This window comes from Momordica charantia (assembly GCF_013281855.1).
Source record: "Momordica charantia cultivar OHB3-1 chromosome 4 unlocalized genomic scaffold, Mcharantia_2.0 BLBB01000004.1, whole genome shotgun sequence".
In the NCBI taxonomy this organism is placed as follows: domain Eukaryota; kingdom Viridiplantae; phylum Streptophyta; class Magnoliopsida; order Cucurbitales; family Cucurbitaceae; genus Momordica; species Momordica charantia.
The window spans coordinates 21,987,516-22,228,323 of NW_028275162.1; the positions used below are offsets into that span (position 1 = coordinate 21,987,516).

General features: G+C 34.0%; 22 protein-coding genes across 38 annotated transcripts; 12 read left to right on the forward strand and 10 right to left on the reverse strand.

Moving 5' to 3' along the window:
- The first annotated feature begins 3,007 nt into the window (after nucleotides 1-3,007).
- On the forward strand, nucleotides 3,008-5,074 carry LOC111012023 (coiled-coil protein). Of its 3 annotated transcripts, none has more exons than XM_022286047.2 (2): nucleotides 3,008-3,663; nucleotides 4,786-5,074. In XM_022286047.2, the coding sequence occupies exon 1, from the start codon at nucleotides 3,085-3,087 to the stop codon at nucleotides 3,661-3,663; it is 579 nt and encodes a 192-aa protein (XP_022141739.1). In that variant the 5' UTR covers nucleotides 3,008-3,084; the 3' UTR covers nucleotides 4,786-5,074. The 3 variants fall into 3 exon arrangements, with proteins under 3 accessions (XP_022141739.1, XP_022141740.1, XP_022141741.1); XM_022286048.2 differs by having other exon boundaries at nucleotides 4,790-5,074; XM_022286049.2 differs by having other exon boundaries at nucleotides 4,878-5,074.
- A 1,066-nt stretch (nucleotides 5,075-6,140) lies between these two features.
- LOC111011824 (putative alpha-mannosidase At5g13980) lies at nucleotides 6,141-23,031 on the reverse strand. Its single transcript, XM_022285722.2, has 29 exons — nucleotides 22,569-23,031; nucleotides 22,399-22,482; nucleotides 21,770-21,858; nucleotides 21,460-21,634; nucleotides 21,193-21,312; nucleotides 20,993-21,076; nucleotides 20,802-20,873; nucleotides 19,233-19,346; nucleotides 17,548-17,648; nucleotides 17,369-17,462; nucleotides 17,111-17,278; nucleotides 16,938-17,027; nucleotides 16,291-16,356; nucleotides 16,111-16,167; nucleotides 15,253-15,472; nucleotides 15,021-15,157; nucleotides 14,305-14,376; nucleotides 14,128-14,187; nucleotides 13,965-14,036; nucleotides 12,124-12,171; nucleotides 10,404-10,523; nucleotides 10,114-10,179; nucleotides 8,845-8,957; nucleotides 8,553-8,637; nucleotides 7,656-7,766; nucleotides 7,486-7,581; nucleotides 7,256-7,303; nucleotides 6,654-6,722; nucleotides 6,141-6,568 (listed from the first exon to the last, which is right to left on the reverse strand). The coding sequence occupies exons 1-29, from the start codon at nucleotides 22,770-22,772 to the stop codon at nucleotides 6,332-6,334; spliced, it is 3,072 nt and encodes a 1,023-aa protein (XP_022141414.1). The 5' UTR covers nucleotides 22,773-23,031; the 3' UTR covers nucleotides 6,141-6,331.
- Nucleotides 23,032-36,253: 13,222 nt separating this feature from the next.
- On the forward strand, nucleotides 36,254-40,673 carry LOC111011937 (cytochrome b-c1 complex subunit Rieske-4, mitochondrial). The gene is made up of 2 exons (XM_022285938.2): nucleotides 36,254-36,608; nucleotides 39,818-40,673. The coding sequence occupies exons 1-2, from the start codon at nucleotides 36,419-36,421 to the stop codon at nucleotides 40,459-40,461; spliced, it is 834 nt and encodes a 277-aa protein (XP_022141630.1). The 5' UTR covers nucleotides 36,254-36,418; the 3' UTR covers nucleotides 40,462-40,673.
- A 1,179-nt stretch (nucleotides 40,674-41,852) lies between these two features.
- Nucleotides 41,853-46,090, forward strand: LOC111011857 (cytochrome b-c1 complex subunit Rieske-4, mitochondrial-like). The gene is made up of 2 exons (XM_022285782.2): nucleotides 41,853-42,190; nucleotides 45,245-46,090. Exons 1-2 carry the CDS (start codon nucleotides 42,001-42,003, stop codon nucleotides 45,886-45,888), a joined length of 834 nt encoding a protein of 277 aa, XP_022141474.1. The 5' UTR covers nucleotides 41,853-42,000; the 3' UTR covers nucleotides 45,889-46,090.
- Nucleotides 46,091-46,129: 39 nt separating this feature from the next.
- Nucleotides 46,130-48,372, reverse strand: CCB1 (cofactor assembly of complex C). Its single transcript, XM_022285783.2, has 4 exons — nucleotides 47,969-48,372; nucleotides 47,725-47,849; nucleotides 47,456-47,608; nucleotides 46,130-46,495 (listed from the first exon to the last, which is right to left on the reverse strand). Exons 1-4 carry the CDS (start codon nucleotides 48,281-48,283, stop codon nucleotides 46,309-46,311), a joined length of 780 nt encoding a protein of 259 aa, XP_022141475.1. The 5' UTR covers nucleotides 48,284-48,372; the 3' UTR covers nucleotides 46,130-46,308.
- A 2,963-nt stretch (nucleotides 48,373-51,335) lies between these two features.
- LOC111011835 (nuclear factor kappa-B-binding protein) lies at nucleotides 51,336-59,321 on the forward strand. Its single transcript, XM_088123084.1, has 10 exons — nucleotides 51,336-51,592; nucleotides 52,616-53,000; nucleotides 53,098-53,238; nucleotides 53,642-53,751; nucleotides 53,938-54,021; nucleotides 54,693-54,863; nucleotides 55,199-55,349; nucleotides 56,900-57,042; nucleotides 57,131-57,254; nucleotides 57,430-59,321. Exons 2-10 carry the CDS (start codon nucleotides 52,683-52,685, stop codon nucleotides 58,921-58,923), a joined length of 2,736 nt encoding a protein of 911 aa, XP_087979210.1. The 5' UTR covers nucleotides 51,336-51,592; nucleotides 52,616-52,682; the 3' UTR covers nucleotides 58,924-59,321.
- Nucleotides 59,322-60,849: 1,528 nt separating this feature from the next.
- Nucleotides 60,850-64,705, reverse strand: LOC111011953 (LRR receptor-like serine/threonine-protein kinase RPK2). The gene has a single exon (XM_022285957.2). It carries the CDS (start codon nucleotides 64,376-64,378, stop codon nucleotides 61,265-61,267), a length of 3,114 nt encoding a protein of 1,037 aa, XP_022141649.1. The 5' UTR covers nucleotides 64,379-64,705; the 3' UTR covers nucleotides 60,850-61,264.
- A 12,471-nt stretch (nucleotides 64,706-77,176) lies between these two features.
- Nucleotides 77,177-82,245, reverse strand: MEE21 (PIN domain-like family protein). 2 transcript variants are annotated; one of them, XM_088123505.1, is made up of 7 exons: nucleotides 82,039-82,245; nucleotides 81,368-81,558; nucleotides 81,201-81,281; nucleotides 80,905-81,025; nucleotides 80,192-80,476; nucleotides 79,296-79,361; nucleotides 77,177-77,520 (listed from the first exon to the last, which is right to left on the reverse strand). In XM_088123505.1, exons 2-7 carry the CDS (start codon nucleotides 81,556-81,558, stop codon nucleotides 77,422-77,424), a joined length of 843 nt encoding a protein of 280 aa, XP_087979631.1. In that variant the 5' UTR covers nucleotides 82,039-82,245; the 3' UTR covers nucleotides 77,177-77,421. The 2 variants fall into 2 exon arrangements, with proteins under 2 accessions (XP_087979631.1, XP_022141733.1); XM_022286041.2 differs by having other exon boundaries at nucleotides 80,192-80,473; nucleotides 82,039-82,244.
- Nucleotides 82,246-84,511: 2,266 nt separating this feature from the next.
- LOC111011841 (Protein kinase superfamily protein) lies at nucleotides 84,512-89,383 on the reverse strand. Of its 3 annotated transcripts, XM_022285755.2 has the most exons (9): nucleotides 88,255-89,383; nucleotides 88,049-88,137; nucleotides 87,313-87,538; nucleotides 86,987-87,195; nucleotides 86,268-86,394; nucleotides 86,088-86,159; nucleotides 85,753-85,939; nucleotides 85,533-85,665; nucleotides 84,512-85,080 (listed from the first exon to the last, which is right to left on the reverse strand). In XM_022285755.2, exons 3-9 carry the CDS (start codon nucleotides 87,458-87,460, stop codon nucleotides 84,817-84,819), a joined length of 1,140 nt encoding a protein of 379 aa, XP_022141447.1. In that variant the 5' UTR covers nucleotides 87,461-87,538; nucleotides 88,049-88,137; nucleotides 88,255-89,383; the 3' UTR covers nucleotides 84,512-84,816. The 3 variants fall into 3 exon arrangements, with proteins under 3 accessions (XP_022141447.1, XP_022141448.1, XP_022141446.1); XM_022285756.2 differs by lacking the exon at nucleotides 88,049-88,137 and having other exon boundaries at nucleotides 88,885-89,383; XM_022285754.2 differs by lacking the exon at nucleotides 88,049-88,137 and having other exon boundaries at nucleotides 88,255-89,381.
- Nucleotides 89,384-94,089: 4,706 nt separating this feature from the next.
- On the reverse strand, nucleotides 94,090-99,216 carry AT-IE (histidine biosynthesis bifunctional protein (HISIE)). Of its 2 annotated transcripts, none has more exons than XM_022285836.2 (6): nucleotides 99,087-99,216; nucleotides 97,124-97,331; nucleotides 95,077-95,322; nucleotides 94,889-94,984; nucleotides 94,654-94,805; nucleotides 94,090-94,505 (listed from the first exon to the last, which is right to left on the reverse strand). In XM_022285836.2, exons 2-6 carry the CDS (start codon nucleotides 97,274-97,276, stop codon nucleotides 94,301-94,303), a joined length of 852 nt encoding a protein of 283 aa, XP_022141528.1. In that variant the 5' UTR covers nucleotides 97,277-97,331; nucleotides 99,087-99,216; the 3' UTR covers nucleotides 94,090-94,300. The 2 variants fall into 2 exon arrangements, with proteins under 2 accessions (XP_022141528.1, XP_022141529.1); XM_022285837.2 differs by lacking the exon at nucleotides 99,087-99,216 and adding an exon at nucleotides 96,736-96,851 and having other exon boundaries at nucleotides 97,124-97,263.
- An 8,832-nt stretch (nucleotides 99,217-108,048) lies between these two features.
- On the forward strand, nucleotides 108,049-109,964 carry LOC111011775 (small ribosomal subunit protein eS27y). The gene is made up of 4 exons (XM_022285665.2): nucleotides 108,049-108,197; nucleotides 109,180-109,281; nucleotides 109,481-109,509; nucleotides 109,618-109,964. Exons 1-4 carry the CDS (start codon nucleotides 108,195-108,197, stop codon nucleotides 109,742-109,744), a joined length of 261 nt encoding a protein of 86 aa, XP_022141357.1. The 5' UTR covers nucleotides 108,049-108,194; the 3' UTR covers nucleotides 109,745-109,964.
- A 5,617-nt stretch (nucleotides 109,965-115,581) lies between these two features.
- On the forward strand, nucleotides 115,582-116,527 carry LOC111011985 (ethylene-responsive transcription factor LEP). The gene has a single exon (XM_022285990.2). It carries the CDS (start codon nucleotides 115,679-115,681, stop codon nucleotides 116,351-116,353), a length of 675 nt encoding a protein of 224 aa, XP_022141682.1. The 5' UTR covers nucleotides 115,582-115,678; the 3' UTR covers nucleotides 116,354-116,527.
- A 1,464-nt stretch (nucleotides 116,528-117,991) lies between these two features.
- Nucleotides 117,992-132,846, forward strand: LOC111011831 (DEAD/DEAH box helicase). Of its 4 annotated transcripts, XM_022285730.2 has the most exons (14): nucleotides 117,996-118,797; nucleotides 119,756-119,981; nucleotides 120,750-120,995; nucleotides 121,913-122,047; nucleotides 122,142-122,266; nucleotides 122,767-122,906; nucleotides 123,380-123,450; nucleotides 125,188-125,349; nucleotides 129,811-129,897; nucleotides 130,054-130,227; nucleotides 130,600-130,644; nucleotides 130,980-131,336; nucleotides 132,022-132,398; nucleotides 132,478-132,846. In XM_022285730.2, the coding sequence occupies exons 1-13, from the start codon at nucleotides 118,193-118,195 to the stop codon at nucleotides 132,121-132,123; spliced, it is 2,475 nt and encodes an 824-aa protein (XP_022141422.1). In that variant the 5' UTR covers nucleotides 117,996-118,192; the 3' UTR covers nucleotides 132,124-132,398; nucleotides 132,478-132,846. The 4 variants fall into 4 exon arrangements, with proteins under 4 accessions (XP_022141424.1, XP_087978839.1, XP_022141425.1 ...); XM_022285732.2 differs by lacking the exons at nucleotides 129,811-129,897; nucleotides 130,054-130,227; nucleotides 130,600-130,644; ... (1 more) ...; nucleotides 132,022-132,398; nucleotides 132,478-132,846 and adding exons at nucleotides 126,295-126,369; nucleotides 126,606-127,820; nucleotides 127,941-129,593 and having other exon boundaries at nucleotides 117,992-118,797; XM_088122713.1 differs by lacking the exons at nucleotides 129,811-129,897; nucleotides 130,054-130,227; nucleotides 130,600-130,644; ... (1 more) ...; nucleotides 132,022-132,398; nucleotides 132,478-132,846 and adding exons at nucleotides 126,295-126,369; nucleotides 126,606-129,593 and having other exon boundaries at nucleotides 117,992-118,797.
- Nucleotides 132,847-138,254: 5,408 nt separating this feature from the next.
- Nucleotides 138,255-142,097, reverse strand: MIA40 (Cox19-like CHCH family protein). The gene is made up of 4 exons (XM_022285704.2): nucleotides 141,893-142,097; nucleotides 139,640-139,671; nucleotides 139,428-139,553; nucleotides 138,255-138,560 (listed from the first exon to the last, which is right to left on the reverse strand). The coding sequence occupies exons 1-4, from the start codon at nucleotides 142,017-142,019 to the stop codon at nucleotides 138,363-138,365; spliced, it is 483 nt and encodes a 160-aa protein (XP_022141396.1). The 5' UTR covers nucleotides 142,020-142,097; the 3' UTR covers nucleotides 138,255-138,362.
- A 4,759-nt stretch (nucleotides 142,098-146,856) lies between these two features.
- Nucleotides 146,857-167,744, forward strand: LOC111011981 (polygalacturonase inhibitor (DUF639)). 2 transcript variants are annotated; one of them, XM_022285984.2, is made up of 10 exons: nucleotides 146,857-147,242; nucleotides 148,017-148,251; nucleotides 148,467-148,553; nucleotides 148,705-148,874; nucleotides 153,815-153,954; nucleotides 154,251-154,428; nucleotides 154,564-155,158; nucleotides 155,496-155,608; nucleotides 166,342-166,585; nucleotides 167,394-167,744. In XM_022285984.2, the coding sequence occupies exons 1-10, from the start codon at nucleotides 147,061-147,063 to the stop codon at nucleotides 167,622-167,624; spliced, it is 2,175 nt and encodes a 724-aa protein (XP_022141676.1). In that variant the 5' UTR covers nucleotides 146,857-147,060; the 3' UTR covers nucleotides 167,625-167,744. The 2 variants fall into 2 exon arrangements, with proteins under 2 accessions (XP_022141676.1, XP_022141677.1); XM_022285985.2 differs by lacking the exon at nucleotides 148,467-148,553.
- Nucleotides 167,745-171,279: 3,535 nt separating this feature from the next.
- LOC111011992 (E3 ubiquitin-protein ligase) lies at nucleotides 171,280-173,118 on the forward strand. 3 transcript variants are annotated; one of them, XM_022286000.2, is made up of 2 exons: nucleotides 171,280-172,700; nucleotides 172,774-173,118. In XM_022286000.2, exon 1 carries the CDS (start codon nucleotides 171,422-171,424, stop codon nucleotides 172,691-172,693), a length of 1,272 nt encoding a protein of 423 aa, XP_022141692.1. In that variant the 5' UTR covers nucleotides 171,280-171,421; the 3' UTR covers nucleotides 172,694-172,700; nucleotides 172,774-173,118. The 3 variants fall into 3 exon arrangements, with proteins under 3 accessions (XP_022141692.1, XP_022141691.1, XP_022141693.1); XM_022285999.2 differs by having other exon boundaries at nucleotides 172,789-173,118; XM_022286001.2 differs by having other exon boundaries at nucleotides 172,792-173,118.
- Nucleotides 173,119-175,722: 2,604 nt separating this feature from the next.
- On the reverse strand, nucleotides 175,723-177,558 carry HMGB6 (high-mobility group box 6). The gene is made up of 8 exons (XM_022285696.2): nucleotides 177,359-177,558; nucleotides 176,936-177,018; nucleotides 176,800-176,848; nucleotides 176,578-176,694; nucleotides 176,409-176,466; nucleotides 176,253-176,297; nucleotides 176,086-176,172; nucleotides 175,723-175,923 (listed from the first exon to the last, which is right to left on the reverse strand). Exons 1-8 carry the CDS (start codon nucleotides 177,529-177,531, stop codon nucleotides 175,861-175,863), a joined length of 675 nt encoding a protein of 224 aa, XP_022141388.1. The 5' UTR covers nucleotides 177,532-177,558; the 3' UTR covers nucleotides 175,723-175,860.
- Nucleotides 177,559-183,466: 5,908 nt separating this feature from the next.
- Nucleotides 183,467-198,790, forward strand: LOC111011817 (SNF2 domain-containing protein / helicase domain-containing protein / zinc finger protein-like protein). The gene is made up of 13 exons (XM_022285715.2): nucleotides 183,467-183,656; nucleotides 184,097-184,283; nucleotides 184,743-184,847; nucleotides 184,988-185,216; nucleotides 185,314-185,768; nucleotides 189,864-189,935; nucleotides 190,016-190,093; nucleotides 190,185-191,085; nucleotides 191,628-191,758; nucleotides 192,670-192,891; nucleotides 193,548-194,132; nucleotides 194,340-194,549; nucleotides 198,310-198,790. The coding sequence occupies exons 4-13, from the start codon at nucleotides 185,063-185,065 to the stop codon at nucleotides 198,412-198,414; spliced, it is 2,913 nt and encodes a 970-aa protein (XP_022141407.1). The 5' UTR covers nucleotides 183,467-183,656; nucleotides 184,097-184,283; nucleotides 184,743-184,847; nucleotides 184,988-185,062; the 3' UTR covers nucleotides 198,415-198,790.
- Nucleotides 198,791-202,621: 3,831 nt separating this feature from the next.
- On the reverse strand, nucleotides 202,622-204,502 carry LOC111011806 (Eukaryotic aspartyl protease family protein). Its single transcript, XM_022285702.2, has 2 exons — nucleotides 204,068-204,502; nucleotides 202,622-203,910 (listed from the first exon to the last, which is right to left on the reverse strand). Exons 1-2 carry the CDS (start codon nucleotides 204,410-204,412, stop codon nucleotides 202,834-202,836), a joined length of 1,422 nt encoding a protein of 473 aa, XP_022141394.1. The 5' UTR covers nucleotides 204,413-204,502; the 3' UTR covers nucleotides 202,622-202,833.
- A 4,015-nt stretch (nucleotides 204,503-208,517) lies between these two features.
- On the reverse strand, nucleotides 208,518-222,164 carry PRMT6 (protein arginine methyltransferase 6). Of its 4 annotated transcripts, XM_088122864.1 has the most exons (14): nucleotides 221,807-221,945; nucleotides 221,175-221,262; nucleotides 220,586-220,651; nucleotides 220,159-220,227; nucleotides 217,637-217,672; nucleotides 215,646-215,711; nucleotides 214,783-214,851; nucleotides 214,580-214,657; nucleotides 213,940-214,018; nucleotides 212,681-212,775; nucleotides 211,076-211,160; nucleotides 210,508-210,701; nucleotides 209,094-209,212; nucleotides 208,518-208,995 (listed from the first exon to the last, which is right to left on the reverse strand). In XM_088122864.1, the coding sequence occupies exons 3-14, from the start codon at nucleotides 220,613-220,615 to the stop codon at nucleotides 208,953-208,955; spliced, it is 963 nt and encodes a 320-aa protein (XP_087978990.1). In that variant the 5' UTR covers nucleotides 220,616-220,651; nucleotides 221,175-221,262; nucleotides 221,807-221,945; the 3' UTR covers nucleotides 208,518-208,952. The 4 variants fall into 4 exon arrangements, 3 of the variants coding, with proteins under 3 accessions (XP_087978990.1, XP_022141585.1, XP_087978989.1); XR_015790294.1 differs by lacking the exon at nucleotides 221,175-221,262 and having other exon boundaries at nucleotides 209,094-209,184; nucleotides 221,807-222,164; XM_022285893.2 differs by lacking the exon at nucleotides 221,175-221,262 and having other exon boundaries at nucleotides 221,807-222,159.
- A 1,086-nt stretch (nucleotides 222,165-223,250) lies between these two features.
- Nucleotides 223,251-224,289, forward strand: LOC111011897 (uncharacterized). Its single transcript, XM_022285873.2, has one exon. The coding sequence runs from the start codon at nucleotides 223,321-223,323 to the stop codon at nucleotides 223,936-223,938; it is 618 nt and encodes a 205-aa protein (XP_022141565.1). The 5' UTR covers nucleotides 223,251-223,320; the 3' UTR covers nucleotides 223,939-224,289.
- A 1,475-nt stretch (nucleotides 224,290-225,764) lies between these two features.
- On the forward strand, nucleotides 225,765-239,156 carry LOC111011909 (uncharacterized). Of its 2 annotated transcripts, XM_022285887.2 has the most exons (7): nucleotides 225,765-226,592; nucleotides 226,939-227,041; nucleotides 227,149-227,214; nucleotides 237,340-237,510; nucleotides 237,609-237,705; nucleotides 238,538-238,673; nucleotides 238,758-239,156. In XM_022285887.2, exons 1-6 carry the CDS (start codon nucleotides 226,028-226,030, stop codon nucleotides 238,661-238,663), a joined length of 1,128 nt encoding a protein of 375 aa, XP_022141579.1. In that variant the 5' UTR covers nucleotides 225,765-226,027; the 3' UTR covers nucleotides 238,664-238,673; nucleotides 238,758-239,156. The 2 variants fall into 2 exon arrangements, with proteins under 2 accessions (XP_022141579.1, XP_022141578.1); XM_022285886.2 differs by having other exon boundaries at nucleotides 238,538-239,156.
- The last annotated feature ends 1,652 nt before the right edge of the window (nucleotides 239,157-240,808 follow it).

Below are 240,808 nucleotides of genomic sequence, written 5' to 3' on the forward strand. Positions count from 1 at the left end.
TTCTTCCATTTTTGAAACGCAATAAAATTTATACTTTACGTACTAACTTGATCAAAATATCTTAAATTAAAAAAAAAAAGATCTAAAATCACAGGTAAGGTTGAAAAAAAATCATGTAATAGTATGCAAATTCAATATTAAAAGAAAAACATAAAAAAAAAAATCAAATCAAATATAGAATTGAAAAATGAACAAAAAAGAAAAAAAGGAGATATTCGACAGATACAAGGAACCCAACATCTTTGACGGCACTTTGTTGCAAAAGGGAAAAATGCACGTAAGAAAAAAAGTTGGTAAAAATTATTGGAAAATGTTGGCCATAGATAAAATAACGTGTAAATAAAATCTAAAATTACATAAAGGTCCAGAAAAGTTATAAAAAAAATCTTAAATTAAAAAATTCTAAATCAAATGTAAAATTGAAAAATATAAACGAAAAAATCTAGAATATGTAAAAATTCAAAAAAATAAAAATACAAGAAGAAGTAATTTTAAGAAATATTCAATCCTAATAATAATTTTGAAGTAATTGAGAGAGAGAGAGAGAGAGAGAGAGAGAGAGAGAGAGAGGGGGGGGGAAAAGAAGAAGAATTACCACAAAACTATCCTCAAAATAATTATGTTGGACATTACTGTAATTTTAGGATAGTTTTGAATTAATATGACAGTGTACCCCGAAAAAATGGGGAAAAAACCCGAATTCTTCTATTTTTGAAGCGAGCCTAATGCTTTCAGCTCATTGTATATATTGGGTTTAACGTCTTCAACAAAATTTGAGATATATTTTGCTCCAGAAAAATATATTAGAAAGATAAATAAAAGTTATAAAAGGTAAAATTTGAAAAGTAAAAAAGTTTGGGACAATATTAAAAAGAAAAATGATAATGATATTTTAGATAGAGATAGAAATTTTTTGATGGAAAGATAAATAATAGTACATAAGAGATGAAAATTTTAGAGAGGGAAAGATAAATTTTTTAAAGGGAGGAATTTAGAAAAAAAAAATTAGAATGAAAAATAAATTTGTCAGAGAGAAATATGTCCAATATTAAAAAAAAAGTTCAGCATGGGAAGGAAAACCAGCTTGGAAAAAGAGAAATACATGTTTAAACCCTATTTTATTTTAAAATTCACTTAGAATTAGTAAAAAAAAAAAACATTGTTATAAATATATGAAATAGAAAATTAAATTGGTTATCAAAAAAAACTTGGTTTTTCAAAAATCCAAAACAAAAAACCAAAAACAAAACGATTATAAAAGGGCCCTAGTTGGACACAAACCATCCTAATTTATGATAATGTTGATTATTAGTCACATGCAATCTTACTCGAGAGAAAACACACTTGCGTGTAAAATTTACACTGCTACGATGGTTGTCCCACACATATAAGCTTTCAATCATAAAAATATGGCGGGGTAGAAGAAGATCGTGGTGATATGATTTTTTAATTGTTTTCTTTTTCTATTTAATGTCACATATACATACATACACAAGTTTGTTCATATCCATATAGATATAGATATTCGATTGACTTTTAACTCAAACAACAAGAGAGAGGTAATAAAATGAATCCTAAATACGAGAGATTGTCTCACATATAAACTGACAGTTATAATAATATCGACTTATTTAGTATGCTTTCTCTTTCATATCGATATAAATGTAGGTATTGACATTCAACTGGTTTTTAGATCATGGGGAGGAGAGGGATAAAAGACCAAGTGACAAGACACCGTGCTGAGGTTACCTTGTAACACAAAATAACATTAATATATAATAAGGAGAAGAAAAATCAAATAGAGGGGATTGATTTTTTAAATGCAGGCTGGGGTTAACTTGAATGTATCAAGGGTGAGTCTCGAGATCACTCCTTGAAAGAGTAAAAATATGCATTTAACCAATTAAAAATAAAAAGAGAGCTTTAATTTAGTTTAAATTTCAAAAATTTATACTTTTTCTAAAATATAGGATTTTCTTCCAACTTTATTTTACCAGCAAAATTGAGTTATATAATTCTATCAATTTGTAAACACTTTTTTAAAATTTGTTACTTTCGATATATTTTTCTAATAAATAGTGATATTTTTATTACTTAATAAAAAAAATATTACGGACATTTGCACGTGGTGATACACTAGTATTTAAAAGTATTTAGACACTATTTTCATTTCGGTTTCAACTTTTTATGGTACCTATATTTTTTAAAATTTTATTTTGATTTAGACGGAAATGATTTATTCGATATTATGGATGACTGGTTACAGAGGGACCGTTTCGTTTTTGTAGGTTGGTCCGGTCTATTGCTCTTTCCTTGTGCCTATTTTGCCGTAGGAGGTTGATTTACAGGTACAACCTTTGTAACTTCATGGTATACCCATGGATGGGCAACGTACACTCAACTTTTGTTCATTTTAATTATTATATTTTTAAAAGGTTTTTTCAGAGAATTTTCCAAAATACAAGAACCAAAATTACGATAAACACAATTACTTTAAAAATATATAAAGAGATTAAAGAAACCTTTCTAACGTGGAAAAAAATAAAAGTCCAAAATAGACCTTTTGAAGATATACCATCTTCCATACATTGAATTATATGCTACAAAAACTATTGTTTATAGTTTTCAAAAAAAAAAAAAGTTTATCTTATATTGTTTTGAGCCTTAAACATGCTTTCTACATCTCCCAAAATCTTTTCTTCGACCATGCTTTCTAAAAATAATTTTCTCGAAAACATGAGCACTAGTTAACGAATAGTCTCATTGTACTATCGATAATCCGATTTAGAGTGACTTGTTTGTAGGTAAAAAAACTATCGCACAATCGTTCCATCACATAAATCTTGTCGGTGGACTTGAACAAAAATTGGAAGTACAAATATTTAAATCAATTTAAGAATCAATAAATATTTTCCTAATTAATAATATTATCATCACAACATCTGTGATAAAAGGCCGTATTCTTCCATTTTTGAAGCGAGCCCAATGATTTCAGCCCATTATGTATAGCGCCTTCAAGGAAACTCTTATGACTCTCAAGCCCTAATTTTCGCCACCAGAAACCCTAATTCTCAAATCTCTCCAATGGCGTGCACCATCGACTTCCGGTGCCTGGACGAGGGATTCGGGGGAAAAACCTACAAGCGAAAACGGGAACGGGAAGAAGCTCAGAACAGCCTCAACATCAACGACTCTGAAAATGCCGACGCCTCCATGGAGATCGACGAATCCTTTCCGCCGCCGGCCAAGCGATCCGCGATTCCTTCGTCGGAAAATCCCGACAAACCGACATTCGGAAATCCTACCTACGACGGCGTTATCGCCGGAAAGGTCTCGGGACGGAAGTGGAAGCAGCCGAGGAAGCACAGGGCGTCTGCCATGCAGGTGAGCCGGAAAGGCACTACGTTCGAGGAGAGGGAGAAGCAGAAGATGATTAAGGCGGCGTTTAGGGAGCGCAAGGAGGAATTGAAGGAGCAGATTAGGTTAAACAAGGTGGAGAAGAGAAAGAAGAGAGAGGAGAGGGAGAAGAAGAAGAAGGAGAACATCTTGAGATCTGGAACTAAGCTACAGAAGATAACTAATCCCAAGACACTCAAGAAGATTGCCAAGTCTAAGCAGAAGAAACTCCTTAAGGTTGTTCCTGACGATTTCATCAAGAAATAGGTTCGTCGCTTCTGTGCTAAGTCCATTTTGAGCTTTTTATCCTCCATGTTTTCAGTATCATAGATAGATTTCTCTGCTTTTCTTAAATTTTGGAATTTTGGCTGAATTTTGCTGTATCATTTGTTCGAAACGAAATACATAACAGTTTAGAAAATCAAATATAATATCTTCCTTTCTTGTTGTTGATTCTTTTTTTTTTCTTCCATTGAGAACATCTACACACTTCAATGGGTATTTTAATAGATATTTTGCTCATGTTTGTTGCGGTTTTCTTTCGCATATCAGATAGATAATGTTTGAGGAGATCCTAGGTTAAGAAATTTGACAATGTCAATGGAAATTCATAGGAATTTTAAGGATTAAGTAACGAAGTTCATAAATTGGATAAAACAAGGTTACTAAGCTGTATTTTGAATACTTTTGACATTTGAAAATGTTAGTTCCTATAATGTCAAACGTTTCAGATTAGAAAAATAAAATGGAACTGCTGTGAATTGTCTTTGGTTAGTAGGGGGAAGCTATAATGATTATCCAAGGAATTTATTTACTATCCTGCTGCTTTTTGTTTTCTTTGATTTCATTATTGTAAGGCTGAGTGGTCCTTTTGTGGGGAACAAACTTTTTTTCTTTGCATCTAAGTTTGATGTAATTTTAAAAGTTTAAATTTTATTATCTAGAATAAGTGGTTAAATTAATAGAATGTGAGTTAAGTTGCTACTTTTGTTGAGATTTGTGGCTAGGTTTGGAATCTCTTAGGCTAGACTGTTAGTTTTTGGGATTATGTTGAGCAATTTCGTGGGTGGTTGGTGTTTATATGGTTAGGTGTGGGCATTGAGTTGAAATTAAAAAAATTTATTTTTAGCACTTTTGGTCTATGAAATTTGGAGTAGGGGTCAATGATTATTGAGCTTTTTTTTTAATCAATAGTTGACTAAACTTAAGGTGTTGCTATTATTTCATATTAATTTGATTAGCTTTCTCATATTAATTTGATTAGCTCGTTTTCATGAGTTAATTTGAATCCCCCACTCCTGGTCTAATAATTGTATTTGATCTCTTCTCTTCTCATCTTCTCTTCCTCTCTCCTCATTTTCTCCCCTCCGTCGATGTTGATGTATGTAGTCAGTTGCTTGTCTCCTCACTATTTGCCCGCCCTTGCCCTCGCAAGGGAACCGTTATCCATATTTGGAATGAGGAAGCGCTCCTTGTTCTAGGTCTGACAAAGAACAAGCCATATTTGGCCAAGGCAAAGATACAGTGGCAATGACCTAGCAACGAGCAATGTTTTACCAGGCTAAAGGCTGTATGGAGCTTTTCTTCTTGAAGAGGGAGGCTAAGCTTCAATTTTAATTAAAAAAATGTCTAAATATCATTTTGGTTGACTTTGATCCATTTTGGTGTCTGGATTTTATTTTTGTTCCTATATTTTTAAAAATGTCTGTTTTGGTGCAAATAAAATATAGTTATTAATTTTGTATTAAAGAGTTTCATTGGGTATACAATTGCCTTACAATTTTATAAATAAAAATTAAGTGGTCACTTTTTAATATTACATATACCAAAACATACATTTTAGAAGTATGTGGATCAAATGTAAAATTAGAAGCTAAAAGTGAAAGATTTAAACCTTAAAACAATAATGTACATATTCTAAATTTGCATGGCAATCACGTTAATTACCACTTAAATAAAGGTTTTAAAAGGAGACATCATTACTATTTTTCAAATTTGTCTTCAATATTTTTTAGATTAAATAGTAAAAGTAGCAATAGGTTAATTGTTACAACTCTCGTACATTGGTGGCTAGGGTTGGCTAGTACAAACCGTCACGTAATTAACACTGATCCACTCATTGTAATCTGTCATTTTCCATAACAGCCAACATCATTAACACTGATCGACTCATTGTATTTTGTTATTTTCCATTTTTTCTAATGGAGAGGAGATGGTATTATTTTTAAAATTGGATCTTCTCCCAAGTAGTTTTCAGTCATTACACAGTTTGATTTACGAAACAAATAGAAAATTGCCTAATAAGCATTCAGTTTTTGGCATCGATTTGCACTATAAATGACACCAATCGATTTGTGTGCATCCTTGTAATACAGTGCCTTACTACTGCTAGTGGCCATTCACGTTTTTCGTAATTATTGGAAAAAAATGAAAATTACAGTATAATAAATAAGAAATTAAATAATAAAAAGATCCATGTGAAAGATTTTAATGTGTTCATACAAAATATAAAAATTTAATTTTAAAAAAGCGCTTATTGGAAAACAGAAATTAGAATGACATTAAAAATAACAGAATAAAAAAAAAAAAAAATTTCTCGTCTACACCACTAATTTTATTCATTTAACTAATCAACATTTCACCGTTCTTATTATTAATAATATTATATCTATATTAATGATATTTTCTTACATCTTGTCGATTCACTTCTTGCATTTGACATTGAATTCATGGACACGTAGAAATATTGATAAAACCCCGAACATATTTATCAAATAAACTCTAAAATAGAAGACTGGAATGCACAGGAACTTCCTAAACTTGCAATTCCACATTCCCTGGTGATAAAATTGAGGTCTCGCATACAAAGAAGGTTATCAGAAAATGAAAAACAAGAACTCAAAAGGAGACCAGAGAGAGAAGTTACTTGAAAATGTTAGGCATCAAAAAGCAGTTTGCGGTTGAGCTTCTCATCCTCCAACTCAATGATAAAGGTTCGGATTTCCATGGGAGAGAGTTCCACCACTAACTTTCTAGGATCTACAGCTCCTCCTCTCTTAACTTTAGATTCTTCATTCGAGCCACCATTTTCTACCTTCCAAACCTTTCTTTTCTTCTCCATATCTGTCCTTTTTTGATTTGCAGACAAGTTCATTTCTGTTATCTTATTCATCTGAAATGAGCCAAATAAAATGATTAATCCAAGAGAAAGAGGCAGCAGCAACTAGTTTCTACACTGTCTATTCATAATTCAATACCTCCTTTCCTGGAAATAGCTTCTTTAGTTCTACTCTTGCCATCACAGAATATTCCTTTTCCTCTCCAGTCTTTGCCATTTTCATAAGCCAACAGAAACAAACAGAGTTATATTAGTACTTTTAACGACGACCGAAACATACAGAAGGTGTTCTTAAACTCTGCAGACCAAATAACAAATAAAAAAGCTAGGAATTGCGAGTACCGACATTCTTTCTCATAAGAGTGGCATAGGATACTGTCGAAAGTATAAATAAAATTCCAAGTTGGAGTGTAATTTTTGTAAACCCAATATCATAATCTAGATGCAAAGGTTTTACCACTGGCTAAGTTGGGAAGGATGGGAGAGAAGAACTATAACTGAAAAACTATTTTCCCAGTTTCTGCCCCAACCATTTTATTTCTAAAATTTCATCCAGAAAATCAAGAGGAACTAGAGCCATTGAGAATTATTAATATACAAAATATTATTTGCATGTCCTTTGGAAGGGAACAGGAAAAATATAGCCAATCAAGTTTATAATAAAGTCGCTCAAGCAAAACTTATAGCCAGTATTTAACCACTAAAAAGCGAAACTACTTGCTGTGCATGATAGATTAGCACCTCATACAAATGAGCCAATCGAAGCAGAATGTTTCCCTTATGAAGTTCCTGTACAAAATTAGAGCAATAATCAAATCAATTTTAGATGGAAAAAGAATGAAAGCAACAAGTTGAATTCCAGGAAACTGAAGAAACGTTTCTGAAGATGGGTGTTGAAGTTCAGCAGTCCTACAAGTTAACGATGCAGCAAGAGAAGCAAGAGACTAAACCAAGCAAAAAGTCGTAATTACCTGTAAAGTTATAACAGCAACATTTTTCGGTAAACTGTACGTGGAATCAATTCCGGAAAAAGTAAGTTTATGAGATTTTGCCCATTCATCTCCATCCTGCAGGTTAATTGCCATGTAAGGATAATCTAATAATGTTATAACTTCTCCTTTTCCCTTCCTCCAATATTCACCTGTTCAGCAAAGGCCAGGAGAAGTGGAGAAAAAATCTCCTGACCAAAAGAACGACGCCATTTTGCACCCTCTCCTAACGGGTCAATTCTATAATATAATCTTCCTTGAATCTGCATAGCATAATGTAAAATGTAAATGCTAAAAGTGGAGCACGACAACAAAGCAGAGTGGACAAAACAAAGACAAAATGAATAAAAGAAGAAGATATGACATGGAGAGATACCGAGTAATGTGAGAAAAAGAACAAGTATATTAGTTTGTTATGAGTTACCTAATTAATTTAATCAAGTTGTTAGTTTCGAGTTAATTATTTTTTTAACTTGTCAATCAACATTTTAGAATTGATTAATTAGGTCCACTTTTTTATAGCCTTCAGTCTTGGGAGGTTTGTCCCTTGCTGGCCATGAACTTGGCTTAATCCAAAATCCTCTGCATCAGTTGAAGGGACGGGATAGGAAATAAAAAGAAGTACACGGTAATCTATCACCATTACAAGGAAAAATCATAAAAATTTAATGACGTCATCAAAATCTGAGTAAAAAGGTCCATCAAAGAAACCAAACGTTTTACAGACAAGATTAAAGCAAAAATATGAATTTGGTGAGAATATGAATATCTTATGCAATTTATTCCCTTAAAAAAAAAAAAAACTGTAAGAAGCAATTAAATAGTTCGATTATCGCAAAAATTTAATCAGCCTGATCAACCACATTAATTCCAATGACTCAAATAAGCTAAGCTACCATTTTCAATTAGACGATATATGGGGCAAGCAAATTTAAAGTTGAGCCATACATCAACTACAGACCTCAACCTCAGATTCAATTCAATGATATAGGATAAAGAAAAAATGGTCTAGGTGCCAAAATTTTAAAGAGTTAGGTGCAAGTTCTTACGGTCAGTCCTCTGCAATCGTCATTGACACAAACTGTTTCATTTAAAGCCTCTTCAACACCTCTGGAATCATCTAGTAGTAGCCTCCTGAATGTTTAAAAGAATCTAAATTAGGTCCAACAAATAATTTTTGCATAAAGAAAGAATTTCCCACTATCAATTAGCTATGTTGTAAGTTGAAACTATATCAACCAAGTAAAATATAAATTACATAGGAAAACCTCCGGCAGCTCTTAGCACGTGTAAATAGGAGCAAAAGGGAACAACTATTTCTTTGGAAATATAACTATGCACCTGTGAAGCATCAACTCCAATTGCCCATCAACTAGGCTGGACCCCCCAACAGCACGATCCACCAAAAGTGAAAATTCTTTCTTATCATCTTGTGTATAGATCCCAAGATTAATCTGAAAGTATAATCCACTTAATTAAACAACTATAGGCTGCAATGTTAATGTGTCACTGAGGAGAAACAGGAATAAGATTAGAAATCACAATCATCTACAAGCGTGAAATCCACTGTATTCTCTGCAGGTAGTTAACCTTATCTGGCTCATGTACATACTCATGGGCACATCAAAAGGAAACTGAATTTTGTGGAGGATGAAGGAAGGAGGTTGCATCAGTCAGTAGTACATCAAACAGAAAACTTAAATTGAGATATAGACAAGTACTGGTCAATCCTTTTAACTTCAGGATCAGAGTAACATTAATACAGAATTTGGGCACCAGAACTTCCAAAAAAATAAAGGCTAAATATATAAAATGATTCTTCATGTTTGAGGTAATTTACATTTCTGAACCAAGTTCTTAGTCTTTTAAAATTAGCAATTTTGTGCGTAATGTATTGATTTCTCTTAGAAAAATTGTCAAAATTTATTACCAGAAAAATGAGTGAATCAGTCACATGGTCATTCATAATGCTCTGTGTGTAAATGCGAACCATTATAATCCATTCATAGTAATTTCAACCATTTGACTTATGATCTGTGATCTTTTATATTATTGGAATTACTTCGAACATCATTACAGGTGTTATCGACAAAGTATATGAGTGAAAAGGAAAAAGAGGACAAGCGTACTAGTAACGGAATTCAAAACCGGTGGCTCATCGGCAATGCATGAAGCTCATGTCTGACAGATTCCAACAGTTTGTAATGATGAGCTTGCTTTTTGGATGGCAATGCTCCTCCCAGGGTGGGTAGTGTTAACAACTAGCCACCCACCCCAAAGGCGATGACCGAAACTTTGAAACCCTTATTCTACTTGGAAGGTAAAATCCTAATTGTGTCAAGAAATCCTAATCATCTCAAGAAATCCTAAACGATCTCACGCTCTTACAAAATGTGGTCTAACAAAAACTGGGAGGTTTGAGAGAAAACACTCGTAGTTATTGATATTCTGTTCATTTGGGTCGTATCTATAAAATATATATGGGATCCTAAAGGATAAATAACTATTGAGCTCATATAATAAGGCTATTTACCCATGCTATAAAAATGGATAGAATTGTTACAGTGAATAATGCTCCAAAAAGGCCACAGGGTACATAAAAGCACTTACTGGATAATAATTTCCTGCAACAGGCTGGTTCACTTCCAGGTTCCAGTCTGCTCTATAGTCACGAATCTGCAAGAATGAATAAAAAGATGAAATCACAGTCAGTGAGGAATCGGATGATCATATCACAACTCAATCAAGGATATCATCACAATGATACACCAATTCAGAAATCTGTAATAAGTAGGCACTATTAATCCAAGTAATACCATGTGGATGATCATTCTTATATTAAGAAGATAACATCTATTCTCAAGTGCAATAAGTGAAAAAGGAATAAGCTGACATCATACCCTTTTGATAAAATCTCTGCCGTTGGAATCTGTATAAAATGTTTTATTGGTTTTCATATTAGTTGCAATTTGAGTTGCTACTTCTTTGCCAACTCCATCATCAATAGGTATAGGCCCAACCTGAAAAGCAAATTTAGTCAGCAGCTGTAATAAATACATAAATTTACTAGGGTTGGGGTGCTTCTTTTGGGAGTTGGAGGGTTTCAGAAATTAGATTAGATAAATAGTGAAAACAAATAGGCGTGTTCAAATGAAACCAAAAAATCAGAACAGAAAATGAGTGATTTTTTTGGGTTCAGTTAAGAGATGAATAATTAAAAATTACATTGATATTATTTTTGTTAGTTAATAGTAGTAATTAACAAAATATTATTTTTCTAAATTATCATTAACGATAATATTTATTTCATACCTTATGAAATAATTTTATAAAGTTCATACAAAATGCACATGACAAAACGAGCCAACAAAAAAAACTAAAAGAAAAGACTCCAACTATTAAGAATAAGAAGCAAAGGATAACTCTTTAGTCACCGTTGAGCATCTATAAAGAGTCAAAGTCTCATATTTACTCTTAGTGAACATCTATAAAGAGGCCAAAGACTTCGGTCTTTAATGTAGGTAGGGGGAGTCGAGTAATGGTAGGTAGGGGGAGTTGAGTATGAGTTGAGTTCTAGCCCTCCAAAACATGCTTCTAAGTTCTAGTATAGTGGCTATTTTTCCACCCTCCTAAACTAAGACAGGTTTTTTGAGTTAACCCACCCTAGGATCATGATCGTTTGTCTTGGACATTGTTGCACTTGTGTCACCCAGGACATGAGGGGGATGACTTGACGTTATCCTCACCAACCAGCTTAGCAAGACTTAGTGAGGCTACCACATCCAAAACCATTAGCATGGGGAACTACCAGACGTGGTTACTCTTAGCTGTAGCCTAATATGATATGGCTAAAATGCAAGAGCCAAAACTAGGTATACCACAAAGTTATAACTTATCTAAATAGAGTAAAATTGAAACTTCAAAGTTAAATTTAACTCACTAGTCCTAGAAACATATGAATTTTTACCAAAAAATAAACAGAATTCAAGTAAAAGGTAGGTATACAATCTTTTGACAAAGGACCATTTACATTGATAAGAGAAATAGGAAAATAAAAAAAACAAGAAGATATAATCCCAAACTCCTAGAATGAGGGGAATTATGGGAAAATCCTCTTCCATTTAGTATGGGATGAGGGCTCTCAGAAGTCACTACACAAAAAGTAAAATGAAACCATCATCTACAAGCATGAAAGTGGTACAAACTCTTTACCCGCACTTCATTTCCTAAGGTATTATTAAAATTATATGACTTGCTTTCTCTAACCAAGAAAACCATACACATATTTAATTCAGATCTCGTTTTCAATTTCCCCAGCCCCAAATTTCCCCCTCTTCCTTCTTCCACCACCATGTCCGACCCACAGAACCAAGAAAACCATAAACATAAAGTAGTAATATAGAAAATTTAATTACCCAAAAGAATTTGTTATGATTGGAAAAATTTCAAATTTCAGTAATACATATATAAACAAACATACCACAAGCCAAACATAAAAATATAAGGTCAAAATAAATTAGCAGTGGCATCAGCCCGACCAACTTACATTTTCCCCAGGGGATAGTTAGAAAGCTGAGAAGGAGAAAAAAAAAGAGGCACGAAAGAGATAGGTAAGCTTACAGTAAATTCTACTTCAACATGCTCTTTTTCCTTTTGAAGTCTGGTTACCTGCATATATGAAAATGGAAATAATTGAAAACATTAATCAAAATACAAGATGACTTATGCACAAAACTATTAGTGATATGACTTCTGCTCCAAAGCAAAACTTTCCTTTCTATTTTTTCATTTTCTTTTTGGTTGGAAACAAAACTTTTATTGAGAAATATGAAAGAACAAAGTACGTACAAAAAAGATAGCCCAACAAGAGGAGCCAAGCCAAAACTAGGCATACAACCAAGGGCTTCAAGAATATGGCATAACGGATAATTACAAAATTCCTTGGAAACCAGTGCCTAAGGAGAAGCATTAAACCTAATAAGCGACCAAACATCTTCCCAACCCTCTAAAAGTTCTACTATTCCTTCCCAGCCAAATGCCCCATAAAACTCCAAACAAAACTTGCTCTCCAAAGGATCTGCCCCTTATCACAAAGGGAAAAAACAGAAGAACCTCATTGTTTCAAGCCAAACAAATCCCGGATCAAGTGAAGTGCTCATGAAAAGAATGCACCATTGCAACCCCAACAAAAGGGAAAAAAAAAAAAGTCTCTGCATGCGGATCGAAATGTTAACCCCAAGCAAAATCTGCAAAGCAAAGAATTCGACCTTGGGATTTTAACCTTTTAAGGCAAGACTGAGGGGAAACACAAAAAATATGGAAGAAAAGGATTTACAAGAAAATCCCCCGTAAGTGTTTGAGCCATTCCAGCAGAACAATCTAACAAATTGACAGTCGAATGGAAGATTAGATGAGATGGCTTTACAGAGCTTCAATTCTACAACAATGAAATAGTGATTTCATATATAGAATTTTTCACAAGTTGTCTTAAAACACTTGACCGAAAAAATTATTCCGGAAAAACTTTTGAAGTAAGAACATCTACACTTTCTTGTATGTTACTTTCACATCTTAAAGTCTCAAGTAGGACCAAATAGTTCTCACTTAATTTCCCATCCTCTCCTTCTCTCCCAATTCGTTGGATCTCTCTTTCTTCCCCATCACCTGCTCTTCAGACAGTCTTTGTTAGGTTAAAAATGGAGTTTTTGAAATACAAGACTCAGAAGTGCAAAATTGAAAGGAAAAAGGAGGAGGACATTCTAGTAGAAGTTAGATGCTGCTTCCAGAGGGAGTGTAGTTAGATTTATTTAAACCAGAAAAATAATACCTTTTCTTTCTTCATTCAAAACATTTCCCTTGCTTAATTGTTGACTGCTTAGAGCTGTTTGTTTTTTTTCTTTTTTCTTTTTAATAACTGGGAATCGGAGCTTTGCTCCCTATACCCAGGGGCTCCCGCGCCTGCCTAGAGGTGTTTTTTTAACTACAAAGGGAACACATTTTTCAACAAGTCTAGGACTATATTTTTTGGGTCGAACAATCTCTAGTAATAGGTGAAGCAGAAATCTTTAGGTATGAGAATCATGGAAGGAAAATATGACATCATGGTTCCAAAAGCGTAGAAGCAAGAAATTTAGAAGAGTTCTTGGGAGAGGAGAGAAGACCAACGAGGTCTCCCAAGACAACTTAATTGTTATCATAAACATGAAAAAATAATATTTACAACTAATATAAAGAACAATTGAAAAAAAATTTATGTTCTCATTAAAAAATATATATCTATCAAAATGTGAATCTCTTTTAATGAGGAAAGAAGGCCACACGGAGTTAGTTTTTATTTTCATATACAAAAATAGCTTTATATCATTTACAAAAATAAGAGATTAACTTTTGAATGTTCCACAATTGAAGGAGCTTCCTTTAGTGGGATGGTGGGAGGGTGTGGCTTGTCAAGGCCATATTACCTGATATAACCAGGGATTTATCTGTTGATGTACTTCATTGATCAAAGGACCTTGCAAAACTGTCAAGGGGGCCTGAAATTTTGAAGAAAAGTTTTTTCTTCCATGAGAATTATGATTGATGCCTATCCAAGTAAAAACCCAAATTCTTGGTAGGAAAACAGACCTGTTTACTGGGCCTTATGGGGAATGTCCCATTTGGACGGAAAATATATGCCCCAGCATTCTGAAAATGAAATCAAATTAATATAACAAGATTTTTATGGGCAAAAAATAACTATTTTCAAGTAAAATTCAAATAACCCAAAAAAAAAAAAAAACATTTTCAAGTAACATGGTCTACCTGAGGAGCTTTGTCCTTTCTTCCATCGTATCCTGAATAGTAACTGTATGATTGTTCAACCAATTCATTAACCTTCAATGACAAAAAATGGGTAAGTCTAGCCACATAAACTGGTAGCTTCCCTTTCTCTGTTTTCTTTTTGTCAAGAAGAGGGCTGGAAATTAAGAACGATGTCTTTGCATAATATTATACACAAAATGAACTGCTATAGTTGATAAAAAATACTTGGGCTTTTCTTTAACGAAGATGATAAGTAAAGATTGATGCTTTCCTTAGATTAACTTGAGTTTTCTGGTGCAAGCTCTTTTGGCCCAGCAGTTCAAGGAGAAAGTTATATCTCTTTGGTGCAAAATTGTAATTGTGTTTCTATGGAGAATTTGGCTAAAGAGGAAAGGCCATATTTTTTAGAATATGTATAGAATTTTTAGACAATGTATTAGAAGTCATTGTTCTTTTTGCATCTGGATGTACATTGTCTAAACGCTTTTATAAGAAGTAAATTGGAATAGTTTTCTTGTGATTCATCAATCATCAGCCTTTGAAAGAATATCTTGTTATTTTTATTGATACTCTACGTTACTTTCTTATAATAGTTTTTGTTTCCTACCAAAAGAAAAAAAATGCTAGTTGTTACACATTTCATGGTTAAAAGTAGAAAAATTCACCAGGATTCAAGAACTTCAGCGAAAGAATTTAGTGATGGTTGGATTACATACCAAACTCTTGTTATTACCATAAATAACTTTTCCTTGATCGGCAGAAAATTTAAGCTGAAGATTTCCGCTACCAACTTGAAAAGTTGATATTTCAGAGCTCTGAAATGTATGAATGGAAGATTTTATTGAATTACCACCTGCACAGAAAGAGTGACAATTACGTGAGTTCCAATGCATTCCAACTCCTACATACAATTTAGTTCAAAAGTGAAACAACATCATATGGGCGGACCTGCCCTCCTGGAGTTTGAGATAATGTATGTGCTGAAGCCAAATGGTGGAACTGAAACTGGAAATGCAAGCCAATATTTTGGATTTGCGGTAGGGGTGTTGCCTAAGTAGGCCTTTACATGGTAATTTCTCAAGCGCATGCTTGCATCAGCAATAGGAAGGAGCTGTGACTCAATTACTTTCCCTTCAGAATCTTTAACCACAACATCTTCACTGATAACCTATAGCCATTTATAATTTGCAACTATAAGAATTTGAGAATGTGCCAATAAATTGTTGATATAATACATTTTATACGGAAAAGAAATTGGCGGTGCAAATGCAGGACAAGGTGCAGTTGCAGGTCTTGTATAATAAAGGACTATGTTTTCAAAAAGCAAATATTCACATTCAAGGCAATATGAGAAACAAATAAATGCCAGAAAAATCAAAGTAAGATATGAATAAAACATTTCAAGATAAGATAATATTAAGCACATATTAGAAGATCTTCATAATCATTATTATATAATGACCCTACATGAACCTGGAACTTGTGAGAACATATAATAACACAAAGAATTTACTTATAAAAAGAGATGTGCCATCGTGCAAGATCATGTTCCCATGAAAAACACCCACGCGTAATTGTGAGGTGACAGATGATGACATTTGGGTAAAACATCCAATAATTCTATAATCCATCCGTTGCTTCACTATTAGAGAATGGACCATAAATACATCCAACAAACTACCATGGAAACGTATCACATGCATATAATACCACAAGTTAGCCATTATTTCTCTGCTGTGTATGCATGTCCATAAATATATGCAAAACACAAAACCATAAAGTCAATGAGAAATTGGTAGCACTCACAGGTACTCGTACGATATCACTTCTATTCCATCCAAGAGAATTGTAGATAACAAGAACCTAAAGATGATTAATGAAAATAAAACATAACAATAGATTAGATTGTGCAATAAAAATAAGAGAACAGAGTTTTTTTCTATTTAAGAGAAAACTTAGGATATGGAATTTGAACAAGTCCCGTACCAAATCTTTTCCTTGAGATAGATCAAGTTCTGATGCAGGACAGTAGCTTATATTCATGAGGGGGCACTAGAAATCGAGAGAAAGAAACAGACTTAGTTTACAGCTCAAAATGATTCTATCATGACTAATGAATACAGGGATGAACTTGAGAATAATGATAAAACTCATTTGGTCTACTAATTTGTGGTAGGTTGAGATTTATCAATAACACCAATTTAATTCAACACGACGACTTAAGTGAAAAGTTATTCAATTATACTACAAATTGAATGTCCACAAACAATTATATTCAGGTGAAAACTATTGAAAGAAAACAAATTATCAATTTCAATTTTGAGAACACATATGGTGCCTTCAAAATTGGGAAAATGACCATTTTGGATACAATTTTGGGTTTATTACTTTTCTTTTTATTTGGTGTAGTGCAATTTTTGACCTTTGTAAATATGTCTAAGCAGAATTTTAATCCTCCCTCTATATTCACTTTCTCATTTGATTTTTCTCTGGATGCTATATTTCCTTTCTCAGTGTCCTCTTTCTCTCCTATTCTTGATTTATCACAACTTTTTAAGATGGCATAACTAAACAAAAAGCTGGAGGTTGTTCAAACAACAAAATGAAGTTCCTGTGGTGTTTGAGATCATTGCCTGTTGGAACTTTATGGTCGGGTTACCACATTCAGAATATGATGAGGACTCCACCAAGCAAGAAAGTGCAGATGCCACTAACTTCTCAGCCTACAGAAATACAGTTGAGTAGATTGGTCGATAAAAATAAGCTAGAAGGTCTAAAGTATTTCTGGAACAAAATCAACATGCACCTCCTTATAGCCTATCCACAGTCGTTTAGCATAATCATTTGCCACATGCTGCTTTTCCGTACCAGTAACTGCATCATGATGTTGAGCAATTGCTAAGGCATCAGCCAAAGAATCTGTATTTAAGCCTGTGCTACTCCTTCCAACAAAAAACTCAAGTTGCCTTGCTGCCTGATTGCACAACCGAACATAATAATTACAACTTATGTTAAACCTTCAAAGTTTCGTAGCAAATGTTAACTGCACAGATACATCGCATACCAGATAATAACCACTCATCATTCTGACAAAGTGTTTGATGGATGGCCTGCTTGTGAAATATCCTGTCCAGTAAGCATTTACACGATCTGCATAGCTGTTATAGAAGAAAACCTTCAACTTTAAGAATAATTGAATTTGAGAAAATAGAGTGCTGATGTTTTAACTTCAATCAAACTTACGGAAAATAGTCATCAATCTTGACTGGCCAGGAACTATTCGTAGCAAATTTTGCAGAAGTGTAAACAGATGGAGTAGAGTACAAAGCATTTACACGTCCATCCTGGAGTTGTACAATATGAAATCAGTAACAGAAAAGCTAAAAAGAGTCAAAATGGATATGGATTTCCATAATAATTCCCAAAGTTTTTACACGCTCATCCTGGAACTGTACAAATATTAAATCAGTAGGATTAATACCCTCCACAGTGTTGGCCCCATCAACTATGACAGAACTTGCGTGAAGCTTTTAGGGAGGGCTCATCTCGTCATCAATGAAATTCTCATATTGGGAGAAGAGATCCTTCATCAAAGTCTTCATTCAAAAGGAGAACCTAAATTTTGTAATCATTCGAGAAAAAAAACTAAGTAGCATAGACAACTTTTTATTAAATCTATTTGGAGCTCCTCTTGCATCGATTGGTCCTCCCTAGATGTCATTGGTTTGGTGGGTGGTATTCTTGATCTGTGACACGATCCATCGTATTTGGTCAGAAATGTAAGAAAATGTGCTTTCTCTCTGCCCATTAATATCTCATTAGATTATGATTTTCCGTTCTGGCTTTTTGTTTTGAAAACATGCAGCTCCAACGCAAATCGTTTTCTCCTTTGGTGGAATGGTGGTTAAAAAATCCTATGATGGGTTGGCTTGATCGCAGTTTCATGACAAAACTAAGGGCGTCAAAAGAAGCTCAAAGAAGGGAGTGTTTCCTCTTTTGGAAGCTTAAGCAACCAACTAAATACCCTCTAAGCACACCTCAGAGTCATTAAAAATCAACCGGAGAAACAGGTTCCCTATCCTTTGAGGAGCATGGAAATCCAGGGTGCAAAATTACAATTACAACTATTCATGGAGCTTTGGGAACACCATTCTCTGATGATTCAATTGCTTTAGTAAAGGCAGATGGGTTATTAACAAGTTCATCAAAAAAAAAAAAAAAGAAAAAAAGAAAAGGTTATTCGAGAAAGAAGTTTAGAGAAAGGGAGAAGGTCCATTCCAAGAATCACTTCTTAACATTTTTGAGAAAAAGGGAGAAGGTCAACAACCAATTTTAATGTTAGGAAATTTAGTCAGAGTAATAAAGTCTACATGATCTTAGAAAAAGAAAAAGGCTTTGATGCTAATTTTTTGGATTCTTCAGATAATTCCTATGCAAGTGTTTGTAGTATTATTATATTATCTATGTTTTATAAAATAATTCAGCAACTAAAGAGGATGACATTTCAAGTGCAAGGACTGAGGGTGTTTGTTTCCCTTCATAACTAGTGACTTCTAAAACTAAAACTAAGGAAGAAATGGCTGATTCAATAAAACTCTGGTTTAGATGTAGAAGTGACACTGTGAAAGATGTAGCTTGGGATTGGAGGCTTAGAGTTTTTGAAAATATGGGATTATCTGGTTCTAACCTCAACTGATAGGAAAAATAAAGAGAATTTTCAAAAGCAATCATAACAAGGTGAAACTTCCAAAAGCAATATACCAATAATTACCAAGTATAGAAGACATACCACAAGATCATAAGACAACTATATCAGTACAAGGTTTCAATTTAATTGTAAACGACGCCCTAGAATCACATATAAAATTCCAACTTTCAATAGCATGAAATCTAACTAAAAGAATTTTTTTCTATAAAACTTATAATACCTTGTTGACGTAGTGAATGAGCTTGTCCAACTGCTTGAACCAGGTGTGTGCGTATTGATATTTGAAATCTGTTCCCATTGTCCACATTATATGATTTGTTCGAGTTATATTTGCCTGAGAATCCATAATGGTCACCATCAATTAATATGGCCTCGCCTCATTAAACAAAAAGAAACGCAATTCTTGCTTACATGCCACCTCAAACAAAAAGAATCACTGAAGATGCACTTGAGTGAGAGAGAGAGAAAATATGTGTACAGCTTGCCTTATTATCATCAAAGCTTCTACAATTCATGCTAAGAAGTAGCACAACTACACAAGATGAGATCATCAACAATCTATGGATCTCACCCGTGGACCAACATGCAAGAAAGAGAGCCCTTCAGCTACATAATCCAACTTTTGAAACACATTAAAGTTTCAACGTGGGATACAACTCTTTCCCATCAATTTTTAACCACGTTATACTTTGAGGATCAACTTCTCATTCAAACACCACTTTTGAGCAAGTATCTTGGGTATAACAAATATCCACCAAAATTGATTACAAATGTGAAGTAGAATTCACTCATAGTTGAACCTCAAGATGTCATTATAGCATATCTTTATCCAACATGTGTGTGTTTCTTTTAGTTAAGTATTTATTCTTAAATCTTATTTCTGTTATTATTTGCCTGTCTCTAATTCTTTCATGGAATCTATTTTACAATTTTAACAGAGATAAAATTTCACTTAAAGAACATAACGTGCCATATATGCATGGTTCATCAATTATTTGCATACGAAAAAACATAATTCAAAGCTCTCGTGATGATGCATTGTAAGTTGCAATAAATTATAAGTCATTTAAAATGTGGGAAGTACAAAAAAACTTTTAAAAGAAAGCACCTCAACTCAATAGAATGTTAGTAAATGCTAACATGGACAAGTTATCTATTTTTATAGCTTGAATGAATTTCCAAGAAAAAAGAAAAGGAGCAAACTGTAAAAGTAGTAAAATGTGTTCACATGCTTTTCTAAATTTATCAAAAATCAATGACAACTAAAGTTGCATGTATTAAACTACATTTCTGATTATATTGTTTAACTTCAATATTTAAATTAATTGTATTGAGAAAAATTTTAATATATTGGTAGTATAACTAATAGTTACACAATTAAAAACTTAAATTTCTATTATAGGTCAATAAAATATTATATCTATGTATATTTACGTATTTGTAAATATGAACACGTTATCACATGAATGGGTGCATGCTTATTAATTGAGATTTAACCATCAACACATGACGAAAGAAAACATTATATTATTAATCAACAATGTGTATTGAAGGGGAACAAGATTTTATAAAAAATGATAGATATTCATTCAACCATGATTATTATTTCTAATCAGATCCCCACAATAATTGTAAAAGTTATGTGTAGGACACATGATAATAGATAGTTTTCCAAAATAAGCAAGAAGGTACGGAGAAGATGATTTTTCATACTGAAAAGATAGGCAAGATTACATAATATGCATAAAGAGGTTAATCCAAATAAACAAAGTTCACTTTTATCGGTTACCTGAGATACTGCAGCAGCAACAAAGTCATTCACTCGATCTTGAACATTGTAATCAAACAAGTTCATATCATCCTTCATATCAGAGATGGAATTTGTGTCATAATTATGAACTGTTATACAATAAGTATGTAATGTTTTACCAAAGATGAAAATTAGGTTTAGGAGGAACAAAAGCAGAGATTAGAGATTACTTGAACAATTGGGGAATCATCATTAACTTCAAAGTAGAAACCAGATGGAGGTTCATAGTTCTCAGGGAAAGCACCAGCAAAAATCTGCAACATTCAAAAAGGTAATAACAAAGATGAAGCATTTGCTTATTTGTACAGTTAGAGACTAGAGTCAAAGAAGCATTTGCTTATTTATATGTTGACTGCTGGCAGAAGTTCACCTGAGCAGATGAACCAAGGCTTTTAGAACCCTGCCAGACAACTTCAAGACTCTTTTCGATTTTACGCTTAGCTCTATCTTGGTAATCTATCCGACCGAAGAAAAGTGAGTCAAATCCAACCTACAGTGACAGCAACTTGTCATTAGTTTGTAGAGAATAACTTCCACACTAAAGCTCCCCTTCAAAACGTGGCTCTATATGTACTGCGATTTAAACTTTCTTTGTCGCCTCAAAAAGGATTTCTTAATATAATAAAATGCAGCTTACTTCTGCTCCCAATAGGTAAGCCTGCACGGCAGAATGGCCAAAGGGATCAATTTGCCAACCAACTGTAGGAGTAACACCAAACTCTTCCTTTATAAATCTATGCCCAAGAGTTGTTTGATCAATCATATCGATGTAGTGTGTTGCTGCCTCATCATGCATACACATGCCCCCATTTCTGCATTGAAAAATTAAGATTAAGAATTCAAACTGGATGATAATATTGAAAATTTTCATTGAAAGGTAGTATAAAATATCAACGATTAGCTCCATGAGCTTCAAACATGGACAGGAAAAGCAATAATTATTATACATGAATTCTAATTGACCCGAGCTAACTAGTTTCCTGACTACATCTTGAACAATCTCACTCTGATCTGCCCACCATCTCTGGAAAAATGCCTGATTAACAAAACAAGTGAAAGTGTAATAATTAGCAAGCAGAAGATGGAAAAAAATATAATAATAAAAATACCAATAGTATATTTTTTAAAATGCCCTGGAGAAGAAATTTGATTTTATCAGCTCTTTTAAAAAATCACCAATTAACTGCCACTTTGCAAGTTTTGATACGAACAGCCATCTACTTGACTTGTGACATAAAGAAATGATTAAAGAGGTAACTTTTATCATGATTTTTGATAACTTTACAAGTTGTCGACTAGGGAAGAAATAAAAGATTAAGAAGATTCCTGTCCATAAACATTTAAATTCATTCCGTAGCTCTAATAGTCAAGGAAGAGAAAAGCGATAAGAAAAAAATCCAACCGAATAATGCGTTAGTTTTCATTTATCAACAGCTGAAGAGCTAGGAAAAAATGTCCAGAGATTATCCATTTTCTTCAGCTGCTCTTTCCCAATGGCATGGATTATTTTCTCAGAACCCACAAATTATTTCACCACCGATACTCATTTTCAGAACCAGAACAAGGAACAACATACCTGCTCGACATATATAAACTTCCGATTCTTGTCGGCCAGCAGTGCTGGAACCATAGAATCCAGCACATTCTGCACGCAAGCTCCCTGCATAGATTAAAAAAAAGGATCAGTGGGTCAGATTTCAAAAAACCCATTCCACGATCGCTGCAAACGCAGAGACAGAAACAAACCTGGATGGAGTTGTTAGAGCCAACATAGTACTGATCGACCGTCTTCAACCATCCAACGTCGTCGTGCGTATGCGCGACCAAGTGAACATTGAGCTTCCCAGGAACCACAGTCTGGGAAGTATTGTACACCATGAACTTCGATTCGGCGCCTAAAAGCAACGATAGAAAGATCGCGCCGAAAAGCAGCCGTAATTTCATCGCCATTAGAGATCAAAGTAAACAAGATGAAGAATTCAAGCCCAATTTAAACAAAATCACGATCGCTGATTTCAGTTAAACTGAAGAACTACCGGCATTTTCACAGGGCGATTCGTTAATCATTATCACAAGTCGTGAAAGTGAAGAAGAGAGAAATTAAATTGGAGTGGAGATTGCTTGGAGTAGAGGAACAGATTGTCTCTGTGACGGAGAGATTAAAGGATAGAGACTGAATTAAATTCTATAACTAAAAAATATGATCCATTTTGTTTTTGAATATTTTCGTTGACAGTTGCACTTTTGGGAAAGCGACTGAATCAGCTTTATTTATTTCTTTTGTTTTTATCTTTATCCATTTTAAAGGTGGGGCTTTAAGGAAATATTTATTTATTTATTTGTCCTTTTATATATATCCCTAAGTTTTTTAAAAAGTTTGAATTTGATCCTTCGCGTATCTTAGAATTCTTCAATGGTAAATTTATATGGTATAATATTAAGTGAATTGGTTGAAATTTAAATGAAAATAAATCATAAAAAAATAAAACTCGAAACTTCTATCCGTTTTCAGCAATAAGATGAACCAATTTTAACATTAACAATGATGAAGAACTAAACTGAAAAATATTTAAACACAAATAATAGAATTAAAAATTTTTAAATAAAATAGATAAAATTGAAAAAAAAATACTCAAACATTTCGGACTAGTATTATGCATTAATAATCCTAAAAAAAATCATTATTGGAATAAAAACATTATATATTATATAGAGTAATAACAAACAATAATAATATTAATAATAAGCATTTTATTTTTTATTTTTATTTTTTATTTTTATTTTTTTGACGGAGAAAAAGAGCAAGTTTCACTCATTAGCTTATTACACCAACAACTAATATTAATATATTAATATCTTTCAAAAGATTATGTTTTTTTTTCTTGAAGGAACATTTTAACTTTAATATTATAAAAAATGAACAAATCAATTTAGAATATGCAGTATTTTTAAAATTTTAAACAGTTTTCAAATCAAAACTTATTAAAAAGCTAAAAGAATGAGCAGAATTGAAAATTAGGAATTTAAATTTTTTAATTTAGTAAAGCAAATATTATAGATATCTTGCATAGATAAAGATTTTTATTAAACACTTTTTTCCCTCAAAAATTTAAAAAAATATACTGTTTTGGAAAGAGAGAGAGAGAGACTCTTTTAACCAAAAATCAATCTTGAACATGTCAATAAATAATTTCACGAACAAAAATTTAAAATCAGACTATTAACAATATCCTTTTATCACATGAAAAATAAACAAATATAACCATAAACCACCAAAATAAGTAAGTAAGAATATTAAAATCTCAACAGACAAACAAAAAAAAAAAGCACAAAAAACCAAAGTACATATTCGTACACGTTTTTAACCCAAAATTAGTTATAAATGTCCAACTTCCTGATTTGGTAATTTTAATGTATGATTCACAATACACATCATACTATGATACAAATATGAGGTATTTAGATAAATAGTATAAAATAAATATCTATTTAAAATATAATATAAAATTTATGATTTTACAAAAATAAAATAATTCAAATTAAACTCAGGCTCAAATGTCGTCAACTTTACATCAAAAAAAAATTTTGAATGGTCGTGACATTTTTCAAAATGTATATTAAATTAATGTTATGTGGTGTAATTTCTTGATCTTTATTTTATTGGTTAAAAGATAAATATCATAATCAACAATAAACTAATAAATGATCGACTAAGCACCCATATATGACTAAAAAGTCGTAAGTTCGAATAATCCTCACACATGTACTAAAAAAAATCGTTAACTTTAATAGATTTACAAGAAATATAAATGTTTAAAAAATAAAAGTATTTTTCAAATCCAAAATAAATTACCACAAACATGTGGTGGCGCAGTAGGCTTATGATCAAATGGGGATACTTCACTCCTCGGTTTAAGCCCCATAGAGCATGTGGTCGGGGCTTCCACCCCACCACCTCCCTCATTCGATGACAAGTCCCGTAATGTCGGTTACCATCTTTCTAAAAGGTCAAATCAAATGTTCAAAAAAATTTAATCTCTAAACTTTTGAAAGTAGAGATGTCTAAAATACATTTGGTTCGTGTATTTTCAACATTTTAGTCCATAATCTTTTAAAAGTAGTGATTTAGTCCATAAACTTTAAAATTGATAACGATTTAGTCAATCGTGCTCAAAATCGAACCAGCCATTTCAAAAAGATTCTGACACTAGATTATCTACTCCTAAGTTACGAAATTACACGAAAAAAATATATTAAGCAAAATGACATCAATCAAAAGTATAATCAAAGAAATTGGATTTTTTTTAAATAATATTTTTTAAAACTTATTTTTAAAATAATGCTCATTTAAAATGTATTAAAAGAAAAATGCAAAATTTGAAACTATTTCTAAATATAACACTTTGGAATTTAGGACACCACAAGAGACAACCTCCTAGAAGAACTCTCGATAAAAGGCACTCGAGCAAGCTGATATGATATTTCCATTGGTTTTTCCAACGCCGGAAGAATCTTATTCTTTTAGAAGTAGTCGATGACTAAAAGGCAAGTCCGACGGCAGGCCCGACCTGCCCGGAATGCGGCTCGAGCATAGTAGGTCCGGACGCCTAGCATGAGGCAGCCTTCTCTGGTGGCGGCACTTTCCTGAGCCACGAGTGAGGCTGGAAAACGAGTTGAGGCGGAGACTCTGTAGCGCCTACACAAATAAGGTGGGTTGAGATTTATGAGGATTGGCAATAGAGAAAGATGCTACCACTCCTTGAAATCACTTTCGCTCTGCTCACGCTAAGGTGGACAAGACCTTACAACTAGAAAATTGGGCAAAATCACAAGTTATCTTTAGAAAATTGGGATCTCCTTGATGATCCTCCTTTCATCACAGAGGGGCAAAAGATGAGTTGAGAGTTTCATCGAGATTACTATCACTCGTCCTAACCTCTCATATGTTGTGGGGATTGGTTGTCAATGTTGGGGATTGGTTGTCAATGTTATGCTATCTCCACAGAAGTTAAATTTGGATGAACTAAAAAAGATCCTCAGGTATATAAAGAAAGACCCACCCTAAAAAAAAAGGCATTCTTTTATCGGTAAGCAAAAGGATCCTTACTACGGACAACTTAGGACCTATTCAGATGTAGCCCCTACCTCTTAAAGCTAAAGGAATGGTGCACTTAATTCCAAAGTATTATTTTTTGAAATAGTTTCAAATTTTGAGGTAAAGAGACGACTATATGACGTGGCGTCAATAAAATGATGGTCGACGACCATCTAGTCATGTACTTACCATCGTGTTTTCAAGAGATGAACTACATTGATTTTTTTTTAATATTAAATGTATTGTATTATATATTAACAAAAAACATCTATTTTCAATGTTCGCTTAGTGGATGGAGCACCCTCTTTACAATCCAGTCTTCTTGGGTTCAAATAAAAAGTTGATTAACGTTAAAAAAAATGCAGGACTAATTTTGGGTTCTGATTATAAAATACTACATAGATATTATATAATAAATAATAAATATTATTTTATAAAAAAATATTTTCTATATGTTAATCAAATTTTTATTTTTACTTTTTCAAACTATAAGACTTTAAACCCGAGAAGGTCAGGTTGTAAGGAATGTGCTCCATCCACTGAGCCAAAGCCTAATTTTGAAAAGAAATGCTATTTATTAATATTAATATAACGAATATTTTATTTAAAAAAAAAATCAATCATGGCTCATCCCTTAAAAAGGATCCGTTATTGCATGCCTAGATGGTCGTCGACCGTCATTTTATTTGAAAAAAACAAAAAATATCTATATTGAAACCACGTTGTATGGTCGTCGACCATACAACCAAGTGGTGTCTGAATTCCAAAGCATCATTTTTTTGAAATAGTTTCAAATTTTGGATTTTTCCTTTAAAATGTTTTAAATGAGCATTATCTTAAAAAGAAGTTAAACTAGAAAAAGAAAACTCAAGTAGTAAATTAATGTCATTAATATCAAACTAATGACATGTAAATTAATGTCAAACTAGAAAAAGAAACGTCCAATCGAATTTTAAGCAAGGATGACAAATTCAAAACAAGAAGCACCCAACTATCACTAGATGACTAATTCATCGTAGTCGATAGGAAAAATCAACAAGTTTATATCAAACACAACCAAAGATGAAATAAAAGAATCAGAAGACAATATTGCTATTCAACCATCTAAAAGTAATCTCCATCCACAAAACTATCCTCTCCAATAATCAGAGATGTAATGTAACATAATTAAATAAATTAAAAGTTAAATTTTAGAGATTCGAGGCCAAAAACAATAGTCTCAAAAATAGGTTAAAAAAAATTTCTAATATACTCATAATATATGATGAAAAAAACCATGGAGAGTAGAAATATAATTACAATGGGTAACAAAAGTTGATTTCAATAAAAAAAAAAAAAAAGTAACTGGCACCGTACCAAAAAAAAAACTACAAAAAATCCAACCAATATTCTCAAATGTATAGAGTTTTACGATTCAGGTAAGATCAACCCATGGAAGAGCCAATTTGGAATCATAAATAGATAAAAAAAAATTCAACCTTGCTTAGGATCTGACCAACAATGACAAGAACATTCATCTAAACTGACACAAAAATAGCCTAACGAACAAGTGGGCGACTGGTAAAAAAAGATAATTAAGAAACAATAATAGTAAAATCCAATCAATGAATTCAGATTGCCTGAGCAAATTACCAATACATTGAAAAATCAAATCTTAATCTTGATAAGAACATTCAATTGAAAAGTTAAGCAAAAATCAACGAGGTTAACTCAACACAAGCAAACACCTATCCTAATAATAATAGAATTAAAAGATACTCCTAAAAGACTTTTATTCACCTTCAACAATCCAAAATCAACAAGCCATGAGTTAAAACTACTGGGAAGTTAAAAATAACAGAAAGATTTAAGTCATAACTCAAGAGTGATCGCTGTATACCAATGAAAGGAATAATTTTCAATCTACTTGATTAAAAACAATCCTCTATAAATATAAACCTCGTATTATATAATACTTGATCAGAGAATCAAACTTGGTTACAGTAAGAGGATAAAAATTAATTTTAACTATACTCAAAATCCGACAATCCAAAAGAATTCATCTAACCTTGCACAGAATAGTAAACATAGTCAGATAATGGCCAAGTAGAACAGCACATCCAATAGAACTTAAAAGGATATTGGATAAATTCCACCAAGAAAAGAAGGGGAAAAAATCCATAATTTACCAAAAGAATTTAGCAAACTTAAAGATTTAATTTTTGAAACAAACCCAGAAACATGTGAACAACAACAACCAAACCGAAAACCAAGCATATATATGTCAATAATTTTCAATCCATCCAATTAACAAAAAATCCTCTAACAAATGCATAAAAACAAGTCAAAAGCATCCATCAGACGATTTTATATCCTCGCAATATATGTCAAACTAAACTAGAAGGATAAAATCTAATTTTAACTATACCAAAATCTAACCAGTCATGGCAAAAGAAATCACCGGAACTTACACAAGATAGTGAACTCCTTAGTTTGAAATTACAAAAAGAAAAGTTTTAAGGAGAATAATATCAATCAAAAGCATAGCACATAGTTAGGTAACATTTGACCAACAAACAAATCAATTACTCCACATCCTTAGCAATATAAAACCAATCATTGAAGAGTATACTTATCGTAGTAGAAGGATAAGGAAATTATTACTCCGTGTAAATAATGTCCCACTAGGATAAAAAATACCCATTTGAATTTTAAGCAAAGATATAGGATTAATTCAAAAAAAAGAAGCACCCAACTTATTGTTTCAATGACCAATTCATCAAAGAGCCAATTGGAAAATTAAGGATAGGGAAATTTATCACTCCGTGTAAATAATGTCCCACTAGGATAAAAAAATACCCATTTGAATTTTAAGCAAAGATATAGGATTAATTCAAAACAAGAAGCACCGAGCTTATTGTTTCAATGACCAATTCATCAAAGAGCCAATTGGGAAATTAAGCAAGAAGCAACGAGTTTATATCACCACAAATAATTTATCAACTAATGAAATTATAAAAAAATGACAAAATTGAAAACATTTAACCATCTAAAAGTAAAAACATTCAAGTCCCCACAAAAATATCATCTCCAATGATCAGAGAAGTAATTTTCAAGTCCATCTGATTTAAAAATTTCTATTTTCTATCAAATCCAATAACATGGGAAAAGCCATCGAACAAACAATTTCATATCCACAAGTAATAAAAAAATACCATGAAGAGTGAAAAACGTTGCGCATACACAAAAGCTAACTTTGAGTCTTTGACAACAAAAATTAACGATCTTTCAACCAATGAAAAAACATACAAATACCAGAGCATACTCATAGCAATGTTCTCACCTATTGGAGGAATACTTAATAAATTTATCATATTTCAAGAATGCTTTTCTAAAACAAGGAGCACAAATCAACCAACAAACAAATCGATTCTTTCAAATCCTTCAACATATAAGTCAACCATCAAAAAGCCAAATATTAGTTAAATAGAAGGATAAGAAAGTAATTGTTTACCGTGGATAGTATCCAAATAGAAGAAACCATCACAACTTTAAGTAAAGAAATAGGGCAAATTAGAAAATAATGAATTCACCCAGCTTTAAAATTTGTTCCTCTTCTTCCATAGCAGTAAAAAAAAAAAAAAAAAAAAAACCATTAAATCGACAATCACATATCCTCACATAGTACAAAAAATTCATCACAGAGACAAATTTGGGTCAAACTCAAGACTTTGTACGGTAAGAAATATGTTTTCCTCATAGTTAAGATAGTTGGCAGAACCATGTATTGACTAATTTTTCCAACGAAAGATATAATTCTTAATCCACCCCATCAAAAAATATCTAATAAATGCAACCACATAAAAAGTATCCAACCAACAATACAAGTTGTACTTGATATGATCAATTGGACTAACTTCAACAATGCTCCGATAACATTCCTCTAAACTTAACACAATATAGCCAACTTTCAAAACGGATGTATAGTTTCAAATCCTCAAATACATATATAACACAACCATTGAAACAGTAAACATAAATAAGGTTTATATAGTCCGAGGGTAAAAAATTATCACTTGCCGTAGATAATATCCTACTAGAAAAAAGCAACTATTGAAACTTTAGCTTTAAGCAAAGAAATAGGATAAAGTTAAAAGAGCTCAAGTTTTTTTTCCTACAACAAATGCATAATTTGTCTAAACCATCCGACCAATTATTCCAAATCGATCCTCTTAATTATATTTCATGATTGCTTTAATAAACCAAAGGAGCATCAAGCTACCGGGTCAATAGTTTGAGGTCAATAGTTTCAAATCCTCAAATAGACAAAACCACACCATCGAAGAGTCAAATTAAATCAGAGTTACAATAGGATGGTAAGAAAATTATCACTTGCTGTAGATAACATCCCACGAGGAAAAAAAACAGTCCTTGAAACTTTAAGCAAAGAAATAGGATAAATTGATAAGAGTTCAATGCTTTTTTTTTTCCTTCAAAACATGCATAATTTGCCTTAACCATCCAACCAATGATTCCAAATAAATTCGATTAATCCTATTTCATGAATGCTTTAATGAAACAAAGGAGCATAATCACCAAGCTTACGGGTCAATAGTTTCGAATCCTCGACTACATATAACCCAACCGTCGAAGAGTCAAATTAAGTAAGAGTTATAGTAGGAGGATAAAAAAATTATCGCTTGTAGTAAATAATATCCACTAGAAAAAAGAAGCCCTTGAAACTTTAAGCAAAAGATAGGATACAATGAACAAAGTTTAAAGCCTTTTTTCCTCCGACAAATGGATAATTTGTCTTAACCATCCCACCAATGATTCCAAATTGATGTTCTTAATCCTATTTCATGATTGCTATAATGAAACAAAGGAGCATAATCGTCAATAATATCAAATCCTCAACACTATATAACCCAACCATCAAAGTAAATAAGAGTTATAGTATGAGGATAAGAAAACTATCACTTGTTGTAGATAATATCCCACTAGAAAAAGGAAGTTCACCCAACCATCAAAGTAAATAAGAGTTATAGTAGGAGGATGAAAAAATTATCACTTCATGTGGATAATATCCCACTCGAAAAAAGCAACCTTCGAGATAAGTTGAAAAGAGTTTAATACTTTTTTTCCCTTTGACAAATGCATAATTTGTCTTAACATCCCACTAATGATTCCAAATTGATCTTTTTAATCCTATTTCATGATTGTTGTAATTAAACAAAGGAGCAAAATCAACAAGCCAATGGGTCAACAGTTTAAAATCTTCAACTACATATAACCCAACCATCAAGTAAATAAGAGTTATAGTAGGAGGATAAGAAAATTATCGCTTGTTGTAGATAATATCCCACTTGAAAAAAGCAACCCTTGAAACCTAAAGCAACAAAATAGGATAAATTTAAAAGAGTTTAATGCTTTTTTTTCCTCCGACAAATGCATAACTTGTCTTAACCATCCCAACAATGATTCCAAATTGATCCTCTTAATCCTATTTAATACATGATTTAACGAAACAGAGTAGCATAATCAACAAGCCAATGGGTCAATAGTTTCAAATCCTCAACTACATACCATCAAGGAAATAAGAGTTATAGTAGGAGGATAAAAAAATCATCGCTTGTTGTAGATAACATCCCACCCAAAAAAAAGCAACTCTTGAAACCTAAAAGCAACGAAATACGATAAATTTCAAGAGTTTAATGCCTTTTTTTCCTCTGATAAATGCATAATTTCTCTAACCTTCCCACCAATAATTCCAAATTGATCCTCTTAATCTTATTTCATGATTGCTTAAACAAAGAAGCATAATCAACAAGCAAATGGGTCAATAGTTTCAAATCCTCAACTACATATAACCCAACCATCAAGTAAATAAGAGTTATAGTAGGAGGATAAGAAAATTATTGCTTGTTGAGATAATATCCCACTCGAAAAAAGCAACTCTTGAAACCTAAAGCAACGAAATAGGATAAATTTAAAAGAGTTTAATGCTTTTTTTCCTACGACAAATGCATAACTTGTCTTAACCATCCCACCAATGATTCCAAATTGATCCTCTTAATCCTATTTCATGATTGCTTTAATGAAACAAAGGAGCATAATCAACAAGCCAATGGGTCAATAGTTTCAAATCCTCAACTACATATAACCATACCATCAAGTAAATAAGAGTTATAGTAGGAGGATAAAAAAATCATCGCTTGTTGTAGATAATATCTCACTCGAAAAAGCAACCCTTGAAACATAAAGCAACAAAATAGGATAAATTGGAAAGAGTTTAATGCTTCTTTGTTCTCCCACAAATGCATAATTTGTCTTAACCATCCCACCAATGATTCCAAATCAATCCTCTTAATCCTATTTCATGATTGCTTTAATGAGACAAATGAGCATAATCAACAAACCAATTGGTCAATAGTTTCAAATCCTCAACTACATATAACCCAACCATCAAGTAAATAAGAGTTATAGTACGAGGATGAGAAAATTATCACTTGTGTTAGATAATATCCCACATTCCCACTTGAAAAAAGCAACCATTGAAACTTAGAGCAAACAAATAGGATAAATTGAAAAGAGTTTGTCTTAACCATCTGATCCTCTTAATCCTATTTCATTATTGTTTTAATGAGACAAATGAGCATAATCAACAAGCTAACTGGTCAATAGTTTCAAATCCTTAACTTTATATAACCCAACCATCAAAGTAAATAAGAGTTGTAGATAATATCCCACTAGAAAAAAAAGCTACCCTTGAAACTTAGAGCAAAGAAATATGATAAATTGAAAAGATCTTAATGTTATTTTTCCTCCCACAAATGCATAGTTTGTCTTAACCATCCCACCAATGATTCCAAATCGATCCTCTTAAACCTCTTTCATGATTGCTTTAATGGAACAAAGGAGCATTAATCAACAAACCAATGGGTCAATAGTTTCAAATCTTCAACTACATATAACCCAACCATCAAGTAAATAAGAGTTATAGTAGGAGGATAAAAAAATTATCGCTTGTTGTAGATAGTATCTCACTCGAAAAAAGCAACCCTTGAAACTTTAAGCAAAGAAATATGATACTTTGAAAAGAGTTTAATGCTGGAAGTTTTATCGAGAACATTAGTCCAACTATGATTCCATCCAATATTCTCAAAACATTAAGTAACAGTTAGCATTTCCACTGAACTATCATGTCATCAATCAAAAAAATAAATAATTTGGGTTTCGTTCTAACAAATCTAGCAGGATGCAAGGGACCACCAAAACGAAAATCCCATATTATCACAATGGGCATGTATAAAGCAATCCAATGTTGCACAGAATCCGACCATGCATGACAAAACAATCATCTAAATTCGAAACAAGATAGTCAACTCCTAGATTTGAAATTGCCAAAAAACTTTAGTGATAAGACACATCAACAGAGAGGATTACGTGCTATAGGATCTTAAAGATACCAAAAATCATTTAAAATTTTCAATAATATAATAGACTGAAACAGTACTATGCGAGCTCTTCCTATTTCAAGAACAACTTTCGAACATACGTTGTGCTTCACGGATTGTTGCTCTACCCCGAATTTAACAGATCATGAGATCGTTTGAAAGAAAGGCGACTCGAAACAAAAGGACGAAAAATCAATCCAGAGAAACTACCGAATAAACCCCACCAACAAGTTTCGCATGTATACACCCTACCGAATTAAACATAAATCCATGAACAAAATCACCATGCATTCAAAGACTATCTATATTCCCATTCGAACTTATAATGAATCGACGAAATTCACGCCAATACGTATCAACAAACGCAACAGTAATAATAGTGAACGGGGAAAAATACCTCCAAAACAGAAGATCGATGATGAGTAAGAGAGGTAAGGCACGGGACACGATATCCCATTTTAGACTACGGAGATTTCAATAATCTTCTCGACTTTTACCCGTTCATAAGAAGAGGAAGAAAGAAAAGGGATGAGACTGGGAGAGAAAGGACCAGAGGAAACCCTAAATCTCATCGCCATGTTTTTTGGTTTTCTTGCATCGCAAGCTCCAACGGTTTTTTCTTTTTTTTCTGGACATTATAACGCTCTCTTTCTTGATTTTCCCTTTTTGCCCCTGCCACTTTTCGCTCACTAACAGAGTTGAAATTTGAAAGTACCCTCACACGCTCCACCTCCACGTCAAAGCCGTTTATTATTCTTTTTTTTTTATTTGTATTTTTTAGAAAAAAAAAAGTCCTTTAATTTTTACTTTTTATTTTTTGTGTTCTTACTTACTGTCGGGGTTCAGCCGTTTAAATCGAAAACATTTTCGAGTTTTCGGGTATATACTTTTTAAATATTACATTACGACATCGTTTATTATGAGTTTTTTTTTTTTTTTAGTACAGGAGATTATTTTCTTTAGTATCCAAAATAAATTTAATTGCTACTTCTTGCAATGAGGGTACATGAGAAAGGGAAGCTTCTTCAAAACTAATTTTCACAGTAAATTTTTACTCTCGTTCGACTTTAGACTTTGTGTAAATATTGCAGTATTTATTTTTTGTTCGGTACATTTATTTACCTTTTTTTTGGTGCATTTATTTGCCAATTTCAACCGAACGAAAACAACATAAAATCTACCCAAATGTACTAATATATATAATTAAACATGACTTAAAATTAGACATTACTTAGAATTAAACTTTGTCACTTTACCATTAAATTGATCTCTCAAACTTACCAATTTGAACAAAAGTTATCCATTAATTTTGTATTGGTCTCTATTTTGTAATTTAAATTTATTTGGTCAAATGTTTAAGGCTGTAATTAATAAAATTTATTTTGATGAAACTGTAAAATTAGGTCAATATTGACACAACCTTTGTTATTTGAAATTGAAATCGTTTCAAAATACTTAATTTGTCTTATTAATTAAATTAACAAATCTCTTCCAATTAAACTATACATATCGAGCATTGTCATATAGTCTCTCGTGAATGTTGTTTGTGTCTATATCCAAAATAATGTAGTATTGTAGATTGATTTTGTTTGTATTGATTTCATGATTGGTTCATCTGTGATGTCTACTAGTTGCCTATTTCTATGAGTAGAAAATAGCGAATACGTAATGACGTTGGTGAGAGGAAATATCATTAGTCACATTAGTTACATTTTGCATTTGCTATCGCTTTTTGGAGTTGAAAACTCGATACGAATACTTTATTTGTCATATATAATTTCATATTCTACTATTTAGATTAACAATTATGATAATTATACGACACAAATATTATGAGATGTATGAAATATATGACTTTCTATCTATCGATCATGTCACATAGATTCGAATCGGACATCCATGATGACCCTTCACTAAGTTATGCAACTTGTTTGTTATCTTAAGAAATATGAATTACTCATTTAAGTTTGTTATATATATTTTATCTTAATTATTTATCAATACATCAATATTAAAAGTCAACAGTAACAAATTATTTTATTTTTCTTGTCAGTAAAATCTCAACAAAAGCAACAAAATATAATTATATTAATTACAATAAATAAATATATTAATTATTTAAATCAAGAGAAACAATTAAAGTAATTTGTTTGAAATTTCACGTCATAAGATTTAAAATTAATATTAATGATTTTGAACTCAAGTTCTTGGTGCCAAAATTTCGTCGAATTGAGTTGGTTAGATCTAGTGAGTTTACAACGTCGATCACTTTGCAGGGTATCTATAGTCAATCAAACTCAACACTGGTGCGATGATTGTCATAACATCATTTGATGTCTAAGTCCATCCATTAGAGTGAATATGGTAGGAGGGCAAGAGATTTAGTCGTTAGAAGTTAGTGTACTTCTCGGAAAAGCTTTTTTCCTCATTTTACGGTGGAAAGATACTTGATGACGTGTATCTCTTGAATCACCGTACAATCGTCTTGTGTGGTAATCGATGGACATTGCAGATTGCTAAACAGTGCAAGGTCCTTCGCCACTATTTGGCATTTGGCTAAAGACCATCGACGTTCTAATACAAACAATTATACTCCTGACTTGACTACATAGGTATTAATCCCTCGTGATTCCTTATGATTAGGTGGATCACAAAGCCTACATGGCCTCACGAGGGTGACCACGTGGCAGGAAAGAGCTTACTCATACGCCAAACTCAGGTAAATCATTTCACAGGAGAAAATTATATATATACAAGAGCCAAGCTAAGATGATTTCTTAACTTGCAATGCAACTAGTTGCGGGAAATAAAAAGAAAAACCTTTGCACAAAAAATAAAATAAAATAAGGGAAAAAAAAGAAGAAACAATAATAATAAAAATAAGAACAATAACCACGTATCAAAATGCTCACCGACTACGCGAAATCAAGTTGAGGTCAAATTTCTCCAGCGAATTGGGAAAAAAAAGCCGGTTCTGTCGCCTCCTTCCCAATACTCCATATCCCTCGAAGCCCTGCTTCCCAATTCATCTTTCCCGGCGGAAGGGTTCGATTTTCTTGGCGAAGATGTTGAGGATTGCGGTTCGAAGGATTTCTTCACTCTCTTCTTCCCATTTTAGACCCACTATTGTCTCTTCCTTGCCCGGTTCTCAGAAGATCATCGATGCCGGCGATTCCGCCACTTCCAATGATTTCACATCCGGCGGCTTCATCAACACCTTCCATTTCGGGCATCACTTTGATCGCAGCTGTAGAGGTTAGAGTTTGCGTCTTATTCCCTGAATTTTTTTGTTTTTCCTGCCCGTAGTCCCTTTTAGGGTTTGTTTTTAATTGGGATGCGATACCTTTCGTTTAATTACGCTGTTCGAAAGGTCAATCCTTATTCAGTATCTGACTTGCAGTTCCGTCACTTGCTTGTGTTGCTTAATCGTGTATACCCATAGATGGGTATCGGTATTCAGCTTTATTGATCTGCTGTTCGGTTGAATTGATCAGGTTGAATCATGTTTCTGATATTAATTTGTCATTGTGAAAACAATGTGAAGGCGGGAAAGTTGTTTGCGGGTTGTAGTTTTGGGGCATATTACTTGGCCGAAGCAACATCGTTTCTTTTCGAAGTCTTTAACTTGTTATTTCCATCATGTTTGCATACTGGGTTATCATTCATTCATGTGAAAATGTGAAAAGTTATTTACAGGCTGTATTTTTGCAGTAAGCAATACAACGATATCTCTTCGCCGACGCAATCCCTTCTTCGTTTATTTCTGAATCTCCCACCGTTCCTTTCCAAAAAATTTAACTTTATTTCTGGTGGTTTTACATTATTATCACCCAAAACTATATGCCGTTATTCATATCATATATAGCTGAGACTTGTACCTCTCTCCGCCTCTTTTGAAATTATTTATTTTTTCGATTGGTTGTATTGCTTTGGTGGAGATACATCTTGAACTGAGACATTGATGTTACGAATGGTACAAGGTTTTGGTATAATTTGATTTGGTTGCTCTGTCTTGATTTACTTGTTCTCCTCATTTATTTATTTATGATTCTTCCCTTTTCTTTGCATTGAGATGTATGATCTACAGATCAGTGGCCCATTCTAGAAGTTTAAGTGCGAGAGTTATATTTCTTTCTTTTCTAATGGAGGTTAAAATTATTCAGTTTAAGGTTTTCCGATTACTGTACTGATATAATTCAGTGACCTAATTCATTTTAAATAGTCACCAAATCTTGATCAACGGATGTTATACAGCAGCAGTGATTGGGGTATACTTCATTTTTGTTTAGTAGAGTTGTTATTTTCCGTACTAATAGAGTTCAGTGCACTAATTCACTTTAAACTCTTGCAAAATCTTGATCAACGGATGTTATGCAGCAGCAGTGATTTGGGGGCAGTTCATTGTTGTTGATAGAGTATAGTTGTTATCTACAAAGATTAAGCAATTGTCTTTTCCATTTGGGTTGTTTCTTTTTTGTTTCTGTCCCAAAGAAAAAAACAATACAAATAAGCCTTGAATATTTGAGAATTTAGACACCTAAAAAGAGGCATTGGCCATAAACACCTAAAATGAGGCATTTCAATAGTCCAGGCCCTTATTTGCCATATAGTAGAATAGAACGATGGGAAGAAAATAGATGAAAGTTTGCTCTCCGAGAACAAGTGATTCAAGGTATGTTGTTGCTGTTCTAGATAGACAGAGACTCGAGACTCAGTAGGGAGAAAATAGAAGAGTTGACAGCTATTAAAAAGAAGAAATGAAATCAGCTCTAACAATAGGAGTTTCTCTAGGTCTGATTGGGGAGAGCTTAAACGTAATCCTAGCTTTTAGTCACCCTAATTATCCCAATTCTAAAGGCTTCTCTTATTTCTTGAGCCAAATGTTCCATAAGTTGCAAAGGGTGGCTCACCAGTGGGTCCCCCTTGTCCTAAAATAGTGGATTGTTTAACACCTCCTTCATCATTGAGCTCCTTGTCCTGAAATAGCGGGTTGTATGGTACCTCTTTCACCATCCGACAATATGATCTGTAATGATAACGAGACAAAGTCCTCTCCCAGAAACTTAGTTATTACTAAAGTAGTTGAAACATGTTTGTCCATTCTGTAAAGATGGATTTGTTGAGGCAGCAGATGGGTGTGTGGCTGAGAAGGATTTGGGGAGCCGTTGCTTTGGGGGGATCGAGCTTAGGGCCAAGTCTCTTTGCTCTTTAATGTCTGTCTTATCAGAGCAGCATCGCCTCCGCCATCTTGAGAAACTTAGTTATTACCATCGAAGTTAAAAATCATCTCCTTATCTTCCCAACATGGAAGAGCCTCTAACCTTTCCCTATCCTTATCTAGAATGGGATGCCAATCTAAACCCTTCACAAACCTAGAGAAAACAGAAAGGGGATTGAAGAAAGTGGAGGAAGACAAGTTTTCCCCCTTAATTGCTCTGTCCGCACTCCCTTAAAAGAGACTCAGTGGCGTTATTATTTCTTTCAAAGCTTGCAACTTCATGGGAGGACGAATTATTACAATCTCCCTCTCTCACATGACCCACGACCCATTTGACCTTAGAAAAACAGATATTCTCCCTTCCAACTAACTCAAACTCCCCTTACCCCTGTACCTTTTACTTGAATCATTGAATGGAATAATGAAGAAATGATCATACTCCTAGAAAAATTGCACCCTGTAATCTGTTATCCATAAAGAAAAGATAATTGTTTATGAAGCTTCGAACTTACTGCACAGAAAGATGTCAAGACTTTAATGCTATTCATAGGTCATGATGACTGAACTCATTCAAACTTAACATAGTAAATCATTAAATTTCGTACCAATAATATGGCAACATAAATTCGTGTAAGAATAATTCATAATGATTCTTATTTTGCTACCTTGAGAGCCAATCTTTGTACATATTGAAATTACACGAATAAGAAACAACCAATTCATATCAAATTTTATTAAGATGCTCAAACTACTCAAATCACACCATTTTCAAATGTGGTAACTACTGTTGTCTCGTATTCACTATTGCAATTATGAATGGCCATTGTGACCGAATTTTTTGGTTCTGGACATTTATTCTTATCTCTTTTTTATGCACGTAGCTACTTGTGCTGTTGTACTTCTAAGTTCAAATTGTTGTTGACTTTTGATAATCAAATATTATAGTAAATCAGTATCTGCTCTTTATGCATGTAACTGATTACAAAGTTCTACTCCCTAACTTTGTATGGAAGTAACCAACAGAAATATTGGCCAGGAATTTGTTAGCACTCTGGAAACAGTTTAGATGCCTGCTTTTAACTTTTTCCCTGGAAAATGTGTACTGGCATGTTATAATTGGTTTTGTATTTGTTACTAGTTAAGCAGAAAAATGGCTTTGAAACTGAATGGTTTAAACTCCGACTTTAGCAATTGTTTAAATGGTTTAGATGATTTTATGATTTTTATAGAAATGACTCTTCGCCAGGTTTTGCTTCTGATGCATTGACTTCATCGAAGGAAAAAAACTTAGTTCCAGATGTTCCTGCAACTGTAGCAGCGGTTAAGAATCCTACTTCAAAGATAGTCTATGACGAGTACAATCATGAGCGATTTCCTCCCGGTGACCCCAGCAAGCGTGCATTTGCTTATTTTGTGTTGACAGGTGGTCGGTTTGTGTATGCTTCTTTGATTCGTCTCCTTGTCCTCAAGTTTGTTCTTAGCATGTCAGCCAGTAAGGATGTTCTTGCCCTGGCCTCACTCGAGGTTGACCTCTCAAGCATCGAGCCTGGTTCCACTGTGACGGTTAAGTGGCGTGGAAAGCCCGTCTTCATCAGGCGACGAACTGAGGACGATATTAATTTAGCAAATAGTGTGGACGTTGGATCTCTTCGTGACCCACAGCAGGACGGCGAGAGAGTTAAGGATCCAGAATGGCTCATCGTAATTGGCGTCTGCACACATCTCGGTTGCATTCCCTTGCCAAATGCTGGAGATTATGGTGGGTGGTTTTGCCCATGCCATGGTTCCCATTACGATATCTCTGGTAGGATCCGCAAAGGGCCAGCGCCCTACAACCTTGAGGTACCCACTTACACCTTTTTGGACGAGAACAAGCTGTTGATTGGTTAAGAAACCGAGCTCGTTTTTCTGGGTTTGTAGTTGGAACCATCAATGATAATGTCGAAGATTTGTTGCAGACATATGTTTTTTTTCACTCGATTCCTTTGAGTTAATCTTGATGTAATGAGAACTCTGTAACTGTGGTATCTTGGTGCATGAATGGATCTTGAATAAGTTAACTGAATGAGTGAATAATACTACGAAGGAAAATGAAAAATGAACATTTTGGTGTGGTGGACAAGACATGCACATTCATATTTGATTTCTACTGGGCGGCTTCTTCTTGCCCTGTATGTGGAAGAAGTATCAATGTAGTGAGATTTTGTAATATTTGGTAGTATATTGCTAGTTGAAGTGGAAAATGGTTTTTTTTTTTTCAAATATATATGTATATATATTCTTGAGTGTTTCAGCTAGCTGGTGGTTTGAATTCATTCCTTCTTATTTTCCTTGTTATTTATATTGGTACTTAATATTATTATTTTTTAGGGATCATTGGTACTTATTGACTACTAGGTCAATTCACAATGGTTGATTTAAATATGGTTTTCTGTGTAGAATTTATGGAATTGGAATTAATAATAGAATAGGACTTAGTAGTTCAACCTATGGTGGTCACCATTTCTTGACAATCAATTGTAGTATAGCTAGATGGTTGTTTTGTGAGAATAATCAATTTAAAAATTATAATGATAGATTAAAACACTTGTAAATGATAGAAATTATGTGGGTAGACACAAGATTAAAAGTAAATATAAAAAACTTATATTCAAGTTAGGGTTGAATTATACAAAATATCCATAACATATGTGGCTAGTTTCAAATTTTCACCCTCAAATTTTTTTTAATTTGTTTCTATTAACCCTTTAACAGCAATATCTGTTAAAACGTACAACACATGAACACAAGCAAGATTGAAAACTAACTACAGGTATTAGTGCTATTTTGTATTATTTATTTGGTATTGATTTGGACCATAATATACCTATTTGATTTTACCATTTGTCCCTTCGTTTTGAAAGTTTAAATATAATTAAAAATTGTAGTTAGGGTCTTTTACTTTTTGCAACAAATTAAAAGATGGAAGAATATATATAAAAGATATAATTATAAAAAATATTTAAATAAGTTTAAAATTATTATTATTATTATTAAAGATATTTTATTGATATATATTTTTTTAAATTGTCAATTGTTTGGATACTGTGGAAATATCGATTCACCATTTACAGTTCGTATCAATGCTGTGCAAATTTAATACCCTAATTTTTTTTGAAACAAAAATTTAATGCCCTAAATTTTTTTTTAGGATAATTTAATACCCTAAGTGAAACTAGATTAAGTGCATTTTGTATAATTTTGCAATAAAATGAAAAGAAAAAAAATGTTCCACGCCTTAAGCAAAAAGGGACCGGGGGTCAAAATTCTGTAAGCTTCATATACCTTCGAATTCTGTCGCCTCCTCCTCCCTCTGAATTCTCAACACACCTCGAAGCTCCGATTCCCAAAACATTTTTCACGACGGAAGCTTTCGATTTGTAGACGAAGATGTTGAGGATTGCGGCTCGAAGGCTCTCTTCACTCTCTTCTTCCCATTTTAGGCCCACTCTCGCTTCTTCCTTCTCCGGTTCTCAGAAGATCGCTGATTCCGCTGATTCCGTCCCTTCCAATGATTTCAGATCCGTCGCCTCCTTCAACACCTTCCCTTTCGGTCTTCACTTTGATCGTAATTGCAGAGGTTAGAGTCACTTTTTTTTTTGTCCTGAGCTTTTGTCGTTCTTGCCCCCAGTTGATTTATGGTGTCTTTTAGGGTTTGTTTTTGTCGATATGTGACGCGTTTTCGTGAAATCTATTGTTGAAGTAAATAAATAAATATGGATTTTTATTAAACAAAATGTTGAATCTAATCTTACCAGATTCAAATTCGAAGACTGGCTTGTTTATGGTGATTGATGTATAACTTCATTGAATCGTCTATTTTGGATCAGCTTTTGCATATTAGTTTCTCGTTTTGAAAATAATTTCAAAATGTGATAGTTATTACTGTTACGTCGGGGCGTTTTAACGATGTCACTTTACCGAAGCAATTGTTTCTTCTTCGTTCATTTCTTAATCTTCCACTGTTTTATTTTCAGACTTTAGCTTTATTTTTTGTCGTTTATGTTATAATCACTGAAAACTATACGATATTATTCATCTACTTTGTTGCTGATTCTTCTAGTACAGAAGTTTTGGCGTGAGTGAGGTTATATCTCATCCTTTCTAAAGGAGATTAAAATTATTCAGTTTAGCGTTTCCCATAGTTCCTGTGCTTAGAAAGTTATGTATTGTTTCTTTTAAAAACTCACCAATATCAATATGGAATCCCCATCAACAGATTATTTGTTGGGCGTTGAGGTATAGTTTATTGTTGTTGAAAGAGTATAGTTCTGGCAGATTATAGCTTTTTCCTCCTTTTCGGGATAGAGAATGTCTGTTGTGGGATGTTTTGCTTGAGAGGAATAGCAGATTCTAGAGGGGGTTGAGAGGCCTTGGGAGAAAGTTTGGGATATTATTACATTTAATTCCTTCAAGTGGTGTCGGCATCAAAGATTTTTTGTAATTATCAGTTAAGAGTTGTTCTTTTGGATTGAAGATCCTTTCTATAGGCAGGTCTTCTTTTGTCAAGCTTGTTTTTTTGTATGGCATTTGTTTTTTCTTTCATTTCATCATTTCATCTTAATAAAAGTGCGAGTATAATTGTTATCTACTATGTTTAAGCCCTTGTATTTTTCTTTCTTTTTATTATTATTATAAGAAATAAGAGATTTTGTATTCACAAAAAAGAACAGCCTAGGGGGCAGGAGGTGGGAGGAATCCCTTCCAAGGGAGCAAACAAGATTTAGCTTGCAGTATTTTATATTTTTATATCAGAATATTTTTAATGAATTAGTTTGAGATTAAGTATAAGAAGGTATGAGGATAATTGATCCTCTTACTTGAATGAAACAATGAAGTATTAGATTTAGAATAAGAAAAAATCAAACCGTGCCCCTAGAAAAACTGCATCATGCCATTTCTTATGCAAAAGGAAAAAATAATCCTTTATGAAATAACTTCAAAGTTTCTACTTTTTTTTTGAACAAGAAACAAACTTTTCATTGATTTAATGAAAAGGAACAGAAAATTGTTCAATGATACAAACCTCCGAAGTAGTGAGAAAATAAACAAAACGGAAAACAGAACAACAAACTAAGCAAAAAGAACAAAAGCTAAGGGGGAGTTATAAAAACCTCCCAATTAGAACAAATCATACTCAGAGAGTAATTAACAAAAACATTGGAAAGAGCACACCATTGGGAAGCCTTAAACTTTGCTAGGAGGATCTCGACGTTTCCTCTTGAAAAGCCTCTGATTTCTCTCGAACCAAATATCAGACAACACAGCTTTGACTCCATTACACCAAAGAAGACCCGCCTTTGACGCGAGACACAGGCCAATCAACAGAGAATGAACGTTCTTTGCGACTTCGAAATCAAAAACTCAAGAAACCTCAAAGATCTCGAAGAAAAGCCTCCAGCAAGTAGTCGAAAAAGAGCACCGAAAGAACATATGTTGCTGGAACTCACAAGACTTTCCAGACAGAGAGCAAATGGAAGGAAAAAACACCATAGAAGGGTTTTTCTTTTGAAGAATATCCACTGTATTAACTTTGACAAAGAGGAGAATCCAAGTAAAGACATTTCTACTTTAAAAGATTGGAAAACTTTAATCCTATTCCTTGGGCCCTGAAGATGAATTTACTTAAACTAACGTAGACAATCCTTAAATTTGCTCCAAAAATCAGGCAACATAAATTGAGAAAGATCAATTTCATGATGCTTTTATTATCTTGTGAGCTGACCTTTTAAGCCCCTGTAATATACATTGAAACCACTTGTTTAAGTAATACAACAACTAATTCAGATCAAAATTTTTTAAGATGCTTATGCCAATGTGGAACTGCTTATCAGTTGTTTTGTATACAATCTTGCAAAATTGACTGGCCATTATGGCTGACCTTTTTGGTTATGGATGGTTTTGCAGATCCTCCTTTATTCACAACTAGTTTTACAATCAAATGTTATAGTAAATTCTCCTCTATGTACTTGTACATTACTAATTATGGAGTTTTACTTCCTATCTCTGTATGAAAGTTGACAATGTTAGAAATAGTGGCAAGAAATCTATTAACACACTGGAAATGGTTTTGTATCTGATGCTTATTAAACAAAAAATTGCAATTATATCGTTCTTTATCAATTACCGATTGATAACCACTTGGTTTTAGCTTTTAGCTTTTGAAAATTAATCTTATAAATATTAATTCCACCTAGCACTTTCTTTGTTTTGTTTTATACTTTTCAAAAATGTTTTCAAAATTTAAGTGAAAACTAAAAAGAGTAGTTTTAAAAAGCTTTAATTTTGTTTTTGTACTTCCACCTCGACCCTCTGCCTCTAGGCTGTTTTTCTGCCTTTTTTGGGCTCCTCTTCTTTTTGAATGAAATATTATTGTTTCTTATATAAAAAAAAAAGTAATTTGGCTGAAGATTTCAAAGGTTTCTTTAAGGAAGGTAAAAAATATAGTACAGAAATTGTGAGAAAAAAGTACCATTTTTTAAATTAAAAAACTACAAAATCTTGTGCATTCTGTCCAGATGATTGATTAGGTGATTGCTTTTCAATTTTGATTTGTGATTAAACACCTTATGCATGATTATTTCTTTCCACCATGGCGTGGTTTCATGATTTTATGGAAATGACTCTCTGTTAGGTTTTGCTTCTGATGCATTCACCTCAACGAAGGAGGACAGCTTAATTATGGATATTCCTGCAACTGTAGCAGCTGTTAAGAACCCTTCTTCAAAGATAGTCTATGACGACTACAATCACGAGCGATTTCCTCCGGGTGATCCTAGCAAGCGTGCATTTGCTTATTTTGTCTTGTCAGGTGGTCGGTTTGTCTATGCTTCCTTGATTCGTCTCCTTGTTCTCAAGTTTGTTCTTAGCATGTCAGCCAGTAAGGATGTTCTTGCCCTGGCCTCGCTCGAGGTTGACCTCTCAAGCATCGAGCCTGGTTCCACCGTGACTGTCAAGTGGCGTGGAAAGCCAGTTTTCATCAGGCGACGAACTGAGGACGATATTAACTTAGCAAATAGCGTGGACATTGGATCTCTTCGTGACCCACAGCAGGATGAAGAAAGAGTTAAGAATCCAGAATGGCTTATCGTGATTGGCGTCTGCACACATCTCGGTTGCATCCCCTTGCCAAATGCTGGAGACTATGGTGGGTGGTTTTGCCCCTGCCATGGTTCTCATTACGATGTTTCTGGTAGGATCCGCAAAGGGCCAGCACCCTACAATTTGGAGGTACCCACCTACACCTTTTTGGAGGACAACAAGCTTTTGATCGGTTAAGAAACCAAGCTCTTCTTTTCGAGGTAATACAGAGGTCCGAGCGACCCCCAATTTTTATTTAAAAGCAGATAAATGGCAAAGAATCTGTTTGCAGACCTGTTTTGTTTCTTTTCTCCTCAAATTCCTTTGAAATCTTTATGCAATGAGAACACTGTAACTGTCATTGCTTGGTGCATGAATGAATCTGAATAATTTGACTGAATGAGTGAAAGGTATAGATTAGATGATGAGATACCCATACTGTTGAGAAACTGGGAACATTAACATTCAATTTTGATGTCGTATCTGTATGATTCATGTGTTTGGAAATTGTTGTACAAGTTCCAAAATTGTTTGCTTTCTTTCCAGAGGAATGTTGGAGTGATTACTAATTGAGTTTGAACTGCTAGAAAAAGGTAGAGAAGTGGTAACAAGGAATGATTATTGCTCAAAAATGCCTTTGACATAGACCATGCCTTTTTCACTCAACTGAAGCTCCTTTCTCATAAGCTCTACTTGTTGGTCATCTCCTTGAACAATAATCTCTGCAAGCTTTCCACCTTCTGCAACTATCATTTTGACCTTTATCTCCTCCCTTCTTGATGCTTTCACCCAGTAATATGCTCCTCTGCAGGTTTCACAACACCTTCACATTAGCTTCTCAGGTACTCTCAATTGTCATGTTTCTCAATCTCAATTTGGATCTGAGAACCAACTAATTCATTTTGTTTCTACTTCAAAAAGTTGATTAATACTTTTTGGTTCTAATGGATATTTTTAAAATCTCTGTGTTTTGTATTTTACTCTCTACTTCTGGAATCCTAGTTTTTTTTTTTTAATTATATAAAAAAACAGATAGAAACAGATAGATTTTGAATTTGATAGTTGTTGAAGTTTTGTTGTACTTCTAAATTGGTAACAGGGACCTTTAGGATATAATAATTTTTAATTATTGTAGTTTAAAGTTTGTAATGATTTGATCCAATTAAATCTTTTATATAATAAAAATTGACACTTAATTTTAAGTTATTATATACTAAAATTTAGAGATTAAATTGTTACCGTACATGATTAAATCGTGTAATAGTATAGGGACTAAAAAGTATTTCTCAACTTAAAAGTTGATTTTTTTTTTTAATTATTATTATTTTTTACGGAAGTTACTTGAACTTCTAAACATTACCGGGTCAGGATTCTGGTTTTTTTCCTAATCTTTACAAAATGATTATAAACAGTCGGTAGAAAATGTGGCAGTACAATTTAGATCTTGGTGACCTTGCAATTTGTTTTAAAGTTTAAAGATTAAAATGAAATTTTAAGAACTAAACAAAGTCTTACCCAAACTTAGTAGAATTTATTCCTATATTGTAAAATGTAATTCTATATACGGTATTTGTTTATCATATTTTAAATGTTTTTAATATTGAGTTTAGGATTAGATTATGAACTTGATCCTTGGAGGTCCATTAAACGATCCAAACCCACCAAAATAGGGCCTGGAAAAGCTTAAGTTTGAGGCCCATTATAATTTGGGCCAGAAGCCCAAAGTGATCCAAAACTGAGTCCATCGATGAGTTGCAGAACTTACGCTAGGGGACTGAGGCTGCTAATCCAGAACCAGTTGTTGCCGAAATCTGGAAAAGTTATGGTGAGGACGAGGGCGACGCTGGCCAGGCTAATGCAAGTACAGAATGTCAGCAATGCCGCTTGGCCTCGACTCGGCACCATCGCTCCTTCAAATCTTCACATCAATCAAAACCTTCGCTTCGTTAGTTGTTAGGTAATTTCTTCTTCGCCATTAAACTGAAGATGATGAACAACACTCACAAAATAATCTATGAGAATCGGGTTACGTACGTTATGGTTTCGCCTCTGTCCGTGACTTGGAAGTTGTTGCGAGTGAAGAATGACAAGATCTCTCCGGCGATCTGGCTCGGCGCCTTCTTCGATTCTCCTTCGGCGACGAATGTCTTCTTCACAACCTAAAACCGATGCGAATGCGATTCGTAATTCAATCCATTACCGATGGAAACAGAGCCAGAGCCAGAGCCAGAGCGAGGAATTGAAATTGAAATTGAAATTGTATGTGGATTAAGAGAACCTTGGATTTGACGGATCGCTTGATGAGTGACCACAAGCCAGGGACGGAGATGACGAAGAGGCCGAGAGAAGTGTAGTAGCTAGCCATGGAGTAGCCGACGGTGTCAGCGAGGAAGAAGGCGGAGTTGTGGTGGTCCAATTGGAGAGCGAGGAGCGGCTCCGCATTGACTCTCACCGTTACCGATCTCTGCGGCCTGACGAGAGTGCGAGGTCCGGGGAGGCATGACGGCGGAGGTAGGTCTCCGGTGGAGAAGGATTTAGGGGAAGGAAGAGGATGGAGGTGAGATGGTAGTAGCTTGGTTGCTGCCAAAGCCATAGGTGTCCGTCCGGCAGAGAAATGGAGAGTAAGTTTTTCTGAAGAAGAGGGACAGCCACATCCACAGCCACAGGCAGAAGACAGAAGAAAAGAAAAGGATAAAAAGGTTTGGTTTGTGAAGTGAGAGGTGGCTGACGCGGCTACCTCATCTTGTGGTTGCCGTTACCTTCCCACACAAAGGTAGGCTCGCTTCACTCGAGCCAACTCCAAACTCACTCACACGGTCTCTCTCTCTCCCTCCCTCCCTTTCTCTCTCTCTCTCTCTTTTTTTTTTTTGTTTTGGAAAAAAAATTTAGGGTTGGGTAAAGGGTTGGTATTAGGGTCAAAATTAGTATCGAGTAAAAAATAGTTAGGCGCGGCCATCATGGTTTGATCCTCTAAGTCATTTGCTATTTACATGAACCCTTATTGATCATTAAATCATATTATGATGGTTGAAAGTCAGAAACATTTATTTAGAAATCTATATCCAACCTTTTTCTATAATAATAGTTAAAGAAAATTAAGATAGAAAATTAAGATGAGGGATGAAGATGCAAGATGTAGGACAAATGAGAGTAGAACTTTTCTGAAAAAAAAAGAAAGAATAGGACTTTTAAATAACTATATGCGAGAGAATCACAATTTTTTTTACTCACGATTATTTGGTCGTACATAGTTGAACCTGAACGTGGATAGGAAAAATCATATTTACTGTAATTAATAGTAATAGCATGGAGGCATTTTGGAGTTTTGTTCCAATAATTTCAAGCATGCTTTTAGATCATGATTAATTACTTTTATCATCTATATGTCAAATGTACACCACTTATCTCATATCATTAGACAATTCTTAAAAATTATGTTTTTCCAACTGCTATAAAATTAAAGAAAAATTAACAAATATGTGGGTGTATATGTAAGCACATCATTTTTTTTATTAAAGCCACCAAGAGTGTTTGTTTTCGAGGACTTTTTTTCCTAAATTATAATTTACTAAAAAGTAAACAAATAAATTAGATTGGTTGGACCGTCAACGTGAGCATAATTAAAAAGAAGGCTACATTGACTCCAATTAATCTTACTAAACTAAACCACGAACAATCAAAAGGAATTGTCAACTTGAGTGAAATCCTCACTCTTACATGTTGTATTAAAAAAATCAAAAGAGAATTTCATAAATAATAATATATTTTTAACACGAACAAATTAAAGACTAAAAATATATTTTTTTATCATTCACTGTAAACTTAGATTCAATTGGGCTGTTAGAAAGAAAAAAAAAAAACTCAATTTGGTGTGAAGTCTTAGTAATACCAAATATCTATTATTCCTAGACTTTTTAAGAAAATAGATAAATAATATGAATACTACATTGATTTGCTTACATATTTAAACAATGATAATGAAAACTTTTAGTGATGTGAAAATTTTACCCTAGAAAGTACTTACATTCTAAGGATTTATAAAGTCAAATTTATTGTCTATCATTGTTATTAAAAGGTTTAGATCTCTTTTAATAAATACAATAGTCAGCCAAAATGTATCCAATCATTTTCTCAAAAGACTTCCAAATGGAGAATTTTTTAAAGTTTGACCTTTGAGGAACAAATAGAATACATCTCTATATTTATTAGATCAAATCTTCTCTCATTCACCATCTAATGTTTTAAATTGTATTAAAATACATCTTTGTATTAAATATAACATAAAAATTGAATAAGAAAAAGAATTCGATACTCCAATATTTTGATCGATAATATATGTATTGAATTATGTTCAAAATTTACTACAACATCATTTAAGAATAATGACACTAAAATAAACTAAAAATTAAACTATAAATTTAGTTTTGAACTTTGATACTTGCATCTATTTAGTTCTTAAACATTAAAAAGCTAAGTTATCATGGATCACGACTTTTAATTTTTAATTCTTATAAATCTATGTTGGGGACAATACATTTTAAAATTTTTTTTGGCTAGTTCATTAACATTTTATCTTATTAAACTAACCTATTTTCTTATGTACTACCATGCTCAATTGTCACTTTATCAGTTCCATTGAAATGCCACATAAACGTTCAAAGTAAGACTTGTTAGAACCAAAATTGAAGATGAAGAAAACCACAACTAAAGTTTAAAGATTAAATTTATAATTTAATCTAAAATAAATTTAAAATTTAAGGATAAAAAATAAATAAAATAGGTTAAATTACAAGTTCAGCCTCTAAAATTTAGAAAACAACTAGTATGTCTTAAATCAAATTTCACATATTAATAGGCTAAAAATCATTTTTGGTCCTGCACTCTCATTGAAAGATCGAGTTAGTCCCTAAATTTAGTTGGTAACAATTTAGTCACTCAGCTTTAGTATATAAAAGTTCAGTCCTTGTAGTTTAAAATTTGTAACAATTTAGTTATTGACATGAAAAATGTTGTTAGTGTTTGATGAGTTTTCTTATATATGTAACCGATAAAATGTGTTTATAAACTACAAAACCTAAATTATTACATAATAAAAATCAACACTTGATTTTGATGAGAATTTTCATATAAGGAACTAAATTGTTACAAAATTTGAACTATAGGTACATCCTAAATTGTTACATACTAAAGTTCACGAACTAAATTATTACAAATAATTTTGTGGCCATTAAAAAATAGATAATGATACCATAAATTTACTAAGTGTTTGAATAGTGTTTTGTTTGTCACTGTTTTTTTACATAAATTAATTTTTTACTTCATGCTATATATAACATGGAAATATACCCATAAAGTTTTTAGGAGTGAAAGAAAAGATAAAAATACCAAATAACCTTGTGTACGTTTCTTTTTTTTACTAAATGGTTACTAACAAAAATAAAAAAAATTAAATTGTAATCCATTTAGAAATATAAAGAGTTAAATGTAAGAGGAAATATAGGACTTTATAAGTATTAATATAAAAAAGCCAAATATTATATGTACCACAAAGATGGAGCCGAGCCGAGCCGAGCGGAGTCGATTGCAAAATCCTCACAAGTTAACGGTTCCGAACAACGTCTGATCTCTGTCTCTCTCTCTCTCTCTCTCTCTTCTTCTTCTTCTCTCTCTTCCAATGGGCATTGGGTCTCTGTTTCAGTGCCTCTCTTTGTCTCGAACTTCAGCCTCCACAGCACAAATATATCCCATAACTCCAAACCCTATCTCTCACTCCTTCCCCCTTCCCCTTCCCCTTCCCCTTCCTCTTTAGCTTCGCTTCATCACCGATTGCATTTTCTCCTCTTCTTCCCACAATTTCTCATCCATTTTTCACTCCCACTTTTTCCACTTGGGAACATCCGAGGTATGTTCTATTTCGCTTGCTAATCTCAATCTCTCTATTTCTTTCTCCTGCTCCGATTATTGGGTTTTTGTTTAAATTCTGGGTGGACTCCTTTTTCTTGTTGTTGTCGTTCTTCTTCTTCTTCAATTGCATTGCCATGCCTCTTATGGCGGCCCTCGTCCTTCTCTCTTGCTGCGGAATTGATTCTCTGTTGTGTGCTGAAAAAGAGGGAGGTGACTTTTGTTTTGTAATTTTCTAGGTTATTTTCATGGGGTTGTATTGTTTGGTGGTGTTTTTTTTTTAGTATTTTTGGTACTATGAATGATTATGCATGCTTTATGTATTGTTTCTAAGTGGAGGATGGAGGGCCCCCTGCTCCCTTGTGCAGCCTTTCGAGTTACATGCGTGGTCGATTTCTGTGTAGAATCGCTGTAACTGGGCACCATTTAATTAGCTAAAATTTGACTTCAATTGTTTATATACTCACCCTGGGGTTATAGACAATTGCATATCCAATGGTTGTTATTATTATTTTTTCTTTTTGGAACTGTTAAATCCATGGTTTTCTTGCAGAAAAGTGAATTTTAGAAATTTGAAGTTTCTCTCTATGTTTGTTCAAGTGAGTTTTTCTGTACTTAGTGTGTACTCAATACTTGTTTGGTGTATAACCATTTTGATTGACACGGCACATTAAAGTGATATATCATTTCTTTGCACTGAAAATTGGAAATTTCAGCGATCGTTAGATCAGGGGCTAGTGGCTGCCTGAAATTGGATGTTTCATTTTAGCAGTAAACTGAATTTTAAATAATGTTGTCAATTGAATTTATGTTTCTCTACTTAAGGTTGTCTATGGCTATAATATGTTATCTTTATGACATGCAATGTTACGCAAGCGTACTTAAATTATTAAAGAATGGTACGATTCCAGGAATGATTTTGAAGAAACTGTTCCCTATTCCTGAAATTAGTTTTTGGCGCTGGCTGCTGAGGCTTTATGATTTTACTATGTCGAAAAATTTATTAATTGATTCATTTCTTCAGGCCTCTCCAACAATCTCACTATGTGATAGTATGTTGATTTGCTGCAACTCATTTTGATACTTAACTAATGGCGGCCAATCAACGGAGGAAAAGATTGAGTTCTGCCAGTGTAGTTGGTCACAGTTCAAGAGAACTATATAGAGTGAAAAAAAAGAATGTTGCCTTGACACACAATGATGCAAAATTAAGTTCCCATATTACTCTGGAGTGGGATGGGAGTAAAAGAAGAGTTGTTCCTAAAAGGGAACAAGTTGGCATAAGTAGGAGAAATTTGAGACCATTTGTTGATTCGGTTTCTAACGAACACACTATCTTAGCTGACGTTTTTGATGTCCCTCATGAGATTTTTGAGTTGGAAAATTTATCAGAAGTCCTTTCACATGAGGTAGCTATATTTCTGTGGTTAGACCTTGTTATCTGTATTAAAGTTAAGTTACTACTTTCCCTTCTTTTTTGCTCATTTGGCCTTGAATTTATTACAGGTTTGGCAGACATATCTTTCAGAAAATGAAAGAAACAATCTGAGGAAGTTTCTTCCTGGAGGACAAGAAAATGAGACAGTTGTGGAAGCGTTGTTTTCTGGGGATAATTTTCATTTTGGAAATCCTCTTGTTAAATGGCAAGTATTTCCTTCCAAATTATTGATTTAATAATAGATTCCTAATTACAAAATTTTCCTTTCTTTGATATTTGCTTCTTATCGAAAAGAGAGAGAGGAGGGAAAAAAAGCACAGTGTGTCAGACCTTGGCAGGAACAAGGGTGATTCATGAATGGGCTGGTAAAGAAGAGCCTCAAATCATGGGTTCTTCTTTCAGTTTAATTTGTTTCAGATTCTGCTGATTAAAGTTTGGAATTTTGTTTCTCATCTTCTCTTCCATCATTTTGTGCTACGTATTACTTTATCTTTCCATCCAACTTAATTATATGGCAAGGGATAAATTTTGAGCGTGATAAAATTTCTTGTGAGGAATATTGATGGCTACGTAGTAACTGTCGTATTTATATGAATATGTACTTGCAGGGAGGCTTCACTTTGCTCTGGTGCCCTTCACCCTGATGCAGTTCTTCAGCATGAACAGTGCTTAAGGACAGATAAAAAAGCATACTCCCATGAGTTACAGAAGTACCATAACAAGTAAGAAGTGTACTTACTGTTCGATCTGTTAAATTTCCATTTATAACTTGATGATTTCAACAATGTTTTCTTAATTTTTTGAAATATCACTATTTTTTGAAATATCACTATTTTCTGTTTGCCTTTTAGTGGTGTTTACTTTAAATGAAGCATGCGGTTGCTAATATGAGTTCCTACTTTTTGCAGTATGATTGGATATCTGCAAAAACTGAAGGAAAGATGCACAAACTGCAAAGATCCGGAGAAGGAAATCATACATCAAACATGGAGGTTGATACCTTTTCGTTTTCCTTCTTTCACACTCATAATTTTAGACCTTTCTGCTCCTAATAGAGTTTGAAGATCAGCTTGGATACTATTCTTATTATTGCAATGAAGAAATTTATAGCTGACGTATAGAATTGCTTCAACTATTTCTCTTTTTAAAATAACTTTTTCCCGATTCATTACAAATTGAATGACCCTTTAGTGTTTAGTTTTTATAAAGGAATAATCTTTAAATACATATAGTTGATTTATCTTTGTAATTTTTCTTTATAGTCTTCCTCACATAACTTGAATTTTTGAGGATGGTCAAGGTTGGCATTTGATGATTAATTTTGAAATGGGAAAAAGTTAAAGTAGCAAACCTTTTAATTTAGACCCTGCCAGTTGTGTCAATTTAAACAGAATGCCAAAAATTTTCTTATCCGACTAAAAGGTGCAAGATATTTTGTCAATTTAAAATATATATAACCATGCATTTTTAGATCTTGTCAGTTTTATTCTGTCATCTCACGAATTAAAGTGCTTTCATAATATTTCTCGCTCTCTTTTGTTAAATTAGTGCTCCAATTGTCCTTTTCCTTTTTTTTTGGAGGGAGGGGTGGTTTGGGGAGATCTTTTATTTTATCGGGAAAGAAAATGTAATAAATACAGAATGCAAACTGTACTTTAAGCAGGTCAAGAAATGCAGAAAAGAGAGTCTCCACCCTAGTGAATGAGTCCAGATTTGACTATCACGAGGATGATGATACAGCTACATCAGAATCTGGTTCGTGGGGTTCAGAGGAGAAAGCATGTAGCAGTGATAACCAGACTTCTTTCATGAAGGGTAGAGTGTTTTCAGAAAGGTAACTTAGCATTCTGGAATATGCATGTGGAATGCTAACCCGTGTTTTATATAGGCCCCGTGTTTATGAATCATGCAGGAATGATGTCATAAAAATAGCTGCTTTGGATGAATCTAGTTATTGGTTCTTCATATAATTTTTATCCATATCTTTTATGAGTTAGTGGACACTTGTCTGGTCTATCCACCTTTCCTTTCAATTAGAGATAGGTTCTTTATGGTGTTACGATGGGTTTCTGCTCTAAGTTGTGAATAGGAAGTATAGGTGCACGTCATGTTCTCTTGAATAATCTGTATTTGGAAGTAATTTCTCAATATTCAATCGGGGTTGTTCAGGATGTGCAATAAAGGATACAAGCGAGACAGATGCAGAACTTCATCAACTGCTTTAGATGACATGCTCAACGTGGGAACGAGACCCGAGGACAAGTTACAAAAACGCAACTTACAGTGCAGTGATGGTTCCAAATATATGTCATATTGCAAGGTTAGGTGATGTTTTGTGACTTCATGTTGTATATAACCTTGGAGTAAATATACTACATACAACAGAATAGTATTTTTATGAAGCATGGACACATTAATTTGGGTTTCATGTTCTTGGTCAACACATTTGACACGTACACTTCGGCAGTTGTTGGACATGTGTCGGTAGCTTGTTAATCACAATAGATGTGTGTGAAAGACTTGTTAAATAAATTGGATACATGTCAGACTCTTGTTGTATATGTGTTGAACACTCTTTTAGCATAATAGACATGCATTAGAGGCTTGTAAACATAAGTTGAAGAATTTCTGAACACTTGAACTGAAGTGTTCAAACATTTACTTGTATTTTTTGCTCAAAATATCAACCTTGTTTCTTTTAGATGTATAGATATTTTCGTATTTTCTTGGAAATTGTACAGTTTACAGCCTCCTCTTGAAGTGATCTTTCTTCATAGGAATTTTTGTAATTTTTCTACAACTAATTTGGATTCGGGTCTTCTTATATAATTTTGGTCTGCCTTTTTGGGATCTCTTACTCTTCTGATGTAGGACCCTGTTTTATCATTTATCTATGTTATGACGTTATCTGTTTCCTATGAAAAGAAGAAAAGATTAGAGTGTTTAGAGTGTTTGTTTGTTTAGTTCCCTCGAGTTTCTTTAGCTTTCTTATCCACCCACCAACCACACACACGAAAAAGAGACTTTTGTTCTATTTTTAAATAAAAAATTCATCTTATGTAAACCAAGTTTGATTTCTGAATGTTGACTTTAAGCAATAATATAAATTTGCTGAATAATATATTGGAGAGGGTGTGGAACTCTGTTGTCAGTAGATATTGAAATTAGGAAATATCATTTTCATGTTGGTCAGAGGGATTTAAATGGTTGGGTGAGTGATTTTGAGGTAGAATAAAGGAATGCTGGGAAGTAGTGTTTTCTGAGTTGTGAGTGAGAAATATCACTTGAATAATTTAAATTGTATACCTTAAATTGGGAATTGACATCATATATATAAGCTTAAGTTGGGGTTCTCGTGACTAGAAAATGCAAGATGTAGGATGTCCAGAGGTCATGGGACGTGGGACATGAGTCCTTATCTTCCTTCCAAAGGTATGCTTGTCTGGGGATGCGGTTAAGAAGAGAATGTGGTTGATGACTTCTTAAACCAATCAGTTGTGAAGACATAGTTGTAGCCAACCTAGTTTTAGATGTGTTGAGATGGATGGGTTTCTGGGTCTCCGAGTGCCCGCTTGCTTCGCTTGGCTTGACACGTCTTTACTATGAGGAAGCAAGGATAGATTTCTCACATGTGGTTTCAAAGTTTGTCTGAGTTGAGAGGACTGAGACTTGGAAGTCTCATCCGTGCAAGACAACTATGTTAGGTGTCATGGATTTTGGCCCATACATATATTTGATTTTTTTCACTCGGCAATACTCTTCCTGCAGCTTCATTGTTCTTGTCATTAGGATTTATTACTCGAGTATCTTCAACCTTTGGTTTGAGAAAGTTAGCGAAGTTATAATGCATCTCTTGTTTACACATTTCAGATCAGTAAGAAGCAGCATGACCTCGTGAAGAACATGAAGCAATCAGGATCCCTCCACCAAGTTTTAGGTGACATCAAAGCTTTTAATGTACAGCCATACGAAGTATTTGTAGAGGAAGAACGGAAGAAGTTGCATGAGCACTGGTGAGAGCATATGTAAAGTAACACTTTTACATTTATACTAAATATCAAGCTTCATTCGTCTCGCTCATATCATAGTTTCTTGGCACAGGTTGCAATTATCAAAAGTTCATCTCCCAGTTGCATATGCAAATTGGAGAGAGACTCATTTACAGAGACGGCAAATAACCAAGGCCTTGGAGCAAGATCTGAAAGATAGACAAACATTACTGATGGTGCTTAACAATTCTGCTTCTGTTCTTTATTCTCTTTCATTTATTTTCTTTTCTTTCCTGAAGTCTTTGGCCATCGTCATATGAAATCTAGCTAGTTCTTAATTTATCAGTATTTTTTCCGGTTCCTTCTGCGGCATTGTCTTTTTAACATCTTGACCTGTAATTGAGGGTTTAGGATGTGGACACTGAAAGCCATGATAGCATGCGCCAAGAACAAATGGATACTGAAGAAGCGGATCAAATGGATATGAGCCGTACAACCAGTGAATCTGTTGAAAAATCTATTTCTGGCTCCCAAAGTAGTCCGTCTTCAGAGCAGGTTAATGGGGAGCCGGAGATTGACAGCAATTTGGATCCTGAAAGCCACAACACCCCAAATTCTGGTGATACTCATCTTGAAGAGTCTGAAATATCAAGAAACTTGAATGCTTTAGATTGCTCGGTCAGCCAGGGAGAGGCCCTGCATTCTATTGGTGATGTTCGCTCAGGACCAAGCATGCCAAAGAATTACTACAGCTCCACAACCGGCCATGATTATGCATCTATCAATAATTTGTCTCTTGCAAATTCTCATGCCGATGAAGAGCTAAAAACTCAAGTTTTCGATATTGAATCTGACTTGTCTGTCAGTGACATTAGTAAAAATTTGTTGCCTAGACGATCAGATGACGGCACTTTTGTGAAATCTGGCTTACATAGCAGAGATATTGGGAAAATTTTGTTGCCTAGACAATCAGATAATGGCACTTTTGTGGAACCAGATTTGCATGGCAGAGATATTGGCAAAAATTTGTTGCCTAGACAATCAGATAATGGTACTTTTGTGGAAACAGATTTGCATGGGAGAGATATTGGCAAAAATTTGTTGCCTAGACAATCTGATGATGGCACCTTTGGTTCTTATGAAACCCAAGGTAAAGATGGGTTACTTCACTCTGTGTTCAAGACACAAGGAGCGCTGCCCTTCCATCACAAGGAGAGGCACTCAGGTTTAGATTTCCAGCCATCAAACAATGACTTGATAGAAGAGAGTCAGTATTCTAGACATTTCCGGGAGCAGCCAGATTTATCCATGCCTTTGCCGCAACGAGGAAAGGAAGATGAGCAAGTTTACATGCAACATGGTGGTGTTCCTGAGAATATTTTTCCTGATGGCAACAGGTATTTGATCCCGGCACAGCAACAGTTGACCACAGTTGGAATGCAGGATTGGGCTGTCAATGCAGTTCGCATGTCTTCCCATATCCATTCTCATCCCATAAATGGTGCAAGTTTATTAGGCGAGAACTGGTTTTCGGGCGAACATCAAGTCCGTGGCGGGTTCACAGGGTCTGATAGCGTCATGGTCCCAAACCAGAGCATTGGTAGTGGAAGCATCAGCACAGATCAAACCTTATTCAGTGTTCTCTCTCAAGGCAATCAATTCCGCTCCCCTTTCTATGCAATGGGGTCAAATGGGCAATTCATTTCATCAAGGAACTACGGCATGCTGCGTGAAGGAAATCCCATGATCGGCAACATCCTACCTGAAGCATCCAATCCTCTCGACTACTTGGGGGGAGGGCATGAAATAGCATCCCAGGGTATGGGCTGGGTAGGAATGAGGCATCAGAATTCCAATTTGACTGATCCAATGGAGAAACCATATTTGAGATCATGGAATCAATGAGGAGAAATCTGTGGGAGAGACAGGGCCATGAGTTTGGCTTCAGTTGGAGCCTAAGATTTTCATTAGAAAGAGGAAGAAAAAGAAACAAATTGTGGAAGTTTGAAAGAGTGGTAGGCTGTTATACATAATACCAAATTCATCATACAAGAAGAGAAGCAAACCCAACACCATGTATATATCTAGATGTTAGATGGGCAGCTGAAACTGAAAGAGAAGAAGAAATTTTCAAGTTCCAGGCAAAAGTGCTTTTTCCTGGTAAGGTAAATTTTTGTAGCTTGTTCTTTTATCTTAACACTTCTCCTCTCTATTTTGTTTGTTACTTAGAAAGATATTTCAATAATTTTGGAGGCTACAAAGCCATCTGAGGCCAAAATGCTTTAAAGCCATGATTCTCCTCATTGTTTCCTTTTTATTTACCGTTAAGTTGATTGGTTTCCATGTGAGGTGATGTTAACAACTGCAGCCAGGTGAAATGAGTTCTATTTTGCTTGGTTTCAACTTTCAACCACTTGGTGAGAGGATCGATTCATGTATTGGTATTCATTTTTTTTTTTTGTTTTTGTTTTTCCGACAATAGTACATTAAATATGTGAGGGGAGGAAAGTCGAATTTACTATCGAGTGGGGATATTAATATCTAACTACTTTAAATTCGAGTGGGGATCAAGATTTGATAGATGTTTTAGAGTGCGTTATGTTGGTTATTTAAGAAATAGAAATATGAAAACAAGGTTATTTAATAAATAGAAATATGAAAACAAGATATTCAATGGGAAAATAATTGTATTTCATGTTTTTATTATTTTTGAATTTATGTTTGGTAGTATATCTAGAAATTGAATCCCAATTTAAAAACTTGTTTGAGGTGTATTTTGTAATATATTTGTAAATGGTAGTTATCAAATATTACGTTCAATCTAAAATATTAATTAATTTATTAAGATATATGTTATAAATTTTGTTTAATTATTATTTTATAATATTATATAATTTATAATATATTATATTTTATATGTTCTAATGTAACAAGAAATTGGATTCTTATCGAAGTATTTTGCATTTTAAATTTTCAAATTTAAAATCTGAAGCAAACCTGAACTACTTAGTGGTAATTGTTGTACCAATAAGCAAAAAAGGATTGTATAAATATGCCTTTATTTATACAAATTTACTGATTTTTTTTTTCAAATTTACTAAAAAAAATTTTGTTTTGAAATTCTATTATTGTTATTATTTTTGCTTATGTATGCCTTCTCACATAGACCTTTTTATACTATTATACGATAATCTTCAAGTTGTAGGTTTATTTTCTAATTATAAAAGTGAAATACGATTTTATTTTTAATTTTGTAATCTAATTTTCAACTCTCGTTTCTATATAATTGAAGCGGGAATGATATTTCATCCATGAAATGTTATTGAAGCTCCTGCAAGTTTGTTAAACGTATGATGATTGGATTATGATGAGTAACTAGCTAGAGGACCATTAGATGGATGTTCTTAAATGTTTATAAGTACATGACCACCAATAAAGCAAAACAATAATATTTAGATACTTTTCGATACCTACTTTAAGTACTTATCTCGCTATTTATTCTATTTTCTCTCTCTTCTTTATTTCTCCATTTATGCATTCATTTTTTTTTTGGTTAAGCGATCAGTAGAAAATACCTATCGATAAACACCTCAATATTATTTGGTGTGTTTCTGGAAGTCTCACTTGTCATCATTTACTGAAAAGAAAATGGCCAAATGTCATGCACTTTTTACTGCACCACTCTGTGAAAGGCAAATTCATTTATGCAGATTTGTGGTCCCTTTTCCTTGATTACTCTGCTCATTTGTTTGTTAGAATAATAATAATAATAACAAAAGCAATTAAATAAGAGAAAAGTGAAAAAAATAACCAAAAAAAAAAAAAACACAATGAACCAAATAGGCAGTTATAAATGCCCCTTTCAAACTTATAAAATCATTACAGTTACAATCGAGGATTGTTCCAATCAAACTCTAAACTTTAAAATGACTTTTAATCTATGAGGTTGTTGGAATCGTACTCTCAAACTTATAAAACTATTACAATTAAATTCAACCACGATTTTAGTTACAATAGTCGGGTCCGATTGCAACAATTTTTAGATAATCGAAAGTTTGAGAGTATAATTCTAACAAGTGTTGTGTGAGAGTAAATTTCATTTAAGCTAGAGATGTTAGAAAACGAACCTGGGAGAAAAAGAATTCATCTCAATATGTACGATGGTTGTAATGTAGGCAATGGCGCATGCTCATATGCTGTAGCCAAGGCAGCAACCAGTTTGATGTGTTAGTGATCCTAAAAGAATTTACAACTGTTTCAGTGTGTCGACGACCTGCTTCATCGACGGTCGAAGAGCGAGAATTTCAACCGTGCAACTCGATGCGAGCTTTAACATTCCGAGTAACTGTTCCTCTGGTCCCATTTCCCACAATTCAGGAGTGAAAAGCTCAGAAGAACGACCTTCCTTGATCAGCATCTTTGCCCATGTAACAATGTTAAACCCGTTCCCGAAGTCGGAGAAGGATCGATCGAGTGACCTTTTCCCGGAAAGCAATTCTAAGAGCACAACTCCGAAGCTATAAACATCGGCCTTGTCCGAGACCCTGCAAGTGGTAGCGTATTCTGGTGCAACATATCCAAATGTTCCAGCCACATCTGTTGTGGCATGAGTCTCTGAAACCTCAAGAAGCCTGGCCAACCCAAAATCTGATATGTATGTGTTGTGCTCTTCATCAAGAAGGATGTTGCTAGGCTTGATGTCTCTATGAACAATCCTCGGAACACACGAGTAATGCAGGTACGCAAGCGCCCTCGCTATGTCCAAAGCGATGTTGCGGATCACCGAGTGCTTTACGTGCTTGCAAGATTTTTCGTGGATGAATGTCTCGAGGTTCCCACCCGACAGGTAGTTGTAAACTAAGAACATTTCAGCCTCTCCGACGTAGTACCCGAGAAGTGTTACGAGGTTTTTGTGTCGTATTCTTCCCAAGGTTCGAATCTCTGCGTCGAATTGTTGAATGCCTCCTTGAAACCTACCAATGGACAGTCTCTTTACAGCAACCATGGAACCTGAGGGCAGTTCAGCCTTGTATGTTGACCCAAACCCACCGGTACCGATTAGATACCGAAGGCTGAAATTTTCGGTAGCTCGAACCACATTATCGTAACTCAGTTCGGCTGGAGCGTCCGAGAAAGTCACCATTAGTTTCTTCTTTAAACTATTTTGTCTACCAAGCCTTTTCTTTGCAAAGATGATAACAGCTATAATCAAGAGTATGCAAATTAGAGTTGAGGAAACAGCCACAGCGATTATCATGGACAAAAACTTTCTCCGTCTCTTCCACTTCTGAACGTCGAGAGGAACCGGAAGACCAGCCGGGGATTCGGAGTATGAATCCGGGCAAGGATGCAGAAACTCATTCCCTCTAAAGTAAATGCAGTCAATCATGTGCTGAATATGAGGAATGTGGCCAGAAAGGTTGTTAAAAGAGACATCCAATTTAGTGAGATGAGAAAGGGCAGAGAAAGAAGAGGGAATTTCCCCAGTTAACCTGTTATGATCGAGCAACAGAATCTCAAGTCTTGAAGCATATGCTAAGCTTTCAGGGATAACTCCTGTAAACGCGTTTCGGGACAGATCTAAACTCGTTAGAGAAGCCAACCGACCGAGTCGAGATGGAATCTCTCCAGTCAAGTTATTCCCTCCCAAAAGCATCCATTTTAAACTCTGCAACTTCCCCAACTGATCTGGTAAAACTCCAGACAATCTGTTCTCTCTCAAGTCGAGACGAAGAAGCATTCGCAAATCGCCAATTCTAGGTCCGATCGAGTTATCTAACTCATTACTTGCTGCCTCAAACTCCATCATCTGTTGACAATGGAGAAAGAATGCATCAGAAATCTCACCTGATACTAAGTTTGAACTCAAGTTAACCGAAACGCTCTTCAAATCATTACAGTTCGAGACCAGATCAATGGGGAGTGATCCATTGAACTGGTTGCTATTAAGCAACAGTATGTAAGAAAACTTTCGACCATTAGCCAGAAGCTCTTCTCCCACTTTGAATGAAGCTAATGAGCCACTGAAACTATTCCAGCTAAAATCATGGGCGATTGTGAGATTATCATTCAATCTCGAGAAATCCCAAACAGGAACATTGAAGTAAGCATTCCAATTGTCTTCCTCATCTAAGAAATTGGGAGCTGGTTCTTGTGGGATCATGCTCGTACAGAAACCGTCTTTCTCAAATCTCGGAAGAACACCAGAAATTTTGTTCTGGCTGACATTGAAATACGCCATACATGGAACTCGAAGCTGCGAAGGGAGATTACCTTGTAGCTTGTTTGAAGATAAATCCAGGTAAGTTAGATTCGAACACATCCCAATCGCTTCGGGTATGGTACCGGTGATGTAATTTTGCCCTAAATTGAGAATTCTGAGCGAGCATGAAGAACTCCAATTACTCGGCAATTCGCCATTAAAATTCGCTCTCGGTGCCCAAAAAACTCGCAGACTTGGAAGCAATAGCAACTCAGAAGGGATACCGCCATTGAAAGCGTTGAATTCCCCTCTTAAACTATCGTCGTCGGGAATGATATCGTTCAAGTTCGTCAACACGATCTGTGATAATTTCCGGCAATTGCCGAGCTCTTTAGGTATCGTATCGGTAAGGCTATTTCTAGAAACATCAAGAACTCTGAGTTCTGAAATTCTGCCGATCTCAGCCGGAATCCGACCCTCTAATATATTACCATCAAGCAACAAACTCCTCAGATTCCAACATTGCCCAATCTCCGCCGGAATGTTGTCAGTCAGAAAGTTATGCGAAAGCCTCAAATGATTCAAAACGCCACATCTATTATCGACAACTTGAATTCTACCAGACAGTTGATTATACGACAAATCAATCCGTTCTAATTTCATCGAACCGATCAATTTACTCGGTATCGAGCCCGAAAACGAGTTATCAGACAAATTAAGCAGGCGGAGAGATCGAAGATAACTTATCTGTCTCGGAATCTTTCCAGAGAAATTGTTCCCCTGAAGCTCAAGAACCTCCAACGACTGAAGCTTCCCAATGCTCCCCGGAATCTCCCCGCAGATCAGATTATCCGGAAGCGACAAAACTCGAAGTTCAGCAAGATCTCCAATCGCCGGATTCAGCGTCCCGGCGAGAACGGAATCACTTCCATTCATCTTCAGTTCAACAACTCTACCAGTAACACGGTCACAGGTAACTCCAAACCAATCGCAGTAAGAAACGGACAAATTCCAGCCACGAAGAACAGCGGAGGAGTCAAAACAAACAGAATCCTTAAACCTGAGGAGCGACATTGCATCGGCAGGAACGGAGGCGACGGCGCCGGAGAAAGCAAACGAGAGAGAAAAGAAAAAGAACCACGAGAGAGAAGAAGACATCGAGAAGAGACGTAGCTTCCGCAGGCGTACTTTCCGATGGCCGCCGGTTGAAAAATCCGGCGACAGAAAGAAAAACTCGTATGATGGAGAAACAGTAAAAGACGTCGCTCTCTGATTCGGTAAGGTGAATTGAATGATGAGAGAGTTCTTCGAAATTGGATTGGAAGAATGAATGAATATAAAAATGGAGAGAGAGGGAAAATTTTGGAGAGGGAACGAGTCGTCCGAGTTTGACTCAGTGAGTGACTCAGAAGAAGAACTGAAGAAGAAGAAGACAAAGGCGGGCGGCGTAAGGTAAGGGGATCGGGGACTGTACTCTACGTTGCGCTGTTCAATCACATGCATGTCTTTTTTATTATTATTTTTTAATGACAATTTTTATAAATGTTTGTTTTTTAATTTTTCGTAATGATAGAAAAAGAAAAATGTATTTAAAAAGTATCTAAAAATCATGTGATGGTAAAAGAAGAAAAAAATGGAAAATTATTATTATTATTATTATTATTATTTTAAAGGTTTAAATACTCTCTTGCTTTTTGGTTCATATATTTTTGTCAATTTGTAGAATTGTAATACAAGTTTATAGCTACATTTCGAGAAATTTAGTGAGTGAAGTGTCATGTTAAAATTCTGATCATAATAAATGAACCAAAAATGAAAATGAAGTGATCAAAATGATCGTTTATTTTAAAGTCTATGAACCAAAATGAATGTTTCGAAAGTATAAGGATTAAAATGAACAAAAGTTGAAAGTATAAAAAATAAAATAGACCTTTTGACAGTACGAGAACTAAAATAAACCAAAGTAAAAGTACATGAATCAAAAGAGTATTCAAATATTTTTTATAAAAATAAAATAAAATGATAATGATAATAATAGTGTCATGTAAATGTTTAAATTTTTGGTGTAGTTCAAATTATGTAGTTAAAATATTATAAAAGTATGAGCTAAACAATAAAATGTAAATATAGTCCAAATTAGCGCATCTAAATATAACTAAATTGATAAAACATCTATTACTTTTATTATAAAACAGTAACTCAACTCTCTGAAAAGAATGTTAAAATTAAAATATTTGTGATTTAGTGCATAGTATGATAAAAATTAATCTATGATGGTTACTATCGATCCATATTTAAGTTAATTATTGATTTCTATTTTGTTTTTTTATAGGAAAATTGTAGATTTATATAAACCAATGATGATTACCTAAAATAGAAGCATATTGATTATTACTATTAAAGTTAACAGATAATTTTTTTTAAGTGTTATATTTGAAATTATTTGTTAAAACTAATATATTTGTAATGAAGTACTTATTTGTAAATATTAAAAAAAGAAAAAAAAACGCTACCTGTCAAATTTCTTTAAAATTATTGTTCATTTAAAATCCTATTAAAAAATTCATAGTTTTTTCATGACACAAATAACATAAGTTGTTTTGAAAATAGTTTCTTGTACAAGTAAACTAAAAAAAAAAGGTAAGAAAATATCATTACAATTACATTAGACTAACTAAAAACTACTTTTTGTGACATTTTTACGAAAAAAAGTAACCATATTTTTATAAATACATATTTATTTAATGTCATTTAATATAATTTTTCTAAAAAAAATAATTATTGGTGCATTTTTTTTAATTGAATTTTTGTTTTGAAAATAGTATTTAGCTATGTGGGAATGGTTCTAGTTTAAAGTAAATTAATTTCCAAATGAAACATTGCCACCTTTTCGGAGCGTCACTTAAAAATTTGAAATTTAAATTTTTGTTGATTTTATTCTCTTTTTTTTTCCTCCTAATATCAATAGAAAAAACATTTCAATTAAAAGAGATATTTTTGGAACTAATCTTAAGTTGCCTGACAGCTACGGGGTTAAAATTCAATGAAGTTTCTATTGAAATGTTATTGTAGAAATAAAAAATAATATATATATATATATATATTCTTTTTTTTATGTGATTTTTTTTTTTAACTCTTATGACGCTAACTATGAAACTTTCTTTTGTTGACTACAAAAGAGAAGATACAAGTCTTTATTTAAAATTAAGTAAAGATAATTTACAAGTAGGATGTACAATTTACTTGATACAAGTAAATTTATAAATAAAATATATAATTTAATACATCCTGCTCCAACATACGTAGAAACTTATTATTATTATTATTATTATTACAAGGGAAAGAGTCAACCATGACGGTTGGGAGGAGCTTGAATGCATGCTCCACGAAGGTGGAATTTTATTAACATGTTTAAATTTAGTATATAGGTTAAAATACTATTTGATCCCTGTACTTTCAGTTTGAGTTCATTTTAGTCCTCTACTCTTAAAATATTTATTTTAGTCTCTATACTTTTTTAAATGATTCATTATAGTCCTGCTGTTAATTGTTAAATATTTAACAGGTCAATGACGTGTCATGATTTTTTTTCTTTAACGCATTCTACTTCTCTCCTAGACTCACGAAATATCGTCTGCAATTCTACTTCATCATTGTTTCTCTATCTTCATCTCTACAAGGATTTGATTTCTTTCGAATCTCCACTTTCATTAAAAGAAAAAACTCGGATGACCTCCCTATGTGTTTTTGAAATTTCCTCAGGGGCACAGGGTGGAGATCGCCTGTTTGGGTCTAAAACTCCGGGGTTATGTCCGGTGGTGCTGCTGCGTGATCTCCGGTGGAAACTTCCTTTTCTTTCCGGCCATTCAATTATTGGTCATGGATCGGTACTCGGAAGTCCAAATCGATGTGGTGGTTTCGGCCAGGGGAAAACAAAACTGAAGAAAAAAAATGTGAGATGGTCTAATGTTTACGATATGGGTGATTATTTTTCTGAACTAGAAGAGTAGTACGTTGATATGATTGTATTGCTCAAGTTGGTTCATCTCCTCTACAAAGACCTTGAAAATTGAAATTGAAGTCAGGTTTTAGGGATTGAGTGAGACCCTTGGTTTCTTTTTTTCTTTTTTAAATAAAGAAATCAGAGATTCAGAAGAAATCAAAATTGTTGCATAGACGAAGATAGGAAACGACGTTGAGGAGCGTGGAAATCGTCGAAAACTTGTTTGCTGAGGGGAGAAACAAAAATTGTGTTTGAAAAAAAAAACTTAGAAAAAATGACACGTCATCCATCTGTTAATTATTTAACCTAGTATAATATAAAGTTTTAATAAAAGATATAAATGTTCAGGTCCTGTTTATTTTCTGTTTTTAAAAAGTATACTTGATTTCTATTCTTTTCTATAGCACGTTTTTCACATACATTTAAAACACATTTGAATCATTATAGTCCAATTCGAAAAAAAAAAAAACAAGTTTTTTAAAACTACATTTTTTTTTTATTTTCAAATTTTGATTTAGATTTTGAAAATGAGGTAAAAAAAAGTAGATCATAAATCAAAGAAAACGCAACAGGAAAGTAATGAAATGAAAGTAAGGTTTCAAGGCTTAAAATTTAAACCAAAACGGTTATCAAACGAAACCTAAATAATTAGACTTATAATTTAGCCCAACCATTACAAAGACAGAAAGGAAGCAACCAACGAATAGTACATAAAACAATATTGAAATCAAGATTATTAATTAATTTTTGCTAATTGGAAAAAATACTTCTACATATTATAATATTATGAGCTAAAATACTATTGAAATAATATGCTAAAATTTTATATAGTTTTAGGAGCGGTAGCAATCTCATAGTTGAGGTATAACTTCAAAGTTTGGTGGGTTTTGGGAGGGTGAAAATGTTTGCAAAATTGATTCAAATTTGGTGGTCAGTAATATTCATGCGTTGGGTAGCCACGTCTATAAGTATATATGAAGACATCACATTGGAATAAGATGGATGATAGCTGTACGAAATTTTGAGAGACGAATCAAATTTACGTTGATTAAATAAAAGTAATCGAAAATATTTTACTGGATTTTTTATTCGTGTTAGTGTATTCTCACTTTTGGTGTCTCTACGGTTGTCACCGAAATTAGGTTTTGTGTAGGTAAGTATTTTGAATTTTAAATATTTTATAATAAAAGTTTATATATATATAATAAGGGAAATTAAAATGGTTAATTATTTACTTTCAATGATTGAATTTAGACTTTTGATGGGTCTGTTTTTCAAAAAATTAATTATTTTTAGTTGAACAACCAACTCCAAATTAAGATCGAGCATATATGTGTTAATCAATTAAAATATGTTTAAATTGTCGAGTGAAAATAGATTAAATAAGAATCTAGCACTTAAGAGAGAAAATGACTTATTTTTAAACCGAGGGATAAAAGGATACTTACCATATAAACAAAAAATAAATACCTCAAAAATTCTCCTTAATTAATTTGAGAGAAGTCCACGTGACCTTAACTTAGCTTTAATTGGCATGATAGGAAATCCGAGACAACGAAACATAATTCAAGCGCTCCTCCTATTTAAAATATAATATTAACTAAATTAGATGTTTAGTCCTTAAACTAAATATTGTAATTTATCTTTGAAATGGTATATAAATAGGGAGGGAAGAATGTCCCTATCTCTTCTAAAACTAAAATAATAAATAATAATAATAATAATAAAATCAAACTTCTATCCTTATCTAATCTTTAAAACAAGAACTCTTCACCAGTCCAACAATAAAACTTAGCAGTTGTAAATGTAAAAAATTAAATTAAATTAAAAAAATTGGGCCCACTGGTAGTGTAACTTTATCATTTATATAAGTTATATACCTAAAATGACGTAATTTTTAAAAATAAAAGAGGCAAAATCAGAATAATAATTAAACGAAAAATATGGTTTTAAAAATTTTACCATATTTAACAAAAAAAAAAAAATTAGTTAATTGTTATATATATTTTGTACACATTTAACAAGACCCTATTATTTACTGGTAGTGTTTATTAAATTGCTTAATGTAAATCAAAATAATAGAAATTAAATGTTTCTTTCTCGACCTATGGTTCCCATTGTGTTGCTTATTTTATCAAAAGTTTTAAGTATTTTTTAAAAAGAAAGAGGAAACTCTCTCTTTTTTTTTAATGAAAATAGAAAGAACAAACAGAAAAGAAAATGTTTTTTTCTTCCTTTTTTAAAAAAAAAAGAAGAATTAGAGCTGCCAAAAAGATATATATTCAATCTTAAAAATACAACCAAAATACATATCCACAACAAAAATACTCCCACCAATTCATAAGAATGTTTCTACAAATTTCTAAGAAATAGGTACTCGGTGTTAATAAAAAAAATATATATTTTACTATTGGCTCACATTTAAAGTTTAATTAGACAAAATTGAAATCAAACTTGTATAATTAAATATGAGGATAAAAACAAAAACTTTGAGACAACCATGACTGTCAAGTTTTTCCAAAGCTCAATGATGTATAATAAATGTAAAAAAAAAAAAAAGGAAAAAAAGAGAGAGAGAAGATGTATAATAAATTCATTATTAAAAAGAAAAAAAGAAAAATGTCGTTTCTTGTAATGCCCTTTGTATAACTAGGAAAACAGAAAAAGCACTGTCGGCCTTTTTTAAAAAATAATAATAATAATAAAAAGTATTATTTGGAGATAATTTTCTTTTTAAATTTTGAGTGAAAATATCATGAGAAGTGAGAAGTAAATTAAAAGCGAGCATAGTTGAACAATAATTAACATATATTTTCAATTAAGAGGGTGTGAATTCGAACCCATCTTGTATTCAAAAAATAAATAAATAAAAAGAAAAAACCTAAAATGTAAAATAAAATAAATCTTCAATTTATATACATAAATATAATTGTTTTGCGGTAATTTTAGTTAAATAATTACATACTCATTTGGTAACATTTTTTAGGAATTCAAACTCGACTTCTTTAGTCAGAGACATGTTCCTTAACTAGTTAAATTATTCAAGAACGATTATAGTGGTGTACAAAATTTTTATGTTTATAACCCTTAAATTTTAAATATTTTATCAATTTTGCATAAAAATTATTTTATATTTTATATTTGTTATGGAGAACAAAAACGACCCGAAACGGGACAAGGTGTTGAAGCCTGAGATCATCGATTGGGGGAGACCGGCCCGTGGCGTAACAGGCCGGCCCAAAGAACGGCCTAGCGCCGGGGCAGAGAACGAGGAAAGGGACCGGCGGAAAACCAACTGGGCCGAGAGGGCTCGGTCCCGACCCATGCTCGGTCCCGAACACTTCTCGGTCCCGACCACTTCTCGGTCCCGACCCCTGCTCGGCCCATGGTCTAGCCCATGAATCTCCCACCTACGATCCACGATCCCTCGGGCCCTGCAATACCAAATTAGGGTTTGGCTACAAAGGTTCTAGAATCACCTTCACGGCTATAAGTTGCAGATCAACCCTGAAGAGGCAAGTGACTGATCCTTAGCTAACTGTTTTCTCAATTCTCCTTCGCTAACTTAAGCATCGGAGCCCGTGTGATCACTAAGGTCACACCGGTTTAGATCGGTTTGATTTTGCAGGTATCAGTTCCCTTATCATCGAGTTTGGTGTGTGCGAGAAGAAGAGCCGGAGGGTCAAAATCGACGCATCAACAATATTTATTAATTATTTAACAAGAATATTAACCTATTTTGAAATCCAATAGACTTATGAATGTGAGTTCATGTAGGTGATTGGATATTGAAAATATGTCACCCAATGTTAATTTCTTTCGTTTGGTAATCTTTAATATTTAAAATGGTTGAATTTAATTCCTAATGTTTTAACCTGTTTTAATTTAGTCCATCGCTATTAATAAAATGTTCAATTGGTTGAAATTTAGACGGAAAAATGTCAGAAAAAAGTTTCGAATTCCTCTTCTAAATTTATATGTAATCGGTAGAAATTTGGAGTTTTTTTATTGGTAACTTTTTTCATCCTCTAGATGTCCGTCAATTCACTATGTATTATATTATTGTCGGTCAATTTTAACATTCCTCAATAACAACAGGCTAAATTAAAAATTATTAAAACATAAGGAACCAAATTTTTAAATCAGGACTAAATTGAAAAAACTCCTGGAACTATATAGACTAAACCTATATTGTATTAATGTTACCTTTTATTAATAGAAATGTATTTATGTATATTTTAATAAACATAATATAAATAATAATAAATTTTTTTATATAAATTAAATTGAACCTAACGTGAAAGCATGGAGATTAAGCTTCGAATTAAGAAATCCTTTTTTACATGGACAACTGACACATGAGGCATACTCATTATTTAAAATTGAATAAATCCCGATTAATCTCTCATTATTTAATTTTAATATTTTTAGGTTTAAATACTGTTTTTGTTTTGTTCCTGTTATTTTCGATTTTAGTTCTGCTTCTTATATTTTTAAAAAATGATAATTATGGTCCATTCATTTTAATTTTTAATTCTTTTTTTAATCACAAATTTAACATCACACTTCATTCATTGAGTTTTTTGAATCGTAGTTATAAATTTTTATTAAAAGATTTTCATTAGGTATAAAATTTGCGTTAGTATTTTATAAATAATAATTAAAAATTTGTCACTTTTTAAAATATACGATGAAAATATAAGTTTTGCATATTAAAATGAAAAAAATTGGGATTAAAAAGTATAGTATTTAAAACTAATTAAGAAAATCCAGCATATTGAAATTAGCCGTCCAAGAATCCCAAACCCCAAAACTTGAGAACGCACTTCCCAACCAACCCTACAAAAGAATCTATGTGCTTGGAATATTTATTTGATATTATTATTTAGGTTTAAATTTTAAATTCATTTAACTTATTATTTTATTTTTGTTTTTAAGCTTTTAAAATAACTATATAGATTTGTGAACCTAAAAAAAAAACTTAAAATATTTACAAGTACATTAAATAATGAGGATAGAGATTGGAACATTAAACTTGTATTAAATAGTTGAGTTATACTCAAGTTAATGAGTGGATGAATATTAAGTGATAAAATAATAATAAAAATCTTTTACGTTTGAAGGTTCCTCAACTAAAATAAATATTTAGAAAGTTTATTAAGGAGAATGGTATTCTTTTTTAAATTCAAGAACTAAAGTAGAACTTCCTCCATGTCGATAATCATTCAACTATTCCACTAACTACATCTACCGGTTTAGTGTCGAAATTTGTGGAGACGTGCTATGTGGTCAAACAACGGTTGTAATAGTCATACACATAAATATCAAAAGTAACTTCCATTCTCAGGTACACGTAGGTTTGTTAGCAAATTCCATATTGAAATAGTTTGGTTTGAGACTAGCTTTACCTTTGGAATGCTCACATTTATTTTGCAAGACTCGGGCATGGGTCCTGATCAATGTACTTGGTATTAAATGGTTTATGTTAAGTATGAAATTTGTGTTAGAATTTGGTCGAGACTAAATTGGTCTCTTTGTATAGAGACCAAAAATAAAAAATAATAAAAAAAATAAAAACTGAAATAAACAAAAAGTTGAAAATACATGTGCTTATTCAAAAAAAATATATGAACCAAAATATTATTTATATGTAAAAAAAGTGAGAATGTGAAAATACAAGGATACCCCTTGGTCGTTGGAGATATCACATCAAGAGAACCACGAGGCAGGAATCAAGCTGAATGTTTGTTTGTCAGTTGTCAGTGATCTCGAGTCGCGACCCTTTAGTTCAACTTATTATTGTTATTAATTATTTTTTTACTGACCCATCCATTCAAAATATATACATATATATTCAAAAAGCATCTTTTTTTTTTTTAATACAATTACAATTATTAATCCTATGCTTTTGTTACACCGTTTCTCTTATAACATGAGTATAACTTAACGATAAAAAACGTATACTATTTTTTTTAGAGAGGAGAATCCCTACCTTCCATTAAAAAAACAAATTTGCACCTCAAATGTGTTTAGAGTTCAATTCGATGAAGTGGAATACTTCAACTTTAAAATTGAAATGGACAAACTAAGAAGTATAATGGTTAAAGTAAAAAAACCAAAATTATATTTTTGTTGAAAAATGGTACGAGAAAGTGGCATGTTGTCACAAGGTTAAAAATCCTATAAAATTTATCGTCCCGTGCGGCCTAAGGACACTGCCTTAGTACAACCTACCACCTTTATATCCAGGATCCAGACATCACAGAAGAGTGTAACACACATAGTTGGAGTACCTCAACTTTATTAGCTTCAACGACAAGGACTACAATGTGTGTAAGATTGTTGCTCTTTGATTTATTCCGCACACTTCTATGATGTCTGGATCCTTGGTATAAAAGTGTTAGGTTGTACTAAGGTGGTGTCCTTAGGTTGCACGAGGTAAAAATTTTATGGGGATTTTAGCCCCGTGACACATGTCTATTGGGTTATTTTAGACAGATGGTGACAAAATGCAGAAAATTGGATAAATAAGGTGGCACATGCAACATATTCTCTTTTTGAAGTAGTATCGTAAATCTCTTTAATAGACCATGTCATTCTATTTTGTCAAACTATCTATTTTTATCTAACACGTCGTTTCAAATCAACCAACATCTATTACATAAACATGCTACATCATCATTTAGTTAAAGTTGTCAACAACCAGAACAACATAAAATCAAAATTCAAAGTTAATAAACTCAATTGAAACTTTCTAATACTTTTGTTCGACATACTAGTTGATACTATATTCCGAACCGACATTGTTCATGATGAAGAAGTTGAAAAGGTTCAGAATGAAATGAAATGACTACATCTAAGGAAGGTGAATTCCCAAGAGTCAAAAGATTTTTTTTAAAATGTAAAAAGGTTTCCTCTATGCTTTTTTGTCAAATGATTTTGAGTGAAACTTTGAAGATTATAAAGAGGAGAAAAATTAAGGCTAAAATCATGGCCATTTGGTGGTTGTACCATACTTCTTTAATGGGTGTCCTTTGTTAGAAAGAGAGCTGTCCCATCCCCTCCCCTCCCCTTTTCACTCTTTTTTTCTGAGTGATTTCATTTCACACATTTCCAAGACGGGTTTTAAGTTCGCACTTTAGTGATATTTATTTTCGATGAAGAGGTGTTGAGTTCGAACTGAAAAATGAGGAAGAAAGAAAGAGATCCCAAATTGTTGTATGTAAAAAATAATTAAAAGAAAGTTAAATTACAAAATTAGTTCCTGAACTTTTAGAGTTGTGTCTAATAGGTCCTTGAACCATCAATTTTTTATCTAATAAATTCCTAAACTTTAAATTTTTTATTTTATAGGCTACTGGCTTATTAGAAATTCACGTACCTATTAGATGTTAAATTGAAATGTTAGTGTCCTATTTAACACAAAATTATTTAATTATTATTATTTGGCGAATAGGTGCATAAATTTTTTTTAAATGTTGAATCGGTCATCGACGTATTAGACACAAAATTAAAAGTTATTTGTTACACATGGTTAAAATTTAGGGATTTATTAGACCTAGAATTGAAAGTTTAAGTACCTATTAGTTATTTTTAAAATTTTAAGGACATATTAGACACAATTTTAATAATCTATAATCTTGAGATGGTAAAAGAGAACTATTTGGTACCTCAAGAGTTGTTTCTCGTTGGAATAATACTAGAATACAATAAAATTAATTAATGCAAACCAAACAGAAAATTGTTTCTTTCAAACATTTTGTTTCCTTTGTAGAGCTTATGAATAATGAATAATCTTCATCCAATATAAAATAAATTATTGACCTAATTAAACATCATGTAAGTAATTATATATAGAAAAGACCAAAGTGAACTACTAATTAGCATATATTTCCAATCAACAAATTAAATTTTCTCTCTTATTTACTACGGCGGCGACGAAGAATCAAATTATCACTATATTTATTCCTTTTTCTACTTCTTCTTCCAAGTGCAGGATAACCCCAAGGGGTTGCGGGTTTTTTTCTACCAATTGGGGCCCTCCCGGGGGATGGTCTACAGGGTTCATAACTACTCCTCTTACTACAGGACGCTTACCTAGCCAACATTTAGATCCGGCTCTACCCAAACTTTTCTGGTTTACCCCAGTATTCCCCACTTGTCCGACTGTTGCTGAGCAATTTTTGGAACCTCCCCAGAAGGTAATTTTAATGTGGCCGATTTCCCCTCTTTTGCAATCAGTTTCGCTACAGCACCTGCTGCTTGTGAGCCACAGATTGCACTAATTTTTATAGAAGAGAAGAAAAAATTTTGAAGGAAGAAAATTTTATCGCAAACATTTGATTTTGTTTTTAAAAATCATATATTTTTCAATTTTAGTAGTAGCTTAAATAATCATATATGCAGTAAGATGTCTTCCTACTTTTTTATCTCTATATAGCCATACTTTCAAATGCGAAGCTTAAATTCTTATATTTTAACTTTGTTTTGTTTTAGTTTTTTACTTACAATTTTAGTTTTCTTTTTCCTTTATTAGAAATACAAGGAGGAGTTGAACCTCTGACTTCAAAATGTCGATTACTGCTCAACCTTTCTCATGTTGGCAACAATTTTAGTTTTTGTTGGCAAAATTTTAAACTATTTAATACTATAATACATCTTAATAAACTTTTTTTTGTTTTGTTATTAAATTTTTTTTTTTTGGAGCATTTCTCGATTTGTGCAGCCATCCTTGGGCACAGGTCTACTCTATATCGTTCCAATTGTACCAATGTCCCCAAAGGGACGTCATTAAATAATATATAAAACAAAGAACCTTGGAGAAAATTAATCTTTAATCTTTGTTGATGCATGAATACAAAATTAAGTAAACATAACTATATAGTAATCAAAATACTTGAGGGTAAGTATGAGAATGGGACAAGGAATACATTTACCATCCTTCCCCATAATTAAAATTAAAAAAGGGGAAAAAAAAGCAATATCATCAACTTGTCCATGATGCCACATGATGCCAACTCTAATTAAAACATATATCCTCAATCAAAAAAAAACTTGTACATGATTAAATCAAATCATCTCAATTATCTTCTCATAAAGTTGAAATAAATGTGTCTCACACCATATTAAACAAGTTTAGACATTATTTACAACAGACAATAATAGGTGAAAAAATTTATCTAATGTGAATCTTATTCATTGGAATTTTAGTTATAGAACTTTGAATTACAACCCAATTTAATCCTTGCTATTAAGTTTAAGTAAAATATTCAACATAAATTGGACATGTATTCTATTGTTCACTTAGATTAACAAATATCTAAATAGACCAATATTTGAAGTTGCAACAAGTTACACCAATGGAAAGTTAAAAAGAACTAAAATAAAACAATTAAAAGTTTAAGATAATAATCATTTTAGTCCCTCAACTTTTGCACAACAATTTTGGTCATCTCTAGTCACCTAATACCCCCAATTTGCCCAAACAAAAGACAATCCAATTGACAATGACTTGGAGTCTCTTCGTCATACCAACTAAGAGACCTAAAAAATTTGAACTTTCTGGTAAGCTTAATACCAAAAATCTTTTATGTCTCTAAGGTTTAGACTTTATGGCAGGCATCACACGTATAGGGGAGCTTACTTCCAGTTATCCATAAATAAATAAAAAAAAAAGCCCCGCCCTAGTCAACCTATGAGACTCCAATCAAGTACACATCCCAAAGTCATATTATAAATCTATTAGACAATTAAGAGCAAAATAATTTTTTAAGGTAAAAAACTAAAATAGATATTTCAGAAGTCCAAATACTAAAATAGAATAAAATTATGGACTAAAATATACATTTTTTGAAGTTAAAAAGTTAAAATAGAAACATTCTAAAAGCCGGGACTAAAATGAGGAATTATACCCAAAAAAATAATTTTTTAAAGAAAATCTAACACAAGCGAAAGGAAGAATCAATTTCCTTGGACTATATAATCAGAAGAACACAAAATAATATGGACTAGTGGAGTAATACAATTTCCTTATAAATGGAAGCTCCAATTTCTTAGTAGGGAAGAGCAAAAACTCCCATCTAAATTCCAACTTCTAATCCTCTCTAACCAGGGAATACCTTAAGTTAAAACAAAATCACTTTTAACATTTACCTCAAAGCAGCAAAACTTCCAAAGCCACAACAGAGGAGGACCCCAACTATGGTGTGCCCATAGTCGTTGCTGGCATTTTGGCTTTACGAGACCGCTTTCGTTTCCGTGTCCTGCTTTCAGCAGCACTATCATTATCCTTCTTATGCTGCATAAGGAGGATGGATATATATTCATACCAACATTAAAATGCAGTGCAAAGAAATATAAGGTAATTATCTTGTGTCTAGTGTGCAAGATGAAACTAAAAAAGATTGTGAACTTTTTTTACAAGAAAACCAAACAAACAAAATACTCCAGCTGGGATTGATTATGGAGAGAGAATAATTGCAATCTAGGAGGATTGAGCTTCTGATGTGATCTATTAGATGCAATAAATGAATAAGATCAACGAACTCTCATTGATCCAAATGTTCTAACGAAGAGCTTTCCTCACATTAAAAGATGAACTTTCTGGTTTTACCACCAAGAGAGAAGCTTAGAAAAGAAGTAAAAAATCTCATGAAGAAGCCTAAAGGTCTTGGATAGATGATTCCAACTAGCATAAAGCAGCCATGCATAAAAATGCAGTTGAGGACTTCACAATCAACAATCTTGGTTTTCGAGTTCAAAGAAAACCTTACCAACTCGACTCCAAGAGCTAACTACTAATACAAGTTTAGCAAGACAAAACTTCAAATAAAAATGTCGCTGTGGAGAAGTAAGGGACTATTTTAAGGGTTTTCTCTTATGCTACATAAGACGTCTCCCTCAATTTTCAAAAACAAATCTCAAAGGAAAAATGTTGGAATATTGAATTTTTTAGATAATCTATGATTCACGTGAACCAAGTAGCCCCAAAGAGTTGAATCTCTGGTCTCCCATACGTACTCCTACATCATTTTTATAGAAACAATTCTAGTAAAAAATTCAAATTGTGTTATTTAGCGCTATGCGCTTTCCACATTAGAAAACAACTATGGATCAACTTAATAACTACTGAGAAAAAGGCTATACTATATCAAGTCAAAGGAGAGACACAAGTCTCAAAAGAATCAAAACTCAGTATATTTCTGTTATGACTAGTGAAAGCAATGCCAGGTTCCCCTGGCCATGATTGAATGGTCATCTTATCTCCCCTATCCTTTGTATTGGTCTATAAAACACGGACACGGCAAAAAAGGAGGAGTGTCTGTGTCGGACACGTGTCGGACACGGATACATCCGGACACGCTCCGGACACGTGTCCGACACGCAATTTAAAGTGTCCGAATATTAAATTTTTTATTTTAATTTCAGACACGTGGGGACACGTTTTGGACACGGGAGGGACACGCCAGATAAAAAAATATTGTTTCCTTAGCCCAATTTTGGAAGTCCAAGAAGTTTGGCTGAAATCTCAACAACTTAAACTACAAAAAAAAAAACCCTAAAACGCTACCTAGTGACCCACCCTTCTGTTTGTGCGAGTTAAATTAAATAAGCTCTATTCTTACTTCCTTTTTTCCCTAATTTCATATGAATTAAACTGGAGTAGAATATGATGTACTAAATTAGGATGACAACTTCGACCCAATAATCAAATTCAAATCCTTCTCTAGGATTTTTTAGTGGATTACATTTACTATTTTTATGCTTTTTAGTGGGGTACATCTTCAACCCAATAAATTTACTTGACATTTATGTTTTTTAGCGAAGTATATTTAGCATTTTTATGTTAAATTTACCTATATCCTAAAAAAAATAATAAATAAATAACGTATCCCCAGCGTGTCCGTGTCCTAGTTTTTTAGAAATTGACGTATCGCCGTGTCCTGTCGTGTCCGTGTCCGTGCTTCTTAGGTATTGGTTTTGATTTTATTAATGAATTTTGCCTCCGATCCGTTTTCTGGATCAGACACTTGGGTATTCAGAAGTACTAAGATTATATAAAATGAAAACTACCTTCTCTGAAACCGGATGTTGGCTTGGATTCTCCTTTTTCTTCTTACACGAAAGAGGATTCGGACCCTGAAGAATTTTGTGGAGAGGTTAGAAAATAAAAGTAAATGCATAGATCATGAAAATGTATAATAAACATACTAAAAGCAGCAGCAGAATACCACCGTGCCTCATTGCATAATTACTAAATCAGTGGTAAACTTCAACCATCAAAAAGTAAATAAAACAAACACTACACAGTTTAAATGCTTCAACATTGAACATTGCAAATCTGAAAGCAAAATTGTCAGACAGAATTTCACCATGAACCAGTCCAATCCCACATCCGAATAGAAATCAAAAAGTACATGTCAAGAAGAAAATCATTTAGTTTCATTAATGTAATGTAATAAACTGGAAAAATGTCTCTTTATCATCATCTGCAAGTGTCGGAATGTATTAAAACTCAAGAAAAGTTTTGTTCATGTTATTATATTAGAGTTAAGTTTTGATCAGTCATAACCAATTTGAAGGTTTAAGAAGTTTTCATATCAAATACTAGGCTAAAAAGCTTGAAAACCCAAGAGTGTGGTCAAAGCTGTGATAATATATACATGCATTCGACAATTTGACACCAGCCAGAGTACACATCACAACGTCATACAATCATAGTCAACTGAAATTTTGTTCAATCAATCCCTTTTTAGTAAACAGAATAAAGTTAAAAGCACTCCCCAGAAAGATAATATAAAAAAACACACTCTTTCATTCCTTGTTATTTTAATATAGAAAGCTCAAAATATAGCCGACTACAACATCAAAATCAAAAACTAGTAAAGGAAGTGATAGATCAACAAAGTGAAGAATCAAAGCAGAAATCAAGTCTCAATGAAGAGAGAAAATGCCACTATAGACAGTACCTTTGCTTTCTTTCTCTTAAATTGAATTTTATCCTTCAGTTCATTTGAAGTGCTTCTCTTTTTCATAGCTTGTGTCTCTAAATTTTGATCTCCCAAACCCCTATCTTCATTAGTTTCCTCAGTTTCCACTCTGTACTTCCTTTTCTTTAATAGATCACGTTCCAGCTCAGACATGTGCAGTCTTTCTTCTTCTGAAGATTTGACAAACTGACGTTGCAAGACAGATGGTTGCTCCATGAAAAGTGCATTTCTCAGACCATATACGAGTGGAACCCCAGGTATCTGCTAACGTATACATAAAAGAGTTACAGGTTGACATGGCTTCAAGTTAAAGATTTCAGCCCTTCACATATTCATCATCCATATAAGTGGTATGGAGAATTCAAACGAAACATAATAAAATAATGGCCACCAGTAATAAAAATATCGCTCCAGATAAACATAATTCGACTTCCAAGAGAACTTACTATTAATTTCACACTACATTTTTATATACACTAAATTTATTTGTAAGAAGTTATTTTATTTTTCAAAAACAGAATGAAACTTGTATATAAAAAGAAAGCAGACATCAGAGACCGCTCATAAACTAGAAGGTTGGAAAAAGATCATAATTTGCAATTGTGAAATAATCAAATCTGAAACAAATGAAAGGAGTATAATTGTAACAGAAAATTACTATTCATGGGTATGAGCTCGTGAAATACACTGACCTCTTGCAGCTTCTTCCTGAGATCAGTATCCTGAGTGGCAACAAAAAAATGCTCAGCATTTGACTCGCCAATCACGTCACTGATGCATGCCTCAGCACTCTTTCTTCTCTCATGGTCACATCTAACAACAAAGTGTAATTCCAACTAAGATGAGACGGGATTGGATAAGCAAATTAATACTGCCCCATATTTATAGATGCTGATACAACAAGAACACGACAAAGTCAAGATTTGACACCAGTCATCGAGAAGAGAAACTATTCAAATTCAAGGATGGAAATAAGCCTGTGGCTGACCTAGCAATAAGCAGCCTACTAGCCGCATCAAAAGCTTCTGAATAGGATTGGCCAAGAGCCTTCAACTCTGAGAGTACACATCTACAAAGCCAGGGGACAAAGAAAAATTACATTTCAAATGGGCATAGGAAGAACATGCGGTGATTGACTCAATAAAAGGAACAGACCTGGTAGTGAAAAGCTTGATTGGGCCACCAATTGTTTTGGCAAGGGCATTATCAGCAGGCACTATACGATTGGAGAGAAGGTGATGCACAAAAGTTCCATCACATAGGACTTTAAATGGCTGCCTGAATCCAAAACATGCAGCGTAAAATCTCACAACTCTCCGGTGACGCTTTTGCCTTTTGAATCTCATCTATCAAAAATCAACATACAAAGCAGAAAACAAAAAATGCAAAATAAGTTGTGATAAAAACAGTAAATGCAAAGAATTGACTCATGCCAATTCCCACCATGAACCTATTATATTCATGCACTATCTGAAATTTGAATAGCTTAATTCAGCAATATGAGCATATGAGTTCTTTAACAGGACTATAGGAAACTCAACATATTTGTAATTTGGATCAAATCATTCCATTACGACATTAGTAGTCTTCAGTGTACAGTCGTCACAAACAAACAAAAAAAAAACCCAAATCATAACACTATGTGGCTCACGTTCATATGGCAAGCGAATGCCATAAGCTTCAAAAAAAAAAAACATGAAACCCTCAATCAAAATGGCAGCCACTGCTTTCATTATTCACCAAACTACTACGCAGTGATCGAGTTCACAGAATTAGCGATTCTACAGCGAAAATAATCGGGAATGCGAGATTTGATGGGAAAATACCGTGAGAGAGAGGAGAGGTTCTTCTGGTTCCTGCAACTGGCGATGAAACTCTGGATTCTAGCAATTGAAAACAGTGAGAGGAAGCGTTTTCGTGCAATTGCCAATTGAGATCGGATAAGGGCCGGAGCGCGAGCTCGAATGCAATGGTCGACTGTGGAGTCGAGGGTGGCAAGGGTTTCAAGGGCTTATGGAACTGAGTTTTTCCATTTTTTCTTCCGTTTTAATTGTTCGGTTAATTGTCATCAGTCGGACCGAACCGCCCATAAATCCGACCAACCGGAGTTGATTTGATCGACGTGACCGGTTTTTTAGGTTTTTGCCCCTATTGACTTACCTTTGATGAGGTTTAACGTACGTGTCTATTTGGTCCCTGTAATTTCAAAATGAACAGTTCTGGTCCTGAAGTTTGAGGTAGGTATGAATTTGTTAAAAATGCAACTTTTTCAGTGAGTATAGCTTTTTTCGGAATCTTTATAGCGTCTTTCTTCTATAAGCCCGCTTATTCATCTTTACAAAATTTGAATTTTCGTAATTCATTTGTTAAAAGTTTTACTAAAATTTTTTTTTTTGAAAAAATTATAAATATAATATATAATTGGTCATATAATCGTGGTTACATAGATGCTTTTTATAGACTATCCTTAATTGGTGGTATAAGAGTATTAGCTGAATTAACTTATTTTTTTGATCGACGGGTAATTGATGGAATTACAAACGCGGGGGGTATTTTAAATTTTTTTGTAGCAGAAAGTATTAAATATGTAGGAGGTGGTCGAATCTCCTCTTATATCTTGTTGTATTTAGCTTATGTATTAATTTTTATATTATTAATTTACTTTGTTTTTTTCTAACAGCTTTTTCAAATTTATCATTTTTTATATATCGAAATGGACGATTCCATCGTTTCTTGGTCCTTGAAGTTTCAAAATGAACACTTTTGATTCTTGAAGTTTAAGGTAAGTGTCAACTTGAAGTTTTAAAATGATCATTTTTGGTTCCTGAAGTTTGAGAAATAGTTCTAAATGATCTTTTTCTTCACTGTTAATTAACTAATATTAAAACGACGTGACAAATTATCATTAAATTGTTTATTGTAGTTGTTGATGTGACAAATTATATTAATTAAATAATATATATGTAGGTGAGGGTGCTTACTCCTTCCTCTACTCATCTTTTCCTCTCTTTTTCTTACCATTTTCCGGCGACCACCACGTCTTTGTTGCCGCCGTCCGCCATTCATACCGGACATATATTATTTAATTAATATAATTTGTCACATCAACAACTATAATAAACAATTTAATTGCAATTTGTCACGTCGTTATAATATTAGTTAATTAAGAGTAAAAAAAATCAGGGACTATTTAGAACTATTTCTCAAACTTCGGGACCAAAAGTGTTTATTTTAAAACTTCAGGGACCAAGTTGACACCTACTTTAAACTTCAAAGATCAAAAGTGTTCGTTTTAAAACGGGGACGAAGACACCTACCTCAAACCTCACTAAATATATTTTGCCCCTAATTTTTTATTAAGAGGGATTCGTCTAGCTATCCAATTGAATTTTATTCATCTGATCTTCGAATCTAACTCTCCTTCTGTAATTAATTTGATTGTTGGAGTTAATGAAATCTTTAGTGAGGATGTTACGAGCAAATACTTTTTCTTAATGAAATTTCCTTTATCTCGAAAAAAGAAGTTATAATTTAGTTATTTAATGTTTTTTAATTATACTTTTATCACACACAAAATGAAAAATTTTTATGAAAGTTCATAATCACAGTTTAAACTTCAAATACCTATGCCAATCTAAGCATCATGGCTGGATTTACTTCAACTTTGTAAATATTACTTAAAATTTTATCTATATATCATTTTAAACTAGCTAGGAATCTAGATTTGACATTATACAGATTCAAATATGAATTAAACGTGTCACGTTATATATATATATATATATATATATTTTTTTTTTTTTTTTTTTTTAATAAACAAACGTTATATATTGAGCAACATTTGAGATAAAATGTAGATTATTTCAATATGTTTTATTTTGATTCACATGTTTCCTACAACACATTCCCGATGAATGAAATTCCAAAAAGAATTTGATTCACATGTTTCCTAGAACACATTCCCGATGAATGAACTTCCAAAAAGAATATGCACCATGTTCGTATAAATATGACATTTTTTTAGGCTTCTCTGAATTACTTAGTTCTATGCTTATACTATTTCATGATTCTTTAACCTTTTATGTTTACAGTTTTAGAACTTTTCAGTATCGATTCATATATACGTCCCTTCTTCTAGAAACCCCACATGTCGCATATCTCCCACTTTCACTCCATCCGTCCCGAAACCAAAACCTATTAAAAGAGGTCTCACTCTGACAAACCAAAACCTATTAAAAGAGGTCTCACTCTGACAAAGGAAAAAAAATAAACATGAGAACAAAAAATAAAGGGAAAAAATGGCACACAAAATCTCAACATTCACTTTCATATGAACAATAAGCTGACAACATTTACCTTTCATACATATGTGAAGAAAAAAAAATTGATAAAAAGAATGATTCAGCTGTTTCTTTTTTATACACTTAATAACAGCTGAGGTCTCTTACTCTTCTTCTCTGATGTGATGGAAAATGAAAAATGAAAAAAAAAAAAGAAAGAAAATGAATATTTAAAAAAATAATAAAGAACTGAAAAAAATAATCTTATTACACATATACCACACATTTGGCAAACAAACAAGGATGTGATTTTTTTTTCCCTCTTTATTTTGAGGCTTTGAATAACTGGCTTCCAAGAGTAACAGTTGGGCTTCCTTCTCCCATTACTGTTGTCAAGTTCATCTCTTTCTCCAGTATCCTTTCAAGCTCCATCACCACATAGCTCATCACCGGCCGCCTCTCGCTCGACGACCCGACACATTGAAGTATCAACTGCATCAGTTCGGCCATGCCTTCGTCAGTGAAGCTCTTCCCCAATCTTGGATCTGCAATGCTAGCAATGTCGCTCTTCTTTTGATTGGTTTGTATCTTTAAAACAGGCATGGAATGGAACCCGGTCTCAGAATCCGAAAAATGAAAAAAGGTTGAAAGATAACAGTGTAAAAAAAAAGAATGTCCGATTTGGAGTTCCGCCTCCAGTGCCATATACTAACTAGACCTATGCTAGCCTAAAGTTTCCTGTTTGCTTTCATTAACCTTCACCTTCTGTCCCGAGATGGCAGTCGAATTGATAAAAGCAAACTATGTCCTAAAAAGATACTGAAATCGATGATCTAATAAGGAAGGATCGATACCGAGACTGTTTAGAGCTAGACATGATCAGATAGTTGCAAATATGGTTTCACCTTCGAAACATTAGGAGGATAAACAAACTAGAACTTGAAGAAATTACATTGTACATATGAACATATCTTTGCCAATTTGTTTTCAGTAGACTTCTCAATCTATGAGCATTTGGATAGAAAACAAAAACTACTTACCCAATCAACCAGGGTATAATTTGGATCGGAAACGGGCGCATCTGTCGCTTTTTGACCGCTAACCAACTCCAAAAGGAATATGCCGAAACTGTATACGTCACTTTTCTCGGAAAATTGTCGAAACTCCTTTACCCTGGAAAATAGGACAGAAGTTAAAAGAATGCAATAAAATAAAAATTGCAGTGCTGATGGAAAAAGCAGGAAGTTTTGGAATGAATACTCTGGAGCAAGGAATATCTCATCCGCTGTTGCTCGAGATGATGATTCCGAAATATCGGTTCTTCCCATGACATTGTAAAGTCCTGCATCTGCTACCTTAGCAATAAAATTCTCGTCTACGAGAACATTGGATGTCTTGAAGTTTTTGTGTATCAAACGAGGGCTCATGGAGTGAATATGAGCCAGACCTGCATATGATAATCGGGTCAAGTAACCGAGAGACGGGTTTCTTGAAATCGATTCATAGATAAGAATTTGGTTTCACCATTGATATATTTGATGGTTAGTCAATCTACAAGAGATGCAAATAAATGCTCACTGTTTGCAGAGGTTCACCTTTAGCTGCCCCCAGAGCTATGGAGAGTCTGATCTTGAACTCTAGCCTCTCAGCCGAAAGCTGCTCAGCACCTTCAATAACCCATGTTTTTAAGAGTAAGTTTAGGATAACTTCTTAGAATAGTGCTTTTACGCGTTAGGACCACAAAAAGTTCATGAGGCAGCTGGATGGAACGTTACCATATATGTGGCTAGAAACGCTTCCATTCGGTATGTAATCGAATATGAGAAACTGTAGATTGTTTTCCTGGCAGTAGCCCAAAAGAGTTACGAGATTTCGATGCTGAATAGACGAGAGGTAGTGTACCTGATAGTGAACAAACTAAATTAGATTAAAACATGAGTCGAACATATATGCAAGTACCTCTCTTTCCAAAAACATGAAACGAAGCCGATCACCGACTTGTGAGGCAGAATGAGCAACAGAAGAGGACAGGTAACTGTAAAGTGAAACTCTTGGTTTAGCATTTACCCATACATGAAAGTTCAAAGACAATAAACAAGTGAAGTTGTATGCAATTTAAGTGTTAATTTAACATGAGACTATAACAACCTCATCTGAACAGGATCTGCTCCATAGGTCGTACTCGTACCTACGTGTTCTCAAGTTCTAAGAATAGGTGATGGTCAAAACATAAATGGAATAAACACACCATAGGCTGAGTGAATAGCAGAAAAGATACTAGATCATTACATTGTTAGCTAAACAAATGGGAGAAGTGAAGAAGAGTTTGAATCAAAGAACTTCAGAAACCGACTGAAAGCACGAGGAATGAACAAGATATCTGCGAGGATCTCGTGTAGTCATTTCAAATACTTCTTACATTCATGCTCAAACTATGCATGTTGAGACAGGTAACAATGCCGTTGAGCGCTTACAGACATTAAATGAATATTACCTCATCCACAAAATCCTGACTAGGCGCTCCATGCCGCTTTTTGATAGCAACAAACATTCCATCATGAAGCATGCCCTTATAGACCTCCCCGAACTTCCCTTCTCCAATCAAGTTATTTTCGCTGAAATCATTAGTCGCTAACGCCAACTCCGCCATCTCGAAATGCCTAGCATCCCGCAAAGACAACTCGATCCCAACATGTCTTCCCACTAAAAGGTACAAAAACACAACCAACTGATGATCATCCTTTGGAAAAGAGAAGGGGAAAATAAAATAAACAACGTGTGATACCCGATAACTTGGGCAATGAAGACGAAAGATGATACCTTGAACAGAAGGATCAGAAGAGCCAGTCTCGGAAGTTCGTGCAGCATTTCGAGAGCGTGCTATGAATCTTATAAGTATAATAAGCAACCCCACCAATGCCACGGCTCCTGCAGAACCTCCTAATATTGCTGCAAGGACGCTTGACATCTCATGTGGGTTCTTCCCTTCACCGGTGATTCTTTTTTACAGTATAACAATTACTATGCACACTATAATACATTGAATCTGGAACACAACAGAAAAATACATCACTCAAATCAAGTACAATCATGGGGCCAAAATCAAACAAACTCCCACAAATTAAAACGCCCTGTTTGGTTCGTGATCCGCTTTCATTTCCACATTGCCAAAAACAATGAATACTACAGTGTTTGAACACAAATTATTGGATCAGAAACCAATCATGTGCCTACTACTTAAAAGTGTTCGATATCAAAGCAATTCTCACAATCTGAAGTTCAAGCTACAGATATAGCGAAAAATACATCACTCAAATTAGGTACAATCATGGGGCCAAAACTGAAAGAAACTCCTACAAGTTAAAAGTCCCCATTAGGTTCGTGATCTGTTTTCGATACTTATGTTCGACGAAAAACAATAAAAATATGTTTGGTGTCACTTGTTTTCAAAAACCATTTCTGGAACATGTGTGTCTAATGCAGTGAAAATAAAGCATTCTGCATTATTTGTTCTTCGAAAACAAATTTTCGGATCACAAACCAAACCATTGCCTACCTAAAGTGTTTGATATAGGAGCAACTCCAACAGTCAACCACAAGAATGAGGTTCAAGCCATAGATCTTCATTATTTCCACCTCCACCCCCTTTTTTCAATTTTTTTAGCAAGGGAATGAACATCTAAATTCAGCAAGAGGAAGAGATTGAAGAATTGAAGAATACCAAACACACATATAATGGTGTTATCATCTAGAACTTCAAACCTGAAATCGTGGAGAAACTATGGAGGAGGCAGATCTTCTGGAGGCATTGCGTCATTTGGAAATCGGAAAGTGCAGAAGCGTGGAGTGAACCCGATGAAATTCAACCCACATTCCGAAAGCAGAAGAAGAATCTTAGGACTACTAAGCCAAAAATGGCTTATCAAGGAGCTCAAAATCGCAAAAATGGAGTCCGATCATCGGCTTCCTGCAAATGGCGAGAAGCCAAAATCGAAAGAAGAAGAAGAAGATGACGAAATCGCCGAAGAAGAAGAAGCAGGAAGCAGCAGCAGAAGCAGTGGCTGAGTACTTTTTTGGTTAAATTAATACGAAATGCATCATTGGATACAGACAATGCCGACAGAAAGTGACCTCGCGCCGACAACAACTTCTCAGAGTTTTATTGCTTCGTTTTCCCCTCCACCAAACCAACCCAATTTCAAAATCGTCTCAAACCCCCAAAACAAAATCAAAAACCCAACAAAACCCACCAAGAACAAACACTCGATTAAGCAAAAACCAGATCAAAAACCCGACTACCTTTCAAACAAAACAATCAGAGGAACAAAACCCATGTGGCCAAAACAACAAAAAGAGTGATAATACAGAGAAAGAGAGAGAAGGGGGGCTTACAAAGGAAGAGAGAGAGAGAAAGGGGCAATTGAAATTAATCTTGGGGAATTAAAATTGGGATGTTGTTGAGTAATGGGTGGGCTGTAAAGCAGCAAAATAGTGTTGTCTGGTACTGCCAAGTTGAAAGACGAATAGGTGGGGGAGGGTTCATTTTGCTGTATCGAGTAGTACAGAGCATTTTGGCTGTGTTTTTGAATTCTTCCACTTCACAATCACAACAGAAGAGCTTATAAATGAAACCACCCCCAGAAAGCCAAGAAACAGAGAAACAAACATAGAAAAAGGAATAATCAAATCACTCAAATCATTACCCATTTTCCAGCTTGCCCTCACGAATTTAATTAAACAAGAACATCAACAACAACAAAAAAAAAAAAAAGGAAGAACAGAGAGAGAGATTCGAAGCTGTGGGGTTTGTGGGGTAAACGATCCCCACCAGCCAGCTATGTTGACATTGCTCCGTCCCACTGACCCAATTTGTTCTTTTTTTTTTCAAAAGAAAAAATTGGAAATTTATATTGAAGAAACAAACAAGGGAGAGAATATGCAGCGCGTTAGAACATACAAATGCTTCTTTATTTGTCTTCGTTTTTCTAATTTTCTTGTGATAATAAATAAAGTTTGAGGGAATTGGACTGTTGTTCTTTGGATTCAAAGGTTCTTACAGCTATATAAATTACGAGGATGAGTGGATAATGACACAAGAACTGTCCAAATTTTGTTGCAGAGGAGAGAGAGAGAGGGAGATTTTTGTGTGAAAACAAGGTTTTTCTTTTCTTCTTTTTTTTTTTGGTTTTGATGTGATGAATAATTCAAATTTTTTTGGAAAAAGAAAATATATTGGGTTGAAATTAATGTAAGTTTAATCATGTGCTATCAAAATCTTTTCAAGATTGAGACACATGAACAAAAGAAACTCCATATTAGAATTATGAGAAAGACACTCCATGAGCTAACATTATTTTATTTTCTTTTCTTTTTGAAGAATATATGAATTTAACTGCTCCTTAGGGGAAAATTATAATTAATTTCTAGTCTAACCATGTAATTATAAATTATTACTGTTGAATTTTAATGTTGAATTTTAATTTCGATTAAGTATACTTTAACCGGTAAAGTATTAGTAGCTGTCAATCTAAGCTTAGCTCAATTAATGAAGGCAACAAATCTTTGTTTTTGTTTTGTATTTATTCTTTTTTTATTATTATTTGAGTACATGTTTTGTATTTATTCTTAGTTAATTTTCACATAAAAATTAATTAAGCAATACATAGATACATTAAAGTTATTTTTTATATGGAAATAAGGTATTTATTAGGGTAGATTTTCAATCTAGTATGATTTTAATTAGATGTACTAAAAAAGAATTAGATATCACAAAAATAGTTGCTAATGGCGAAAATCAGAGCACGACAAAATAGTTATTACAATTAATTTATATATAGGTTAACGACATTGAGTATGATTAAAATTATAATGAGTACAATCAAATTGAGTTGGGTGAAAATTGAGCCCACCAACATGAGTTTAACTTAGTGGTAATTGACACATATCTCTGATCAAAATATTCTTAGTTAGAATCTTTCCACCCGCTAATTACCTTTTTAATAGAATCGTCTTAAATTTTTAAGTTGAGAAACTAAAAAAGACTTTAAAAAAATTATATATATAGTTCAAGTGGAAATCAAACTATTAACCTATGAAATTGTAATAAATATTTTATCTAGTTCAAATTGGAAAAGATTTTGAAAACTCAAAATAATTCTTAAAATTCAATTTCAAAAAGACTAAAATTGATGAGTTATGAAAGAGTATAATGTTGAAACTTCTATATGCTCCTCAAGAAATTGATTGAGACTCAACCTCTTCAATCAATGAGTAAGATTTCGAATCAAAATTTATATTTAAAAAGAACCTAGAGATTATAAATATCCAAATAACAATAAAATTCACATTTGTCGTACCAAATTTATTTTAGAGAAATTTCACTCAATGGCAAATTTAATTTCTAATTTTTGAAAATGTAATAATTTTGCTTTTCAAATGGGTATAAATTTAACTTTTTGTGGGACGTTTTGAATCATATTTGATTTTTATACTGACTTGAATAATGTTATTTTGTAAAGTCTTGAACTTTATACCATATTTGACATTTAGGATGATAATAGGAATCTAACATCATCTTAACTTAACTATGCTTGAATTATATGTTTTATTTTATTTATGTAAAAGTTTATTTATTTTATTTTTTGAAAATTTATACCTAAAATCTTCCATTTTGAGTCAACATAAAATATATTATGATGATTAGAAAAAAAAACATAAATATATAATGATATTAGGTAAACTAAAAATTTTACCTTTTAACTACTTCTCAATTTTATACTTTAATTTTAAAATAGGTTTAAATGTATCCTTAAAACTTTTATTTGTTTTAAAACCATCTCTTGTGTCAATTTTGTAAGACAAAAACTTTAATTTTAAGAATTAAATTTAAAATTTATATATATTTAAAGGAAAATAGTAATAATTTAGGAAAATCTCAGACAACCCATCATATTTGCAAAACTTTTCAATATTGTAGATTGGAAGAACAAAGGCAAAGCTATATATATATATAAAGAGTTAAAAGTAAAATTTTTAAAATTTGTTAAGTTGTAATATAAAATATATAAGATTAAGCTAAAGAATGCAATTGCTCCCCTCCTTCATTCAAAGGGTATCTAAGAAAGAATTGAAAAGTTGAGGGATAGGTTTGAAATTTTCAAGAGTTGAAAACAAAACTAAAATTTCATACATAATGTGGGTGGGAAAATATATATAAAGTAGCTTTTTATTTTATGGTATATGCACAAGTCAAAGTAATATTTTATCTCTTATTTTGTTAATTTTATTTGTAGGATTTTATTCATGGAAATATAATTAAACTATGGCTTGTTACAAAATAAATAAATATATATATATATATTATAATTCGTATATATATATATTTTTTTATAACTCGATTGATGGTGAAAATTTGAACCTCTAACTTTTTAATAGAGAATATATATCTTAACCAATGTTCAAATTGACAATAATCTCCTTATTATTAAAGTAAGAGTAACAAATTGATCTATACATCTCTATGATTGATATTAAACTAATATTTGAAATCAACTTAATTTAATATTTCATTTTATATACTCATTTGCTTTTATTTATGCATCATTTTGAAATTAATTTATTTTCTATATAATAACTTTAGGGAAGCTAATATGATTGAACAAATCTACTATATTTAATTTGTTTTCTTGGTAGTATTATTAGTGATATCAAATATTTTATTAAGTCATGGTTAGAAAAATGGAAATAGAAAATCCTTTGCCATTAATGCAAGCTGATTCACATATAAAACCTAGTAGTTGGCATTGCACTAGGATGTAGTAAATGAGTTTGTCTTTTTTTTTTCTTTTCTTTTTTCAAATATAGTAATGATTTAGTTTTATATTATATAAATATTTTTTAAAAATTTCTTGAGTAGTTTAATAAATGTGTATGGGACAGAACTTTTCTGACTTTAACGAAATTAATGGTGTCTTATCCACTAAACTATGTTTGCAGTGATAAATTGATTTATATTATAACATTAATTTTCATATAAATTTTTATACATGACAGTAATTACATCTATAGATATCCTGAATAAATTTAAAGTTCACAGTATTACAATTGAAACATGGAGCACATTTGAATCTTTGACCTTTAAGAGAGGTTACTCATATTTTATTGCCAAGACATAAATATTACTAATTTGACCTATAAAAGTAAATGATTAATGTTTAATAAGGATCTCGAAGATAAATAGAATTTATATATAAAATACATAGTATATCAATTAATCATGTCACTACCACAAAAAAAGTCGCTTTGGTACCTTTTAAGATACATCTAACTCGGAGAATTTGTGATTTGTCATAAAAGAAAATAAGAAAACAAATAGGACTAACTCATTTTTTGAAAGAAAATAAGAAAACAAATAAGATTCAAACAAATTGCAAGACGAGTTAGTCAAACTGACTAATCTTTGCCCATCAAGTTGGCCCCACAAGAGTAGGTTGAGTAGATTTTCGTCTTTTTTTTACGACAACCGAGAGTGGGAAGATTCGAATTCAAGATAAGTTTTTACTACTAATTGATTTTTGTCAGATGGGCTACCTCTCTAGAACCGGTTCACTCCTAATAACATAGGTGATTCCTGATAACGAAAAATCTCGTTTTATAGTTGAAATAATTTGAGTCGTCCAATAAATATCAAATCTTTCTACAACTCAACAATATTGTGTAGCAATAAAAAGCCTAAAAATACGGATAGAAGATGAATAGGTGTGAGGGGATGGAGAGCGCATGAGAGTGGTCCTGCCTCTCTTTCTTTGTTTATAGCATAGGGAGGAAAGCTTGAAGAGTTAATGTAAAGGAGAAAGGGAGAAAAACTCAAGAAACCAATAAAAGATTTAAATTACTTCTTGTGTTCGTCGATCTGCATCAACTGATCATAATATAATGAGTTTAAATTTCTTTTCGTTTGGCATTTAGTATTGTTTTTACGTGATTCCTCTGCAATATTAAACCAAAATGCTAAGTACACACTCCAATGTGTTCATGTCCAAAGTTTTGCCATACGTCAAACACTAGTTTAAATTTGATACGAGCTGAACATGTCGGGATAAGAGACTGAACTTACAACTTTTAAAAATTAATTCGAACTAAACACTTATTTTTTATTATTTTTTTAGTACAATAAATGTCGAGATAAGAGACTAAACCTCCCACTTTAGCAAGATTGATTTAATAGTTGAGTTAAACTCGTTGACAACCACCCATTGCTAGAACTTATAAGCATGTCATGAACTTTTGAAACTCATCTTTATTAGATCCAAATACTGTGAAAATTCTAGATTAGGATTGAAAACCAAAATAAATAAAATTACAGTTTTGCCTAATAAATTCCGGATAATAAAAATTATGCTTAATAAACCAAGATTTCACAATCTCATTTTGTGTCTAATAGGGGAAATCTATGGATTAGCTTTGGAATAAATCGCAAAATTCAAAGACTAAAATGCATGGATAGACACAAAATATGAGATCCGTCAAATTAAAGAATACAAACTTGTAATTTAACCAAAAAAGAAGTTACATACCAGGTAGATTGGCACCATTAGATGAGCAAAAAGTGATCCAACTCCTCCTAATATGAGTTTATAAAACAATTCAAATACCAAAAATGAAGGCAATTAAGCCTGCAAGGTTTCCAAATTACAGTGAGAATTCAAAAGTTACTTAAATCAGGGGAGAAATATTACAACAAATTTTATGTGCTTGTGCCATCATATATATACTGCCCACAGTTAAAAATGTGATAATCAATAGCTAATTAGCTTTTGGGCGGTCGATTCCTCTTCTCCTCGATACCCGACTGAGAAAATCTCTGACGCAGAATTTGAAGAACATCCTCCATCTCTACCTCTTTGACTGCCAGGAGAACCATGGCATGATACAGCACATCTGCCATTTCCGAGGCAGTGCGAGACTTATCCTCATTCTCTTCCAACGTTCGACACAACTCGTCCGCTTCTTCCCTATCAGAACCAGGACAAGTACTGAAGCTGTCAAATGCTAGGGACTGGAACATGGGACAGAAAGAGATTTACTAGAGAATGTTATGGTGCCACAATTAAAATTTCAAATGTAGTCTGGTAAACAAAATGTCAATTTAAAATACGATACCTGATTTTAGAGCAGAGCAAGTTGTTGTCAAGCAACAGTCGTCTCGTCCACGAGGGCTTACCATTTTGTGGAACAGCTATTTCCACTTTGCGTTCGGAGATTGTGGACTCTAATGAGTACAAAGTAGACAAGGCCAACTTATGGTTCACCTCCTACAAGAATTAATACACAATTATAGGTCAAAACAATCTCATTCTCTTAGTTATCCATAAACAAATCTGTTAAAGCAGCAGACCTGTTGACTCTCCATCAAGTCATCTAGTGATGTATAATAGCATGTCTCGGCTCCAGTATGACAAGTAGGCCCATCGGGCTTCCCGAGATAAATGATCTAACAATCAGTTTTAAAACTGAGTTAGCTATGCACAGTAAACCACAATAAGCTGATGTGATTGTTTAGGTCGCTATCGGTTAGAGCCATACAGAATCACGATCACAATCAATGAATATGTCGTGAATGTTTATGAAGTTATTAGAGGTCTCTCCCTTTGTCCACAGCTGTGATCGCGATCGACTGTAGAATGTAGCCTTTCGTTGGGAAGCAGTTGTAGCAACAGCCTCCCTATTCGCAAATCCTTGCATTAATATTGCTCCTGTATCAACATTTTGAGCTATAGCTACTGCCAGACCTTTGTCATCCCATTTCATGCTGTCTAACAGCATCTCAACCTGAAACATACAATTGGATATATTTGAGTGCAAGGATAAACTAATTAGAACGAGGGGGAAAAAACAAAGAAAGAAAGAAAACCAGAGAAAATGCCTGAACAATGTGTTGTTAAATTAATCATAATCATAAAATTTTGATTTAAATCCCCTTTTGATCTTGAAGTTCTCTTTCTATTTTTATTGGATAACCCACGAGACAAGAAAGTTTGATTTTGAGACTTATATAAGTTGGTATAGCCAAGAGACCCCAAGACCTTACCCAATGGGACCTCTGAGTAGGTCTGAATGTAATGATCAATTTTCTTATTATTAAACAAAACTATAACTTCCACTTTCTCTCTCCCCCTCTCCCTCCATCTTCTTCGTTCTCTCTCTCTTCCCCCACTTACAGAACTCCTCAGACCCCCACCCTTCAGCATTAATTAAAAATAAAACAGGAGTGTAGGACATGGAGCTTTATTTTAAAAAAGCAGATGCTCAACGGGAAACAGAATATGAAAGAATAAGCCAACACAATAACAATTCAACTAAATTGGAATTATTTATAATGTGGAGTCCAGATGTAGCTCAAATAATAATTAAAAATATATTATTGGGCAACGATGAACACCTTAAGGAGAGTTTGGTCTAACCTCCCCAATTAGTCTTCCAGACACATAGCGGGCACTACCAAATGAACAAGATAGATTCCTTACTAAGTCTGGTAAATTCTTCATGATACTGTGTATCAAAAAAGGGTGTTCGATTTGCATTCGAAAGAGTACAGAGCATTATTTTATCAGGATACATCACAACTTCTTAGCATTTTGTCTTAATAGCCTTAAGCAGAGTGTGTAAAAAAGGGGGGAACCACAATAAAATGTAAATAAAATTTTTATAATGAAAAATCTATTATGAATAATAAGATAACAAAAATAGCTCGACATTTTAGTAAGAAATTAAACAGATAAATGGTCTTTCTTTCAAAATTATATTTTAATCTCTATACTAAAATTTTTATGAACATAATGACGGGGCCGCACAACACCTCATTGTGCTTCAGTGAGTTTCAGGAGAGCTTTTATTATGAAAACTTATGAAACCCTGAAAATATACCCTATCTTTGGTAAGATACTAAAATGAAATGTAAGGTCCCAGTGTAAATCTACCAACCTTCAGAACATGGTTTCTCAATTTCTATCCTATTATAACCTATAGACCAAAGTTGACATGGATACCCCAGATACTATTCAAAAACCACATGCAGAACACACACCATTACTACATCATGCAGTAGAATCATGCAGTAGAATGTGCGAATAGCCCTACAAGATCAATTCAACTGAGCTGGAATTACTGGAAATACATAGAATGTGGAGTCCAGATGTAGCTCAAATAAAAATTTGATAAATATTATCGGGCAACGATGAACACCTTGAGGAAATTTTGATCTAAGTCTAATCTCCTCATTCATATTCCAGACACATAGCAGGCCCTACCAAACGAACGAGATAGATTCCTCACTGGGTCTGGTAAAAGCCAACATGACACTGTGCATGAAATAAGTTGTGGATATTTCATTAGAAAGAATGAAGAGAAATATTGTATTAGGAAACAACCCCACTTTAAAAATGTCTACTTGAAGAGACTTTGATCTAATCTCCCAATTTGTATTCCAGACACATAAGGCCATATCAAATGAACGATGATAGATTCCTTACCAAACTAGTAAAATTATCCATGACAATGAGCATAAAATAATATATATGGTTATGTCATTCAAAAGAGTGCAGCTCAATATTTGATCAAAATGTCTAAGTACCTTCATCTGAAGTGAGAGGTCTTTTCCAAAATCGCTCGTCGAGGCAAAAGCAGGACCACATCTAAATTTCCTGGAACTGAAGTTGGTGGAAACAAAAAGACGTTTAGCTGGGGAGAATCTCAGAGACTGACAACCAAAATACGAAGTCGACATCGCAATATCTGGAGCTCAAGAATTTCCCTACGATCTACTCTAAGAATGCACTGCCCTGCAACAACAATCAAAACTCCCATGAAAGGACAGAAATGGATTGGAAATAAGAAATCTGCGAACATTCGACAGGAAAAATGCAAATAAGAATTCCGTGGAAGATGAATGATCAAGTCCAAAATGAGAACTCAGTATCTTGAAGAAACCTTAAGAAGAAAACGAGTGAAAGCTCATATTTTCAGCTCGACCACAGCGAAGCTAGATGAAGAACCCTAAAATCACCGTGTTATATAGCAAAAAAAATGACCTCTATTGAAATGGGCTTGCCTAAAACATTGTGAAATGAAATACCAAAGTGTGGTTTTTTTAGTTCCTCAAAATATAATATTTACTATAATTTAATTCTCACTTCATGTATTAAAATATTTCAATTGTGTTCCTGTATTAGGGGCCGTTTGTTTCGTGAGAATCCAAGATTCCTGTGATACGAGCATCTAGATTCTCATGTTTGTTTTGAGGATGCCTGCGACATGGGAATCATCGAAATCCATGTTTCAAAAAGACATACAAATCGACTCTGATGCCTTCCATATGGGCAATACCCAAGATACCAAGTATCTTACATTACCGCAAAACATTGGAACCTTTGAGGATGCCCTAAACATTGGAACCTAATGCTTTCCTATATATTGGATGGTAGATAAAAGTGTTTTTTATTATATGTAATAGATAAAGAATAATAAGATTTTTTAGTGTGTATATATAAAGTCATGCTCAGGACAAATGTGAGATAGTTTTTTGAAATAGTATCAATATCGTTTTGAAGAACCTTTTGACACAAAAACAGAACAACCCATTAAACAAACTCCAAAAGCTAAGAATCTGAAAATGCTTTTTTAAAACAAAATTGAAACAAGGAGCCAAGGACAAACAAAAAACGCATATGTTTAACAACAAAAGGCTCAAACGAGTGGACAAAATCAGCAAAGGTTATTATATTAAACATCAAACTGTTCAAACATGTGTGTAAAAGACCTTAATGTTGACTTTTCATTTTTGTTTAAATTCGAACATGCTGAGGAAACAAAAAGACACGTTTAAGTCACAAAGGAGTAACTTTAAGACATGCTCACGACACACGTGAGATAGTTTTTTGAAATAGTTTATCTCCATCGAGACAACTTAAAAAAAAAAGACACGTTTGTGCATGGTTCTTCTAAATTTCGGGGCATTGGATAAAAAATAAAAACGCTGAAATTTGAACAAAAATATTCAGGGCATCAAATATTATCCACCGATTGAAAAGGTTTGAGCATTGTTTCTCTCCATTTCCTGGAGCTTTCAAGTATTTCTCTAAGAATCCAAAACAAATAAGTTATTTTCATAACTCTTCCTCAACAAATGTTATGGTTTCTTCTACCCGCAAGTTATAAGTTATAGTTGCCATAATCGTTTACTAACTTCCTATCAAACCCTTTTCCCAGAAAACCATTCACCGCACAATTACTGCAAATTCTCAATCGTAAATCCCTTCACACCACAAACAAATCAAAAGAAACCCGGGAAAATTTCCTAGAAACAGAGGCTTCAAATGTATCGATTCATCAAGTCGTCTCTCTGCAAACATGAATCCACACACTCGAAAACGTCTCAACAACAGTCAACAGCCCAAAAATCCCCTAAACATTCTCCACTTTGCGGTCATACAATTGTCGAGAAACAACCGAACAGATATTGAAGAAAGAAAAATAAACAGATCCGAAACGAAAGATTGTGATGCGGTGAATCGAGTAGAGGAGGAATGAGAACTCACCATCGTAGGAGAAAAACGGCGAACGAGGGAAATCCCAGAAAGGCTATCAGAGTTCCGCACGACTGCAGCAGAGGAAGAGACGAAGAACCCTAAAACCTCTTATGTTATATAGTGAAGCATTAATGGGCCCTTTAAATGGGCTTCCTGCGTTTTCTTTTAAGGGCTTTTGATTGGATACTTAATGGGCTTTATAAGTAACGTGGAAATTGGGCTGGTTGCACCTCGTTATTAAATAGGGAGAATGTAAGGTTTCTGGAGAGCTGTTTTATAAATTTATTTACACAAATGTCTACAATTTTTTAATTTTAGATTTTTAGATTTTTGCATGTATGATTTTATTTTAATTTAATTTTACATGTATTATATTTATATTTATTATAGTCTCAATAAACATATATCCGCATATTCAAAAAAATATATTCAAAATCACAGTATATATCAACTTATATATATGTATATATATATATTCAAAATCACTATAGTATATATCTACATATCCGCATATATACAAGTTGAGTTATGAGATGTATCCACTTATATATCTGCATATATACATTCAAAATCATTATAGTATATATCCGCACGTCCACATATATACAAGTTGAGTTATAAGATATGTCCTAATCAAATCACTATACTATATATCCTCATATATACAATATTTCACACGAAACCAGAAATTGAGAACATTCACTAGAATGCAAACTTTTCAATTTGGAGATGAACTGCTATGGCGACTGAGAAAAATGGAGGCGATCGGAGATGAAGGCAGGCAGACGTCGGTCGAAGATGAAGGCTTTCAGAAACGACCGGAGAATAAGAACTGACGGAAATCTCCTTTCGAAGGCGGCTGGAGATGAAATGCTCTTGCGACAAAGAAAAGCGGAGCCGGTCGGAGAAGAGGGCAGACATCGACCGACAATTGGAGAAGAGGAACGAAGGGTCAGAAGAAGAAAGGAAAAACGAGGAAGAAGAAAGGGTGAGTTTCGAAAATGGATGGCTTTTTGGGTTTTGAAATTTTTTAATTTTGAAAATTATCATTAGTACATGTTAAGGGATTTGACCTCCCAATTTACCAATTATATATTTATGATCACGTTTCAATTTTATTATAATCTAGTGATCTTCAACACTGGTGATAACTAGGTATATATATACATAAAATATTAATCTTTGTTTTTTTTATTAAGAACAATTACATTAGTTTTTTTAAACATTTAAAAAGAGGTTGAGAAAAAGATACCAACATAAATATTGCTAGATCAAATAGTTGATGTCTATTAAAAACATGTTTATGTTTAGTAATTGAGTAATAATTATGTTGTTGTAAATCCTTTTAACATTTTTATACTTTTAACTTATATGCATCTTGATTCGAGTAATTGAGTACGTTCTAACCACTTGATATTCTCACATCCCACCATTTCACTTATACATGTGTGTTTAGTTATTCATTGATAACAATAAAAATAATTGTGATCGCAAGTTAAATAGCAATTAAGATATGTTAATTTCACCATAAATATATATCTTATTTCTAAAAGATGAAAAAAAGACTAATTACAAATTTTAAGCTAAGTTTGTGAATTTAGAAAATGGTTAACTATTTATTTTAATAATTATCAATAAACTTTAGAAATAATAAATAATAAATAATTTATATTTTTGATAAATATAAATAACTATAACATTGGATAGATGTTCGAACTTATTTAATTAAAGTTAAATTAATAAATCACGTGCCTTGCACGTGTTAAAAAACTAGTTAAAAAAATAGCTAACTACATTTGTATGAAATTTTGTGTGAATTGGGATTTTTTTTACTATTTAAATATTTTTGTAAATTTTAATTCTCATAAATTATTAGCCACTAAATGAGGGTAATTAAGTCTTTTTTTGGGTAATTATAATTATCTACTCTTCCTTTTTTATATGTAGTTTGATAATTCCGACAATGAATATCGAACCATAACATTTTTAATGATAATGGGCAATCTTATCACTTGGTTATGATCAAATTGATGATAACTCTACTTGTTAACTTATCTATTAAAAAAGTACATAAAATAGAGATAGCTGCAATAGGGATGTCGTATTTTATACCACAACCCTACAGGTCCTATACTCAAATGGCACGGGAAATCCTTATTTAAATTCCTCATGATGTGGATAAAGAAAGTTTCTTTTTTTAGGGGACGGGACAAATAATACATTTTTCGTCTTTGTTCCTCGTCCCGCCTGACTTTTTATATATATTATATTAAAAAATCTTATTATTCTTTATCCATTACATATAATAAAAAAAACACTTTTATCTACCCTCCACTATATAGGAAAGCAATAGACCATGTAAATGAAGTTTATCATCAAATTCCTTATAAAAAAAACATTTAATTGATAAATAATTGTAAAATAAAATAATAAATAGGACAAAATTCTCTGCGTGGACGGAACGGGAAAGCCCACCCAGACAATGTTGAATCCGTACACAATTGAGTCGATTTTGTTTATTAGATATACAAAATCGTTTGAGGTAGAAGGGAAAAATAGAATCTTTTGTCTTATATAAAGATAGATACAAATCGTCCAATGGGACGACTTAATTTCTACCAATACGCATATTTGACATTCTTACTTTGATGACCTATACTAAAAAGTCTAATGTTCAAATTTCTATCACCATGCCATGATGTTAAAGTAAATAATAATAATAATAATAATAATTTATGTTTTTTAATGTTAATTCATTTTATTAACTATATAAATAATAATGCAGGATGGATGGAATGAGTTCATATATCAAATAACACAACAACGATGTGTTGTCTAAGTATGTCGATCACATCATGATTTATGATGTAATGAATTGTATTTTTAAAAATAAATTTTAACACGTTTTTTTTAGTACAACTTATATGCTAAGCTTTGTTTTATTGTATTTTTTATTTTTAATATTTCACTGTTTACATCTTCTATTTTATTGTTCTAATTGCTAATGTTTTTTGAAGGTCAAATTACAAATTTAGTGTATAAACTTTTTGATTTTAGTCTAATAGGTTCCAAACTTTAAAAATTGCCCGCTAGGTCATTGAACTTCAAAGTATATAATAGATAGCTTAATCGTCGATTAACGGATCTATTAGGTATGAAAATTAAGTTTATTAAAAATATATACTATGTTTTTTTTTATAGATGTGTGAATTTTCAAACGTCAACCAGATATATTAGACATGATATTTAAAATTCACAAATCTATTAGATACAAACCTAAAAGTTTGAGGACTTAATCTAACCATATATTCGTTTTTAATATAACATAGCAAATGTTGTTTGGTTAAACAACACGTAGGGGAAAATCTTCAATCTTATGGTATAAACGTAGCTATATTTAAATTGACAAAGATCCATATCAACTACTAATGGTCGTTAAATGCAACAAAAAAACAAAATTTATTCACATTCCACGTGAAGCTAGTTTACTTGATACAATGTGACTAATAAATAATAAAAGCCAATATTTAGTTTGATACAAACGACTAATATAATCAACCAAACAAAATAATTATGTCTGTTCTAAACAAATGTATATTCAATGTGTAACTTCATTTTGTCAAATTATTCACTTATTTATATTGCGTGATGTCGCGTTTTCATAACGTCATGTCAAATCAATCAACATTTGTTCAACAAACATGTAATTTCATCATTTAGTAAATTGTGTTAACCACGACATATAAATATCATTTAGGGGCAGTTTGTTTGGGAATATAGATGTCCGACATTTTCAAATGCCTGAAATTTCAGATATCTGAAATTATAGATGTCCAGCATCTTTAGATGACCATCTTTGTTTTGTATGAAAATATATAAGGATGTCAAGGAATATATGGATAACCATGCTTATTTTGCCGAATTTATCTCTTGGAACATTCTCAATTTATATAATGTTTAACAAATGTCGTTATAAATATTTATATAATTTATACATTACTCTAGTATAATTTGTATTTATATAATAGATTTTCTTAAAATTAATTTAATATTTTAGGTTTTTTATATTGATTACGTATACGCATGTATTAATTTTTGTATATTAGTAGAATTTATATTAATATAAGAACTTTTTTAAAATTAATTAATATTTAATATAAATTTCATTTTCAACTTTAATATTTCTAAAAAATATCATTATATAGTTAATGTTATATTTGATGAAATTCATTTATTATATTATCAAATTATACGAAGAAGAATATAAAAGGTAGGATAATCGTTAAAAAATATTGTTTTAAAAATATTATTCATAATAAATCATGCCAAATATTAAAAGTAAATAGAGATATTATATAATTTAATTGAAGTTTATTTTATATGTACGTATAATACATAAATATACATAATTGCTTATTAGTCGATAGTACATTAATTTATTTAAATTATAACATTACAAATAAAATTTAAAAAATTTGATAAAAGAAAATATATGAAAAAATAATGAAGGGACAAAAATGTCAATATAGGATGTCTTCGATATGGGAATCACAGAAACACATGTTTCAAAAAAGCATCCAATCGACTCGGATGCCTTGCATATGGACATCCTAAAATATTCGGACACCTCGAAATATCCAAGTATTTTACATTACTCCAAAACAAACGTTGGAATCCAATAATACAATTGAAATATTTTAATACATGAAGTGAGAATTAAATTATAGTAAATATTACATCGCTGAGGAACTAAAAAAAACCACACTTTGGTTATTTCATTTCACAATGTTTTAGGCAAGCCCATTTGAATAGAGGCCTTTTTTTTTTTTGCTATATAACACGGGAGATTTTAGGGTTCTTCATCCAGCTTCGTTGCGGTCAGGCTGAAAATATGAGCTTTTACTTGTTTTCTTCTTAAAGTTTCTTCAAGATGGTGAGTTCTCATTTCGGACTTGTTCATTCATCTTCCACATAATTCTTATTTGCATTTTTCCTGTCGAATGTTTCACAGATTTATTATTTCCCATCTATTTTCGTCCTTTCATGGAGTTTCGACTGTTGTTGCAGGGCAGTGCATTCTCAGAATAGATAGTCAGATATTGCGATGTCGAACTTCGTATTTTGGATGTCTGTCTCTGAAATTCTCCCCAGCTAAACGTCTTTTTGTTTCCAACAACTTCGGTTCCAGGAAATTTAGATGTAGTCATGCTTTTGCCTCGACGAGCGATTTTGGAAAAGACCTCTCACTTCAAACGAAGGTACTTAGACATTTTGATCAAATATTGAGCTGTACTATTTTGAATGACATATCCACATATATATTTTAATTTTACTAGTCTGGTAAGGAATCTATCATTGTTCATTTGATATGGCCTTATGTGTCTGGAATACAAATTGGGAGATTAGATCAAAGTCCGTTCAAGTAGACATTTTTAAAGTGGGGTTGTTTCCTAATACAATATTTCTCTTCACTCTTTCTAATGAAATATCCACAACTTATTTCATGCACAGTGTCATGTCGACTTTTACCAGACCCACCCAGTGAGGAATCTATCTCGTTCGTTTGGTAGGGCCCGTTATGTGTCTGGAATATGAATGAGGAGATTAGACTTAGATCAAAATCTCCTCAAGGTGTTCATCGTTGCCTGATACTATTTATTAAATTATTATTCGAGCTACATCTAGACTCTACATTCTATGTATTTCCAGTAATTCTAGCTCAGTTGAATTGATCTTGTAGGGCTATTCGCACATTCTACTGCATGATGTAGTATATGAGGCATCCATGTCAACTTTGGTCTATAGGTTATAATAGGATAGAAATTGAGAAACTATATGTTCTGGAGGTTGGTAGATTTATACTGAGACTTTACATTCCATGTTATTAAGCTTACCAAACACGGTAGATTTTCAGGGTTTCATAAGTTTTCAAAATAAAAGTTCTCCAGAAATTCACTGTAGCACAATGAGGTGTTGCGCGGCCCCTTCATTATGTTCATAAAAATTTTATGAACAAAGATAGATTCCTTACTAAGTCTGGTAAATTCTTCATGATACTGTATACAAAAAAAGGGTGTTGGATTTGCATTCGAAAGAGTACAGAGCAATATTTTATCAGGATACATCACAACTTCTTAGCATTCTGTCATAACAACCTTAAGCACAGTGTGCCACAATAAAATGTAAATAAACTTTTTATAATGAAAAATCTATTATGAATAATAAGATAAACTTTTTGGTTCCTCAAAATGTAATATTTTCTGTAATATAATTCTCACTTCATGTATTAAAATATTTCAATTGTGTTCCTATATTTTAAGTGATATTTATATGTCGTGGTTAATTACACAATTTACTGAATGGTGAAATTACATGTTTGTTGGACAAATGTTGGTTGATTTGACGTGACATTATGAGAATGCGACGTGACGCGATATAAATAAGTGAATAATTTGACAAAATAGAGTTACACATTGAATATACATTTATTTAGAGTGGGCATAACTAGTTTGTTTGGTAGATTATATTAATCCTTTGTATCAAACTAAATATTGACTTTTGTTATTTATTAGTCACATTGTATCGAGTCAACTAGCTTTATGTGGAATGTGAATAATTTTTGTTTTTTGTTGCATCTAACGACCATTAGTAGTTGACATTGATCTTTGCCCATTTAAATATAGATACATTTATACCATAAGATTGAAGGTTTTCCCTACGTGTTGTTTTAACTAAAAAAAACATTTGTTATATGTTATTAAAAACGAATACATGGCTAGATTAAGTCCTCGTACTTTTATAGTTGTATCTAAAAGATTTGTGAATTTTAAATATTGAGTCTAATATATCTCGTTGACATTTTAAAATTTACATATCTATATGACAAAAAAAGAAAAGAGAAAAACATGGTATAGATTTTTAACCAACTTAAATTTAAATTTTATATCTAATACATTTGATGATTAAGCTAGCTACTTTTTACTTTAAAGTTCAATTACCTAGCAGACAGTTCTCTCTTATTAATAATTCAAAACAAGTCTATAATTTATTTATCATCATATTATATATAATGTATCACTATTCTATTTTAGAAATCACATTGACGTTCAATAAATTTGACTTGCACCTCATTCCAAAATTTATAATTTGCATAGATGTAATTTTAATACAACTTTCTGACTATGCAGGATAAACACAAATATTAATACAACTGACAAAATATATATGTTTGCATTAATATTTACATAGTTAAGAAAATGAATGCACATATGTGACGCCGACTAGAGAGGAGGGATACATGAATGAACAGATATCATATTCGAATGAGAGAGATCCTGAGATCATTGAAGAATGATCAAGAAAATGTTTAAAAGAATTGATAGTCACTGCCTATACTAACAAGGTGCACCCTCATTTTCGATGGCTCAATTGGTTAATGACCTCCTAGGAAGCATGTGGGTGAGGACAAAACATGCTGAGATGACTAAGGTTGGTTTGTAGGGATAGTCAACGCTCTTCTAAGTAGTTCAGAACTAAACGATAGCGCATCGGGTATCGAATTCGGATAGCATATATCTCAACCTATGTTAAAATAAGGATGTCCAATATGTGTATTGATACAAATTAAGTCATCCCATTTTTAGACAATTTGTATCTATCTCTATATAAGATAAAAGATTGATTATTACCTTCTACCTCAAACGATTTTGTACATCTAATAAACAAAGTCCATTTAATTGTGTACGAATTAAACATTTAATGGTTAAAGAGAAAATTAAACTGATTTTATATCACCAGGAGTAATTTTAATTACGATACTTAGTTGACATTCATAAAAAGTATCTAATGAATTATGAGTTCAATACATCTTGTTTAGCGGAAAGACGGACATTCCTTACTCATTATCAGACAATCACTTATTCACAAACCTCATGTGGGGCTAATAGTTTTCATTTCCCATGGAAAACCCTTTTCGCTCCGCTTAGCCCTATCCCCCTATAGGGGTATTTTAGTGATAGGTTCTATAAGAATGGGACGATCCTATTTGGTCAAATACCTAATGACAAACTCCTATCTTCCTTTCATTAGAGTATTTTTGAACAAGTTCATGGATAACAAGCCTAAGGGTTTTCTTATTGATGATAGTGACGATATTGATGATCATGCAGAGAAAATTTTCCTATTTATTATTTTATTTTAAAACTATTTATCAATTAAATATTTTTTTATAAGGATTTGATGATAAACTTCATTTACATGGTCTAATATATATTTAATGGGTAGATAAAAGTGTTTTTTTTATTATATGTAATACATAAAGAATAATAATATATTTTAATGTGTATATATAAAGTGAGGCGGGGCAAGGAACGAAGACGAAAAATGTATTTTCTATCCCGTCCTCCAATAAAATTATCAAACTATATATATAAAAAAGGATTTTTTTTAAATATGATTATCCAAAAAAGACTAGAAAAAGAAAAAGTGATCAAAGACTTGAAATCAAGCCATCTCTATATTGAAAAGTAGGCTTACCACCACTATCCCAAAATAGTAATTTTGGATAATTTAGACACATGTGATTCCTTGAAAATATAAAATGGCTAAGAAAAGAAAGAGTGACATTACAGAGACTTAAAATCAAGATATTCATATTAAAAAGTAGACCTATCACCACTATACCAGAATGATAATTTTGGATAATTTACGCATATGTGATTCTTTGAAAATATAAAATGTCAGAATTAAAAAAAAATACACATGGCACCAACAAGACGCCGAACAACTCGAAAACGTGTAGTGACATATTTTCCAAATATTATTATTGGAAATAGCTTGGGATTGATATATATTAGGAATAAGTTTGAATTAAAGCATTATTAAAAAAATCCATAACGAGGTGCAACCAGCCCAATTTCCACGTTACTTATAAAGCCCATTAAGTATCCAATCAAAAGCCCTTAAAAGAAAACGCAGGAAGCCCATTTAAAGGGCTCATTAATGCCTCACTATATAACGTAAGAGGTTTTAGGGTTCTTCGTCTCTCCCTCTGCTGCAGTCGTGCGGAATTCTGATAGCCTTTCTGGGATTTCCCTCGTTCGCCGTTTTTCTCCTACGATGGTGAGTTCTCATTCCTCCTCTACTCGATTCACCGCATCACAATCTTTCGTTTGGATCTGTTTATTTTTCTTTCTTCAATATCTGTTCGGTTGTTTCTCGACGATTGTATGACCGCAAAGTGGAGAATGTTTAGGGGTTTTTTGGGCTGTTGACTGTTGTTGAGACGTTTTCGAGTGTGTGGATTCATGTTTGCAGAGAGACGACTTGATGAATCGATACATTTGAAGCCTCTGTTTCTAGGAAATTTCCTGGGTTTCTTTTGAGTTGTTTGTGCTGTGAAGAAATTTACGATTGAGGATTTGCACTAATTGTGCGGTGAATGGTTTTCTGGGAAAAGGGTTTGATAGGAAGTTAGTAAACGATTATGGCAACTATAACTTATAACTTGCGGGTAGAAGAAACCATGACATTTGTTGAGGAAGAGTTATGAAAATAACTTATTTGTTTTGGATTCTTAGAGAAATACTTGAAAGCTCCCGGAAATTGAGAGAAACCATGCTCAAACCTTTTCAACCGGTGGATGATATTTGATGCCCTGAATGTTTTTGTTCAAATTTCAGCGTTTTTATTTTTTATCCAATGCCCAAAATTGAGAAGAACCGTGCGCAAACGTGTCTTTTTTTTTTAAAGTTGTCTCGATGGAGAGAAACTATTTCAAAAAACTATCTCACGTGTGTCCTGAGCATGTCTTAAAGTTACTCCTTTGTGACTTAAACGTGTCTTTTTGTTTCCTCAGCATGTTCGAATTTAAACAAAAATGAAGAGTCAACATTAAGGTCGTTCACACACATGTTCGAGCAGTTTGATGTTTAATATTATAACCTTTGCAGATTTTGTTCACTCGTTGGAGCCTTTTGTTGTTAAACATATGCGTTTTTTGTTTGTCCTTAGCCCCTTGTTTCAATTTTTGTTTTAAAAAAGCCTTTTCAGATTCTTAGCTTTGGATTTTGTTTAATGGGTTGTTCTGTTTTTGTGTCAAAAGGTTCTTCAAAACGATATTGATTTGCTGAATCCTCCTGCTGAGCTTGAGAAGAGGAAGCACAAGCTCAAGCGTCTGGTGCAATCACCCAACTCGTTCTTCATGGTATGAATTTGCTTCTGTTTTAACTCAATGCCATTTGTTATAAATTTAGTCTATTTATAACTGCTACCTATGACTATATCCATCAAATTTCAGTTTCTGGCGATTCTTTCTTAGAATCACGCAGATGCTTAGAATTTTATAATTAAGTTTTGCCTTGATTTATATGATATTCTGACATTGTCGTGTTGGTGGTATGAAGGATGTTAAATGCCAGGGATGCTTCAACATGTAAGTGCGATCACCTTCATTAGTATGTTGTATTTTCAAAAATGTATTGTGCCTGAGGATCCCACGTATTTAAAAATCTCCTTTGTTATGTTTGTCAATGAAATGCAGAACCACTGTCTTCAGCCACTCTCAAACTGTCGTTGTATGTGGTAACTGCCAGACCGTCTTATGCCAGCCAACTGGAGGGCGTGCCAGACTCACCGAGGGGTGTTCTTTCAGGAGAAAGGGCGATTGATGATGATGAGGTCTCCTTGTTTTGTTTTATTGAGAAGAAAATGAAGTCGCTGTTTTGATCATGGTATATTTATCTTTCTTGTACGCTATCAGACTTGATTATGCTGTCTCTCTTAAATAGATTATATTTGGCTCTAGAGTTATCTGGTTTTTTTGTTTAAAAGATGAATTTTTATGTACTGAACTGTTAGTTTCATTTAGTAAAGCTTAACTTTCTTTTATCTATTGCTTTATTGTAGTGGATGGTTGTCATCTTAGCATGAGTTTCTACTAGAATCACTCATCTTGTTGGATTATGATTCTAATTTATAAGCTCATCTAGTGATTTTGGTTATGAATTAACTCGTTAAATTGTACCAATATAAGATTATTTGTGGGGAAAAAGGACTACTGTATGCAGCAAAGACTTTTTTCCCCAAACAGAAGTTGAAGAAAATGCAGAGAAAATGCTTTCAAGGTTTGCAAATTATTTTGGCCACTGAACTTGACTTCTTTTTTTTTTTTTATTTTTTACTTTATGTTTGTATAATTGAAATGTTTTATATGATTTTAAGCTATGAGAAAGTTGGGTACAGGATGAATATTTGTTTTAACTATGTATTCAGCTTGCTATGAAGTTTTAAGTTTTTTAAAAGTAGTTTCTTTTTAACTAAGTTGGTGAAATTGATAAGATTTTATTATCTTTAATTTCATATTGTTAAGAATTTTTATGAATTGAGTTACAGACGTCTTAAATTTATTTTAATAGAAGATGACCTCTTTATCTCATAATTTGGTCACAAATATTTTTATTGAAAGGTCCAAACTTTCCAACTTAGGAAAGATATAAAAAATGACCAAAGTGACCCCATTTAACAATAAAAATAATGCCACCCCATGTATATATAGAGATCAAAAAGTGCTTTTAATTTAAAAATCACTTTTGGCATTGATAAAATCACTTTCTCTTCGTAAATTAAAAAAATTAATTTTAAGAAAGTTTAAAATTACTTTAAAATGATTTTTAATATTTTGAAAAATCAATTATACAATCTATTTTTTCAAAAACACTCATCCTACCATCACTCAAATTTTCAGCGTCATAACTATCAGCGTCATAACTAGAGGATAAACAGGTCTTTGATTTTATTATCATTATTATTTTGATTATTAGAACCGCATTATGATAGCTACTCCTTGAGTTCAAATCTCACTTGAGACAAATGCTTAAACCTAATGCTAAGATTATTATAATAACAATCTAATTAAGTAGGAAGCACTAATGGGGAGGTATGGCTAATAATTAGCCATTGAAAAACTTTTATAAACAAATTGCAAACGTAGTGAGTGTGAAGCACATTACTCCAAATCCCAAACATCTCCCACTTAACTCTTCAACTAATGCAATTTCAACATCTAACTATAAAGTTCAATTTAATTTCTTTTACATCAAAATATTTATTGATTTATTTTTCAAATTCCTTTAGGTGTTTCACCCCACTACTATACATGCATTAAAAGACTAAATATAATATTTTACTCAATGATTATCTCTCTATTGTTTTCATCTTTTTTTTTCTCCCTCAAATTTGTAGGGATTAAGTATCCTTTTATTTTCTTTACTTTATTTTATAAAGAAATTCTCTTTTATCTATCTATACACAGAGTTAAAATATTATGCTTTGTTGGATAAAGATTTTGTTTTTAGTTTTATGTTATAAAAAATTATGCTTGTTTTTGCACAATTTCTTTGGTATCTTTTTTACCTTTCTTCAAAATACATTTGAATTCTTAACCAATTTTTTTTTTAAAAAAACAAGTTTTTAAAAATTATATCTTTTCTTCAAAAAATTTCTTAAATTTGAAAAGCTTGATATCAAGACAAATATATATGGATAGGCGTAATGGTCGTAAGCTTAATTTTAAAAACCAAATAATTAAATATAAAATAGTTATCAAAGTGAAGAGCGAAAATAATTAAGAAAATAATGGAAACAAAAAGATCTAATGTACTTCACATGGGATTTTCATTACTATGTTGCAATTGTTTCTATAAAGTGACCTACTTGGTCATTTTAAAAAGTACAAAGATGAAAAGATAACATAAAAATAAAAATAAAAAATAAAGTAATAAGTTGCAAAAAGAAAATTTTAAATTGGTAACTTCATTTTTATAATATTTGTGAATATATATATAAAGAAAATTATAAATATTGATATTTATAACTTTATATTTTTATCTATTTGCTATAAAAAATGTGACGACCTGAGGATTTGAATCTCCAACCTCAATGGGATGTATAAAACTCTCTCCACTCTGTATTTACATAATTATTGATTAGCTTAGATATTGGCCAATAATCAATAGAAAGATCGGTTTCTATTTGACACAAAATTTAGATCCGTTAATTTTAAAAATGTCAAATAGGTCCAAGGTCAATTAGATAAGAAATTGAAGTTTATGAATCTATTAGTCAAACATTTAGGAACTAAAATTGTAATTTAACATAAATATTTATTATAATAATTAAGGAGGAGGACATTTGGTCAAAGATAAGTAATATTAATTTGAATTATAATTAGGATATGGAGTAATGGCTATGAAGCTACTCATCGTTTTCCTCAAAAGAGAGCCCTTTGTCCCTATATTTGTCTTTTCACATGCAACCCATCCACATAGAGTTTATTTATTTATTTATATATATTTTTGTTTTATTGATTGACTTTTTTGGGTTCCTTTTATTAATTTTAAAAATGACTGGGAAATATCTCTTTTAATTTTATTTACTTATGTATGTGTTAACTTATAACCACACCATATTTAAATCAAATTAAGTTTAGAACATAATTAATGATTGCATAGGAACTTCAAATGGAACCAAACATGAAATTAATTCAAAATATGAATACAACACATTTGAATCTTTGACTTCGAGAAAAAGTAGGTGTCTTATAGCATCAATCATAATCTTGAACAATAATTTTGCCGAACAAGTTACCAAACAGCCTCTAATTAAGATCTCATTTCGTTTCCAAATAAAAATTGAGTTAATATAGATTTATATAATTGTTTTATGAAAATATATTTGTTTTATCAATCAAAATATCACATGTATTTATAATCTATTAGTTTGTTCTCGTGCAACAACACATAAGAGTCCTGGTAAAGCTATTGCAAGGAAGATTTCTCCTTGTATACGTACATATACAAATATTCCTCAGTTCATATGTATATACATATATATTTATTTATTTAACACTGTTGATAAATGAGTAAAGATCAAACTCTTTTATCCCGTTCATTTTACTTAGGGACTACTCGAACTTTACTTATAGCTAGCTTCAAAAACCGGTCCACACATGTAAATTCATAATCTCATCCAACCAAACGATACTCGTAAAATAAAAAAAGAAAAAAAAAGGGTAAGGTACTTCATTTAAAAAAAAACCAATGAATAAAAATGTGCCAATAATTAAAAAGGAGAAAAAAAGGGCATTGAAGTAAGAGAAGAGTGCGTGGAGCATATGATTGCTGAATTTATTTGCCTCATTATATTCCATCAGTCAAATTGGAAGCACATGCATGCATGCTCTTAGGCTTACCCCTATGTTAAATTATACTTTAATTAACATACCTAACTCAACCAACCCCTATGCTCTCTACTTTTCATTTTCTTATTATAAACTATATTTTTATAATATATAATATAAATTTAAATATTATTTTGATCACTGTAATTTCAACTTTAGTTTATTTTGGTATATGAACTTTCGAAACGTTCATTTTAATCCACTTATTTTTATTTTTTATCTAATCTCTCTCAATGATAATTTTAGCACAACGTTTAAATCACTACACTCCTTGAAATGCAGCCATAAATTTGTATTGAAGTGTTTTCATTATTTATAATATTTGTGTTAAAAATTTTACAAACAGAGACTGAATTAACCATATTTTGAAAGTTGGTCCCAGTCACTCTTCGGGACGGAATGGAAGAAGGGAGGAGATTAATGATCAAATTACTTCGAAAGAATTGAACGAGGAACAATATAAGGTGAAAATCTCATGTACGGTTCTGTAGAGTGTCTTGTATAGGCTCGGGAATGGTGACTGAGATGTCAACTTTTTTTCTACTATCACCCCAAAAAACCAAACTTTGCCTTACGTAAAGTTGCCAGAGTACGCTTAACCTCTGGATTTGAAATCATTGCTTATATACCAAGTATTGACCCGAAACTAAAATGAACAAAAATTGAAAGCACACGAATCAAAATGATTATTTTGAAAGTAGATGAATCAAACTGAACTAAAATAATATTAATTTTAACCTTTTTTTTTAATTTTATTTTGTAGCATATAATATATGTTATTCTTCTTGTAATTATTCATAAATTTATTGTTTAGAAAACATGTGTATTATATTCTTAAAAGTTTTAAATAAATACACACTCTATCTTTATACATATAGCTATATTAGACTCTCATACATTAGGATCATTTTTATGCCTTTCTCTATATGCTCTATTTTAGGCTCTCCTGAAGATCAAAGAGCTAGCGAGATTTAGTGGATCTCTCTCAAACAAATTGAGAGAATAAAATAAAATAAAATAAAATACTGTATATAACTAATAGTACAATCTAACTAGCAATCTGAACATAACTCTCAATTGATAAAATATGTGTGATTCCTTTAAAAGTGGGAGGTTCGAGTCTCTAGCTCCCTCCCTCTTGTTGTACTAATTATAAAAAAAAAAATAGAGAATTCTTTTTTTTCTTTTTTGATTTTTCAAAATCGATGTAGTGTGGCTTACGCTGTTGGATCCCTATAACCGAGCTTGTTGCTTGGGCTGAAAAAAAAAAGAACTAGAGAAATTTCATTAAGTGACATAAATTTAATGTGGTATTTTCTAAAATGTCATAACTTTTTTTTTCCTAAGAAAATATGACATAAATTTGACTTTCTCTTCTGGTGTGAAGTTTGATTTAGATTCTACTATTTTGGTTAAAATTTGAATTTCTTGCCATATTTAAAAAAAATATATTTGTTTTAGGCTGGTTTAGGTAAATCCTTGCAAAAACTACTAGTTTTAACTTTTAAAATTTGATTTAAGATATAAAGAATATTTTGGAAAAGAAAACTAAAAACAATTATTAGTAAACAAACTTAAATCTCATAAAATTCAGCATCATTTAAAAATAAAATATTTAGTGGTTTAAATTTAATTTTTTTTCCACCATCAACTTTTATTGAAAGCCGGGAGATCTATTAAAAAAATTTAAAGTATTATACTTAATAAATTTGTAACCTCATTAAAAACATTTCACTGTATCGAAACTAGATAAGTAACGACAATACCAAATTTATAATTTAGGCTTAAATCTCATTTTGGCATTTCTTCTTTCAGATTCGTTTTTGTTTAAACTTTTAAAACTTCAATTTTTAGACCTTAAATTGGAAATAAAAAGAAAAGCAATCATTAAATGATTATTCAACTTTTAAAATATCTATTGTAATAATTGAATTTAAAAAATAAACATTTTTCGTAATTCCCATATAATTTTGTCATCCAAAAAAAACATCAACATATGTGACACATACACATTCACTTAAATATATTAGCGTGCATATATATTCAAAGCCATATTATTTATTTATTAATAACAAAAAATTGTAATAAAAATTAGTTTTTTAATCCGACTAAAATAAATATTTAAAAAATTCAAAGACTGAAATAAACATAAAATTAGAAGGTTGATGACTAGATGACTCGCGTATGTGCAACTAAACCAGTGAAATAAAAAGAAATCTCTAGTTTAATTTCCTTACAAAAATATATATAAAAGAAAGTAGAGAACGATAGGAGATTTGCACTATATATACCCCCTCTCATCACTCATCCAAATTTCAATACACAACAAAACGACACTCCATCTTCTTCTTCTTCTTCTTTCGTAATGAGTCCATCGCCGTCGAAGCCTAAGCGGAAGCAGCCGCCGCCGCCGCCGGAAACGGCGTCGCACCGTTTCCTTGGCGTTCGGCGGCGGCCGTGGGGGCGATACGCCGCCGAGATTAGAGATCCTTCCACCAAAGAACGCCACTGGCTCGGCACCTTCGACACCGCCGAGGAAGCCGCCCTCGCCTACGACCGCGCCGCCCGCTCCCTCCGCGGCTCCCTCGCCCGCACCAACTTCCTTTACTCCGACTCGCCGCCGCCGCTGCCGCCCTCCGCCGCCGTCTCTCACGGCCAGCTTCCGCCACCTCCCCTGCCTCCTCCTCTGTTTCTTCCTCTGCTTCCTCCAGATTCGCCGCCTCTCTTCGACCAATTCCCCGCCGCTGGAGACTCCTCGGCAAGTTTCTTCGCTGGATTCGACGATGGCGGTGCTGAGCTTCCGCCATTTCCTCCGGCAATTTCGTCGGAATCGGAGAATTATAATTATAATAACTGTCTGATGGAAACACAGAACATTGGTTTAGAATCTCTTGATCAGTCGTCGATGGGAATCGGATCGTACTTTGGATTTGATTCCGGCGGTGAGTACGTGCAGAGCCCGATCTTTGGAACAATGCCTGCGGTTTCCGACGCCCTCGCCAGTGATTTTGAGTCTCCGGCCAATTTCTATTTCTCCTAGGTCCTCAGATTAATAATTATTAAAAAAAAATATCAATATTTCTAAAAAGAAAAAAAAAAGACTTAGGATTAAGATTAAAATATATAATATAATGTAATGTAATGCATGCGCCATGCGGATAGTTCGACTCATTTTGCTTTCTTATAGTATGTTTCATTTAGCATTGGATCATAGTACATCCAATTTTAAATTCTCTAAGAAAATAATACTAATTAAATTATAATTCTGAACTAATTTGTTTTAATTTTGCCCTACAATTTTTAAATATAACTTTAACTTCGTAATTTTAAGGCAAATTACGTGAAGTAGTTAATTTTAGATAATTCTTAATTTTTTTCTTAACCTTGTTGAATTTTCAATTTTAACCTTAATGTATAAAAAATATCACTTATACTATTAAAAATAATTGTTAATAAAGAGATCCATACATTTTGACATGTAACTCGAATGAGATGTGGCATGCCTACTCGAATATAGTAATAAAATAATAATTTAACATAAATTAGATTTTTGGGCAAATTTTATTTGGAAAAAACCTAATTTAGAATTTTAAATACAGAGTAAGTTTTAAAATTGAAAAAAAAAAATTAAAATTGAGTTATAAACAAGTAGAGTCACTTTTATCTGTTGCCAATAAATATAAATCACTCCATATTTGTTTGGTATTAAAAATATATATAAGAACTCTAATGGTCAATATAGACTAACATGATCTACAAGATAAACTTATTACGTCGGATACAAACAAAGTTATATTCCATGTGTGATTTTATTTTGTTCGGATATTCACCTATTTATGTAACATGCTTACTATGTCATATTAAATCGGTCAACATTTGTTCAATAACACATGTAATGTATTTTATGGCAACATGAATTTAGTTCAACTAATCAAGACACGTATCTTCGACAAAAAAAGTCGTAGGTTCAAATCCTACTTGTTTCACTAAAAAAATATGTAATTTCATCATTTAGTCAATAATATTAATGATGATATAGAAATACTATTTAAATGATAGAGATATAGTACAGATTAAATTTATAGTCTAACTTTATTATTATACATGAACAAACAAACAAGCCATAAAAGAAATAAAATAACAAAAATTATTTCTGAATTATTCTTCAAAAAATATTGTTTAAAAATATGGCTAAATATATGTTGTAATCTTAGTTGGTGCGTTATCATTTTTTAGCTTAGTTTTCATTGTTTAAAAATTTTCAATATAGTCCCTTATATAATAACATTGTTTTAATTTAGTTTTTGCGGTTGGTAAATATTAAAATTAATTGACAATAATATGAAAATTTAGAAGAAGAAAAATGCTATATAGGATGAAACAAAGCTCAAATTTTTTGCAAATACCGATGGAAATAGGAAGAAATCATAAATTTTTTTCTTAAGGACATTTTTCTTCTAAATTTTCACAAATTATTTTTCGTTCATAAGTTTTAAATCTATCCACGGTGAGAGATTAAATTGAAACTTTTTAAGAAGATGGATTAAAGGGTAAAAAGCACTCCAAAACAAAAAAAAAAATATTTAGCAAAAAAAAAAGTCAAAATATCTAAAAATATGGAAAATAGTCGGAGACCCGACCCGACATATAAATATCTAATAAGAAAATTTGGCTGGCTTGCTTCCACGTACAGTCCAAAAACCCCTCCAAAACCTCCACATTTATTATCCTTCTCTCTGTAAATTTCTCCCACTCAAAAGCTTTCTCCCACCCCTCCAATGGCGGAATTTCAACCTCCGTTCCCATTTTCCTTCGATTTTCCACCTTCTTGATTCATTCCCCACTCCACTACCCCCTCTTTCTCACGCTATACTCTTCAATGGCTTTACTTTCACCCGCACCGGACGTTTCCACTTTCAGACCTCTAGTAGCCTTCAGACTCGGCTCATTTCCCAGGCAATGGAGGCTCTTCAACCGTAACTGTACTCTCCGACGCTGCCCTAAGCGATGCATTTCTGTCACTAATGTCGTCTATGCCGAAGATGTTATGGTTCCCGGCACCGCTAAATCGGCGAGGCGGAGAGAGCAAATTGAGCTTGAGCGTGACTCTATTTCGATTCTCAATGAAAGAGTTCGCCGTTATCATGGCAAGAGGGAGTCTTCGAGGACGGCTATGGACGCCGAGGAGGCTGACCGGTACATTCAGATGGTGAAGGAGCAGCAGCAAAGGGGGCTGCAGAAGTTGAAGGGGGATAGGCAGCGGAATGAGAGCGATGGCTTTAATTACAAGGTTGACCCTTACACGCTTCGTTCGGGGGATTATGTTGTGCACAAGAAGGTCGGTATTGGCCGATTCGTTGGGATTAAATTTGATGTTCAGAAGGGTTCTACGGAGCCTATCGAGTATGTGTTCATAGAGTATGCTGATGGGATGGCGAAGCTTCCTGTTAAACAGGCGTCTCGAATGCTTTATCGATATAATCTGTACGTTTGTTCGTTCGTTTACCAGCTTATGCATTCTGTTCACAATGGACTTTACTGAACTGCTGCTGTTGAATTATTCGTAACCTTCATTGATATGGTGGTCATCATTTGGTTTGCACACTACGATTTGTAATGGTAAACTGGTAGACGGATTCTTAAGAATGCTTATTAGGCAAAAAAGGGAGGGAACTATTGGAATTATGGGACATTGGATACATCTACCTCCTCATTCTTTTTAGCTTTTACTTGCTGCAATTTAGAGAATTGGATTTAACATTATCGAAAATCTAGCTCGTTACTGTTGTTTTAGATTTGATAAATATATGAATGAGTTAACCACAGGGTTCACTAGTAGTATCGAAACATATGAAGAAAATAAAGCGACTTTTGAGAGAATATATTCAAACTCTATAGTGGCTTCCTATTTAGAAAATTAAAATTTTATTATTTTTTTGATAATCAAATATGATAGGGTTAGGTGTCCTTTGAAATTAATCGGGGCATGTAAGTTGGCTTGGACACTCGAGATTAATAAAAAATTGCAAATGAGCTTGATCTTTAATCCATGTGGGATGGCCAATATTTCAATGACTTTAAGAAAACTAGGTACATGTACATCATTCAGCACTGTCAATCCAGATATGTCTGGAAATGATTGATCTCTTTAACATTTTTATATACTCAATAAATGCATTTAACTTTGCTGAAATCTTGAAGGTATTACTTCAGCTAAATTTATTGTTCATCTGGTGGCGCTTTTATCTTTTATATAATGACTTACTAGAAACTTACTGAACATAGATGAAAAGGGTAAGAAAATTATTATCGACAGTTGTTTGTACTATGGTTAATACTCTTCCTAGAGTTGGGGATTATCTGACCAAATTCATTCTGCTTCGTTATATTTCTGTTTAACTCATCCATGTTCCATTTATTTCACACATTCTTACCTTTTCAGCCCAAATGAAACAAAAAGACCTCGGACATTGAGCAAATTAAATGACACTAGCACGTGGGAAAAGAGAAAGACCAAAGGAAAGGTTGCAATTCAGAAGATGGTTGTTGACTTGATGGAACTGTATCTACATAGGTTGAAACAGAGAAGGCCTCCATACCCAAAGTGTTCGGCAATGGAGGATTTTGCCGCTCAGTTTCCTTACGAGCCTACAGTGGACCAAAAGGAGGTACTTTCACTCAAAGGCTTCTGCCTCTCCATCACGTGGATAGATGGAGAGGGATGGCAGAGCCTTCTAGGAATTTATCGATCTTACATAATGGAGCCAAATGAAACCAAAGTTTCATGTATGGTTTTGAATCGATTTGAATTGACAGCTTAAATATACTTTACTTCTCTAGACTGTAAGGTTGATTTCAGTTCAGTAAAAAATTAAAAATTTCAATAATATTCTCCAACTTTTCAATTGTTCTAAAAATATCCTTAATCCTAGTGTTCTGAAAAATGATCGGTAACATGATATTGTGCATTATATTTGGCTTAGTTATGCAAAGGGCATCTGGACATCTAATGACATGCATTTCATATTATAACGTATAGAAAATATTAAGTAGGTAAGTGGGCTTTCTAGATGTATTTAGTATGGGTCTGACCCAATTTCTTTTATTTTTCTGTTTTTGTCAGTGTGTCCTATTCTATTCACTAGAACATGATTTTCTTTTTCCTGCTCCGGTAAATTTGTGTCTGCAACTGCAAGCATAATGGGGAATTGGTTATCATGAGCATGCATATAAATATTATATATATATATATATATATATATTATATTCATATCCTCCTGTCCACCATCCTCGTATTAGCAATTGGATGCTTCAAGATTATCACTATATTTCTGTAAATACCTGTACCCAATGCGGCATTGCCTGTGTTATTTGAAGTTTGTGTGGATATGCATATCATTCCCTCTTCTTCTCGTAAAATGTCTGTTTTTTTGCAGGCTTTCAGTGATGTCGAGAAAGATTTGACAGAGAGGGAAACTCCTATGGACAGATTGATTTGTGGAGATGTTGGCTTTGGTAAAACTGAAGTTGCATTGCGTGCAATCTTCTGTGTAGTTTCATCAGGAAAGCAAGCTATGGTTCTAGCACCAACGATTGTCCTTGCCAAACAGCATTTTGAAGTTATCACTCAGAGATTTTCTTCATTTCCCGATGTCCAGATTGGACTTCTGAGCAGGTTTCAGGTACTGTTAGATGAAACTCTATTATGGGAAGAAGACGTCCCCTTATTAGTTCTAGTAAGACGGTAATGCAAAAGTTCTTAATAACGTTGGTACAAATGGCTATAAAAAGTATTTTGAATTTCTTCAATTATTTGGTGCATTCAGGCATGCCTTAAATATAAACTGTTAATTTTGATATAGTTGTCCTTTCATGATTCATCACATGAGTAAATTTCCACGTCTTTCTTTGCCTGCGTCCACATCTTATGGAATTTAATAATACAGGTTGCAAGTCTCAATTTCTGCATGCCAGAGTGGTATGAGCATTTTGTTTTTCTTGCATATCTAGCCACTTATATTTAAGATTGACAGTTGCACTTAGGATAGGACATTTTGAATCACCTTACCCTTCAGAGCTCATATTTTTCCTTGTTTTCAATCTAACAATCTTTAGTTAGGTCTCCGACATGTTAAGTTCTCATTCACTTTGATCAATTGTCTTTTTATTTTTTATTTATTAGGGCAAGTGGTCATTTATATGGTAATTGTCAAGCTTATATAATTCTCGTCATCTAGTCGTTATAATTCTTAAATGTAATTTTGTTAAATTGAAAATGTGGAATTCTTGGGTGTGATCATGATGTTTTCTTGATCAGTTTACATTTCTTTTCAAAAAAAAAAAAAAAAAAATTATCAAAGCATGCAGAAAGAGGATCCTTATAAAGTATACGGGGACTAGTTTCTTCCTTTTAATAGACGGTTTATATGTATGGAAAAAACCGGAGAATAGTCTTAATTAGTACGTTTAAGGCTCAAACCATCAAAGTTAGCAGACTCGGCACCAATGCAGCCATTTCATCTTACTTTTTTCTGTTATTCACTCTGAAACAGTGTGACTGTTGAATATTTATGATAACTATAGATATTACAACATGCAGACAAAAGCAGAGAAAGAGAAACATCTAGACATGATCAAAGAAGGTCAATTGGACATTATTGTTGGGACTCACTCACTCCTTGGAGATCGTGTTGTGTATAATAATTTAGGGCTTCTGGTTGTTGATGAGGAACAGGTCTTTTTGTTGTATCTCTTCTTAATTTGCTGTTAATCATCCTTGTCTGGTTCAAGAGTAACTTTCTTTCCTTCTATTCCTTCTGTCTCTCCAGAGGTTTGGTGTCAAGCAGAAGGAGAAAATTGCTTCTTTTAAAACCTCAATTGACGTTCTTACTCTCTCTGCAACTCCCATACCACGGACCCTGTATTTAGCTTTGACTGGATTTCGCGATGCCAGGTAATGAACCCAATGCATGTTAATCATGAGTGAAGATATCGCTGTATTTGTTGATTTTATAATAAATCTTATACCCCGTTCTAATTTATTTGTTATATAAGACAGGGAAGCTCAACCATATTATTTTTATATTTGATCTAACGATGGATAGTCATATTTGACACTTTACGAAATAAAGTCAATAAGCTAGAATCCTTGACAAGCAGAAGAAGTTAGTGATTGTTTTTTGTTTTATCCAATGTGAATCTCAGCGCTTCTTTTCTTCAATTTACTCTGGTACATTTTGTGAGTGTTTATAACTAATTTGGCCATAGACAGACCAGATAGTAGAAGTAATTCCAGTGTTTAATTTACTTTTAATATTATCTCATTCCTTAACATTAACTTTTTGTTACTACTGATCTTATCTATTTCGATCATGCATTTCACCAGGCTTATCTCTTTAGCCCTCTAATATGAGTTTTTGGGACTAAATCACTGTTTTTCTTTCCGTGCTTTAGCTTGATTACAACTCCACCTCCGGAAAGAGTTCCAATAAAAACCCATCTCTCATCATTCAGTAAAGAAAAAGTGAAATCAGCTATTAAATATGAGCTGGAACGTGGAGGCCAAGTTTTTTATGTTTTACCTCGAATTAAAGGTAATCCAATAACTATTTTTATAAGACTTAAATTGTACTGTACGCTCAAGAACTGCTATTATATGTACCATTCCTTCATGGCACTATTTATTTATTTTGACTATGTGTATATATCCGCACACACATTATGGTAAGAAACAACTATAACTGATACAGAAAAAAGGAGCTTCATTTTTTCTTAATTTATATTTTTTCATATTTAACAAAAAAAAAGATAAAAGGAGGCTAAAGGACTCTTCAGTTGGTACAGATGGTGGAAACTGGAAAGATTGTAGTTATTTCTGTCAAGAGAACACCAAGAGGATAGGGAAGAAAAGTAATAATATCCCAAATGTCATGTAATGTATTTTGACTTCTCCATTCTGGATATAATCACCAACATGTAATTCCTAAAGTTAAATGCCTTTGCATTTATTTATAAGAACTTCTGGCCGTTTTCTATCCAGTGTGGTAATGCCATAATTGAATCACAGGACTTGAGGAAGTGAAGGATTTTCTTGAGGCTAGTTTTCCAGACATTGAAATAGCTCTTGCTCATGGAAAGGTATTTTTATCCCTTTGTCAATTACGTGACGCCTAATGCCTTTATGTCTTCAAATAGTTGCTATCAGATACAACTTAAGATTTGGAATTGTATCTAGAATCAATTACATTGACTGGTGAGCTAGAATATGGTGCAACGTCAAAAACATGCTGTGCAGTTCATTCAAGTTTAAGGACTTACGGAGTTTGGTGCATAAATTAGTTTTTGGGGAACACTGTTTTAATTGCTAGATTCTACTTTTTCATGGGAAAGATTCCTGGTTCTTTAAGATATTCAACGAGACCACTCCACACTGTTTTGCAGGCTTAAATCTTATCTCTCGGTCTCCCATTAATAATTATGAAAAAGTACGTTTTTTGGAGACAACCAGTCATCCAATGTCTCATTTGAGGTCATAGCCTCTCATATTAAAAGTTGCATCAAGGATACTCAAATCCACAAAATCTCTTTTCCTCTTAGCCTTATACCCATCAACCACCTCATTAGCCTTAAGGATGGCGTCTACGATGCGCCCAACTTCAATGAACGGTTTTTTGGTTCTTAGTAGTTGGAAAATGATCAATTTTGTCTGGTTCAGTTGTTTGCAAGAACTTTAGAAATGATCTTGTGGAAAGAAGTAAACATGAAAAACACGCTTGCCATCTCTTACTTTGTTTGGCACTCAACTTCTTGGATATAGGCAATGTAGCTTTTATTAGAGCTAGCAGTTAAGATTCTCTTATCAAAGAAATTCGTGAATACTTACTTTAGGACGCTTTTGGGACGATCTCAATTTGCTTAATATGATACGGCCATGAAGCATCAGAGTCGAAAGGTTTGGATTTACGCATGGGATAAAAAACTGCTTGTCTAATGTCATCTTCCTCAAAGCTTCAATGGGGTTTAATTTAAAACTTTCACCCCTTGTTTAGGCCATTAAACTCCACATCCTATTTCCTTTTTCTTTTCTTTTTTCTTCTTTACATTTTATGTCTTCTCTAAGCAAAATGTCTTGAAAGATTGAAGGATCATACATGATTGAAACTAAGCTCACACGTTGACTAAAAATGTCAAGAAATTACTTTCTAGGGATATCAAAGAGACTCTAATTTCTACCACTTGGTCTCGCAATCTATTATGTCCAGGGAACCCCTTTCATATTCCTCTCCCGTCTCCCTCTCCTTCTAACTAGTTTTATTTTTTGTTCACTATACACTTAGATGCAGTGAGGTCTATGGTACCGTGCCCTCAAGCACCACCTTGTCCTTAAGGTGAAAATTTTGAAAATCACCAGGAAAATTGTGCTGTAGGTTATGAGTTGCATAACTTGTCGGTAAATCCTTCAACTAGATCCATAATCCCTCTGTAGAAACCTCCTTCTAGGTGTTTTGAATCCTCATTACCTCCATAAGTTCAACTTCCAAAGTTAAATTAGGGGTAAGTTGGCAAGTTGCCATGGAAGAGGCACCACTGAGTGGTTGTTGCCTTCTGTGTCTTCTGTTACCATAGTTTTTGTATCACGATTATTCTAGTTTTTACTTTAATCTGTTCCCTGCAGTTGGAGGAATTAAAAAGAAAGAAGTTTCATCTTGTCCTTCATGTTTTCTATGTCCCATGTTTGATGCTTGTACATGCGCTTGATGGTTCTTGTTAGGAATACCTTCACGGTTCACTCTTTGAGTATGTCTTAGCTGCATTCTGTACGTTTATTGTCATGTCATCCTCATCTCACTTAAGTTATATAATTATTATTTGCAGCAATACTCAAAGCAACTTGAAGAAACGATGGAGAATTTTGCACTTGGTGATATTAAGATTCTTATATGCACAAATATTGTTGAAAGTGGTCTGGATATCCAAAACGCTAACACCATCATTGTTCAGGATGTTCAACAATTTGGGTTAGCACAATTGTACCAGGTATTGCCTGTTCTTTCTTTTATTTCATTTTTGCCCAAATCTTCAAGGCAAATGATGTGCTTAAAAAATCATCACTATCAACATTTATGTGGAATGTGTATTTGTATATGGAGATTAAGAGATGATACTGATAAATGTTGCTGTTAGAGTAAATATTAGTATATTTTACATTCTTGTAAATAATATGTATTCATTTGTCCTTTACATTTCCCTTCTAGGATTAGGTCAACTTTGTATATTTATCTATATATATAGACTTCAGTAATGAGAATAAGATCTATCTGGTTCTCTCAAACCTTAGTTTCTACATGGTATCAGAGTTCTAGGTTTCGTGCCCATTAGAGTTTTGTGCCCATTAGGATTTTGTGCCCATTAGGGTTTTGTCCATTAGGGTTTTGTGCCCATTAGGGTTTTGTCCATTAGGGTTTTGTTCATTGCTATCCAACTCAACTCACTACCACTACCGCCGCCCGCCGCCACTGCTACCGTCGTTTGCTGATTCGCCAATGCTACTGTTTTCCAATTGCTATTCGTGGGTTTCGTCTCGCTGTCCTTCGCACTTCCGTCACCGCCAATCGCCTTCACCCCTCTGGTTGTCGTGGGGTAGCACTTAGGATTTCTGGTTTCAGAAAACACCTGGTCTGGTTCAAGCAGTCCGGTTCAAGAGGTCCAGTTCAACTGGTTAGTTCATCCTGTTCAGGTTCGGTTCGATCTGGTTCATCACATTCGGGTTCGATTTGGTTTCGATTCAATTGGTTTGGTTCGATTCCCTTTCCTCCAGATTTGGTTTGGTCTGTTTCAGTTTTTTTGTGTCCATATTGTTGAAATTATGATAGAAGAAATTAATGGTAACAATTTCTGCGGAAGAGTTTGCTGAATTCCAACAGCATCAAGAGTCATTGATGGCATCATCCTCTAATCTAATTACCATCATTGCTGATTCAGGTAATACCAATAAATGTTTTATTTCCTCCTCGTCAAAATGAGTCATTGACTCTGGTGCTACGAATCATATGTCAGGTAACCCCAATTTATTTGCTACCTTTTCACCATCTACATCTTTACCTGATGTTACAATAGCGGATGACACCAATTCTCTTGTTCTTGGCTCTGGCACAGTTCATCTCTCCAAAACTCTTTCATTGAACTCTGTTTTAAATTTGCCACAATTTTCTTTTAATTTGATCTTTGTCAGTAAACTTACTCGTGATCTCAATTGTTGTGTCTTATTCTTTCCTGGTTATTGCTTATTTCAGGATCTTACAACGAAGAAAACTATTGGTAAAGGGCGTGAATCTGATGGCCTCTACACGTTTGATAAACAAATACCATCAGCCACCGTTTGCACTCGAATGCCAACTTCTTTTGAAGAACATTGTAGTTTGGGTCATCCATCTCTCTCCGTGTTAAAGAGTCTCCATCCTCAATTTCATAGTTTGCACTCTTTAGATGTTAGTCATGTCAATTTGCTAAGTTTCATCGTCTCAATTCCTATCTTAGAGTCAATACACGAGCTAATGCCTTTTTGAATTAGTCCATTCTGATGTTTGGGGTCCTTGTCCTATTGAGTCAAATAATGGATTTCGGTATTTTGTTACTTTTGTCGATTATTTCTCTCGTGTAACTTGGTTATATTTGATGAAACATCGTTCTGAGTTACTTTCTCATTTTCATAACTTTCATGCTGAAATTCAAACTCAATTTGGTGGCTCTCTTAAAGTTATACGAAGTGATAATGCTAAGGAATATTTTTCTGGTGCTCTTGGCTCCTATTTAAGTGAACATGGTATTATTCATCAATCCTCGTGTGTTGATACTCCATCTCAAAATGAAGTTGTAGAAAGGAAAAATAGACATCTTTTCGAAACAGCAAGGGCCTTAATGTTTCAAATGCATGTTCCAAAATATTTTTGGACTGATGCCGTTTCGACGGCTTGCTTCTTGATTAATCGCATGCCTTCGTCAGTTCTTAAGGGTGAAATACCTTATCGTACTCTGTGTCCTATGCAACCTTTATTTCCTATTAAACCTAAAATATTTGGTTGCACTTCTTTCGTTCGGGATGTTCGCCCCCAGCTCACCAAATTAGACCCTAAGGTCATTGAAATGTGTTTTCCTTGGTTACTCTCGTGTTCAAAAAGGGTATCAATGTTATTGTCCTGATTTTAATAGATATTTTGTCTCGTCTGACATTACGTTCTTTGAAGATACTCCTTTTTCATCGTCCTTGAGTACCAGTCAAGGGGAGCAGTCACAAGAAGATGATATCTTTCTTGTCTATTCTATTGTCTCTACTTCTACTAAAGAGGTTCCTAGCAATACATCTCCCTTTGCGCCTGATCCTTCTCTCCCCACTATTACTCAAGTTTATTCTCGTCGGCAACCTCCTACGGACTCACGCCCTATACCAGCAGCTTCTTTGCCTGTGGATCCAAGAACGAGTGATGACTTTCCTATTGCCCTTCGAAAAGGTAAGCGTAAGTGTACTTATTCTGTTTCTTCTTTTGTTTCATATAACCATTTATCATCATCTACTTGTTCGTTTATTGCATCCCTTGAATCTGTATCTATTCCTAAAACTGTTCATGAAGCTTTGTCTCATCCTGGTTGGCTGGCTGCTATGTTGGAGGAGATGACTGCCTTAGATAACAATGGTACTTGGGATTTAGTGTCTCTTGCTGCAGGAAAGAAGCCTATCGGTTGTAAATGGGTGTTTGCTGTTAAAGTTCATCCGAATGGATCAATTACCCGTTTGAAAGCTCGCCTTGTTGCTAAAGGATATGCGCAGACTTACGGAATTGATTATTCTGATACTTTTTCTCCGGTTGCTAAATTGGCTTCTGTCAGATTATTCATTTCCTTGGCATCTATTCACCATTGGCCCTTGCATCAGCTTAATATTAAAAATGCATTCCTCCATGGTGATCTTCAAGAAGAAGTGTATATAGAGCAACCACCAGGTTTTGTTGCTCAGGGGGAGAATGGAAAGGTATGTCGCCTTCGTAAATCCTTACATGGGTTGAAACAAAGTCCGCGAGCATGGTTTGGAAAATTCAGTCAGGTGATTGAGAATTTTGAAATGAAGAAGAGTAAGTCAGATCATTCTATTTTTTATAAAAGATCTGAGTCTGATGTTATCTTACTAGTTGTATATGTTGATGAATATTGTGATTACTGGCAATGATTCATCATGCATCCTATCACTCAAGTCTTTTCTTCATAGTCAATTTCATACTAAAGATTTGGGAATGTTGAAATACTTCTTAGGAATTGAGGTAATAAAGAGCAAGAAGTGGATCCTTTTGTCACAAAGAAAGTATGTACTTGACTTGTTAACTGAAACAGGAAAATTAGCTGCTAAGCCACGTAGTACTCCAATGATGCCTAATTTACAACTTACAAAAGAAGGGGAGTTGTTGAAAGATCCTGAGAAGTATAGGAGCTTAATAGGGAAGCTGAATTACCTTACAGTTACTAGGTCTGACATAGCTTATCCAGTCAGTATTATGAGTCAGTATTATGAGTCAGTTTATGAGTTCTCCTACGATTGACCATTGGGCCGCATTGGAACATATTCTATGTTATTTGAAAGGTGCTCCTGGACGTGGTTTGTTATATAAAGATCGTGGTCATCTTAATATTGAATGTCTTTCAGATGCTGATTGGGCAGGTTCTAAGGAAGATAGGATATCAACTTCAGGATATTGTGTATTTGTTGGAGGTAATTTAGTTTCTTGGAAAAGTAAGAAACAAAATGTGGTGTCACGTTCAAGTGCTGAATCAAAATATCGAGCCATGATACAGTCGGTGTGTGAATTAGTATGGATGTATTAGCTTCTGGCTGAATTGAGATTTGGCATCACCACTCCAATGAAACTTTGGTGTGATAATCAAGCAGCTCTCCATATTGCATCTAATCCAGTATTTCATGAACGAACCAAACATATTGAAGTTGAGCTACAGGATATGTGAAGACTGGAGAGCAGTTAGGAGATATCTTCACTAAAGCATTGACTGGAGTACGAATAGATTATCTCTCTAACAAGTTGGGCATGATTAACATATATGCACCAACTTGTTAGAGTATATATTAGTATATTTTACATTCTTGTAAATAATATGTATTCATTTGTCCTATACCTTCCCCTTCTAAGATTAGGTCAACTTTGTATATTTGTCTATATATATAGACTTCAGTAATGAGAATAAGATCTATCTGGTTCTCTCAAACCTTAGTTTCTACAGTTGCAAAGAGCGGAACACTTTCTTTTCTATTGGCAATCATATCTTATTAGGTTCTTTTATGCTCCATGAACATGTTACTTTTTGGGGATGGAGCAAAATACTGAAATGGTTTTGTAAATATTGTGTTTCCTTTTATCTAAATTATGAACTTTATATTTTTCTTCAATATTTTATTATTATCTCTCTCTTTTACTCTTTCTCTCTAACATCTGATAGCTGCGTGGAAGGGTGGGACGGGCAGACAAGGAAGCTCATGCATACTTGTTTTATCCAGACAAGTCCCTGCTATCTGATCAAGCACTGGTTTGTAGTTTCATTGCCATCTCGTCTTTGCTCGTTGCAAACAATGTGGTTCTGCCCGTTTAGATTCTATTATGGGCAACTATTTCTTGGAGATTTTATTACCACGAAACTTTCAAATTCCTCTAGCGCCTATTACTATTTTTTATCATAATTTAGGAAAGGCTTGCAGCCCTTGAAGAATGCCGTGAACTCGGGCAAGGTTTCCAACTCGCAGAGAGAGACATGGGCATAAGAGGCTTTGGTACCATCTTTGGTGAACAACAAACCGGTGATGTTGGAAATGTGGGCATTGATCTATTCTTTGAAATGCTTTTCGACAGCTTGTCTAAGGTTTGTAATGATTCACCATCTTGATTTATATTTTGAGAGAGTAGCATTTGTGCTAATATGAAATACTCTGTCACATCAGCTTTCACATTGTAGTCATCCGTTTAGAAGTTTCCAATTACTCCTGGACTCTGGCATGTACAATGTATTATGAAAACTACAGATAACTCTTAAATTCTTTATTGGCCGAAGTGCCAACCTTATTTGTAAAACTAAGTGTTGAATTGTCTGATTTTTCTTGTTCTCATTTTTTCTTGTTTAATGATGTGAGAGCACGTGCCATCTACAGTTGATTAATTAAATAACTTTTGAAGCATGGGTGGGTCGCTTATTTCTCTAATTTTGGATTTATCATTCTTTTTCCATGAGTTGCAGGTTGATGAACACCGGGTTGTCTCTGTCCCATACCAGTCAGTTAAGGTACTTTCTTGATTGATGTCTGCCAATGTTCAGTGATCATGAATTCTCTCTTGTTGGTAACAAAAAGAAGCTTCGATTATTGAATTTAAGCTTCTAAAAATTACTACTTTTCATGGTCGTGAGCCAACTCTCTTCTGTTGACGGAGAGAAATTAGACGTCTTTAACGTGCAAATACAACTTGGCTGCTTTGTATCTACTGAAAATTCAGTTTAACCTTGACTGCTTGTGAAGTACAACTTGTCTTCTGAAGATATTTATGTATTTTCTTATTCATTATCAATATGATTCTCTAGTTTCTACCGTATTGTGTCTGATTTTTATAGCTTACTTACAGATTGATGTAGATATTAAGCCTCATTTGCCTTCTGAGTACATTAATTATTTGGAGAATCCCATGAAAATAATTAATGGAGCTGAGAAAGCTGCTGAGACAGACATTTGGGCTCTAATGCAATTTACTGAAAATTTACGCCGTCAACATGGAAAAGAGCCTTACTCCATGGAGATTCTCTTGAAGAAGCTTTATGTGAGGAGAATGGCAGCGGATCTAGGAATTTCCCGGATATATGCTTCTGGAAAGACTGTTTGCATGGAAACTAAAATGAATAGGAAAGTTTTCAAGTTGATAACCGATTCAATGACATCAGAGGTGCATCAAAATTGTTTATCTTTTGAGGAACATCATATTAAGGTAAGCATATAATATACCTTGCTATTTGTATCTTGATGATATCCTGTAAGTTTTTATTCTTGATCTTGCTTCTCTTTCCTTGACTCCACCAGAGCTAGGAAATGCGTCAAGGAGATGTGAAGGAACTCCCTTATAATTATAAAAAAAAAAAATTGTACGGACAAATATTAAAATTCTTTATAGTCTATGAACAATTTTTTCATACGAAGAATCAAAGAATAAAAGAACAATGATGGATCTTGGAGTAAACAAGGGTGGCAAATCCTGCCAACTCTCATAATTAAAAATCCTCCTATACCTCTCAAGGCAGACACTCTTCACCATAGACAAAGTATTAGCTCCTCAAAGAACCTCCCTTCTGTGCACAAGCCCCCCATTAGAAAAATTATTTAACATGGCCTGGCCTCCACGTTGTGTCAGCTACTCATACCGATAGATGCATCATGAAAAAGTGCTTTTTTATTTCTCACTCATACATGTAATAGTGTAAAAGTAGGAGTTACATTGTGTAAGCCATTATGAATAACTTCTACAGTTTGGCACAATACTGAAATATTTGACTGATGTTGCTATTGCTGCTTAAGACTAAATCTGCATTCTGTTAGTAACTGATCCATTTCGAATTGGTATCTTACTGTTTTCTTCTGTTTTTCGCTTCTATCCACTTTCCCATCACCTTTGGCAGGCTGGACTTCTCTTAGAGCTACCTAAAGAACAACTGCTAAATTGGATCTTCGAGTGCTTGGTCGAACTTCATGCTTCCCTCCCAGCCTTAATCAAATACTAGCTCTTGGTACAGCGGGTCTTACGATAATGGACATATTTGCTTAATAAGAGGTTTCTACATGCATATAACATCCATTTATCAGGCTTGTTTTGTTAAAAGCCTGAAATATAGACTTGGCCTCCAACGATCGCTGATCACGAAGCCTTCGACGTGGAAAATCTCAGGTCTTAGTGCATTAATCATGTCATAACATGCAGTACCAAGCAAAAGTATATTACATTTTGTTAGTAAGTTGGAACAAGCTGATGGAAATCACTCTAGAGAATTGTTTCAAGGTAAGCCCTGTGAAAACTCAAAACACTCTTGTTTTTCCCCCTCAACTAGCCTTTCTTTGAATTGATTTTCTTGTTGCAGGATCACAGGCTGGAAGTTATCTTCCCAGAATATCTAGCAGTGCCCCGGATCTGCTCGTGATACACGATATCGAGACTCGAGAATGGCTAACACTCCACTCCCCAGGTCACAATTTTTCTACTGCCTTGTATTTCTACAAATGAAGTTTCAGTGTTTGGTCAGGATCACAGTTCTGTTTTATTCTGGCCATAAATTTAACTTGTAATTCTTTACAAAAAATTTTATATGAAAAGGGGGTGTGTTGTAAAGAAATTTTCACTGAACCAACAAGCATAGAGTTATTTTTTAGTCACAGTAATTAATTTGGTTCCACCATATGGACACATTTGGCTACAAAATAGTGAAATTTTTTTATTTTATTGTACTGAATTGCGTGAGATACCTTTTATCTTTAGCCATTTATTTATTTTGATAGTGATTTTAATTTGTAAGAAAAGAAAAAAAGATAATTCTACTTTATTTATTTTGTAATGGTTTATATGGAGTGATAATAATTATTTTTTGGCATGTAGAACTATTTACACAAGGAAGATAAATTTATTGATTCAGTTATATAAAATAATGGATTGAATTATATTTTGTCTCTCTGCTTTTATGTGATTCTTCATGCCATTTTTAAAAAGTGGTTGGAATTAACTGTGAAAAATTATTTATGAATATCTAAAAATGAGTTTTATTATGTGATATTTTATTTTAATTATGGGAATGTGACGAGCTACCTTTTAAAAATATGAGTGAATTTAAGTTAAAATGTATTATTTTGACTGAAAAGCGAAGGAAAAAGTTACGGCTAATACTGTTTTGACCGCCATGAATAACTGACAAAATGTAAGAAAAAATGTTAATATTACGTCCACGATAGTAATATTTTATTGATATTTTTATATTAAATTTCTATGGTTGACTTTGCCTTTGCCTTTTTGCTATCGACTTGGACTTGATTCCACCAAATTGAGGCATCGACACATTTTCAAAGTATCATAAAAAATATCAATAAATATCACTATTATAGACATAATATTAATAAATTTTAACTTGTTAAAAAAAAAGGGTGAAATGCTTACTTGTTAATTTAAATGTTTGGTATCCGGGACTAAATTATTGAAACTTATTAAATAATATGAGGACTAAATTGGAAAAAAAAGAAAGAAAGAAAAGACACTCGGCCAATAAGAACAAACTGATATTTAACCTTTAAACTAAATTGGTAAGTCCATCACTTTTTCTTCATTAAGAACATTTCAAGGAAAATTTGTTGACATCTTATAACATAATTGAATGTTTTGAAAGAATTATATAGAAATTCAGACCATGAAAATCACAACTTCAATCAAATCATAGGAATTCAAAATCAAAAGTTGACCCATTAAAAATGCTATTGAAATTAAACAAAGTCAATTTTTTTTAGTACAACGTGAGATGGTGGAGATTCGAACTCACGTTCAACAATGCTTTGTTAAATAGATCTCTTAGCATTTAATTATACATAAACAAAGTTTTTGCTTGTTTAGAAAGCAGTCTCTTCCAAAATGCCTTTTTTTTTTTTTTTTTTTTGCTTTAGAACCCAAAAAAGAGAGAATATAATAATAGTATTACAAAAAAGCAAAGGCTAATAATAAAACTCCTCTTATATTCAAATCCCCAACCCCATCTCTTTTTTCACAAAATTAAATTTATTGTCAAATTACCATATATATAAATACACCTCAAAAATCATCAAACAAACCTAGTGGGAGCTGACTTTTTTCTCTCTCTCTCTCTCTATAAAATAGAAGTACTCTTACCATATCAAATTATATGGCAATAGAAGAAGCTGACCTAAAGGTTTGCCCTTTGCACCTTTTTTTCCATTTTATTCGCTTAATTATTTGTTAACTTGAGTATAGTTTAACTGGTTAAGATACATATATTCTCGACCAAAAGATTAAATGTTTGAATTCTGACCCCGACCCTCATGTTGTTGTTGAATTGAAACAAAGGAAATGACCTTTTTGCCCTTTTTCCCATAAAATTTCTAATTCAACTTCTCTCTCTCCTCTTTAGAAGGTGGAATTGGAAGTCTCAGTCATTTGTTGTGATGGTTGCAAGAGGAAAGTGAGAAAGGCACTGCATAGCATTGAAGGTACAAAAATTTTCAGGTTGTTCTTAATTATCTTATAAAAAATTATGCAAATTTTTCAGCTTTTTTTTTTAATTTTTAAAAACCCATTTTTGTTTTTGAATTTTCAGGTGTTTTGAGAATAGAAATTGACCCACTACAGCCAAAAGTGAGCATTTTTGGTAATGTTGACCCCCAAATTCTCATAAAGAAGCTTCATAAAGCTGGAAAACAAGCACAAATTTGGAGCCAAGGCAATAACAATTTCAATCAAATTAATTACTCTGGTGATCATGATGATCAAAGTACAGTAGTGCAGCCATTAATGTCCATTTCCAAGCCCTCAGCTTCCATTGTTGAGCAACAAGAAAGCTCAGGTAAAAGCAAGCAGATCATGATCAGCCACACCAATATCAATGGCACTGAATTACCCAATTTTCTCCAAAACCAGCACCTCCAATGGTGTTATGCACTGGCTGTGCCTACACTTATGGCTACTCCTCCCGGCCACCGACCGCCCCCAAGCTGCTGCCCCGACCACCATCATCGGCTGCCTGCTTGGGTTCCGCTACCGTCCGAGGCAACGTCGTCACTGGTTGCTGACTTTTTTAGCGAAGATAATACAGTAGGGTGTTATTTGATGTGAAGAGTTTAGTTTGGTAAAATATGTTTAAGCCTTCTAATTAATATAGATTATGTGACCCACTTCGAAATTCAAAAAGTATATATAAAATACTTTGAGATTCTATCCTTTTCTTTTATCCTGCGTGTCTAAATTTTTAGAATCAAAAGATTATATAAAGAGGTAACTAGAATATAAAATTTTGTCTTTACCCAAAAAAAGTTCCAAAATACTAACAAATCAAACTCCTAATTAATACTTGTGCTACAAAAATGAGTATAGTAGAATTAATAAGAACGGAAATTAATGTGAGAATAACTATCAAATAATAGACGGAGAGTAAGAATAGTGGCCAAACATCATCCTATGGGTGCTGATCTCAACATTGCTACGTGGATAAACTACTTATTTACAGATTTAAAATTTTAAAGTCATGATTCTATTTTCCATCTTGTAATCGTTGAATTAAAAAAAATAGAAAGAATTAATTCAAGCTATTATAAGAGGACAAGCTCTCTTATCAGAAGAGGACCAAATCGTCAAATCAAAAGAAAAATTGAAAGATATCTTTAGTGGGCGAAAGTCCTATATCCTTCACAAAAATCAATAATTTGAGGACGAAAAAAAAAAGAAAAAGAAAAAAAGCCTTAAAAACATTATTCTTGGTAAGAAGATTAGGGGATAACTTGATTGAATTGGAAGAAATTTGTTTTTATTTCTAACTTTAGAAAGAGGCTTCATGAGTTCATATAATTGGTACGACTAAAAGATTATGAGTTCCAATCACTTCTCCCCACCCATTATACTTGGAAAAAAAAAGAGGCTAGAAATTGACAAAAAAACAAAAAAGCAAAAACAAATAAACAAAAAGATAAAATAAAATAAAAAGAAAGAGAGAAAGTGGTTTGAACTAAAAAGTGTATAATATGTCCTTAAATTTACAATTTTATGTGGTCTCTAAACTTTAAAACGTGTCTAATAGATTCGTAAATTTTCAATTTTGTGTTCTAATAGGTCTATGAACTTTTAGTTTTGTGTCTAATAGTTGTTGACCTATTCTGATTAATTTTTTAAAAATTCATGAAATGTATCATTTGACATGCATATTGAAAATTTAGGATCCTATAAAATACAAAATTTAATTTTATGTCTAATAGATCCATTAATTTAAAATGTATCGATTAGGTCAAAGATCTATTAGACACAAAATTGAAAGTTTATCGACCTATTAGACACAATTGAAAGCTTAGGAACTTATTACATACTTCTTATAAAGTTCAAGGACCTATTAGTCAAGAATCTAAAAGTTTATGGACCAAAGTTGTAATTTAACCTTTTAACCTTCAAATTGCTAGAGAAATTAAATGAAGAGTTAGTCACAAAATCCAATTAATTTTTATTTTTCTTAAGTATAATATGTGAATGTGGAGATTCGAACTCACGATCTTTTGATTGGGTATAGATGTATCTAAACCAATCGATTGTTATGCTCAGGTTAACACAAAACCCAATTACGTACTAAAAACTCCATCTCGAAGGAATGGAGTGAAAAAGGAAGGATGGGTACTATTACCCCATGGTTCGGTATTAGATTAAAAAAAATTATAGATTTAAGACATTAAAGTTTTCTCCCTAATTTCTCCCTCCCTAAATTTAAATCTTCCCCCACCTATAAACTCTTATATTCTAAGAAGATTAAAAAAAAAAAAACATAAAAGTGAGAATCCATTAAAGGTGTAAGATGTCGTAGACATTAGGAAATGATACTGTTTAGATGCCAAATATGAATGATATGATACCATATAAGGGAGTGAGAAGATTTGAAATGGGGTTGGTGGAGCTATGACCAACCAGAATATTAATCTTTCGACATATTAAAGGGCCGTTTGGTTTATGGATTCGACGAGTATATAAGTTTGTGTAGTCTAGATTTAAAGAATCTTATATTGAAGATTAAGAACGCTTCACGGTTTATGTACGTATTGTTTGAATTTGATTGTAGGCACAAGGGTCAGATCGAACCAACGATCTTTACAATAATAATAGGTGTCTTATCTATTGAACTATTCTCGAATTAACTTGATTGATGAGGCTGTAATTAGTATAAGTTTTGTACAAATTAATATTAATTCCTGAGAGACGATTTTTAAAACATAAATTTTAATAGTGTAGCATCAATTTACATAGTTTAAGATAAGTAAAGTTACCTAGCAAATCTACACTCAACTTTGCAACTCTAAGTTATAAAAATATGATGAATTCATTTATTATTATTTTTTAGATTATTATTATTATTACTATTATTTTGTAACTCGTTGGTTATTATTATTATTATTCTTCTTTTACTATTTTACTAATATCATGAAGGATGGAAATTCAAATTTCGGATCTTTGGATCGAAGATATATTATCTTAACCAGATAACATTTGTTCAGTTTAGAGTTGCACTTCTAAACTATGGTCAATGTTTAATTCCCATCTCCATCCCTATTTGCCTCCCATTTAATTCTCCATCCTCGAAAAATTTCTCACGATTGACAATTGCGGTCAATGTCGAAGAATCTTCGAGGATTGAGATTCTTCATAGAGAAAATTTTTAAATTTTATATTTATTTTAATAAAATTAATTAACTATCAACAAATATATTAAAATTATATATATATATATATAAATTAAACATTTATATTATTTAGCAGTTCAAATAATTAATTTTTGAAATTTGTATATAATAATTATAATATTTATATTTGAGAATTAATATAAAATAAATTAATCTCTCTTTTTTTTTTTTTGAGGACACGCTATTCATTATTTATTTGCCATAAAAATAAAATTCCTCCATTATTTATTTGCCATAAAAAATAAAATTCATCACCTAATATTACAATAAAAACCCACAAACTTTATAACTTTCTCATCCATGTAAAATTATTATTTGGGTTTTGAGAAAAATAAAGTTCAAACCGTAAGTAATTTGAGAAATTACCAAAAAAAAAAAAACGAACTTTTGATAACGATTTAATCCCTATACTTTAAAATTAGTAACAATTTAGTCCTTACGGTTAAAAATTCGGTTAACAATTATAAGAATGTAGTCTACACCCCAGACAAAATAATCATAATAATCTTACCATGACAGAAAAAATGGAAGTTGATGGTTCTAGTTAAAGCTTGGACTTGGGAATTTGAGGTTCTCTAGACCATGAAGGAGGAATGATTCTGTAATCTTCAGCGGGCTCTTCTGCCTTCTCCTTTTCCTTTTCTTCTTTTTCTTCTTCGTCCAAGATATCCTTTGAGAACGCGTTCGGGTTCGCTTTTATGCAGCTCTGCAAAGCCACAAAAGGATGCACACAGTCCGATCCCTTTGGGAAAACCAATCACGATTTAGCTGTTAGCATGTACCTCTGTAAAGATTCTAAAAAGCAAAACTTCATCCCACAAACCTTTAAAAAGGTTCGGTTAGATTATATTTTGAGTCCTACACTAATCAGATGTTTCTACTAGTAACAGACATTCAACACGAGTTATTTAGGATTGAACTACAAAAGAAGAAATCAAAATGAGCATAGGTAATTGTGTTGCATTGAAAAATGGGATTAGAGTTTAACTCTTTTCTATTTTTCAACCAAATTACTGTTTCAATATCATTATCGATTCATATTTTTCAACTAATGTGACATATCAAACTCCTGCATTATTAAAATAAAATGGCATGTTATAAAACTTATATGATACATTCACAAATAACTTGTCACTCGTTAATGTCAAGAACAGATGGTAAGCTTAATTGCAAAGAATAAAAGACCATGACAAAACTTTTAAAATTGTGGAAAGATGGGCCTATGGGGATTGAAAATGTAATTAAACTAAAAATTTCACCCATGACTTCCTTTTCCTTTTCTGATCATAATAAATGGCCTTTTGCTTGCATAAGACTGAGAATAAGCGAAACAGGATGTCTCACCCAAAATCAAGAAACTAAAAATGGAGCTAACAAAAAAGATTTCCAATTTTGAAAATTGTCGCATTATTTGTGATTGAGGATCACAAAATTGACACTTCTTCACTTATTTTTCTTCAAAATTTCTCTTCTTCCTCTTATTTCAGATATGACATGCACCATATATTCAAACTTCACTTCGACCTAGCCCTTCCTCAAACATAAAACAACAAATTTTTGTGAAGATCAACGATACTCGAAGAAATTAATGCTTGTTTAGTCTTCTTACCTTTTCCTCTGCAGTACTCTTGAAGAAGCAGAGAAAAGCATCAGAAAACTGAACCCCACATGGACCCTTACGCAAGTCAGCTATGCAGGGGCACTCCAATGCTCTGTTAGCTTTGGCATCAAGAGACTGAAAGAAGCATAGGTCAACTTCTTTGATTGCTATCCCAATTTGGCAATTTCAAAAGGAAGCTTACATCTTTAAAGTGCACAAACCTCATTTGCTTCATTACCATAAGCCGCAGCTTCTGTAAGAATGAAAAAGCTGGGTGATTACCAAAAATGTCCTCAGATTTAACACGTTCAAACAAAATTAGTATAACAGGAATTGCAAATATCATTTCATTTTGTGTACTTAAATCATACCAAAATTTAAAACAAAGAACTGTCAGAGCACTCTGGACAAATAATATCGTTCTGTTTCTTATTAAGCGGCAGTATTATTAAGTTTTTTTTTTTTCCTTTTTTGTCATCTTTTGTGATGCTAGCTTCGTATTTTCACAAGTGTGGTGGTTAGTGACTTTGCTTTTGAGAAGTAATTTCAGTTTGGCCCCATATATACCTAATCTCCCCCCCTACCTGAATAAGATTTCACGACCTTAATGGTTAATCTACATGGTTAAAAAGGAGTTTGGCCTTTAAGAACTGGTTTGAGGAGCCTATTAATCCCCACATGGACAAACCTCGATGGTTAGTATTTTCTAGGCCAACCACAAGGTCGAAGGGAGCCCAACAAAAACCTAAGAGAAAGGACTTCAAGTATTAAGAATAATAACTACAGGATAACTACCCAGCTCTTTTGTCACTGACACCTACAGAGAGGTATTACCTAACTGCAGGCCAAACCTCCCCCAGCACCTCTTCTCACCCTTAAAAATCCTCTTATTCCTCTCAAGCCAGATGTTCCATAGAATGGCCAAAAAAGCAGTCTTCCACTAAATTTCTATTGTTAGTTCTCTAAGTTCCAATAACTTCAACTCTCAAGCAATTTTCTGTAATTCTAAATACTATGCGGCCTCATCCTGTACTGGATGATTAGCATGGCAAATTGATCCACCCATCTAGAAAAGTTTCGAAATTTTGAATTTCTGTAGCCAGCAAGGTCAAATCAACGAAGAAGTATCATTTTGTAAAGCTTGCCAATTTGATAAATCTCATAAACTTCTTCCCCAAGTCAATTCCCAATCAAATAAACTTCTGGCTCTTTTGCATTGAGATCTGTGGAGGCCTGCACCTATTTATTCTAACTGTGGGCGTTTTTTTGTCCTCCTAAAGAGTGAACTAAGAGGAAATCTTCTTACTGAAACCAAACTTGAAACAAAAATCCTAGCCCTTTCACTTGATGGTGGACGAGAGTTACCACTTGTTTAATTAGATGAAAAACAAGGAATCCACGTTAGATTATCTTGTCCCTCCTATACCTCTGTCAAAATTGAGAGAGCAGAAATAAAGCATCACTCTCTTGTTGAAACAGGATTAACACTCCTAGCTCAAGCACATATGCTACTTTAATTGGTGGAGCCTTTTGTACTATAGCTTATTTAATGAATAGGCACTTCATACCAGTTCTTCAAGGCCAACTCCTTTTTAACTTCTCCATAACTCTCCTCCGATTTGTTCTTTTCTCAAAACCTTTGCTACAGCATGTTACTGTTAGCATAGACACAGTCAATCCACCAAGTTCCAGTATCATACTTTGAGGTATCACTTTGTTAAATATAGTATCATACTGGACAGCTTCCTTGTTGCTTCAAGTTTTCTTCTAAACTCTACCAATACCCGTTCTCCCCCTAATTCTATCCTTTCTTGGCTCCCCTTCCCTATTTGAGTGGCAACTCTTTGTACTCTGTTACCAACCCCTCTTTCCAGAATCCTTTTTCGTAAACCAGCCTGTCTCCATAGTCACCCACAGTAAAGTACGTCAGAACCCGATCACTTTGCTTATTGTTATAACCTTACCAAAGTCCCATTGGTACTGTTACTATGAACGAAGCAGGCCATAAATGATAAATAATAAATATACTCCCTTCGCCTCAACAGGCCATACGGCATACATTTTCTCCTGTTACCTGCATTTAAGTTTTGTGCTAGCAGCTAAGTATTTCACACGTATGTAGTAAGATGCTCTACTTTTCTGAAGTATTTCCAGTAAAGGCTCATGTATTCTGTAACCTTGCCACCTACCTTAACAATATCTCTTCAACTCAATGGTCAGCTCTCAGATAACCAGAAGCCTCAATAAGAACATGATGCCATTCCGACAAACTACGTTATAAAGCATAAAAACAAAATCTATTTCTAAATTCAGGCGAAATTCATGACAGTCCTTGGATTTGGATCCTTTTTAGCATTCGAAATTTCAATTTCTTGAACACGAATCATTCTGGTATGAAAAGGATCGCTCTACAGACACCCGCAACACAAACTGAATAAAACGAGAAAAAAGAACTCATGAAGGAGGCGACGGACCAGCAATTAGAGAATCCATGGAAGGAGGATCGCGAGAGGAACTGGAGACGGGAGTTGCAGCTGAATTCCGGCTTTGAGGAAGATCGTTTGGAGGCGATGCCGCTGCTACGCTCTCAGCTTGACCCATTGTTCTTCCCAAATGGAATCAAATCAATGGAAAATAGATGATTAGATGGTTGAACTTTGAAAAGTGGAATAGAAGAAAAAGGAGTTTATATTTTGTGCTGCTTTATTTGACAAAAACAAAATTACTTTTATGAACTGTCTTTAGGTCAAAGTCAAACTATTTTGGTTCCGGATTTTTTTTTTTAATTTTAATTTTCCATTAAATATTTGATTCATATTTTTCTTTATATTTTTAAAATATTTATTTTTATCTTTGTCCTTTTAAAAAGTGACCATTTTGGTTCCTATCTTCGAATTTTTTACACATAACAAAAACTACTTAACGTAAAATCATGATTACATTTCAACAAATATGTTGAGTGTAGTGTCATATCGAAATTATGATTAAAAAAATGAGATTATAAATAAAATTAGGGAACTAAAATGGTCTCTTCTGAAAAATGTTAGGGACAAAAATGAACATGAAAAATAAAATAAACAAAAATTTAAGCCGATTTGGTAACGTTTCTATTTCTTGAGAGAGTCCAAGGTACTTGAAATGAGTATTTTAAAAGTACAGAGATCTAGACCCAAAATAGTATTTTAATCGTATATGTTTTAGTTTTATCAAAAAAAAAAAATCATATATGTTTGTAGTAGTACTATTCAGGTATTTTTTTAAAATTTATTTTGTATCGTTCAAAAGGTTTTATTTGGTTGTTTTATAATTTTACATTTTAAAAATGTTTCAATGGGACACTTGCATATGCACATATGACAAAATAAGTCGAAGTGCAACAACATTCTAGATTTACAAATATAACAAATATATATATCTTAAAACATCTATTAGTTTACATCATAATTGAAAATTTTAATGATATAGTTTATCAAACGTATATCTCTGATATATTTGATCATTATAGGCATGAATAAATTATCTATGATGATAAAAGAATAATTACATAAAAATTTATAAATAAGTAAGCAGTTTTCTTTTAGTTGTTATATTTGTAAAATCACAATCATATGGTAATGTGAATTGCTACCTACTCAATTTTCCTATTTTTAATTATATAATTTGTGCTAGTGAAGAATGGTCGATGATAAATTTATATAACATGATATTATTGAATTGTTTAAATTTAAATGGTAAATTAGACCATTTGGAGAAGAATAGTCAAAATTTATGACAAATTCTTATAATTTTAGAGGGCGATCTTGGAATTTGTTCCTACCATTCAACCTAGTTTGTTCTATAAATATGCATCTCACTAAATATCATGTTATGATTAGTGAAATTAAAATTCACCCAAATGTAATTGAAAAAAAAAGTTTTTTGTTTTAATAATAAGAACTAAATAAATAAAAAAAGTTACTTAAACCAAAACATTTATTTAATTTAAAACTTCTTTTGTATTTTTTTGGCTCGTATGTTATAGTCCCTCCACATTATATTAAATTATAATTTATAATAAGATCTTGGAATCAAAATATAATTAGATTTTCTACATCCAACTATCACATATTTATTTATGTAAATATTTATTGATTAAGTAAATAAAAGAGCTATATGTCAAAGTTCGTGTATACGTTAGTGACACTTGCAAATATAGCAAAAAAATTTAGTAAAATAAGTACAAGAGCAACCATATTTAGTTTTTTCAAATATAATATTTTTTTTCAGAAAAAACGGAGGTTCAATTGTAAAATTACAAATTCACCATTTAATATATCTGATATATATCTGTAATATATTTGACCACTAATATATACCACTTATATAATAATGATATATAATTGATTTACTTCTGGTATAACCATGATATCTAATCAACTTCTAATATGTCTTACCGTCGATATACGTATGATAATCATTGACTTACCACGATGATATAATATATATGTGATATATATTTGATATATCTCTAATTTACCATTAATATACAAATGATATATCATTGATATAACTATGGTATCTAAAGATATTGATTATATGATTTACCACTAATATAACACTGATATAAATTGAATATGCTTCTAATTTACCACTTATATACCTCTAATATAACCATTATATCTACTAATATAATTATGATATATGTAGGTTCATGTCATACTATTATATCCAATTCTTTTTGGTCAATGGTGCAAGATTTTTTATTTTTTATTTTTGAAATATAAAGTTATTATAGAAAAAGTTTATGTGGATCATGCACGTCCAAAAAGACAAGTTAAAATTTTAATATACTTTATAAATTTAAATAGTCGATATCCCTCCTATTTAGTATCTAATTAATATTAATATTGAATAAATAGTAGTGATATAGTAATATTATTGATAATATTAGTATATTAATCGACAAATTGAAATGATAAACTCTAATTTAAACAACTGATATACCACTAAAAATTAAACATCTGATATAACTTATTTTTAGTATATCAGTTGCAAATATATTTAGTATATCATAAATTAGAAGTACATCAGATATATATATATGATATGTATAATATGTATATTTGATGTATATCAGTAGTATATCTGATAATGTATATCATGATACATTTGATACTGTATATTAGGGGAATGTCGAATGTATATCGGAAGTATATCAGAGTTACATCGGATGTACATTAGATATATATTTGATGTATATCATATACAAATTTACATCATATGTATATCAGATATAGATTTGATGTATGATATATATCAAATGTATATCAAATATAGATATACATTGAATATATATTTCAGATATCATAAGGATAAAATTGAAACAATAAAAATTTCGAAAATAAAAATTCAAATATTTTGTTATATGTGAAATTTTGGAAAGCTGGTGACATTTTTTGAAATACATAAAATATTTTTGCTACCCACCACAATTACTCTATTTAAAAATCCGAATATTATATTTTTATTAAAATAACTCGTTTATGAAAAATACAATACCCAATTTGATCATTATTTTATTCTCTATCTTCTATTTTAAAAACTAAACTAACACTATTTTAAATCTCATTTGGTGCTCGTACCTCATTTATTAATAATTTTATCATTGTTTTTTTATATTATAATTGCTTCCTAAAATCTTATTCACCTACCTTATAAATACTTTTAATTTTAGTCAAATTTAAAAAAGAAAAATATATCTTGGTGACTAAAAAAATCATAGGTTCCAATTAATAATTTTTAAAGCTTTAAAGTATAAATATAAAATACATTATTTTCCCCACAATTTATCAATATTGAATTTTACTAATAGAGACATATGTCTCTTTTTCAAGTTAAAACATTTTGATGTATGTCGATACAAGTACGATAGTTTGGTACCTTTTCGTCCTTCAAATTAATCATTTTTATTAATTATTTTTACGTATATTACAAATAAAAAAGACTGTAGGAACTAGAAGGAACGTAGTAATAAATGTGATAACATTTAATTTCATAATTTCATTGTTTAATTTTTTATTTGTAATAACCTGAGGTTTAATCTCATAGACATAATAATGTTTCGCTTGTAAATTCGACAGCATACCTTACATTTCGATGATATTGAATTGTATTAAAATATCATCAATAACAATACGTGATTCTTTGAATTATTTATTAACTTTCAAATTTGATTCATTTTAGTCTATCATTTCAAAGTATTTATTTTGGTATCTGTATTTTTTAAATCTAATCATTTTGGTACTTGTTTGTAAAGTTTTAACACAATTTTTTTAGTTAAAAAAATATAAAATAAAAAATTTAACACAATTTCTATTCACAACTAAAACCTTTTACCTAACTTAGTTATAAATTGTTCGCATATGCTGTTAGTGTTTGTCTAAGAACCCTAATTGCAGAAAATTCGGAATGTTTGCAAATGTATTTTGTGTGTTTGACCACTTTTTTTCACTTCATTAATGTTGTAGCATCATCGCTGCTCCTCTACGTTTCTTCGTCACCAAAAGGGTCGTCGTCATCAAAATTAGCCACATCGTAATAGTCATCAACAAGGTAATCGAGGAAGTCATTTCCCAAATTATCCATTAATCTGCAAAATGAAAACGTATAAAGTTATGACATGTTTTAAAAAATATGTCGAGATGAAATTGTTATCGGATTAAAATGAGAGACAATCAATTTCTAAAAGTACATGGACCAGACAAAAAGTTTTGAAAGTACATCCAATAAAATAAACAAAAGTTAAAAGTATAGTAAGGACCTCGTTTTGTTTTCACATAATCAAAATTTGTTTATAAAACTGTTTTCAGATTATGTGGCCAAATATATAAAAAAAAGGGTGTTGAAAAAACTACATTTTTTTTAATTTTTAGATGTTGAATTTGAAACTTTAAAATAAATAATTACGTTAAAAAAGTATACAAATTTTTGCTATATATATTATTTCATATTATAAACTCATTTAATTTTTGTTAAAATTAAAATATAAAATATTATAAATAATATAATTTTATAAAAGTTATAACATATATATAAATAAATTAATAGCCAACGTGAGCTAGTTTAGCATGTTTGTATAATGAATTCGAATTCCTTACCTTCTTTTATTATACTAAAAAGAAAATATATATGTATATATATTAGATTAAACTAACTTGTAATACATTGAATAATTTTTCAAATTGATATTCAAATAAAAACACTAAAAACATTGAGATTTATTGAGACTCTTATTTTCAGATTTATTTTTTCCGTGGAATGCACCTTTATCGAAAATATTTAATAAAAATATCGAAATTAAAATAGTATTTTAACTTTAACCCAAAAAAACGAAAACGAAAAAGAAAAAGAAAAAGAAAAAGAAAAAGAAAAAAGGAAAAAAGAGGCATGTAATTAATTATTATTCTATCATTTGGTTCTACGCCGATGATCATAGCAGAGGGAGGAAGAACACGAGAGAGTGGAGGGGTGTTGGCTACCAACAGATTACGATTACGAATCATCTTTCTCAAATCAACCGTTTCTTCAACTGTCATTGCCCCATTCGTCAATTTCAAATTCATTTCTACGAGTTTCCGTTCTGTGTTCTGGTTTCCAACCCACAATGCCGAAGAAAGTGAAGGTCGTAATGATGGACACCTTGATGAAGAATCAACCCAACACGTTCAGATCCATCTTCCAGCGCAAGAAATCCAGGAATGGCGACGAACCATCCCCTTCCGATTCTCCAAAATCCATCCCTAACTTGTCTTCCCTCGCCAATTCCGTCGTCGTTCGCTGCTCCAAGTATTCCTCCTCCATTTCTTCTTCTGCTATTTTGCTTTTATCACCCGTGATCTTCTTTTTTTTACCGTATTTTTGGCTTTGAACATTGATATGTTTGTTACCCATTATCTGATACTGCGAAAATACTGCCATACTGGTGAGATAGCTAAGTAAAAGTTGTCATAACGCGTGATTTTTAGGATGATTAACTTCTGATCATTTGCAATTTACTGATTCTCTAGCACTGTGGAAGAACTGGTGTATCCATAATCAATCACTTCGTTCATGCTCCATGGACAATAATGCTGAGTATAGCGATGAGCGCGTCAATCAAAATCAAGCATATCTATCCACCAAACAAATGACTTCCTACTATCAAACCAGAATATTGTTTTAATTTTACTAATGTCTTATCTGATAACCTTAATTTTGATACCCTCTAAAAATATTTTTCATTTACGGTTGCATTATTGCACATAATTTAGTCTCCTTTTGCTCATGAAAAGAAAACTATATTGCAGTTAGTTAATATGCTTTGTTTTAGAGCAACAAAATAGTTTATGTTTCCTTCCTAAACGGCCTATACTTTCGGAATATAAAAGTAAATTGCTTTTACAAATTCTTAGTCTTACCCAGAGGATTTCACATATTTAATTTCTTTTATAGATACGTTGCAAGTCACATTAGGCATATTTGGATTCAGCATTTGTAACGCAGTCCCCAGAACTAGACATTGACTTCAGCTTTTGTATCCTCTTCTTTTTATGCATCTAAAGGCATTTATATTACATGCAGGATTCTTCAACTGTCCACTGAAGAAATACTACATCTTTTTGATTCAGAGCTACCTGGAATTAATAAGGAACCTGAAACTTATTCTAGAAGTTTGTTGGAATTTTGCTCATACCAAGCACTTTATTCAATTATCAAACGTCCAGATTATTTAAGTGACAAGGACTTTCGTCGCTTGACATATGACATGATGCTTGCTTGGGAGTTCCCTGGTAGTGGAAGCGAACCACTCCTGCAAGTGAGACAGCCTACCATTATACTCCATTGATATTTAGTAAGAAAGAGTGAAATTATCTCTTAAATGCATTTATTTTTCTGATGGGGAGGGGTGGGTTTTGAAGGGGTGGAATTGGATGTTTTAGCTTCTTTTTTTTTTCCTTCATTTACAAAGAAAGTAGAAAGAGAGGGAGAGAAGGAATTGATTGTGTTTCTGAATCCTCTTTCCAACTGTAGGAAACTGCTTCTTGCAGTAATGAGGAAGTAGAGGATAAGGAAGAGTGGTCACTATTTTATTCAAATTCTACAAACATGGCTGTTCAGGTTAATAATTTTCTGGTTTTCTTATCTCAACTTGCTAGGCACATTATGTTATCTTATATCTAGGATGGGTACTTTAGAAGCCTTTTCTTGCTAGGATTGACTGAGCTCTTGAGGTACTAGTGTTTTAAAACTTTTATATTATGGTGATCAGTTTGATGACAAGAAAACTGTTGGGTCAGAAGCTTTTGCACGGATAGCTCCTGCTTGCATTGCTCTTGCTGATATCATAACTGTCCACAATCTTTTTGATTCACTGACGAGCTCTTCAGGTCATCGACTTCATTTTCTTGTCTTCGACAAATATATTAGAAGTCTTGACAAGTAAGAACTTGATTCATTAGTGTTGTCAATTGTGTGAAATTTGTTAATGTGATTGAAATTGTGTCTCCAACCTTTATATGTTTAATTATGGAAGCTGTTAAATATTTGATGTACAGCTTCTGTTCTACTCATTACTTTACTTTCATATGCTTGTAAATAATCTTCTTCTAGACGTAGCATGGAAAATTTTGTCCATACTATTTAAGATTTAATAACTATATTTTCATCAAAGAGGGTCCCAAGGTGTGCTTCTGTAGATATTGTTTTATTAGCCTATCGTGTTTTCCAGGTCTGGCTAAGAATGCAGTCGGGATATGTTGCATTGTATTTTTTTTTGTGTAAGAAACAATTTCATTGATGTATGAAATTTCAAGGAGCCCTTAGTAGGGAATACAAAAGCCGATAGATGGGTTACAAAAGGCACTCCCAATTTGATAGGAGGGAAGTGTAGCTATAGTAAAGAAAAGTAGGAGAGGTTTTACACCAAGATATAGCTTTGAACACTATAGCATCAAAAAAACGATCAAAAGATTGTGACTTGTTAAGGAAGATCCTTTGATTTCTTTCACCCCAAGTAGTCCACAGAAATGCTCGAATGAAATTTGTCCATAGTTGTTCCTTTATGTTTTTGAAGGGGTGTCCCATTAGGGTGGCCTCAAGGAGAAGTTTAGTGTCATTTGGTAATGTTGTGGACCAACCAAAAGCAATGAGGATGTCCTTCCAAAATTCAGATGCAAAAGTACAAGATGTGAAGGAAGTCTTGATGTATTCTCCCTTCCGTGAGAAAGAGAGTTTCCTTTGGCGGGTGGGGTTTTTTTGGGATTCTATGGGGCATTTGAGGGGAAAGAAACAATAGAATGTTTAAGGGAGTGGAAAGGGAGTGGGAGTTTGTTTGGGACCTCATTAGGTTTAATGTCTCTTTATGGGGTCTGTTTCGAATTTATTATGTAATTATCAGCTAGGTCATATTCTTTTGGATTGGAAGCCCTTTCTCTAGGCTGGCTTCCTTTTTCGGAGCTGTGTTTTTGTATGCCCGTGTAATTTTGTTTTGTTTTCATTATTCTCGATGAAAAGTTCGGTTTCTTATAAAAAAAGAAAAAAAAGTACAGGATGTGAAGAGGCGTTGTTGAGATTCCATGTTGTTCTTGCAAATGATACACCATTGTAGAGAAATAGCCATAAAGGGGAGTCTTCTTTGTAGCTTATCATTGGTATTGATGGCTCGGTGACTAAGTTCCCATAGGAAGAAATTCACTTTTTTTGGTTATTTTCCCTTCCGTATAGGCTAGTTTGTGGTGTTTGGTTGCTATGTGTGAGGTCCTTTGTGAGGGAGCTGGTGGAAAAAGAATCATTTGCTTCTAGCTTCCAGTATACAACATCCCTATTTGTTGTTAAGTGAAACTCTGTTAGCCTAAAGCTAAGATCAGCCCATTCAATTATCTCATAATCTTTAAGATTCCGCCTTAATCCCAAATTCCAACAAGCTGTAGATTCATCCCAAATATCAGAGATTGAGACGTCCTTTCTTGTTGACAAAGCAAAGAGGAGGGGGAATGATTGTTTAAGAGGCAAACTATTCAGCCAAGGGTGATCCTAAATGGGAATATTCCTTCCATTTCTGGTTTTAAAGGCCAGCCGGTCAAAAATCAAATTTTGCATCTTTCTAATGGTAGCCCATGGGCTTTTTGCAGAGGGTTGTGATGTAGAGATATGTTTGAGGTTCCATGATGCTTTACCATACTTTGCCTCGATCACCTTCCTCCAAAGTGTTGTTTCCTCTGTAATAAATCTCCATATCCATTTAGCAAGGAGAGTTCTGTTTTTCAGCTTCATATTAGCAATCCCTAGGCCCCCTATATGGATTGGTTGCTGTATAGTGTCTTTTTTGATGAGACGCAGTCCACTGCTGTCCTTGTTACCTTTCCACAGAAATCTTGTGTAGATGTTGTCCAAAGTATGTGCTACTTTTGATGGCAAAGGGAAGAGGGAAAGATAGAAAGTAGGGAGGTTCGATAAAGTGGCTTGGATGAGTGTATGTCTACCGCCTTTGGAGAGATAGGAGGATTTTCATGATAGGAGACGTTTCTGAATTTTCTCAATCATTGGGTCCCAAAAAGAGAGAGACCGATGCTTACCATGAAGGGGTAATCCAAGGTATGTGGTCGGCCAAGTCCCCAATTTGCAAGCAAATTTAGATTGAAGTGCTGTCAGTTCGTCTTCTCCAAGATTTATCCCCAAAACTTTTGACTTTTGGTGATTTATGTTTAGCCTCGATGTCTCCTCAAAAAGCCTAATGATGTTGAACATCTTTGTGAGGGAGAGGTTTTCATAAGGGGAAAAGAGGACGGTGTCATCAGCAAATTGTAGATGATGAATGGCCAATGAGTTGTTTCCCACATCAAAACCTTTAAAAAAGTTGATGTTTGGTGCATGTGACATAAGTCTACTATAGACATCAACAACCATTATCAATAAAAAGGGAGAGAGGGGGTCACTTTGATGAAGATCTCTAAAAGCAGTAATTTTACCCGGAGGATGACCATTTATAATGATTGAGAAATTTGTTGATGAGATACACCCCCAAATCCATTTTCTCCACGTATGTCCGAAACCCTTGGCTGCAAGAACTTCATCAAGGAAGTCCCAATCCACTTTGTCAAAAGCCTTCTCAATATCAAGCTTGATAACCACTCATTTTCTCTTTTTTCTATCCCAATCCTCAATAATTTTGTTTGAAATTAAGGAGGCATTTAGGATTTGTCTTCTGGCCACAAATGCAGATTGTTCCTTGGTAATAGTGTGTGGCAACAAACTCTTCAACCTTTCTGAGAGAACTCTAGCTATAATCTTGTAGAGGCAAGAAATGAGGCTAATGGGCCGAAAATCTCCTACCTTCCGAGCATCCACTTTCTTTGGGATGTGACAAATATAGGTTTCGTTGAGACTAGCATTAATGATGCCATTCTTAAAAAAATCTTGGAACTTTTTGTAACATAAAAAGAAATCTTGAAACTTCTTCCTATACAATGCAACATATCATTAATATAAAAAAATCTTGGAAGAAGTATTTCATTAGTTCTATAAATTTCCACACTGGTTCTCTTCACCTTTACGATTTTTAGCAGAATCTCATTTGCTGGAAATTGTAATTATTTGATGCAACCTTTTGTTTCTCTCTTGCACTCACTACTTGTTTAGTTGAATGTTCACAGAGAAGCATGGACACAAATGCGACACAACACAAATATGATGAGTCAATGCCTCATCATTTTCTAAGAATCTCGGACAATAACATGACAAGTACATATTTATTAGAATATACATTTTAAAATTTATTTATATTTATTATTATTATTATTATTAATTTTTTTTGAGAACTGAGAGTCGGAGCTTCGTTCCCCTATACCCAGGGACACCCGTGTCCGCCCCAAGACCCGAACTCGAGAGACATCAAGGATTTTTGGTATTAAGCTCACCAGAAGGTTTGAACTTAAGACCTCTAAACCAGTAATGACCAATGTCCCCACGCTCTTGTCAACTGGGCAAGGGGTTTTTTAATTTTTTTTATTATATTTATACAATAATGAAATTCAAGATCAATAAGCTTATTCATGTTTTTTAGTCTCGATTTTTCTTATATAATTTCTTTCCTATATTTCTATTTATGATTATTTAAATAAATAAAAGGAAGTTTTAACACTTTACTTCATATTTCTCATAACTATTTGTCATATTTTCACGAGTGTTCAATACATTTTTATTGTGCTTGAGCCTTTAACATACATTCTGCACAAACAAATGTCAAATTTGTATTCAATTTGTTCCATTAGTGTCTGATAAGTGTACATTATCCTAATAAGTGTCCAGCGCATGTTCAACAAATATTGGGGTATTAAATTATCTTGACACGTGTTGGACACACACATGTTACCCAAACTAAGGTGCCAGCACAGATTGTTCCCGACCCTAATCTTAAAAAATCATGTTTGATTCTCGAACTGCATGCTAATGATACATTCACTTTTTTAATTTCTTTTTCCTTATTAGGCCTTATTCTTATAATTTTAGTGTTAATAGATTTCAAGAATTTTACGATTTTTCAGAGAGAGCAACTAATGGAATCTATGACTTTCTATAAATAAGATTTAAAATATTACTGGAAGTACTAGATTATAGTCAATAATTAAAATAGTGTTTTTGCTTTAGTCCCATTACTTTATTACAATAGAAGTATTGAGATCATCACATTTCATTTTCCAATGATGTTCTATAATTATTTAGTCAATGCTATCAAGGCAATATGGGGACGAGCCTCTTGTAGGGCACTTACCATGGTTGCCATTTTTGTAGCTGTGCATGTTTATATGTTCATGACATCGTACGATCGCTAAGATGAAGCGAGGTAAAGATTTTTTACTTAAAAAGGAAGAGGTATTGAAGGAAAGTTATATAGCTTGGCGTTGGTCTCTCTTCTCCTTGCTAATCAGTATGTTCTAAAAAATAAAAAGCTCAGTCTTAGTAGCAAGCAGCCGTACTATTCTTTCTTGTACTTCTTTATGGATCTTTTTAATTTTTTGTTCTATATTTTATGGACTTGTCCTCCTTTTCATTTTGTCTATTTTGATACCAACAAACAATTTTGGTTTAGTTTTGTAGTCATGTTTTTGGTTCAATAAAATATTATTTGATTTGCCTTAGTTCCTAAAGTTTAGTATGGGTTGTTACATTCAAGCTTGTGTGAGGTGTACGATAATTGCACCTTGTAACATAAATATATTGCAAGTTTTGTAATGTGTTTAGTTTTTTCAATCAGTGAATATCAAATGCTCAATGAAGAAGTCTAAAGATGGGACCTATCTGTTCTTGATCATGAACTTTTCTGTTTCAGAATAGAATTGTTCATGAACTAAAATTTTTTTATTATGATGACTGTTTTGCAGGGTTATTAAGGCAACCAAAAATTCGTTGCACCCATCAACTGGAAATCTTCATCTTTCCGAAGGAGAAATTGTCCTTGAAATTGATGGTACAGTACCCACTCAACCAGTCCTTCAGCATATTGGCATTTCTGCATGGCCTGGTAAGTCTTGTTCTTACAAATGTATTTCAAGATTAAATCACCATATAATATATATAAATCATGAATGGGCTATGGAGGAGAATTTTGCATACTCCCGCCCCACCCCTGAGGGAAAAGATCCGTCATTTTCCAGGAAGAAAGAGGCTTTTGAACATTCTCTACTGTAGGAGTCCAAAAGAATAGTCTTAGAGGGGTTGTGCGATGTAGCATTCACTTGATTGTTCTATCTGAGGTGAAGATATTCATTAAGTGTTTTTCCCCCACATCTACATTTTATTTGGTTTATCTATTTTCAGGGAGGTTGACACTGACCAGTCATGCCTTGTACTTTGAGTCATTGGGTGTTGGTTTATACGACAAAGCTGTTAAATATGACCTGGGAGCCGACATGAAGCAGAAAATAAAACCTGAACTTACAGGACCGCTGGGTGCCCGTCTCTTTGATAAAGCTGTTATGTACAAGTCAACATCTGTGTATGTTATCTCTTGAATAATTTTAGTATTTTTATATACTGCAGTCACTAGATTCTAACTTTGTTTTCCTTTCCTGTGACGGTATTTTTATTTATTTATTTATTTACTGGTAAACTGTTTAATGATCCTTTACAGGATAGAACCTGTTTATTTAGAGTTTCCTGAATTCAAAGGCAGTTCTCGCCGGGATTATTGGCTGGATATCTGTCTTGAGATCCTGCGAGCACATAAGTTTATAAGGAAGCACAATCTAAATGAAGTTCAGAAATCAGAAGTACTTGCGAGGGCAGTTTTTGGCATTTTCAGAATTCGTGCAATTAGAGAAGCTTTCCATGTTTTTTCATCACATTACAGAACCTTACTCACTTTTAATCTGACAGAAAGTCTTCCTAGGGGAGACTCAATTCTGGAAACGCTCTTGAGTCGATTGATGTTGCTAAATACAGATTGTTTCCAGCATGATGGCTCTGGGAGTCCATCTGCAAAGCAGCATCGACGACCATATCCAGTTTTTCTTCTAGCACTAAGTCAACTTGGATTCACCTTACAGAAAGAGATAAGTTTTGAATGCGACATATTCCTAATTGGAGATGTTTGGGTTGGTGAGACAAATCCCTTGGAAATTGCAGTGAGACAATCAATATCAGATTCAGGCAGGGCTGAAGCTGCTCAAGCGACTGTTGACCAAGTGAAAGTGGAGGGTATTGATACAAATCTTGCAGTGATGAAGGTAAACTAGTGAGTTTCTTGGAGAAATAAACTTCCTTCTATCTGATACTTGGAAAATATGCGAGCAATCTAGTACTGATTTAACTCATGGACTTGTATATCCTCTTGATCAACAACTTATTGTTGTCATGTTTCAGCGTCTTTTATTTTATCTTTTTACATACTAGAAGAAGTATGAGGAATTTTATCCCCACTTCTCCTTTTGAGTGAACTTTAATAAATTTAAATACTGAATGGGTGGTAAGTTTTGCATGCTAGGACAGTCAACCAAAGAAAAATATTGAATTCTTTGAGAGATGAAGTATTTAGTAGCTGAATCTTTCTTTCTCACTGTCCAGGAACTGTTGTTTCCATTTGTGGAATTGGCTAATCGTCTTCAGATTTTGGCCTCGTGGGAAGACTCTTACAAATCAACGACTTTTCTACTGCTGTTCTGCTATGCTATTGTAAGGTAACTACTCATTTTCTGGAGAGGCACGTCTGGGTCAAAATTGAGCGTTGATATCTTGGTGCCACTTCATAAATAACTGTATTCAAAACAAATCTTGTAAGTCGTTGACTCATGTTCACGCTATAACATGCTGGTCTTAAATTATTTACTTTTGCCTATTCAAAGGCTATGTTTGGATTAAGTTCATATTCTGTCAGACATTTTACATGGATAGGATTGCAGCACTTCTGAGTATGAGTGACAATGGAAGTGTGAAATAATACAATAATAATTGTTTGGGCACATAATCATACATCTTCATGCATGTTTTAGTAGTAAAATCTATTAGTGATGAGCTCGAGAAGTAATAGAAGGGTCTTTCATATCATCTTGATGAAGTATTTTGCACACTACAGCTGCTGAACACCAAGTGGAACACATGGTTATACTCCTTTAAACAAACGAGAGAGGGAAGGAGAAATATGAGATAGACTTTCTTCTTCTTCAACCCCAACTTTGTGTATTCTTTGTCAGAAGAGTTTTGAGACGGGTGATTGCATCCCTTTCTTATACCTTCATGATCAATCTTTACGAACAACTCGCTCACGGACAAAATAAATTATTGTTTACGAACAACTCCTTTAAAGGTTCTGGATATTTTTCAAGTTCAGCTCCCCTCTGTTAGGCATATTGATTGAGAAATTATTGAATTTCTCCTAGTGTCCTCTATGTAATAAACTCTATTTAGAGTAATAGAGTATGCTTCACATTAATAATCAGAATGTACAAAGCCTGTATATAGGCAAAGAATACAAGGCTTTCAACAATAGCAACTGATTTTGATAACTAAATTATAACAGAACTATAACTAAGATTATCAGTTATCATCCCCCATCAAACTGATGCGGGCTGAAGCAGAAGTTTGGATCTAAAAAACAATAATTGGTATGAGGTTTGGTTAATAAGTCTGCAACCTGTTGAGTTGTAGATATGTACTGCAAGGCAATATCATTACGAACAACTCGCTCACGGACAAAATGAAAATCAATCTTCACATGTTTAGTTACAGCCATGGAAGACCGGATTTCGAGCTAATTGAATAGCAGATACGTTATCACACCATAACGTAGGAGGTTTCGTGCTAAAAATGTGGAGATCCTTGAGAATTTGTTTAATCCAAAACAGTTCTACTGCAGTAGAGGCAAGAGAACGGTATTCCGCCTCAATTGAACTTCGAGAAACAGTGGATTGCTTCTTGGATCTCCAAGAAACCGGATTAGGACCCAAGAAAATGACAAAACCAGATGTTGAACACCTATCAGCAGAATCTCCGGCCCAGTCTGAGTCAGAAAATCAAAGGAGACAGAAGAACTTCGGTGAAAATGTATTCCAAGACGAGCAGTACCATTTAGATGCCAAAGGATTCGCTTTGCAGCAACTAAGTGAGAATCAAGAGGGGCATGCATGAATTGTGATAGTTTGCCAACAGCAAAGGCAATGTCCGGTCTTGTACCCCTAAGATAGTGAAGTGAGCCAATCAACCCTCCTGTAATTCCGAGCATCATTTGTCGAACAAGGCTGTCCAGTAGCAGTGTAATTGAGTAAACTAAGGGGCTGGAACAGGATTTGGCAGCCAACATCCCATATCTGGTAAGAACATCTTTGATGTATTTAGCTTGATTCAAGAACAAACCAGATTTAGTGGCAGAGACCTCAATTCCAAGAAAATACTTTAAATTACCCAAATCAGTCATTTCAAACTGGTGCCTGAGTTGAGATACAAGGAGATCAATATACTGTTGGCCAGTCCCTGTGACTATGATGTCATTGACATATAATAGTAAGTATGTAATAAAATCATCCAATCGTCGAACAAATTGGTATGAATCAGCAGACGAAGCCAGAAACCCAAGAGGTGAGAAGTAAAGCAGTCAAACCAAGCACAATGTGCTTGTTTAAGCCCATACAAAGATTTAACCAGCTTGCAGACATAAGAAGGGTGATGAGAATCAACAAACCCTTGTGGTTGAACCATATAGACTTCCTCTTGAAGTTCACCGTGGAGGAAGGCATTTTTAACATCCAAGGTTGCCAACCAAATTGAGCTACAAGAGATTTTATAATTTGTACAATAGATTTCTTTATCATTAGACTAAACTTCTCATCAAAATCCACCCCTTCCTCTTAATGGTAGCCTTCAGCTACGAGACGAGCCTTATACCGAGCTACTGTTCCATCAGGATTCCTCTTAATCCGATATGATATACCCATTTACATCCAATAACATTTTTGCCAGGAGGTAACGAGGTTAAACACCATGTGTTTTGTTTGAGTAAGGCTGCAAATTCGTCACTCATGGCTTGACGTCAAACAGAAAGTTTAACAGCTTTGGTAAAGGAAGCAGGTTCCTCTTCAGAGGAAGTCACGGTGGCTACATAAAGCTTCTTTTTGAAGATCCCTGACTTGCTCCTTGTCTGCATCGGATGTGAATTAGATATGGGAGCCGGATGAAGTGGAATATCAGGGGGAACAAAGGATATATTAGATGGCATAGCAGAAGCCACTATATCAGTAGTCTGAAAAGTAGCTTCATTCACATTAGTTGACTCGGTTGCAGCTGTTCTATTAGATGGAACATTTACATTTGAAGGCTCAGTTATAGGCAAAAGAGATTGGATATTGTTTTGAGGATCCAGTCCGGAAGATACAACCATATGCGGTGGCACATGAACATTAGCCGATGAAGAAGCATGTGAGTTACTCGAAGAAGCCAAATTGAGGGAAGAACTATCAATCTCGGATCTCCCAACAGATTGTGGTAACGAAGAATCAGAAGAGAATAAAAGACAGAGAGGTAATATAGATTTATTTGAAGACTGAGTAGAGGAATTGGCAGAAGGAGAGGTAGTAGCAAAGGGAAATAAGTCTTCATAAAAAATGACATGATGCGTGGTATATAGACGACTATTGCTCATATTGTAACACAAGTATCATTTATAATCAAAGGGGTAACCAAGAAACACACATTGGGAAGATTTTGGTTCCAGTTTATAAGAAGTGGATAACGTGCTTAACCAAAGGTTTTCAAAAAAGAATAATCTGATGATTTATGAAAAAGAAGCTCAAAGGGAGATTTGTTGCCGAGATTCGAAGATAGCAGTGGCAAAGGAAAACAGCCAGAAGTTAATAGGTAAGGAAGCTTGAGACATAAGGGTTAAGGTAACTTCAATGATATGCCTATGTTTGCGTTCAGTGACATCATTTTGTTGCGGTGTATAGGCGCAGGATTTCTGGTGAAAAATACCGTGTTGTTGAAGATAGGAACCAAGATTATGATTTATGAATTCACCACCACCATCAGTGTGTAGTATTTTGATTTTGTGTTCTAATAGATTCTCAACTACAGGTTTATAGGCTTTAAACATAGAAGCAACACTAGATTTCAGATTTAAAGGATACAACCAAGTATATTTTGAATAGTCGTCAACAAATGAGACATAATATCTAAAACTATTTATAGAAATTTCAGGGGCAAGGCCCCATACATTAGCATGAATGAGTTCAAGAGGATGCAAAGAAGTAGTATTAGACGTGGGAAATTGATGTAGTTAGTAGGTTATGTCGGTTAGTTAGTTAAACTGTTAGTTCTTGGTTGCTGTTATTTTAGTTATTGAGTAGTTGTTATCCCAGCAGCCCCTGTAAATAGCTGCTGGATTTCAGTGTTTAAAGAATACAATTCTCTTCAAGATTTCTACCTAGATTGTGTACACCAAAATTGGTATCAGAGCATCCCGATTTTCTGGGTTGTTATGGCGGGAAAGAAGTCAATCAACATTGGAGATTCTTCCCTCGCCAACAAAGAAATGGAGCAAAGCTCCATTCTCTCGCCACGATCGTCAACCGCACGCTTGCTGTCGGTTGAAGGAGAGGTGAAAGCCATCCAACAGGATGTCGGCGAGATTAAACAAATTCTGGAGATTATTCACGAAAAGCTAGAAGCTATGAGTGTCCATCAAACTCCAGTGCTAAACGCGCCCCTGCCGCAAGAAAGAATGGGCCAAGAAGGGAGGGCAGAGGGTCATGATCAGACGTATCCCCAAGAAAGACATGTCAACCCTCCAAGAAGACAGCAGGCGGCCCGTCTAGGTCCAAGAAACTTTCAAGAACCACGCCTTTTCCATCAAGAAATCAATCGGAATCCCCTGTTTCAGCGTCGGCATGAGGTACTTTTTGATTCTTCAAGCGATGAAGACAATGAAATGATTGCTTTTGAAGGGGAACATTTTGGTAGGTACCCTAATCCCATTAGGAATCCAGAACAAAGTGAATATAAAATGAAGATTGATCTTCCTAATTTTAATGGAAAAATGGATAAATGGATATTGAAGGATTCTTAGATTGGGTAAAGAACGTGGAAAATTTCTTTAGCTACATGGGTACTCCTGAACATAAAAAGGTCTGTTTAGTCGCGTTGAAACTGAAAGGGGGAGCTTCAGCTTGGTGGGATTAGTTGGAAATCAATCGGCATCGTTATGGGAAGCAACCCATTCGTAATTGGGAGCGTATGAAGAAACTCATGCGTGAACGTTTCCTCCCCATCAATTTTGAGCAAGTTTTATACAACCAATACCAGAATTGTAAACAAGGTTCCCGATCCATAGCTGATTACTCCGAAGAGTTTCATCGGTTAGGTGCAAGAACCAACCTCTTGGAAAGCCAACAACATTTGGTTGCACGATTCATTGGTGGTTTGCGTGCGGATATTAAAGAACAGATCGCATTGCAACCAATCGGTTACCTCAATGAAGCCATTTCAACAGCAACTACCATTGAAGAACAAATTGGCAACCGTTTCAAGAAACAGTATTCAAGAAGAGGGAATTGGGACCAAGGGGGAACATCCAAACGGTCCACTCCTCTGGGAGACAATGATTCTGCTCCTTTCACATCAACACCTCCTAAAGGTAAGTCTTCTGAACCTGATTCTGTTAAAGCTAAATCCATTGATAGTGTGGCAGGAAAACGACAAGGAAACATGTATTCCCGACCAACATTAAGCAAGTGCTTCCGGTGTGGACAAACTGGGCATTTATCTAATGACTGTCCTCAACGAAAAGCTATCAACATTGTTGATGAGGACGACACACAAGACAACAGTGGAGAAGAGCTGGAGGAGGATGTCGACTATGATGCCCCAGATGAAGGAGATATTGTTTCATGTGTTCTCCAACGAGTGTTGTTGACACCTAAAACCGAAGTGGCTTATCAAAGACACGCTCTCTTTAAAACTAGATGCACGATCAACGGGAAAATCTGCAATGTTATAGTCGATAGTGGCAACACTGAAAATGTCATTGCAAGTAGGTTGGTTACTACTTTACATTTACCTTTATCCCCTCACCCTGCCCCTTATAAGGTGTCTTGGATTAAAAAAGGGGGTGAGGCACATGTTACCCATACTTGCACGATAGCATTGTCCATTGGGACAACCTATAAAGATCAAATTGTATGTGATGTACTCGACATGGATGTCTGTCATGTTCTATTGGGAAGACCATGGCAATTTGATACCCAAGCTCTCCATAGAGGGAGAGACAATACTTATGAGTTTCTGTGGATGGGTAAAAAGGTGGTCCTTCTACCGTTAAATCCCTCTAAATCCCTTCCTTTAAAAGACAGTGATAAAGGGAAGGGTAGCCTTTTCACCATTACTTCAGCAAAAAAATTCATTGGACAATCGCAAGATCCTATCCTCGGGTTGATTGTTAAAGAGTTTGGTTCCATGGATGATAGCTCGAATATTCCTCCTGCTGTCAGTCAATTATTGACACAATTTGAGTCCATACTGGAAACACCAATAGGACTACCCCCTCTCCGAAACATCCAACACAACATTGATTTTTTACTAGGGGCACCACTCCCTAATTTGGCACATTATCGAATGAGCCCAGCCGAATATAAGATACTTCATGACCAAATCCAAGAGTTACTTGATAAGGGGCATATACAACCAAGCTTGAGCCCTTGTGCGGTGCCCGCCCTTTTGACTCCCAAAAAGGATGGCACTTGGCGAATGTGCGTCGACAGTCGTGCCATAAACAAAATCACAGTGAAATATCGGTTTACCATACCAAGGATTACGGATCTTTTGGACCAATTGGGCGGCGCTACTATCTTCTCTAAGGTTGATCTCAAGAGTGGCTACCACCAAATTCGCATTAGACCTGGCGATGAGTGGAAAACCGCATTCAAGACGAATGAGGGTTTATTTGAATGGCTTGTTATGTCATTCGGGCTATCTAATGCCCCAAGTACCTTCATGAGACTTATGAACCAGGTTTTGTTCCCTTTCATTAACAAATTTATTATTGTTTACTTCGATGATATTCTCATTTATAGCCTTAATATGCATGACCACTTAGAACATCTTAAATTACTCTTCACCACTTTGGCCGTTAACAAATTAGTAATCAATATCAAAAAGTGCCTTTTTGTCACTACTGAAATATCATTCTTAGGCTTTATCATTGGTCATAATAGAGTTCAGATGGACCCTTCTAAAATTAAGGCCATAGCCGAATGGGGGGAACCTAAAACAGTTAAAGATGTCCAATGCTTTCTAGGGCTTGCATCATTTTATAGGAAATTTATTAAACATTTTAGCTCGATAGTAGCTCCATTAACCAACTGTCTTAAAAGGGACAATTTTACTGGGGACAACCACAACTTGACAGTTTCCATCTCATTAAAACTAAATTTTGTCAGAGCCCCGTCCTCGCTCTTCCAAACTTTGATTTCCCTTTTGAGGTCGCGGTAGATGCGTCCGATATAGGTATAGGAGCTGTCATTTCTCAACATAATCACCCTCTAGAATATTTTAGTGAGAAACTTAGCCCATCCCGTCAAAAGTGGAGCACATATGAACAAGAACTCTATGCCCTTGTACGTGCATTAAAACAATGGGAGCATTATCTACTAAGCAAAGAATTTGTATTGTTTACGGATCATTTTTCCTTAAAATTTTTGCATACTCAAAAAACAATCAGTCGTATGCATGCCCATTGGTTGTCTTTCCTCCAACGATTTGACTTTGTAATTAAACATAAAGCGGGAACAACCAATAAGGCGGCAGACGCTTTGAGTCGGAAGAACACCCTCTTGACAGTCCTTAAGGGTGAAATTATTGCCTTTGACTATTTACCAGACTTGTATGAAGCCGATAAAGACTTCCAAGACATTTGGTACAAATGTTCTAATCATATGGCCATCGACGACTACCATATTGTAGAAGGATATTTATTCAAAGGAAATACACTTTGTATCCCGCACACTTCCTTAAGGGAGGCTATTTTGCGGGATGCTCATGCGGGTGGCCTTGCAGGGCACTTAGGCCGTGATAAAACTTTGGACATCGTCACTTCTCGTTTCTATTGGCCCCACATCCGCAAGGATGTCTTTAACTATGTCACCAAATGCTTTACTTGCCAATCATATAAAGGCTCCACGCAAAATACTGGCCTCTATACACCTTTGCCAGTCCCAGAAAGTATATGGGAGGATCTGTCCATGGACTTCGTTCTTGGACTACCCCGAACACAACGGGGATTCGACTCTGTCATGGTGGTAGTAGACCGCTTCAGCAAAATGGCACATTTTGCGGCATGTAAAAAGACCTCCGATGCAATCGCCATAGCTACATTATTTTTTAGAGACATTGTCCGACTTCATGGCATTCCTAAATCCATTGTCTCGGATCGTGATGTCAAATTCTTAAGCCACTTTTGGAGCACACTGTGGAAGAAATTTGACACGTCTCTCAAGTTTAGCACCACCAGCCATCCGCAGACTGATGGCCAAACAGAGGTCACCAACCGATCTTTGGGAAACCTCATTCGATGCATCAGCGGGGATCATCCTAAACAATGGGACATGTCGCTTGCTCAAGCTGAGTTTGCCTATAACCACATGAAGAACAGAACCACAGGTAAGTCCCCATTTGAGGTAGTCTACACTAAACTCCCTAGATTAACTTTAGATTTGGCTAACCTTCCTCTATTGATCTCAGCCTAGAAGCCGAAGGAATGGCCAGCCGCGTGACCGAGTTACATCAGGAGGTCCGACGACACATTGAGCAATCCAATTCCAAGTATAAAGCTGCTGCTGACAAGAAAAGAAGAACGAAAGAGTTCCAAGTAGGTGACCTAGTCATGATTCATCTAAGGAAAAGCCGATTTCCAACGGGACTTACTCTAAACTCAAAAAGAAGAAATTGGGACCCTTTCAAGTAATCGAGCACTTTGGATCGAATGCATACAAGCTTCAGCTTCCATCAACTTACAATTTCAGCCCCATATTTAACGTGGCTGATCTCTACGCTTATAGCCCACCAGATTCCTTTCAAATAAACCCTTAACTCGAGGACGAGTTCTTTTTAAGGGTGGGGGAAATTGATGTAGTTAGTAGGTTATGTCGGTTAGTTAGTTAAACTGTTAGTTCTTGGTTGCTGTTATTTTAGTTATTGAGTGGTTGTTATCCCAGCAGCCCCTATAAATAGCTGCTGGATTTCAGTGTTTAAAGAATACAATTCTCTTCAAGATTTCTACCTAGATTGTGTACACCAGAAATGGAAGCCTATGCATTTTACCATACAAGCAATGTTCACAGAGACAAGATGTAAACTTACAAGGAGACAAATTTAAAGAACGAAGCACAGAGTTTAGTGTTTTATCATTCGGATGTCCTAAGCGATTGTGCCAAATAGAGAAAGAAACTTGTGTTCCAGTATGAGCAACATAATTGGTTGGTGGCAGGGGAGAATGTGATGAAGCAGAGTTTGAGGGAGCGGTGGCGTGAATGTGATAGAGTCCATTGACACTGGGACCTTGGTAGAGAGTCTTGCCCGAATACTTGTCCTGGATGTGAAAGGAGCTAGAATCAAATATGATAATGCAGTTATTATCAACACATAAACGATGAACGGAGAGAAGATTTGAAGAAATACGAGGGACTCTAAGAAGATTTGACAAATTTAAGTTGGAAGAAGTTTGTAGAATGCCACAACCTGTATGAGAGATTGGGAGTGATTGTCCACTTCCCACACCAATTTGATCATCACCAGAGTAGTCAGATGCAGTAGTAAAATGCTTCAAATCGGCGGTTTCATGAGCATTACAGCCGGAATCCGCAAGCCAGGATGAATTTGCAGCAGTGAGATGAGCTTGGTTCTGATTTGTAATCATGGTTGCTAACTGTGCGGGAGGGTGCCGCCCTTGGTAGCTACCGTTCATCCTGTTGAAACAGTTGAGGGCAGTGTGTCCTACGCGATGACAAATCTGGCAGATGGTTCTCTGATGAGAGCCATCGGGATTGGCATTTGCAGTAGAAGGAGAAAAAAGAGATTGATTCGCTAGAAATCCTCGACCTCAACTAGAGGGGTTGAAATTGGCCTGCTTACCACGATTGTACGACTTGTTCTTGTTGGAGAAAGCTTTTCCATGCCCTAAATTAGGGTTTATGTTTTGCTTCCAAGGGGAATTATGAGAGTTGGAATTATGAGAGGCAAGAAGAGCAGTAGGTGAGGAAAAAGACTCATCACGCCTAGTTTGCTTATCAATTGCAAGTTCCTCTGCAACAAGAAGAACATGGAGTTTTTCAAACTGAATCGAAGAAGCGCGAGTGTGCATAGAGGTCCGAAAGGTGTTGTACTCTGCAGGCAAACCGTTTAATGTGTATATTACTAAATCTTCATCATCGATTATCACAGATATGTTGGCTAATTTGTCCTTGAGTTCTTTAACTCGTTGGATATACAGATCAATTGATTCAGTAGGCTTCTTGATGATCGACTGTAGGTCAGTCTTGAGAGTCACGATGTTCGTCCTCGAATTTGAAGAGTAATGTTTGACGAGTGTATCCCAAATTTCCTTTGAGGATTCGCAGCCAACAACATACGACAGAGCGGCTGGTGAAAGAGTGGCATTAATCAAGGTCATGAGAGCATGATCCTTGGCGATCCAATCTTCATAGGCTGGATTGGATTGCACGACTGCAGATAAGGATCCTACTGTTGGCGAAGTTGAAGATGCCAAAGTTGCAGAGGGCTTAACCACAGATCCGTCAATAAAGCCGAATAGCTTGTGAGCTTTGTGGATGGAAGTTAATTGAAACTTCCATAGTACAAAATTTGAAGCATCAAGACGGATGGAGACGAGATTGCAGATATTTGAGAGAAGAAAAATTGGTGAAGCAAGATCCTTCGATGAAAGAGAATCCGCCATTGAAGAAGCACAAAGTGAAGGAGGATAGGCAGCAAACATGTGGAGGATCAAGGACGTGAGTCAATACCCTCTGAATACCATGTAATAAACTACTCTATTTAGAGTAATAGAGTATGCGTCACATTAATAATCAGAATGTACAAAGCCTATATATAGGCAAAGAACACAAGACTTTCAACAATAGTAACTGATTTTGATAACTAAATTATAACAGACTATAACTAAGATTATCAGTTATCACTCTAGGCTCTAGGTTAATGCTTGTGGTCGGTCTCCTTTGGCACATCTGGTTGAGTTTCTGTACTGTTTCTTTTTCTCAATGAAAGTCGTTTTCTCATCATAAATAAGTAATCTTCTTCGTGTGGTTGCATTCTGATTTAACTTACAATTTAATTTCTCAACCTCACTCGTACATCAGAATTGTAATGCCAAGTCATATGAGTTGGAGATAACTGGATTTTTCATATGGACATGCAGGAATTGGATAAGGTTTATTTTGCCATGCATTCTAGTGCTTCTTGCGGCTCTCATGCTTTGCCGTAGATACTTTGGCAAAAGCAAGCCACTAGAACCGTTCATGGTCACATCCCCTCCTAATCGAAATGCTGTAGAACAGTTGCTGACCTTACAAGAAGTCATCACTCAAGTTGAAGCATGTATTCAAGATGGGAATATTCTTCTCCTAAAAATAAGAGCTCTCTTATTTGCAGTACTTCCACAGGTATGTATCTGGATATGAATACTTCATCTTCTTCTTCTCTCTTAGGGCCTTGCTTCTTAGTTTTTTTCTCCCCGTTTTTGGTTGTGATTTTTCTCTTTCATTACCAATGATTGAAGCCCCTTCTTGTACTTACCTTCTGGTGCCTTCTGTATGTGGTGATGGTATCAGTATGTGTTCTAATTTTAATTTTCATCTTAATGAAAGCAGTAAACTGTGGGTCCCCGTTGGGTATTAGCTGGTGCTTCCCTAGAAATGAATACGAGGACTCTTCTTGGGAAGACATTTGGGAAACTTATTACACCTTATATTTTTACTCTAACTGTAGTGTTTTTTCTTCTATAAAGAACTGGGTTTTCATGAGAATAATGAAAGGATACAAAAATAGCTTACAAGAAACACAATCCAAAGAAGGGAGTCAAAACAACCTCTAAAGACCCAACAAGATTAAAAAAAAGATCTCCAATTCAAGAGGATAATTACAAAAGTACTTAAACGTAGATCCTTGGAACCTTTTAAGAGGCATTAAACTTAAAAAATCCTCTAATAAACTTGGATGGAATAAAACTTCGTGGTCGTAAGACAACAATCACTATCGCTATAGTGCTTTTTTCCAAGGTTAAGGAATCTTTGGCCTTAGTCTTTCTGTACTTTTTGGACGTCAATAGAAGAATCATATATATGTATAAACTGTAAACTCAGTCAGTTATGTAAGCTTGCAATGCCTTCCTTATGAACAATGTGCTTGACTTTTGGAAACTGCAAATCTGTGGCCTTGTTAGTGTTCTTCTAATGCTCGTCGTTCTTGCAGGCAACGGACACGGTCGCTCTAGTGCTCATTCTTGCCGCTTTAATCTTTGCATTTCTGCCATTTAAATACATAATCATGCTGGTACTCGTAGAGGCGTATACGAGGGAAATGCCATACAGGAAGGAAACGAGTAACAAATATTTTAGGAGGGCAAGAGAATGGTGGATCAAAATACCAGCAGCTCCTGTTCAACTTGTCAAACCTGATGATAGTAAGAAAAAGAAATCATAAAATTAGTTTGATGTCATGATTTTGAGCATCGTCTCCTCACCTTAAGGTATTTTGTATATATATTAAGGTCTCGAGAAATCTACATTTTTCTTAATGATTATAGTTACAGTTCTTATTACAGATCTATTTCTCATGCACACACACTCGCACATGCACACATTTATACTAGATCTTGAATCCGCTCGTTCCCTCGAGCATCTTGCTTGAAAAAACCGTTGCATAGTTGTACAATCTTTAAAATAGATGTCATTCAAGTAATGTCATCACACCCATACTCTAAGAGAAAATGAAGTTTGATATGACCAGTGAAATAAGATGATATAAATTTGAAGAATTGGATTATTCTGTTCACTGGAATAGAAAGGATTTTTTTTAGTTTGGTTTTCTTACGGCAAATATGGGAGTGAGAGATTGAACTTTCGACATTTAGAGGAATAAGATGTCTTAACCGTTGAGTTATGCTCATGTTAGTGATTTTTTAGATGGGTTAATTGCTAGTTTAGTTTGGTTGTAATGGTTTAAAAATACTTTGGAAAGCATTATTATTTTTTTCCCTTTTTTAGGTTTAAATTAAAATATTATTTTGGTTTATCTACTTTTAATTTTAGTTCATTTTGGACATTATACAAAGTATATAGATCAAAATAGATGTTTTGAAAGTGTAACGATCAGCATGAATCAAAGTTAAAAGTTTGAGACTAAAATATATATTTTTTTTTAAGTATTTTTTGTTAATAAAAAAACACATTTCTAAAGTTTTATGGTGTTGCAAACTTGGAATGCATATCGGAAAGTAAATTATGAATTTTCGTAAGCATTTAAGTACGTTTAAAGGAATTATTTATGTGTGTTTGAGAGTGATGGTATCAGGATAGAATGAGTAATTTTGAAAAAGATAGATTTTAGTATAATTGATTTTCTAAAATCATCATCCATATAATACCTTAAAAATCAATTTAAAATGATTTTAGGATGTGTTTGGGAGTGATTTTGATTTGCCGTTGTCAAAATTACAATTGATTTTTGAGGTATCACTTCAATAATGATTTTAACAAATGAATTCTACTTAAATATATTTTTTCAAAATCACTCATTCTACCTTTATTTTCAAACACCTCAAAGTGGTTTTGTCATTATCAAAATCACTTCCATTACAATTTTACTTTAAATTAACTTTTAAAGTACGGAGATTTTGAAAAAATCTCTTTATTCACTTTCATACACATCTTTATCGTTAATTTTTTATTTTTAAAATTTCTAATGATAAATGAATTATTCATTCGCATCAACGTGGATTTTCCTAGAATGGATACGACCATTGAGAATGAGTTGTCGAGAAGTGTTCATAGAATTTGTCTTCATGTTGGGTGAGGTGTCTTAGTCATGAATGTAATTTGCATACTCCAAATAGAAGGAGAAAAAAAACAAAACAAAACAACCATCTTTTAAAATTATGTACAAGATAACGTCTATTTTTATTTCTATTTTAAATTTTATTTTTAATCTCATGTTTTTCTAACACGACAGTATAATTGATATATTTCTTAAAACGTAACAATAACTTTATATTAAAATGTGTTTGTTATATAGAATTTGTGTTAAAGTTTTTAAATTAGGGGTATAGAGACTAAATGAACTTTTTGAAAATATTAGTCAATATCATACGTAAATGCACCCATTATTTTTAATTTAATTAATTTTATAATAATCTAGATAAAAGAAAAAAAGCAACACCACTAATAGTAATAAAAAAACAATAATTAACAAAAGAATAAAATTAAGATGTATCTTAGTCCAAAAATATTTTTTTAATATTAAAGCTTTTTAATATAGTAGTAATTTTTTAGCAAGTGGATCACGTTTTATTTCTTTTATTTTCTTTGTATTATAACAATACAATTAGTATTTAAATTTATAAAAAACTTCATTAATTGCTTGTATTATTTTTGTTTTTTTGGCTCATATACCAATTTATAAAAAGTTGATTAGTTGTTTATATATTACCAATGGATAATTTTATTTTATTATTTATAATTAATGTAATTATAAAAATATAAGTAAAAATAATTAATTATTATTATCAATAAAATATGTTAAAAATGAAAATATATGAAATATTTTAAATTAGTTATCTCATACCACCTACTACCACTTTTCTAATGAATTATAGTTACCTTTCATTATTTTTAATATATCAATTAAAAAATGTATAAGTATTTTAATATTTTTTATTTTAAAAATCCTATTTTACCTAAACCATCAATTACTTTTTTCAAATATTTGACTATATGTAACATCGTAATTTGAAATAAAATTATTTTACTAATTTAATCCTTTAATCTTTGTTATCGCGTTTAGATTGCATTATCTCATACTACTTTTATAATTAATTTTAGGCTACATTTCATTATTTTTAATATATTAATTAAAAATATAAGTATTTTTATATTTTCATTTTGAAAATGTAATTTTACTTTATTTGAACACATTATTTTTTAAATACTTTGTTTGTCTATTAAAAATGATATTTTATCACTGTAGTTTCATTTTATAAAACTAAAACTATTAAAGAAAATTTCTTTAAATTATATTATCGGAAAATAAAATGATCAAAATTGTATGTTCCAACATTTTAGAGTTCTTACAAATTATTGTTGATAATTGATTTATTAATTTACTATTTACATTTAATTAAAAAACTTTTTGAGGTATTTAACTTACATGATTTTTTTTTAACAAAACGAACTCAGTAATTGGTCAATGCATTACCATTTTTTTAAACAAACACTATAATACAAAAATACACTAATAAGGAAAATTCAAACCCAATTATATACTATCTTTAAAGTAGATATACTGACTCTTGATAATTGCTTGACAAACACTATTATTCAACTCGATAAAATTGTGAAATTATAATGTTGCAAGCTAAGTCTAGGATCTTAGATATTGATCTAACACATGCATCATTTGCAACATGATGAATATACAACCAACATCTTGGGACGTTTTCAAAATTGAATAATCTTTGAGAACAATACTTTGAGATGAGAAACAAAGAAAGAAAGAAACTCTAAGTATTTTGAAAAAAATGAAGAAAGAAAGTTTATATTTTTATAACAAGGATAAAAAGTTACACAACTTTTTAAATTGTGGTTAAAAAAGAAGTTAACCATATGTTGTAGGAAATTTTTTTTGCATTTTAACCTTTTAATCCTATATATTTCTTATGGTTGATAATTAATTTTTATAATAAATTATTAATGACATAATTGGTAAATTACTCCATCAATTAAAAAAATGTTCAAAATTTTCTTTCATATTTATTTATTTTTTTACAACAATGTGAGATATAGAGATCGAATCTTTGACCTCGAAGGAAAGAATATATGTCACTTATAGTTGAATTATGCTATATTTTTCTTATCTTCTTCCTGTTTAATATATTATATTATATAGTTTTCTCATCTTCTACCTATTTAATATATTATATTATATAATTTTCTTATCTTCTCCTTTTTTAATATATTATATTATAGACTATAGATTATGGGTATTAAGTAGGTTTGTAGGAAGCAAAAATAAACCAACATTAAAATGAGAGAGACAAAAATAATATTTTAAAAAGAAAAAAAAAAACTATATAATAAAATGGCTCTCGACCAGAATCATTCAAACAAATCGTATTCAATATCACTACGTTTCTTCCCCTCATCTTTTATCTTCATCTTCATCTTCATCTTTCCGGCGGCCATTTCCGATTCATTCTCCGGCCGACATTCCTCTTTCTCGCCACCATGCCGTCGTCTTCCTCCGATCAATCGTTGCCGGAGAACCTTCACTTTCAGGCTCTTTTGGACTCTGTTCGTCCCTTCCTCCGCGGCGAGCTCGAAAAGGTTAACACGGACCTTCCTTCTCTCATCTCCGTCCTCCGCTCCGTCGGCGCCGGCGAGTGCTGGCACAAGCACGGCACCTTCCTCGATCATCTTGTCGATATCTACCGAATTCTCAAGATCTGGAAAGCGCCAGAGCCGGTTTGTTTGTGCGGCCTCTTCCACTCGGCTTACTCCAATTCCTACGTCAATCTCGCCATCTTCGATCCTTCCACTGGCCGCGATGTTGTTCGTAGCCATGTCGGCGACGCGGCGGAGCGATTGATTCATTTGTTCTGTATCGTCCCTCGGCAGCCTCTGATTCACGACGATCTTCTTTTCCACTACTCCGATTCGGAACTCGTCGAACACCTCAAGGTTTCCGAGGCATCGCTGAAAGACGCCGTGGAAAACGGACGATTCAACGACGAAGAAGCGTGGAGAAAGAAATTACAGTCGATTCTCCCTGCCGATGGCGTAACCGTGAAGCACATTAAAACCGGAGAAGACGTTGCGGTTTCGAGGCGAGTGGTTGCGATTTTCCTCACGATGACAATGGCCGATTTCAGCGATCAATTGTTCGGATTCCAAGATTCACTGTTCGATAACTCCAACGGCCGCCTCGAATTCACAGGTAACAATTACAAATCTCTCTGGCCTGGAAACGGCAAGCCTGGACTCTGGATGAATTCCGTGTCGAGAATGGGAGCCATATACACCCTAATCGCGAGAGAGGAAGCCATTACAATCGCACAGAGGAAGAAAACCGGTGACGTAGGGCTCAAAACAGAGAGAGACGAGGATCTAGAGCTGGTAATTCCACCAATTTTCAAAAACTGCACAAGAATCATCGACGCAGACGATCAAATTACCGCAAGAGATTTGTACTGGGAAGGTGTTTGTGAAATGTCCGATAGAACCGAGGAGCTGCTGTTGAGATCGGTGGAGAAGAATCCGTTTGCTGGGGAGCCGCGGGTGGCGCTGGGGCAGCTGTATTTGGGGGAGGGGCGGTTCGAGGAGGCGGCGAGAGCGGCGGAGGAAGGGGTGCGGCTGATGCTGGAATGGGGCAGCGCTTGGGACAAGAGGATGCCATGGGAGGGCTGGATTGCTTGGGGAAGGGTTCTTTTGATGAAGGCCAAGGACAGGTCATGGCCCAACACTTCCTGGGGAATCCTCAACTTGGGCCTTGTAAGGTAGAAAAAAGGTAAATTCATTTCACTTTTCTCCGCTCTTGATTTTGATTTTGGTTTGCAGTCACCACTATTGTATGTTCACAGCGTTGCAATTTACAGAAGATTCCAAAGGAGCCCAAAGACGGAGGTCACTGAGGGGTGGAAAATGAACTCAATCAAAGAAAAGATAGGTCCTCGCGATATAATCGGTAACGTTACACTATCATATGCAGGCATATAATTTTTCAAATTATTAGGGAGTAGCTACATTGCGGTCGCCTCATTCAATAAGTTCTCATCTAGATTCAGTGAATTGTGGTTATAAATAGAGTGCTTTACTTGCACGATCATCTATATAGAACTTGTATAATTTGGGAAAGGGTCGTTGATTGATCCCAAAGAAGTTTTACTTGTTATATAAATAAAACTTAGGTGTGGATTGGTTATAAATGGAGGTTCTTTTTTTTTTAAGTTCAATCTAACACCGAATTTTGAGATGGTAACAAGTATCTTAATTATGCTCAGATTAATCTATACTGTAAATGGGGCTATGGAGGAGAATCTTTACCTCTTCATTTTGCCCCCAACTTTTAAATACATACTATAAATACTATAAGTGTCTGTTGAGATAACAAATCCAAAAAAGTTGTGACCATTCGATGAAACTAAGGAGTTTAATCCAAAAGAGTTATAACTATTGGAGTGAAAAGGTGTATCCGATGAAAAATAATTATTTGATGAAGAGATGCATCTATCCATATATAGGTGTCATAACAAATAATCTATAAAATGAAAAATTATGTCTTTTTCTTCTATATTTTTAAAAAATAAACATTTTGCTCCTTTATTTTTATTTTTATCTCATTTATTCAATCAATATTTTAACATTTCACTCACTAAATTTTTTGAGATGTAGTCATAAATTTGTATTAAACGATTTTGATTGTGTATAAATTTGTGTTAATTTTTTTTTAACAGAGACTAAAATTGTCACTTCTTAATTTTAAAAATATAAGATTAAAATGGATATTTTAAAAATACGTCGATAGGTATGTTTGGTAACATTATCGTTTCTTGTTCCTCTTTCTTGTTTGAAATTTTAGAAACGATAAAAAGCGTTTTTTCTTTCTGGTTCTCATTTTTAATTTGTTCCAAATATAAATAAAAAAAATTATTTTATGGTAATTAAATTTTTAGAAGTTAAAACCATGCAATGATGCAGTACATTTTAAGAAACGTGGAAGAATCGTGTTTTTCTTTTCCCAGCATACACTTTTTTCCAAAACTCAGAAAAGGAAAAGATGTATAAAAATGGAAGACGTTACCATGAGATTGTAGAATCCAGCTTTCTTGCTACCTTTTATTCATTAAGATAAAGTCCAAAATTGATTTTGTATATATTGCACGATGTGAATGTTCCACTTTGACAAAAGTACTTCTGAAACATTTTTCTAAACACCTTTTGAAAAAAGAAAAAGATAAATAAAAAAAAAACTTATTATGAGTGATTTAGACCCGTTTACTTACCCACGGTAATGAAAATTTTCAGTCTCTTGTTCAAATGGTGAGACCCACTTCAAAATTTTCAGTCTCCATTTTGATGTAATCTTTTACACTCCATCAATCTCATTATAATTCCGGTGAGCCTCACATATTTATTACTAGACACATATAATTTTTATTTTTTATACTTTTATAATTTCTTCTCTATGTATACTTTGATGCGATTTTATTATATAATATTATAAATTTATATTAATTAATATCAATAGATATTTTTTTAATACAACATATCGTGAAGAGGATTTGAACTCACAACTAATATCTGTAATTTTATTTTAATTATTTATTATTTATTAATATTAAATAAATTATTATAATAAAAAATATTTACTTTGTAATAAATTAAATTAAATTTTATTATTATTGTACTTAAAAAATATCAGTATTTGTAATTAACTAAAAACGAGATCTAGTAATTGTTATATATCTGATTTCGATTTTTAGTAAACAACATTTAAAAAGAAATTCTGATTACGATTCCAAAAAATTTATAATAAACAAAGATTTTTCTCCATATATAGCTCAATTTATACTCAACTACCCTAAAGTTGGAGTATTTTTTATTCAATGTTCATGGAGCACTAAGGAAGCGTTTACTATTCGAACATTCTCGTTCCGATTCATTCTCATTACAACTACGAGTAAGCAAACAGGACCTTGAAATTACTTTTTAAAAAGCATTTTCAGCCAATTATAATTAAATTTTCAAAAATCTTGTACTTAAACATTATAAAATAAGGGAAATTGCACTTCATCGCCCCTAAACTTATAAAATTGTTACAGTTAAAGTCAACTATTATAACACTATTAGTGATAGATTGCAAATTGTACAAACTTACCCCTGAATTATAAGAATAGATACAATCAAATCTCAAACTATAGAATTATTCCAATTTAATACAAATTTTTTAATCGAATAAAATTTGAATATTAACCAACTACAACCATGAGTAGTACATTACTTCAAATATGAATTTATTTAGGTAAAACAAACATATATATTTGGTCCATGTACTCTCATTAAAATAACAATGTAATCCAACTTTAAAATTAGTTACAATTTAGTCTTTTATCATTTGAATATTAGGTTAAATACAAAGGCTATAAAGAAGCTGCCAACTATGGGTTAGTTTAGGACTTCAGGGAAAAAAAAAGTATTAAAACCAAACGTCAATCCCCACCCTTTCAACGTGTCTCTGAGTAAACATTTCTTGGGAAATTTCTGCCTGGGTAGGTTGCACAGTAGGATTGCGATGAGCTGGAGCCACCTCTCAAAAACTCTCACAGTCACTATCCCTTTCAGATAATAATGACATCCCATTTCTTAGTTGGCAGCCATTAATGTAAATACAAACATTAGATTGTCACTTTTGAAAGTTCAAAAGCTGAAAAAAAAATGTGTTTTTTAACCATTCCTTTACCAACTACAACTAAAGATCGTTTTAATTAATCAAAAAATCAATGGTCGATTTTAGTTTAAAAGCAACCACAGAATCCAACAGCAGTTTTCACTAAATTAGACACTGAATTTACAACAGAAACCAAACCAGGCAGTGAAGAAGCTGTTTCTATTTCTAGCCATTTGCTATTACAAAACCCAAAACCCTAGTAGCATGCAAAATAATATCCCTACTCTTCATCTGAAATTTCTTCCACTTCCTTCTCTGCAGCCTCTTCTGCCTCCTTTTCATCCTAAACAAAAATCCCACATTAGCATTTCAACAGTTAGATCCCGTTTGATAAACGTTTATAAAAACTATATTACAAAACAAACAATTAACACATTATAGTTACAAAAACAAAATAGTTATGAAATGATATAAAGCCTTAATTAAAAGTTTCAACAGTTCTTACATCTTCATTCTCATTCTTGAGATTTTCCAAGGCTTTTTCATACTCTGATTTCAACTCAGCTGCTTTATCTTGGTAAGGCTTCTTCTCCTGTTCAAACATTTCAAGGTTTAGGTAATACAACTGGCTAAACATAAACATCTTTCCAAATGCCAAGTAATTTAACTCACTTCATCAGTCAATGACTTCCATTTCTCACCACCTTCCTTTGCAACCTAAAAAATCAGTGGGAGTATTCAATTCAATCAGGGATTGAGCCAACACTAATGGCTACCAATACAGTTTTCTCACAGGAAACTTTGAAATGAGTATAGATATGTGCTCACCTCCTTACCACCTTTGGAATCAGGATGATCTTCTTTATATGATTTTCTGAAGTCATCCCTGAAGAATTACAATAATAGAATTCAGTTAAGGCCCGAGTAAATGATCACACTGTAGAAATCTGAACAATCTGACTATTGGGAGCATAAAGTGGGCGAGGAATTAACATACATGAAGATAAAGAAGGCTGTTGGGGGGCGTTTGGGGGCATTTGGATCTCTGTCTTTCTTCCCCCTCTTCTCAACTTTGGATTTTTTAGCCTTGGGTTCAGATGATGCTGATCTTTTCCTGTACATATTATCATTCAGCTTAATACAATTCATTTCATCGCAACAATCGGATTTAAATAGGAGGAAATGTGCGCTGATAGGTGCAAAGCGACGAACAAAGTACCTTTCGGATGACTTTTTAGCTTGAGTTTGCTTCTCGACAGTCTGAGACTCTGCCGAAAAAACAGAAATGTATGAGTTCCAAATCAGAAAAGAACCGCATCAAACTAAGCATTCGGGAATCCAAACAGATAATGTACCCAAATTCATTCTTATTTTGGCGTCCAAGCTGCAGCTGTGCATGCTAATTAGGGCTACGGGAACACTCTTGCCGCACTCATCACTGCAACAGCCAAAAAATAAGCCATAAAACAAGATAAATCAAATTCTTTCGTTATCAAGAAACTCAAGATTGTCGGTACTGCAATTCCTCCGAAAACATGAAATCGATCATTTCATTCAACTCTAAATCAAGACTACAAGGCGGAAATGAAAGCCAAACATTATCAACGCAAAAAACGAACAAATTAAAAGACCAACACAAAACCTAAATAGACGTCAAATCAGTAAGAACACACAGCCTAAATAGACGTTCCACAATGTGCCTACGCTTCTTTAGTTCTCAGCAAGGCAAAATCATTCAACCACAACATACATCAAGAAAAATGAAGAAAACAACGCACCATCGAGCGAAAGCACTGCCGTCTTTGGCTCGAACGAGTGAAGGGCCAGTGGCGACGGCGGCGTCCGCCGGAGTAGCCTCCACTCTCTTCCTCGACTTCGAAGATCCTCCGCCGGCCATTTTTGTGTCCTCTGGCGCTGAATCGGTGGGTTCAGGAACGGGGAAATTACGCATGAGCAGAGGAAATGGGAGAGGGTAATATTAAGAGTTGTAAAGAACGAGGGAAATTTTTTCTAAATTTTGGCGCCCTTAATCCCCGCGTTTTGTTTTCGTTTCACGAGGATCCGTGACCTGGCTCAAGCTTCCGCCATTGATTCTGTACGGGTTTATATCGACGTTCCAAATTCATACTATCGTTCTCTATAATGGGGCCCATTAAATGGGCCTGGGCTGGGACTATTGGGCCATCGGTAAACCTGGGCTTGGGCTTTTTGGTTTATTCATTCAACCGGCTATGTAGACCAGTGGCCACGTGATGAATGCATATACCACTCGTTTTTCAATTTTAATATTTTCATATTTAGCCACGTGATGAAATTTATATTGTTAAAAAATAATTTTAAATTAGTGCTTTTGGAATAATTACTTTTTATGCGTAAATTTAGATGGCCTTAATTGTCAAATTCTCACTTTATATAAAAAATGAATGATATTATACATAAATGCAAAACAATATAGAATTACACATAGATGTGGTGCTAGCCACACGAACACGACACATACTCTGATCACTAAGTCAAATCGAATTTATATGAAGTGCAACAATAAGTAAGATTTCGTTGTGTAATATTCATAAAGGAAAAAAAAATAGGGTTAATAGGATATATTCTCTTTTTGAATTGCTTCCTAATAAGATCACACGAATTTAAATTATTTAGATCAATTCGAATTTCTTAGATAAAAGCGATTCGAATTCCTTATATTTTGAGATCTTCTACCTTGTGGGCCCATTATGTAATTCAAAAGATAACATCGAGATAAGACATGTACAAACTGATTGTAGGCTAATCGACTTGATCTATGGCCGACCGATCGTCTGAACAACACATCGAGCAAGTGTAGTTGGCTAAGTCGCATCCAACTATGCATGATCAATTGTGGGTCTTGGTCTTTGGTCTTTGGGTTGGGTCCGTTTCTCAAGTCTCAGACTTTGACTTCTCGGGCTACCGCTTGATATTGGGTTTGGCTTGTCAGGTTTTGAGCGTCCAATTCGTATTCTTAGTTTTGCTTTACTTCATCCATAGCAAGTACTAATTTAGAGTATATCGAAGATAGCTTTTAAGTTACTTTAGATGGACTTCAAATAGTAACAACACATTAAACTATATTTAATCAACAGGTAGGTCAATTAGAGATGGTGGTCATATGTGATTTAATTTGTTATTTTACGAATGTAGTTAATTAATATATACATTAAAGTATACCATATAAAATATAAACGTAAAGATTGACGAATTATTACATTTTAAAAATTATATACATCTTTTAAATAATTTTAGAACCATATGTTACTCATTCAATTTTTTATTTTTTTTTATAAATCATATTACTTGAGTTAGGGCCTTAAACATGATCCAATGATGGGTTTTGTTCCCTTGGCAGGTAATCAATTCATTAAGGCATGCGGTAGGTTTCATTTACTTCATTTTCTTAATAGAAAAATAACAGACATGAAATTCAATACGCTATGAGGATCATCCCCTAATATATGTTAGATTTGTTGTTGTAATATCGTTGAATTTTTCTAGCTTGTTTGTATTGAGGTTGTTTGTGTGACGAGTAAAATTGTGTTTCTCATTGATCGATAATATTAAAACGTGTATTGAATGATGGATAAGTCAACGTGCACAATTCTTGGATTTTGGTAAGTGATATATGCAAAAACAATGTTTTGCTCCATTTGAAATGCAAATGGATTGATTTGGAACAACTATGAATATTTGATTTATGAATAGTATATTATAGAAAAATAGTAAATATTTTATATGACATATAACACAAATAGAACCATGCAATGAGAAATGACGACGAGACCAACATTTTATATATATATTCATCATATATATATATATATATATATATATATATATATATATATATATATATATATATTCATCTAGAATTAGTTAATCAAATTATGGAAGGTATGATATATATCATCTAGAATTAATTAATCAAGTTATGGAAGGTATGTTAGCAAATGAAAACACAAGTTTATGAATGATGACATGGGAAAAACAGTAAGTATGCTAGTCAATCATTAAAGTAAAGATATTTGATGCCCTTCTTAACGAGCTCTTGAGCCTTATTTGCGTTTGCCTTCCTCGTAGAAGCCATTGGACTAACCCCTCAAGGCAAATTCTATGGTAGAATGATATAACATAGTTTATGTTATTCATATCAACAACGACAAATGGAGTAATCTTTTTATGCTGTGAATAAATTAGTTAATAACGACTTTCTACCTTCATGATATTTCAGTTTATGCTTCAGTGGGTTCTTGAACTATGCAAAAAGAGAAGGTTAGACTTCCTGGAGAGCTAGACATCTTCCTTAGGATAGTTAGAGTTATTGTTGTTGGTTATACGAGTCTTCCATTCAAAACTTACAACACTTATCCTTTTGACCTTTTAGCATCGGAGAGGTGTCAGACTCTCTACATTATGTGTTACCCACTTAACAAAGTACTGTGTTTTTAATATACAGTATTACTATACGAAACATATGTTTATTATATATTGGGTTCCAAGCTTAATGATAATTATAAGATGATTCGAGAAAATGATAACACACCCACTAAAAAATTACAAGAGGAGTGATGAAAAAACATTGAAAAGGAAACGTAAAACCCGTTGTTGGTTGTAAGTAAGGGAAGGTACATGAAACCGTACAAGTGGAATAGAGAAGTATCATACGAGCTTGAACAATAAATAATTAGTTTGTGTCAACAACCACCTCCTTAATTAGATGAACATAGTTTGATATAAACATAGTTCTATTAGTCAAGACACATCTATATTTAACCGAAAGACTGTGAGTTTAATCTCTATCCCTAGTTGTACTAAATGAGATATTTAGATCAATAGAGACAGTGTCACGGTTGAGACATTTACGAGTCTATGTTAATTTATTGTAAAAATTAATAATGTTCGTCGTAGAGGACAATTATAAAATTTAATTAATTAAAGTATACAAATTGAAATTCAATATTTTAAAGTATAATGATTAAATTGATCAACCAAATATATAATTTAACCCCCACATTATTACTTTATCTAGTGAAATATATTTCACGATAGGTATATTATCGTCTAGTTCACCTAAAAACTTTTCAAATTTCGTATTTTATATTATACGTATTCCAGTTTTAATAAATTCAAACAATCAATAAAGGTAAGTAATTTCATTATCTATACAACAACCATTATTCTAAAATCAATCCCAGTATAATTCAATGAGTAAAACATGTACTACCATTTAAAAATTTGACAAAGGTTGTATATTTTACTTCAAATAAAATAATAAAAAAAATTATCCACCTAACCATGCTTGGAAGGGACAAAGAATACCTATTTAAAACGGGTATAAAATTACATATGAAATTAAAAATAACATAAATATCGAGGACGAAATTTATTTTAAAACAATTAAATTACTTTACGCTATGATTAGAGGAGGAAGTTTAAGTATAACTTTCAATAATCTGTATAATTTAAATGAATTCATTATCTATACAACAACAACTACGATTTCAAATGTCAATCCCAGCATAATTCAACAGGCAAAACACCTAATACCATCTTAGAGATTGACGAGAATAATCAACTTTCAGCTTCAAATAAGATAATAAATATTTTATTCACTATGTCACGTTGGAAGGGTGAAATAAAGCCTATTTAAAACTAGTATAAAATTATATTAAAAAAGTTAACATACAATTTTATTTTAGAACCTTCATTACTGTAATTAGAGCACCCAATTAAAGTATAGCCAATCATCAACATCGTAACTTTAAAGATTTCGTTATTTATATAACAACTACTTCAAATGTCAAGAAGAACATAAATTAATGAATAAAATATCTATTACCATCTAAAAATATATCAGTTTCAAACTTAAAAAAATATAATGAATATTTTATCCTCCAGATTATGCTCAAAATTACGAAACAAGACCTATTGAAACTAGTATAAGATTGTATGTGAAATTAAATAATAAAATAAATATTTAGGATGAACCATTTATTTAAAAGTGTTCAAATTGTTGTACACTATAATTAAAGTATCCAATTGGTAGACAAGATTCTTATTATTATAAACAAGGTGGATAGCTAGAACTTTGGTTATTTTTTGTCTATATACTTTTAAGACGTTTGTTTCTATACTTTCATCTTCTTATTTATTTTAGTCAATATATTTTTAGAATATGTCTATGCATTTTAAAAAGGTGACTATTTTAATTTCGTCATTTTTTTTATCTAATTTATTTCAATAGTAATATTTACACGATATTTCAGACATTAAATTTGTTGAAATATAACTATAAAATTACTTCTTTTTTTTTTTGAGAAAACTATAAAATTACTTTAAAAGGGTTTCAACCATTAAAAGGTTATAGAAATAAGGACACAATTAGTAACTTTAAAAAGTATAGGAATAAAATAGATGTTTTAAAATTGCAAAAAGCTACAATGAAAAAGTTGAACCTATCAAGATAAAATCAAGCATTTTAAAATTAGAAAACAAAAATGAAGCAAACATACAAATATTTAAACCAAAAGACTACAACTAAGAATATATACACAATACAGTAACTAGAACACATGTGATTTAATTATTAAATATAGCTCAATTAGTTAAGAGTAAGACCAACGTTTTAAATGTTGATGTCGATAGAAATATAGAAGTATCAATTTTACGGTGGATATTTCTAAAAATGTTAAAGAAATAAAATATTTTTGTAAAAAATATTTTAATTAATAAATAAATATTTCAATCTTTTTAAATAAATTTAAAACTATCAATATTAATATTAGGTCAATATTAGTAATATTTTTTTATATATTTAATTTTTTGTTGAGTTTTTAAAATAATATAAAAATATCGATTTACCAATCAAATTAACGTCGAATAACACATAAAAAAATGTCTACGTTGATATGTCGATTGAAATTTAATAATCTTTACTCCTACTCAGGGTTCAAAATGTTGAGAGACATGTTGACATGTCGTTCGATACGTCGAGCATGTTAACATCAATATAGGGGGAAAAGTCGATTTTTCCCCCATGTCGTCGACATGTCGAAATGTCAAAATGTCTTTTTTTTTCTCCTCTTATGGTTATTTTATTTTCATTTTCTTCTTGCTATGCCACTACAGTTTATAATTTCTCACAACCTCGATTGTAATCTTAGTATGTTCAATGAAACATTCAACTTTTAATACGGTATAAAGCATAACTAATAAGATTTAGAATTTGTTTTATTCATAATTTCTAATCCAATCTATTTCTTACTTACACAATTTAACAATATATGTGAAATATTGACATATATAAATATCAAAATAATCTTAGAATTTAAAAAAAATAAAATATTATTATATACAAATAATGGTGAAACATGAAATAGAATAGATAACTTAATTAATACCAAAAAGATGATTTCGGAGGATCTAGTACACTATCTTGATAACTTTGATATAAATTACAATATGGATCACAGAGATAATTTAGATGAATGACACAATCACGAGGTTGAGGTGTTTGAAAATTGTGTAAATTTGCTTGAAAAGTTGGATTGATTGTTTGATTTGAAAATGTGTTTGAAAAATGTGTAAATTCAAATTTGAAAAGAGAAGTAGGTAACAAGTAAACAGGTACGAGTCAATTAGAATTTAGAAATGTGTTTGGAAACCAAGTCGATAATTATTTGATTTCCCTATTACAATATCCATTAACATCACATGCCATGAAAAGTTTATAATTAAAGTTTACTTTCTAAAATATCCATCAACATCGTATGTATACGTAAAATCAGTACCTTGACATTCTCATCACATTTTGAACACTGCTCCTGCTGCATTAAGACTGAAAAAAAACTACACAGTACACACGGCCGTTAACTCCTCGTGGGTCTCAAATTCCGAAGAAGAGAGAAAAAAAAAGTGACGAAAGAAAAAAAGAAATCCAGAAAAATAACCTCTTTCAGCTCGGCGTTGAACGGAAACTTCAAACCTCAAACCCTACCGAGTACGGAGGGAGAAGATTCTTCATCTGCAACCGCAATCTGTCAACTCCTCGTATGGATTCTCTCTCCTCACGTTCCTCTCCCTTTCAACCCATACGTCGTCTTCTTCGTTGTTGTTTTCAGTTCATTTCAATTCCGGTTTCAATGTGTGAATCTCGGAGTACTGTTGGTTGCGTTGTGGGATATTCTTTTTGTTATTTTAAACCCTAGTCACTAGTTTATACTCATGCATGCTACGGCTCTGCATTCGATGATTCTGTATGTGTTGGTTGAGTATTTGAGAAGTTCATGTTCAACATTTTTTTTTTGTTTTTTCCGTTTTGGAATTATTGATCTTCGAGTGGCTGGTTTAATGGGGTTGGGGCGGAGTGCATTCTGTTCTTTAGACGAGGGAAAATGAATTAAGAAATTTCAGTTTCGACTTATGTGCTGGAGAGCTTCAATTTGGAAGTGGAATTTTTGAATTCGATGTTCTGATTGGTTTCCTCTTAGGTGCTGGAGAACTTTAATCTCCCTTCAAGATTTGGATTTGAACTACCCTTCTTGCATTACGGGGATATCCTAGGACCTGCTTCTTCTCTACTGGAAAGATCTTGTATAATACTCGACAGACTTGATGCTTCACTATTGAAATTATGAAATTACAGTAGATTGTTAACGACTATGTGTCCTACTTGAGGTATGACAACTAAGGCTATACGAGGAGTAATGTCTGGAGTTAAATTTTACCCTCTCCTTTCCACTTCCTTCTTTACCTTCGTCATTGGCTCCTTATCCCATGCTTTAAAAAGCGTGAGTGGGTTTCTGAATGTTTGTCAAGCATGTGAATGTTTTTCGTAGATCTGGCTTGCTACTTCCGAAAAACTTGCAGGTTACTTCAAATCTCATCTTGTTTATTTTTTACCAACTGGGCCTTATTTGTAAATGAAGCATATATCATTCAGTCTTCTTAATTGATGACTTATGTCGCTGATGTATATTTTGTTGCAATGGCTTTGTTGAAGTGATGCAGTATCTTTTCAATCCATGCCAGTAGATCTTCTTAAATTTCTGTATCCTTGATGTTTTGACAAGTTATCTTTTTTTATTCAACTAACAATATGATGTTTGTTTTTTTTTCTGTTTGGGGTATTTGCAGGGATGTTTTGACAAAGACGGCTCTGCTAGTGGATCTGGTCCATCTGAAAATATTTATAACATGTGGACTGAATTCGTTGATGTAGCTTGGAAGCATTTCACATTTGTAAGTAGATGGATTTGCAACTTTATTTTCAGAAACTGCTTGTTCTATATGTATGTGAAGGTAGCAGTTGATATTTCATGATTGGGTCGCTTTTTATCTATATGGCTTTCTTCATAATATGTCAACTTCTATGATTTCAGTGGCAGTTTGGTTCATCTGTCAGTAGCTTCTTCTTAAATTTTGTTGGAGAAGAGAGATCTTATTGTTGAACCATCATGTCCACGACAAACCTTATAGAAATTAGTTCATCCGATAGTGATTTCTCACTAGAATATATCAGTGACGGTGAAGATGTTACACCTAGTATTGGGGAATCTAGCCACAGCAGAAAGCTTCCTCATTGGGCATCCACAGATTCTAGTAGTCAAGGTCAAACTGAGTTTTGTGCAAGAAAACATTTTTTTTATATATATTTTCTCAGAAGAACTCTGATAAAGAAAAAAAAGACTGACTATCATATTTCCAGGTAATTCTGGACAGTTTCATGCTTCCAGCAGAAGCTCTCTAAATGTCAATAACAGCCCGCATTCTGGTTCTAATGGTGATACCAAATATCTTACTGAAAATGGGAATGCTGGTCTACCTCGAACTGTGAATTCTCGTATTGCAACCACAGCTGGTGCAGATTATGAAAGATTATCTTCTCAACAGGCTTTTAAGAGAACTCTGCCTTATACTTCTCAGTCATATGCCCCCCCTACTAAATCAAATAACTTAGTAGACAATCTGGGCAGCATTCAAATTCGTGATGAAGCTGTTGGTTCTGAGAACAGGGATTTTAGGGTCCTACCTGTGAGTTTGGCACCAGGGAAATCTATACCATCTTCACAGTATCCGAGTGAACACCCCTATCGTCCTGGTTATGGTGAAGAACTGGCACCTGGAAGTGATGAGAGGCTGATTTATCAAGCAGCCCTGGAGGTAATCTTGATTTAACATTTTTCATGCTATTGTATTTTAGTAAGGGAAAAAATTCTCATAACTAGATAGGGAGAGGAATGGGAGGAATGTTTGTCTCAAGGGTAAATTAGGAGAAAATGCACTACTATGTAAAAGTGGTCTTTGGTCAATCAAATTGTTTCTTGTGGGTTGTGATTGAAGCTTTCACTAGCATATTTCTTAGCATTTTTTAGCATATTTCGAGGAAAAGGATTTGCTCCAATTCTATTTTTTCTTTTCGATACTTTTTTCTTGGTATTGTTAAAAAAAATTCTGATTGCCAAGTATTCCACCAGTAAGTAATATGAGGTTGTAGGAATTTACAAGAATGAGGGAGCATGCCTTTCTTGGGACTGTGTAAAAGTGGTCCTTGATCAATTGGATTGTTTCTTGTGGATTATGATTGAGGCTTTCACTAATGTAATTTTAGCACTCTGTAGCATATTTTCTTGCAATTCATTAACAATACCTTAGACAGTTTGGGATATTTGGGTGCGAAAGCTTGAAATTCTTGCTCGTTTAAATACCTTAGACAGTTTGGAGTTGGAGGGTTTGTTGTCGTCAGACCTTAGGGAGGAAAGGTTGGCCATGAGAGGAGCTTTTGAAGATATCCTTCGTAAAGAGGATGTGAGTTGGAGACAGAAAGCCAAGGTTAGTTGGGCCAAGGATGGGGATAATAACGCAAGGATGTTTCATGTGGTAGCTAATGGGAGATGGAACAAAAATGTCATTACCCAGTTAATTAACGAGAATGGGATAGTTTTTGAAAGAGGAGAAGGAGATTGATTTGGAGGTGGTATCGTTCTTTACTAAGCTTTATGCTTCGCAGATTGGGCCGAGGCCCTTCTTGGAGGGGTTGGATTGGAACCCTATCTCGAGACAAGATAGAGAAGAGTTGGAGAAGCCTTTTTCTTTGGAGGAGATTAAAAAAGTGGTCTTCGGTTTTGATAGGAATAAATCTCCTGGTCCTGATGGCTTCTCCATGGCTTTTTACCTGGATAATTGGGATAGGATTAAGGAGGACTTGATGAAGGTTTTTCGGGAATTTTCTGAGAGGGGGATTATTGACAAATCCATGAATGAAACTTATGTTTGCTTAATCCCCAAAAAAGAAAATGTTACTAGGATTCAGGATTATAGGCCTATTAGTCTTGTAACGAGCTTATACAAGATTATTGCGAAAACTTTAGCGGATAGACTTAGGCAGGTCCTCCCTAGTACTATTTCTAATATGCAAGGAACCTTTATTGCAGGTAGGCAAATTTTGGATCAAGTGCTCATTGCCAATGAGGCAATTGAAGACCACAAGAAATTTTGGACCAAGTGCTCATTGCCAATGAGGCAATTGAAGACTACAAAAAAAGAAAGCAAGAGGGTGTTATTTTTAAGCTGGACTTTGAAAAAGATTATGATCATGTTGACTGGGGATTCCTTGATAGAGTCTTGGAAAAGAAGGGCTTTGGTTTCAAATGGAGATCTTGGATTTGGAATTGCCTCCAGTCGGTCAATTTTTCTATTCTCTTTAATGGGAGACCTAGGGGAAGATTCAAGCGACGAGAGGGCTGAGACAAGGAGATCCTTTCTCACCTTTCCTGTTTATCTTCGTGGTGGATATCTTTAGTATCCTTATTTCTTCAGGCGTGAATGAGGGGGTTTTAGAAGGTTTTGTTGTGGGGAGAGTTTAGATTAGCCTTTCCCACCTTCAATTTGCTGATGGCACTATTCTCTTTTGCTCAGGGAAGGAAGCCTCTTTTAGGAACTTGATCAGTCTGGTGTCTTTTTTCGAGGCGTTATCCGGGCTTAAGATCAATCGTGGAAAAAGTTCACTGGTGGGTATTAACTGTGATCTTTCTTTGCTGTCCCGTTGGGCCTCTGCGGTTGGTTATTCTGTGGGTACTTTCCCGACTTCTTATTTGGGCCTTCCTCTAGGCCATAATCCTAAGACCCTTACCTTCTGGAATCCAGTGCTAGAGAAGTTTCAGAAGCGTTTATCGTTGTGGAAGAAAAGTTTTTTCTCGAAAGGAGGGAGATTAACTCTCATTCAAGCGGTTTGAAGCGGGATTCCAACGTACTATTTCTCTCTTTTTAAAGCTCTTGTGGCGGTTTGTAAGACCTTGGAAAAAATCATGAGAGATTTTTTGTGGGAGGGGGTGGACGAGGGGGTGGGGCTCATGCAGTTAATTGGGAGACAGTTGTCAAGCCGACTGAGGCTGGAGGTTTGGGTATTGGGAACTTGAGGCACAGAAATGACGCGCTTATGGCTAAATGGTTGTGGCGTTTCTTCCACGAACCTAATGCTTTGTGGCGAAAGGTCATTGTGAGTAAGTACGGTCCTCATCCCTTCGATTGGGTGGCTGGCGGAGGACTAAAGGCTAGTGCGAATAACTCTTGGAAGGCTATTTCCACAGGTTTCCCTTTTTTCTCTCAATTCCTAATTTGTTCAGTGGGGGATGGTCATGATACTTATTTTTGGGAAGACACGTGGGTGGGGGAAAAGCCTCTTTATCTTTTGTTTCCTCGCATTTTTCATTTGTCAGACAAAAGGTTGCACTCGGTGGCCTCGGTGTTGGGAAATGGGGGGGATGGGGTTGTCTTTATCTCTGGGTCTCTCTCGGTCCTTAACTGATAGAGAGTCTTGAGAAGTGTCTGAGTTGATTCTCTTACTCTCTACAGTTTCTCTAGGAAGGACTTCCGTGCTTGGTCTCCTAACCCTTCTAGGGGATTCTCTTCTAGTTCTTTCTTTAAACTCTTATGCTCCCCTACTACTCCCCCGGCGGCCCCGGTCTTTACCTCGCTGTGGAAAGTGAAGATCCCGAAGAAGATAAAAATTTTCGTGTGGCAGGTCTTACTTGGAAAAGGTTAATACCATGGATCGTATTTAGAAGCGCTCTTCTTCTTACTTGGGACCGCAGTGGTGCGTTCTTTGTAAGCGAGATTCCGAGGACCTTGACCATATTTTATGGCAGTGCCAGTTTTCCTAGAACATTTGGGGCCGGTTCTTTGAGATATTTGAAATTGTTTGGGCTCGTAATAGAGATTGGGTGTCGATGATGGAGGAAGTCTTGCTGTATCCTCCCTCCGTGAGAAAGGGAGTTTCCTTTGGCGGGTCGGGTTTTTTGGGATTCTGTGGAGCATTTGGGGGGGAAGGGAGTGGGAGTTTGTTTGGGATCTCGTTAGGTTTAATGTCTCTTTATGGGGGTCTGTTTCGAATTTATTCTGTAATTATCAGCTAAGTCATATTCTTTTGGATTGGAAGCCCTTTCTCTAGGTTGGCTTCCTTTTTCGGTTTGTATTTTTGTATGCCCATGTATTTCTGTTTTGTTTTCATTCTTCTCAATGAAAAGTTCGGTTTCTTATAAAAAAAAAAAAAAATTAGGTTTTCTCCTTCTTTAATTAACAATTCCAACATTTCTTTTTGTAACCTAGTGCTTGAGAAGGTAGCTGAAAGACTTGAACCTGGAAATTGATATGGTTTGACATTAATATGTGAAGTGGGCTCTCTCCCTTTTTCAGCCGGCCACCATTCATTAGAAATCAACTAGTATTTGCTTGCTATCAGGGTGTCTCCTTTTCCAACAAAACTCCCAAAGTCGTAGGGGAACACAGTCACCTCCCATCTAATTGGATTAGGACCTCCTTCCTCTTTTCCAGTTTTCCAAAAGAAATTCCTGATAATTTTTTCCAGCTTAGTAATGGGTTGCCTGGAGCTAGGGGAACGCTTGAGAGAACAAACCCTGTACTATTTTTGTTTTCTCTTATTCGGTTTTGTTAGATAAATATTTTTTCAACCGTGCTATTTCTTTGATTTCCACCATTTTGGAGAAATATTTTGTAATTACTTTACTTTTGTAGGTCTTTTGCTTTGTTTATTTCCTTGATCAATGAGATTATTTCATATCGAAAAAGGGTTAAACTGATGATAGTACAAAAGATAAGAGGAAACAATTCTGACCTAAAAGATTGACGGGTAGAATGAAGAAACTGGTTGCTTTCAATGAGTGTAAAAGTTTTATTCATCTTATAAATGCTTCTATTCTTGTCAATTTTCTTAAAGTCCTAATAACTCTTTTCCTGCAGGATTTAAATCAACCAAAACTTGAAGCTAATTTACCCGATGGTCTCTTGTCTGTTCCTCTTTTAAGACATCAGGTTTTTCTATCAGAATGTAGTGTCTTTCTTTTACTTTCATTGACATTTTCTCAAACTTTTCGTTCGACTTCGTCTTTTAGAAAATTGCATTAGCATGGATGCTACAGAAGGAAACTAGAAGTTTGCATTGTTTGGGAGGAATTTTAGCAGATGACCAGGTGTGAGCTACTGGGCCTGGATTAATTTCCTGTCTGTATGTGGAAATTTGTCCTTAATGAGGTTCTAGACTTTTTCCCTTTCCTCTTGCAGGGCCTTGGAAAGACAGTTTCTATGATTTCACTTATACAAATGCAGAGGTCTTTGCAATCAAAGGCAAAATTAGAAGATGGAAGTGAAAAAAAAGCTGAAGCTTTGAATTTGGATGATGATGATGATAATGGCACTGCTGATTCAGATAAAATGCAGCAAACTGGAGTGTCCGATGATGTTAAGCCAATTCTAGAAGTGAAAGCAACTAGACAAATCAGTAAGCGGAGGCCAGCAGCCGGTACACTGGTTGTGTGCCCTGCAAGCATTCTTCGGCAGTGGGCCAGAGAACTAGACGAGAAGGTCACTGAAGAAGCTAAACTCTTAGTTTTAATTTATCATGGGGGAAGTAGGACAAGGGATCCGGATGAGCTTGCAAAGTATGATGTGGTTCTCACAACTTATTCAATTGTCACCAATGAAGTTCCAAAACAACCTCTAGTCGATGAAGATGATGCTGAGGAAAAGAATGGGGAGAGGTATGGATTATCTTCTGATTTTTCAATCAACAGAAAGAGAAAAAAGACTTCTATGGGTAGTAAGAAGAGTAGGAAGGGCAGGAAAGGAACTGGTATTTCCATTGAGTGTGATTCTGGCCCACTGGCAAGAGTGGGTTGGTTCAGGGTTATTCTGGATGAAGCTCAGACAATAAAGAATCACAGAACTCAAGTAGCTAGAGCCTGCTGTAGCCTTCGAGCCAAAAGAAGGTGGTGCTTATCTGGAACACCTATACAAAATGCAATTGATGATTTATATAGTTATTTCAGATTTCTGAGGTACGATCCGTATGCTGTCTATAAGTCTTTCTACAACACAATCAAAGTTCCAATTTCCAGAAATTCAGTTCATGGGTATAAGAAGCTTCAGGCTGTTCTAAGGGCTATAATGTTGCGACGGACAAAAGGTGGATGCATGCTCTCTACCTCTCTGTTTATTTTCCTTTCATAAAAACTCCACTGTTATTTTGTATAAGAATATGACAGAGAAGATAAATTTCTCACTAGATATTGGTATTTATGCTGCTGCTTCATAGACAGGAAACAAGCTAGGGCAAAATAAGGAAAAAAAATCTGCCCAATACTATGAAATACATATCTGTCCAATGCTCTATGAGGGATAAGTATACAGCTCTGTTGAACTGTTGTATTGTGTTAGCCATATTCTGTTATAACTGTCTGTTGAGATGGCTAGCAAGTAGTTAATTAGCTGTTGGGAAAAGTAGTTCTGATCAGTAACTAGCCTAGTGGGTACCTCATGCTGCTGGCCATGATACTTTATCTGCTTTTTATACCTGTTCATCTCAAGTACAACTGCGATGAGTATTAAACTTGCATTTGACAGTATATGCTACACTACACCATATTTAGTTTAGGATGACATTTTATATCCAAATATGAATTTCAGTCACTTTTCTCTACAGTTCTGATGACGATCTTATTTGATTAGGCACATTAATCGATGGGGAACCAATCGTCAAATTGCCCCCCAAAACCATACGGTTGACAAAAGTGGACTTTTCAACTGAGGAGCGTGATTTTTATACTCAGTTAGAAGCTGATTCTCGCAAGCAATTCAAGGTGCATTTAGTTCTATTTTATGTTTACGCTTGGAGATTTATTTGTTCAAAGTTTAGTGTTTTTTTTAATAATAAAAAAACTCCTCTTCTCCAAGCGGTTTTTCAACAAGAACACCTGACCACAATTGTTTTAAGGGATGTTGAGGTCAGAGAAACCTAGTTATTTTATTTTATTTTTTTAGAAGAAATAGAAATAGATATATTCCAGAAGAGAAAAGGAACAGACTAGGGTTCCCAGCCGCAAACTACTTACAATGGGGGAAGCTTTATGCCTTATAGGTTAGGCCTTAGGTAAAGAAGGATTAAATTACAAGGTTTAAACCAATTAAGCCAAGGTAATTAAGGCTTAAACCAATCTGAACTTAGAAACTAAATAAACAAATGAAACGAATAGTTACAGAGGAACAAAAGAGTGCTTGAAGATACCTGTACAAAAGTGGCATGGAGTTTGAAATATAATTTTTTTTTTTTTGATGAGAAACTGCACTTTCATTGAGAGATGAAAAAAGAAGATACACAAAAAGGGCATACAAAAAAAAAACAGTCCGGCAGTTTAAAATATAATTTATTCAATTCCTTTCTTTTGGATTTCAAACATACCAGACCCTAAGGATGTATGAATGCTTTTCTGTAGGATTTTAACTTCGTTGTTTTCTTGTGATTGATTGTTGTTTATATATTTAAACGAGTTTGTTTGGCTTTGAACAATTTTTGTTCCTTTTCATTCATCAATGAAAAGATACGATGAAAAGTTTGTATCTTGTTAAAAAAAAAATATATATAAACGAGTTTGTCCGCATAGGGGCTGGTCTTCTTGTATGTCCACTCAGTTGGTTTTTACACCTTTTGTTGAATGGAAGTTCCCTTCTTAGTGTGGAATCAAACATGAGTTATGTGATTTGTACTTTGCAGGCATATGCTGCAGCAGGCACTGTAAAGCAAAACTATGCAAATATTCTGCTGATGCTTCTACGCCTCCGTCAGGCTTGTGACCACCCACTTCTTGTAAAAGGATGTAATACTGATTCTGTGGGGAAGGATTCTACAGAAATGGCTAGTAAACTTCCGAAGGAGATGCTGATGAATCTGTTAAATCGTTTGGAGACTTCTTTGGCCATATGCCGTGTATGCGATGTGAGTTTCATTCTTCCTATTGACTCTTGAATTATGGTGAAAGGAGAATTCTAACCATGCTTGGGATGTGAAGACTTGAAATGTCTACTTTCTCCTTGTTCTTCAACCATCTTTTGTGCTCAACCTCCACTATGAATCGATATTGAGAGGAAATCTACATTTTGTTACGAAGAGGGAATGAAAAAATCTTTGGATTTTGGAATTATTGTGACCAAGGCTATTAGTGTAGGATATATAAAATACCAGATGTTTTGGGCTTCTTTTAACTTGGTTTCAGGAATACCTTCTTCCTCTCCATTTCTCTCTCTCTCTCTTGCTTGTGAAAGGAGATGCTCACGCCTACACTCCCTGCAAATGTTTTTAGCATGGGATTTACTTGTGATGAACGCATCTGGCCTATGCTGCCATTATTTTTTATTGTTAAAAAATTGAAATTATTGTTTATTAAATATTAAAAGATGGCACTATTGGCCATCTTGTGATTTTTGTGCAAACATATATAATGTGCATGCACATATTTCAATTGCAATCCTAAGTGGCATATATTTAAATAACCTGAATGAACAATCTGGAATGAGATATAAGGCTTCTGTAATCTTCTTGCTATAAAAAGAATGACTTATCTTATCATGTTAACTGTTTAACGTTTTTAATAGGATCCACCTGAGAATCCCGTTGTTACCATGTGTGGCCATGTTTTCTGCTATCAATGTGTGTCTGAATACTTGACTGGTGATGACAATATGTGCCCCGCACTTGGATGTAAGGAACAAGTTGCTGCTGATGTTGTTTTTTCGAAGACTACCCTTCGAAAAAGTATCTCTGATGATCTTGATGGTGGTTCCACAAGTTCAGGGTTTTCTGAGAAATCCCTAGTTCATAGTGAGTACAGTTCGTCCAAAATTAGGGCTGTTCTTGAGATTCTGCAGACCAACAGTAAAGCATCAACTTCAACTCCCGTAAATGGAGGTTCCTTTGGATGCAACGGAGGTTCTATACATCCAGAAGATGAATGCATTGAGATCTGTGATTCAGATGTTGACACTACGAAGCACACATCTCCATTTCCAAATCCAACTGAAGGACCTGTGAAAACGATTGTTTTTTCCCAGTGGACTGGCATGTTGGATTTAGTAGAAACGTCACTGAACCTGTCTTGCATCCAATATAGGAGGCTTGATGGCACAATGTCTCTGGTTTCAAGAGACCGTGCTGTGAAAGATTTCAACACTGACCCTGAGGTTTGGCCCTTAATCTGAATACTACTTAAACAAATTCTGGTGCTTTAATATGCCTCTCTATGTTGGAGAACATTATATTTTATGGAAGTTTGTTTGTTACAGTTAGTTTACATGATTTGAAATGATATATGTATTGAAATAATTAGCAATATTATGTTTTAGCGTGGATGTTGAATTCAATATTTTAATAGTGAATTCTTTTTACAGATCACTGTTATGTTGATGTCATTGAAGGCGGGAAATCTAGGTTTAAACATGGTTGCAGCATGTCATGTTATCCTATTAGATCTTTGGTGGAATCCGACTACTGAGGACCAGGCTGTAGATCGAGCACATAGAATTGGACAGACTCGTCCTGTGACAGTGTCAAGGATTACGATAAAAGATACAGTAGAAGATAGGATACTAGCACTGCAGGTATATGCCGTCTCTTTTGCCTTATGTTTGTTTTTCATTATCAGTTTTATATCTGTTGAATGCTCAGTTTATATTAAAATAATTTTATTTAAGTTTATGATGAATAATCTTTTAGGTATAAATCAAGAACTTCACCCACAAAATCTTCTCGTGCTCACCATCTTTAAGTTTTTCCTTTTTAATTATTGAATGGAAATATTACAAGAATAATGCAGTGATGACTCTTCTTTGGAAATTGTGGTCTAAAAGAAGCAAAAGGATTTTTGGCAGATTCTTGTCGTGATGATCTTGGAATCTAGTTAGACTGTTTACCTCTACTTGGTGCTTCCTCACTATATGTATAGTTTTATAATTATGTTTTGTTGCATATCTTTGCCAAATTTTTTTAATAAGAAATGAACTCATTGGTAATGAAAAGAAACAACACTACTTTATATTTGATCTTATTTTGTACACAGCATCCAATTGGTGCAAGTTAGAAAAACCTTTTTGTAATTACTCCCTTAGGGATACGTTCTAATTGGAAAGGATTTTTTTGTGACCTCAGTTAGCCCTTTTGTATATTTCACTACTTTTATGAAATGAAAGTTGATTCTCTGTTTCTTAAAAAAAAAAAAAAAGAAATGTTCACGGATACACACCCTAATTTGGAGTAAATACAGAAGGAACAAACTAAAAAGGTATGTGAAAACCCACACAAATGCTTAGATGTGGTTTTGGTCCTTGTTAGCCTTCTTTTTTCTGTCTTGATCCTCAATAGCGTTCTGTCCCAACGAATAGGAACGACCTTCTGTCTTCTTCCTCCTGTAGAACTTTCATCAGACCATCTAATGGCATTGAAGTCACCACCAATGCACCAGGGTATGCCACAATAAGAATGTGTAGATCGAATTCCATTCCATCAATGCCTTCTTTCATTGTAATTAGTGGGGCCATAGATGTTTAAGAACCAAAATTCTTTGTTATTTGCCAAAGAAACCATAATAGCCAAAGAATAGCTACCTTCCAAGACTTCTTTAACCTCCACTGGAACAGACTTTCTTCTTAACCAGACTTTCTCCATGTAGCCGTGGAATGAGTCTCAAATTTGGTGAAAAAAATTGCTGTTGGGATTTCTCAACCTCTGCTGGAACACAAGTAACTGGTTCAGGCTCATTGCCAGTGTTGGAAGCATTACTACTGGTAGATAAAGAACTAACAGACAGGATCAGAAAAAACTTGCTGTTGGGATTTCTCAACCTCTGCTGGAACACAAGTAACTGGTTCAGGCTCATTGCTAGTGTTGGAAGCATTACTACTGGTAGATAAAGAACTAACAGACAGGATCAGATGGACAAATACTCAGGCTGGTAGAAGAAGAGGACCTGAATTAGGTTAACGTGAAGGAACAGTAAAAATAGGAAAACAATTATTTGTGACATGTCAATGATAGTTGGTTGTGAATGCACAAAATTTATGCTGAAAGCAAAACAAGAATTTACAAACCCTGGAATATAGATTCAACCAGCAGGAGTTAGACATTCATATCCTTGGTGCTTATGACTATATCCAAAAGAAGTATAAATAACTGGTTTTTTTTTTTTGATAAGAAACAAAATAAGTGTATTCAAATCAAGAAGACCCCTAAAAGGGGATACAAACAAAAGGCAGAGGGTAGAGCTAACCCTCCCCAAGCTCTATACAATCAACGCTGTAAGCAAAAGAAGATTGTAGTTACAATAAACTTTCTTGTGTAGTAAAGCCCACCAAGAAGCTAGAAGCTTACTATGCACACAAAAAGAATCTAACAAAATCAACTTATCTTCAAAAAGCCGACCATTCCGTTCCTTCCATATCGACCATAAAAGAGCCCGAGCCACACAATTCCAAAGAACCCACGCTTTGCCCTTGAGCTGCCTTCCTCCACAACTTTCAGCAATGAAATCCTCAATTCTTCTAGGAATGCAAAGAGATAAATATAGCAAAGAAGCTATAAACCCCCAAGCTTTGGAAACAAAAGGGCAGTGGAGAAAGAGGTGGTCCACTGTTTCATTGTTGCTCATACACATTGTGCACACAGAGGGAGAAAGAGTCCAGTGAGGGAGTTTCCTCTGAAGTTTCTCTGCGGTATTTATCCCTCTATAAAACAAAGTCCAAAGGAAGAAATTTACCTTCTTTGGGACTCTAAAATTCCAAATCAAGTTTGCTGTAGCTGAATTAAGTTTAGGAGAAGGGGACATGAGAGCCATGAAGGCTAAATTGACTGTGAAACGGCCTGATGGGTTGCTTTCCACCATAAAATGTCCATTCCATTTCCAATAGCTGCACCTTCTATTTTTTCAGTGAAGTTTGTCCGGGTTGCATGGTCAAAGGCTAATTGAAGCTTATCCGAGTTGCATGGTCAGAAGCTAGGAAGCACGGGCGCTATTTTTTTTTTTTTTTTTTGCATTGTCAGTGTCGGCCATGATGGTTGGTTTCTTCCTATTTTGACGTTGCTTATACCCCAAACCTCTTTGATGTTGCCTAGATGCAAAGCTCCTTGCTACCCCTGCTGACATGGTCAAGTGACACAAATACGACACAACACAAACACGTCGCTGTGAGATCTAAGGATTGGATTGGTTCACCTTTTTGGGATAGGATATCAACTAATCATCATGTCCCATACTAGAGGGAAAATGACGGTATCTCAAACCTCTTTGATGTTGCTTAGACCCAAATCTCCTTGCTACCCACACAAACGTGGACACATGACAAATATACAATGACATGGACACGTTGATGTGAGATATAAGATTGGGAGTTTGGGACACCTTTCTAGGGTAGCAACTAAACTAACCATCATGGTCCATTACTGGAGGAAAAAGATCACAACTTTGGCTGATTTCGTTACTTGTTTGTCAAAAGACAGATGCATGAGTCACATGCATCACCTTCTTTGGTTCTAATGCAATCACCTTCTTTAGCTTATGACTTATCCAATGCCTTGTAACGTTCATTTTCCTGTTTCCACTTTCGGTCTTTTCTCCACAAATATGTAAGAGGCGCTACCTTCCTTGAATAAACCTGCAATGAACCTCTTGTAATAATTAGCCATCTAAGAAAGATTGTAGGCCTTCTTACTTTAGCAGGAACGTTCCACTCTAGGACTACCTTAACATTACTCTTATCCTGTCCTTATCTGACCTTGGCTAACCCAATGTCCTGGGAATTCAACTTCTGTGGGACAAAAAACACACTTCTGCTTCATATATATGACTGATGGTCTCTCGACCTCGTGGTCATGAGCACTTGCTACAAGCCTACAAGTGATCCACACCACATGCCCTCCTAGGGAATGACTGTACACTACAATAGTCTAGATACATGACCATGAAGTGATATACAAGAAGTCGTATATGACATTGTTTATCAAGTTACAAATATCATACAATGTTAGATACTTGAGTATCTTTAATTATTGCACAATACGTATGGTAATCTAGATATCCTTCACTTTATAATCCTGGACTACGTTAAAAGAAAAAGTCCCTCAATAAAAGTTGTCAATTGTCAATTGTCATTGTAGTTGAAGTTGAAGGTTCTGCATAGCTTTGATGATTTATTTGATGATTAAATAATACAGGTGTTAGCAAAAATATTTGTTGATTCTGACTGTTTTTGGATACTCGATCATTTTGAACATTTGTTTAGAGGTTGGGTTGGTGCTTTACAAAATGAAATAGATATGCACATAATATTCACGTGAAGATGTTTTTCCTTTCTGACCAATGTTCCGCAGGAAGAGAAGAGAAAAATGGTTGCATCAGCTTTTGGTGAAGATCAAAGTGGAGGTTCTGCTTCTCGCCTGACAGTAGAAGATCTCAGATATCTCTTTATGGTTTGAATTGTCAACCGGCATTTTGGCTTCATCTTCCAAAGTTTTATTAGCTTACACTTGTGGAAAAATTTTGTAGGGATCAGAATAACTTCTGATTCTCATAATTTAAGGGCGAGAGACGCTGGTTGCATTTATTTGGCACACCAGACTGGCCCCACAGGATGGACTGGGTCAGCATATACTAGTGGTAACATAAATGAGTTTTTGTGGCCCTAGCAGCCTCATTTTCTTTTTCCGTCCCCCATCTTCCCTTTTTTTTTCTCTCTTTCTTTTTCTTTCTTCTTCGGCGTTTCAGTCGAGCGCTGAAGTATCTCTAGATAGGGCTGCTTGTAAATATCCAAGTTGATTTCTATTGTATACAAAATGTTCAGTTTTAGTTGCCTTTTTCTCTCTTTTGTCATTACGTCTAAATTCTGTAATGACCTTCTCACGAAAGCCCAGGTCCATATTGCAAGACACATGCTTATAAAATATTACAGGTTTCATTGGGTTTCTTAGAGAATATGCAACTCAACTATTGAATTCTGAAGATTGAAGAAGAGAGGATGGAACAAAGATGGCATACGTTAAGGTACATTTTACCACTGATCAATCGTGTTCTTCTATTAAGATGTCATCAATTCACCATAACTGTAGTACAGTGAACCCAAGGAAAAGGGCTATGCTCGTGTTTAGGTCAGTTATTTCATACTTCTGACCTTATCTAGTTGCTCTGTTACTGATGAATAATTGATGTTGTTGAGACTCATCTGACATTGGGAACATGAGGCAGATTTGAACTCAGGATTTGTACTTGGTATATTACTATCACATACATATGTAAATATCTTAGCTGTTTGGAACTTATTGCTGACTTATTCATTGTAATTTCCCAATATATTGGTTCAGGGGCTTCCATGAATATCTATTTATGAATGAAATATTATTTGGGTACTTTTTCTTTTTGGGTCAAACCTCCCTATGACTGTATGGTATCAGAATACTATAGATTTTTCCTACAACAGTTGGGGCATTCTTTCTACTTGCCGGTATCTCCCATGCTAAGAGAATTAGAACCTCAAGTTTGATCAATCCTGCACCATTGGACCACTAGATCGGGTGATCCACATAAGCTCACGTGTCGTCTTGGTTGTTCTATTCTACTTTTTGTCCAACATGCTGGTTCGTTGGGGCATGGCCTGGCTGTAAAACTCTCCAGGCATCGGGGTTTGACATTGACTCTCATTTGCTCACCCTTGTTTTATTTGTCTGCTTGATTTGGTTTGAACTTCGGGGGTGATTGTTCTGAAAGAGGGTTATTAGGAATCATTTGTAATTGTCTAAAATGGATTTTAGTGGTTTGTGTCTCTATTTTGCCTCTAGTTTTCTGCATCCAGATTGGATTTCATGTTTCATTTGCCGTTTTGATATTACGATTGAAAAGAAACTAGTCAGATGTTGTTTGTTTTTTAATTATCACTAGAATGGTAAGATTCTTCAAGCAGTGAAATGCAAGCAAGATTCTTTTTGGCAAATATGAACACATGCCTTCACTAGTTAGAATGCCCCATCAAATTTAAATTGGGGGCAAGGCCATGAGTTGACACTTTTCTGGACTCAGATTTATTTTTTCATAAGAAACAAAATAAGTGTATTCAAATCAAGAAGGCCCCTAAAGGGGATACACCAAGATCATGTACATAATGGATAGATATCACCGTGAGAATACGTGTTGGCTACCCTTTTATTCATCCTTGATCCATGTTGTATATTGCAATCGTTACTAGCTGAGCATATTTCTCGACAATGAGTAGTGTCTAGAAGATGGTTCATGCTTATGAATGATTTTTAACTACAAATTGCATCCCAAGCTTATGATCGGTTTTTATACTATTACCATCAATATTTTTGTTGAGAAAGTAATGTTGCCCTTGCATTTATTTTCAATCGAGCTTATGAAATTATGCAATCTTGCAACGTTATCGCCTTTATTTTCATCCTTAATGTAGTATCAACTTCAACAACAGATGATCTACAAAAAGCTACGCAAGGCAAGCACATGAATGGCTACCATGGCTTGTTTGAGCTGTTTGAAAGGACTAGTCCAATTGGTCCTTAAATTGTTCCATGAGGGGCCAAGCAATCATAATGTAACCTTTTTACGAACTTTCGATAATGATCTGTTATTAGCTTGGGGAGTTCCTTCAACTCTTGAGATACTTGAATACTCCGATTTTGAATACTCTTTAAATATGTATTATTTTATATGTAACGTAGCTCACTATGCGTTATTTAAGTAATATTAGCGACTAGCTAACCATGGTAAAAGAAACACCATTGTCTTAATAGGTGTAAAATTTGGAGTCCCATTGTTTTAGCCATTTAGTCAAGCTGTGGTTTGGATTTTAGTAGCTAATCATTAAGTGCACATCAAATCATGGGCCACTTTTTTCCTTTCAAAGATGTCAACAGCTGGTGAGTTTCTTTTAAATGTTGGACCAATGAAATATATTAATTAATTCTTACTATATTACGTTATACCATATCAAAATTTTCGACTTTTGTTTATTTTAGTTCCCATACTTCCAAAACATCCATTTTTAGTCTTGTAGTTTCAAAAAACGACTATTATGGTCAATTCATTTTCATTTTTATCTCATTTCTTTCGATCACAATTTTAGCATGACATTTCATTCATTAAATTTCTTGAAATGTAGTCCGTATTAAAGGGTTTCAATTGTGTGAAATTTATGTTAAATTTTTGCAAATAGAGATCAAATTGGTCACTTTTTTTTTTTAAATGTCACTTTTTAAAATAATATTTAAACTTCAACTAAGGTGTAGGCAAATATTATTCTTCTTACATCATGTAAATAGGTATTTGGTATAAACGTAAAATTGTGTTATTATTCCATAGAATTGGGCTGTAAAAGTGACATCACATTTCAATCACTATTATCCCGAAGAAAAAAATATGCATGGAGATGAAAGTATATCCAAATTGATCCTTGATCCTGACTAAAGCTTACATTGCCTTTAATTGATTCCTTCTCCTTTCACAAATTTCATGGGCAAATTTTAGCTTTTTGGGACATAAAGTGAGCATGGGAATTAAGTGGCCTATTGGTAACTTCATCTCTATTCTTCAAAGATACAAAAATATTCTATGGCTTTGTCTTGCACTACAATCAATAATTTCATCATACCGTAAAAATTTGAAGAAATATTAAAAAGAAAAAGAATATTAAAACAGTATCACTAGTGTGAGCGACAGTGATATTTTCCTAAAACTAAGATCTCAACATTCGCGTCAATATTTAAATGTTTGTAATTCAAAATTGTTTTAACTCAATTTGGAAGGCATATTTAAAGGGAAAAGGGGACAAAAGTAATCAATCTTGATCTCACAATGTCATAAAAAGAGGAAAAAGCAAATGGCTTTGCAAAAGTCATTACTTGAATGCACTTCAAAGGCAAGACCAGAACCCCAGTGATGCCTTCACATGTCTGCCTTAGTGGTGGCTCCCTTACTTCATCATTCCATTTGTGAGAGAGAGTAGGAGTGACGACGATGACGGAGTTAATATCCTAGAGTTTGATCAGACGGTTGTCTCGTGAGTATGTAGGTTGGCCCAATGGTCAGTAAAGACCAATAATAAACGACATAGAGAGAGAACGAGTTCAAGCCACTTAAGACTCGAATTTAATATTCCACAAGTTTACTTAACAACTAAATGTAGTAGGATCATGCGATTGTCTTATGAGATTAGTTGAGATGTGTGTAAAGTGACCGAAACACTCACAAATGGCGAGAGAGAGAGAGGGAGAGATCAATTATTTCTAGTACAAAAGTTTAAAGGGGTCCCTTGGATTCTATCACCATACTCAAAACTACTATTCTACTGCCCAATTGTTTATTCACGTCCCTTTTCCCCCACTCTTTTTGACCCACTTTACACCCTTTCATTTTTCTTTCATTTTCCCATTGCCCATGTTTGACCCTTTCTCTTCTGATTATTATTACCTTTGCTTACTCAAAATTAATCTCTTTCTAATTATTACCTTTTGTTTGATCGCTAACCTCTTGTAATATAATTTTATTGTTAATGACTGACGAAAGACTAAGTGACACTATACAACTTCCCGATGTATTTTTAGTAAAAACAATTATTGAATCTCAACCAGGACCATACTTGACTATATCTTTAACATTTCAAAAAGTACAATATTCTCATCAGCAAAGTTTCAACTATCTTCATAAGTTCAAAGAAAAAACTTGATATAAAAAATTACATTCTACACTACAATACGATATCATCAAGAGTGATGATTCCAACTAGTTGATAGTTCAAATCTAATTAAGAAAACAAAAATGTATATTACATAGGTGGAAGAAGAATGTAAGAGTATTCAAAATGACAGATTTGCCCTTTGAATTTTGGTGAATTAACAAATACTTGGCCCAAATCCCACAAATCCATTTGCTCCATCAATGGAGATTTGAATTCCCTCTTGCTGGATGTTCCCTATTATCGACAATCCCGACGGCGACGCGGCGAACGCGAAGCAGAACGTCCCCTCGCCGTCCACCGGAATCAGGAAGTTCCTCGCCGGCAACGTCAGTATTGGCCCGCCGGAGAAGTAGAACGACACCGTCGGAACCCTAACCGACACGAATCCATTCAGATCGTAGCATGTGTCGAAGATCGATACTCCGGCCGATCGAGGGAGGTTCGCGGTTAGTCCGATGAAGGTGTCTCTGAAGGCTTCGTACGCCGGCGCCGGCAGCCTCGTCACGGCGGTGCCGGTGTCCATCACAACGCCGCCGTACCCTAAATTGGTGAGCTCGAAGATCTGTTCGGGTATTGGAACCCGAGTGCCTCCCACTCCGAGACCCGAGAGCCCGACGTAGTAGAAACTCGGCGCGCGTGGGTTTCGGATTAAGGGGACCCACGCGCCGCCGACGGGCATCGCCCCGCGCCCGAACTCCAGCGACCCGGTGGACTCGGTGCCGCGGCTCACCAAGCAGTAGCTGAACGCGCCGCCGGTCTGGCCGCCGAGCTGGCCGACGAACGACATGGCGCCGCCGCCGAGGCCGAGCAACCCGGCAGCTCCGACGAACATTCCCCGATTCATATGCCCGCACCCGATCGCGATGTTCCGGATCATGACCCGCCCGAAAGTTAGGGTTTCGAGAGCGAGCGTGCCGCTCGTGTAGGAGCCGTCGCCGTACGCCACCTCGTACCGGCACCGGCCGTCGTTGCAGCCGGCGTTGTCGAGGCGGTCGCACACCGAGGAGTCGCAGGAGACGCCGGCGTAGGAGGCGGATCCGGCCGGGTCGAACACCGGGTCGGACTGTTGGTAGCACTTGCTGCATGGCTGGCATTGCACCCAAACAATGTCGCTGCCGGAATCAATCACGACGTATTGGCTCCTCGGCGGGCTGCCGACGCCGATCCTCACAAAGTACTCTCCGCTCCCCTGCTCCGTGCCCGAAACCACGTCGGACCCAAAGTCCGTCACCTGCAGGAGCAAAAACAAAATTTTAACTTTTTACATAGGTAACATTCCCACTTTATGAGTGGGAATTTAGAAGGAACACTATGAAAACTTAATATATTATATATAGTAAGGCGGGCAATTGTCTCCCTCCTTCCTTCTTCACTCCATCCTTAATCACCTGTTCGTTACTGTCGTTGGAGAGTTGTCGGAGCAGAGAGGAGACCCTTTTGAGGTCTCTCTCCATACGCTCTTTGAAACGGCAGCGATGGTCGGGATCGAAGTTGAGGGGTAGGTTATCTCTGTGGAAGAGCTTGAGCTTCCATTGAGTGTGAGTGGTGGTGTTATGAATAGGGTAGTTTTCATGGAGGGGGAGATCTTCTGGTAGTCTGGTGGGTTCGGATTCTGTTTCTTTGGTTATGTCTTTGACATTTAGCAGTTGGGTGACCGGGTAAGCGGCGGTGGCGGCGACGGTGGCGGTTAAAAGAGGAAGAAACAGAAGAAAAGGTAGCATGGTTGCAGGCATGAGAATGATGAGAATGAGGGATTTTATGTGTGGGAAATATGAGAAGGAAAAAAGAGAGTTTGTGGGGTTTAGAGTATAATTGAGTTATTGGTGTGACTATTTTGTTTTTGATTTTCTGCTTTTAGAAATTAAGGTTATAAATTTTCGTCTTTATATTCTTTTGTTTTGAATCTATTTTTTAAAAAATATTTTCAAATTCAAAACTAAAGTTTGAAATATTTTGAAAATACTTTTGTTTTCATACTTCACCAGCATAATTTTAAAAAGAAACAGTTAATAAATGATCATTGATGTGTAGTTTCCATGCATAAAATTTTACATCTTAGTTTTTTATGTATACATTCTTACGAAATAGTCCGGGTGAATTGACATTGCAAAAATATTGATAATATATAATAATTTTTAATTTATTTAAAACTGGTTAAATATTTATGATAACTTTTATATTTTATAATTTTTTCCAGAAATATATATTGACATTTTCATGAAATTGAGACTTCGATGTTTTTACCGACATCAATATTTTAAACCTTAATATGAGTAGAGATCGAGCGGAGGATACGAAACATATTTAAATATGCTAGTTTTATAAAACTACTCTTCCCATCAAATAGTATTAACTGAAAATGAACAACTTTTGGACCCAAAAAAAAAAAATAACCCAACTATATTTAATTTAAAAAAAAAAAGTTTTGCTTTTTATATAAAAAAGTGTAATTTTAATGATAATTTGAATATACTAGAAAGAAAGAGATAGAGTATTTGCAATGGTATGGGTGAATCTTCATGCATTTGCTTTATTGAGAGTGTAGGGTTGTGGATGAATGATTAAAATTGACTTTATATTCTTTTGGGAACAAACACAAAAGCCCCATTTCTTTCACAAAAGAAAGAAAGATTTCTCTAAATTATATTTCATGGAATTTATACAAACAAAAATGTCTCTTTTTAATTGAAGATATATATCTTAACTAATTGAACTGTGTTCATGTTAACGAGATTACTAATGCTTTAATTAGTTGATATTGCTTGTTAATAATAATTTTGTTAGTCAATATGAGCGTTAAATAGTAAATATATTTACCTCTTTCCATGCGATAGAAGATTCAAATTTCTCGCCACCAAATTTGTTTTACCAAAAAAATCAAAATCAAAATCAAGTAACAAACATTTGACCTGAACTGAGTTTGTGTTGACGATTTTTTTGGTAGTTTATAATCACCCTAGATTTGTATTATTTGATATTACTTTATTTGGGTTAGAAATTAGTATATTTTTATCTTTTAGTTATTAGTCATTATTCTTCCCATTTTAGTTAGATTCTGTTTGTAAATTTTTCTATATTACATTTTACTTTGTCATTTACTTAATAAAAATATAAAGTTTCTCCCAAAATACAACTCTTAATTTTTTAATAATGTGAGAATAGGAATTTGAAACGAAATTATGATCGAAAATAAGTACCTTAATCACTTTAAAATGTAAATGTTGAGGTTGCGACTCCTAATTGTTTACGTTCAATATTGCTTCTCACGGAAAAGAAATATGTTTCTTTAAAATTTTGGCAGAAGTGTCACCCTTCCAATTTTCAATCATTTAAATGAAAAAATAAATTCAATTTCATTTTTCAGAAAATCAATTTTTTATCTGTGAAGTCCAAAAATTTGTTGGCTTGATGTGGCATTAGGGATAACTATACTATTTCTCAATTTAATTACAATACAACAATTTCAATGTACTTTTTGAAAATATGATATTAAAATAATCTTAGGAAAGAGAAGCCAAATAATCTTTGTTTGTCCATACATATAAATACAACTTTTTGGTACTCAAAAAAATAATAAAAAATAATAATAAAACTCTTTTAATTGAGTGCAACTTTGAAAGTGGAAAAGAAATTGACCACCTTTTGTCCCAATATTTCTATAAAAATAATGATTTAGTCTGTTACATTTAGGCCACATTTACTTAACCGCAATCGTAATAAAAATCAATCGTAATGAAATCAATCGAAATCGTAATGTTATTCCACTGATGTTGTTTATTAGAATTTTTCTGGAATCGTAATCAGAATTCCTTTGATGTTGTTTACTAAAACTGTCTGGAATCGAAATCGGAATCGGATATATAACAATTACTAATATACCCGTTTCTCCTTTTTAGCCAATTACAAATATATTATTGTGCTAAAATCTTTTTTAAATTACAATAATAATAAATTTTAATTTAATTTATTACTATATTATTGATAGTTAATATATCTTATTGTAACAATTTATCTAATATTAATACATAATGAATAATTAAAATAAAATTACATCAAATAAAATATTTTTTTATTAGAACAACCAAACTTTAATAAAACATATTATTAAGTTTTATAATTCTAATATTTAAAAGTAATAATCTATGTTTAAAAATTTTATTGATATTAATTAATATTAATATTATATAATAAAATCACATCAACTAATAAAAATTGGAGTATAAATGAAGAAGAAATTATCAAAGTATAAAAAAAACTAATTAAAAAATTATATGGATCTAATCCGTAGATGAGAGAGAAATTGTAAAAGTGGTACATAGGAGTGTAATGGGATTACACTTTTTCATTATAACGAAGTTTGAGGTGGGTCGCACCATTTGATTACATTCCTACAATTTGATAAGCACCATCAAATGGAATCAAAGTTTTCATTACGATTCATTGATTACGATTGCGGGTAGGTAAACAAGACCTTAATTGGTATTGATTTAATCTTTTTATTTTTAAAATAATAACAATTATCATTAATATACAATATAGTTTAAAATTTTACTTAAAGTAGGACTAAATTGTTATTAAACTGAAACTAGTTTAAACATAGGGACAAAATTGTTGAAAAAAATGTCTAAAATTTAGGCAAACATGTCACATACTATAATTCAGAACTAAATTATTACCAAATTAAAACGTAAGAATTAAATCATTTACAAAATAAAGTTTAGAGAGTGAATCATTACTTTAACGAAAACACATTAACCAAAAATATTTTTTAACCAAAAAAATGATTGTAATGAATGGTATTAGCCTTTTCAATAAAAAGCATTTGGAAAAGTTTGCATCACAAACAAACCCATTTTTTAGCAACCAAAAGTAAGTCACCGCAAATACCTTCTATTAAAAAAAGCACTTATGAAAGCAAATTTTTTTTCAAGCAATTATATAAACAGAACCCAAAAGAATAAAAGACATTTTTTCAATGCAATAAGGTCAAAGGTAGTGTGGTTCAAAACTTACATGCTAGTAATATTAAATCCATCATCTTTCCCATTTCAAGAGCAAAAAAGATACATTATTCTAAAACTATAGCCGTCTATTATACTGTTACTTTTGTTTGTAACGATACAGTTTATGTTTTAAAAATATAACAATAACCTACTGACACTTGTCTCAAACTAAGAACGTCGTGAATTCGAATCTCCCAACTAACAAAAAAAAATAAAAAAGGAAAAAGAACCTACACCAACCAAAAATGAAAGGTGGCTCAGTTACAATAAGATTTTTAACTATAGGGATTCCCAAAATGTATTCTAACCAACAAGAAAACATACTAAAAATGGGATCAGAAAACAGAACTTATCATCTTCCTGATCACAAGAATAAATAATCAAAGACTTTACAGGCAAGCATGCCCTCAAGTTGTCCCTGAAAAGTGAAATTTTTGGAGAAAATTATGAACTGTGGTGTTAAGTGGAAGAGCAATTTCTGGTGTGGCATACTTCCATCCCACAAATCCACTTGCTGTCCCCCAGATTGATAATACAGACCAACAACTGCCCACCTATCTTGTGTCATTTTCTACTTTTACAAGAAGAAAATGAAATCAATGATACACTAAAAAGATGGCATGGAATTGGATGATGCTCTTTAAAACCATAGATATAAAATTTAAAGTATATGCATCAAAGACATGCACGAGTTCCCAATAATTGAACCATTAACACCACCTAAAGACAAACTTTGCTTCACACATAGAATTCGAACACTAGCAACGAGCAAGCTCGTGTGCTACTCTGTCGATCTGAGAGATATTTTGAATAGCAGGGAGTACAAGCTAGAAGATAAAAGAGAGACAATATGAACTTGTCATTTAAAAAATAAATGGTGGGAGTTCTACATTCTCTTACATGATCGAAAATTTGAATCAGATCCATCACTTGACCTATAATTGTCATCTCAAAGTAGCATTACAAGAAAGAATAAGAATTCTTAATGGAGCCCTGTATCTAACTTAGCCTACATCTTTCACCAAGGAGAGACAATATGAAGAAGAAAGCTAATCAAGCAATCGTAAACAAACACGGTCAGCAGTCAACTGTCTCTAAGGTTTTCTGGTATGTAATCAACCAGACCAGCAGCTTCAAGACACTTCAAATTCTAAAAATGTTAGTTGAGCAGTAATTCCTAGAGTTGCTTGAAAAATTACCGTTTCAGGAAGGTCAACCTTGAGAAGACTCATTGAGGCTTCACATCAAGAAACAAAGCAAAGAATAGATATCATCGCATCACCGACTCTTTTACAAAGGACCGCCCACCAGAACTGCAAGATCAAATATCAAAACCAAAATGAGATGGATGCATATCAAAGCAGTGGCTGGAGAAAACGTTGCTAAAATAAATGTATGACATATAACTTACACATATTCAAGGCGAATATTCATGAACCGACGGTTTTCTTTGCTTTGTGATAAAGTAACTGAGCCTTCAATTATTTGGTCTTGTTCAACCTCTAATGGGTCATAAAAGTAGATTAATGTCTGCAAAAAGTAAACAAGATTGAAAAGAAGAAATTTATGAGACCATAATATTGTAAAGAACAACACACAACGCCAGAAAGTTAACTAACCATTTGCTGGTCAAATGATTTTTTTAGGTACAACAAATGTGGGGTGAGTTTGGACCTTTGACCTTGAGAAAGTAAAAAAATATATATAAATAACTTTTTGATAATTGGGAGTCAGAGTTTTGCACCCCTATGTCCAAGAGCACTTGCGACTGCCCAAGGTCCGGACCCGTGAGATATCAAGAGTTTTTAGTATTAAGCTCACCAGAAAGTTCGTAATTGAGATCTCTAAGCCGGTTAGAGATCCCAAACCCTTCTCAACTAGGCTGCCCCTTGAGGGCTCACATGCAAAAAAAAAAATTACGAAAGGAATTCTATAAGAAATTAACACTGTAATTACAACAAAGCACGTTACGGCAGGGATCTTATAAGAAATTCAGGCCCTAATAACAATGAAGTAAATTTTTTTTTAACTAGAAACAAATTTTTCATTGATAGATGAAAAGGAAGAAAAATGTTCAAGGATAAAAATTCCTAAAGTAATTGGAAAAAGGATTAAACAGCCAAAAAGAACCAAGTAAATTACAGAAGGGATTCTATAAGAAATTAACACTGTAATTGCAATAAAGTAAATTACGGAAAGGATTCTATAAAAATTAACATTATAATCGCATTGAAGGAAATGACAGAAAGGATTCTATAATGACTTCAATCGGAAGAACTCATGCAACGTATTAAATGTCCTAAAATTGCTAGCCTTGAAAAATCAAGAAGATATCAATGAGGAAGCAGTGGCCAATTTCAAAATTTATATTCCATTGACAATTTATGATCTTTTAAATTAAGCTTGTTTCTCCTAAGTTAGGGAAATTGGTAAGTTGTTCTATACTGAGATAGATATAAATCTTCTAGTCCTTGTAGATTTTCCATTACTCGGTTGGAAAGGAATAAGCATTTTAAAATACAAATATATTGGAAAGTAGTTTGAGTTAGAGTCCTATCCGATTGCTGATAAAAGGTGTTCAATTTTTAGATCTTGGACTTACTCTTGTATCTACGTACACTAGATGAAAAGGTTGTATTTTTTAATTTTATATCTCTGCGTAGTTAAAAGATTCTTCGTCCATTCTCTTTTTTGTAAATATTATCTTTACTTTAATATATCTTGTTTACTACACAAAAAAATAAATGATAAATAGAAGAAATTAAAACCTTCAGTCATGCAGAGAAAGATTTCAAAAATATTTAAAATATTAACATGTAAAGGACCTGCTGCCAATGGGTTGGAGGGTCCTCAGGTGCAGTGGACAGTACAAGTGCTTCATTTGGATTTGCACGTTTCTTTCTCTGGCTGCCATCATTAACTTGATTATCATCAGGATTCGATGGTATTTGACCTTGGATGGCAGTAGCAGGCCCATAAAACTCCACATCAAACCAGAAAGCAAAACCATGCAACGGAGCTGGAAATTAAAAAGAGTTTTTAATCGCACCAGTACAAAATGAAAATTGAAGAATAATATACCACGGGAAAAACTACCAATAAACAGTATGAAAAATGGATCTGTGACATGAAAAAAAATTACTTCACTCTGTGAAAATGAACGAACTAATAATGAACCATGACTAAAATATACTCGTTTGGTCTTTCTAATTAATGCAACGCCCATGAGGTCCAAACTCTACATTATATGTAAACAACACAACCTAGAAGGCTATAAGAATTCTCTACCATGTCCCGATAAGATATGCAACCAAATGAACAGGCTACAGAAGTCCAAGCATGAATGTATATAAATACACAAGTCAAGTGGCAACAATGGTGAGAGAGCTTTACCTCGCATCATTGACTTGAACCTGTAGCTTTTTGTGACAGTCTCAAGCTCGCCAATTGAAACTGTGTAGCAGTCAACATGCTTGACCTGTAAAGGTGAACAGATGATTTTAATCGCTACTCTATTTCTCCATGTCCTTTCAAGTAACTAATCAAATGAAGTATTTCTTTCAAAACCAAATATTCTTCAACTAAATTTCTCAAATAAAGTTTTTGGTCGAGTTGCTCCACTCTCTTTTCCATCATTGGTTGGACTTATGGAAAGGAACCTCCGTTCTTTCAAGGATAAGGCTAATTCTGTTGATTCTTTTTGTAATAGTATTCATGTTACGGCATCTTATTGGTGTCGTAGAAACAAGAAATTCTTTTGTAATTACAGCCTCTATCAGATCATTCAGGATTTGAGAGATTTTCTCGTGTAGTGTTCTTTGGGGAGAGGAACGTCTTGTCCAAGGTTGTTCTCTATTCTTTTTTTTGTTATCCTTCTTAATGAAGAGTCCCCCCCCCCCCCCCCCCCCCACAAAAAAAAGAGGTCATCTTTTAACCATCATGGGTTGGTGTAGTGGTCAATAAAAATCTATGTAAATAGTAAAAGAGCTTAGAGGGATTAAACCATAGTAACTACCTACCTAAAATTTAATATCTCACGAGTTACCTTGGCAACTAAATGTAGGTTATCCGGTGAGAATAATTGAAGTATGCGCAAGCTGGTACAAACACACACGTCCCTAGAAAGGACCAAAAAATCCATCTTTCCTAAATCCCTATGGAGCCATTGGTCGATTGATGCCTCGTAAGCTCCCTTGTAATGCTTGTGTTTTTTTTTCTCTTTAAAAAATTTGATTATAATTTTGTGGGGCTCCTATTATGGCAGGCTCCTTTCTTTTGCCATTTTGCAGGTGGTTTGGATTGAAAGGAAAATAACAATTTTTAGGGGAGTTGCGAGGTCTTGGGGTAGGTTGAGAGCCGATTAGATTTAATACCTCTCTTTGAGTTTCCATGTCTATTGGCTTTTTGTAATTACAAGAGTTTCCATGTCTATTGGCTTTTTGTAATTACAAGTTAGGTGTCATTCTTTTGGATTGAGGTTTGTTCTTATAGAAAGATCCCCTTTCGTGGGCCTTTTTTTATGCCTTTTGTATATTCTTTCATTTACTCTCAATGAAAGCTTGGTTTCTCATTGAAGATAATAATAAATTATACACCTGCCAGCCAAGTTAGCATGGGAGATATTTACAAGAAAACTTTTCATGACAACTAAGTGACTCCCTAAGTGAAGGCTCCACTAAAGTTTCGGCAAGAAGCTAATCAGCTAACAGCTTATTCAACCAGGTTCACTAATGCACTACAAGAGGGTTCATTTTGTTTTTATTGACACTTAAAAGGCAATATTTTCATAGAAATCACTACTATCTCCAAGAGTATCATTAACTAGAAAAGTATAAAAGGGTGAAGGTTGCTGGAAACACTTCTTTTGGTAGTATTCATTCCATGTTTATATAATTCCAAGTTGTTTTGTGAACCTAATTGCCATTTTTAGTGATATGAATTCTGGTTCACGATTTATATGATCAAACCTAAAAAAACAACGAAACTTAAAATCCTCACCACTTCTGGCCATGTCAAAACATTCTCTCCTGATATTGTCTCAATGGATGGCTCTTCAAAAGCGCACTGTTTTGCTAATGGCAACATTGCTGACACTGCATATACACCCTCCCCCCAGCACCAGAGAGAGAAAGTGAGAGAGTTTAATTTATATATTATGAGCAACTAGAATGATAGTTATCGATAAGAACACAATGGGAAGCAACAAATGAACAGGAACAACTTCCTCCATTAGTATAAACTATATGCCAAAGAAAAATGTATAATTTATAAATTTACAAGATCTGTAAGGATTATTATTTAAATAATAATAGATAAGCACAAGAAGCTAGAGGGGAAAAACAATACAGAAGAAAAGTGAAACTTAAGAAAAGGATACAATTATACTCAAAGGATCTATCATCTATATATGTTTCTTCCTCTACCATGGATCTAGACTTTTTAAAACTACAAGACCTATCCTTTTCTGCTTAAAAAAGCAACAAAAACTCTGGGGACTACTTCGTTAAGCTTGCATCTAAAGTGGAAATCTGTATGATTTGAAAATGCATATATCACATCATAGAAAAAAATGGCGATGTACTGCTCACTACTGGTGTATGGAGAAAACGGGATCTCCTCATGCTTAACAGATCCGACTCTATGATACATATTGCTTACTATAGTCAAGGATATCTGACATAATAATTCCAATAGTAAGTGAAGTATGTTATACTTTTTCCATGTTATAATGTTCTTATTTCGTGCTGTGCTAGAAGCAGACCAGTTCTTACTACTGGAACATGCCATGGAACCAAGTTTATATATGTCCATCAAGTCAGACTTATGTGGCAAAAGCCTAATTGTCGCAATCAGCGTTAATGCCCGTGCAAGTCAATTGAAATTTGCTGTAGGGAATAATATATATTTATATTTATAAGGAGGAAGGGGATAACTTTTCATAAGATTAGATAGTGTATGGCACAAGATCTAATTATTTTACCATTACCATGAAGCTGTAGGTTTAGAGAAGAAAGTCTTCTCACTAATTTAACAGATCCAATTACAGTACCTAAATATTCAACCAAGTATAAATAACTCTAGATAAACAAGTCATCTATATAAAAAAAAAAATAATAATAATAATAACCTCTAGATAAACATCTGAGACAACAGAAAACAAAACCTATGTCGTAACTTATAACTAAATACAAGAGTTCAAAACGAACACATTTAAATAACAAGAGGATATGAAACTTGTAGCTTCAACATGTACTTACTATCAATTCCATATACACTGCGCCAGAAATCAATGCTCGCACTGTATCTATCGGTGTGAGTGACAGGTGCCATGTACAACTGTGGGCAAGACAGATAAAATCAGCACCATAAAGGTAGGGAAGTTAAAAATCTTTGATGTACTCGAGTTTAAAAAACAAAACAAAACAAAACACAAGCACATGCACAGGCAGAAGCACAGACGTGCACACAGAGTACAAAACAAGCTTTGATTCCAAGTATCCAACTACTCGAGGTTTTAGCACTATCCTTTTCTTTTTTTTGTCTTATTTATTTCTTAGGATGTGGAGGTTATACATGCAAGGAGAAATCTTTCCGTAAATCTTTTCATTTTGTACAGGGTATGCTGATCATTTCAAGTTTTTTCCAACTTTGATAGTTCTTGCTGTTCTTTTCACTGCTTGTATCTTTCTTGATGAAAGTTCCATTTCACATTAAAAATATACCTGAACCACTCAGAGATTCTACAGAAAAATAGGTAATATATATGCTGATAGAGAGTTGACACATCTCATCGTCCAAGTCGATGAAAGTAACAAGCATAAAGGGACAAAAATTTGCCACCAGTATTACACAGTTACACAGATCAAAAGTGAAGATAATATAAGAAAGGCAAGATACTGTTGCATTTGATGGTAGTATAAGGCCTCCAGGTTTCAACCACCGATCTCTGGCATAAATTATACTTCCAAGCATGCTCTGCAATAGCCAGTCACCCCACTACTCAATAAAGAGTATAAAGTAAAAATATATCTTTTGTAAAAAGCATTAAGGTAAGGTAATTATAACAGGTTCAAGCTTTACAAGTTGATGGACATAATCACCTCATATAAAAGCATATATCCCATCCACTCAGAAATTATAACATCCACACCCTCATCAATTTGAACATCCTGCATGGTTTTAGGAGGAAAAAGTTAAGAATGTAATTGTCAGATCTGGTAAGAAATATCACTCTCGTATCATGATGGGGAAGAAGGGGAAGAAAAGAAAGAATGAAAGATAAATAGCTAGGAGGGGAAAAGGAGATATTCAATAATCCAGTAAACTTGACGAGTAACTTTTCCATTATCATTTATTAATAGTAGTATCATAACCATCAATCATTTCAAAAAATTAAATCATTTCAATTTTCATTCATCAAACGAAATATACAACAGGAAAAACCTCTAGAAAGTCAACGAAATTACAAATTAATTTTTTTTTCAGAATTTCAATCCCATGTCCGTTCCCCATGATAATAACCTGATACTAACACAACAGAAGAAGTAGAAAATAAGTGAACCGAGTAAATTTTTTAAAAAATTAGTAACCAAATACAAGTAATTGTACTTCTTTATCATTCAATCTAAATCTCTAATTATAAATTTAATGAGAGATTATTTTCACCATTTAATTTTTTGAAACACAAACAGAGAGATTATTTTCACCATTAGTCGAAGATTGCCCTCCTGATATTCCCACATTTTCAAAAAATATTAAAATAGAAACCTTTTCTTAACCAATTTAAAAAATAAAAGTGCAAAACAATGGCCTGAAGCAAGAAGTCAATCATTACAAGACAGGACTCCAATCATTATTTTCTTTTTCAAATAATAGAACATTTTAAACAGGTCAATTTTAGATTAGTGAAGACTCAAAGCAACCTAATAGGAGCAAAGAGACATTTGCAACTTAAAGAGCTCACCTCAACTCTACTATGCAATACAACGATTGTATCCGACAGATTATTAGCCTTAACAACATCTGAGGCCTGTAAAGAAAACAAAATCAACTCAGACGTAATATCAAATTCTGCTTCTGGCATGATTCATAGATGTCTAACTAGGATCTTCAATAAAATTACATACTATAAAAAAAAAAATAATATGACAATTAAACATGGATCAGATACTGAAATATGCATCGTAAGAATGAAACTGTGTTTTACATGCAAAAGGATTCTCATTTATAATAGATCAAAAGAAGAATTTGTAAGAACAAAGTAGATAGGCCACGAAATCTATGTGGAGAGTTAAAACAAAAAGAAATGCATGTAACACGGAAAAGGTTAAAGAATATGCAAAAGCAACATCAAACATGATGGTATGTACTGCTCAATAGGGTTCAGTTCTTCATGACATACTCAAAATAACAAGACTCTGAAACGGATGGTTAACTCATATTCCACTCATTTATACCAAAAACCTCCTACCTTGTATAGTTAACATCAAAACGCACGCACACAAAAAGGATAAAGAAAAGTTGACACAAAAAAGTTTTGAAACATTGATCAAATGATAACGGTCGTTCTTAGGCAACCAGAGTGGGGAGACCCATGCAAAATTAAAAGTCTTAACAGATATATTTTCTTTATACAATTTTATTACAAGAAACACAAACTTTTCAGTAATATATGAAAAGTCACAAGCTACATCTTTCTAAACATGACAGAAGAAAAAAGCCCCCAGAAGTGGAAAATAATTTTCTTTATACAATTGAAACAAAAAAGATCATTGATAAAAATGAAATTTACATAAACCTGAAAGGAGATTACAAAAAGACACCCCAACAGAAGGAAACCTCTGTTGAGGAGTAATTGTTGAATTTTTTCAATTCATTTCATCCATTACTTATAAAAACAAATATGTATAAGTTTCTCATACCAACTCCTTAAAATTATCTATTCTTTCAAAACTTCGATTAAAAATTAAATCTTATGCACAGTAGCCATCCTATTCCATTAAAAAAAGTTACAAGAGAAGGCTACTCTTTGGATGAACATCAACGGTCTTATATTTGGATCATATCGAAAGAAAGGAACTCCAGAATTTTCAAGGATACTGAACATTAGTTCCAACGATTGATAGACTATTATTTTTTTGGCTTTATCTTGGTGCAAAAATGTAAATCCTTTCAATAGTTACAATTTGAATTCTCTCATATCCAATTGGAGAAGTTTTTTGTAATTTTTTTTTTATATTCGTAAGTGTCAGGGCCAGCTTACGAGCACCTTGACTAATCTCACAAGGCAACCACCTCACCCTACTATATTTGGTTGCCTAGGTAACTTGTAGGATATTAAATCCTAGGTAAGTGGCCACCATCGTTTGAACTCATTCCCTCTAAACTCTTTGCTATTTACATTAGCCCTTAATCTTATTGACCACTAGGCCACGCCATAATGGAGAAGTTTTTGTAACTTCATTGGATAGGGTTTTTTTTGTATATTTCATGATATCAATGAAATTTGTTTCCTATCCCCCAAAAAAAAAATTACAAGAAACAAAATATTGATAGTCCACACCATCAACTATTTCATTTATAAGCAGTGGAGGGTTCCAATATTCCAGTCACTGAATTATCAATTACGACTTCTCAAGATCAAAAAATCATAGCATAAACCCTATCGTTCTATTATCCCCAAAGAACTTCCAATGCTACAACACTTCTGTAACTCTGTTGTTTCCTTTGGATAATATCTACTAGTAGAAATGGAAAATATAATATATATACATGTAATAAGGGATAATTGTGAATAAAATTAACTTAGGTGAGGGATATTACAAAAAGACTTTTCAGGAAGCAAAAATGAAGACAGTGGTAGCTGGAAACTCTTTGGTGTTAGAGCCCAAACAGAAGCATACTATTTACAACCATAATAATAATTGAAATATTAATATCATACTAGAATAGTACCTGCACTGCTATGTCACTTGCATCAACTGCATAAACCTGAAAACAAAGAGAGATACAATAAGCATTAAAGACTGTTGTGAAATAATAGTTGTTACACCAGATCCAATTAACAAATCAAGATTTTTTTTTTAAACGAGAAACCTAGCTTTAATTAAGAATAAACGAAAGACTATATGTGGGACATGCAAAAAAACAAGCCCAACAAAAGCAGATCCATCTATAAGAACAGACATCAATCCAAAAGAATGACACCTAACTAGTAACTACAAAAAGCCTTAGAAACCAAAATCCAAAAAGAGGTATTAAATCTAACCAACTCCCAAATTTTCCCTCAAGACCTCCTCAACTCCCCTAAAAATTATGTTATTCCTCTCAATACACATAATCCACAAAATGGCAAAAAAACAAGTCCGTCATAACAGGATCCCTATGTCCCAAAAAGGAGGGAACAACATCATATGACCCAAAAAGGAGGGAACAACATCACCTCCAACATCGCCTTGCAATCCCTATTACCAGCCCAAGAAACCCCAAAAACCTCCAGGAACCAATTCCAAATATGTTGGGCAAACTGACAACTCCACAGTATATGATTAATGTCCTTAGAAACATTTTTGTAGAGGACACACCAGTGAGGGCGGCCTAACAACAAAGAAGAATATCTCTGAATACGTCATGGTATTAACTTTTCTCTGCTAAACCTACCAAGTGAAGAACTTTATCTTCTTCAGAATTTTTCCTTGCAGAAGGAGAGCAATGAGGTGTTAAGGGAGAGCTACGGAACATTTCGAATTTCAAAGATAAAAGAGGAACTACAGGTGAAACTCAAAAAGGGGTTCGAGGCCCAAGAATGAAGGTCTTTCCTCCCCTGCATGAAACAGACATCCCCTAGCAAAAAATTAACCAGCAACCTCCCTCACCTACCTCTCAAAGACCAACAGAGACCCACAGAAATAGAAGGGGAATTCCCCCAAGACTCCAACACTAAGGCTGCTAAATGAAGTTCCAACATATGCAGCTAAAATGGAAAAAAAAGAAATGTGATCTTGACTTCCCTCTAACTTTTCATTGTAAAATAAAATTCCAAACTATGCTGCTAATAAAGTTCTTCTTTGTTCTCCGTTGTAGAAAATAGAAAATTTATATCAACTATGCAAACTTTCAACCATATCATACACATTACCCATACACATTACCAACCAAAAGTAATTACAATAGCCCATCATCTTTCCCTCTTCTCTCTATACTTTCTACCTACTGAATTGGGAGAAAATTGAGTTATTTGGGCCCAGGAGGATTGACAGGGCGAACTGCCAGTTTTCGGATACGAGATCCAATTAATACCAGGTCCAATATTTGTCTTCCTTTAAGAAAAGTATGTTGACATTTAGAACTTGCAGAAAGAAGTACCACTGTTAGACGTTTTTGTGAGATTCGTTGTAATTAGTATGTAGATGCATACATGTTACTAGGAATATAGCCAAAAGTCTTTCACCTTCACCATTTAAGCTTTCTCCTCTTTCATCAAACATATAAAATGCTTTTTCAAACTCGATATCAATTGACCAATCTTAAATAAATCTTGAAAAAGTTTAACAAAGTCTAGTTTCAAAAAATTTCAATAGAAGAGAGCTCTTGGCTGTAAATACCTTTTAGGGGAAAGGAGATATAAAAGCTGAAGAAGAATCGATGGATGGATCAAATATAGCTTAGTCACATGTGAAACCCATATTTCTTCTTTTTTAACCAAAAAAAAAAAAAACCTTATTTCTTCTTTAAGCACCATTCTTGAAATTCCTACTTAATCTTCACTTTCTTCTCCCTTTCACAAGCTAGTAAAGATCTTTCTTCCTCTGCTTGATCACAATCAATTCTACTCCTTTTATAAATTTTGCCTTACTTTTAAAAGCGCATTCCTTCTTTTTAGTACTCAAATATTTTATAAACACCTTTAAACCTTTTAGTTTCTGCATTAGCCTAAATCCTACCTAACACAACCACTAACCGCCAAACACTGATCTTGCCCACCAGCCTTCAACCAACTTTACAAACTTTGATTCTTGCATCCAACCATTCACAAGCCAAAAAGGAGGATGGCCCCATAAAAAATTACTAAATTCTGACAAAAAGGAAGATGATCTAACACCATTTGCACCTTTTTTATACTTTTGGTTCTTTATACTTCTCTGCCCAAAGTTCAGAAACTAAAAACATAACAAGCTTTGACAGGAACGGGAACTCCCTCATATTCCACGTAAACTTTTCATTTTCTAATAACTAAGTAGTCTTTAATGGAAAAGAAACAATGAAGTGGACTGTTGGTAACTGAATTTGAGGGAATTAGAGTTAAAAGAGAGATGTCTAGAACTCTAGAGAGAGATATCTAGATAAATTCAACCAATATTAAAAAATGCAACTACCTCAGGTCCACCATTAGGAAAGGTAGTCCAGGTATTACTTTAAATTATATTCCATTAAAATATTTGAAAAAAAAATACACATTTAGACACAGCATAGCTCACCCGCCTTGCACCAGCTTGAGCACAAAATATGGAGAGAATTCCAGTGCCACAGCCAACATCCATTACAACCTGTATTCAATTTAGTAAACATCCATTACGTGGCAAGTGTTGGAATATATTTTCAGAGTTTTTGGTGTTTCTTGGGCATCAGAGATAAGAGGTCAATCAGCTACTTCGTGGAATGAAATCTAGAAGTAAAGCGAAGATATTGTGGATAAATGCCATAAAACATATTATTTGAAATTTCTAGTGGATTGTGTCTTCTCTAAAGAAAGATGTCTTTTCTTTATCCACATGTAACCTTTCAATTATGGATGAAAATTTCTAATTCTTTTATTAGGGAAAGAAACAGAAAACTATGATAAGAAACTATTTCATTAAATGTGTGACAAAGAAACAGATTTTATAACCAGAAAAGAAATATTACTTTGCCAGCAATAGAACTCTGATGCTGCATGATTGCTGCCCTATAAGTTTCAGTCCGTACGCTATCCTGAAAAAGAGATTTCATAATATCTATCAATATAAAGGAAGTAATGGCCATAAAATTTCTAAATCTACACACTTGGATGTTTAACTTGATGTAATTCTTTCTTTTTTTTTTATAAATATTAATATATATTCATGATTCATAAAACAACTCAAACATTTAAACAAAATTACTCTTAAATACAGTCAAAAGACTAATGTAGATAGGGTAAGGATTTTTCTGGGCACTTCAGAGTGTTGAGCCATATTCTACTATGAAAATCCCGTGAACTCCAACTTGAATTCTTTAACCTGTTTATTAACGAAACCGTTTAGGACAGAGAAATAGAGCAGTGGCCCTCCCTTTTAGCATAACTTGATAACACTGTTCTTTCTCTAAACCAAAACACTAGGCTTTGGAAGCTTATTCAACCCAGTTCCTTCACCATCAGCTCCTTAGTTGGTGCTCTTACTCTAAGGAGAATACCAAGTCTCAAGATCTTTGTGTGCATATATGAAAGAGATCACCAAAAACTGTTAGGTCTTACATTAGTCCGTCTTTCTTCAAGGTACTAAAACCAATGACGTTGTCTCGAAAAGATATTCTACATGCTGCCCGAGTTCCATTTGGTATTCCTTTACAAGACAAATGAGGAAAATTCCAAGCATATATAAGAGTCAAATTGGAAAATGGGCCAAATAGTCCAGGGCAAAATTAAAGGGATTTTGAGATTATTGGTTCAAACTCATGATAGCCACCTGCCTGAAACCAAATATGGTGAGATGCGTTGGGGTGGGCATGAGTTAGCCTGAACACTAACATATATAAAAACAGTCTATAAACAGCCTAAAGTCTTTAATTGCGATGATAGACTCGTGATACTTCTTAGGGAGAAGGAATGTACAGGATCCATTCCTATTTTCACTAATAACATCATTCCAAAAAAGGCCTCGAAACAACTCATACATAACACCCTCTCTGCTAATGTTCATGCTCAAACTTCTTTCACACGAACTCAGTCGAGAAAACCCGATCATCCCCAAAGTTTCAGCACCCACAATACTGTTTCGATAACGAAATCCAAAAAGTTACAGAACAAATCAATGCAGTAATTTGACATCATCTTGCAAAATGCATCAGTAATTCTCCCAAATAAAACCGAAAACAACCGAAACAGACCTTGATCATTTCTTCATGAATACCAACGTGAGAGTAAGAATGGAAGTAAGCCATGTCAAAGTCGGTACAAGGAAGCCCCTCCACTTGCTTCGGCTGTTTCTCTTCGGAAACCCTCACTCCGCCACCATTCGAGGACCTGCTGCCTCTTCCCCGGCGGGGCCGACCTTTCTGGACGGTTCCCGGCCGCTTATCGGAGGAAGAGCCGCCGGGTTGCTGGTGGTAGCCGTTAACGTGGCCGGAGTTGGAATACATTTTCCGGCTTCTGTCGCTCTCTGTATTGTAGTCTCCAGTCGAAGTTGGGATTACAGTAGAGTAATTCTTGGGTTTCTTTGCACTATAAAAGCGAAACAAGAAAGGGCGGGCGGCTCCAAGAGATTGAAGTATTCTTCTTTCAAACGACATGTCGAATTGGAGCTTAACACTTTTTCTTCTTTTTTTTAATAATTAAATCCAATTTTTCCATTTCTTTCTTTTTATTTATTTCAACCTCAACTTTCATCAATTGGGCTATGTTGACGTTGGCGTGTTTTAAGAAAGGTTACCAGCATCTTATTTTACTAATAAATAGTGTATGAATCGAGTTATTCTAATCTTCATAAAATTGCACGAACTTTTTCTTTGTTCGATAGGTAAGAGTGGCGCAAGGATATTCAACAACAAAATTTTGAACTAGAGTTGTTACGATGATTATGCCTTAATTTCTGTCATTAGATTTTCCAAATTTAGTTAAATGTTACTTTGTTAAACATTATTAGGTTTCCATTTACATCTATTTTATATTTCCTAAAATTTGTAGGGTATTAAAATTAAACCCTATTGTGCTAAAAAAATTAACCATATTGTTTCAAATCGTTAAACTTTATTTGGCAACATTAGTGATAAAATATGCTTACTATTTATCTTGAGATTGAAGGTTCAAATTTTCGTTCCGTAAAAATATGGTAAAGATGACTATTCCCTTCATTGAGATTGGAATGTTTAATATTTCATCTCACATCTATTGAACTAAAAAAAAGTAATTCAATAAGTGTTGTTGTCTAAAAAATCATTCCAATTTCCAAACTCATTACGAGAGCATTGAAGATCTATAAGATTTCAGTCCAATAGGCGCCAACTAAAATAAAGAAGAGTAGAGGAACTCATATTCGTAGAAGATAACATGTCGGAACGACAAGAACGAAGAAAATGATCAAACATTGAAAGTCTTTATGAACTTGTACATGTCCAAATTTGAGCATAATTCAACTAATTAAAACATAAATCATAAATAAATTTAAATATCAAGACCAAAAAAAGGTCAGGGTTATAATAATCCGATTAGTTGGGAAAAAAATTATTAATCCAACACAACCTAATGCAAACGTTAAATTATAGAAAGAAAGAAAAAATGGAGAATTAATTAAAAGAAAAAAGAAAAAGGAAACAATGTGAGGGTATAACGGTAACTTCACGTCCTATGAAATTTCAGAGAAAAAACAGTTAAATAAGAATTAAACATCAATGGCTGGAAATTGATGAAAATTGAGAGAAGGAGAAGAAGCAGCGAAAGTAGAACCAGAAGAAAAATGGATTTCAGAAAGAAGGCTGGGGGAAGCGGCAACGACGACGAACAAGTGGAGCAATTGCTGCAAGCTGCTCAGGACGATCTCATGCTCAAATTGACTCTCGATTCCCACATGTCTCGCGTATCCCCAAACTATCTCGATTCCGATCTCGATCGCCGTTTCCAAGCCCTCAGATCGCGTCCTTCCTCCGCCGCCGCCGCCGCTCCACGCAATCCACGGCCTTCTCGATCGGATTTGCCGTCGAAGCCACCGGCGATTGAAAATCTTCCTGTCGATGGCGAATCTCAGTCGATTCTCGGTGACGATCTCGCTACTAGATTCGCTGCTCTGAAGGCGTCTTTGCCTTCCTCGACTCCTCCGCCTCCGTCGTCGATGCCTAACGACGTTGATAGCGAGGATGAAGAGGATGAGGTCGAGAAGTTGATTCAGTGGGCCAAGGATGCTGCTCGGCTCGATCCTTCACCGCCATCTGATCAAGACGACGACGACGGCGACGACGAGTCTAGTAGTTCCGATGAAGATGCCGACGATCGGAGGAAAGAACGTCGGAAAAAGAAGGCGGCGTGAGCGTTTTACCTGCTGCTAGGGCATTCGTTTTCGCTTCCGAATACTGAATTTGAGGGTTTCGGAACTTCAAGATTCGCACGTTGGATGCAGTCCGGATTTTTTGGTTGAACCAGAATGCGGCTCACCGGCGCGGCGTTTGATCTCACCCGTTTCGCCGCCGTTACAGTTCGAAACTCTGGTCCTTTGAATAGCAATGGAGTACTGTACTGTGCGGTGCCTTCTGTGTCATTCAATCTATTCTTCACTGTTCTAAATTCATTTTTGGTTGAAATATCATTTTGATCCTCAACTTTGTTTTTTAAATTAACATAATTAGATTCAACTTCAAAAAAATGCATATTATTTTGGTTCCTTGCTGTTAATTCTTCGGTTGATTGGTGTATTTTTGTTCAACTCTTCGGTTGGGTCTCTGTTTTGTTTAAAAATGATAATTTTGGTCCCGTAAAAATTTTAACACAAACTTTATACACCATCGCCATCAGTAAATATCATACTAAAATTATTATCAAGATGAAAAATGAAATGATGTTACAAAAGAATAAGGACCAAAATAAAAAAAAAATTGAAAATGATAGGATATGACAAAAACATTGAGTAAAATTAGTATAGCAACCACATTTAATAGTTTAGTTTTTTCAAATATAACATTTAAAAAAAATTGAGGTCCATTTTTAAAAGACAAATTTACTCAAATTATATATATTTATAATATATCTTTAATATATATGAGATATATATGATTATAATATACTACTAATGTGAGTGTCTAATATACTACTATCTGTTATATTATTGACATAAATGAAAATTTGTACTATATTTGAAAATTTGAAAAAATAGACGATATATTTTGAAATATATACAATATTTTTGTTACCTACGGCAATTTCCTATGATGATAATGTGGAAATACATTTCTAAAATTTACCGTGTTGATCATAAAATGATGAATGGGCTCATTTTAAAATTTCATTGCAAATACGTATGTTTCTTATATATGTTTCTTATGCTATGTTTCTTATATATAAAAGTAGGTGGACTAAAATAAACTTATCTGGCAGTAAATTTTAACCTTGGTTATTAAATAGTCTTTTGCAATTCTTTCACTGTCCTCAAATCCTCCATGGGGAACAAAACGGGGGAATAATATATTATTTCAAATGAAACGATTTTAAATTCTTCGAAAAATTAAAAATGATAAAACACAAAACCAATGATACTTTTAAGTTCAAGATAGAAAAATATACGTTTAAGTTCAATTAATATTGCAAATTTATACGTTATGCATCAAATTGATAATCAAATAAATCTTTTAAAATTTAACGAAAATATAACTTTATTGTCCTCTTTATGCACTTGGAAGTCTCTGCAATTTCGTATTATGTATGTATTTAAAAAGTTAACATTTTTTATTTAAATAATAATATTTCGTTATAATTATCATTCTCCACAGTAATTCTGTAAATATTTCTTTTTTATTCTATATTGAACTGCATTATTTTGTTTATGAAATTAAAATAATATATAAGTAATTCGTCTGTGTAAACAATATCAAACTCCGTTTATTATACTGTCACTGATGGATTCACAAGTTGTTAAGATTGTGTTAAATAGGTATATTTGGATCTCAGACTAAGCCAGTAAATTAAAATATTATCACTTTTTTAAATCCAAAGAAGAGAGAGTTAAGAATAAACAAGTCGTTGAAAATGCATCATCGGTAGAGATTAAAATAAATCACAGTTAAAAATATTTCACATTTTAAATTAAACTAAAAAAAATTAACCAAATATTGTTAAGAAATAGAAAACAAAAAGAAAACAAAGGGAATTCAGCACTCAGCAGATCTACGAAACCACGTTTACAGAAGTCATTGACGATCAACGAACGAATTTTTCTTGGTCCAAAATTTCAACTCGCTTTCTCTGTTCTTCTTCTTCTTCTTCCTAGATTTCTCTTGCACTCCAAGAATCTCTGCCTTCACTCTTGGCGACTTCTCATAGATCTCTCTCAATCGCTCTCAGTTCATCTTCAACGATCGTCTCTTCAATCCAATCCCCTTTTCGATTGGCAGCCATTGTTTCGGAGAATGAGCAAAGTTTCCATTATCATATACATTACAGTAGCCTTACTTCTTCTCCTACTCGTTTCCCATTCCCCCAAGAAAACCCCAAATCACCGCCACCGCCGCCTCAAGCTTCGCTCCAATTTCACTTTTGCCCCCTCGCATCAGCACCGCGAGGCTATCCCATTCGACCCTCTCGTCGCCGACATTGAGCGCCGCCGTGAGGACCGGCAATGGGAGAAGCAATATGTGGAACATCACCATCCTGAGGTGGCCGCCCATTTGACGGAACCGGCCCCTGGTGAAGAGTCGCAGCCCGAGTGGGAGGACTTCGCGGATGCTGAGGATTATCTCAATGATGATAATAGGTTCAATGTGACTGATCGGCTGTCGTTGCTGTTTCCGAAGATTGATGTTCATCCAGCTGATGGGTTTGTCGATGTGGATGAGTTGACTGAGTGGAATCTGCAGCAGGCTGAGAGGGAAACTTTGCATAGGACTCAGAGGGAGATGGAGACGCACGATAAGAATCATGATGGGCTTGTTTCGTTTTCGGAGTACGAGCCTCCCAGCTGGATTCGAAATTCAGGTCTAATCTCCTTTAAGTGCATTTTGATTTTAGTTTTGTGTTCTTGAAATTGGTGAGTCTGATGTTTTTCGTTTATTTTTCTTGTCGTGTTCAAAATCTTGCTCGTTGGAAATTGTTATTACTTATTTAGAAACTCGATATGTTGTATATTTAACAATCTCAAGGACTAAGAGTCGGGAATATTCTAAGATCGATTTCTTAAGGGAGAAGTATTTTGATAAAAACCAAATGTAATTTGCCGCACTTATGATATTGTATGTAGATTCGTTGCAGTTTTTCCATTTGTCTTATGTTTGCTTTTTAGACACTTATTTTCTGTGTTACTCATTACCAAACTATTCACCAGATAATAGTTCCTTTGGCTACGATATGGGTTGGTGGAAACTTGGACATTTTAACGCGTCCGATGCTGATGGAGATGGTTTTTTGAATTTGACTGAGTTCAATGAGTAAGCTTTTCAAGATTTGTTGTGGTTATTCTTGAGGAGAATATGGAAAGTTTATTGGGTAGTTGAATTGAGATGCTCATAACGTTTATTCATCTCTGTTTTTTTAGCTTTCTGCACCCTGCTGACACCAAGAACCCAAAGCTACTTCATTGGCTGTGTGAGGAAGAAATACGGTAATGAATTATATGAAGTTATATTCTTAACAGTTCTCAAAATCCTGCTTGATGTTTTAGATGCATTTCCATTGGTTTCTATGGCTTTGTTTCCACTGCATTTGTCTTATAACGTTCAGTTGCCTAGTTGTTCTTCATCTCACCAATGGAGATTCTTGCTGAGGGCATTAACATCTTGTTTAACTGAAATAAACAAATTTTGGGGCAATTCTTATTTGCATAAACAATATTTTTGGGTTAATTCTTATTTCTGTAGATCTCAAAAACACCTTAACCTTTACACACTGCATTTGTACACATCTACTTATGTGTACAAAAGTGTGTACAAAAGCCTTTTGGAACAATTTTTTTTTCTTTTTTATAAGACCTTTTTGGAACTATTCAATCCAGGAAATTATTTTTGGGTCGAAGGTATTTTTGTAAAAAGGTGTTAGTTAGTATTGTTTTTATTTATGGGGTTACATTGTTATGTAAGTTCATAGAGAGATCGATATCTCGTGGTTTTGGAGTTTGTTACGTGTATAGTCTTTAATTTTTGGGTTTTACCTTGTAGGCTTGTTATAGGAGTTTGGTTTCGTGTAACTTTTCAAATATCAATGAAAAGTTTATGTTTATTGTCAAAAAGGGAAAAAAAGTATTTTATACTCCTGTGCTGGCACGAGGGAAGATTGGATTGAACATTCAATTCTATAATATTCGGCTAAAATCACAACCGAAGAAGAGATGCTGTTATTATCCTCAACCTTCTTAAAAAGGTATTAGGATCCCAAATACAAGAATCTAACAAGATAATTATATTGCAATCTCAAAAGATAAATTACAATATCGATAGCCTTTCGAGAGGGCTATCTCTCTCCCGAGAAACTTTCTCAAGTCCTCACCAAAATACTATTCCAAAAGATGATCTTCTCCTCTCCCTACTATCCTTATTTATAACAACTCACCCCTAACTAATTACCACATTGCCCCTTCACTAACATACTAACAATACATACCCCCATTAGGACTCTCACAAAAGGCTGCACATATTAGGGAAAATGTAAAGATGAGTATTCCTTCTTTGGACAACTTCAGCTATAATAAGGCCTCCTAGAGCTAAACTGCCAACAAAAATGTGACCTGTTAAGAAGCCTTGAATAATCTCAAAATTACTCGGTTTTAGTACTTTTTGGAAAAACCGGTTGGATATTTATAGCCTCATTAATTTTATAGATGAAAGATTTGGTGGAAAAGATGTCTGATGAATCTCCTTCCCTAATTCGAGAGTTTGCTTGGTAGGAAGGGTGGAAGTCTCTGAAGCACGAAATCAGCTGCAACCACTCTTCAATTTCTCTTTGGTTTAAGGCTCTTAAAAGTAAGGCATCCACTAGCATTCTTCTGCATCCCACTATCTCTACATTATTGTACATTTTTCAAGGAATTATCCCCGATTCGGACAGCTTCCCACTATTTAACTTGGTGCCATTTAATTTCCCGATAACAAACATATAAGATATCATTAAGAGGACAAAAGTAGAGAAGAGGTTGATAAGAAATCAATCCATAAGTATTACTCTCATTTGTTCGAATGGGGATGTATTTATTTTCTCACCATAGTTTGTTTTTCTTCCTTTTCACTCTCTTTGGAGATACACCTTTGAAGTTTGTATTTTTGAACATTTTTTTTTGTTATTCATTAAATCAATGAAAAGTTCGTACTTGGTTAAAAATAAGAGAAGAAGAAAAAGAAATCAATCCATTAGTCAAAGAGCTCAATGGGGATTTCAAATAGCTTCTCCAATAGGTGTTGATAAAAAAAGGAATCGTCGCTACATAATAATTTAGCTGTTGCACTCCAAAAGGAAGCTTTGGCTTCCCAAATCTACTTCTCTCTTCTCTAGCCTTGTTAAGGAAATTTTATGTTTCTTTCAAGTCAGATCTCACAAATAGGAGCTTTGATCGTTTTCTCCCAAAGAATCTTGGCTTTTCTTTTCAAAAAGTTGGATCAAATATTGCTAACCTGTTAACTCGACTTCAGAGGGGATAGTTAGGTTACATTTCATAACCCTTCCAGAGTTCGGTTACTTCAAAAAGGGAGCCCCTTTTCTCTATAACTTTCTGTAGCCGCACAACTCCTTCAATTCTAGTCTTCCTAAAGAGTTTCTGGTGTATTTGACTTCAAATTAGGATTTCAATTGCCTTTTATGTTCCCTGCATTTAGTCCAAGTCAACAGCAAGGTGAAAGAACAACCAATTATTTTTTCTTCAATTTTCTCTTCTAAATATTTGATCCTCACACAATTTTGTTGAAAAGAACTCCCTATATATTCTGCATTCCTCATGTTCATGTGAGAAACTCGATCCCCTTCCTAGTCGGAGAAGTCATTGAAGGTCTTGCTAGTCAGGTAGCATTTAAGAGAGATAATATTTAAAGCATCGTTAAATGTTACCTCATACCCGAACGATCAGGGAGATTCGGGAGGTGTTGTTGGAGAGAAATCTGAACTTTTGGGATAAGCATGTAATTTTGAACTACTATATTTAGTGTCTTTCTTTTTTAGGAATATTATTCATGAATGTAACAGAGTTGATGTGGTCAATTTTGATTTGTTTTAGCACTGCATTTCCAAAGTTTATTCTCATCAATATAAACGGATTTGCGATGTGGCTATGTCTCCATTTTTGTACCTGTTCAGGATATAATTTTCAATATTCCTTTTAATGTTTTTAATATATTAAAAATAATTATAGATTAGATTTTATGTTTTTACAAAAATTAGTGATATATTAAAGGTCATATTCTTATATGTTGTTTCAATTTGTTGATTAGCATAAACATATTATACAAAATTAATATATTATATACTAAAACCATTAATTGCGTTCTTTATACATGCATGTTGAAATATATGTATGTATGTGTTAAGACACAATATAATAGTCAGAAGGAATATACAACAACAGAGGGGAGGTGGAAAAAAATCCACAAAAGCCATAATCCAAAGGTGAATACCAAAACGGTCTCCCCATTTGGTATAAAGCCAGAAAGGGAGTAAATACAAAGATGTTTGGACAAGGAAATTGAACAAGAGGCTAAGAAACAACCTGAATCAGAGATTTTTTTTTTTCCTAGTTCAACGACATATGAGTGTGGGGATTTGAACCTCCAAACTTTTAGTTGAGGATATATGCTTTAACCAGTTAAGTTATGCTCAAGTTGGCAACTTGAATCAAAACTCTTATTAACTCCACTACTTTTGTCCTAAAAGAACCAAGGGAAGATTCGTTCAGATTGAAGAGCAACATTTGCAGAGACGGTTTACGATTTCTTTAGAAGAGGTGGTGATAGTTTGGCTAACTGACTCCATCTCAGAACTCCTTCTTTCGCCTAAAACCCAGAAATTCTTTCGGAAGACTCATTGTGAGAACGGCTTTGTATGGATTCTTAAGACGACTAACAAGAGAGGAAGTTTCATCGAAATCACAAAGGTACAACACTCCGGAGGAAAGGCAAACATAGTTATCCCGGCGGGGGAGGACTTTAGTGGCTGGAAAATTTTTAAGCAACTTCTTCTTGACTTCCTCAACGGATATGAGTCATCAAGAAGAGCCAAGTCCCCGATCAGACACCAGATGGCAAAGTCCTTTGCAGCAACACTAACTCCTACTCCCTCCCCACAGATTACGAACAACGCCCATCAGCCACAGACAAAAGAAATCAGGTATGTAGATTGGAACCATGTACTAGTTGTTACCGGAAGAGATTTCCACGACGATTGGGGAATTATCTTAAACACGCTTGAGAGTCAACTTCAGGTAAACCTTATCATTAATGCGTTTCACCCGGACAAGGCCATTCTGAAATGCCCAAACGATGAGCTAGCAAGACTCCTTTGTACGAACAAAGGTTGGGTAACTTTTGGTGCATTGACTCTTAAGGTGGAGCGGTGGAACAAGGAAAGACACGGGTTTAGCACAGTTGTCCCATCTTATGGAGGGTGGTTAAAGTTCAGGAATATCCCTCTGCATTTATGGAGTGAGGAACTCTTCTGGAAGATAGGTGACACTTTTAGAGGTTTTATTGAGTTTGCCGATGAGAACGCCGCGAGAATTGAATGTATGGATGTTGCAATTAGAGTTAAAGGGAATTATTGTGGCTTTATCCCAGCTGGTATCAAGATACAAGATGATGGTTCAATTTTTCTAGCGCAGATAGCGAACTTCGAAGACGCCAAACTTTTGATTGGAAAGAAAGCCAAAGTCCAAGGCAGTTTTTCACTGGAAGCAGCTGCAAAGTTCCACGGAGGTCCGGCGACGAAACCAAGCCCTAGCCCAGCGGACCTTTGGAGAGTTGAAGATGGGTTCTTTTACCCAACAGTTATTGCCTCCCCCTCTCTGGTAACAGACTCTGCAACCTCGAGACAGACCATGACAAAGACAACAGAAGTAACTGAGGTACAAAAGCACTGTTTTCAAATAAGACCCACTGACGCACCCAGAAGGCCAGAGACTAATTTGGGGAATAATAGCAGTTATAAGCAAAAGGCCTCTGAACCTATCATAAAAGGAGGGGTTCTCAAAAAAGGCATCAGTACTATAGCAACAAAGGTCACACAACACCCGAGAAGGGTCGTTTTTAAAAAAGGACAAAAGGGCTCACCAAATTTCAAGAAAGGTATAGTTTTTACGACGGAAGAGGAAAGACAGGAGAAGAAAAAGAAAACCAGAAATGCAGAAATCGCTGAGAATGCTAAGAAAAAAGGCAAACAATTAGAAGTGTTATCAAAATCCTCCTGGTCTAGTGAGGAAATCCCAAGACCAGGAAGTCCCCCTGTCGAGAACTTCTCCTCAGAAATACTAGATGGATACTTTAGCTGTTTTGAACAGTCCTTAGAGGATCCTCTCGAGGAACAGAGTACAGAGTTAGTCGTAGCTAATCTTGAACTATCAGAATGTCAACCACCAGAGGCCCTCGACGAGGACAAGACAAAGGAAGAAGAGGAAAGGTGCAAAGATCCCACTCCTCTTAAAGTTTTTTCTTTTACGAAAAATATGGTGATGGAGTCGTGGGAGCACAATATGTGCATTAGACCCATTCCCAAGAAGGGGAAGGCTTTAGGAAAGAGTAGTAATGCGAACTCTTCAGATAGCAAAGAGGTTAGAAATTTGCTTGCTACTTGGGAGAATGAAGCGATAATAGCTAAGCAGAGTATAGAAGCGGGTCCCTCCGTTTCTAAATGAAGTTTATCTCTTGGAATGTGAGAGGCTTAGGCGCGGCCTCTAAACATGCCCTCGTGAAGGATTTGATCCAGAAATCAGATCCAGATCTGGTTTGTATTCAAGAAACAAAGAAGAGCTCTATCGATCGGTGGCTGGTTAGATCCATTTGGAGCTCTAGATACGTGGGTTGGCTTTCACTTGATGCGGAAGATACATCAGGGGGTATTTTAGTTCTTTGGAATGAGCAAAAGATCTCTGTCTCTAGTCCGGTGATGGGCTCTTTCTCCATTACTTTACAGTTTAGTTTGATTGATGGCAGGAACGGTTGGTTTACAGGGGTCTACGACCCTTCTTCCACTCGAGGTAGAGCCGACTTCTGGAGGGAATTAGAAGACTTGGCAGGCTTATGCCAAGGCGCTTGGTGCATCGGTGGAGACTTTAATGTGGCTAGATGGCTTTCAGAGAAACAGTGCAAGAATCAAGGACGTATCACTCGAAGTATGAACGATTTTAATAATCTTATAGAAGGCCTAAATCTGGTGGACCCTCCCCTTGTCAATGGTTCTTACACGTGGTCCAATTTGAGAGACTCCCCGACTTTATCAAGGTTAGACAGATTCTTACTTTCTAAAGATTGGCCGGATGTTTTTGTAGATCAGCGAGCTACTAGACTGTATCGAACTACCTCAGATCATTTCCCTATCCAGTTGGCTTTTGAGAATTCCTGCTGGGGCCCCACTCCTTTAAGGTTCGAGAACGCATGACTAGATTCTCCCCAGTTGCTCCCTTTGGTTGAATTATGGTGGAACGATCACCCTATGACAGGTTGGCCCGGTTATGGCTTTATGGAAAAATTAAAAGGCCTAAAGGGAGCCCTCATCCGCTGGAACAAGGAAGAATTTGGTCATGTTGGAATACAGAAGGCGGAAGTGGCGAGATCTATCAATGAAATAGATCAGAAAGAAGAAACTCAAGGCCTTTCAGCCGAAGAGATCAGTAGAAGAGATCATCTAAAAGTTAAGTTAACGGAAATTATTATTAATGAGCAGCGCATGTGGATGCAGAAAGGGAAAATCAGATGGTTGGAGGAAGGGGATGAAAACTCCCATTTTTTTCCATAGATGGACCTCACACAAGAAGAATAGGGCTTTTATCGGTGAACTAATTTCTGCTCAAGGCTCGAAGTTAACTTCAGAGGAGGAGATAGTGGATGAAATTCTCAAGTATTACAAGGGGTTATACTCCGCGACAGTAGACAAGTGCCACATGATTGAAAATCTGAACTGGTCCCCCTTACAAGAAGCACAAAGACTCCAGCTTGAAGTTCCTTTTACAGAAGAAGAAATTAAGAGGGCTGTGGCAGACCTGGGAACACTCAAATCACCGGGTCCGGATGGGATGAGCAACGAATTCATGAAAAAGGCATGGAACATTTTCAAGCCTGATATTTTAAAGGTGTTCCATGACTTTTTTGAGAAAGGAATTGTCAACAGAAGGACAAACGAAACTTATATTTGCCTTATTCCTAAAAAGGCTCAATAGCATCGGTGAAGGATTATAGACCTATCAGCTTGGTTACTTCTCTCTACAAAATTTTGGGAAAAGTTCTAGCGAGTAGGCTTAAAAAAGTCCTCCCCCTCATTATTCATGATGCACAGGCAGCGTTTGTGGAAGGAAGACAGATCCTCGACGCCATCCTAGTAGCCAAAGAGTCGATTGGAGATTGGAAGAAGGATAAGAAAAAAGGCTTCCTCATCAAATTAGACTTTGAGAAAGCATATGACAAAGTAGATTGGACCTTCCTTGATGCTGCTCTTCAAGCGAAAGGGTTCGGCCTTAAATGGCGTTGCTGGATTCAAGGTTGCCTCTCTTCTACAAATTTCTCAGTGATCATTAACGGTAGACCACGAGGTAAGATTTTGGTGAATCGAGGGATTAGACAAGGGGATCCCCTCTCTCCTTTCCTTTTTACTATAGTGGGAGATGCCTTGAGTAGGCTCATTCACTTTTGCAACGAAAGGAGAATTCTTAGTTGGTTTTCCTTAGGCTGCAATGGTCTTGAAGTGACACATCTCCAGTATGCAGATGACGTGTTGATTTTTAGTCCTTTTTCACACAGGAATATGGAGAATTGGTGGGGTGTTGACAAATTTTTCTTCGGATGTCAGGCCTCTCTCTAAATATAGCCAAGACAGCCGTGATTGGTGTTAATTGTAACGTTTCTGAAGTCAATTTTTGGGCAAATACTCTCGGATGCAAGGTGGAAACACTTCCGTTCATGTATCTGGGTTTTCCTTTAGGTGGTAACCATCGTAAATAGAGTTACTGGGAAGCAGTGGTAGACAAGATGCATAAAAGGCTGGAAAAATGAAAGTATTTGACTTTGTCCAAAGGGGGAAGACTCACCTTGGCACAGGCAGTATTGAACAGCATTCCTATCTATTTCTTTTCGATGTTAAAGGCCCCTAAGTCCGTGATTTCCTTGATGGAGAAGCTCATGAGGGACTTCATTTGGAATGGTGGAAAACATAGGCCTATTGGGAACTTAGTAAAGTGGTCGTGGACGGCCTTACCTACCCAACAGGGAGGTTTAGGAGTTGGCTCCCTTGAAAAGAGAAATACGGCCCTTCTCATGAAATGGTTGTGGCGCTTTGCCAACGAAAAAAACTGTCTTTGGAGGAAGGTCATAGCAGCCATTTATGGTGAAGAACCTTTTGGGTGGATGTCGAAGCCTTCTAAGAATTCATCCATAGGTAGACCGTGGATCGATATCCAAGGAACTTCTTCGGATTTTTGTAAGTTTGCCTTTTTCAAAGTGGAGTCGGGGGAAACGGTGAGGTTTTGGGAAGACACTTGGATCGAATCTTCTCCCTTGGCAGTTTCTTTTCCTGACCTGTACGGTATCTCCACCAAGAAGGGTAAGTCTATCGCTGATTGCTGGATTTCAGAGGTCATGACATGGGATCTTGGCATGAGAAGGAACCTTTTTGATAGAGAATTGGAGAGATGGGCAGTCTTCATTGGCAAGCTAGAAGGTGTGGTTATCGGCCAAGGTAGAGATTCGCTAGGGTGGAAGGCGGACAGCAAGGGCACCTTTTCAGTAAAATCTGCTTTTTTAGCCATCTCTTCCCCCTCCCCTAAGTTGAATTCTGCCACTGCTTCTCTTATTTGGAATTTCAAGGTTCCTAAAAAGGTAAAGGTTTTCCTTTGGACTCTTTTCTATAGGGGAACTAATACCGCCGATAAAATCCAAAGGAAGCTTCCTCATTGGACCCTTTCCCCTTCAGTTTGTACCATGTGCATTAACAGCGCGGAAACAGTGGATCATCTCTTCCTTCATTGTGCGTTCGCTACTAGGGCTTGGAACTACGTAGCTTCTCTCTTTGATCTTGCAATCTGTGTTCCTAGGAGGATTGATGATTTTGTAGCGGAAGGTTTTGGTGGCTTCAGACTCAAAGGAAAAGCGTATGTTCTTTGGAATTGTGCAGCTAGAGCTCTTTTGTGGTTGCTATGGAAGGAATGAAACCATAGACTTTTTGAAGAGAAAGAGGCCTCTTTTGACTCTTTTAGTGTGAATATTAAGCTTATAGCTTCTTGGTGGGCTTCGACTCACAAGAAGGTTTTTTGCAACTATGGTTTCTTTTTGATTTATCAAAGTTGGAACTCCTTGATTGTATAGTTTCCTCGGGGAGGGTCCCCTCGACCCTCTGCCACTAGGCTGTTCTGTTTGCCTTCGGGCTTCTTTTGCTTCTGTAACTCCACTACTTTTGCTTCTGTAACTCCACTACTTTTGTCCTCAAATATTGTACTTTTTCTCTCAAAGTAAATCTCTAAAGAACTGGAGAAAACTGGCCAAATCAGTACCTTAGAGATGATACAGTTACACTTGTGAAGCAAAATTTTTTAAACAAATACCATATTTTTTTGAAAGTGGACAGTGAAGAACAGGTGTTCTAGACTTCCAATATGGTTGGGTTGAAGCTCAAAAGCACACCAGTTAAGATGTAGGCATAGTGGCATACAAGCATTGGGGAGCTTTGTATGCTCTCTATTAATATCCACAAGAAAAAATTAACCTTAAGAGTATTTGTTTTTACTTTTTCCTAGCCATCTTTGTAGCTCTACTAGAGATCTCTAGGTTCTAGGAACTAGGAAGTTGAGAAGGGACTTTGTAGTAAATTTCTAGAAGAATTGGGAGTCATATAGTCTGATGTTACTGTCTATCATTGGGCCTAAAATCTTCCACTACTTGGAGAGGAGATCCCATTCTACGATAAGAAGCACGGACACTTTAGTTTGGGTAGACACTTGGACGCTTATCTCTCAATAGATGTGTGTCACACACAAGTTATACAAAGTGAATATAGATCCAATACTTGTTAGGCACATATTAGACACATGTCAAACATAAGAAATAGACATAAGTAGTAATATAAGGACAACGTAATAATTTTTTGCGAGCAAAATACATCAAACTCATTTTCTAAGCACGAAAATGCATAAGTTTGTTGACTTTGATATCCTTTTGGTATAAAAATGATATATACTTACGAACATGGTATATTCTAATAAACACATCCTTGTCGTGTTCGTGTCCTAGATTTTTAGAAAATGATGTGTCACCTTGTCCGTATCGCACCCGTGTCTCGTGTCCATATATGTTTTCGTGATTCTTAGACTCTGTGAGAAATAAATATTATAATCTTATTGTATGTGATGGGTATTTTGTTATCACAAGTAAATTTAATACCACTCTCGAGAAGATTTTATGATGGAAATATCAAATATAATAAGATCCCAAATATACTCTTTGGATCTCTCCATCCTCCAAAAATTCTATTGTTTCTGCGAGCCATATTCCCCATAAAGTAGGGTCTCTCATTTCAGTAGCTTTGCTAACTAGTTAATTGGTGAGTTGCCTTGTAGGGAGAGAGATTCAGACAAGGATGGGAAGATTAACTTCAATGAGTTTTTCCATGGACTCTTTGACTTGGTGAGAAATTATGATGAGAATCACCACTCTTCACATGAGTCAGATGATCCGAGGGATGGCCCTGCTAGGAATTTGTTTGCGGTGCTAGACAAAGATAATGACGGGTAATTTAAGTTTATGATGAGGTCAACGTCATAGTTGGTTAACTGCAGAGTTTCTTGGCACCTTTAATGATTTGTTTTCGTTATTTTGTTTTTCATAGGCACCTGTCCGATGAAGAGCTGTTACCTATAATTGGAAAAATCCACCCATCAGAGCATTACTATGCGAAACAGCAAGCAGAATATATCGTACAGCAGGTACTCATGCATGACAACGAAACGCAAATTAAAGTTGATAAATTTTGTGGCTTTGTGATTGACATATTGCTTGCATATTGCAAACATTAAAGGCACAACACAAACAATCGTCTCATATCCAGGGGTGGAGCTAGAAAGTTTCTAAGTAGTAAAATTTTACCTGCCAAGTTTTTATATATAATCTTTCAATTCTAAATAAAATTTTAAGTATTTTATGCATACGTTTTGAATTACACTAAACTAAGAGGGGGCGACTCGTCCTTCATCACTCTGCCAATAGTCCTACTATAGTGGGGGCTTGTTACTTTATGATGAAAGATTCTTATGTATGGTTGCAGAAGGATTTTTTTCCCCTAACAATGAGAGATTGCTGAGTTATAAATGGAATAATCTGCTGGTTTATACGAGAAGAGGATTTATGCATTTGTTATTTTATTTTATTTTATTTTTATTAATGGAGGGTGATTTGTCTGAGAGAGAACTTATGCTTAGAAAATAATATGTTAGAATCATTTTTAGCACTACTAAAATAAATCATATTAGAAAACAACTATTTCCAATTATTTCTTGTTTGAACATTGTGTGTGATACACTGCAGCGAGAGATATCAGTTTCTCCTTGATTAATTTTGAATGCATGTTACTTGTTCCTCGACAAGTATTATTAGAACATTAAGATATTGTATAATATCGCAAATGTCTGATGTCTCAAGGAGAAAACATAACCATAAGATCGATATAGATTAATTTTTAAAAATATATTGTCGTTCTTCCTGAGCGAGCAAGTATATGAGTCAGTCGATCAACAACTCGTTTGCATCTCTATTTTGCAGGCGGATGCAGACAAAGATGGACGTCTCACCTTGGCAGAGATGATCGATCATCCATACGTATTTTACAGTGCCATTTTCAATGAAGATGAAGAAGACGACTATGATTTCCACGATGAGTTTCGTTAAGTTCTTTCAAGTATGGACACCTCCCTCTATCCATCAAACTTCAGCAGAGACTAGACCAGGCTTGATTTTCTTGTCGCGATGGTTGCCGTTGCAGGAATATAATTGATCGGTTAGCGGTAGGAGAAAACGAAGTTGTCACTCCCCGGAATTAGGATACAGAGTATGAAGCTTTAGTCAACAACTTTGAGGAGAGCTTTGGCAATTGAAATGGTGGTCAGAACTGGTTTGATCTCTCCTTCAGCCATGTCTGCCCCATCTGGTTATCCTCATTTTGTAGAATATGAAACACCACCATTTTAGAAGATGATGATCCACTCCTTAGATCATAGACATATTTATTTAATTTAGTTACAAAATATTTGTTAAATTTGGTGTTATTTGTGTATTTATTTATCCAGCACAATCATTTAATTTTTATTTGTTTCTGATAACTGTTCTTGGATAGAAACTTATCATTGATTCAATAATTAAATTTCCCCCCTTTTTAAGCTTATTCTTTTTATAAAATATGGACTACAATGCGTATGTGATTCAGCAGTTGGGCATTTACAATTTTACATGTATAGGAATACAAAAGGTGAATTTTAAGGAAATAGTCAATTAAAATCATTGAAGATCTAGCTAACTGTAAATTTATATCGACTAGATCAATTATTTAATAATGGCAATAAATTAATTATTAAGAATGGTAAATCATCAAAACAGCCACGCTGGATTTATTTTTTGATTTAATGAAATTGAGAAATCTATTAAGTTCTAAATGATTTGTCCCTCACCAAAGCGAATGAGAATTAGTCATTGGAAATTAAATATTTGATTAGAAATTTCTTTTAAAAAGTTATTTAGTTGAAAAATTATTTTTCTTAAAAAATAATATACCAAGAATAATTCCTCGCAGAGAAATTCCCGCAAAATTTAATGGAGAATTTTACAAAGATGAAAATTGAAACAGGAGCAAGGATGGAGAAGACTATACTCGTTAATTTTATTGAAAGAATAACGTTACATTTTTCTAATGAAATCAACTCGAAAGAAAATTAGAATAATTATAAAACAAGCAATTGACTTGCACAAAATAGACAAACTAATTAAATATCATCTTTTGAAATGTTGTAATTTTTGTGGTTGAATCTTCCTTAACATAAGAAAAATCCATTGATTTATTTTCCAACACTCATGGAAGAAAGGTTCATTTTTCTACTAAAATAGAATCTCTTAACAAAATCACAACGGCACGCAACATAATCACATAATCACTCAAATTCTTGGTATCGTTGGTAATTATTTAATTTAAAACCGAAAGAGTCTAGGACTTTTTTTAGTATCTTTGTTAAGGAAATGGATGAAGAACGAGGTTTGATTCGTCCATTAAGATTGGAATGTCGCAAATTCACGACATCTTTCCTTAAATGAGTGACTCTATGAGAAAAAATAGAGGATCAGACGCAAATCGAGTGAGCTCATTCACTTTGATCTTTTATGGAAGATTTATGATTTGATAGTAGAGTAGCTCTGAATTAAATGATTACTAGGAGTCGAACTTTCAAGTCACAACTAAAAAGTTAAACTTTGTGGGTACTCTAAATAAGGCAACTTTGAAACAACTAACCCCATATTTATGAATTAAAGATTTTAATTTTTTAAGAAACTTTCTATATGTGGAACAACCAACTAGGGGAGCAAGTAGCTAGATTCGACAAACTTTAATTCATGTACTAATAAATCTTATCCACTTATAAGATTTGGTCTAAAATTTCACCCTTAATTGTAATTTTTCAATTTCACCCTGAACTTGAAACAAAATTTAATTTAAAAAAAATTGATAACAATTTTTCAGTAGTCATATATTAATTAATAAAGTCGATTAATTGTACAAATTTTAAGATTTTAGGATATATTTCTAAATATCAAGTTTTTATTTATTTTTTCTTGTTTCTCGTATTTATAAATTTTCAAAAAAATAAGAGTTTGGTAACCTTTGTTGTTGTTCTTTTCTCAATCTTTTCAACATGGTTTAGAAATCGTAGAAACAACAAAATCAACTTTCTTAAATCTCATTCTCGTCAGTTTTCCAAAACATAAATAAAAATATGATTTTAACATATTGATTTATAAAATGCTTAATAAATATAAACTTTCATACAA

Coding starts and splice junctions, on each gene's coding strand:
- LOC111012023 (XM_022286047.2), top strand. CDS start 3,085: ATGGCGTGCACCATCGACTTCCGGTGCCTGGACGAGGGATTCGGGGGA.
- LOC111011824 (XM_022285722.2), bottom strand. CDS start 22,772: ATGGCGATGAAATTACGGCTGCTTTTCGGCGCGATCTTTCTATCGTTG. Junction 10,180..10,403: donor GCAGAGATTTTATCAAAAGG/GTATGATGTCAG, acceptor TCATTCTTGCAG/ATTCGTGACTATAGAGCAGA. Junction 7,767..8,552: donor ACGATTGCAGAGGACTGACC/GTAAGAACTTGC, acceptor TATGCTATGCAG/ATTCAAGGAAGATTATATTA.
- LOC111011937 (XM_022285938.2), top strand. CDS start 36,419: ATGTTGAGGATTGCGGTTCGAAGGATTTCTTCACTCTCTTCTTCCCAT. Junction 36,609..39,817: donor CTTTGATCGCAGCTGTAGAG/GTTAGAGTTTGC, acceptor ACTCTTCGCCAG/GTTTTGCTTCTGATGCATTG.
- LOC111011857 (XM_022285782.2), top strand. CDS start 42,001: ATGTTGAGGATTGCGGCTCGAAGGCTCTCTTCACTCTCTTCTTCCCAT. Junction 42,191..45,244: donor CTTTGATCGTAATTGCAGAG/GTTAGAGTCACT, acceptor ACTCTCTGTTAG/GTTTTGCTTCTGATGCATTC.
- CCB1 (XM_022285783.2), bottom strand. CDS start 48,283: ATGGCTTTGGCAGCAACCAAGCTACTACCATCTCACCTCCATCCTCTT. Junction 47,850..47,968: donor AGCGATCCGTCAAATCCAAG/GTTCTCTTAATC, acceptor CATCGGTTTTAG/GTTGTGAAGAAGACATTCGT. Junction 47,609..47,724: donor GACAGAGGCGAAACCATAAC/GTACGTAACCCG, acceptor ATTGATGTGAAG/ATTTGAAGGAGCGATGGTGC.
- LOC111011835 (XM_088123084.1), top strand. CDS start 52,683: ATGGCGGCCAATCAACGGAGGAAAAGATTGAGTTCTGCCAGTGTAGTT. Junction 57,043..57,130: donor AAGAAGTTGCATGAGCACTG/GTGAGAGCATAT, acceptor TTCTTGGCACAG/GTTGCAATTATCAAAAGTTC. Junction 57,255..57,429: donor ATAGACAAACATTACTGATG/GTGCTTAACAAT, acceptor TTGAGGGTTTAG/GATGTGGACACTGAAAGCCA.
- LOC111011953 (XM_022285957.2), bottom strand. CDS start 64,378: ATGTCTTCTTCTCTCTCGTGGTTCTTTTTCTTTTCTCTCTCGTTTGCT.
- MEE21 (XM_088123505.1), bottom strand. CDS start 81,558: ATGAGATTCAAAAGGCAAAAGCGTCACCGGAGAGTTGTGAGATTTTAC. Junction 80,477..80,904: donor TCAGGAAGAAGCTGCAAGAG/GTCAGTGTATTT, acceptor TGTATACGTTAG/CAGATACCTGGGGTTCCACT. Junction 77,521..79,295: donor AACATCCGGTTTCAGAGAAG/GTAGTTTTCATT, acceptor CTCCTTATGCAG/CATAAGAAGGATAATGATAG.
- LOC111011841 (XM_022285756.2), bottom strand. CDS start 87,460: ATGTCAAGCGTCCTTGCAGCAATATTAGGAGGTTCTGCAGGAGCCGTG. Junction 87,196..87,312: donor TTCTGATCCTTCTGTTCAAG/GTATCATCTTTC, acceptor TGTACCTTTTAG/TGGGAAGACATGTTGGGATC. Junction 86,160..86,267: donor CGTTTCTAGCCACATATATG/GTAACGTTCCAT, acceptor GGGTTATTGAAG/GTGCTGAGCAGCTTTCGGCT.
- AT-IE (XM_022285836.2), bottom strand. CDS start 97,276: ATGTCGACTTCGTATTTTGGTTGTCAGTCTCTGAGATTCTCCCCAGCT. Junction 95,323..97,123: donor ACCTCTCACTTCAGATGAAG/GTACTTAGACAT, acceptor TGTATGTTTCAG/GTTGAGATGCTGTTAGACAG. Junction 94,806..94,888: donor ACTTGATGGAGAGTCAACAG/GTCTGCTGCTTT, acceptor TAATTCTTGTAG/GAGGTGAACCATAAGTTGGC.
- LOC111011775 (XM_022285665.2), top strand. Junction 109,282..109,480: donor CACCCAACTCGTTCTTCATG/GTATGAATTTGC, acceptor GGTGGTATGAAG/GATGTTAAATGCCAGGGATG. Junction 109,510..109,617: donor TGCCAGGGATGCTTCAACAT/GTAAGTGCGATC, acceptor AATGAAATGCAG/AACCACTGTCTTCAGCCACT.
- LOC111011985 (XM_022285990.2), top strand. CDS start 115,679: ATGAGTCCATCGCCGTCGAAGCCTAAGCGGAAGCAGCCGCCGCCGCCG.
- LOC111011831 (XM_022285730.2), top strand. CDS start 118,193: ATGGCTTTACTTTCACCCGCACCGGACGTTTCCACTTTCAGACCTCTA. Junction 120,996..121,912: donor GACTTCTGAGCAGGTTTCAG/GTACTGTTAGAT, acceptor TACAACATGCAG/ACAAAAGCAGAGAAAGAGAA. Junction 122,907..123,379: donor TGTTTTACCTCGAATTAAAG/GTAATCCAATAA, acceptor ATTGAATCACAG/GACTTGAGGAAGTGAAGGAT.
- MIA40 (XM_022285704.2), bottom strand. CDS start 142,019: ATGGGTCAAGCTGAGAGCGTAGCAGCGGCATCGCCTCCAAACGATCTT. Junction 139,554..139,639: donor ATGGTAATGAAGCAAATGAG/GTTTGTGCACTT, acceptor TGCTTCTTTCAG/TCTCTTGATGCCAAAGCTAA. Junction 138,561..139,427: donor AGAGTACTGCAGAGGAAAAG/GTAAGAAGACTA, acceptor GTTTTCCCAAAG/GGATCGGACTGTGTGCATCC.
- LOC111011981 (XM_022285984.2), top strand. CDS start 147,061: ATGCCGAAGAAAGTGAAGGTCGTAATGATGGACACCTTGATGAAGAAT. Junction 148,875..153,814: donor TATATTAGAAGTCTTGACAA/GTAAGAACTTGA, acceptor ACTGTTTTGCAG/GGTTATTAAGGCAACCAAAA. Junction 166,586..167,393: donor TATTTGCAGTACTTCCACAG/GTATGTATCTGG, acceptor TCGTTCTTGCAG/GCAACGGACACGGTCGCTCT.
- LOC111011992 (XM_022286000.2), top strand. CDS start 171,422: ATGCCGTCGTCTTCCTCCGATCAATCGTTGCCGGAGAACCTTCACTTT.
- HMGB6 (XM_022285696.2), bottom strand. CDS start 177,531: ATGCGTAATTTCCCCGTTCCTGAACCCACCGATTCAGCGCCAGAGGAC. Junction 177,019..177,358: donor GGCAGTGCTTTCGCTCGATG/GTGCGTTGTTTT, acceptor TGGCTGTTGCAG/TGATGAGTGCGGCAAGAGTG. Junction 176,173..176,252: donor GGAAGTCATTGACTGATGAA/GTGAGTTAAATT, acceptor ATGTTTGAACAG/GAGAAGAAGCCTTACCAAGA.
- LOC111011817 (XM_022285715.2), top strand. CDS start 185,063: ATGTCCACGACAAACCTTATAGAAATTAGTTCATCCGATAGTGATTTC. Junction 185,217..185,313: donor CACAGATTCTAGTAGTCAAG/GTCAAACTGAGT, acceptor TCATATTTCCAG/GTAATTCTGGACAGTTTCAT. Junction 191,759..192,669: donor ATTCTCGCAAGCAATTCAAG/GTGCATTTAGTT, acceptor TGTACTTTGCAG/GCATATGCTGCAGCAGGCAC.
- LOC111011806 (XM_022285702.2), bottom strand. CDS start 204,412: ATGCCTGCAACCATGCTACCTTTTCTTCTGTTTCTTCCTCTTTTAACC. Junction 203,911..204,067: donor CCAACGACAGTAACGAACAG/GTGATTAAGGAT, acceptor TTGCTCCTGCAG/GTGACGGACTTTGGGTCCGA.
- PRMT6 (XM_022285893.2), bottom strand. CDS start 222,058: ATGTATTCCAACTCCGGCCACGTTAACGGCTACCACCAGCAACCCGGC. Junction 214,658..214,782: donor GATATATGCTTTTATATGAG/GTGATTATGTCC, acceptor TGGCTATTGCAG/AGCATGCTTGGAAGTATAAT. Junction 209,213..210,507: donor CTCCAACCCATTGGCAGCAG/GTCCTTTACATG, acceptor TACTTTTTGCAG/ACATTAATCTACTTTTATGA.
- LOC111011897 (XM_022285873.2), top strand. CDS start 223,321: ATGAAAATTGAGAGAAGGAGAAGAAGCAGCGAAAGTAGAACCAGAAGA.
- LOC111011909 (XM_022285886.2), top strand. CDS start 226,028: ATGAGCAAAGTTTCCATTATCATATACATTACAGTAGCCTTACTTCTT. Junction 226,593..226,938: donor CAGCTGGATTCGAAATTCAG/GTCTAATCTCCT, acceptor ACTATTCACCAG/ATAATAGTTCCTTTGGCTAC. Junction 227,042..227,148: donor AATTTGACTGAGTTCAATGA/GTAAGCTTTTCA, acceptor CTGTTTTTTTAG/CTTTCTGCACCCTGCTGACA.